General features: G+C 43.3%; 2 protein-coding genes across 2 annotated transcripts; both read right to left on the bottom strand.

Moving 5' to 3' along the window:
* Window positions 1–153,435: 153,435 nt before the first annotated feature.
* On the bottom strand, window positions 153,436–250,835 carry CHSY3 (chondroitin sulfate synthase 3). Its single transcript, XM_082191565.1, has 3 exons — window positions 249,918–250,835; window positions 243,499–243,782; window positions 153,436–156,849 (listed from the first exon to the last, which is right to left on the bottom strand). The coding sequence occupies exons 1-3, from the start codon at window positions 250,657–250,659 to the stop codon at window positions 155,287–155,289; spliced, it is 2,589 nt and encodes an 862-aa protein (XP_082047691.1). The 5' UTR covers window positions 250,660–250,835; the 3' UTR covers window positions 153,436–155,286.
* A 23,722-nt stretch (window positions 250,836–274,557) lies between these two features.
* MINAR2 (membrane integral NOTCH2 associated receptor 2) lies at window positions 274,558–287,320 on the bottom strand. The gene is made up of 3 exons (XM_082191670.1): window positions 287,031–287,320; window positions 275,867–276,112; window positions 274,558–274,738 (listed from the first exon to the last, which is right to left on the bottom strand). Exons 1-3 carry the CDS (start codon window positions 287,193–287,195, stop codon window positions 274,559–274,561), a joined length of 591 nt encoding a protein of 196 aa, XP_082047796.1. The 5' UTR covers window positions 287,196–287,320; the 3' UTR covers window position 274,558.
* Between the last annotated feature and the right edge of the window lie 1,038 nt (window positions 287,321–288,358).

Here is a 288,358-nt window from a genome sequence, read left to right as displayed (position 1 = left end):
GGAGGGGTGAAATATCCACATAAGACGCCCCCTATTTGGGGGGACTCAGATTTAAGAAAATGGGGGGGAGATGTATCCATGTATAATATGCCCCCTAATTTTTGACATTATTTTCTAGGAAAAAAACTTAGTCCTATACAGTGGTACCCCGGGTAACATACGCTTCAGGTTACATACGCTTCAGGTTACAGACTCCGCTAACCCAGAAATAGTGCTTCAGGTTAAGAACTTTGCTTCAGGATGAGAACAGAAATCACATGGCAGCAGCGCGGCAGCAGTGGGAGGCCCCATTAGCTAAAGTGGTGCTTCAGGTTAAGAACAGTTTCAGGTTAAGTACGAACCTCCGGAACGAATTAAGTACTTACCCCGAGGTACCACTGTACACAGAAAAATACGGTAAGTTGGCACCCATGCTAAGTTACTCTTTCCTCCTGCCATCTTGCTTGTAGGGTGGGCGACCCTCCCAGGTAACATCTCAGAAGAGTTTATTGCCCTCCTCGCCATCTCTCCTTCCGCATCCCTTCCCTCCCACCCGCAACTGCGATTACATCATATACACGGGCAGTTCCAGTGTGAGTTTAACTAATCCCTGGCAAAACGGGGGTTTACGGTCATCACCAATCAGCTGATCAGTGCAGTCTGCAAATTGGAAGGAGGAAGATATTCAATAACTCCTTTTAGTTATATATATGGAAGATTCTGACAAGACAGAAGTACTGTTTTGGGGGGACAGGAGATGGGCGGTGTGGAGGACTCCCTGGTCCTGAATGGGGTAACTGTGCCCCTGAAGGACCAGGTGTGCAGCCTGGGAGTCATTTTGGACTCACAGCTGTCCATGGAGGCACAGGTCAAATCTGTGTCCAGGGCAGCTGTTTATCAGCTCCATCTGGTACTTAGGCTGAGACCCTATCTGTCTGCAGACTGTCTGGCCAGAGTGGTGCATGCTCTGGTTATCTCCCGCTTGGACTACTGCCATGCACTCTACGTGGGGCTACCTTTGAAGGTGATTCGGAAACTACAACTAATTCAGAATGCGGCAGCTAGACTGGTGACTGGGGGCGACCGCCGAGACCATATAACACCGGTCTTGAAAGACCTACATTGGCTCCCAGTACGTTTCCGAGCACAATTCAAAGTGTTGGTGCTGACCTTTAAAGCCCTAAACGGCCTCGGTCCAGTATACCTGAAGGAGCATCTCCACCCCCATCATTCTGCCCGGACGCTGAGGTCCAGCTCCGAGGGCCTTCTGGCGGTTCCCTCATTCCGAGAAGCAAAGCTACAGGGAACCAGGCAGAGGGCCTTCTCGGTAGTGGCGCCCGCCCTGTGGAACGCCCTTCCAGCAGATGTCAAAGCGATAAACAACTACCTGACATTCAGAAGACATCTTAAGGCAGCCCTGTTCAGGGAAGTTTTTAATGTGTGATATTTTATTGTATTTTTGGTTTTTATGGAAGCCGCCCAGAGTGGCTGGGGAGGCCCAGCCAGATGGGCGGGGTATAAATAATAAATTATTATTATTATTATTATTATTATTATTATTATTATTATTATTATTATCCTTTCTTAAAAGACAATCAAGGACCCATATTCTCACAGATTTGCAAAAGTGTGTGCATGAGCTGCTCTGGGGGGATTTTTCATTAGAAGAGCGGGGTGAAAATGTTGTAAAATAAATATTACAAATCAAACTATTTGTATAGGAAACACTCATTCACTTTTTCAACAGTTCCCAGAACTCTGGACATACTGGAAACATAAGAGCAGGTGCTCACAGACTTCTTAGAGATATTCAACAGTTTGAGGCAGGAGTGCTTTTTTGCAACATTACTCTTTTGGCAGAGAATATGCATAAAATACCTTGTGGAGCTGTGTTAAAGGAACTCTATATAAGAAAATGAATACAACTAACCACGCTTACCTGGAAGTGAGCCCCAATGAATTCTAATGGGACTTACTTCTGAGTAGACATAGTTTGGCTTGCAGCTTGAAACATTTCCCAACAGGTCTTGAATGGTTGTCAACCTTTTTCATCCAACTTCAGTTATGTTGTCTTACTCATAGCCCTTATATGTTGTAGCTCTTTCCCCCTCCGCCTTCTAAAATGTAGAGTTCAGCCTGAATTTTGGATAGGTTGAATCTTTTACCGCATTGTGCCATTTCAGGGAAAGTGACATTTCTTGCTCAGTTGACCTACCCAAATTTCTGAAGCCTTTCAAAGCTGGGGTTGAGACACCTCAGTACCGTTAAAAGCCTTTTTTTGTCATCTGTTCTCAAGCACCATGACTACAAGGAAAGCTCTGGCACAATCACTAGGCTGACAAAAATGTCAAGCATTGTCACTGCTTCAAAGAAGGCTAAAAGCAAGCCAAAATTACACCAGTCAATTCAATGCTGTTGGCTAGGGTCTAATTAAACATGTCTACATAGAAGCCTACTGAGGTCAATGAGACTTGCTCCTACATAAGGGATGTCAAGAGTTGCAGCCTAATGTAAAGGATTGCACAGCATGGATTACATAGCATAAGATATTATTCTGCCTGAGGCAAAGGATAATAATAATAATAATAATAATAATAATAATAATAATAATAAATTTATTTATACCCCACCCTCCCCAGCAAAGACCAGGCTCAGGGCGGCTAACAACTGATATAAAAACAAATTGATTGAAATACAACTTAAAAAACAAGATTAAAATACAGCATTAAAACATTAAAATGCAGCCTTATTTCAATGGAAACTCAAATCAAAAACGTTTTTTGAGGGGATGAAAACGTCAAGTCTTCACCAAGGCTAACTATCCAGACTGGTCCTACATGGGCCAGAAAAAAGCCAGGGAAGTCCCCAAATAGGAGTTCCATCACAGGAGAAGAAAGTAAAAAAGGAAGAGGGTAAGGGAATCACATTGATTCCAAGCCAAAGGCCAGGTGGAACAACTCTGTCTTACAGGCCCTGCAGAAAGAAATCAGATCCTGCACGGCCCTGGTCTCATGAGATAGAGTGTTCCACCAGGCCGGAGCCAGTGTTGAAAGGGCCCTGGCTCTGGTTGAGGGCCTGGGACCTCTAGGGTGTTGCTATTTGTGGACCTTAAGTTCCTCCATGGGGCATACTGGGAGAGGCGGTCCCGTAGGTACGAGGGTCCTAAGCATTGCCCACCCTACTTCTATGTTAAGAAGCTAACCAGACTGGTGAGATAGAGGAGTGAGGTAGTGTTTTCCACCACACACTGAGAGCAGCACACTAGTTATGGTGGGGTTGCTGACATGGTTCCCTCCAGAGGTCACACTTCATAATCTCTATTGGTGAGACAGTGTCCACCACTACACTGGAGAGCAGCAGACCAGTTAGGGCAGGGCTAGCTGACATTGTGATCTCTAGAGGTTTCTCAGCTGCAGTTCACACCATCCTTGACCTTGGGCTTCGCTGGCTCGGGCTGACTGGAGTTGGAGTCCAACAGCGTCTGAAGGAAACCATGTCAACTACCCCTGAGTTAGTGTCAAGGAGCTGTCAAGGAGCCAGGTCATCCACAGGGCAGGCACACACCTGGAAGGCATGGAATGCAATGAACTTTTTATCATCAGAAAACAACAACACAGCAATGACCTGGTCCGTCTTAATGGGGGCATTGCTGTAACTAAGCTCTGGCATACCTTTCCCCCTTTGGTCTTTCACTCTGGTACCCTCCCAAGCAGACGAAGGCTGCGTCAAGAGGGTGAGATCCTCCTCTGGGTCACAGGACCATCCTCAGAGGGGTGCAGAGGCTGTCTGTGCACACACTGTGTCTCTCAGCTTCTAATTCCATCCTGGAAGGCTGTCCTTCTCCTGACACCCAGCAGCAGAGCAAGCTGATAGGGCACCTGGGGAGGCGTGCGTGCCCTGTGCCCAGTGGCAGGGCCAGCCACACGCAGGGGTGGGGCCAACCAGGGCAGGATGCTCCACAGGGCAGGACGGTCCAAGGTGAGGGCAGAGACTCCATCAGGCAAGGCCTCCTTCCACCTGCCTTGTCCCACCCTCCGACCCTGGAGGAAGAACTGTGAGGGGGGAGACTCCACCAGGCAAGGCCTCCTTCCACCTGCCTTGTCCCACACTCCGACCCTGGAGGAAGAACTGTGAGGGGGGAGACTCCACCAGGCAAGGCCTCCTTCCACCTGCCTTGTCCCACCCTCCAACCCTAGGAGTCCTCATAAGGGAGCTGTTCCTGGAGGAAGAACTGTGAGGGGAGAGACTCCATCAGGCAAGGCCTCCTTCCACCTGCCTTGTCCCACACTCCGACCCTAGGAGTCCTCATAAGGGAGCTGTTCCTGGAGGAGGAACTGTGAGGGGGGAGACTCCACCAGGCAAGGCCTCCTTCCACCTGCCTTGTCCCACACTCCAACCCTAGGAGTCCTCATAAGGGAGCTGTTCCTGGAGGAAGAACTGTGAGGGGAGAGACTCCATCAGGCAAGGCCTCCTTCCACCTGCCTTGTCCCACCCTCCGACCCTAGGAGTCCTCATAAGGGAGCTGTTCCTGGAGGAAGAACTGTGAGGGGAGAGACTCCATCAGGCAAGGCCTCCTTCCACCTGCCTTGTCCCACACTCCGACCCTAGGAGTCCTCATAAGGGAGCTGTTCCTGGAGGAGGAACTGTGAGGGGAGAGACTCCATCAGGCAAGGCCTCCTTCCACCTGCCTTGTCCCACACTCCAACCCTAGGAGTCCTCATAAGGGAGCTGTTCCTGGAGGAGGAACTGTGAGGGGAGAGACTCCACCAGGCAAGGCCTCCTTCCACCTGCCTTGCTTCTCAATGTGTATTGTATTGTTTTATGTACTGTGGCTTGCCATTGTTTTATTGATTATAGTTTAGATATTATTGTAACTGTGGAATTCTGTTTAACTTTTATATGTTGATATTATTATTTTGTACTATTCTAATGATTGTTGAACGTTACTTTTTTGATGGAGGTTGCCTATTTTAAAGTTATCTTTTATTATCACATTAGTGTATTGCAATAGATTGCTATAAGATGTACTGTGCTGGTCCCGAGGGCTAACCGTGCGGCGAGGTCCGAGTCCAGTCTAAGGTCGAGGGTGCGGTATGGAGGCTGTCCGTTAAGGCTGAAGCTGGGTCCAAGGCAAGGAGTCGGGTGGGGTCAGGAACTCTGGCAGAAGAGGAAGACAGGGTGCAGGCAGAAACAGGCTACCAACAACGTTGCTCCCACAACCTGGGACTGGGCTGGCTGGCTTTTATCTGCCCCAAGGCATAGGGCAGCCCACAGGTGACTCTCCTCTCCTGGCCTGGAGGCAAGCACTCCTCCTGCAGGAACTTAGTTCCCTCCGCCTCTCTGCCCTGAGCCTCTGTGGCTCAGGAGAGGCTGGAGGGTTACTGGACTCAGAGGCAACCTCAGCTTCCTCTGACGGGGCTGAGAGTGGAGCACCTGCAGGCAATGGGTCCTCCATCACCTCAGGAGCCAGAGCAGACTCAGCTGATGCCTGCACCTGAGGATCCAGCACAGGTGAGGACCCTTCAGGCTCAGGCCCCAGCCCCGGCTCTGCTGGTTCTGGAGGCGGGGACTCCTGTGCAGGCTGGGATTCCTCAGGTTCAGCCTCCGAGTCCAAATCCCAGGCCATCACATGTGCATTTTTTGTTTCTTCAGCTTGTAAACCGCCTTGAGTATTGTAAGATAGAAAGGCGGTATACAAATTAAAAATGATGATGACGATGATGATGCCTGTCTCCTCCCACTCAGCTGCCCTACAGCTGAGGGGGAAGCGGCGGGCAGACCATTTAGGGAGAGATGCGTGGCTCGGGCGTGCTGCAGAACCCACCTTGAGTGCCGCCCGGCATTTTGTCAACCCCCCCCTCCAGTGGTGACACCCGGGGCGGCCCGCCCCCACCTTGCTCCGCTGCTGCTGACACCCCCCTCCCTTGAATGCTCAAGTCCTCTGAGTTTATCAACTCCCAGCTTGCCCCTTCTGCTGACTGCTCCTCAGTGTCCCACCACCAGGGTTCGGGTCCTAAGGTATCATCTTTGGAGCTCTCCCTGAGGGGCTTTTGCAGGCTCCCAGCACTCCTTTTCAGCCAACCAGGCCCTGAAAGTTACGGAGTGCAGGGCAGGCTGTATGGAACACACAACATACAAAGGGGAAAGGCTGGGGGCTTCCACTCTTGCTCCCCCCACAACACTTGAGGTAGTCACTTCACCCTGGCTTACTGTGGGGCTGGCCCTGAATTGTTCTGTGACTCCACAGACCCAAATACAAAAGTTTGCAGCCCCCTTTTTGAGCTTCTCTCTCATCAGATCAGCTTTTCCACATTTTTTATGTCCCAAACATTTTTGCTCTGCAAATTATACCTGCCCCCTCCCAAAAAAGTAATAATCAAACTTCCAGTACAAGTCAGTTCTCAGTATGTTAAATCTGCACTGGCTTACTTCCCTTCTGACAATTTCATGCATATTTGAACAGATCTGAAGGGTGTGTTGTTGTTTTTCATATTCAGGGATGTTTCAGAGGAACTGTATGATGGGCAAATAAGTTGCTATAAATTTGAGAGGATTAGCAATTATTTGCAATTAGATAAATTGCCTTTTCCTTGCCTCCTCTAATTAGCATCCCCTTTACATGCTATTATCAGTGGCATGATAAAATCAAACCACAACTTCTGTTTCCCAGCTTAGTTGAATCTCTTGCTGTTTTAAGCCATTATGGCCTGTCAAACAAAAATACATTTCAACTGAAATACCATTTTGATCACAGTGCCCTTCAAAAACTGAGAGCACATTTAAATTCATGAGTTTGGAAAATGTCAGTACGGGGCAAAATAAAATTCCCATAATTATAAACAGAGATTTGTGGTTTTGCATATATAAACATTCCCTCTGCCTCCTTGCTTAGATGGGCTTATCTTGCCAATTGATTTCTGCCACACATACAGCAGATTGCCCCCCACCGGCCACCATCGCTTCAGACCAACAGTGATCACATACTGGCCACGGAGTGCCCAGGGCTTCCTTTATGCATCCCTACTTTGTGCATTCAGACTGAAATGTGATCCATTTAATTCAGCCTTTAGTTGCCATTAGAACATCTTACCACAACAAAATGAAACTTCGGGAAGAAGGGATGAATTAATCTGAGGTGCTTTGGCTGGGTTACTACATGTTCCAGATGTACAAGTGCTATTTAGTAGAAGCAATGGGGGAACAGAGTTGGTAGTGGTTAGGAGAGGAAACCTAGACAGCATCTTAAAAAGCAGAGACATCACCTTGCCAACAAAGGTCCGTAGAGTTAAAGCTATGGTTTTCCCAGCAGTGATGTATGGAAGTGAGAGCTGGCCCATAAAGAAGGCTGATCGCCGAAGAATTGATGCTTTTGAATTATGGTGCTGGAGAAGACTCTTGAGAGTCCCATGGACTGCAAGAAGATCAAACCTATCCATTCTGAAGGAAATCAGCCCTGAGTGCTCACTGGAAGGACAGATCCTGAAGCTGAGGCTCCAATACTTTGGCCACCTCATGAGAAGAGAAGACTCCCTGGAAAAGACCCTCATGTTGGGAAAGATGGAGGGCACAAGGAGAAGGGGACGACAGAGGACGAGATGGTTGGACAGTGTTCTCGAAGCTACCAGCATGAGTTTGACCAAACTGCGGGAGGCAGTGGAATACAGGAGTGCCTGACGTGCTCTGGTCCATGGGGTCACGAAGAGTCGGAGATGACGAAACGACTAAACAACAACAACAACAGGAAAGAAAAGGGGGGGGAAATGAGGTTAAGTCGTTTGCATCTCTCCCCTCCCTGTTATCTTATTGTCACTGTGGCAGAATGGGAAATGGGTGAGGAGGGAGACACGGAATGAATAATAGGTAGGAGTGACAGATGAGGTGGACTGTGATAGGGCGATACTTTGCTTAATACTCAAGAGCATCTTCACTTTGCCTGTGTTTAGGTGGCTGGCAGAGCTTGGAAAGTTCATTTTAAAAGCAGCTCGCTCACATCCAATATGTCCAGAAAGAAACTAATTCCAGTTCACATTTGTCCCTTTGCAAAACGAAATACTTCTGTTCATAATTCACTTCAATTCAGTCTATTGCCTTTCAGGATTCAGAATGTTACAAGCTGCTGTGCTGATGTATCAAATATACCTAAGACCAAAAAAACATAAAAACATACACCCAGTGGCATGTGAAAATTTTTGTTCAATTTCCCAACCAGGTATGATCTTTAAGCTTAAAGACCCAAAATGTCTAAAGAGCAAAAAAGAAAGAAAAAAGAAGAAAAAAGAAATAAAAAGGATGAACTTGAAGATGAACTAGAAATCTTTCAAAGTTCTTCCCCCCCCCAGTGAACTTCATTCATGTTCAGTTCATCTAGTAATTATAGGAACTACTTTAAGGTGTAGTTCAGAGATTTTTTGAACTAATTCAGTAAATATCATTAAACTAAATTAGTTCGTTCCAAGCATTGGTGGCAGGTAGAGCATCAAATGCTTAATTTATTTACTGATTCAGGATTTGAGGGTGTGCCTGTTGTCTTTGAAAGTGAAACCCCTGAATCATAATGCTGTGATGTGTGCATCTTCCATTCATATGATCTGCCACCACCAACCCTTTTTGTGTGTCAGAGCAGCTTTAAACATGGTGCTGATACATGACGTTCTTCTTCCACCCGAGTATGAGATCTGTTGCTAAGCTGTATGCTGAATCGGGAAATTACTTACTTTTCAGAAAGAGCCATGGAAAGGGAAGAATGCTGTGCTCCAACTGAACAAAAAGAAGAGGTTGCGCTGACCTGAGAATACTCTGCAGAGATTTGTGCATTACAGCATCATAGCCAATGTTGCTTATTACCAAGACTGATGCAATTTCTGGACACATTTTTTTAAAATAATTCTGTTTCTGTTGACACAACAAAGCTTTACCTGGTGGCATAGCTGCCAACCCATGATTTCAAGGCCCAAAGTTTTTCACCATTTCCCTGTTGCTCATCAGTTGTTGTTCCTTGTTTATTGCTCGGAATATAGGTCATTAAAAAGCTTACACTGAAAAGGCAGAATGCATTTTTAGTCAAGCTGTTTTTAACAGCCTGAAGGCAGAACTTTATCAGTCTTTCTTCCAAGCTGAATTACTGAAAGAATTTTAATGTGTTAAAATATTTTTGGCAGCAAATGCCAGTGGAAAGAATATCTGATTAAGGTGTTTTTTTCCTTTAAAAAAACAACAAAAAACCACAGATATTGCTGCCACCCCAGACAGTCCCATTGAACCCAGGGGGCTTGCTAAGCAAGCAAGGATTCATTGGGATGGGATGGATATTACTGATAAGAGACACTCTTTGAACACATGCACCTAGAAATAAATCAAATCAACTTAATTGAAATATATCTCCAAGTCAGCTTGCTTAAAATTACAAGAAGGCTGTATTCAGAAAGAGAGCTAAAGGACATACAAAAAATTAAACTAAATATTGTTCATTAATGGAGCAAACATAGGTTATCAAGTTTGTACTGTTCAGTAAAAAATAAAAGTTTTGAAAAACTTACACAAGTGGGAAAGTTGCTGCCTCTAACATTGTTGTTGTTGTTGTTGTTGTTGTTGTTGTTGTTGTTGTTGTTGTTGTTGTAGTACAACCCTTTATCAAAAGATCTCAGGGCAGTGTGCTACCTTAGAAACACATTACAAAACATCAATGATAAAAACATAATTACACTCTAATCCAATGCTACTACAGTTACAGTAGTGCAAGGCCAATTTTTGTATCAGAAAGTGCCGGCACAACATTACATTAATTCAGCATAATGCTGGTGGTCAACAGAAGAGGTTTAAAGACTCTCTCAAGGCAAATCTCAAAAAATGTAGTATAAACACCAACAACTGGGAAGCATTGGCCTGCGAGCTCTCCAATTGGAGAACAGCCTTCATCAAAGGTGTCATGGGTTTTGAACACACTCAAACTCAGGATGAAAGGGAGAAACATGCTAGGAGGAAGGCACACTTGGCAAACCCTCACTGTGATCAACTCCCACCTAGAAACCTATGTCCCCGCTGTGGAAGGATGTGTGGATCCAGAATTGGCCTCCACAGTCCCTTACGGACTCACTGTTAAGACCGTGTTTATGGAAGACAATCTTACTCAGCTATGCGTGATCACCAAGGAAGAAGAAGACATTAATTCTTGGGAGGCAGGGTCCTGTACCTTGATTCTCTTTGTACCTGTCTCCCAAAGGTTCTTTGTACAATACACTTTGCACAGGAGCTTCCCTGAACTGCTAAGCCAACATCAACACATCAAGGATGCAATACATTCTGTTGCACTAGTGATGGGAGCCTAACACAGCATCATCTGTTTTCATGAGTTCATGAGTTCCTTTGTGGGCACAAGCTCACACAACAGGGGCTTATTTCTCTCAAGCTACTTATGGAGAGTAAAGGGGTTACTTTAAAGGCTGCCTCGGAAGAGAGAAGCATGGAAGGTGTTTGCTGTTTTACTTGGAGCCAGCTATAAGTAGCAATGCCATCTAAGAAACTGAAAATAAAAACCATCTGCACACTGCTGCATACAATTTGCCATAGGGCTGGAGCCACCTTTGAAAGGTCCTACAAGACCAATTTCAGTTGTGCATTAAACACATGTTTGCATTAAGTACAGACCTGAGCCATTTATAGAATGGCGGCTGCTGGGAGCTTACACCTAAGTAGTATCAGTCCCTTATGTGAAGTTTCAGGGGATGTGCATAAAACAGAAATGTTTCTTTATCGGTATGGGGCACTCGCCAGATGTCAGTTCTAGATCATGCCTGGAATCATTTCCTGTGGCTTTCTAATTAGTGCTGGGAAGTTGAAGAACCTCAGCAAATGCATGCTGACATTTCTCTAAAAGAGCTCAGCGTGTATGCCAAGATTATGAGCCTGGAGTGCCGTGAAATCTTCCGAAAAACAAACTAAAATCCACATAAATATATCTCCCTGTAATGGAAAGAGATCCCAGGCTAAGCCAAAGGGGTCTGAGTCACCGATGCAAGTTGTAGATATGGACTTTGCGTGAGAACTGCACAGCAAGGGAGCTCTGCAGCAGAATGGAAGACTCATTCATTGATTCATTTGATTGCACAGCAAAGTCAAAGCCAGACGACTGCCCTTGTCACCGTCATTGATATTGCTGGCAGAAAGAGCAACAAAATGTGGCTTGACTGCATTTCCTTCTGTCCTTAGGCCAAATTACTCCCTTGCTAAGGAAACAGTAGTTAATGGAAGAAAGATGAAAACCTCTTAACGCTTAACCCCTCCCCCCAAATTGTGTCCTTGCCTTCTTTTATTTCATAGAATCGTACACAAAATACGTCATTTATTTATCAACTCAGGATTGTGACAAACATTACATTTAGTCTCCCCCCCCCCCCACGCACACTTTCATAGAAAGTTGCATTGCTGGGTTTAAACAAAAATAACAAATGTGCTTAGTTTAAAAATATCAAACATATACATTGTACTACCTCTATATAAAGTTGGATATCACTGAAACTGGGATATATGGGTATATCGATACTGGGCTCAGGACATCAAGAGAGTAACCCAGTTCTCTGAATTTCCCCTCTCTTGCCATTTTACGGCATTTCATTTCCTGTTAGTGAAAGCTTTTGCTATTTTAAATCAGAAAACCTTCTGCATTCCCTTTCCATACTTTATTTTATTTTATTTATGATTTTCAATTGTATACATTTCAGCAATTTTATAATCCTTTTAACATTTCAAAACTTGACATCCTTCCCCCTCTTTCTGCGGTTCCTTAGATTTATTTTTCATACTTTCTGCATATCCAAATTAACTTAATTTACTCATTTATTCATCTATTTTAAATATATGCTCTTATAAAATTGCAGGTTATTACAATAATCCTGCCAATGTTCTTAGCTGTTTGTAATTTGTTTGTAAATATTCAATAAACCCAGTTCCATTCTTTTATATAAAAAAAATGTTATCTAGATTTCTTATTTTTCCTGTAAGTTTCACCATTTCTGCATATCTCATAAGTTTTTGTCTCCATTCTTCTTTTGCTGGGACTTCTTCTTCTGTCCATTTTTGGGCAAGTAACATTCTTGCCACTGTAGTCGCATACATGAATAAGCTTCTATACAATTTGGGTAGTTCTGTCCCTATAATTCCCTTTCCATACTTAAGCAGCCTTTCCTGTTTTGTTATAATTAATATATCTAACACACAATCTCTTATCATGTGTATAGATTGGAGTTGTCCATGTGGTGGACCCAGGGTTATCCCAAGACATTACGCTGCTGGAGATAAAGGACAAGATACACACATGCGCCATTTCATGTACGGAAGCCAGCTGGAGCAGTTTACTTCAACAATGATGAAAGAACAGCATATTCCATTGTACCTGAGGCAACAGGCTAGATACGGGAGCGCAGGGCAGGCCATGCTGTGTACACAACTCTGTCCTCCAGCACCTGTTGTCCTCTGACTGAAAGCATCTACTACCTGAGACAGTTGATTCACCCTGCCTAATGATAGGACAGGCCCTGGATGGGGCAATGTGCCTTAGTTGTAACTTGCTTCTTGAGGCCTGAACCAAGACAAAAATCTTAATAATAATAATAATAATAATAATAACAATAATAATAATAATAATTTATTATTTATACCCCGCCCATCTGGCTGGGCTTCCCCAGCCACTCTAGAATAGAATCATAGAATCATAGAATCATAGAATCATAGAATCATAGAGTTGGAAGAGACCACAAGGGCCATCGAGTCCAACCCCCTGCCAAGCAGGAAACACCATCAGAGCACTCCTGACATATGGTTGTCAAGCCTCTGCTTAAAGACCTCCAAAGTAGGAGACTCCACCACACTCCTTGGCAGCAAATTCCACTGTCGAACAGCTCTTACTGTCAGGAAGTTCTTCCTAATGTTTAGGTGGAATCTTCTTTCTTGTAGTTTGGATCCATTGCTCCGTGTCCGCTTCTCTGGAGCAGCAGAAAACAACCTTTCTCCCTCCTCTATGTGACATCCTTTTATATATTTGAACATGGCTATCATATCACCCCTTAACCTCCTCTTCTCCAGGCTAAACATGCCCAGCTCCCTTAACCGTTCCTCATAAGGCATCGTTTCCAGGCCTTTGACCATTTTGGTTGCCCTCCTCTGGACACGTTCCAGTTTGTCAGTGTCCTTCTTGAATTGTGGTGCCCAGAACTGGACACAGTACTCCAGGTGAGGTCTGACCAGAGCAGAATACAGTGGCATTATTACTTCCCTTGATCTAGATGCTATACTCCTATTGATGCAGCCCAGAATTGCATTGGCTTTTTTAGCTGCCGCGTCACACTGTTGGCTCATGTCAAGTTTGTGGTCAACCAAGACTCCTAGATCCTTTTCACATGTACTGCTCTCAAGCCAGGTGTCACCCATCTTGTATTTGTGCCTCTCATTTTTTTTGCCCAAGTGCAATACTTTACATTTCTCCCTGTTAAAATTCATCTTGTTTTGGCCCAGTTCTCTAATCTGTCAAGGTCGTTTTGAAGTGTGATCCTGTCCTCTGGGGTGTTAGCCACCCCACCCAGTTTGGTGTCATCTGCAAATTTGATCAGGATGCCCTTGAGTCCATCATCCAAGTCATTGATAAAGATGTTGAATAAGACCGGGCCCAAGACAGAACCCTGTGGCACCCCACTAGTCACTCTTCTCCAGGATGAAGAGGAACCATTGATGAGCACCCTTTGGGTTCGGTCGGTCAGCCAGTTACAAATCCACTGAGTGGTAGCATAGTCAAGACCGCATTTTACCAGTTTCTTTACAAGAATATCATGGGGCACCTTGTCAAATGCCTTGCTGAAATCAAGGTAGGCTACATCCACTGCATTCCCTTCATCTACCAGGCTTGTAATTCTGTCAAAAAACGAGATCAGGTTAGTCTGACATGACTTATTTTTCAGAAATCCATGCTGACTATTGGTGATCACAGCATTCCTTTCTAGGTGCGCACAGACTGTTTGCTTAATGATCTGCTCCAGAATCTTCCCTGGTATTGATGTCAGACTGACTGGGCGGTAATTATTTGGGTCCTCTCTTTTCCCCTTTTTGAAAATAGGGACAACATTTGCCCTCCTCCAGTCTGCCGGGACTTCGCCTGTTCTCCAGGAATTCTCAAAGATGACTGCCAGTGGTTCTGAGATCACATCTGCCAGTTCTTTTAATACTCTTGGATGCAGTTCATCTGGCCCTGGAGACTTGAATACATCTAAACTGGCCAAGTATTCTTGTACTATCTCCTTAGTTATTCTGGGCTGTGTTTCCTTTGCTGAATCATTTGCTCCAAATTCTTTAGGTCGGGCATTGTTTTCTTTATCGGAGAAGACTGAGGCAAAGAAGGCATTGAGGAGTTCAGCCCTTTCTGTGTCCCCTGTTTGCATTTCACCATCTTCTCCTCTGAGTGACCCCACTGTTTCTTTGTTCTTCCTTTTGCTACGAACATACCCATAAAAGCCTTTTTTGTTGCTTTTAACCTCTCTAGCAAGCCTGAGTTCATGCTGTGCTCTAGGCAGCTTCCAACAAAATATTAAAATACAGTAATGCATCAAACATTAAAAGCTTCCCTAAACAGGGCTGCCTTCAGATGTCTTCTAAAAGTCTGGTTGTTGTTGTTCTCTTTGACATCTGCTGGAAGGGCGTTCCACAGGGCGGGCACCACTACCAAGAAGGCCCTCTGCCTGGTTCCCTGTAGCTTTGCTTCTCGCAATGAGGGAACCGCCAGAAGGCCCTCGGCGCTGGACCTCAGCGTCCAGGCAGAACGATGGGGGTGGAGACGCTCCTTCAGGTATACTGGACCGAGGCCATTTAGGGCTTTAAAGGTCAGCACCAACACTTTGAATTGTGCTCGGAAACGTACTGGGAGTCAATGTAGGTCTTTCAAGACCGGTGTTATGTGGTCTCAGAGGCCGTCCCAATCATAGGCATAAGACAAAATCATATCATCTTTGCGATGTCTTCTTTCCCAGATCTACTCCTTGACATCTCCTGGATTTATAACCTCTTTGATTTTCAGAGGTGAGGGGACTCTTGGGCATGTTTCTCCCTCAAATTAAAGAGGTATCTGAGACTTCCAAACAATATGACTGTAGACTATGGGTGAGTGAGTGCTTGTGTGTGTAAAGGAGTGTCTAGCTTTGTGGACCTCAAGTTCTCACCTAAGACCGAGCAGCTGAATAACTTTACCTAAGGTCTGACCCACTTGACATTGCTAGGTTCCATTTTAAGGGGACAAGCATCAATCTGAACAGCCAGCAGAACAAACAACCCTTGGGTTGGTGTGCATCTTTGGCTTGTCACCTTCCCCAACAAAGACTAGGTCTCCCACTCCATGCAAGCAGTAGCCTACTCAGCCACAAATACCTGTAAGTTCTTTTGAAGGAGCTGGTTACATTGCTTTTCCCTTTCATAAACTAACCTACTAATCAGACCTGCTGTCAGGAAGAAGGAGATTGCTTGGCTCTGGTCAATGACCTAATTCATTTCTTGGCGAGCTCGGATTGTCATTTTGCAAATTCTACTTTTTACAGGTTGGTATGATGATAATTAGGGACGCGGGTGGTGCTGTGGGTTAAACCACAAAGCTTAAGGCTTGCCGATCAGAAGGTCGGCAGTTCGAATCCCCGTGACAGAGTGAGCTCCTGTTGCTCAGTCCCTGCTCCTGCCAACCTAGCAGTTTGAAAGCACGTCAAAGTGCAAGTAGATAAATAGGTGCCGCTCCAGCGGGAAGGTAAACGGTGTTTCCGTGCGCTGCTCTGGTTTACGAGAAGCGGCTTAGTCATGCTGGCCACATGACCCGAAAGCTATACGCCAGCTCCCTAGGCCAATAAAGCGAGATGAGCGCTGCAACCCCAGAGTCAGCCACGACTGGACCTAATGGTCAGGGGTACCTTTACCTTTATCTTTATGATGACAATTGTTCCACTTCTCTGGGGAGGTACAGCCAACCTTTCCCCCGATCAGGACTCAAATTCTGGAAAGATTTAGATTGTAGATTAGAAATATTGGTTTCGGCTACAGCCCCCTGTCATGCTGTGTTCCAGTTTCTTTCTTCTGGAAGGATGTGTTCTCCTCCAGAGTAAAGACTAGTAGGTGACCTTCAGGCCCTGTGAAGGAACTATTGATTCTTAGAATCCACATACTTACAATTTAAGTGGCAGAGAGAACTTTTAAAGCAATATATTCTTTTGTTTTTTGAATAGTTTAGAAACAGATCTTTAACACTTACAATCCTATCGCTTTGCAATTTCAAGGTGGTCCCCAAATGCTTGTAATCTGTGCATAAAAATGCTGAAACGTGTTCCTGGGGTGGATCATTTTATATTTATATTTATTGTTGCGTCCTCCCCGCCCTCCCCAGCAAAAAACCTGTTGCCCCCCAGGAGTCCTGTGGGGTGGGGGAGAAAAGACATTGCAGCTTGTGCAATGCTGATTGAGGATGGACAATCACCCAGAGTGTCTGTAGCCAGTGTTATGCAACTACTCATTCTTCTGCTGCCCTTTCTGGCTGCTAATGTGATGGCCTGGGACTCGGGCTCGGAACCAGAGGAGTCTCAGCCCACACCGGATCCTTTGCCTCAGGCAGCATTGGAACCAAGTCAGGGGCCTGATTCTGAAAAGCCCCAGTCTGCACAGGTTCCCCTGCAAGAAACACCATCCGGGCCAAGTCAGGGGCCTAAGCCTGCCCTGGCTCCAGATGCGGGGATGACCTCGTTGCCTTCAGAGGGGCAATCACTTACAGCTGCTCCACTACCAGTTGGGTCAGGAGAGGCTGAGGCGGCCTCTGGGTCTAGTAACCCACCGACATCTCCCGAGCTGCAGAGACTAAGGTCTGAGAGGAGGAGAGACCTGAGTACTTGCAGGAGGAGTGCTCACCTTTTGGCAAAAGAGGGAGGTGAGTCACCAGGGGATTAGGACCGGCTGTTACCCTGACAGAGATAAAAGGCTGTCAGACCCCGCCCCAGGTTGCAGGAGCAATGTTGCTGTTTGCTAGAACTTGCCTGAGACCCTGTGCTTGACCCTGCCTGGTTTCCTGCCTGGTGTCCTGCCTTGGCCCTGTCAGACTGACCCTTGGATTTGGGACCAGACCTAGACCACATTGCTCGGGTTACCCCCGGGTCTAGCACAGCTAACACTATAGCGACGTATAGCAAAAGCACAACATGGTTTCACAGATGTATACCTCTAAGGATTGGCATAATTCAAGCAAGGCTAGGTAGTCATGCTTTTACATTGATACTCAAGTTTTCCCTGAGGAATTTAGGCTCCCTCCTCCAGCCATGTTGGCAGAGCCAGTGTGGTGTAGTGGTTAAGAGCGGTAGTCTCATAATCTGGGGAACCGGGTTCACGTCTCCGCTCCTCCACATGCAGCTGCTGGGTGACCTTGGGCTACTCACACTTCTCTGAAGTCTCTCAGCCTCACTCACCTCACAGAGTGTTTGTTGTGGGGGAGGAAGGGAAAAGGAGAATGTTAGCCGCTTTGAGACTCCTTAAAGGGAGTGAAAGGCGGGATATCAAATCCAAACTCTTCTTCTTCTTCTACAAGGAAAACGTATTGGGGGTGACGGCAAGGCAAGCCATTGTTGTGCTTTATTGTTTCATATTAACCAGAGAACTGACGGAGAGTGCAGAACCTAAGAGGTTGGTTTTATAAGACCCTATTTGGCCCCATGACTCCACTTACGGAGCTCTTTTAAAAATCAATTCATGTATTAGTCTTTCTAAATGAAATAGTCCCAGTTAATTGTGGCCATCTCTGCTGTCAGAGATGGACAGAGATGTAGCACCACAGATTTCCTGGTGCCCTTGAGATGTTTTGAATTGCAGCCCTCATTATCTTTGACCGTTGGGCATGCTGGCAAGAGCTGGGAGTTGTAGTTTTAAATAAATGTAGGCTGGGGTAGCCAGAGGGAAAGGAAACAGGAACAGGCAAGGGGAATGAGCTATGCATTCTGTTGCTGCTTCTCTGAGTGTTCTGCAAGTCTTGAAAACTCCTACCTATGTGTGTCAAACATAGTGAGAGGTGCTGTAGGGAAATTGAGGCAACATCTCCACATTCTTTTGTCTCCTGTACAAAGACAGAACAGGGGCTCCTACTGTCCCAAATACAGTATATCTTTAAAATATTGGATTTGCCCGAGATATCTTTTAATGTTTTCCTGTCTCGTCTATAAACCTTTATGAAATATCTCCTACTTTAAGCACTGCTACCGGCACAAACCCCCAGAAGGACCCCAGACGATTTCGATGGAAATTCCTTTTCCTATTTATCCTTCTTTGTGAACACAGCAGCTTAATAATAGATCACAATGGATTTCTCGGATAAGAAGAGATTGTACAGGCTTTGTGTGCCATCTTTTTCCTTGTTAAATATTTTAAGAACTGTATCCAGGCAACATCAGTGACCCAGAAAATCTGAAAGTTTATGGACATATAATAGGTTTTGAGAATGATGCTTGTTCACAAAAGAAGCATACTTTCCTGTTTTGACCTATCGGTATTTTTCAAAAATAATGCACTGAGCAATAGCTCTGACTCAATTCTGAGAGGCTAAGTGTGACTTTGCATGTTGCAAGACAGCGTCAAAACAGGAAGGAGGAGTGTGTATGCAGACCTCCCATCACGTTTTTCCCCTTTCCTTTTGCTCACTCTCCTTCTTCACCTGCTCTATAAACCAGGCACCTCAAACCAAGGTGTGATATGCAAAAGAATAGGGAGGAGACCAGGTGTAGGCAGATGCCATAACAATGCCTCTTGGTCTTCAGTTTAAAGGAAAGTGGGAATCACTTTGTCCCAGATTTTATCTTGTGAACCACCCTGAGATCTAGGGTGGTATATTATTATTATTATTATTATTATTATTATTATTATTATTATTATTAATCAGTATGCAATTATGTTTAGGGTCACTTGAGAGGTGAGCTTTTGTCTATCTTAGACAAAATATCTCAGTTATTACTGAATGTGTTGAAAGCAGTATTTAAAACAAAATTTGAATTTAATAGAGATTGAATGAGGACAAGTCAGTTCTACTGTTGTGCAGTAATCAAACACATTTTGAAGAAATTAATGACTTTTCACACATTAGATTCTAGGTCATATAACTAGGCTATTTAAGTGTCTACCTAAATATCTATAACGTGTTTGCACTCAACATGCCATTAGATTGCAGACAAGATATTCACACTAAAGTGCTGAAGAATTCTCATGGAGATTTTTTTTAATGAGAAAAAAAAAATCACAAACTGTAGTGGATGTGTGGAGAACTGACCATAAAGCTAGAAAAATGAGAAACCGAGATAGACATTAAATGCGCAACCCTGAATTTGCCAGGTATGCGATTGCCTCCTGCCTGAAAACAGCATCTGTCTGAAAGTGTCCTGGGTCAGGCAGGCCATTTGAAAAGGGCTCCTCTTTCACTTCCTCTCCTGTTAAACTTATGAATGAATATTGATGTGTTGCGCCTGGTGGTCTGTTTTAATAATCCAGACCTAATTGATTTTTCAGTGACGGCTACGCGATGACTGTCCACCTGTTGTTCCAGAAGGGCTGTGCTCAGTCGGTGGCCGAAGGTGAAAGTTACTTTCACCTGCTCCTCTGCCAATGGAATACCTCTTTAGTTGAGAGTTTCACACACTCCCATTCCACATTCAGCACTGCAGCGGAAAACAGTGTTTATTGATCCATATTGTCTCTTCAAAGTAACACCGCATGATCCCAAATGCCAGACTCTTCAAAGTGCTGTAAATTGAGACGGCAACTCCAAGGACAGGGAATAAAGCTCTGTCAATGGGAGGTGGCCCTGTCTGAGTTCTACTAATGCCAAACAATACACATTGATCTAACCTTGAGAATGAGAAATGACTCTGCCTCAAAAGGGGAAGCGTTTCTTCCCCCGTTTTACAAGCTATTCGCATGATGGACTGTCACACCTCCCCAAAAAAGAGGAACGAGCACTTTACACATGCCTGCCTCATAAATGCTAAAACCTATTGACCATCTACAAAATATCACTTCGGCGCTGCCAGAAACTTATTTATGGTTTTGATCCACCTCGAGTTGTTTGCAGCGTGAGCAGAAAAGGTGGGCGAGCTTCCCCAGGCTTAGTTTGGATTGGGATTCTTACGAGCAAATGCAGAAGCCACTTGGGTAAACTTCTCCTCAAGCACCCCCCAGAAGTACTGAATTTGTGCATAGTTTTTTCCAGTGTGGTGTAGTGGTTAAGAGCGGTGGACTCGTAATCTGGTGAACCGAGTTTGCTTCCCCGCTCCTCCACATGCAGCTGCTGGGTGACCTTGGGCTAGTCACACTTCTCTGAAGTCTCTCAGCCCCACTCACCTCACAGAGTGTTTGTTGTGGGGAAGGAAGGTGTCACGGGAATTGGGGTTGCTTGTGTGTAAACCTCTAGCGGTTCCAAACTGCTAGGGGTGGGTGGTGTCTTTCCCTGACTGAGCAGCCTGGGTGCTGCTGCTGCTCAGTCGCTCGACGAATCCGTGAGTGGGCGGCTTCTAAATTTCCTCCAGCATAGAAGCTCCTTGACGGATAATCTCCGCCTCCCCTCTCTGCGCGAAACCCTTCTGCGCAGAGTGGGCGTGCCTAGGGGTGGCCCTCCACTCTCTTCACTGCCCTCAGTGCCAGAGTCTCGGAGCCTCTCCTCCAAGATGCTTTCCCCCTCTTCCTTCTTCCTGGTGTCACCTGGACATTCTTCCCCAGATGACGTTCTCTGTCTACCCTTACTCGTTCCCTCTTCTGCAGAATCGGGAAGTACCGCCTCTCCCCTCTGCTCCGATGTCAGTTCCCTAACAGATGGGAAAGGAGATTGTTAGCCGCTTTGAGACTCCTTCGGGTAGTGATAAAGCAGGATATCAAATCCAAACTCTTCTTCGTCGTCTCCTTCGCACCCATCCACCCATCCCTTTGTACAGTAGGCTAATTTGTGCACTGAGTCACACATCCCTCTGTCTTCTCTAGCCAGGGTAGCAATAGGGACTAACAGAGTTGAAAGACACCTGTCAAACGCCCTTCTATCAGATGTCAAGGTGATAAAGAACTAGGCAACTTTTAGAAGACATCTGAAAGCAGCCCCATATCAGGAAGTTTTCAATGTTTGACGTTTTATTGTGTTTTAATATGTACAGTGGTACTTCGGGTTAAGTACTTAATTCGTTCCAGAGGTCCGTTCTTAACCTGAAACTGTTCTTAACCTGAAGCACCACTTTAGCTAATGGGTCCTCCCACTGCCACCGCGCCGCCAGAGCATGATTTCTGTTCTCATCCTGAAGCAAAGTTCTTAACCCAAGGTACTATTTCTAGGTTAGCAGAGTCTATAACCTGAAGCGTATGTAACCTGAAGCATATGTAACCTGAGGTACCAGTGTATTGGAAGCTGCCCAGAGTGGGCGGGGTATAAATATTATTATTATTATTACTACTATTACTATTATTATTCCTCCAGCCAGGGAAAAACATTCAAGGACAATATGAAAATAATCCACGAGGAAACATTGGCGAAAGGGTGTGGCTGGTGGGAGAGTGTGGTCTAAGGAAAGTTCCAAGGGCGAGACAGAGATGCCTGGATTTGGCCCACAGGCCTGAGGTTCCTCACTCCTTATTTAAGTCAAAGATTCAAGACACCAAAAGAGATTACACAGCAGCTAAAGTCAGAGGGTTAGTCTTTAATGCTTTGACATCTGCTGCGCTCTCTCTTTCTCTTGTTCTCGGTTCTGTCGCTCTCAGTTTCTTGTTTCTCTGAACAGTTAAAATCAGGAAGGGAAAGCAGAGGGGGGAATTGGGTGTGAGAAATAAATCACCACCAGTCCTAGGCTTATCCACATTCCTCCCGGGGAGCACAAATACAATTGCAAACCACTACCTGCTCCGAGTGGGGAATTTCAATACAAGCTAGAACGCTGCATGTTATGAACTAGGTCTCCAGAGATTCCTTTCAGAGCCAGATCTCTGAAGCAGCTTAATGGCAACCGGGAATTGGATCTATAAATTAACTGCTCCATGGCTGTCCCTTTAATTGAAGAAGATTGCACGGTCTGAGCTACCAAATGGCAGTCGTTTAAGTTCTAAAGAAGCAAGTGATTGAATGTGTTAATAAACATGCTGATTATTGCTGTACTGCATCCAGCAGCTGTCAATAAAGGACTGATTTCCATTCAAAATTGTCTTGTTTCATTATTGCTCTGGGCTTCAAGAAGCTCCACGGAATGTGCTTGTCAGACACTTTCGGAACATCTACCTCTTGCTGTTGAAAAATAAAAGTAGATTCTAATTAGTCGAGTATCAGAGGTGACTTTTACAGGCAAGAGAGAGCCTCAAATAGCCTTATTGATTTCCCCACTTTTGTGTCAAAGAGCAGGAGTCTTTCAACATTTCGCTCCTAGGCTGCTAATGAAAGAGAACCTTCTTGCTGCAATTTACATGAAGGGCAATGGTTGTGGTGTCCCCAGTTTGACAGAGCTCCTTTCCTAATTCATGTATGGGCAAATATTGGGAAGCAGAACCATGTAGCTGGCTTGGGAAATGAATTTGGAGACTGCTGATCAAATGCCCGGCCCTGGCAACAGCTAAGAAGAATGACAGCTGCCAGAAATGTGAAAACTGGTGGAATTTGCAAACTCAACAACCCATATTCCTGCATCCTTCATTTGTGACCAAGCCAGATTCAGGGTGTTCCTATTACAGTCGTACCTCGGAAGTCAAACAGAATCCATTCTGGAAATCCCTTCGACTTCCAAAATGTTCAACTAACAAAGCTTGGCTTTTGATTGGCTGCAGGAAGCTCCTACTGCCATTCGGAAGCCACGGAAGCCACGACAGACGTTCGGCTTCCAAAAGAACATTTGAAAACCAGAACACTCACTTCCAGTTTTCGATCATTCGGGAGACAGAACATTCAACTCCCAAGATATTCGGGAGCTGAGGTATGACTGTAGTGTGAAAAGCCTCAGACAGTTTGGGACCAGTTTACTTGAAGGATAGACTTGTGCCAAATGTGCCCATTCAACTGCTTCAGTCTGCAGAACTGGCCCCTTTTAAGTGTCACATAACCTGTGAGAAATTGATCCTTTAGTGTGTCAGCACCTACTCCTTTGCTGTGCTGTTTCCAATGTCTGCTGATAAACTTCATGCTTGGACAACTTACCCAGACTTGTGGTTCTGTTATGTTGCTTTTATCTCTGTGTTGACATTATGATGTCTACGACTTCCAAAGTCTGCTTTAATTGATATTTCAAATTAATACAGTGGTACCTTGGTTTACGAACTTAATCCGTTCAGGAAGTCCGTTCTTAAACTGAGGCGCACTTTCCCTAATGAGGACTCCCACTGACAGTGCCCTTCCACTGTTCGGATTTCGTTCTTAGACTGAGAATTTCAGTAAAAATCTGGCGTTATCCAATTCACTCAAAAATGGTGCCAAACTGTTGCAAATTCTCCCCTGCAACTTTTGGCGGTGCAAAAAGCACGTTTTATCATAGACCAAAAAAATCAGCCCTCGGCGGCTTAAACTGCGGAAAAAACCTTTTTTTATTAAAAAAAAAAACCTAACCCACAGGGTCACAATTGCACCAAAAATCTGACGTTATCCAATTCACTAAAAAATGGTGCCAATACCAAGGGTTAAGGCTTTCTGGGAAATGATCTATAATGAGTTAAAAAAGGTATTTAAATATACCTTCCCTAAGAAACCAGAGGCCTTCCTTTTGGGCATTGTCGGCCAAAGGGTGTTAAAGAAGGATCGAATTTTCTTTATGTATGCGACAACAGCAGCAAGAATACTTATCGCAAAGCATTGGAAAAACCAAGATTTGCCCACTCTGGAAGAATGGCAGATGGAACTGATAGACTACATGGAATTGGCAGAAATGACTGGCAGAATCCAGGACCTGGGAGAAGAGACGGAGGAAGAGGACTGGAAAAAGTTTAAGGACTATTTGCAAAAATACTGTAAATTGTATGAATGCTAAGATAATGCAGAATAGAAAATAACTTTGCACCAGTAACTTTAGTTAAGAAGTATGAAAATAAGTGAATTATAAGAACAAGGATGAAATTTTATTTAATATTATGTCAAACTTAAATATACAAGTATGTGAAAATAGAAATAAAAATTGGAGACATAATATTTGAAAACTACTAAGTGTTGAAAAAAAGGTGAAGCATTGCTGACGCAAATTTACAACTGGGAACGCAGATAAGGGAGATGTGAGGAAGTCCCAAAAGAAGGTTATGGAAATATGGTTCTTTTTTGGAAATTAATTATGCTGTATTTTTAATTTATTGTATGTTAACTTTTTGTTGTTTTCTTTTCTGTTTGTTTTATGTTGGTGATGGTGTTTTATGTGTTTGGTGATATATTGTTTAAAATCCTTAATAAATATTTCATTAAAAAAATAATAATGGTGCCAATAGTTGGAAATTATCCCCTGCAAGGTTTGGTGGTGCAAAAAGCACATTTTATCATTGACCAAAAAAATCAGCCCACAGTGCCTTAAACCACAGAAAAACATTGTTTCAAAAAACATCCCTAACCCGCGGGGTCACAATTTCACCAAAAATCTGCCATTATTCAATCCACTCAAAAATGGTGCCTGCAAGGTTTGGTTGTAAACCACTAAGAGAAATGTATTACAGTATTTTTTTTCAAACAGTATATCAAATTTGCTCCACACAAAAATATCAAGACAAAATTCAGTCATACCTCAGGTTGAATGAGCTTCTGGTTGAGCGCTTTAGGGTTGCGGTCCACAGCGACCCGGAAGTAACAGAATGTGTTCCTTCCGGGTTTCACCACTCGCACATGCGCAGACAGTCAAAATAACATCATGCGCATGCGCGGAAGCGGCGAATCACGACCTGCGCACGTGCAGATGCGCAGTCGTGGGTTGCATTCGCTTCAGGATGCGAATGGGGCTCTGGAACGGATCCCGTTCGCATCCTGAGGTACCACTGTAAAGGCAAATTGATGTCTGCTTGTGATCCACTGGGTTCCAGCACAAAAGGGCCACTGAAAGAAGGGAACCATAAGCCTACCAGCTTCCCAAATAGTATAATATTATAGCTACATAGGACCTGTGGTAGATTACTTTGAAACTCCTCTATGGATTCGTCCTAATGGTCTGTAAATAAGCTAAGACTTGCTGTACCTTTTATCTCAGAGGAAAATTTTACAGCCAGGATTATAAAGGGAGATGCTAAAAATGTGGCGCTGTAATGAAGCACATACAAATAGAACAACATGCTGAACTGTGGTCTTTGGGGAAATACACCCCTGATAATAAGTCCAATATTTATAAGTTAAACTGGAGAGCCATAGAACAGGAATCTTCAATCAAAATTACATAAAATCTGTGCTCAGCTAACTAGGTCCACTGGTGTGCATTAAGCTTTTAAGCTGTTCTCTGGTGGGAATGGAGCATGAAGCCATGTATCCAACTGAGACGCAGGCCTCGGGAAACAATGTGTGGCAACTTGCAAAGTCTATTTTAAAAAATGATAATAATAAAATGACGGATTTCACTAGCATAAATTCTCGGGGCATTTGAGTAAGCAGTTATGCACTTCTGGACATTTTATTTATTCACAGCTTAATTGTATTTGTATTTCACTTCAATTATAGACTGCTCAGTGGCCAGTGAAGACTGAGAAGGGGGCAGGGCAGGGAGCCTAACTGAATACAGTGAAATGTACTTTATGCAAACCTGCAGAGGTAAACTCAAATTAACTTGCAGTGCTCTACATGATCACCTGGGCCTAGGTCCCACTGTGCTCAACAGAACTTATTTCTCAAAAGACGTGCCCAGAAATGGAGATGTTAATGTTAATAATAATAAGAAGAAGAAGAATAAAGAATAAAAATGAGAGAGCAAAACACAATGATACAATGGCTTTAAAGGTAAAAGGTAAAGGGACCCCTGACCATTAGGTCCAGTCACGGATGACTCTGGGCTTGTGGCGCTCATCTCGCTTTATTGGCCGAGGGAGCCAGCATACAGAATGCGTGCTTTTAGAAGACACAAGATCTACCCACCTTGGAAGAGTGGCAGATGAAGGTGATTGACTACATGGGACTGGCTGAAATGACTGACAGAATCCGAGACCAGGGGAAAGAGACGGCGGAAGAAGATTGGAAGAAATTTAAAATATATCTTAAGAAATATTGCAAAATTAATGAATGTTAAAATGTTGTGGTTATATAAAGTAAGGGATTACAGCTGTTAAAGATTAAGTAAAAGAAAAAAAAGGAAAAATTGGATAAAATTAAGGGGAAGGATTTGCTGAAATAAATTTGGGAATTGGAATGCAGAAAGGGGAGGTATGGGGAAGTCAATGAAGTAAGTTTAAGAAAAAAAGGAGTTGAAATTATACGTGTTTGTTTGTTTGTGTATGTATATTTTTGTAATGTGTATTGTGTGTACTGTATGTGTTTTTTATAATTTGTGAAAATTTAATATTTTTTTAAAAAAAACAGAATGTGTGCTTTTATTTAAAATGCATCTCTGGCTTATTTGTGGGGCATAGGAATTCGTTCATTTTTTCCTTCAAAATATAGTCCGCCCCCCCCACAAGGTCTGAGGGACAGTGGACTGGCCCCCTGCTGAAAAAGTTTGCTGACTCCTGTTCTATTGAAATAAAATCACAGACTTACTTGTGGCCAGTTGATACTGGGGGCCTTCCTCTCTGCTTTTCCCTCCAAGTATTCTAAAGCAAAAAGACAGCACAGACGATATCAGTTTTAATCTTCTGCAGCCTAAAAGCAGGTCCCTAAGAACCACTGTCTAAAACATAATTATATTTCCTTCCCCACAATTTCATTACATGGTTCATTAGGTTATTGCCATTGTAATTTCTGTAATTGTGAATGCCCTTCATGTCCTTGAAGGATTGCAACTGTGCTTCAGAATGCTTCTGGTACCTTGCGAAGTGAATCCATGAATGACATGGAACAAATGCATTCAAGTCTTCCATGTCACAGTCCTCTCTGGCTCTGCTCTTTCCTAAGCACAATCTCTTCCTCATCCTTGGTTATCATCTATCCTCTCAGGCTATATGTCAGGCTGCAGGTTATTCTTTCCTGCTTGCTTCTTCCAAATTAGCATATTCTTTTTTTGCGTTCTTCACCCATATCTCTTTTCAAGCAGACAATCTACTAGGTCTCTTCTATCTCTGTGATACCAGTGAGTTATTTATAACTACTTTTTTGCTCCCTCCATTTTTATTTTATTTTTTTAACTATATGGCATCAGTACACAAACTAAACGTTGAATAGTTATATAAAATAAAACTATTCTATATCCACCTTATCTTCCTCTGCTTTTTGTCTCTTTACATCTATCAAATGTTTCCTACCTTGGTTCAAGGTTGCTTTTGGAATATCTATCATGGCTTTTTTATGTGTACCAGGAGAGAAGGTATTATCCTTTTTATGATTAATGTAACATGAGGTTTGCAAAGAGTTGCTTGGAATAGAATCAAGGTCAAAACACTCTTACCCACTCAAAAGATCCCTGCTTACTTAAATAACTCTCTCTCATTCTCTCTTGTTACCACTTATGATGAGAATGCTCTTCAAAAACACCACAGTCCATGCCATCCCCTTTCTTTAAATTTCTCCTCCCAAACATCATTTTCTATGAAAGCTTCAACTGAATCCCCATAGTGTTTATCATCAAATGAAATAAAAGTTTATGACAACAACACATTTAGGACTGTAACACTTAAATTAACACTTACCTGCAGCAAGTCCCATTGAACTCAGTTGGGCTGACTTCTGGGTAGTTATTTACAGGATAGTACTGTTCATCTGGGAAGGCACAACACATGGTTTTGATGGGAACTGCATCTGACATAACACAGTAACATCTAATCTGTAACTGCTTCTTATCAGATGTCTACACAGTTGCTGAATCTTGGCTAGTCAGAAAGAATCTGTGTGGCCAGGGGTGCCAACTTGAATAAAATAGGGGGGTCAAGTAAGCTGTACCTCGCATAATCAATCACATGATGTGACACATGCACATCTTTTGAATGGCAATGCCCATGTCAGGAATGAGCCAGCTCAAAGCGAAGGTTTGGAACCAACTCCAGAAAGTGACCAGGAATAGAGAGGCTTTGATGATAGTCAGGCAGGGGGGAGCCAGCAGCTGCAGAATTCAGCTCTTCCTGACCTTGATGGGAAAGCTGATAAGGCAGTAGCTGAGAGCGGGCTAGAACGTAGTCAAAGATCGCCGGAAGCACAATCAGGTGCGAAAGAGCTCAGAGATAGCCTCTCAGAAAAGGAGGAAGTGGGAGCTAATCCACGAAGTCTGAGGAGTCGGCAGATGGGAGGGTTGCAAGACAGGAAGCAAAACAAGAGACATAAGGTTCGTAAGTTCAATTGCTTCTGGCCACGCCGGAAGGCATCTTCAGAAGGGTCATCTTGAGTGATGATGCCGTAGGGCTTTGTTAGAGCCGTCTGGAACTATCTGTTTATTTTTGTAATAAATCCTTTTTAATTAGCTACGCTTACTGTGTTATCAAGCTGCGAACCTGGACTCCTGACAGCCCATCAACTGGGGGGGGGGGCTCAAATATTTTATTGGGGGGCTGAAGGGACCTTGGCCCCTAGGAGTTGGCTCCTATATGTGTGGCAGCATTAACCCATCCTTTGGCTGGATCCTTACCTAGCAAGGGATTCTGGTTGACTGAGCCTGTGATTCCCTCTCTAGGCAGATGGTTAATCAAATCTGACTGACTTATTAGATCAAATAATCGAATGGAATCTGCATAATTGATGTAGTCTGTCTACTTTTTCCTGCCCATTGTGAGCATGTAGAAATTTACTTTGTGGTTCGCAATTGAATGTGAGAGTTTGATGTGTGGTGATCTAAGGTTCCTGAATATAAATCAGAGAATGGGGCTTGCTTTATTTTTATTTTCTCCCCAAAAATTTTACATCCTAATTCTTTGTACGAAAAAGATGAAGCCATAACCATTGTTGGGAAGACTGATGCTTCATTCTCTTTCTTCTGCTTGGAAATAGCCCAAAATTTGGACTCCTGTAATTAAGGGAACAAAGTGCCTTCCGTGTTTTCTTTTCTTCTTCTTTTTCTGCAGAGCATATCATATTTCAGGCTTTTCACACAATCATTTGAAATCATGACAAGGACAAGGTCACTTCTAAAATTGGCTTGCGTTTCACTTTATAGCATGGCTCAAATGAATGGCCTATTTAAACAAATGACAAAAACAGACTGCCAACCTTTTGGAGCATTGTCGAAAACTCTGGCTTGTTAGCATTCATTTCAAGCATCTGTAAGTAATTTCTAGCTGGTGGTAAAATGGAGGTTTGAAGAAAATGGTATTAGAAACATTTATTCTTTCTGAACAAGGACCTTTCAAAATATTATTTACTTAAAACAAAGGTTATTGATGCCACCCATTGAATCACATCCATTTATTAGCACTTGCGCAGGAGATTCCTAAATCCAAGAGCCAGTGTCAAAAAATGCAAGTCATAAGGATCAATAAGTTTGGTTATCGAGGCACCTTTCAGAAGCTGTGGCCTTTTCTGAAACTGCCAGTTGTATGAGTGATTGTTGGCACTTGGGAAGAAGGGGCATGAGATCCCACAAATAAAATCAATCAGTCAATCCATATTTATTGCGGTCAAAGACCAGACAGCAGAATTAACAACAGCCGCATATACTACATCAGCACCAAGGAGCGGATGCAGTAGATGAAACTGAAAATTCCCTGTAAACTTATTTGCAATAAAAATAACACGCCTTCAGCTAAAATCTATTGTCAAGGCTTTAGGGAATCCTATCTCTCTCATGGTGGGATGCCAAGAAGCAGAAAAACAAGAAGAGTTCTTACCAAGTAGTTTATTCAATATTCACAGAGAGAAACGAAGGAATGTGGTCTTTCTTAGATAATGGCGTTGCTCCAAGTAAAGTCCCACCCCCTCAGTCCCTCCTATTCTACGTCACCCCTGCACTGGCTGATCTGTGCTTTCTGCCTCTGAGATTTCTGTTCTAGTACCCTCAAGGCACGCCTGGTTCTGGGAGAAGGGGGGGTCAGGAATGCTTTCAAGAGACACTGAGTCTGTTAGCTGTCTCTCCCCTGGTGCTTCTTCTTCTTCCTGCTACCCTCCCAATATTTCCCAGCTTCTCCCCTCTGCAGCCTCTGAACTATGACCTTCTGCAAACCACTGTTCTAAATCTATACTATCCTCCTCTTCTCAGGAAAGTGCAGGAAGAGAGGGGAGCAGTTCCCACCATCCTCCTCAGTCCAGCCCATGACATCTATGTTCCAGAGTTTAAATTCCGTACTCATTCATTGACCATCGCTGTCACCACAGCCTGTCTTGTCCTTGTTGCCATAAAACAGAATTTTGCAACAGGCCTGGTGGTATTCAGATCTTTGTCAGCAAGAAGGTATTTAATGTAGGTTTCCTCTGGGTGACCAGCTAGTTTCCTCCGAATGGCTGAATCTGCTCCCTTCGCTATGGCAGGCAATATAGAAGAGCATGCCCAATGGATTCAATCTCATCAGAATTACGTGGACAATCTCTGTACAACTGGGATATCATGACATCTGCCCTCTCATAATGCAGAAGGGGGGACATTAAAGCGAGCTCTGGAAAATGCCCAACTGTGTTTACAGTTGTCCAAATAAAATATTGGACTCAACATTTTCGGTTGACTGACTGATTTGCATGGCAGCATAGTACTTTCATCTGTTTCCCTTAATCTCATTTATGAGAGAATCACACAGAGATGCTGACCTCCCTCCAGCCGCATTGCTGGGCCTACCGGCAGGATTGGGATAGCAGGAGCTCCATGTGATTTAGGTGCAGTGGTGGAGCCACCAGATTGCCTCCATCATTGCACTAACACTGCACTAACCTTCCCACTGCATTGCCCCTCTCCCTCCCAGTAATCCAGTGATGCAACTGTTGGGAGGACAGGTGCATGGTAGTTCCCCACCCACCTGTCTGTCCCTGGAATGAAATCTTGCTTTGTACACATCCTTGCATTTTCACATCCTTGCCTCATTGGGATATGGATTAGATATTTCCACTGATAACACTGGGCAACAATTTTTTACTTTTTGAATGTTGTCTAGATTTCTACAACTGATTTAGGGTATTTTTGCACTGCTGAATCAGGAAATGGCATCCGTTTCTCTCCATCAGGTCAGGTTTACTGTAAACTGAATGGTGGGCATTGATAAAGGTAAGTACACGTAAATTGCATGTTGCTTCAGCATTTTTCAAACTTCAGGGCTTGAACTTCGGTTTCTTGGAACTTCTGGAATGCTCAGCGGCAGGAAGATCTCTCTTCAGAGTCCAACAGTAGTCAGCCATCATGATTGCGTCCCAGCGACCCTGATACCTAGTCTCCATCTCTTTCATGTCCTGATGGAATCTCTCCCCCTGCTCGTCACTCATTGAACCCAGGTTCTCAGGAAACCAGCCCATATGTGAAAATAGGTAGTGCATCTTGACGCTCATGTTGCAGCCCAGGTTTCTGAAAGCAGTCAGCATGTTGTCGACAAGTTCTGCATAGTTTCTGGCCTTATTGTTGCCAAGAAAGTTCTTCACTACCAGAACAAATGCCTTCCACGCTTCCAGTTCCACTTTGTTCATTGAGTTTCCGAACTCTGGATCTCTGATGAGCTGACGGATCTGAGGACCGTGAAAGATGCCAGCTTTCAACTTCTCCATGGTCAATCCTGGAAAAGCCTGGCACAAGTAAGTGAAGCAGTCACCATCCTTGTCCAGAGCCTTGGTGAACTGCTTGATTAAGCCGAGCTTGATGTGCAGTGGTGGGAAGAGTATTCTGTCTCTGTCCACCAGAGGGTCGTTGATGATGTTCATTTCTTTGCAAGGCACCAATTCCTCCCGCACAGGCCAGTCCTTCTTCGTGTAATGCTGAGCACGGTCCCTACTATCCCACATGCACAGAAAACATGGGTACTTGGTGAAGCCAGACTGTTGTCCCAACAAAAAGTTCACCATCTTCAGGTCAACACAAATAAACCACTTATGCTGATCATAACCAATTTTCTCCAGCACATACTTCACCGCTTCATAGTTCTCCTTCAGTGTACTCGAGTGAGTCAGGGGTATAGAGGCAAACTGGTTGCCGTTGTGTAGCAGAACACATTTCAGTGATCGCTTGCTGCTGTCAATGAACAGTCTCCAATCTTTGGGTTCGTACTGTGGCACTCCAAGCCCCATTAACTTAGTTTTGATCCCCCAACTTTATGCTTTGCCGCATAATTCATGGAAGATTTCGAGGTTTTATGACTTCAAACTGATCCCTTTTCGACATAATCACCCAGAACTATCGGACCTGAATACTTCTTGTCATTAAAATAATCATTTCCAATCAAAACAATTATTCGACATGGCATTTTACTCCCACCAACTTCTTCTAAAATGCTCCACACAAGCGTACATGTGAACAAAAACGTAAAAAAAAATGACATGTGGCCATAGCTCAAAAACTTGACCTGATTGAGCAAAACCAATGTGATTTTGGGATTCAGCGCATCAGATTCGTCCTAAATCAACTGAAAAAACGCAGACAACAAATTTGTTGTTGACCAGTGTAATGTGTCAGGGACTGGAGGAATGCAGGAGAACACCTCCCCCTTCTCCTGAACCTCCCCAAGAAAAGGAGGACAGTATAGATCAGGGGTCAGCAAACTTTTTCAGCAGGGGGCCGGTCCACTGTCCCTCAGACCTTGTGGGGGGCTGGACTATTTTTTTTTGGGGGGGGAGAGAATGAACAAATTCCTATGCCCCGCAAATAACCCAGAGATGAATTTTAAATAAAAGCACACATTCTACTCATATAAAAACACCAGGCAGGCCCCACAAATAACCCAGAGATGCATTTTACATAAAAGGACACATTCTACTCATGTAAAGACATGCTGATTCCTGGACCATCCGTGGGCCGGATTTCGAAGGCGATTGGGCCAGATCTGGCCCCCGGGCCTTAGTTTGTCTACCCATGGTATAGATTTACAACGGTGGTATGCAGAGGGTCACAGCTCAGAGACAGAAGAGGGGCAAAGCTGGGAGATAATGGGAGAAGCAGAGCAGGAACAGCTGGCTGACACTTTCATACTAGAGAGCATTCCACACCACCCCTTCTCCCAGAACCTGGTGAGCAGAGAAAGTAGACCAGAGAGCTAAGAGACAATTGGCCTAGGCAGCCACTGTGAGAGGGGTGGAACTCTTGACAATTGAGAAGGGAAAGGGGGGAGGATATTACTCAGAGCAACACCATTACAAAAGAGGCTGCGTTTCTATGTCTCTCTCTATGAATATTGAATAAAAGGCATTGGTAAGAGTTTCTTGGAAAATTACTGGCAGCCTGCCTAGAGGGAGGGGGATCAGATTCCCTGAAGCCTGAGATGGTGTTGGGCAGCTCCTTGGACAATATGCACTCAGTGGTCCATCCCTCCAGGTGGAACCATCTCCTTGTTACTATCTCCACTATCTGTCTCCTGCTTGTCCAATGTGCACCATTGCCCAGAAGAAGAGGATAAAGCTGATGGAGGCTGCTACTCCATCTCCTTGCTCTTGCCATTGGAGATCATTGGAGATCCATGATCATTGGAGCAAGTGAACAGGCAGCAACAGCAAAGCAAAGATCATGAAAATTAATCAATAAAGAAGCAAACTGAGCTTAACTGAGCTTTAAAAGTGGGAGCATACAATTCTGGTTTACTAGTTTAAATCCTAAAAACTAGATCCAAAAAAAGGGAGGGGGAACACTCATTGGACGTGATGACACATGCAGTAAAGAACATTGCTGTCTTTAGTATATAATTTCCTTGCATATAATATAATTTCCTTGCAGAGTTCATGCCATCAGTAAGAGCCCTTAGCTGCATATTCATCAATGAAAGTTTTGGCAGGTATATACTGAACGTGCATCCAATGATGGAATCAGAAGCCAGCAAAATGGAGCTCGCTTTATTATTATTATTGGATTATTCATATCTCAGTTAAGCTTCCTCTGCAGTAATTAAAGGCTAAGGCATTCATCTAGAGGATAAATCATTCCAGCAAAAATAGCAAGATTAATATATGAGAGTAGGAAGGAGCCGAGAAGCGGGGGGTTAACTACGCAAATAGATAAGTTGTTTGACTTATTTATATTTTTTCTATTAGGCATTAGATGGTACAAAGGATTATGGAAATTACTTGGGATAAGAGATGATGAATACTGTCTTCTGGTGTCAAATGACTTTCAGGACAGAAGTTAATTGAACTGTTTATCAAAGTGTAAGGTCATGGGCAACATTACAGTTAGAGGATTTGACATAAAATGAGAAGGCTGTTTTATGTCTAACCAGAAAAACACAGTACTGTAATTTTATTTATTCTTTTTAATTTTTAGTACATTTTATAATCAAACAAGAAACTACAAGAATACTTACAAGAATAAGCAGCTGATCAGCTACTGTATCGATACAGAAGATTTTTTAAAGCTGTTTTATTCTTAAGTACTGTGGTCAACAAGACAATTGTCAGCTGAATCACTATATTTGCCAGTGATGGAAAGGCACATGCTCTGAATGAGAAACTGCAATATTTGATCATGAGGTAATCCATTGGACTGCATGCCAAGTTAACACAAATCATTACACATGGTTGTAATAGACAAGGTGAGACAACAGAATCATGACGTTTATCTTCGATAGGGGTGTTTAATATGCAGTGGCTGGAATCCGAAAACAAGAAACAATACACAGCCAATTCCTTGATTGCTTTATACTTTGCGAGAGTTACTGCTGCCAAAGATACAACCTGCCTTTTGCACCGAAGAGTGCTGCATTCATTCTTCAGAAAGGTAGAAGTTTGCTGAAATGATCCATAGTGATTTTTTTAAAAAAATGTTTAAATGTACTTCCCAAAAAAACCCAGAGTCCTTTCTGTTGGGGATAATTCAGACTGAAATTCCCAGGTGTCAAAAAAGGTTATTTATGTATGCTACTACTGCAGCCCGTGTTTAGTTAGCCCAAAAATGTAAAACGAGCGAGGTCCCAACTGAAGAAGAATGGCAACTTAAACTGATGGAATATGAGCAGCTTGCAGGCTTAACATATAGAATAAGAGAACAAGAAAAACATACGTTTAGAGAAGATTGGAAAATGTTTATTGAATATATGGGAAATATTTGTGTACAGCTGAAAACGCTGGCAGCATTAAGATAAATTCAACAGTGCAAATAGGTTTTGATAGATGCAATAATGGAATGCTGAATGGTATAGTTTTTTGTAAAATATGCAGGGATTTATGATATGTAAAATGAACCATGGAAAGAGAAGGGAAGTCATTGATATCTTAAGGATGTAAAATGGGTATTTTAAATTGTAAAACAGAATATCATCATCATCAATCTTTATTACGGTCCAGAGACCCAACAAAAAAACAGAATACACACACACACACACACACACACATATATAGACACATACATACATACAAGCTGCCTTTTGCGCCAAACAGTGCTGCATCCCTTCTTCAGAAAGGTGGGAGTTTGCTGACATGGGGTTATTTATTCTCTGTGGACACCACCTTTTCCTCTTTCCTCACATGAACATGCTTCTGGAGTCCATTATCTCTTACCTTCAAAGCAAGTGGCATGCTGAAGAATATCCAGGAGTATCTTAGCACCCAGGCAGCACCCTATCATCTCACATGAACAGCACATTTTAGCTGGGATGCTCTGGCAATAAAACATCCCTTTGTACAGGGATTGTGAGGGATTGTGGGGAAGGATTGTGAAGCGGCACAGAGATCACAAAACAGTACGGAATGAAGAGTGCTGTGACAGTTACTGCAACTTACTAAGCAAAACCAAAATATATGGGGATAAGTGGGGTGAAGTTTTAACAAAAGGTATGTTAAGCAGGGAATCTGTCCATGGCAAAGGATTTATATTGTTCCGAGTTTGGGGGTGGAGGAGGCTGTATGTCTGAAGAAGTATGCATGCACACAAAAGCTTAGACCCAGAACAAACTTTGTTGGTCTCTAAGATGCTACTAGACAAATTTCTTACTTCTCTTTTTTTTTTTATTTAGTTTGGCTTGGGTAATGGCCCAAGTATGAGTTGTTAAGGTAACAAAGGAAATGGCTCTGTGCCAGAGGAAAAATGGGTGGGGCCTCTCCATCAACTGTCTAGTTATTAGTTAGAAAGACAAAGAGTTGAGTTGTGTGAGTGAGTGAGTGAGCAAGAAGCCTTAGACTGCAGGCTGGGATGCGGAGAGATGGAGCCTTGCCTGATTATTTCTGCTGTGGCTATGGGAGAAGCAAGACCCTCTTTGGGAGTTACTGTTGTGAGACCCTTCATCGTAGGCTCAGGTTGTATATACATGTAAATAAACCATATATCATCAAGATATCACCATCTCTGCTGTCCATCATTCTGAGGAAACTGAACCCTGGATAAACACCTGGAAGCCCTGGAATCTCTCACCTCTTGAAGATTAGGGTGACGTGTATCTATACCTTGTTTAATCAGTGTACAAAAAAAATTGTTAAAAGCATACAATCAATAAAATCAATTAATATTAATCATAAAAGCAGAAAACTACCTTAAATATATATGAGGAAAAACCAGTAGGTCTGTATAAGCTGCATTGAAAAGTCTTGACCTCTGGGTCATGTAAACTGCTAATCTATTAGACTTGGTAATTAAGGATAAAACTTTAATATCACAAGTGGTCTGTCAGCCAGGGACTGGCATTACCATTCGATAATTAGAAAAAGATGAGGAACTGTGATCTGAACCAAAGTCCACTAGAAGTAATTTGCTGAACATCTCTTGTGAGTTTATTATTTTTTTAATAAAAAAAAAATCCCACCTTGATTATATATTTAATCTCCAAACCAAGCAGTTTGCTTATGCTATCAAACTTTGTGGAGATTTAACTTTACACAACTGAGCAAAGTCAGATGGAGTTCTCAGAGATCGAATATCAAAGACTTTCTTGCATGTACTTTCCCAATGGGTAGAAAGTTGATAACAGGGGATTCTTGTGGCTTTCATTTACTTCACAATTCAAATATAGTGCAGCTGGGGACCGAATCTGCATCCTATTTACTAGTAGGTCATCTGGGGAATTAAAGATTTGGAAGGGTGATAAGAGTTTATCACACCAGAACAGTCCCCGCTTCCAAGGCAAAGGACAAGCATGCTAGCAAAGAATACTTTAGGGGAAAGTTGTTGGCCTGTTTTTAAGAGAAGAAAATGGAGCCAAATTGCCCCTTTGAGACTGTATAGGAACTTAAGCTTCTGGCAGTGCCAAAGTTTGAAACTGGTGGTGATGGGTGTTGCAGGAGTAAATATAATGGTTTGCCCACTGAGGTTATTACAAATCGAGTCCAAACTCCACAGAAATTCAGGCACGACTCATAATGAGCTTTCCCTGAGCCATCACTCTGCCACCACTAGGATTCCACATCTCTTTCCTTAAAATTTGGCAATGTAGATTGCCAAAGTGGTTGATACTGCCAGAGTGGTTGATATAGACCCCCACAAACATCGGGTTGATGGGACTGGACAGTGTTGACAGAGCAGCAGGAGCTCACCCTGTCAAACTGCCGACCTTTTAATCACCAGGCGCAAGAGGCTCAGTGGTTTAGACCACAGCGCCACCTGTGTCCTACCAACCTAGCAGTTCAAAAGCATACCAGTGCAAGTAGATAGATAGGTATCGCTGCAGCGGGAAGGTAAACAACATTTCCATGCACTCTGGTTGGACACAAAAGTGTCCTTTTGTGGCAGGAGCACATGACCCGGCCACATGACCCGGAAAGCTGTCTGTGGTCAAACACCAGCTCCCTCGGCCTGAAAGCAAGATGAACGCCACAACCCCATAGTCACCTTTGACTGCACTTAACCGTCCAGGGTCCTTTACCTTTACCTTTTTTTTGTGTCACCATTATATCACAACAGTATGCGGGTGGCACTGTGGTCTAAACTACTGAGCCTCTTGGGCTTGTTGATCAGGAGGTTGGTTGTTTGAATCCCCATCATGGGGTGAGCTCCCGTTGCTCTGTCCCAGCTCCAGTGCAAGTTTACTACTATAATTACTATTAAAAATTGAATACTGCCCTTCATCCAAAGACCACAGGACAGTTCACAACATTACAACATGAAAACACAAAATATATGAGACTCTTAATTTCAGGGTCATGGGTTTGAGCCCCACACTGGGCAAACGATTCCTGCATTGTAAGGGGTTGGGCTAGATGGCCCTCATGGTCCCCCCCAAACTCAGTTCTCTGATTCTCCAATTCTCTGAAACCTATCTCCCTCCTCCCATGGGTTTCATCTATTCTTTCACACATCACATTCGTGCACATGCAAATACATTCTGCCTCAACCACATTTGAAACCTCCCATGTACTCACACACACATATACCAGCCGATATCCAAAAACATGACATCCATTCAAGTTCCTGCCCTCGCTTCAATCCACAAATATCCACTGGCTTCTGTTGACTGTCTTCCAAAGGTGAACTTCCATCAGCCAACATCCACAAACATCAGTCTCCTTTGGCCTTGTAGCCTCCAACCAACTTCTGAATCCAAAAGCCACTGGTTTCCATCCACCAACATCTGCCAGCTTCTCTTAGGTCCATCATGAGACATCAGCCAGCTTCCAACCATGGATACCAGCAGCCTTCAAGCAAGCAAACTTGCCTTATTATCACTCCCTAGCATCCCATTGCCAGAGGATTGCCTCCTTCCATTCACCACTTTGCCTCCTCCAAGTGGAAGAAACCTGGGCAGTGGTGAATGTCACATCCATTGCCAGGTGTGTCCTGCTGGAAACAGGAAAGGGCTTTCCCCTTGGCCTGCCTTTATATCCACTCAGTTGCCAAGTGCTTTTGTGACATCACAAGAAACCCACAGCCAATGGCAACAGCTGGGGAGGCATCATCTTTATTGCTTTGAGCCTCACAATGGCAGGTGGACCTATCAGTGATTGTGTGCTTGTTTATTTGGGACACGGGTGGTGCTGTGGTCTAAACCACTGAGCTTCTTGGGCTTCCCAATCAGAACGTTGGCGGTTCGAATCCACGTGACCGGGTGAGCTCTGGTTGCTCTGTCCCAGCACCTGCCAACCTAGCAGTTTGAAAGCACGCCAGTGGAAGTAGATAAATAGGTACCGCTGCGGCAGGAAGGTAAGTGGCATTTCCATGCTCTCTGGTTTGCATCACAGTGTTCTGTTGTACCAGAAGCGGTTTAGTCCTGCTAGCCACATAATCCAGAAAGCTGTCTGCAGACAAATGCTGGCTCCCTTGGCCTGACAGCGAGATGAGTGCATTTGACTGGGCTTAACCATCCAGGGATCCCTTACCTTTAGCTTTATTTTACAGTGGGTAAATAAAGAAAATAGGGTCAAGGGGTCCTGTGTTGGAAGAAAAGTTTATGAGGTATGAATGCACCTTCCTTGCCAATGAGGAACCTCTGTGCTTATTAAAATGTTTCCACAATACAATAGTATTCTCAGACGATTCTCCTTTGAAAGAAAGAAAGAAAGAAAGAAAGAAAGAAAGAAAGAAAGAAAGACCTGCAAAGTTTCACTTTTTAAACAATTACAGTATTTGTTACAATATCCAAAGAATAATTCCGACATCCCTCATTCACTCCCCCAAAGATGCCAAGATATAAAAGCAAGCAGCCTTCAAAGAGCTTTAAACTTTGTAAATTCATCAAGGGGCCAATGAACTCAGAAGTTTGGGAAGCTCTGCTGTACATGATGTGGGGCTTCAGTTCTCACCACATATACATTCAAGACAACAGTTTCATGGGAACTGAGCAGAGCACAGTGACATCACAGTTCCTTGCAGTACAAGGGCGATTTCACACAATAAAAATAGGCCCTCCCACCTCCTACCCAAAGCTGGGAAAGAGCTAACTAGGCTTTGGGAAGGAGGTGGGAGGACTCTAGGACCTTGTCAGAGCCTCCTGCTCCCTTCCCAAAGTTCAGAGCCTGGCTTAGCGGGCACTGAGATGGTCCCTCCTTGTCTCAGCATCCTGTTCATGTGCACTGCTCACACAGCTCAAACTTCACCGGTCTACTTCGCTTGTAAGGACCACTGGGTTTGATGGAATTATTATCAAATGCCATGATTTTTTAAAAGTGTAAGGGAATAGCTACTATTCTTGGCAAGCAAAATTAATTATTTTCTGACTTAAATGTGTTACACACACACACACACACACACACACACACACACACAGTGCTATGTCATCTAGAGGGAAACTTTTAAAAACCAGTGAAAATAAGGAGGGAAACAAGGAGGAGGAATCTCTGGTGCAACATTAGAAGGAAAACAGTTCAGGAGACATGGAATGAGATTGCAGCCACAAATGGACCCTAGACTGCAGAATGCCCCCTGTGCATTAGCCCTAGGCACAGAGGGAGCAAGTAAATTGGGCTACTCTGAATATACTGACATCTGTAGCATCCACAGCACAGAAGGTGGTGCCCTGATACAGCTTCATCAGCAAATAGAGGCAGCTTCAGTCTCTCATGTGCCACATCAGTTGTGCCTATTAATTTGAATTTCTAGCCCACTGTAGGCACATTAAGCCCGTTAAAACATAGCCAGTGACTATTCAGTGCATTATAGCATTCTCCTGGCTGCAGAAGAAAGGCAGAAAGGAGTCTGACTCTCTGAACTGAATGACATAATTGTTGAGGGAAATGCAATCATAATGTGCTGCCCCCTTCCCAGTTCTCCTTGCTACATCATTAAGATTAGGTTCACTTAGACTAAAGTAATGCAGCTCCATCTATAATGCAGCCAAATGTCTACAGTCCCATCACCAGGATATTCTCTCTTAGACCAATTATGTGTTGTGCAATTGCTTTGTACAATCCTTCAATGTAGTACCAGGTGACAGCAGCTGAGATCACTGTCCCACCTGCCCCCCCCCCGGCCACACACACATTTTAAATTATAGATATGCAAAGGTAAAAGTAAAGGACCCACGGATGGTTAAGTCCAGTCAAAGACGACTATGGGGTGCGGTGCTCATCTCAATTTCAGGCCCAGGGAGCCAGCGTTTGTCCACAGACAGCTTTCTGAGTCATGTGGCCAGCATGACTAAACCGCTTCTGGCGCAACGGAACACTGTGATGGAAACCAGAGCGCACGGAAACACCGTTTACCTTCCTGCCACAGTGGTACCTATTTATCTACTTGCACTGGCGTGTTTTTGAACTGCTAGGTTGGAAGGAGCTGGGACAGAGCAATGGGAGCTCACCCCATCACGTGGATTCAAACCACCAACCTTCCGCTCAGCAAGCAGGCTCAATGGTATGGACCACAGCACCACCCGCTACACGTACAAAAAAACCTCATAAATACATACTATATAAACTATCACAAGACACTACAAAACAAGTTTACTCATAATACTTCAGTGACCAATTCATAACCTTTCTGGTTTTTCATATTGTGTACAAAATAACTCAATGATCTAGACTCATCACAATATAGTCACACCAATAAAGCAAATACTCTATACATGTTAATACCCATATTAAATTGTCCTTTTGTATAATAAATAAATGGCATCCAACACTGCTCAGGGCTTGTTTTTTTTGTTTACTTCACATGACTGAACCGTTTTTGTTAGTTTACCTATTGATGCAACACATTCTATAGGTTGTTAGTCCTTTCCTTTCCAGAAACTTTCTGTTTCTGTCCAATCCTGTTCAAGCAATGACCAGCATTTTGTTTATTGTTCCAATAAGACCTCCAGAGGAAACGGGCAAGAATTTTTCTTTTATAGAAGAAAGTACATGGATGGATGGAGAGATGGGCCGACAGATATCTATTTTCCAAGATACAGTTCTTGAGGCAAAGGAGTGGTGACGTTTGACAGGTTTTTAATCTACCCATTTGTGGTAATTCTGACAGCCAAAAGTTCCAGCAATGAAGTGTACCTGAAAATGAAAAGTACTGCCATCTGTTCTCTGCAGTCCATAAGAAGGCAGGTTTCCAAATACTGATCTCATCTCCTCCAGTGTCAACAGAATTTCCTAAGATTTAATGAAGGACAGGTTTTGACCTGGAATACATGTGTGGCACATTGTCGCTCGTCGTTTCTAAAAATTTGCTAATAGCTGTAAACGCAAATGAAGTCATTTGTGATTACGAAACCAATTTTATCAGAGTCAAATTTATGTTCTCCTCTAGGGCACTCATATGGGAGGCTGATGACTGGAGAGACAGAGACATTCTCAGTGTTTTCATGCCACGGCGATTGTACCACTATAATCTTATATAACACTTGTTGTGTACTTTAACACACTCCTACACTTTGAGCATCAATGGGAAAAAGGAATGACAAACAGATCCCACCCATCTCTAATCTTGAGATGTGCATATAAAACATCTTGCTTTCATCTGGTTAACTAAGCATAAAATTATTAGAGTATCAAACATGATAATCTCTCATCACACTTGTTAAGAAACAGCTCCACAGTTTTCTAGATTATTCATTCCTTTAGCAGTAATAAAATAAATATCTGGGAACAACTCCATATGTCACTTTCCTTCAGAAGAGTACCTTCAATTCGATAGCATTCCCAAGGAAGAGAAGATATTTAGAGAAATTTGAACTAAAACGCTGGTGATTTTTCAGGACACCTTAAATATATATATATATCATGCACACAAATTGTGGAAATGTGGAGAACCCAACTTAACATTAGAAAACTGAGGAACTGAGAGAAAACAGAATTGACCAATTCCGCCTTCCCCAACCCCATAAATGGAAGCTGGCATATTGAAGAAAAGCGCTTGCAGACTTAGGGCAGATCCATACCATACAATTAAAGCACACCCATTGCAGGTTGAAATCCCATGGTTTCTACCCCAAAGGTATTGGGAACTGTACTTTGTTAAGGTGCTGGTAACCTTGGTGTTATCAGAACCATGCTCTAACCAACTCAAGTCCCATCGTTATATGGAAAAGAAGCAAAACAACCAGCCAATTTGACCTGTGGGGAAATTCCTTATTGATTCCCTAAATGAGGCCCAGATCCTGTTTGAGCAAAGCGAATCCCCTTCGTCACTCCAATAAAAAAATGTTTTTGGCTGCAGCCTTATGTAACAGAACATCCTGTCTCTAGTTAATTGTGGCACTCAGTGATGTCCCAGAGGAAAAATGGGGAGAACCACAACCATCTGCAAAAAGGGAAGGGAAAAGGCCTGGCTGGGCCAATGAGTTACAACAGAAGCCACCAGACTGCTATGGCATGCACGAGTCTGATAAGGGACAAATGTATTCAAATTCCTTAAAAGGATTATCGGCCCCTGTAGCGGCTGCTGATCTCTGTAGCTTGTTGGTATTTGCAGATCAGCCTTTCTACACTAAGAAAGCCCAGAAGCCTAGGAAGCCAGGCACAGAATGCTGCATATTTGTGAGCATAACCAAATCAATATTTGGAAACTTGTCTGAGAACTGTCTTCATATTATGATTACTAGTCAAATCTTTTAGGAGGATGATAAGTTTATCTGGATCTTTTTCTGATAATCATCTGAGTAGTTATTCAGTGAAAAACTTGAAAACAAAAAAATTACAAATCAGCAGTGGACCTCTAGATACTATGAATGAAGTCCTATTGCCCCTGGGAGGCATCCCAGAAGCCATATAATGCATAAGGTTGCGCTCTTTGAGAGGTGTGTGTGAGAGAGCGCTCTGACATTAGTGAGGGAGACTAATGATTGAATGACATTGGGTTTTTTTTAAGTGTTTTAAATACATTATAACACCACGACACCAGATGGCACTGTAGATTTCCCATTATGACGTTTACAACGTGTTTTTCTGAAACTTTTTTTTTTAATGTGTCTAAAGGTAAAGGACACCTGACAGTTAACTCCAGTCGTGAATGACTCTGGGGTTGCGGCGTTCATCTTGCTTTACTTTTTTATATATATATAAATATTTTATTAAGTTTTCACAATAAAAAAGCGTACAAAGACAGAGAAGATACAAAGTCACAGTAAACAACACAATACAAAAATGCAAACATTAAACACATCAAAAGAAAAAGAAAAAAGAAATAAAAACACATATATTAACAAAAAGAACAAAAATTTCCCTCTTTCTTAATTTCTCATCTTCAATTAACTTATTTTCCCGACTTCCTCACGTCTCCCATTCTTGTATCCCTTTTTGGAAAATTAATTCAGCAAATTCATATCCTATTAATTTATCTGCTGTTAATCCAATCTTACATTTTACTTTGTTGCTAAAGCCCCTGCAATTCATTTCAATGTCCTTAACATTCATAAATTTTACAATATTTCTGCAAATAAATTTTGAATTTCTTCCAATCTTCCTCCACCGTCTCCTCTCCCTGGTCTTGGATTCTGCCAGTCATTTCCGCCATCTCCATATAGTCCATTAGTTGCATCTGCCAATCTTCCAAGGTGGGTAGATCTTGTATCTTCCAATGCTTTGTGATGAGAATTCTTGCTGCTGCTGTAGCATACATAAAAAAAGTTCTATCCTTCTTTAACACGATTGGTCCACTATGCCCAGGAGGAAGGCCTCTGGTTTCTTCGGGAAAGTATATTTAAATACCTTTTTCAGTTCATTATATATCATTTCCCAGAAGGCCTTGATCCTTGGGCACGTCCACCAAAGGTGAAAGAATGTACCTTCAATCTCTTTGCATTTCCAGCATTTTTTATCGGGCAAATGATATATTTTTGCAAGCTTGACTGGGGTCATGTACCACCTGTACATCATTTTCATAATATTCTCTCTTAAGGCATTACATGCCGTAAATTTAATCCCGGTGGACCACAACTTCTCCCAGTCAGCAAACATAATGTTATGGCCTATGTCTTGTGCCCACGGCGCTCATCTTGCTTTACTGGCTGAGGGAGCCAACACTGTTTACTTTCCCACCGGAGCGGTACCTATTTATCTACTTGCGCTGGTGTGCTTTTGAACTGCTAGGTTGGCAGGAGCTGGGACTGAGCAACGGGAGCTCACCCCGTCACGGGGATTCGAACCGCCGACCTTTCAATCAGCAAGCCCAAGAGGCTCTGTGGTTTAGACTACAGCGTCGCCCATATTATATGTCCAGATCCAGCCTAAATGTTCAATTCCCTATTCCTGTCTCTGGTGCAACTCCTGTGGCTCTTTCCTTACTAACACAAAAGAAACCAATATTGGTAGGGGAAATAGGCGTGTTGAGGACAATAACAGTGAGATCTGGGGTTTCTTTTAACAAAAACTGGAAAAGGATGGATGAGTATTCACTTCTGCCCTGCCAGCAACAGCCCAGCAGGGCACTGGATGAGACGGAGGCACTCTTTCATCTCTCCCCATACCCACAACTTTACGATTGGATGGAAATAAAGTTATAAGAGCACTGCCCTAGCTCAGTGTTGAAGGCAGAACCTATTTTCACAAAAATTCTAGCTCACAGCAATCCAAGTGAAAAAGTACTGCTTGTGGTAGAGAGGGAGAGTTTTCCCCATTTCCCCCTGACATGGTCTTGCTGAAAATGTGTCTCCCTGGAGCTGCTATTTGCATCAGGAAGAACGCTTCCAACGGAAGGTGAAGATACTAAGAATCAAGGCTGGAATGAACCAATGAGAAGCAAGACACAATATCATGCACAGTTATCACCTTGCATTTAACTATTGTCTTCTGTTTGTTACTTATTTTCTACTTAAACCCACCACTGATATTTAATTCTTTACATGGAAGGGAACCTGTTTTGTGCATGCTCACACCATTATAATGAGTGGGCCTTTTAATCTACTTGAATTCCTTGTTCCTTTAAAACGTTATTTGGTGGTGGGTGTAATTAAGGATTTGTGGGATACGTTAATTTTAAATGCTAATCTGTGAAACCTATCAGTGTCTCCTGAGCACCGCATCATTGAATCATGAGAGCTGAGATATGGCACTGTGAGATTGAAGCACTTTTAATTCGATCTTGTTGACCTTCCAGTGGCAATTTGAGAATGGCTGAAAAATGAACCCTTCAATGATAAGGCTGACTGTCACTGAAATTTAATTGTCCCCGGCGTTGGAGTGATTAGTTTTAGGGCCTTCCCTTGTCAATGCTTGAGCTGGCGTTGGTGGCATCAATAAACAGAATACTTTATCAGCTCTGACAGTTATGCCTGAGAGCTATGATTTAAGATAAACCTGTTTGCTGGAGAGAAACACCTTGGATCCTATTGGTATTTGGTTTTGTTTTTACTTTTTTGACTTCTAGGAAGTAGTAGTTCTGGTCCAGAGTTTGTTCTCCATGCTTCCTGCATCCTTGCAACCAGTAGCTAATTCCTGCGCTTAAAGGTATAAATGGGAAAACAAACAAAATGTCAAGGCTCATTATGGGAGAAAACACCAGACCTTAGTCCATAGCAAACTGAGTGGTGACTTTTACAAATTATATATATGTATATAAAATCCATCGCATGTCTACACACTCTGGTAAGCTGCTGAAAATTCAGGTGGATCTTCACACAGGAGGAAAAACCCTCTATAAATAAGTCAGAAATCAGGTAAAAAAACTATGGGAAATCACATAGAATTCTTTTCTGCTCTCTGGTGTCTTCTGGTGTGGCATGTTTATATCACATTCAAATCGTTGTTTCTTTGCTAATGTAGCTGAGTCCTTTACTGGGTATAACAGATGCCTCACAGACAGACATGTTGCACCATATTCATCACTCCTGATCTAGACATTTGTGCAGAAGCAGCTTGTCCGGTGTGGTGGAGTCGCTGCATTAGCTTTCTGATCACCATTATGCGTACTTAGAGGGAAATGGGAGAAACCAGGCAGTGTGGAGGTCAGTGCAGGGCAAACACACCAGCAGAGGCAATCTGATATTCCTGCTGGTGGATTTGCACTGCACCAATCTCCCCACCAAGACCGAATTAAAAGAAGCCTGCTTCTTGGGAGAAAAGCAATGACAAACCTAGACAGCATCTTAAAAAAGCAGAGACATCACCTTGCCAACAAAGGTCCGTATAGTAAAAGCTATGGTTTTCCCAGTAGTGATGTATGGAAGTGAGAGCTGGACCATAAAGAAGGCTGATCGCCAAAGAATTGATGCTTCTGAATTCTGGTGCTGGAGGAGACTCTTGAGAGTCCCATGGACTGCAAGAAGAACAAACCTATCCATTCTGAAGGAAATCAGCCCTGAGTGCTCACTGGAAGGACAGATCATGAAGCTGAGGCTCCAATACTTTGGCCACCTCACGAGAAGAGAAGACTCCCTGGAAAAGACCCTGATGTTGGGAAAGATGGAGGGCACAAGGAGAAGGGGACGACAGAAGACGAAATGGTTGGACAGTGTTCTCGAAGCTACCAGCATGAGTTTGACCAAACTGCGGGAGGCAGTGCTCTGGTTCATGGGGTCATGAAGAGTCGGACACAACTAAACGACTAAACAACAACAACAATCTCCCCACCACCTTGGTCCGTCCTGCAACTCACCAGCTTGAAAGTGTAACGGCTCCGTCCAACCCAGAAAGCTGCTTCTCCATCTGTGCTGTGCCCTGAACAATGTGGCTCAAGCCCTCTCAACGGTCTCTGCAATAGTCCTTGAAGTGTTGGCCCAGGGTGGTGGTAACTGGGCTCTGCTTCAGAGAGGAACACCATGCAAAGATAACTGCAGTGAATGGGCTTTGTCGAGCAGTAAGTGTCATGTGGATACCTCACCTCACTCTTAGTGCTATGTGTATAATTATTCACCGATAAACTTGATCCGAACAACCTCCTTTATTGTTGGGCAGATGAAGGACACCATTAAAATGCATGCAATGCCTCTGGCAGAGCCAGTAAATTATCTGTGCTCTCCTCTGGAGTGTCTAATAAATATAATAAGCATGATGATTAATCTAATCACCGAGTTGATAAGAAGCGGTAAACAATCCAGAATCCAAATGAATGCTTTTTGTCTTTTCTGGGACGGGGGTGGAAAATTTGATATCTAGTCTGCTCATTTTACCAGCTGGCAGAACAATAGAGTTGCCCATTTCTTTTCCTTTTTTTTAAAGATGCAATTATAATTGAGATATTCATACAGGTTTCACCAACGAGATGAAGAAAATTGCAAACGCTTCCCCCTCCCCAAGTCAGCATATACTAAATTAAAATCCATTGTCATAAATTCATTTCAGTTACATTTAATTCCATGGTATTGTGGTGTGGGTGTTTTCCCTTAGAGATGCAAATTTCCTATTAAACTCTTTTCCTATCCCTCCCTCCCCCTCCCAGATCCATCGTTCCTCTGGATTACTCGACCACATAAATGGAAGAATACTCCATTTGACACATGTGTCTTCCTGATAGTGTTATGAAATCCCAAGCCTAATATTAAGAGCAAAATCCATGTTACCTATCACAAAATTTCCCTCTCCGCAAAATTTTCCTTGGTTTTGCTTTATGGGGTGTTGCTTCAAAGTTAGCAGTACATACAATTCAACTGCGGGCCTGGAAGAATTTCAGTTTTCAACTGGGAATCCTCCAAGGCAGAAGGGGGCAGGGAGATGCTTTGCTGCATTAGTTTGTATCCACAGGCTTGTGAAACTAACCTTCACTGTAGCCTTTGTCATCCTGCACAAAAGACGTTTCACAAGCTGGTGTAATTGGTGTGATATAGGTAAAGGTAAAGATAAAGGACCCCTGGATGGTTAGGTCCAGTCAAAGGTGACTATGGGGTTGTGGCGCTCATCTTGCATTCAGACTGAGGGAGCTGGCGTTTGTACACAGACAGCTCTCCGGGTCATGTAGCCAGCATGACTAAACCACTTCTGGCACAATGGAACACTGTGACGGAAACCAGAGAGAACGGAAATGCCATTTACCTTCCTGCTGCAGTGGTACCTATTTATCTACTTGCACTGCCGTGCTTTCGAACTGTTAGGTTGGCAGGAGCTGGGAAACAGCAACAAGAGCTCACCCCGTCACAGGGATTCAAACCGCCAACGTTCTGATTGGGAAGCCCAAGAGGCTCAGTGGTTTAGACCACAGTACCACCCATGTCCCGAATAAACAATCACACAATCACTGATAGTTCCACCCACCACTGTGAAGCTCAAAGCAATGAAGACAATGCCTCCCCAGCTGTTGTCATTGGCTGTGGGTTTCTTGTGATGTCACAAAAGCACTTGGCAACTGAGTGGATACAAAGGCACGCCAAGGGGAAAGCCCCTTTTCTATTCCAGCAGGACACACCTGGCAATGGATGTGACCTTCAGCACTGCCCAGGTTTCTTCCACTTGGAGGAGGCAAAGTGGTGAATGGAGGAGGCAATCCTCTGGCAGTGGGATGCTAGGGAGTGATAATAAGGCAAGTTTGCTTGCTTGAAGGCTGCTGGTATCCATGGTCGGAAGCTGGCTGATATCTCATGATGGACCTAACAGAAGCTGGCAGATGTTGGTAGATGGAAACCAGTGGCATTTGGATTCAGAGGTTGGTGGAGGCTACAAGGCTAAAGCAGACTGGTGTTTGTGGATGTCGGCTGATGGAAGTTCACCTTTGGAAGACAGTCAACAGATGCCAGTGGATATTTGTGGATTGAAGCCAGGGCAGGAACTTGAGTGGATGTCATCTTTTTAGATGTCGGCTGGTATATGTTTGTGTGAGTACATGGGGGGTTTCAAATGTGGTTGAGGCAAGTTTGGGAGGGACCATGAGGGTCATCTAGCCCAAACCCTTACAATCCCAGAATCTTTTGCCCAATGTGGGGCTCAAATCCATGACCCTGAAATTAAGAGTCTCATATATTTTGTGTTTTCATGTTGTAATGTTGTGAACTGTCCTGTGGTCTTTGAATGAAGGGCAGTATTCAAATTTTAATAGCAGTAATAGTAGTAATAGTAGTAAACCTGCACTGGAGCTGGGACAGAGCAATGGGAGCTCACCCCGTCACGGGGATTTGAACCGCCAGCCTTCTGATCAGCAAGCCCAAGAGGCTCAGTGATTTAGACCACAGCGCCACCCACGTACTGTTGTGATATAATGGTGACACAAAAAGAAAGCTGTAATGCACATGCAGGGAGCGGGTCATTGGTGGCATGCATGCAATGCCACAGAGAGAAAGAGAGCAACCGCAATGCACATTTCAGGGAGAGGACCAAGCAACAACCAGCAACATTCATAATAAATATTTTTGGACAAAGGATATGCATCCTAACACATTCTAAAGCAGGCATAGGCAAACTTAGCCCTCCAGATGTTTTTTGACTACAACTCCCATCATCCCTAGCTAACAGGACCAGTGGTCAGGGATGATGGGAATTGAAGTCTCAAACATCTGGATGGCCAGAGTTTGCCTATGCCTGTTCTAAAGGCAGTAGCATCAATGATGCAGCTTGCATATTCAAATGAATACATTACTGAGAGTTGCCCACTATACTTAATTGAGAGGCACTATTTTTTCTGTGTCCCTATATAATTATCAACTTCTCCTAGTGTCTTTTTTCTTTCATTGCAAACTGTGGGAAAGGGAAGGGGTTTGGATCAGAGTTGTGGCACTAAGGGATGAGGTTAATGTGGGATGTAAGAATCAGGTGCAGTCAAACACAACATTGCTAGAATAGATATGAAGGTTGTCTTAGTCCTCCAGCTGGAACTTCCTGCTTTCCAGGACTGAAACGAAACTTCTTATGTGTAACTTGAGATGGGTGTGGCCTCTCCTCAAGTAAAAGAACTAGAACCACAGGCTGGCGACCATCTTGTCTCCTCTTGTCTCTATTGATGCCATCTTAACAACAGCACTACTAAGATGCGCCCTTGGCTCCAGGCCAAGAGAAGAATAGAGGGGCTTTCTCCCATAAGAGATAGTCACCACATTTAAACTATGTTCTAACCTTTTAAGTCTGCCTTCCGGGAACCTTTGTGTGAACAGATGATTACTTGTCAATAAACGTTTTATACTTTACAGAAGACTGTGTAGCGTCTTATTTTAGGAGCGATTAAACGGGGGAAATACCAGGAAATATTTACAGAGACTCTAATGAGTCTGAGCAAGCTATCTGCTGTGTGTGTGTTTAAAAAAAGGGGAATGTTAGCTCTGCTGATTTTGTTGAACTTGTAAAGACAAGTTGGGGCAGTATATCTTAGACAATATATCCTCCCCTGTATCCCTAAACATTCTCTTTCCCTCATGGTCTTTCCCTGATGCAAATCACATACACACACATTAAATATTAAACATCGGGGAGTGGGAAGATGCAATGTCCCAGTCTGCACACAATGGCTTAGCATGAATGAGCAGAGAGTTGATACTCTTTATAGGGAAGGCGTTCAAGGGTGGGTATTCTACCTTACTGAGCAGTGTGTGCAACAATATGAATGTCATTTAGCTGTTGCGAGCTCAGAAAAGATCTAGCACCTGAAGCTCACATATTCTTCCTGAAATAGAGCTTTAGAAAGACAAAAATGTTGTTTCTGTCTTGTTAGATAAAGGGCAGAATATAAATTGGTTTTGATGTTATGAAACCATACTGACCTACATTTAGAAACAGCGCGTGGGTGGCTTACCGTATATTGATTTGTTTAATTAGCTAGATATTATGTTTGCTTTTTATTTAACAAAAAATAATAGAGCCTTGAGGCACCTAAAAACAGATAGATTTTATTGTGCCATAAACTTTTGAGATCTAGAGCCCATGTTGCCAGGCTGAGGGAGAATTATTCACCTTTAGCCAATAGACATGCATAAGGCTTCAGCGTAGGGACGGCAGAATTGGTCCATTTGGGTTTCTCATTTTTCCAGTCTTCAGTTTTCCCCTTTCTGTATCAGTTTGTGATTTAAAAAAAACAAATCTACATGAAAATTCAGACATATTTTCATGCACATTTCTCCTATCCACACATTTTTGTGGGACAATTTTGCCTAAAATCCTTTTTCTTCTTCTTGCAAGCCTAATGCAACCGCAACATGATTTTCTCCCCCATCCTTTGTTCAGAGAGAGAGAGAGAGAGAGAGAGAGAGAGAGAGAGAGACTGTTGGAAAAGATCAGAAACCAGGAAGACCAAGTATTCTTAAAAGACTGGAACCACTTTTTCACATATTTGAGAGACCACTGCAAAGAGTTGGAATTATTGGCAGGGATACAACGACACTCGTAAAGTAACATGAATTTTGGATACTATGATTATATAATAGATAGATTGCAGTAAAAGATGCAGAAATAAAAATTAGAAATGGAACCCATGGAGGGAAGGAAGGAGGTCTGAAGGTTCGAAAGAATCATTTAAAAATATATATGAAATTGTTATGTTTGTTTTGCACAACCTTTAGGTAAAGGTAAAGGGACCCCTGACCATTAGGTCCCGTCGTGGCCGACTCTGGGGTTGCAGCACTCATCTCGCTTTATTGGCCGAGGGAGCCGCGTATAGCTTCCAGGTCATGTGGCCAGCATGACTAAGCTGCTTCTGGCGAACCAGAGCAGCGCACGGAAACGCCGTTTGCCTTCCCACCAGAGGGGTACCTATTTATCTACTTGCACTTGACATGCTTTTGAACTGCTAGGCTGGCAAGAGCAGGGACCGAGCAATGGGAGCTCACCCCGTTGCGGGGATTCGAACCGCCGACCTTCTGATCGTTAAGTCCTAGGCTCTGTGGTTTAACCCACAGTGCCACCTTTATGTAAAACCAATTTTAAAAAAATATTTTTAAAAAAGTTAAGGATTCCAGATTTGGGACACTTCACTGCTGAACCCAGATATATAAAAATGGAGAGCCAGTTTCAAAACAGCAGCCACTGTATCGCATCTCATAGCCTGTAACAATCTCCTTCTGTTAGTTTCTACCCAAAATAAACAGAAACAAATCTGACCCCAAAATAGCAATAATTATCACCTTCTTTGTGTGGCTCTTCCTTGAGAGCACTTGGCACTTTGGGATGCTTTTTCTTTTGCACATTTTTGGTGTGCACCCCATGACCCCGTGGACTGGAAGATAAGACCCAAATATTTGAAAGCTTTGACCTGTTTGATTGGCTGATTGTCCATATGCCAACTGTGGGGCCTATATTTTCTTCAGAAAACCATAACTTTGGTTTTCTGATAGTTTACAACCAGGTGTTCTCTCTGGCAATACATTGAGATTCTCTTATCAATCTTTTTAGGCCTATTTTTGTTTGGGATAAGAGGACCGCATCATCAGCATATAATAGTACAGAGATTGGTTTTGAGGCCAGTTTAGGGGCATGGAACTCTAGAGTTGTTAGATACTGCACCATGTCGTTTATGTATACCGTATTTTTCGCTCTATAACACACACCCAACCATAACACACACATAGTTTTTAGAGGAGGAATATCTGTAGGCATGCCACCCGTAGGCATTCCCTCCATAACACGCACAGACATTTCCCCTTACTTTTTAGGAGGAAAAAAGTGAGTGTTATGGTGCAAAAATACGGTAGGTTAAAGAGTGCCGGAGCTAAAATGCATCCTTGCTTGACTCCCTTTGTGGCTGGTACAGATCCTGTAACTTGGCCATTTGTAGAGCAACGCACTTTCGGCACAGTGTCTTTATAAAGGCGGTTAATCAGATATAATAATCTTCGGTCTATGCTTGAGGTGTTCAATTTAGCCCATAGTCTTACTCATGAGATTGAGTCAAAAACAGCTTTCAAATCAATGAAAGCAGCATACAGCACACCGCAAACTTGCTTGGCATACTTATAGAATCATAGAGTTGGAAGAGACCACAAGGGCCATCGAGTCCAACCCCCTGCCAAGCAGGAAATAGAATCATAGAATCATAGAGTTGGAAGAGACCACAAGGTCTATGAGGTGGGCTAGGACAAAGCAATGGTCCTCCTTGAGAGGTTCAGAGGTGGCAATAAAAGAATGGGCTCCCCGATTGTGGAAAGCTCTCCCCAGGGAGTCTCACCTGGCACCTTCATTACAATCTTTAGGGCCCAGGCAAACACATTCCTCTTCTCTCAGGCCTTTAGCTAATTAAACAATCTATGACTTTTTAAGCTGCACATGGGTTTTTGTTTTTGCTCATTATTACATTATATATATTGTGTTTTTATATTGCAAACCGCCCTGTGATCCTCGGATGAAGAGTGCTATAGAAATTTAATAAAGAAGAAGAAAGGTAGCTTATCTCCACTGAACTGCTGTTGCTGATCGATCCTGCTGTAGCATTTAGGCTCTGCATTAAAAGGCCTATTGCTACCCCTTTCATTTCATAGCATTTTCGCCCCACATATGTTTTCTCATAAGACTTTTTGTCTGCTTGCCTGTAACACATTAGCACAACAGTCCCTCTGATGTATTTGTGTCAGATATAGACGAGTTGTTTTAAGATTATTTGCAAATGCTTTGTCAAATATATAAATCATTCTCCATACCAAAAAAGGATTCTCTGAGTTTTATTGCCTAGGGGTATATGAATTAGATGGGGAAAGTCTTAAGCAATTGCTTGCAAGACTGATGTTCTATCCTTGTTTTCCCCAGTTCAGGGCAATTTCAATGTAACAGTAACCAGAAATCAATGTTGCTGCTGCTTCAATTTAAAGCTTTTATTGGTGAAGAGAGAGGTACTGTATTACATTGAAATAATCCTTGTTATCTACTACAATCGCTAAGCAAAACTCCACTTCTCTTGTTTAGCTGAGCTAAATATCACACTGACAATCACCGTTCCCTCCTACCTGACCATTACATTTCTACTCCTGAAGTAGTTTCCAAGATTTTGTGAGCTACAAGTGAAGAAGTAAATACCATGTCTGAGTGGATGTAGCAGCAGGAAACAGGTTAGCTGACTGCTTTCCAACTGCATATTCTTAATGTGCCCCAGACATATTTTGTCTTCCTTTCACCTTGAGATATTATGAAAGAAGTAGTTAACCTACATCTCAGACAATAATGTCTGGGAATCAGTGTGTTTTTACATAAGTAGAATGTGTCCTTTTATTTAAAATGCATCTCTGGGTGATTTGTGGGGCATAGGAATTCGTTCATTTTTATTTATTTATTTTCAAAATACAGTCCGGCCCACCACATGGTCTGAGGGACAGTGGACCAGCCCACAGCTGAAAAAGGTTGCTGACCCCTGGTCTAGGTCTTTGCTTCTGGAACTAAGTTTTGAGTTCTGGTTGACATTAGGGGACTGGGTTTGGAAACTGGAAACATCAATTTGGGGACTGGGGACTGCTCTGATGGCAGGAGTCTCAGTCATGTGACACTCCTGGCAAAATGAAAAGAAGGACGTCAACTTTTGTTTGTGATTCCTAGTTGTGATCCAAGCCACATACTCACTTGCTACAATTGCCATTTGTGGCTTGTAGCTACTGCATTTGCTATCATACCGATGATGATGATGATGATGATGATGACGACGACTCTGTGCAGCTCCCAACAGAATATTAAAAACACGATAAAACATCAAACATTAAAAACTTCCCTAAACAGGGTTGGCTTCAGATGTCTTCTAAAAGTCAGATAGTTGGTTGTTTCCTTGACATCTGATGGGAGGGCGTTCCACAGGGTGGGCGCCACCACTGAGAAGGCCCTCTGCCTGGTTTCCTCTAACCTCACTTCTCACAGTGAAGGAACTGCCAGAAGGCCCTCGGAGCTGGACCTCAGTGTCCAGGCTGAACGATGGGGGTGGAGACGCTCCTTCAGGTATACTGGGCCGAGGCCGTTTAGGGCTTTCAAGGTCAGCACCAACACTTGTGCTCGGAATCATTCTAGGAGCCAATGTAGGTCTTTCAGGACTGGTATTATATGGGCATGCATTCTGTTTCTGTGCAGGCGGGGGGCGGTCACGGTGAGTGAGAGGGGGTTTGCAGTGCATAGGCCAGCTACGGTGGAGTTTTTTTGCATGCATTTCATGTTTTCCGTGGGCAGGGGGAGTGACTGGGGGGGGTGTTGGAGAGTGAAAAGGGGGGTTGCAGGGTCTGGCCCAGTGCACGGGGAGAGTTTTTGAGCGGGCAGAGGAGGCAGGAGTGGGTTGGACTTAGAGGGCGAAATATGGGGTTTGCACTGTTAGGATCATCCTACTCTCATGTAGGACGCAGGTGGCGCTGTGGGTTAAACCACAGAGCATAGGGCCTGCCAATCAGAAGGTCGGCGGTTTGAATCCCCGTGACGGGGTGAGCTCCTGTTGCTCAGTCCCTGCTCCTGCCAACTTATCAGTTCAAAAGCACGTCAAAGTGCTTAAGTAGTTAAATAGGTACCACTCCGTTGGGAAGGTAAACGGCGTTTCCGTGCACTGTTCTGGTTTGCCAGAAGCAGCTTAGTCATGCTAGCCACATGACCCAGAAACTGTATGCCAGCTCCCTCGGCCAATAAAGTGAGATGAGCGCCGCAACCCCCGAGTCGGTCACAAATGGACCTAATGGTCAGGGATCCCTTTACCTTTACTCTTGTATAGGTCCCTGGCAGAGACACATGCCTGTCAAGTTCTTTCCCTCCTGGTTGAGAGCAGTGGGAGGAGAGAGAGTTTTTGCGTGGACAGAGGCAGAGACGTGGAGACTTGGAGTCATTGTAATGGATTGAAGTCATTTCTGCAACAGGTAAAGTGATTTTTAGCCCTCCAATTCCCCTCTGACTGGTCCCATATTTTGCTTGACCTGTCCTTTATTTTGTCCGACCAAAGGTCGCAACAGTAGGGATGGGGGTTAATGGTCTGTTCACTGCATGATTTTATCTGAATCAGACCTGATGTACTCTTTCTCGACAATGGACATGCACACACAAGGAAACACACACACATGCATTGCCTGTCACACTGCCAACTAGACAGCTTACCTTCTGCAGCCGGCCAAAATGTGGTTTCAGTCGATTCTGTCTTTGTGCCTCTGAGCTACTAATTTAGAAATGCTAGGTTTCCCCTTGTTTTTTTCCTAAGCTGTTTGCTCTTGTTTAATTCTGTTTTATTGAGTTACAGCACAGCAAACCCTGCTTCAGGCCTTCCTACTTCGCTTTCACGTTCTAAACAGGGTCAGGATATATATATATATATATATATGCAGCATGTAAGAACAACAAGGTTTATAGCAGGATCTGATTCTCTTCTAATGTCTGTTGGGCAGAAAGGATCATCCCTAAATGGCAAACACATGATGCACATCTTGTAAATCACTCGTTTGAGTATGCACTAAGTTTAATGAGATATACCAGGCACAGGCAAACTCGGCCCTCCAGCTATTTTGGGACTACAACTCCCATCATCCCTAGCTAACAGGACCAGTGGTCAGGGATAATGGGAGTTGTAGTCCCAAAACATCTGGAGGGCCGAGTTTGTCTATGCCTGAGATATACGATATCTACACATTTTGTGTATTGTTTTGGAAAGTGTGACTATGGTTGATTCACCTTTAAATAAGAACTGAATTGAAATTCTCCCCCCTCCCTCCTGAGATCTAATAAAAACTTATCAAAACAAAACATATTTATGAACAGGCTGTTATTTGCATCTGCTTAGGAGATTCCCAAAAGAATGGATTGTAAATATGTGTAAGAACCAACTTTTTAAACTGTAAATAAGGTGAGTAAATTTGTGATTTAATTGTCCTCTCTCTCTCTCTCTCTCTCTCTCTCTCTCTCTCTCCCTCCCTCCCTCCCTCCCTCTCTCTGTAGAAGTCTCCTTCAATTTCAGAGCACCCAAATGATAAGAAGTATCAGAATAATAAGGCAGACATGTAAGGAAACAAGAGGCTGATTGCGTAAAGATGGAAAACCAAAACTGAATATGAACAAGATCACTTTTTCCACAGCCCCTTGACCCTTGCGGTCAATTAAAAAATGGTTTACATGAAAATAGAAAAGCTGAATAAGGTTGAGGATGTGTATAGCAGGGCTCCTCAGATTCAGATGATGTATGGATCTCTTTTTACTTGGGGAATCTCAGAAAATATCCCTGGGTAGGGATGGAACACCTGGGTGGGTGGATGCCATTTTAGGATGAAGTGCTGGGTGGATAACAGGAGGATAAAATATTGCATTCATTCTGTGTTTTCGAATTCTGATATAATATTGCTACATTTCAAAATGAAAATATGATTTTTAAAAATAAATTAAAAAACCTATTCTGTGCAGATGAGATGGAATGCCAGGCTGCAGTTGCTTAATTTGAGCACCTTCATTTCATTGCTGCTGGGCTATACTGTAAATCTCAAGCATATTAAACACCCATTAAAGCCTTATTATTAGTCACCCAAAGCCGAACTTTCAAGCAAGCGCTGAGAAATAATTTTACCTGCAAGGTCTGCTGCTTTGGGAGAGAGCTGTCACTCCAGCCCCCTCCTTAAGGCAGCTATTTAGTTCTCATAGCCTATTAAAATATTCTAATCCCCATGCTAAGCATATGTTTTGGATCAGCAGGCCAAGAAACTACCGGCTTTCATTATCATATTGAAATCAGCACAGAAGGAGAAATGTCTTTATATGTGGTCTATCAGTTTGCCAGTTTCCCCAGCATGTCAAAGACTGAGATTCAGGAAAAGCGGCTTGTTGATGTCATCAGGCAGGGTCTGGTTCTATCATAGAGTTGTTAACTCCTGGATGTAATAAATCAGATACATAGATTGCTTCTGAGAGTGTGTCGAGCAGTCAAGAGAAAGAGATGGATGCATGGGGGTCCAGGGAGGGGAGAACTGGAGGGAGGAAGAAAATTAAGAAAAAATAACATGGGGCTTTGCTCTATTTCTTGGTGGTGCATTTTTTTCTTTGTGTTTCTTAGTAGAAAAAAAATAGATTTAAAGTATCTCGTGCAGCATTTTTCAGAATTATGAGTTAGGTTATTTAGTTTTTAAAGCCGTGCTTTAGATGTAGGTAAACTCCCAGGAATTTAAAGGAGGAGACTCTCTCCACACAGCCCCCCCCCAATATACAATGGGGCAGGTTGTTCCCCTCTCTTCCTCCGGAAGTCCAACACCATCTCCTTTGTCTTGCTAATATTTAGATGCAAGTTGTTCTCTAAGCACCATGTAGATACTTTTTGAACCTCCCCCCTGAACACTGTTTCATCTCTGCCAGCAATTAGGCCCTTTATGGTAGTATCATCTGCAAACTTAATAATTACTGTGGATGGATCAGATGATATGCAGTCATATGTGTACAATGAGTACAGGTAGGGATTTAAGATTAAGATTATTTCTTCAGACCTTCCTTTGATCAGTAACTAGTGCCCATTGGTCTGATAGGGCAGAAGACAGAGAGGCCAACAATAGAAGGCGTCAGACCCAATGACAGGAAGAGCCAACTAATTCTACTTTTGCCCCATCCTCCTCCCTGCTGACTTCTAGGAGGGGCAATACTAAGACTAAGGAGAAGGAAGATGATAGGAAGTTCCACCTCCTGGGATGGTTGTAAGGAAGAAGAAGAAATTCTAGCCGCAGGGTGCGATACTCTCCCCGATGCTTTTCAACATCTTTATGCGCCCCCTCACCCAGCTTGTCCAGAATTTTGGGTTGGGCTGCCATCAGTATGCTGATGACACCCAACTCTATCTGTTGATAGGAGACTTCCAGTTGGTGCCAGCGCTTAATGGCGGTCCTACCTCCGAGCTCCGGAGAAGGACTGCTCCGCAAGTTTGGGTCTTACCCGCTACGGCGAGCGGGGGACCCCTAAAATCTCAGGCGCTGAAGCCTGAGAACAAGGAGATTCGGTGGGCACCTTTGCGCCCCCCGGTACTGCGAAAGAGCCTTTTTAAAGGCTACGGAGCGGCATCGGGAGTGAGCGCGGTGCTGAGAGTCGTCACCCAGCCTGCGGAGTGAAGCCGCGTCGCCATAAGCGGAGAGCGCCGATTCCTTCCTGAAAGAAAATTTGGACTGAATTCCCGTGAGTAGGAACTGAAAACAATTGGGACCCCTCAAATTCTGAAAATCGGACTAAAAGCGGGGAGGTTAAATCAAGGAAGTCTCCCTCCCCCCGACTGCATGAAAATGAAAGCAACGGAACTCTAAATCTGCATCCGTTGAAACTTGCTTTTATATAACTAAACCGGACACTCAGACCTTAGATCTCCCCTCTAGCTAGCAGGGCAGAGGGGAGGTGAAAGAGACTTTAGTAACTGCACGACCTATTTACAGTAAAAATCCTCTGCTGTCTCAGCTAATAAAAGTATGAAACGGTCTGCCTTTTAGGACAATAGAACACTGAACTGACTTTCTCCTGCAAAAGTGATACTGCGATACAAAGTTTATACAGTGCCTGGCTACAGTACATCACAAGATGAAACAGTATATATTGGGAAACTGTGGCAATTTGTAGCTATAAGCCTCCAGTTATACTTGCTTTAACTGCGTTAAAAAACTTTTTTTTTTTTTACATCCTTGGATATTCTCCTTTGTCTTTGTACTTGGACATTTTATTTTTGGCCATTTTGATTTGCTCCCTCTAGAGGGTAAAGTAAAACTTGGCACAGCTTGGGACAGTGGAATTTTCCAACGGGGAATAGCTCCCGTGGGAAACGACCTTGACATGAGTGGCTCACAAGAAGAGATAGTTACAAGAGCCAAGACCAAGCAACAACAACAACAGCAGCTGCAGCAACAGACAAAGAAAAGAGGCTCAATTTCAGGCGTAACTATTGGATCTGCAGGAACAACAGGACAAGAAAAAGGGACGGCTGCCTCTATGGATGCCGTGACAGAAGCCCTGCTCAAAATAAATCAATCTTTGGAGTCTCTGACAAAACAGACTTCAGAAAATACACAAAAATTAACAGAAATATCAGTAAGACTAAACCAGAATACAGAATCAATAAATAAATTGGTGGAGGAAAATGCTACTACGCGTAAAATTGCTGAAGATGCCAAAGTTACTGCTGAAGGGACACAAGAGAAATTAGAGCCGATCGCTAAGAAGGTTTATGAACACGACGCAACTTTGGCCCTGTGGGAGTTACAGAGAAAAGAGAGAAACTTAAAATTAAGACTGATTCCAGAGAATGAAGGAGACAATCTCGCGGAATATCTGACACGGGAGTTTGTTGACTGCTGGGATCTTGAAGAAGACGAATTCAAAATTACAACAGCTTTCAGACTGGGCAAAAAGCAGGACAGAAAGACCCCGAGAGATTGCCTGATTACATTTAGATCCAAGGACGAAAGAGACAAAATATTAGGACTACACTTTGGAAAGGCCTTGCAAATTGGAAATTCAGCTATACAGATTTTTAAAGATATTCCAAAATATATCCTGGATTTAAGAAACTTCTACAAAGATTTGACTCTTCTGCTGAAGAAAAACTCTATCCGCTTTAGGTGGGAATTCCCACAAGGACTGTCATTTGATTACAGGGGAAAGAAGGTGAAGATAAAGACTATTCAAGACAAGGACAAATTTTTAGCAAGAAATCAGGAGGACCTACAGAAGGGGACAGTGGACGTACTTGCAGAACAGAGGAGAGTACTAGATATCTTGAATCTCTCGTTTGGACAAAAACCACCACCATCAGAAGAAGAGCAACAACTTGGAGCTGTTGGAGGAGTTTCAGAAAAATAATAAGATGGCCTTGCAATTCCTTAGCTGGAATTGTAATGGACTGAATGGGCCTTTGAAGAGAAGACAAGTGTTTCATATTTTGAACAGAGAACAACTGGACTTGATATGTCTACAAGAAACTCACATAACTAGAGCCCATAGAAGACTACTTATAAATAAAAGACTAGGACAAGAATTTATTGCATCAGATAAAGTCAAGAAAAGAGGAGTTGTAATATACGTGAAAGAGAAATGGGCCCCAAAAATGATATTTAAAGATGAACAAGGGAGATATCTGGCTGTGGAGATACAAATACAAGGAGAAAAACTTTTAGTTGTGGGAATTTATGCACCAAATGAAGGTAAATCTGACTTCTTTAAGAGACTTCATGAAACTCTGATGGACTATCTGGATTACAATATGATAATCATGGGAGACATGAATGGTGTGGTCTCCACTAACATGGACAAGGCACAAAGACTAACAGTTAGCAAGGAAGGGAGACTTCCTAAGACTTTTTTCGAAATGACGGAAAACATGGATTTGATAGATATATGGAGAACAAGGAACCCTCTGGAGAGAGAGGGAACCTTTTTCTCTCAAGCAATGATGACCTGGACCAGAATCGATCAAATTTGGATTACTAGTGGTATGGCTCCAAAGGTTAAGAAGGTGGAAATCTGCCCAAAAACTTGCTCCGACCATAATGCCGTGAGGATGGAGATGAAACTTACAACAACTGGTCAATTCAGATGGAGAATGAATGACACCCTCTTTCGAGATAAGGAGATCCTTATGAAGGCCCAAAAAACTCTAAAAGACTATTTTGAAATAAATTTGAGGACCGACGTGGAAAAGAGAGTGATCTGGGACGCAAGTAAAGCAGTGATGAGAGGCTTCTTGATTCAACAAAATTCAATAAAGAGGAAAAAACAAAATGAGAAAAAAGAAAAGATTTTGGAAAAGATAAAGGAAGGAGAGAAAAAATTAAGAACAAAACCAAAGTCCCAGGAGATTCTAAGAGAGATCAAGCTATATCAAATACAATATATGGAATTGATGAACCAAGAGATTGAATGGAAGATAAAACAAATGAAACAAAAGACATTTGAATCAGCAAATAAATGTGGCAAACTTCTGGCATGGCAATTGAAGAAAAGGCAGAAATTGAATACGGTTACAAGCCTAGAAGTGGATGGAAAGAATATATCTAAACCTAATGAAATTAGAAACTGTTTTTTGAGTTATTTTAAAAAGCTATATACTCAAGGTTCGCAAAATGAAGAAGATATAGACAAATTCCTTGATAAATATGGATTACAAAAAATCTCTCATCAAAGTAAGATGGATCTGAACCAGAGAATATCAGAACAAGAGATAGAGGCCGCCATTCAGAACATGCAATTGGGCAAATCTCCAGGACCAGATGGACTGACTTCTAGATATTACAAATCGTTGAAGGAATGGTTGACTCAACCATTAAAAGAAGTCTGTAATGAGATCCTTGAGGGAAAGAAGGCACCTGAATCGTGGAAAGAAGCATATATTTCACTCATACCAAAGACAGAGACTGAAAAGACTCAACTAAAGAACTACCGCCCAATATCACTACTTAATGTGGATTATAAAATTTTTGCAGACATTTTGGCAAAAAGATTTAAAAGAGTGTTGATGGAAAGGATTCATAAGAACCAAGCAGGCTTTCTCCCTAAAAGACACCTGGCAGACAATGTAAGGAATGTAATAGACATTTTGGAAAAGCTAGAGGTGAATATAAACACTAAAGCAGTATTGATTTTTGTGGACGCGGAGAAAGCCTTTGATAACATTTCTTGGAGCTTTATGATGAAGAACCTTCATGGGATGGGGGTAGGCCAAGGTTTTGAGAATGGTATGGCTGCAGTATATTCTGAACAAAAGGCTAAATTGATTGTAAACAACGTAGTAACTGAGGAGCTTAAGATAGAAAAAGGAACACGACAGGGGTGCCCAATTTCCCCATTACTTTTTATTTCAGTTCTGGAGGTGTTGCTGAATATGATAAGGAATGACCAGCAGGTTAAAGGAGTGCAGGTCGGAGCTAAACATTACAAGTTAAGAGCGTTTGCAGATGACTTAGTTTTGACTTTACAAGAGCCAATCACTAGTACGAAAAAGGTTCTAGAAATAATACAACAGTTTGGCCAGGTAGCTGGATTTAAGTTGAATAAACAAAAAACCAAAGTTTTAGGAAAAAACTTAACAGATATGGAAAAGGAGAAATTCCAAGAAGAGACAGGGCTGACAGTGGTTAAGAAGGTCAAATACTTAGGGGTTTATTTGACATCTAAAAATGTGAACCTGTATAAGGACAACTATGAAAAATGTTGGTCAGAAATCAAAAAAGATCTAGAAATATGGTCAAATTTGAAATTGTCAATGTTAGGCCGAATTGCGGTGATCAAAATGAATGTATTGCCTAGAATGTTATTTTTGTTTCAGACCTTGCAGATTCTTGACAAGTTGGAATGTTTCAAGAGGTGGCAGAAAGATATTTCGAAATTTGTCTGGCAGGGCAAAAAGCCCAGAATTAAATTTAAAATATTGACAGATGCAAAAGAAAGAGGGGGTTTTGCCCTGCCGGACTTAAAATTGTACTATGAGGCAGCTGCTTTTTGCTGGCTGAAAGAATGGATGCTCCTCGAGAATACGGACATTTTGGATCTGGAGGGTTTCAACAATGCTTTTGGTTGGCATGCATATTTATGGTATGACAAAGCTAATAGCGCTTTTAAAAATCATATTGTTAGGAAAGCACTATATAATGTTTGGACAAGATATAAAGATTTGTTGGAAAACAAAACCCCTAGATGGGTGTCACCAGTGGAGGCTAAAGCAGTGAAGAAACTCAATATGGAGGTCGGATGGCCGAAGTATTGGGAAATTTTGGAACAGGATGGAGATAAGTTTAAACTACAAAGCCAGGAGAAACTGAAACATAAAGTACAAAATTGGTTTCAATACCATCAAATAATGGAGTTTTTTAAACAGGATAGGAAAATTGGCTTCCAGGTGGAAAAATCAAAACTAGAAACTGAACTATTAGAACCCAATACTAAGATTTTATCTAGAATGTATAACTTGTTGCTGAAATGGAATACACAGGACTTGTTGCTGAAATGGAATACACATACTTTTTTTATGTATGCTACAACAGCAGCAAGAATACTCATCGCGAAGTATTGGAAGACACAAGATCTACCCACTCTGGAAGAATGGCAGATGAAAGTGATGGACTATATGACATTGGCTGAGATGACAGGCAGAATCCGTGACCAACGAAAGGAGACGGTGGAAGAAGAATGGAGAAAATTTAAAAGCTACCTTAAGGACTATTATAAACTTAATGAATGTTAAAGTGTTGTGGTTTTCAGAGACAAAGGGATACAGTGATATAAGGTCAGAATATAGAGTGGACTAAGATGACAGAGGTTGGAAGTAACAATTGGGAGTTGCTAAAAATTATGGACATTGGGATGCAGAAAGGGGGGGGGAGGGGAAGTCCAAGAAAAGAGGTTTATGAAAATATGGTATGAAACTATACGTGTATGTTTGTCTTTTTAAGTGTTTGTTTGTTATTTAAAAACTTTGTAAAACCAATAAAAATTTTACAAAAAAAAAACTCGATCTGTTGATAGATGGCCATCCTGACTTGGCCCCAGACACACTGATCAGATGTTTGGAAGCTGTGGCTGGATGGTTACGTGGGAGCCAGTAGAAGTTAAATCCTTTGAAGACAAAGGTCCTTTGGGTGGGTCGGGATGATATGGGATTGGGGAGGCAACTCCCATCTCTTGCAGGGGCGCAATTAATGCCAGCACTGTCCGTTAAGAGTTTGGGTGTAATCTTCAACACCTCCCTTTCCACGGAAGCACAGATTGCAGCTATAACAAAGGCAGCATTTTCTCATCTCCGCCTAAGCAGTTGGCTCCTTACCTCTCTCGCCCTGACCTAGCCACTGTGATCCACGCAACGGTCACCTCCAGACTGGATTATTGTAACTCGCTCTACATGGGGCTGCCCTTGAGACTGACCCAGAAACTCCAGCGGGTGCAGAATGCCACAGAGAGACTCCTTACGAGTCCTCGCTGCGGGATCACATTCACCCAGTGCTATACCAGCTGCACTGGCTCCTGCACTGGTGGAGTACAGGATCAGGTTTAAGGTGCTGGTTTTAACCTTTAAAGCCCTATACGGCCTAGGACCCTCATACCTCTACTGGTATGTCCCACGGAGGACCTTACGGTCTTCAAACAAAAACACCTTGGAGGTCCCGGGCCACAGAGAGGTTAGGCTGGCCTCAACTAGAGCCAGGGCTTTTTTGGCTGTGGCTCCGATCTGGTGGAACGCTCTGTCACAAGAGACTTGGGCCCTGCAGGACTTGACATCCTTCCTCAGGGCCTGCAAGACAGAGCTGTTCCACCAGGCCTTTGGTATTCTTCACAGAACTCTAGCCCAATGGTTGCCATCAATTTGATTTGAACTGATTTTATAATGAATTGATTTTATAATTGTCAGGGGTTCAGGAGCAGAGGCAAGGGCAAGGGAGGAAACAGAGAGCGAGGGGGAGGAGGCAGAAGAAAGGATGAGTGATGACGACGACCCGAGTTCTCTGAGTCTTTCCAGTGAATCAGAAGATTCACAGAAAGGAGCACCAGTGGCCAGGGCAAGGGGGGAGCCTAGGGGGACACCCCAGGAGGAAAGGGCCAGAGGGGGCTCAGAGGGGAGCAGTTGGAAATCGGGACCAGCGTCACCAACAGAGAGCAGGGGAGAGGAAGGGAGTCAGGTATCAAGCGCTGGCAGCTCACAACAGGAGGGAGGGCACGAGTCAGGAGTGGCCACACCTCCATCAGGGAGCGAAGAAACGGTCAGACGGAAAGTGGAAGGTTGGGCGCGCGCGCCAAGTTCAAATGCACAGGAAGGTGGCGCAGTAAGCAGCCCGGAAAGGGAGCCAGGTCCTAAAGCCCGGCGCAAGGAGACAGAAGGGTCCGGGGGGTCAGCGTCAGAAGAGTCCCGGAAGGAAGAGACCCCGGGGGGCAGAGGGACCCAGAGAAGAACAGTCAGGCGGAAAAGGTGGAGTAAGGCTAGGATATTAAGTTGGTGTACAGGAGGCGGGGACCCAGACAGAGCTTCGCTGATCTAACCATAAGACGTAGAGTTGCACGCAGCAGCTTGAGAATGGGAACTGTAACTCAATAAAGACTTTTACTAAATGATCGCTGGCTAGCGTGATCCTCTGTGAGCTAGGATCGGGGAGCAACTCTGACAGTAAGCTCTGTCCCCTAAATTGTGGGCATCTACGGCCTCACGGAGAGGAGAGAAAGCGGGTGCCTACTAGCGAGCTCACGAACGGCAGACAACATGACGGCTGAACAGCAGATAGCGGAACTCAGAGAAGCAGTGACACGACTGAATGCCGAGGCACTTGCATCCAGGAAGAGAGAGGAGGACGCAGCTGCCGCCTACAGGGATCTCCAGGTCAGGTTGGAAGTGCTTACTAAGCAAGGGCAACTGACACCCAAACCGGAGGGGATTGGGTTGGGGAGACGAACAGGCGGTCTGGTCTCTCACTTCGATGGGAATCTGCAACAGTACCCCAACTTTAGAGCAGATGTAATGTGTGCACTGCAACTGCTGAACAAAGACTGTAGAGATGAGCAAGAGAAAGTGGGATTCATCATGTCCCATTTGCATGGAGATGCTAAAGCATGGCTGCGCAATTTGTGGAGGGATAAGGATCCTGCGCTCCAAAATGCGGATGCCTTTATTAAAGCGATGGATGGGTGCTTTCTATCAAGCATTGACGTGGATCTTGCTCGGCAGCAGATACATGGACTGAAGCAAGGGAGGGCCAGCGTAAGGCAGTACCATGCCCGCTTTTTCGCTTTGGTCAGTGCCCTGGAATGGGACAGAGATTCGGCTCCTGTAAGAGACCTGTTTTGGGAGGGATTGCACGGCTCGGTTAAAGATGAAATTGCGAGGGGGGAGAGACCCCGGACCACGCAGGAGATCGTTCAGAGGGCGCTGGCGGTGGGGGTGCGGCTGGAAGAACGTCCGTGGAGCAGGGACGAAGGGCGTGGAGGGCGCGAACCAGCCAGGGGCTCCTCCTTCCTTCCCAGAGAAGCAGCGCGTGCGCAATCCACGCCTCCGCCAGGAGGAGGGGCGGAACCTATGGAGGTTGGAAGTGCAAGGGCTCAGTCAGCAGCCAGAGCCCTAGCACCGGCAACAGTGAAAGCGAAGCCTCCTAGAGGGAACAGGAAGTGTTATATCTGCGAGGAACCACAGCATATGGCGAAAGAGTGTCCCCGGAGGCTCCACAAGCACACTGCAGCCTCAGAAATGGTAACTGCAGCAACGCAGCAAGGAGAACCACAGCAGGGAAACGACGCAGTCTGGCTGGAGGAAGAGGCACTGGGGCCCAGCCAGACGTGTCAGTGAAGCAGTCCCCAGAGATTTTACAGCCCATGGACCCCCTCCCGCCCAAGCCAGTAGTGAGGCTCACCGCATCGCTCCAGCTGCCCAATGGAATCACCATGGACGTGCCAATTACCATCGACTCAGGCAGCAATGTGGACTTTATAGGGCAGGACTTTGTCGACCGGCACGCTATACAGTTGCTGCCTGCCACGCTGCCCCTGCAGGTTGTCACGGTGGATGGCAGGGAGCTGCTAGGGGGGCAAGTGGTGAAGCAGACGCCACCAATGGTGATGCGACTTGGGAATCACAGGGAAATCATCAGCTTCAACGTCAGTCAACTATCGGACATGCCCATTGTATTGGGCATGAGTTGGCTGGACAAGCACAGCCCGACGCTGGCTTGGTACCAGAGGCAGCTGACCTTCGGCTCTTCCTTTTGTGCTGAACAGTGCATCATGCCCCAGCAGGAAGGGGAGCAAGAGGAGTCACAGCTGCTGCTAGGCACGCTGCAAGCGGTTCCCCACAAGTACGCAGAATTTTTGGAGGTTTTCTGCGAGAAGGAGGCAGACAAGCTACCCCCCCACAGACCATATGACTGCAAAATTGACCTGCTGCCGGGGGCGGCGCTGCCCAAAGGGAAGCTGTATTCCATGTCTGAAGACGAACTGCAGGAACTCAAAGAGTTCATAGATCATAATTTGGAGCGCGGTTTCATCCGAGAGTCCAAGGCAGCGGGGGGCAGTCCTGTATTCTTTGTTAAGAAGCGGGACACGCCCCAAAAAAGGCTGGTCGTGGACTATCGCATCTTAAACAGTGTGACCAAGCCATCAGACTTCCCCATGCCCCGAATCGACGACCTCCTCGCAAAGGTACGGAAGGGCAGCGTGTTCACCAAGTTGGACCTGCGAGGGGCGTACAACCTCATTCGCATGCGGGAAGGAGATGAGTGGAAGACAGCCATGTTCACGCCCCTGGGTACCTACGAATATAGAGTTATGCCTTTTGGATTGCAAAATGGCTCCCACGTGTTTCAAGCGTTCATGCATCACGTGTTGGCGGGGCTCCTCTACAAGACGTGCGTCTGTTTCTTGGATGACATCCTGATCTTTTCGGAATCGCAGCAGGAGCATGACAGACACGTCAAGGAAGTGCTGAGCAGGCTACAGCAGCATAGGCTTTACGCCAAGCTGGAGAAGTGCCAGTTCGACGTGACGGAGGTGGATTTCCTGGGCTACAAGTTGTCTGACAAGGGGCTCGCCATGGACAGCGCCAAGGTTCGAGCAGTGTTGGATTGGAAAAGCCCACGCAACCGGAAGGAGGTCCAACGGTTTGTCGGCTTCGCGAACTTCTATCGCAAGTTTATCAAAGGCTTTGCTATGCAGACGGCGGCCATCACGGACACGCTCAGCTCCAAGAAAAAGAAGTTCATCTGGACAGAGCAGGCGGAGCAGTCCTTTCAGGCACTCAAGCGGCTCTTCGCGTCGGAAGAGCAGCTGCTTCATGTCAACCCCAGCAGGCCGATGAGGGTGGAGACAGACGCCTCGGACAGAGCCGTGGGAGCAGTCCTGCTGCAGAAAGACCCGCAGGGGGCTTGGAGGCCGGGAGCATTTTACTCCAGGAAGCTCAGCAAGTCCGAACAGAACTACACCATCTGGGACAGGGAGTTGCTGGCCATTCATGCAGCATTCAAAGCGTGGAGGCACTTCCTGATCGGCGCCAAGCACACGGTGCAGGTCTGCACGGACCACAAGAATCTGGAGCACTGGCGCACGGCACAGTTCCTGAACCAAAGGCAGATACGTTGGGCTGAGTTCTTTGCGAACTTCAACTTCCGAATAGAGTATGTCCCAGGGGACACCAACATCATGGCGGATGCTCTCTCCCGTAAGCCACAGTATCTGGAGGAGGCAATGCCAGCGGCCGCCATGCACATCTTCGCACCGACAGTGTGGGTGTGCGCTGCGGCAACAGTTGACCTGGAGGCGGTGCGACGAGCGTTGCAGGATGACTCCTTCACGCAAGCAAAGATGGCAGAGGTGCACAGGGGCACGGCAGCGACCGACGAGTTCCAGCTGCGAGATGGATTGCTCATCCGTAAAGGGGCCATCTACGTGCCAGGAGACGAACTTCGCGCCAAGGTACTGCAGCAGCTGCACGACGCGCCCACTGCCGGGCACTTTGGCAAGGAGAAGACGATGGAATTAGTCGCCAGAGACTTCTGGTGGCCCGGAATGAGAGGGGAAGTCGCGGACTATGTGGCGAGGTGTGCCACCTGCCAGAGGGCCAAACCAGTGCACAGACCGCCGGCCGGACTGTTGGAACCGCTGCAAACTCCGTTCGAACCATGGGAGAGAGTGGCCCTGGACTTTGTCACGGATCTGTCCAGCTCGAGGGGCAAGACGGCCGTGCTGGTGGTGGTGGACTTGTTCTCCAAGATGGCACATTTCATTCCGTGTGCTAAGGTGGCCAGGGCGGAACAAACCGCCAAACTGTTCATAGACCACGTGTTCAAGGTTCACGGTCTGCCGCAGTCTATTCTGTCCGACCGAGGGCGACAGTTCATCTCGAATTTCTGGCAGAAGCTGATGGGCTTCCTGAACGTCAAGATCAACCTGGCGTCGGCTAGACACCCGCAGACCAACGGGCAAGCGGAGCGGGTCAATGCCATCATGCAGCAGTACCTGAGATGTTATGCGAATCAACAGCCTGTGACGTGGGTGGATTACCTGCCTCTCGCCGAGTTCGCCTACAACAACACGAAGCACGTGTCCACGGGGGTCACGCCGTTCTTCGCCAACAACGGGAGGCACCCCAGAACCTTCCCGGGACTGGAAAGAATGGGGGAGGGGGAGCCGCAGACAGCAGATGCGTTCGCGTCAGAGTTGCAGGAGGTCCACGATCAGCTGCGGCGGCACCTGGAGCTGGCCAAACACGCATACAAGGTACAAGCGGACAAACACAGGAGGGTTGGCGAAGAGATCCATGTGGGAGACTGGGTCTGGTTAGCAGCCCACGCAGTGCCGGCCAGGTCGTTGGCGAAGAAGAAACTAGGGCATAAGCAACTGGGGCCCTACCAAGTCGAAGAGCAGGTCAACCCGGTGGCTTTCAGGCTGGCGCTTCCGGAGGGTTCCAGGATGCATCCAGTGTTCCACAGATCGGTGCTCACTCCCTACAAGGCACCTCACAGATTTCAGGAACCAGGCACGGCACCAAGTCCACTCCGAGAGAGAACCGAGCAAGGGGGAGTGGCACAGGAGGAGCGCATCAACGAAGTCACAGAGATTTTGGACTCTAGATGGGGGGAAGAGGGGGTAGAATACTTTCTCGCCAAGGAGGGCACCCTGGCCAGTGCCAACAGCTGGGTGCCAGGCTACGCTCTAGACGAACCTCTGCTCAAAGAAGAGTTTCATGCCCTCTTCCCACACAGGCCCATGCCAGCAGACTTTTTCGACGACTGGCTTTTCACGCCCACGCTTTCAGCCAGCACGTTCCGGGGGTTCGACTCGGACGAGGAACCGACACGCGACGCACGTTCCCCGGAGGGGTCACCCTCGGGATCTGCCTCAGAACCTTCGTATTGGTGGGACGATAGACCAGAGGAGCAGTGGCGCAGGAAGTGGCTGGAGGGTCCAGGCCGAGCAACGCCCCCAGGAGGAAGCGAGGGAGAGACGGACATGGACGTATTCGGGGACGACCCGGGTTTCGAGCACGGCGGCACAGAGATGGAAGCGGAAGTGACCGTCGTCGACGAGAGCAGGGAGGAAGAACCGGAAGACTTCAGATGGAGGCCCGCCACGGGAAGCGAACGGTATCCGACATTCGTCCCCATGACACGGCAGCACCCAGCTCCCGCACCGGAAGGAGGGGAGGGGGGAAGAGGGGGCTTCGAGGGGGGGATGGATGTCAGGGGTTCAGGAGCAGAGGCAAGGGCAAGGGAGGAAACAGAGAGCGAGGGGGAGGAGGCAGAAGAAAGGATGAGTGATGACGACGACCCGAGATCACCGAGTCTTTCCAGTGAATCAGAAGATTCACAGAAAGGAGCACCAGTGGCCAGGGCAAGGGGGGAGCCTAGGGGGACACCCCAGGAGGAAAGGGCCAGAGGGGGCTCAGAGGGGAGCAGTTGGAAATCGGGACCAGCGTCACCAACAGAGAGCAGGGGAGAGGAAGGGAGTCAGGTATCAAGCGCTGGCAGCTCACAACAGGAGGGAGGGCACGAGTCAGGAGTGGCCACACCTCCATCAGGGAGCGAAGAAACGGTCAGACGGAAAGTGGAAGGTTGGGCGCGCGCGCCAAGTTCAAATGCACAGGAAGGTGGCGCAGTAAGCAGCCCGGAAAGGGAGCCAGGTCCTAAAGCCCGGCGCAAGGAGACAGAAGGGTCCGGGGGGTCAGCGTCAGAAGAGTCCCGGAAGGAAGAGACCCCGGGGGGCAGAGGGACCCAGAGAAGAACAGTCAGGCGGAAAAGGTGGAGTAAGGCTAGGATATTAAGTTGGTGTACAGGAGGCGGGGACCCAGACAGAGCTTCGCCGATCTAACCATAAGACGTAGAGTTGCACGCAGCAGCTTGAGAATGGGAACTGTAACTCAATAAAGACTTTTACTAAATGATCGCTGGCTAGCGTGATCCTCTGTGAGCTAGGATCGGGGAGCAACTCTGACAATAATGTTGTATTATTTTATTGTTGTTAGCCACTGTGAGCCTGGCTTTGGCCGGGGAGGGCAGGATATAAATAAATTGTTGTTGTTGTTGTTGTTGTTGTTGTTGTTGTTGTTGTTGATTTGTGGTTCTGGTGTTATTTTTATAAATGTAAAGAAGTAAATGAACTCCACCTACAGTATGCTCACTTTGTATATCAAATATGACACAAATGTTGTAAGTCTCCAGCCTTCTCTGCTTCCAAAAGGAACGAAACCAAATAAATGCTGTCCCTGGAGTGAGCTTCTCATCCGTCTGAGAAATGGGGAGCATGCAGCACTACGCTGCCTTTGTGGTTCCTTCCTTTTATTGTTATATGCCAGAATCACACATCTGAAATACTTTCTGTATCCCTGGATGATTGCAGCAAAATAGGACAGCTGGTTTTCATTCCCTTTGTGTTATGTCATCCTCCATTCTAGGTTTGGCAAAACTATGCTGGGTATCAATGTTCCGTTTTTATTCATAGTCAGATATTGCTATATTTATGCTGCAAGAAAACTTTACTAATGAAAAATAATTTGTCAAAATGCATTCTGAGCTTTTGGTTAAGGATGGGCGAGGCATTCAATTCAGTTCACATTTTTAGGAGAACTTAGCACACTTTCCAAAATTAAATGAAAACCAAAACGCAGCCATCCTGTCAAATACTCTTTTCCATATTTTGCAGTTCTCCATCCAAGCACTGTATATAAAAATACACATATTAGTGAAAGTAACATACAAAATTGTATTATATTAAGGGGGTATTTTTAAAAACAAAAACCTGAGTGTATGTGTCAAACGACATACAAAAATATGTTCACACTAAAATGCTGAAGAATTTTCATAAGGATTTAAGCAATCAATCAATCAATCAATCAATCAGAAATTACTGCAAAAAATATGAACTGAATATCTGATTGTAAAAGTGGAAAACAGAGAAAACTGGAATGTGGTAGATCGGTCTGTTCCTATTTACTTTGAATTATACAATGAAGATTCCATGCAATGGTAAACATAACCCTTCCTTTTAAATTACATCCCCACCAACATTTCTCTGATGAGAATAGGGACATCCTAAGGAAATGGACATTCCAGGATCAAATCAGAAACCAGGATGGCTTTGGGACTGTCCCTGGAAGATAGGGACACTTGGAGGGTCTGTCATTATAACCTACATGCTTTCAATCTGGAAAACTATTATTAGTTTTAGTGCTAGGAACTGCAGTAAGGAAGCCATCAGGAACTGAGGACTGACTGTAGGGTATCATCTACTAGCATTATCCCAAGTTAAATCTATGACTCTATGGCTGGTATTTTTCACAGAGAATGAATCTGCACTTTGGCAATCCCTCAGTGTCCAACAATCTCCATTCAAGAGGCTGGAAACGGACATAAAACGCTTCCACATTATTTCTGTGACAAGGCAGGCAGGGTAGATCACACACTTTGGGGGCAAAATCAGTTTTTTAAAAAGAGACCTTTTTGAGATGTTTTCATGGGGAAACGGCACTGCCGACATGCGATGCCATACGTCCAGATTTTCAAAGACATTTAACCAATTTTTGCCTTGACACTGCTACCAACTGCAGTATTCTGGATACATCCGGAGAAAATCCAGACATGTAGCAACCCTAAAGAATGCTAGGGAGAAAAGGGAAAACCTTAGAGGAACATTGAAACAAAAAAAATCTAGAGAATGGATAGTATTCAAGAACTATGTAAAACTTTATTGTACAAATAATTCCATATTAGCAGAAATTGAGTGATATTTGTAAAGAAAATGATTAGAGGAATATATACAAAGTAGAAAGAAATGATATTATGTAATACAGATCTGTGTTAAAAAATAATGTATAAATGGTGTAAACAGGAACGGTTTGGATTCTTAGATCACGGACTGCAGTTTCTTGAAGATGGACTTCTGGCAAGCGATGGGCTGCACCTCACAATGGTTGGGAGGATTCCAACTTCAGGCAATATCAATGAGACGGAAACATGGAAGGTGCCTAAAGAAGCCAGGGTGGCTATCTAAAGAACCTTTAACTGAGTTAAGATTAAAAAAGGATGTGTACAAAAAATGGAAAAGGGGGGAAACCACCAAAGAGGAATTCAAACAAATAGCCAGCACGTGTAGACACAAAGTCAGAAAAGCTAAAGCACAGAATGAACTCAGGCTTGCTAGAGAGGTTAAAAGCAACAAAAAAGGCTTTTATGGGTATGTCCGTAGCAAAAGGAAGAACAAAGAAACAGTGGGGTCACTCAGAGGAGAAGATGGTGAAATGCAAACAGGGGACACAGAAAGGGCTGAACTCCTCAATGCCTTCTTTGCCTCAGTCTTCTCCGATAAAGAAAACAATGCCCGACCTGAAGAATTTGGAGCAAATGATTCAGCAGAGGAAACACAGCCCAGAATAACTAAGGAGATAGTACAAGAATACTTGGCTAGTTTAGATGTATTCAAGTCTCCAGGGCCAGATGAACTGCATCCAAGAGTATTAAAAGAACTGGCAGATGTGATCTCAGAACCACTGGCAGTCATCTTTGAGAATTCCTGGAGAACAGGCGAAGTCCCGGCAGACTGGAGGAGGGCAAATGTTGTCCCTATTTTCAAAAAGGGGAAAAGAGAGGACCCAAATAATTACCGCCCAGTCAGTCTGACATCAATACCAGGGAAGATTCTGGAGCAGATCATTAAGCAAACAGTCTGTGAGCACCTAGAAAGGAATGCTGTGATCACCAATAGTCAGCATGGATTTCTGAAAAATAAGTCATGTCAGACTAACCTGATCTCATTTTTTGACAGAATTACAAGCCTGGTAGATGAAGGGAACGCAGTGGATGTAGCCTACCTTGATTTCAGCAAGGCATTCGACAAGGTGCCCCATGATATTCTTGTAAAGAAGCTGGTAAAATGCAGTCTTGACTATGCTACCACTCAGTGGATTTGTAACTGGCTGACTGACCGAACCCAAAGGGTGCTCATCAATGGTTCCTCTTCATCCTGGAGAAGAGTGACTAGTGGGGTGCCACAGGGTTCTGTCTTGGGCCCGGTCTTATTCAACATCTTTATCAACGACTTGGATGATGGACTCAAGGGCATCCTGATCAAATTTGCAGATGACACCAAACTGGGAGGGGTGGCTAACACCCCAGAGGACAGGATCACACTTCAAAACGACCTTGACAGATTAGAGAACTGGGCCAAAACAAACAAGATGAATTTTAACAGGGAGAAATGTAAAGTATTGCACTTGGGCAAAAAAAATGAGAGGCACAAATACAAGATGGGGGACACCTGGCTTGAGAGCAGTACATGTGAAAAGGATCTAGGAGTCTTGGTTGACCACAAACTTGACATGAGCCAACAGTGTGACGCGGCAGCTAAAAAAGCCAATGCAATTCTGGGCTGCATCAATAGGAGGATAGCATCTAGATCAAGGGAAGTAATAGTGCCACTGTATTCTGCTCTGGTCAGACCTCACCTGGAGTACTGTGTCCAGTTCTGGGCACCACAGTTCAAGAAGGACACTGACAAACTGGAACGTGTCCAGAGGAGGGCAACCAAAATGGCCAAAGGCCTGAAAACGATGCCTTATGAGGAACGGCTAAGGGAGCTGGGCATGTTTAGCCTGGAGAAGAGGAGGTTAAGGGGTGATATGATAGCCATGTTCAAATATATAAAAGGATGTCACATAGAGGAGGGAGAAAGGTTGTTTTCTGCTGCTCCAGAGAAGCGGACACGGAGCAATGGATCCAAACTACAAGAAAGAAGATTCCACCTAAACATTAGGAAGAACTTCCTGACAGTAAGAGCTGTTCGACAGTGGAATTTGCTGCCAAGGAGTGTGGTGGAGTCTCCTACTTTGGAGGTCTTTAAGCAGAGGCTTGACAACCATATGTCAGGAGTGCTCTGATGGTGTTTCCTGCTTGGCAGGGGGTTGGACTCGATGGCCCTTGTGGTCTCTTCCAACTCTATGATTCTATGATTCTATGATTCTATGATTCTATGATTCTATTCTATAATGTTTCTATTACAGTATAATGAGAAGAATGGGAAGGATTGTGTTGATGAACACTTCTATTGTGTAAATAATGTCCTCTTTTCTTTTCCTCTTTTTATTTTTTTTTACTTCGTATGTTTGTTATTTCTGTATTTTTTTCTTTTCCTCTTTTTTGTTCCTTTAAAAATTTTCTATTCTCTACATTATTTTCTTTTTCTTCATATGTAAAGAGATAGCATATAATGTTTGTATTAATTTTTAATCAATAAAGAACTTAAAAAAACAAAAAAACCACCTTCCTTTCTGGAACAAAGGAAGCTTGTTTAGCCCTGGGTTACACTGTTTTGTTCCTCCATACCAGTATTGTGTACTGTTCATTTCAGGAAGAGGTTATTCTAAATCTGAGCCAGTTCATAACAACAAGCAGAAATCAAAATGGCGGGTAGCAGAAGGGAAACAGGAATGGGAAAATAAAATTTGGGGCTGGGGGATAAAATACAAAAAATGTTCAGACAGCAGGGAACCTTTGGGGAAGAAAAGATGGCAGCCACCACTCTTCCCCCATCAGTAATTTATCCAGGGGTGTACGAAGGGGGGGCAGAGGGGGCGGCCTGCCCCGGGTACCACTTGGGGGGTAACAAGATGGTCTGCTGCCTCCCCCCAGCTTTAGAGTGCCTGAGGGTGCACACACAGTCAGTATGGGCACCACTTGCACAGCATCCGTATGGGCTGCTGCTCGCGTGCACCATCCATATGGGTGTACATATTGGATGCCACGTGTGCGCCGCCGGGCGGTTTGCCCCGCCCCTCGGTGTCCCACCCCGGGTGCCAGAGAGGGTTCCTCCGCCACTGAATATCTCTAGTATGATGCTACAATGTAATTGAACTACTCTAGTGGGGTAGCTAGTGAATTATTTCAGTGGAAAAATGATGGGACTAGGGTTCGATCCCCTCAGAGGACACAATTCATTTAAAATGACAAGCTATTCAACAATCATTGTAGCTCAAGATTTCTTTAGAATCAAGGTACCCAGATTCATCACCGACAGAGAAGCAAAACTGTGGTCCTTTCTGTGCAGAAGAAAATAACTTTCCAAACTTCCTAGGAGAAGGAAGTTCTGTCCATTCATTTAAAAGGATAGATTGCCACAGTACGAAAATTAATCAACTAGTTAACATTTCAAAACTGAGAAAGATTACAACTGATGAGATCTAAAGTCCCTTCACACACCCCTAAATACCACCCCCCAAAAATAATTATCCTCTGCTTAATGAAACATCAACTTGTCTGAAAAGGTAGAAAGTCATTTTGACAGGTTCCTGTTGATGCTTCTGTGCTTGCTGAAAAGCAATTAGCCACCAAGGGCCCCTATCACTCCTTTATATATTTATTTTTTCTTAAATAAACAAGTTGATGTAATTATATATATGGGGGGTGGAAACAACCTGGCTTTTATAATATCCATCAGAGTAGAGGAAAATGTCTGTTGATTTTGCCTCATTCTCAAGACAGGCGGCCAAAGAGGCATGTCATAAATCCATAAAGTACCACTTTAGCTATAACAGAAGCTTTTAATGAGAGACTTGGGGAAATATTTCAATTCTGTTCAATAAGGGACAGATCAGGCAGACTACTCTGCAGATGGCAGGATGCTTCCCCTCGCCCTTTGGGGCCAGATGCACATGCAAATAGGGAATGAAGTTGTCAATCAGTCATCATGAGCGCACCGTGCAAGCTGTCACTCAAGCTGCGCCAGGGAAGCCAGAAGAGGCTCACAAGACTGCAGCACTTGCGTATGATCTGCGATTCAAATGGATGTTTGTGGTGTGTGTAATGGCAGTGGAGGTCCTCCTTGCTCAACCGTCTGCTTCTGTTATACAAAACCCTGGGTCTGTAATGAAAGGGATGTCTGAGTAGGTGGCGTAGCATAAACTTTAGAGTGTTAATCCCCCACACTTTCTGGGTTTATCATGAATTGCATCTGACCGCAGTAAAGTCCCATAACAACTTCTGAATGCTAATACTGAGCTCAGGTCCACATTGTCAGGCTCCGAGAAAGCCACTTCTGATCCTGGGGAGGAGGTGGGATTGCGGGCTGGCTGGGGGGTGGCTGGGGGGGCGTGGCCTGCCCTATTTAGGGCCGGCACGGCTGGGGCTCACCCTCTTTTCGCCACACCAGCCAGCTGATTTTCCCACCCTCCCTCCCTTTAGGTAGGCTCCTGACTTTGCTATGGGCTTCGGTCAGTCGCTGCAAGGGGGCTGGTAGGAATTTTTCCCAATTGGCAATTTCAGCCAATCGGTTTTTCGCCTACCTCATAGCAACTCGTCACAACTCCTCGGTATTGGTGGTTAGGCATTGGTAAGAAGGGGTTAAGAAGATGTGGGGGGGAGGAAACGCCATCACCTCCCCCAAGAGCTAAGGGTAGTCCATTAAAGGATTCCGGGGGGGGTGGCCCTGTCTGAAACCTATGGAGGTGTGGGCCTAAGGCATGCCCCTGAGCGGTGACCCGGGGGAGCTCCTAGTTGACGTGCCTCAGCAGGACTCCCCCTTTTGGTGTTAACCCATGCCAGTCTTCATGCAATCGGGCTGGAGCCGGTTAGTCGATAGGACCAATGCCTAAGCCAATACCTCTCATTCCTGAAATCAATAAAGTTGTGGCCTAATTTGCCCATTTAACCTTTTACTTGGTGTCCTGTGTCATTATTTCTCCTTGCTGGGGAGCGGGAACTCGCCATGCAATCAGCTTCCTCCCTCCATGGCAGTAGATAAGCAGAACAAAGGAACAGGAGTCTTCTTACCAGTTGGAAACTTTAATAATCACAGCGAGAGAACAAAGAACCCATATCCTAGAACAGCAGTGCTCCCAATTATGGCTTCCCCTTATGTCCCTATTAATCTACATCACTTCTACATCTTGTAATCGGAGCTTGTACCCTCTGCGCTTTCTGTTCTGAGACTTTCTGAGCTCTTCTTGACCTTGGGGAGAGTAGATGAATGCTGCCCAGAGACTGTGAATCTGTTAACCTTCTCTCTCCCAGTGTTTCTTCTCCTAGCTGTTCCCCATCCAGTATTTCCCAGCTTCTGCCTTCTGACCTATGTCCCTCTGCAAACCACTGTTCCAAATCTATACTGTCCTCCTGCTCCTGGGAAGTTTGAGGATCAGGAGCAGGGGGAGAGGGAGGCTCCTACCATTCCTCCTCATTGCAGCCCTCCTCAGCACAGTCCCTGACTTCATGCAGAATGCGTTTAATCCAATATTAAACAGCCACATCTATGTGAGCCCACTGGATCAGACAATGCCCAACTAGTCTTGCCTCCAGGTTTAAGCTGTAGGTTAGGGTTGCCATGCCCAATGTTGATATTGCAGAGTCCTTTGCACAACGGAATGACGAACAGTACGTGCCACATGCTTAAAGTTGCTTTATTTTCAGTTCAGAGTTGAGAAATTACAAACATGCATCTTGCCTCTGCGGGAGCAGAGAAGCAACTGTCCTTCTCCTCGGAATGAAGAACACCGAGAGAACAGTGAAAAACAGGTAATTTCATTACCTGGCATATAGGACACCGTTACGAGTCCCTTCTGAATATGTTCCCTAGCATGTTGCAATTTCAATTGCAAGTGCTTCGTGCTTTGCTTACAACCTTCAGAATTCAGCAAAGCCAAACATGCTTTGTTGTCTTGATAAACCTGGATTGGACATTTGACAGGAATTTTCATGTCTTTGCACAATTGTAACAACCATTCACAATCCTTAAGTGAATAAGACAGTGCATTCAGTTCAGCTTCACAAGTACTTAAGCTAATTGTTGTTTGCTTCTTGCATGACCAATCAAATAGACCCTGATTGTACATGTAGCAAACTCCAGACGTACTTTTCCTGTCTGTAGTGTCACTTCCAAAACTTGCATCTGCAAAAATCTCAAGACCACCAGACTTCTGATTGTTAAATCTCAGTCTGTAATGCATAGTGCCTTTCAAATAGTGTGCTATGCGTTTCAGAGCTTTCCAATCCTTAACAGTAGGATTGTTAACTTGTCTGCTTAGCAAATTACAGCTAACAGCAATGTCAGGTCTTGAACATCTGGCAATGAAGTTTAGCTTACCTAGCACACTTCTGTACAGTGTAGTGTCAGAAAATGCTTCTTCAGTGTCTTCTACCTGATAACCTGTTGTCATCGGTGTGTCTACAGGGTTAGCATCCATCAGGTTTAGTTTGCTTAACACATCAGCAATTTTTCGTGACTGGTGTACTAGAATGTTACCACTTTGATCTTTCTCTATTTCCAGAGATAGGTAGTTGTTTACCTCACCAAGATCTTTCATGTCAAAGTGCTCTTTCAGTTGAGCTAGGGCATTATTGTACATTGTGACATCTTTCCAAAAGAATAAAATATCATCAACATAAAACAAACAATACAGCTTCTTCTGCCCCTCCTCTTTGACAAATACACATGGATCAGCTTTCCCTTGCTGAAAACCTAGAGAAAACAATGCTTCAGTGAGTTTTGTGTGCCAACACCGTGCACTTTGTTTGAGACCATAAAGGGACTTCTTCAGAGCACAAACAAATCCCTGTTTTACCTGTACGCCATCAGGTGGAAGCATATAAAGTGATTCACCTAGAGATCCGTACAAAAATGCTGTATTTACATCGTGGTGACTTATGTGTAGATTCTCCTCTGCAGCTAGCTTGAGCATAAGCCTAATGCTCTCATACCTCACCGTGGGTGAGTAGGTCTCGTGATAGTCTTCACCTGGTACCTGTGCAAAACCTCTGGCTACCAATCTGGCCTTGTGTCTGACTATCTTGCCATTTTGATCAGTCTTCGCTTTGAAGACCCATTTGCTTCCAAGCAGTTTCATTCCTGGAACTACTGGAACTAGCTCCCAAGTTTTGTTCCTTTTTTTTTTTTATAAAATTTTTATTAGTTTTACAAAAGTTTTTATAACAAACAAACATAAAAGAAAAACAAACAAACAAACAAATATAATTTCAAAATATCCTTTCATAGACTTCTTTCCTCGGACTTCCCCATACCTCCCCTTTCTGCATCCTCATGTCCAAATTTTATAGCAACTTATAAATGTTCTTTCCCATCCTAATTCATCATAGTCCTTTCTTAATCTGATCTTATATTACTGCAACCCTTTCTCTCTGTAAAATCTCGACATTCTAAGCTTCATCAAGTTTATAATAGTTCTTAAGATAAATCTTGAATTTCTTCCAGTCTTCTTCCGCAGTCTCCTTTCCCTGGTCACGAATTCTGCTCGTCATTTCCGCCAATGTCATATAGTCAATCACTTTCATCTGCCATTCTTCCAAGGTGGGTAAATCTTGTGTCTTCCAATACTTTGCGATCAGTATTCTTGCTGCTGTTGTTGCATACATGAAAAAAGTTCTGTCCTTTTTTGGCACCAATTGGCCGACAATGCCCAAGAGAAAGGCCTCTGGTTTCTTAAGGAAGGTATATTTAAATACCTTTTTCATTTCATTATATATCATCTCCCAGAAAGCCTTAATCTTCGGGCATGTCCACCAAAGATGATAAAAAGTACCTTCAGTTTCCTTACATTTCCAACATTTGTTATCAGGCAAATGGTAAATTTTTGCTAGCTTAACTGGGGTCATGTACCACCTATAGACCATTTTCATAACATTTTCCTTTAAAGCACTACATGCCGTAAATTTAATACCAGTGTTCCACAACCTTTCCCAGTCAGCAGACATAATATTATGACCAATGTCCTGTGCCCACTTAATCATAACTGATTTAACTGTTTCATCTTGTGTATTCCATTTCAACAGCAAGTTATACATTCTTGACAAGTTCTTAGTATTGGGTTCTAACAGTTCTGTCTCAAGTTTTGATTTTTCCACCTGGAAGCCAATTTTCCTGTCTTGTTTGAAAACCTCCATTATTTGATAGTAGTGGAGCCAATCTTGTACTTTGGGTTTTAGTTTTTCATGGCTCTTTAATTTCAGTTTCTCTCCATCCTGTTCTAAGATCTCACAATACTTTGGCCATCCGTCCTCCATATTAACTTTCTTGTGGGCCTTAGCCTCTAAGGGTGACAACCATCTAGGGGTTTTGTTTTCCAACAGATCTTTATATCTCATCCAAACATTGAACAACGCTTTCCTTACAATATGATTTTTAAAGGCACTATGCACTTTGATTTTGTCATACCATAGATATGCATGCCAGCCAAATGCATTATTGAAACCTTCTAAGTCCAAGATATCTGTATTCTCGAGGAGCATCCACTCTTTCAGCCAGCAGAATGCTGCTGCTTCATAGTACAATTTTAAGTCCGGCAGGGCAAATCCCCCTCTTTCTTTTGCATCTGTTAATATTTTATATTTTATTCTGGGCTTTTTGCCCTGCCAGACAAATTTCGCAATATCTTTCTGCCACCTCTTGAAACAGTCCATCTTGTCAATAATCTGCAAAGTTTGAAATAAAAACAACATTCTAGGCAATACATTCATCTTAATCACTGCAATTCGGCCTAACATTGACAATCTCAAATTTGACCATATTTCTAGATCTTTTTTAATTTCTGACCAGCATTTTTCATAATTATCCTTATACAGATTCAAATTTTTAGATGTTAAATTAACCCCTAGATATTTCACCTTCTTAACCACCGTCAGACCTGTCTCTTCTTGAAACTTATTCTTTTCCATATCTGTTAGGTTTTTCCCTAAGACTTTAGTTTTTTGTTTATTCAATTTAAATCCGGCTACCTGCCCAAATTGTTGGATTATTTCCAACACTCTTTTTGTACTAGTGTTTGGCTCCTGCAAAGTCAATACAAGGTCATCTGCGAACGCTCTTAACTTATAGTGTTTAGTTCCGACCTGTACACCTTTAACTTGCTGGTCATCTCTAATCATGTTCAGCAACACCTCCAGGACCGAAATAAAAAGCAATGGGGAAATTGGGCACCCCTGTCGTGTTCCTTTTTCTATCTTAAGTTCCTCCGTTATTACATTGTTTACAATTAGCTTAGCTTTTTGTTCAGAATATATTGCACCCATACCATTCTCAAATCCTTGTCCTACCCCCATCCCATGAAGATTCTTTTTCATAAAACTCCACGAAATATTGTCAAAGGCTTTCTCCGCATCCACAAATATCAAAACTGCTTTAGTATTTATATTCACCTCTAACTTTTCCAAAATGTCTATTATGTTCCTAACATTGTCTGAGAGGTGTCTTTTTGGGAGAAAGCCTGCTTGGTCTCTGTGAATCTTCTCCATCAATACTCTTTTAAATCTTTTTGCTAAAATGTCTGCAAAAATTTTGTAATCCACATTCAATAATGAAATTGGGCGGTAGTTCTTCAATTGAGTCTTTTCAGTCTCTGTCTTTGGTATGAGTGAGATATATGCTTCTTTCCACGATTCGGGTGCCTTTTTTCCCTCTAAGATCTCGTTACAAACTTCCTTCAACGGTTGTATTAGCCATTCCTTTAAAGATTTGTAATATCTGGAAGTCAGTCCATCTGGCCCTGGAGATTTGCCCAATTGCATATCCTGAATGGCACCCTCTATCTCTTGTTCTGTTATTCTCTGGTTTAGCTCCACCTTGCTATGATGAGAGATTTTTTGTAATCCATATTTATTAAGGAATTTATCTATGTCCTCTTCATTTTGTAATCCTTGGGAATAGAGTTTTTTGAAATAACTCACAAAGCAATTTCTTATCTCGTTGGGTTTAGATATATTTTTTCCATCCACTTCTAGACTTGTAACTGTGTTTAATTTCTGTCTTTTCTTAAGTTGCCATGCCAGAAGTTTACCACATTTGTCTGCCGACTCAAATGTCTTTTGTTTCATTTGCTTTATTTTCCATTCTATCTCTTGGTTCATCAATTCCATATATTGTGTTTGATACAACTTAATCTCCCTCAAAATCTCCTGAGACTTTGGTTTTGATCTTAATTTTTTCTCTCCTTCTTTTATCTTTTCCAAAAATTTTTCCTTTTTCTCATTCTGTTTTCTCTTCTTTATTGAATTTTGTTGAATCAAAAATCCTCGCATCACAGCTTTACTTGCGTCCCAGATCACTCTTTTTTCCACATCGCCCTTTAGATTGATTTCAAAATAGTCCTTTAGAGTTTTTTGGGCCTTCATGTGGATCTCTCTATCTCGAAATAGGGTGTCATTCATTCTCCATCTAAACTGACCAGTTGTTGTAAATTTCATTTCCATCTTCACGGCGTTATGGTCGGAACAGGTTTTTGGGCAGATTTCTACCTTCTTAATCTTCGGAGCCATTCCACTAGTAACCCAGATTTGGTCAATTCTGGTCCAGGTCATCTTTGCATGGGAGAAAAAGGTTCCCTCTCTTTCAAGAGGGTTCCTTGTTCTCCAAATGTCTATTAAGTCCATATTTTCAGTCATTTCGAAAAAAGTCTTCGGGAGTCTCCCTTCTTTAGTAAGAGTCAGTCTTTGTGTCTTGTCCATGTTTGTAGAAACTACACCATTCATATCTCCCATAATTATCATATTGTATTCCAAATAATCCGTCAAAGTTTCATGAAGTTTTTTGAAAAATTCTGCTTTACCTTCATTTGGCGCATAGATCCCAATTATCAAAAATTTTTCTCCTTGTACCTGAATCTCCACCGCTAAATATCTTCCTTGTTCATCCTTAAACATCATTTTTGGAGCCCACTTCTCTTTTACATAAATCACAACTCCTCTTTTTTTAACTTTGTCCGACGAAATAAATTCTTGTCCCAATTTTTTATTCATAAGCAGTCTCCTGTGTGCTCTGGTTATATGGGTTTCCTGTAAGCAAATCAAGTCCAGTTGTTCTCTGTTCAAAATATGGAATATTTGTCATCTCTTCAAAGGGCTGTTCATCCCATTACAATTCCAACTAAGGAATTGCAGGGCCATCTTGTTATTTTTCTGGTATTCCTCCAACAGCTCCCAGTTGTTGTTCCTCCTCTGTTGGTGGTGGAAGGTTCTGTCCAAACGAAAGGTTCAGGATGTCAATTACACTCCTTTGCTCAGCAATTGGGTCTACAGTTCCTTTCTGTAGGTCTTCCTGATTTCTTTGCAGGAACCTGTCTTTATCCTGTATCGTCTTTATTTTCACCTTCTTCCCTCTATAGTCAAAAGACAGTCCCTGTGGAAATTCCCACCTGAAAAGAATGGTGTTCTTCTTCAACAGGTAGACCAAATCCTTATAGGAAGCTCTCAAGTCCAAAATATGTTTAGGAATAACTTTAAAGATCTGTATCGGAGAGTTCCCAATTTGTAAGGCCTTTTCAAAGTGCAGTCTTAGAATTTTGTCTCTTTCCTCCTTCGATCTCAAGGTAATCAGACAGTCTCTCGGCGCCTTTCTGTTCTGTCTTCTGCCCAGTCTAAATGCTGTTGTGATTTTAAATTCGTCTTCCTCTAGGTCTTCCCAGAAATCAGCAAACTCTTTCGTTAAAAAGTCCGTAAGATTGTCTCCTTCGTCCTCTGGAATTGATCGTAATTTCAAATTCCTTTCTTTTCTTTGTAGTTCCCACAATGCCAGAGTTGTGTCGTGGTCATAGACCTTCCTGGCGATCGGTTCTAATTTTTCCTGGGTCTCTCCAGCAATAGTTCTGGCTTCCTCTGCAATTTGACGTGTGGCAGAATTTTCTTGTGTAAGCCTGTTTATAGATTCTGTATTCAGGTCAAGTCTTGTTGTTAAATCTGTCAATTTCTGTGAATTCTCTGTCAATTTCTTGGTATTTTCAGCCGTCTGCTTTGTTAGATTCTCCAGAGACTGGTTTATCTTAAGAAGGGCTTGCGACACTGCATCCATGGAGACTGCTGTACCTTTTTCTTGTCCTGTTGTCACTGTAGGGGTTATGCCTGAGATCGAGCCTCTTTTCTTGTGTTGCTGTAGCTGTTGTTGATATTGCCTTGTCTTGACTCTCGTGCTTATCTCATCTGCTGGGCCACTCATATCTCAAGGTCGTTTCCCACAAGAGCCTTCTCCTAAGGGAAACTTCCACTGTCCCAAAGCGTAGCAACTTTTAAATTACCCTCTAGAGGGAGCAAATCAAAATGTCCGTAAACAAAGGCAAGGAGTATTTGAAAAGCAAATTTATCGGGAGGCTTCTATATGTATATTGCAACACTTTCTCATTAAATAAAGTCCCAGCCTTCCCTGATATATTGTATCCACAAAGTCCCAAAACTTTGTATCAAATAAGCAATAAGACTTCCACTTTGTTACTTTCACAAGAGTCTAAAGTCAGTTCAGTGTTCCTTTGTTCTAATAGCAGTTTGTGCCAGGTTGAAGGCTGCAGAAAGTTCCCTTTCCTTTCAGTTGGTCATGCAGCTTATAAAGTTACTTATTCCTCCCCTCTGCCCTGCAAGCTAGAGGGGATAGTCAAAGTCCAAATGTCGGATTCAAGCAGTTAAAAACAATGTCCCATACGGATGCAGCTCAGTAACTTTCGTTGCTTTAATTGTCATGCAGTCGGGGGAAGGCAGACTTCCTTAATTTTCGCCTTTCCCGTTTTCAGCCTAATTTCAGGTAGTTTTGGCACGAATAGAGGTTCAATCTTACTCACGGGTCTTTTTTGTCCAAATTGTTCAGGAAGGGAATCGGCGCTCTCCACTAATGGCGACGCGGCTTCACCCTGCGGGCTGGGTAGCGATTCTCAGCACCGCGCTCCCCGTTGTCGTTCCGGAGCCTTTAAAAAGGCTCTTTCTGCGGTAAAGGGGGGCGCTTCAGGTGCCCACCGAATCTCCTTGTTCACAGGCTCCGTTCCTGTGATTTTAGGGGTCCCCCGCTTGCCGTAGCGGGTCAGACCCGAACTCGCAGAGCCGTCCTCTCTCCGGAGCTCGGAGAGGGAGCAGCCATTAGCGCTGGCGCCGAACCGGAAGTCAAAGTTTTGTTCCTTTCCAAGGAATCAAGCTCAGCCTTCATGGCATTTAACCATGGCTCAGCTTCCTTAGAATCCAAATCCTGGATTTCTTGGAAACTTGAAGGTTCAAATACCTTCTTGGAGCTTTTAACAGCTGCTACTGCTGTTTTAGCAAATTCATCAGCAAATCTCTTTGGAGGTCTGCCTTTTGTGGCTCTTTGTGACCTACGAATCAGCCTTTGGTCTTCAACACTCTCCTCTTCCTTCTTAGGAGAAAAGTGACCTATTGTGAACAATGGTTCTTCCAATTCCTGATCAGAGCTTTCAGAGGGTCGCATAGAGGCTTTCGCACTCTTGAAATCCTCTGAAGTATCCGATTCAGTTTCAGACTCAGAATCAGAACCTTCATCAGTGGGTGTGGGTTGTTGTTGCTTATCCTCAGTCTCATCACTGTCATCAGGATAACATTGGAAAATTCCCACATTCTCCCCCCACTTGGCATTGTACTCAACACTTCTTGTGAGCCTAATTGTCTTAGAGTCAGTCATCATTATTCTGTAAGAACCTTTCTGATAACCTAGAAAGATACCATGCAAACCACGTTTGCCTAACTTGGAGCTTTGTGGTGAGTGAATCCACATGTCAGAACCAAATATTTTCATGTGTTTGATGTACGGTTTCTTGCCAAACATCTTCTCATAGGGGGTACAACCAATCGCTGAAGATAACCTGCGATTGTAACTGTAAACAAAACATGAGAGAGATTCGGCCCAATAACTCTCTGGAAGATTGGCATCATGCAGCAAGGTTTTTAACCCTTGAAGCAATGTTTGATTTGCCCTTTCGCAAAGTCCATTCTGCCATGGCGAGCGAGGACTGGACAAATCATGTTGAATTCCTTTCTCAGTCAGAAAAGCTTCAAACTGCTGAGAAGTGAATTCTCCCCCGCGATCTGTGAAAAGAATTTTTATCTTCTTACCATGCACATTTTCCAACCAAGCACAGAATTCCTTAAACCTTGGAAAAGCCTCTGATTTCTGCTTGAGATTGTACACGTAAATATACCTGGAAAATGCATCAATGAGAACCATGAAGAACCTATTGCCACCCAAAGAGGGCGATAGTGGACCAACTAAATCAGCATGAACAATTTGGTATGGTTCTGTAGCTTGCCTACTAGACACCTTACCTTTCACAGCCATTTTCACCTTGTTCGCTGCACATGCTTTGCACTTCATGTGGTACCTGCAGGGTTTAATAGTCATACCTTCAACCAAGGTAGGCATTTTAGATACTGCCTCAAAATGCAAATGACCAAATTTCCTGTGAAAATCATGAATACATCCTGCATGCAAACTTTTGTTAGAACCTGCAATGCAACAAGTATCATTCTGCACAACATCATCATAATACAAAACAAACAAACGATCAACACATTCAGCATGCAATACATAATCGTCTTTCTTTGTGATGGTGCATTTCTTGTTCTTGAAGGAAACGTCAATGTTCCGTTCATTCAGCTGCATCACACTTAGAAGATTGTGTGTGGCATCTGGAACATACAGTACATCATGTATCTCTAAGTCTAAACTGTGAAGAACAACAGTTCCGTAGCCTTGACTGGGGATCGTGTGATCATCCGCCTGGTGAATCGCACCTTCCTGCGGTGTAAAAGACACGAACAGTCGCTTATCGTTGCACATGTGGTGGGTAGCTGCTGAATCAACAACGAAGAAAGATCTAGACGTCTTCTGGACCTTTGCGACCTTTGGAGTGAAGCGTGAGACCATTGCCTTGTGCTGCGTTGTCCTGGACACCGGACCTTTGCCTTTGCTTTGGCCTTTTCCACGCGATGAACTTCCGCTGCGCTGCTCTGTCTTGGCCTTGGGATATTTGCATTCCCTCTTCATATGGCCTAGACGTCCACACGAGTAGCATTTCACTGCCTTCAAAGCTTTGGCGCTCTCTGGTGGTTCCACTGCACTCTGGGATGACGTCTGTGAAGACTCCCCCTTACCCATGCAGCTAGCACCCCGGCGATCTGCTTCATTCTGGATCACGGCAGTAACATAGGCTACTGTGAGCTGAGCAGTTGGTTGAACAGCAATCTGAGTGGCAACGGACTCCCAACTTGGACCCAAAGAATGTAGTACCATGAAGGAATACACAGCCTCTGGAAAGTTGAGTCCTCTCTGTTGCAACTCATGTCTCAGATTCTGCATCTCCATCAGATGTTTACGCACATCTCCACCTTCAGCAAGAGCCATACCATGCAGCTTGGCATAGTAGTACATTGAGGAACCAGCTTCTGTCCTCAAGTGAGCCTCTCTTAAAGTGTTCCAAATTTCTCTGGCTGTGGTCTTTCCACGCAACAGACAGAGCTCTTCTGGGGATACTATCAACGTAAGCGTTCCCCGTGCTTTGGAATCCTTAGCAGTCCAATCAGCTGTAATTGGAGCTGGGGGGTTGTCTGTAATAACATTAAACAGACCTTCTTTCCGCAGAACAGCCTCTGCATACTGCACCCACTCCGTGTAATTTTTCTTATTGAGCTTAGGAATCCCAAAAGCTTCAACCAGCTTTGCGTTAGCCATTATTGCTGCTTTAATCAAGCTGCGTCACAGTACTGCAGCTTCTTCCAAAAGCACTTTTAAAAAGTACTTTCGTTTTCCCCAGCCATTGCCTGTATCGCGGCAAAACGGCTTTAAAAGTTCAAAGTCCAGCCATAAAGCCATAAACTAGAAACTGGCAGGCTGCTCCGGGAGCATGAGCACATACCTCCATCAATCAAACTTGACGCGCAGAGCAGATAACGCGATCCGTTTCTCTGTACCTCTGCCGGCATTCCGACTCGACTGCTGGAGTCTTTAATCTTCAGTTTGATTTACGTCTTTCTGGGCCCGATAACCAAAATGTTGATATTGCAGAGTCCTTTGCACAACGGAATGACGAACAGTACGTGCCACATGCTTAAAGTTGCTTTATTTTCAGTTCAGAGTTGAGAAATTACAAACATGCATCTTGCCTCTGCGGGAGCAGAGAAGCAACCGTCCTTCTCCTCGGAATGAAGAACACCGAGAGAACAGTGAAAAACAGGAAACCAGTGTACGTCACATCCAGCTTCCCATTCCCGTGGGAAAACCCAACAGTGCTCTGACTGTGGAATGTAAACATTGTCTTGTGACAAGCACTTCGCTGCACAGTGAAGAGAGCAGAAACCAACATGTCCCTCTGCAAACCACTGTTCCAAATCTATACTGTCCTCCTGCTCCTGGGAAGTTTGAGGATCAGGAGCAGGGGGAGAGGGAGGCTCCTACCATTCCTCCTCATTGCAGCCCTCCTCAGCACAGTCCCTGACTTCATGCAGAATGCGTTTAATCCAATATTAAACAGCCACATCTATGTGAGCCCACTGGATCAGACAATGCCCAACTAGTCTTGCCTCCAGGTTTAAGCTGTAGGTTAGGGTTGCCATGTGTCCTCTTTTTCCAGGACACGTCCTCTTTTTCAGAGGTAAAAGTTCTCGTCCTCTGTTGTCCCCTTCTCCTTGTGCCCTCCATCTTTCCCAACATCAGGGTCTTTTCCAGGGAGTCTTCTCTTCTCATGAGGTGGCCAAAGTATTGGAGCCTCAGCTTCAGGACCTGTCCTTCCAGTGAGCACTCAGGGCTGATTTCCTTCAGAATGGATAGGTTTGATCTTCTTGCAGTCCATGGGACTGGGTACTTTGCGTCAATTGAAGCAGCAGAAACTTTCTGACTTGGTGTCAATGACTCGCTTTGGATTTGAGGGCATTTGAACAGATTTTTCTTTTCTAGTCCAACCAAGTTGCAATGCAGGTAAATGCAGTTGTTGTAGACGAGGATCGAGCCTGCAACCTGGGCATTATCAGCACCACATTCTAACCAATTGAGTTATCCAGGATGGCAGAGGTAGTGTGTTTCTGAATACCAGCTGCTAAAAACTGCTATTGCACTCAGATTCTGCTTGCAGCCTTCCCATGGGCATCTGGGTGGTCACTGTGAGAACAACATGCCAGAGCAGATGGACCTTGGGCTTGGTCCAGTAGGACTCTTCTTGTGTTTGTATGTGAATCAGGCCAAAAGTTATGATCTGCCTTCAAATCCCAACCTCCTTAACTATGCCCTGGATTCAGAAAATCCTTATCCTTGGATGAGTCCAGCCAAGTGAAATGTTATTTCTGGTTCAGACTGTTCTAGTCTGTTTAGTAGCAAACTGAATTTTCGTCCAAGCTACTGTATATGCAGCTGCCTCTTGTGAACCAGATCTTGCAACCTTTCATAAATGTGCTTTATTGGGGCTCTATTTGCATTCAGATAAATGTGTGAAAACCTAGAGCAGCTGTAGAATTACATGCCCCAGAAATCCATATTACATGAAGGCAAAACAATTCAAAGTGTGTGGCAGAAAAGATTTCCCAGTGCTAAACTTTATTGAATAGTGGAAGTTCTTTGTATGGATTCCAAGGGACAGACTGAAGGTGTGATCTCCTGCTACTTTCTCAGCTCAGCAATGAATATGCATCTGTTCCAAATCCAAAATCTCTGCATGGATTTTTGACCATCATTCTGTTGAGCACAAGTGAATCTGGTTCACAGCACTGTAACCCAACCTTATGCACAGCTACTGAGAAGTAACTGCTACCCATTTCAATGGGTGTTTAACCCCTTTGGAGATACTTTGATGCATACCCCTCTTCTCTGGACAGCGAGAAGTTGCAGGAGTGCAGAGTTGACCCAGTTTAACATGCCAGTACCTTGTCTAAGCTGCTAATCCTCCATGTCTGACCACACATGTTCTTCTATTGGTAGCTATGCAGCCCAGAGTTTTGAAAGGATTGAAGGATTGATGTAGAAAACAGTAGCTGATAAAGGCTTTCTGGGAAATGATATACAGTGGTACCCTTAGTTATGAACTTAATTTGTTCTGGAGGTCCGTTCTTAACCTGAAACTGTTCTTTACTAGAGGCGTGCTTTTGCTAATGGGGCCTCTTGCTGATGCTGTGCCGCCAGCACACGATTTCTGTTCTCATCCTGGGGCAAAGTTCTCAACTCGAGGTAACTCTTCCAGGTTAGCAGAGTTTGTAACCTGAAGCGTTTGTAACCTGAGGCATTTGTAACTTAAGGTACCACTTTATAATGACCTGAAGAAAATGTTTAAAATAACTTTTGTAAAAAAAACCCAACAACCCAGAAGCTTTCTTGTTAGGAATTGTAGGTAAAGGTAAAGGGACCCCTGACCATTAGGTCCACTCCTGACCGACTCTCAGGTTGCAGTGTTCATCTCTCTTTATTGGCCAAGGAAGCCGGCGTACATCTTCCAGGTCATGTGGCCAGCATGAGTAAGCCACTTCTGGCAAACCAGAGCAGCGCACGGAAACGCCGTTTACCTTTCCACCGGAGCGGTACCTATTTATCTACTTGCACTTTGACGTGCTTTTGAACTGCTAGGTTGGCAGGAGTAGGGACCGAGCAATAAGAGCTCACCCCATCATGCGGTTTTGAACCGCTGACCTTCTGATCGGCAAGTCCTAGGCTCAGTGGTTTAACCAACATCCAAAAGGAGCAGGAAAGACTTTTAATGCATGCAACAGCAGCAACACGGATGCTACTAGCCCAAAGATGGAAAGAAGAAAGAGTCTCTACCAGAGAGGAATGGCAAACTAAGCTTAAACTATGCTGAAATGGCAAAACTGACCGGAAAGCTCAGGGACCAAGAAGACAAGGAATTCAAGAAAGAATGGGGAAAGTTTATAATTTATTTAGGAGACCACTGCAAGCAGATGAAAACATTAGCAGGATTTTAATCTCACTTGTAATGTAACAAATACTATGGATAATATGGATAGATATAAAATATAGACTACAAAATAATGTGCAGTTGAAAATGTTGACAATAGGACCATGGAGGGGATGGGGGAAAGTCTTGAGATTCAGCGTAATCTCTTTATATGGATGTGTATTTGGTATGGCTATAAATTTATATTGTAAAATCAAATAAAAATGATTTTCAAAAAAGAGAAAAGAGTAGCTGATCACTAGTGGAATGGCACCAGTCTGTGGACCATCACCTTGTGTAACACCATTGTAGAAGACGACACAGAACTGGAACAAGGGTGTAGAACTCTGCTACTTTGATGAAATTCTTTATGGTGCCAAAATTGTTCCATAAACGTTCCATAATAGTTCTTAGGGTATTCTACAGTATTGAATGTCGTCACAGCATTATTTATTTAGGGAAAAAAGCACTGAATAGCCATATTGAAAGAGGCAAAGGCTATGAAAATGAATGAGGTTATAGAATGGCAAGCAATACTTTGTGCCAGAAATAACATCCCTCTCCCCTCCCCTCCGCTGGCCTCATTTTCAGTTCAAAGCATGTGTGTTTCCTAATTGAGGATGATTTAAAATGTGACTTTTGTAAATTCAGACCAGAGATCGGGTTCCAATGCTTCTGGCTAGGTGCTTGCAACACAATCCAAGGAAAGGAAATGTTTTGCAGAAAGATATAAGCATCTTATCTGCGAACAGCTCACCCCAGTCATATTTACTAGGTGAAAGCACTTTTGTAGACCTTGCTTCTCCCAGCCAACTCTCCCATCAGCTGTATTGCCCTGGCATGAACTAGACAACTCAAACGGGGTGGGAGACATCTTACAGATATAAGCATGGGAGATCAGAAGCAATATTCCTAATCCTGGCCATTGAGAACAACCTACAAGTGTCTTCAGTGGAGATTTCCATGATCATACCAGAATTTTCAGGTGCGGTCTACTCCATCACAATGAGAGAAGTTCATGTGAGCAAGATAAAATCAAGTTACACAGTTATCTGTGATGTTGTGGTCCTGATGCTAAGGTGGAATGTGGAAAATCCAAGCTGAAGCCCTTGCTTTCTGATGGAGCTTAGCTGGTGACGTTGGTCAAAATATTAACTTTGAGTCTTTCCCCAACTTGGCGTTTTCCAGATTTTTTGGACTACAGCTCTGATATATAGATATAGATATAGATATAGATATAGATATAGATATAGATATAGATATAGATATAGATGATATAGATATAGATACATGGTGCCTAGGGAACAACTTGCACCTTAATATCAGCAAGACAAAGGAGATGGTGTTGGACTTTCAGAGGAAGAGAGGAGAACTAGCCCCACTGTACATCGGGGAGGGCTGTGTGGAGAGAGTCTCTTCCTTTAAATTCCTAGGAGTTTATCTCAGTGAAGACCTTACTTGGAAAATCAATACAACCCAGGTGATTAAGAAAGCCCAACAGAGACTCCATCTCCTCAGAGTATTGCAAAAGAATGATGTCAATCAACATTTGATGATCTCCTTCTACAGGTCCACAATAGAAAGTGCCCTTTCATACTGGTGTGGTACGCTGGTTTGACATCATCTGATAGGAAGTGCCTACAGAGGGTGGTGAATATAGCACAAGATATTATGGGCTGTCCCATGAAGCCACTGGATGACATTGAGGAAGAATGTTGCCTCAGGAGAGTGAGGAAAATTCTCAGGGATGATTCACACGCTGGCTGGCACTTTCTTGATCTCCTGCCCTTGGGCAGAAGATATAGAAGCATGATTAGTCACACCAACAGGGTAAAGAATAGCTTCTATCCGTGGGCTGTTAGGCTGCTGAATGAAAAGATAACAACAGGACAACTGACTTTTGGGTTTGGTGGGTGTGCGTCAGTAAACGAGGGGAATTAAGACTAAGAGAGCTGAGTGGGGGGGGGGTGCTCCGGTAATCTCGCTGTATACAAGTTGTACAAGTGACAATAAAGTATTTCATTTCATTTCATCATCCCTGGCCATTCTACCTGGGCTGATGGGATTTGCAGTCCCAAAAATCTAGAACAGGGACATCCAACTCCCAAGTGACTGCTTAGAAGAGACTCACAGAATAAAAAACCGGCAATGATCTACCCCTTTTGGGGGGGGGAGGTTTCAGGTTTTTGACCTTTTTTTAGAGGAGCAGGTCAAAAATGTTCAGCTTTCTTTCAGGAGGAAAGGAAAAAGTTGCTTACCAAAAGATTGCTCAGGAAACAGTCAGCCTCACAGCAAAAACTTAAAACCATGGAGAGACCTGGTTTGAACAAAGACCTTGGATTCTTATCTCATTATACATGACAAAGCCATTTTTCACCTTCTCACCCCTTGCCTTTTCCTGTAAGACCTATTGCGGTCGTTAAGAGTCGTCAACAGGCTCATCTCAGCTCTCTGCCAATCTCCCATTCCCACCACCCTTCTGAGTAATACCCCTCCCCACCTTCTCACTATATAGAAGGATCTGGCAACTTCTGTTTCAGTGTATCTGAAAAAGTGTGCATGCACACGAAAGCTCATACCAAGAACTAACTTAGTTGGTCTTTAAGGTGCTACTGGAAGGAATTTTTTTATTTTATTTATTTAACTCTGTCTTCCATTCTGGTGATCATGCAAGAATGGAGGAGGAGGCAGGGGCAGATGCCCCTTTCCCCCCCACAAAGGGACAAGAGCCCGCGATCGACAAAAACCTCCCAGGGGATTGACCAGTCAATTGTGGTCGACCAGTTGGACAGCCCTGATCTAGAAGATGCCAGGTTGGAGAACGCTGGCTTAATATATCTCCAAAAGTTGTTAGGGAACTCCACTGTCATCCTGAGCAACTTGAAGAAAGGGCAAAAGCAAAGGTAATGTAATGGACAACCATGGCTCGTATATCATTGAACACAATGTTTTAGCTTATTTGTTATAAACAGGAAAGAGAAAGGATCTGTTCCTCATTCTACCAGTCAACCTGGACTTTGGTATATGTAAATCTCATAAGCCAAACTCTGAAAGCAGCATTGGCGAGAATCCAGAGGTTTGATTATTTCTGTATTATACATTTCTAAGAAGTTGTGGTGCTGTGAAGTGCTGGGTGCGGAGCTGTTCTCGCAGCAGCAGCAACATCACCCCACAGGAATAGGGCAGTGGTGAGGTCAGGCTATGCAGGAACATCAGTAGGAGCCCTGGTTTGGCTCCAATGGTGTGCCAATACATGAAAACAGGAAAAGGCTTCTCTCCAGTCTTAGCACTGTGATCTCACAGCACTGAGATGAGAGATAAGCCACTGCCCAGCGCCTTTTAAGAAACATATGACATCAGGTGGTCTCACAGTGCTAAGATGAGATATAAGTCCCTGCTGCTTTCTTATAATGTCTTAGAGAAATTAGAGGCTTATTTCTCATCTTAGTGCTGTGGTGCTTGGCCCTTATGTCTGATTTTAGTGCTTAGCACTTAGAGAAACACTGCCTACTCTTTTAATAGTTCACTCTCCAGTCTTAGCACTGTACTGCAGTCTATATCTTAGTGCTTAGTGCTTCGACCAGAGGTAACAGATCTCCATGCCTGATGTCATATGACATCAGGTGCCTGGCAGGTGGGCAAAGTTGGCCCCACCAACCAAATTCAGAGGCTTGTTGCCCACAGGTTGGAAGATCCCCATGACTGCTAGAGGACTTTTCTGGTTCATAACATCATAGAATTGTAGAGTTGGAAGGGACCACAAGGCAGTAGCGGAGGAAGAGGAGTGTGGGGGGTGCCATTGCGGCTCTCCCCCCCCCCCCCCGTGCTGGGTGCCACGCCCCTGTGGGTAGCGCATCACACCCCCGGGATGTGTGCCAGTCCCACCCCACCTGCTCTCCGCCCGCCGGAGTATGAAGCTCTGCCACTGCCACAAGATTTATCTCGTCCAACCTCCGCAATGCAGGGATCTTCTGCTCAATGTGGCGCTCGGACCCATGACCCTGACATTAAGAGTCTCTTGCTCTATTGACTTGTTCTTAAGCGCCAAGCTAGGAAACACTTCAGCTGTTAAAACTCATCCAGCCACCCCACCCCTCGCCTTTATTTAAGAAAACAGGCTGTTTCTCAGCCTGTGCAAACTTCACAGCATAGTCAGTCTCTGTAATGTAAAGATGGTGAAGCAGTTTTTTTTCCTCCGCTAACTGCGAGAAAATAATATTTCCCCCCCTTTCGAAATGTATCGTCATAATTGCTTTTTAACAGCAGTAGCTCTAATTGGAGCAATTAGCGGTGTCACTTTATTCCTTTTTTAAAGATCTCAAGCTGAGAGTCTGGAAGAGAATTAGAAGCAAAGGAAGAGGAAAAGATGGAGAACTCCCAATAAGCAAATTGGCAGCAGGACGTGTTCCATATGCCATGCATTAGGGGGTTTTGACGGAGCCAGAAGAAAGGAAATCTGAAGATGAGTTCAGAGATTTAGGCTGGCAGTAGACTCCTATTGGTAGTGGGGCACCAACACAGGCTTTGGAAGCACACGAAGCTGCCACCACATGTTCCATGTGAACCAATGTGGCGATCACACAGGGTCCCCAGACGTTTAACAGTCTATTGATCCCTGTGCCACCACTGTGCTCGCTTCCTCGCTGCCACCAACCCGTTACTCTCCCTTCATGGCCTAGGACCCTCGTACCTACGGGACCGCCTCTCCCGGTATGCCCCACGGAGAGCCTCAAGGTCCATAAATAGCAACACCCTAGTGGTCCCCGGCCCTAAGGAAGTTAGATTAGCCTCAACCAGAGCCAGGGCCTTTTTAACACTGGTGGAACGCTCTGTCTCATGAGACCAGGGCCCTGCAGGATCTGATTTCTTTCCGCAGGGCCTGTAAGACAGAGTTGTTCCGCCTGGCCTTGGGCTTGGAGCCAATTTGATTCCCCCCCCCTCTTTCTTTTTTCTTTTTTCTTTTTTCTTTTTCCTTTCTCCTCCTGTGATGAGGCTGCATTTTAATATTTTAATGTTTCAATTTTTTAATTGTTGTATTTTAATCTTGTTTTTTAGTTGTATTCATTCAACTTGTTTTTATTATTGCTTGTTAGCCGCCCTGAGCCCAGCCTTGGCTGGGGAGGGTGGGGTATAAATAAAAATTGCTATTATTATTAAACACTGAGTCCAGACAGTTGTGAAAGTGAACCAAATAAATAATTTTATTTTATAAACATTATCAAGTTTATGGTTTCACAAATAATATTCCTGTCAGTATTGTAACTTTAGTTTCTTTACCGGCCTAGGTAAAGGTAAAGGTACCCCTGCCCGTACGGGCCAGTCATGTTTGACTCTGGGGTTGTGCGCCCATCTCGCTTAAGAGGCCGGGGGCCAGCGCTGTCCGCAGACACTTCCGAGTCACGTGGCCAGCGTGACAAGCTGCATCTGGCGAGCCAGCACAGCACACGGAAACGCCGTTTACCTTCCCGCCAGTAAGCGGTCCCTATTTATCTACTTGCACCCGGGGGTGCTTTCGAACTACTAGGTTGGCAGACGCTGGGACCGAACGACGGGAGCACACCCTGCCGCGGGGATTCGAACCACCGACCTGACGATTGGCAAGTCCTAGGCGCTGGGGTTTTACCCACAGCTCCACCCGCACCCCTTGTGCTGCTTTACCGACCTATACCTTCCTAATACCTTCTGACTGATTATCTCAACTGTTTGACTGACTCCTCTTAACAAATTCTCTCACTCTCTCACACCACACTCGCCCAATCCACACTTATCCTCTCTGTCTCTTCTCTAACTCCAGACTGACTTCTCAACCACACTAGCTCTAACTCAATGGGTTTCCATTGGTTAGTTGTTTTATAATTAGTTAACCCTTTCCTGACGAGCCCTGTATGATGTCACACACCTAGGAGGGCAAACGCCACAACCGACCACTTATGAAAGTGCATTTTTGCAACATGTACCCCATTTCCACTCCCCACCCCCACCCTGACAGGAAGCTGGAGCTTTCCAGCCTCCTTCCAAAAGCTGGGTAGGCTTTGGGAAGGTGGCGGGGGGGCTTTTAGACCCTTTGGAGCATTGCGCCTCCCTCCCTAAGCTGGGCAAAAGCTTCGCAGGCTTTGGAAAAGAGGCACCAGAGAAACATTTAGGGGACTAGATTAGCTCCCCAGCCCACTGACTGCAAACCACCGGCCACTCCACTCCACAAATAGGCATTTACTTCTGGACCGAATGCTTACAAGTGTACTTGGTGACTGAACAAACACCACTGATCAAGTGTCTTATCAAATCAAAGAGCATTATGTTTCAATGGACGCTTCAGGCGGAAATAATCAAGGGTGATTTATTCTGTCTTCCCAACAATAGGGACACGGGTGGTGCTGTGGTCTAAACCACCGAGTCTCTTGGGCTTGCCAATTGTAAGGTCAACAGTTCGAATCCACACAACGGGGTGAGCTCCCGTTGACCTGTCCCAGCTCCGGCCAACCTAGCAGTTTGAAAGCACGCCAGTGCAAGTAGATAAATAGGTACCACTCCGGCGGGAAAGTAAACGGTGTTTCCATGCGCTCTGGTTTCCATCACGGTGTCCCGTTGTGCCAGAAGCAGTTTAATCCTGCTGGCCACATGACCCAGAAAGGTGTCTGCAGTAAAATTCAACTGGACTTTACCTTTGCCTGTCTTCCCAACATTTCAAGAACGGTTAATTTTCAAGTATTATGTGAACTTTCAGATGACTTAAAAGCCATTTCTGAAAACATAGAAGAATCTAGCAGAAGTTTAGCACTCTTTTTCATGTTGTTTCCAGGGGGAAAATTGCTTGCAAGCTCATTAACTTGGAAAATTGTGACAGTTCCACATCTTAATTTTCCTGCCATTTTCCTGCCAATGGCAGTGCTGCTCACATGAGAAAATTTGGGGCAAAATCCCAGCATACTGTTCTTTCCCACCATGAAAACTTTACCCTGAAATGGCAGTATGTTGATGAAAAGGCCACCATTTCATGTCACAGCAGGTACTGCAGTGTAAAAGAAATGTTGGAAACTGGGACAGAAACATCAGTAAAAATAATGCAATAAACCCAATGTCTGAATGGAGCCCAAGTGTTGAGTAACTATGCAAAGAGAGATGGTGACCAAGCCATTGACAAAAAGTAAAAAGCAACTGCTCTTCAAATAGATATTTATTATATTAAGCAATGTCAGGTCTCTAAAAATAAATAACTCAATATATTTCAAAAGTTCTGTATTCTTTAATTACTGTATATCTGGACCTTAAAAATCTGACGTTCATTCAAACTAATTTTGAATTTTCTGAAATGCATAATGTTATCTTGGGAAGGGGGGAATTATAAAAATCCATATGTTCCAACTCCTATATCAGATATTTTTCAGTTCTCTAACCAAAAGTGACAGAAATGCAAATATCCGCTGATCTTCATAAAATGGCATTTCATACCAAGAGGGAGAGAAAGATGATAGACAGAAGAATTGGGTGGAAAATAGGATGAACACTTATGAGTACTAAAATAAAAAAGGAAGTTCTTATTATTAAAGCTGAGGCAAAATTCTAAAGCATTCCTGTTCACCCAGGCATTTTGCTTGATAATAGCAGGTGAATATATCAGCTTAGGTTTCTTGCCAATTTTCATTTCCCCCGATTTAAGTCCATTTCATGTCAGTTTGAAATATATATTATATTTGTGTTGGTGTATGTATGTATGTATGTATAATATTATTTATAAAATATTTATAAAATAAATATATATATTTATATATATTTTTATGTATGTTGAGAATAATATAATCACCAGCATTTTAGTGTGGATTTCACCTAATGCGTACATTTTTTGTATACAGTTTCACCCTACTATAATGCATTTTATGCTATTTTCACCACTATACACATTTTGATGCACATTTCACCCTAGTATATGCATTCTGTACACGTTACTTGGATGGAGAACTGTATCACAAACTGTATCACAAAATTCAGACAATTTCACATTTTTAGGGTGGCCGTTTCTGTTCATCAATTGCTTCGGAAAGTTCAGGTGAGGTAGCTCTGCCATTGATACAAACTGAATTAAATTTCTCCCCATCTCTTTTTGAAATACATTGTTTCTGACAACTTTGAAACTGTTAGTTGGACAATACCGAGCTCGATGGACCAACAGTTTGACTCAGTATAATAATAATAAGGCAACTTTCAATGTTCCTGTGTAAATCCACTATGTTTTCCCAGCAGACATCCCCTTGGAGTGTGACTTCAAAGCACAAACCCCCCTGACTTTAGCAATGAAATTCATGGACCCCTTCAAATAACTTTTACGGCAGCTGGGCTTTTGTCACAGAAAGGTCAAGCCACTTATTGGTTATCTACATCTGCTCTTTCCCATCTGCTCACATCTTTGGTTAATATAGAGCTGTGCCTCCTCCAGTGGTTTCCAGATCTCAAAGGACGGTGCTTCAGGATGGCAGATAATGAAATAAACAGGCAGAGACCTGCCCCAGACAAAGACAAGGAACAGCCAAAAGAATATTGAGAAGCAGAAAGACCACGGGATGAGTCATAAGGCATGCGTCAGAATAATTTACCAAATACTATGTTTTAAGAACTGTATTATCACCCTCTGATTGCCTTATGAACATCTAGCAAAATGAGAACTCATCAAATAATTCATCTTACCCAATTCTTACTTAGCAGAACTTTTCGACTTCGCTTTTTCACAGTGTCGCAAAGCCAGCGTCAAACATGTCCCAATTTAGATTATTTCATGAGAAGCCCTAAAAATAACAGCATTTTTAAAAGTCTGGTCGATGGAGAGGCTCATCTGAACTGAGAGTCAGAAATTAAAACAATTTTCATCATTTTCTTGCAATTGAGCTATAGCAAGCAGGCATCTTCTGACGCTCTCTGAAAACCCGCTATTGGCACGAGCCTTTTAAAGAACGTTAAATTATTTCTTTGAATTCACCGCATTGACCTTGAAATGATCTTAGAAATTGGCATGGTGCACCTCTTGCCAATTTCCTGTCAATTTCTCACCTTATAATAGCCTGAAAGGGACTTATTCATCGCAGCATTTATCCACCACCCAGTAACAAAGTTCTCTGGATGGCTTACAATACTTCCATATTTAAAATACGGGTCAAAACCATAAAAACGAAAATATAATGAGAACTCAGCATAAAAAAATTAAGAACAACTTTCTGAAAGTAAGAGCTGTTTGACAGTGGAATGGACTGCCTCAGAAAGTAATGAAGGTTTTTAAGCAGAGGTTGGATAGCCACCTGTCAAAAAGGCTTTAGTTGTGATTCATGTATTGCAGGGGCTTGGACCATAGCTGTCAACGTTTCCCTTTTTTTAAGGGAAATTCCCTTATTCCAAATAGGATTCCTTGCAAGAAAAGAGAAAAGTTGACAGCTATGGCTTGGACTAGATTACCCTCTGGGTCCCTTCCAAATCTACAAGTTTATGGTTCAGTGGCAACGGCTAACATCAATACAGCAAGAACTCAACAGCACAAAATATAAGCTGTGTTCACTAGTGCCTGGTGTAAAATCAGACTATTGCTCACTAAATTGGCTGGTGTTTAGCTTGTGTAAACTCACCTCACTTTTCTCTCTGTAGCATGTTTATAATTCTTCCTCCTCCATCTGCTTTAAGCTTACTCTTAGTGAACCTTTGTTTAGCTCCTTTGCTGGGCCATTTGTTCAAGATGAAGGAAATCTGCTACAAAGATAGCATGCAATCTTCTTCTTCTTCTTCTTTGGTGATCCCTCGTAGCCGAGTAAGATTGTCTTCCATAAACACAGTTTTAACAGTGACTCCATAAGTGACTGTGGAGGCCAATTCTGGATCCACATGTTCTTCCACAGTGGGGACATAGGTTTCCGGGCGGGAGTTGGTCACAGTGTGGATTTGCCAAGTGTGCCTTCCTCTTACAGCCAGTGCTTTTTTCCTTTTTAATATATATATATATATATATATATATATATATATATATATATATATATATATATATATATATGCAGGTTTTGGTGTCTTCGGGTGTCTTCCCGTGTAAGAGTCGGGGTGTCTGTGCGACGTTTCGACGAGGTCTCACTCGTCATCTTCAGGCTGGTGCTTTCGGCTTCTTGTTACTGGAACAGAGCAGAGTCTGGTGTTTGAGTTCCTATAAATACTGTTGAGGGGTGTGGTGTATAGCCTCCAACGTTCTGGGCAGAGAGGCCCGTGAAAATCTACGAAAGCAAATATATATATATATATATATATATATATATATATATATATATATATGCAGGTTTTGGTGTCTTCGGGTGTCTTCCCGTGTAAGAGTCGGGGTGTCTGTGCGACGTTTCGACGAGGTCTCACTCGTCATCTTCAGGCTGGTGCTTTCGGCTTCTTGTTAACAAGAAGCCGAAAGCACCAGCCTGAAGATGACGAGTGAGACCTCGTCGAAACGTCGCACAGACACCCCGACTCTTACACGGGAAGACACCTGAAGACACCAAAACCTGCATTCCTGTACCCGTGAAAATCTACGAAAGCATATATATATATATATATATATATATATATATATATATATATATATATTTGCTTTCGTAGATTTTCACGGGTACAGGAATATATATATATGGATACTCTCATTTTCCTACTCATATTGAAATACCGTCCCTCAATGAGGCAAAACGTATATTCACAAAACATATGTGTACCCCTGCATCTCCCCAGGAAAAAAAGCACTGCTTACAGTGAAGGACACTGCATATGTGCCCAAATACTGCATTTTGCACCATGCATGCTTTGAACATGTATGGCATGCAGATCACTGTGTCATTGCCCGTTTGATGCACACAAAAGTTCAGGGCAGTTGTATGAACTGGCCAGTGCACAGAACCCTATAATCTAGATTTCCCATGAGAAAGATGAATTTTCAATTTATTTCATGTAGGAATAATGGAGACAGGAGGTTGAATGCAGGTGAGCTGTGCAGAAGCACACTGGCAAGCATGCTCCAAGCAAGCTGCCGGCTAGCTCTGCTGAGGCTCCTTTTATTAGCAGAAGTCAACAACTGGAAACAGTAGTGAAACCACCCTGAACTTAACGTATTTCCATCTAAGAACATTTCCAGCATTAGCAAATACACGTGTCAGCAGGTGTTATCCTCAGAAATCCCCACCCTCCCAGATACTTCATTAGGTCTGCGTCCCTGGTCATGCTCCAGCCAAGCGATATGTCTAACAAACAAATTGTGAGAGGACAAAAGGTCAGGGGGAAACCCTGTTTTCTAGCCATGAAGGTCAGGAAAAGCAGGTGTAACGCTTCTTGACATACTGTTGCGTGTCTGGTGCGAGGTTTGCCTTTGCAAAGCGGAGCGTTACCTCCACACTTTCATATGTTTCCTTAACTGAGAAATGTGGCTTGGGAAGGAGTTAGGCCAGAGGTCGTCAACGTTTCTGAGTCCATGGCTCCCTTGACCAACTACATTCTTTCTGTGGCACCCCGGTGGGGATGCACACTGCCCCACAGGGTCCTGGGACTTGTCTGTCCTTTCTCAACAGCAAGGGCTGGTGGGCTGGCTGGCTGGGCTCCCTCGCCTGCTTGCTTGCTTACTCCAAGGCTGCCTAGCAACCAGCATCCCCTGGCCAGCCCCAGAGGCACCATTTGCCAGGAGAGTTTGTGGCCAGGGCCACTGCAACCAACAGGCACGCAAGCCTTTGGAAGGCAGAGATGCAAGAGGGCATCAGAGGAGGGAGGAAAGGAAAGAGGGACAGAGGCCAGTGTTGTCCACAGCACCCCAATGTGCCACAGCACACTGGTTGAAAACCACTGAGTTAGGCCATGGACCCTGGACCCTGTGTGGTATATCTCCCACATCACTGCAGAAATGCTTCAAGACACCTTTGCTTGACATTTCTCCAAGAATTACGTAGACACAAAGAGATGCTTTTAACTATGACCCAGAAAACACACGTTCATATTTTAACCATGGTCACTTGAGATGCTGGTCCCCAAACACTAACATTTCTGGTTAGACATATACCAGCAAAGCTGTGGTATTCAGTTCTAAGCGAAAAAGGAAGGATCACACCAGCCAAATAGCTAAGGGTTTCTCTTTAGCTCCACATTGCTTGTATAGGGCATGTAGAGGGCTGCTTTCTGCCCTATTAAATTGTCTGCACCTTTCCCAAATGTGCCTCTCTCTCTTTTTTTAGCATGTTAAGCATGAGCAGAGCTCATTTTGCCCCCTTTGATTTAATTGGAAAACAAGTGTTCTGGAACCTGCTGGTTGTTCCTTTGTGCATTTGGGATAAGCATTGCGGATTACTTCATTCCTGGTACTGCTGGTAGCCAACAGTGTGATGCGGCAGCTAAAAAAGCCAATGCAATTCTGGGCTGCATCAATAGGAGTATAGCATCTAGATCAAGGGAAGTAATAGTGTCACTGTATTCTGCTCTGGTCAGACCTCACCTGGAGTACTGTGTCCAGTTCTGGGCACCACAGTTCAAGAAGGACACTGACAAACTGGAACGTGTCCAGAGGAGGGCAACCAAAAAGGTCAAAGGCCTGGAAACGATGCCTTATGAGGAACGGCTAAGGGAGCTGGGCATGTTTAGCCTGGAGAAGAGGAGGTTAAGGGGTGATATGATAGCCATGTTCAAATATATAAAAGGATGTCACATAGAGGAGGGAGAAAGGTTGTTTTCTGCTGCTCCGGAGAAGCGGACACGGAGCAATGGATCCAAACTACAAGAAAGAAGATTCCACCTAAACATTAGGAAGAACTTCCTGACAGTAAGAGCTGTTTGACAGGGGAATTTGCTGCCAAGGAGTGTGGTGGAGTCTCCTACTTTGGAGGTCTTTAAGCAGAGGCTTGACAACCATATGTCAGGAGTGCTCTGATGGTGTTTCCTGCTTGGCAGGGGGTTGGACTCGATGGCCCTTGTGGTCTCTTCCAACTCTATGATTCTATGATTCTCAATGCACAAGCTGACCATTTAAGATTTCACAGAATGATAGAACTGAAGAGTTGGAAGGGACCTTGAGGTTCATCCAGTCCTGCAATTCAGGAATCTCAGCGAAATTGTACATGACAGATGGTCAACCTCTGCTTAAAAACCTCCAACGAAGGACAGTCCACCAGCTCCTGAGGGAGTCCATTCCATGGTCAAACACCTCTTACAATTAGAACGTTCTTCCTGATGTTTAGTCAGAATCTCCTTTCTTGTGACTTGAATTCATTGGTTTGGGTCCTCACTTCTGGAGCAGGAGAAAACAAGCTTGCTCCATTCGGGGAAGGAAGTTTTTAGTGTGTGATGTCGTATTATGTTTTTACTAATTTTTGTTGGTAGCTGCCAGAGGGGATGGGACAACCAAGTCAGATACATGGGTGGCATTTAATATATTATTATTATTATTATTATTATTATTATTATTATTATTATTATCCATAAACATAATACAGTCAGTGCATGCCTAATTTCTGAGGGGACAGTCTTCCCCATGTGCCGCCGCTGTGTGAATCTGCCCAAAATTTAAGTTTTTCCAGGAGCCCTTTTCTGAGTGCCCTCACAGGGCAAGAGGCAACAGGGAAGAAAATCAACTTTTTCAGCAGTGACGCCAAGTCTGATAGGTACAGGAGACACCAATACCATTGAATTTAGACCTGTTCTTGATCATTCCCCCATTGTGGACAGCAAAAAAGTTCCACAAAGAATATCCTATATTCCATTTTTGCTATCCAAACTTGTAATGCATTTGCAAGAAACACGTGACTGACAGACTGCATATGTTGATTCCTTTCTAAAATGCTTTCTTTTCTTAACCAATTTGCAGCGCGTGCCTTATGGCATTTTTGGAAATGCACCTGACTCTTTACAAATTGAACACTGCAATTGGCAGGTGCTCTTGAAAGCATCTTTAGATATGACATCTCCAAGCAAACATGTTAGAATTATTTCCTGTTGTTTTATTTGTCAAATATAGTGCATGACATCCGATTATGAAAGGCAATGTATTGACATCTAACATTCAGAGGACCAGACCCTGCCAACAGGCTGACGTGATTGTTTTGCTTCTCCAACTCCCCCCCCCCACCACCACTTTAAATCCTCTTTTATAATATTCAAAGAGAGTGTGCTTTTTCCTCTTCAACACAAAAGGTTAGGATGAATGGATGACATCTCTCTCATTTGAACCCAAATAAATGGGCTAGATTAGCATTTGCTGAGCAAATGATGGCTATTACTCCTGCTTGTGGTTAAAATAGAAGCACTTCCACCCTTCCGATGTCTTTTAATAGCAGAATTCAGGCGCACTACCTGGCCTCTTGTGAATACAAAATGTTCTATGGAATGTTTGTAATTTTTAATCAGATTTATTTATTCCATTCCATGCAAGAATGCAAGGCAATCTCCTAGAACTCATATTCGCTCTGAGTAGCAAAGTTAAAGAAAAAGATAATGTTTTCTTAGTTTAAGTCTCTTCTACATTTCTGGTTTGTAATTATTCTGCTAGGCGGACGAGGAAAGCTCGCTTGCCCTGGTTTAAACTACTCAAACTGCTCAATATTTGATCTGTAAATTCAAAAAATGCAGTGCAATATAGAAGTAAATCCTGGCCATGTTTCACATGAAGAAAAGTGAAGTGACCAATTTTGGATGTGGCAAATTGTAAGTTACGGTGGTACCTTGGGTTACAGACGCTTCAGGTTACAGACTCCGCTAACCCAGAAATAGTACCTCAGGTTAAGAACTTTGCTTCAGGATGAGAGAAATTGGTGGCAGCGGGAGGCCCCATTAGCTAAGCAGTACCTCAGGTTAAGAACAGTTTCAGGTTAAGAACGGACCTCCAGAACAAATTAAGTTCTTAACCCAAGGTACCACTGTATATAATTTGCTATTTCATTTATTTTATTGCATTGCAGGCACTGGTGTTTTTTTAAAAAAAAATGCACAGAAAGCTGATTGGGTTTCTGCCTCTGCAATTTAAGTAACAATGCATGACAGGCACAGACTTCCGGGACACACGTGAAGAGAGGGCAGAAAGCAGGAGAGCTGAATCCCAATTGTTCAGAAATGCTCCATCTCAATAAACTCTTATTTGCAGCAGGAAGTAGCAATCAGCCCTACAGGAGCACTCAGGGATTACTGTGGCCATGGAAGTTAACCCTTTTTTTAAAAAAAACAAACCAACCACCCTTATTTTTCATACGACTTATCAAGCCATTTCATGTTTTTGAGGAGTGTTCTTAAGTAAAACCAGTATTTCATTCGGATTATTGGAGCATGATAATCTAGTCACCAGAAGGCTTATCTGTCCCAGATGCCAGGATGGTAGGGACCCCACAAAGCCAGGCTGTTGCTTTCGATTTTCAGGAGGGGGGAAATTGTGATTGCAGAATGTTTGTTTGAGACCTCCCCTATCTGAGCAGGCGGGAGGCGGGTCGTGCTGTGGGTTAAACCACAGAGCCTAAGACTTGCCGATCAGAAGGTCGGCGGTTCAAATCCCTGTGACGGGGTGAGCTCCCGTTGCTCAGTCCCTGCTCCTGCCAACATAGCAGTTCAAAAGCGTGTCAAAGTGCAAGTAGATAAATAGGTACCACTCCGACGGGAAGGTAAACGGCGTTTCCGTGCGCTGCTCTGGTTCGCCAGAAGCAGCTTAGTCATGCTGGCCACATGACCCGGAAGCTGTACGCCGGCTCCCTCGGCCAATAAAGTGAGATGAGCGCGCAACCCCAGAGTCGGTCACGACTGGACCTAATGGTCAGGGGTCCCTTTACCTTTATCTGAGCAGGCATTGTCTCAGGCCACAAAAGCAGAGAGGGGTGGTTGAAACTGGTGATCCATGGCAAAAATTTGGTCAGCCCTTGGTACACAACAAATGTTGTACAGAGGAGCCTCAAGAGCACATTACGGTTTTATGCAAAGTATTTTAGGTTATCACCAGGGCTGCAAGAGGCAGACAGGTGATACACCTGTACCGAGCCTGATATTAGGAGGAGCTCACCTCTGAGCAGCTGCTGTGCTGCCTGTCTCACTTGCGGAGTACATCCTGTCATTGAAATTCTACTCAGTATTGATCCAGAGTAAATTCCAATGTATCAGGGTAAAAACTTAAAACACGTTGCAGGATTCCCAAAATGCAATTATGGTAATATTTCATCCAGCAGAGCTTTACTGCTACTGAAGGCAAATGGGCGTAATGGTCACAAATCCAATACCTTCAGGATTGGCCCTGTCCATAAGAAATCCAGTTGCAGCAAACTTAACTTAAACTTACAATAACTTTAATAAGTCTAAACCTTAAAACTAAGCACACTATATACCGAACACCACACCAGAAGGAAAAGACATAGAAAGAGAAAGTGAAACCCTGGCTCCTTCTGGCTCTCCTTTTATAGTTAGCATGACCTTGACAGAAAGAGATAAGAGAACCAGTCTAAACCAGCTGTGCTCAGCTTCTCTGAAGGTATATAACCCAAACACCATGAAGTTTCTTTCACACAGAGAAGCTTCCAGAACCCTCTTGAATTCAGTAGAACATTAAAGATCTCTACACATCAGATCAATTCTTTCTGCACTAAGAAACGCAAACTGACACATCCCACCTCATCTATGGGCCAGTTCTGATAAAGATGCTGCCCATATTGTAGATGTTCAGGACCACAATACTTCAATGACCGACCGCCTTGCCCCATATGAACTAACCCAGACCCTGAGACCATCATCTGAGGCCTTCCTTTGTGCGCCTCCTCCATGAGAGGTCTGGAGGGAGGCAACACAAGAAATTGCCTTTTCTGCAGTGGCTTTCCATTTGAACAATGTTCTTGTGGTGATCACACAGGGCCCCCGGACGTTTGACCCTGTGCCACCACTGTGATTGCTTTCTTCGCTGCCGCCACCCCGTTTCTCACGGGGACACACGGAATCCAGACAGTTGTTAACATAAACAAATAATCAAGTTTATTTTTAAATGCAGGAACAAGCTTATGGTTTCAGTTAATTTTTCTTGTCAGTTTCTTAAATCTTAGTTCCTAACATCTTCAAACTGATTGTTCCCAACTATCTATCTGACTCCACCTGACAATTCCTCTCACAATACAACTCTACCAACCCACACCTAAACCTCCCTCTTCCTTCTTCAACTCGCAAACCTCAACTGCCTTTCAAAACCTCCCACTCTTTTACTCCCCCCCCTTGCATTCCCACTGGCCAATCACATTCTCACTCATTTAACCCTTTCCTAATGACCCACCTAGGAGGCAAAAGCCACAGTTCTCCCTATGGAAGTTCTCTTGGAGCCTTCACTCCATATCTTTAGGTGCCAGGTGAAAACATTTCTCTATAACCAGATTAAACATTCTGTGACCTTTAAATGTGTTTTTGGGAGGGAGGTTATTGGTTTGTTTTTGTTTTATTGTGTATTTTGTATTTTGTATTCTCATTTTATGTTGTCAGCTACCTTGTCATATTTTCTACAAAGGCGTGGTTTGAAAATACTTAAATGAAATCAGGTAATGAATGATTAAATTGCCACATTAATTTGTCAAATGGGCAATAGTTCAGAAGAGGTATCCCATCTTCATTAGGGATGTCATCAAAGTTCCCATTGACTTGGTTCAGAATTACTATTTCTTAACTCTGTGGTCCATAATTTAAAAGGAGAATGTGAGCAAGAAATCATCTTCTCGTGCGTTTGTTTATTTATAACTATAGTTCAACATATGAAGAGGAATGCTAGTTCTGATTAGATTTCCTGACCCATAAGTTTGCTTTAGATAAGCACCTAGAAGATCAGTCACTGATCCTAACTGAGCCTCTGACCATTTTCGTTAATCCTAGAGTGTAATTCTGAAATGCCAGCAGTGGAAATAATGTGAAATAAGCTGAGCACTTAAGGATATCACCATCCTATCAAAGCAGATGATGACTTGCTGCAATGAAACAACAGCAGGTTATATGCACACTCAGCTGGGAATTCACACTAATAAGTAACATTTTTAAAAAAATCCAAATTTTAACCTTTACCTTTACCTTTAATCAGGAATCCATTTACAACATACTAAAGAAAGAAAGGATATAACATTTACAGTGGTACCTCGCAAGACGAATGCCTCGCAAGACAAAAAACTCGCTAGACAAAAGGTTTTTTCGTTTTCGATTTGCATCGCAAGACGAATTCCCCTATGGGCTTGCTTCGCAAGACGAAAACTTTTCGTGACTTTGTTAAACCGTTAAAACCGTGCTTCGCAAGACGAAAAATTCGCTAGACGGCAAAACTCGCGGAACGAATTAATTTCGTCTTGCGAGGCACCACTGTACTTTCTTTCCCACTTAAATGGGGACTCATAATAATCATGGACATGATTTGGCCACTCAGTGGCTGCATCTACATCACTCACAGGTAGACAGATTGTGGCTCCATCTGGTACGCAGGCTGAGACCCTACCTGCCTGCGGACTGTCTCACCAGAGTGGTGCATGCTCTAGTTATCTCCCGCTTGGACTACTGCAATGCACTCTGTGGGGCTACCTTTGAAGGTCACCCAGAAACTACAACTAATCCAGAATGCGGCAACTAGATTGGTGACTGAGAGCGGCTGCCGAGACCACATAACACCGGTCTTGAAAGACCTACATTGGCTCCCAGTACGTTTCCAAGCACAATTCAAAGTGTTGGTGCTGACCTTTAAAGCCCTAAATGGCCTCGGTCCAGTATACCTGAAGGAGTGTCTCCACCCCCATCGTTCTGCCCAAACACTGAGGTCCAGTGCCAAGGGCCTTCTGGTGGTTCCTTCATTGCAAGAAGTGAGGTTACAGGGAACCTGGCAGAGGGCCTTCTCAGTAGTGGTGCCCGCCCTGTGGAACGCCCTCCCATCAGATGTCAAAGAGAAAAACAACTACCAGACTTTTAGAAGACATCTGAAGGCAGCCCTATTTAGGGAAGCTTTTAATGTTTAATAGACTATTGTATTTTAATATTCTGTTGGAAGCCGCCCAGAGTGGCTGGGGAAACCCATCCAGAATGGTGGGGTATAAATAATAAACTATTATTATTATTATTATTATTATTATTATTATTATTATTATTAAGCATTTTTATACTCCCCCTCAGCAACACAACAGACAGGAGATCTGTACACATCTCCCCATTCCCCTCTCTCTTGTTGCTCGAGATTACTCAAACCTTGACCTTGAATAACATCTATCCAGTCAAGGAGGAGTGGATGGTAATATGTGAAGTATAGATCTTCACATTACCACAGTACTACGACAATCTGGTGTGTGTGTGCATGTGTGTGTGTGTGAATGAGAGAGAGGGAGAGAGAGAGAGAGGAAAGCTGTTACACTGCTGATCAGAAATTACTTAGATGGGCTTATCTTGGCAGAAAATGTTAAACAGCTTTTGCTTTTAAAAGTAACTAAAAGGATCAGTCTACATTAAATCGGGGGGGGGGCATTCACCTAACTAAATAGGCTTTTCAAATCAGCCTCTGCCTTCTTAGAAAGCCACCAGATTAATGAATACCTTTAAGCTAGAAGCACACTTTGTCATCACATCTCAATTTTGAGATTCCACTTTTGATGATAAACTGAATTAAGAGATCTCGTCTGTTATCGTACCGAAAGGGAGGAGTTACACATGATATCGCTCCCAAGACCTTTAATCTCTGCACTGCAGGGCTCCCTCTGCATACTGCCGCACTAATGCTCTAAATTTTGGTGAAGATCAATAGAGAATACAGAGAACGCTGGGTAGATAAAGGAAAGCACAAGAGGGAACAAGCTTACTCAAGAGAAGAGAAGCAATTAGTGGTAAAGGGCTGCTCTCAGACTCCCATTACATTAAAAGAAGATATGATCCAGATCACAATAATTGTTTGTTTGTTTGTTTGTTTGTAACATTTGTGCCCCGCTCTTCAGCCACAAAGGCTCCCAGAGTGGTTTACATACAGTCAAAACAAGACAGTCCCTACCTGCAGACTTAAAATCTAAAAGAACACAGCACACAGGGGGAAAGGGACAGGGAGGGGACAGGGAAATAAAAACAAAAACTCAGGCACCAGTTTCTAAACAGTGGTTCCCATAATTAGGGCTGCCATATTTTGAACAGCAAAAAAGGGAATGATATGAAGACTCATTTTAAATACTCCTACTGTATGTAGGCTATAGGTAAAGGTAAAGGGACCCCTGACCATTAGGTCCAGTTGTGACCGACTCTGGAGTTGCGGCGCTCATCTCGCTTTATTGGCCGAGGGAGCCGGCGTACAGCTTCCGGGTCATGTAGCCAGCATGACTAAGCCGCTTCTGGCGAACCAGAGCAGCGCACGGAAACACCGTTTACCTTCCCGCCGGAGTGGTACCTATTTATCTACTTGCACGATGACGTGCTTTCGAACTGCTAGGTTGGCAGGAGCAAGGACCGAACAACGGGAGCTCACCCCGTCACAGGGATTTGAACCGCCGACCTTCTGATCGGCAAGTCCTAGGCTCAGTGGTTTAACCCACCTCGCCACCCATGTTCCATGTAGGCTATAGAAGGTGTGATATATTGTTGAGCGGGGCAGGAGAAGAGGAAAGGAAAGCAAGACTTCAGTCACCAGTTATGTCTATGTCACTGGTCAGGGGAAGAAGGTGCTTGATGGAGCTGGCCCTCCAGCAAAACTGATGAAATGAGAGAGTCCTGCTTCTTATCTCTCTCCCGGAGGCAGCCTGACAAACTGGCTGCCCTCAGATGGCAGTTGAGAGGAGAGGAGGTCTGATGGAGCTGGCCTGTCACAGCAGAAATCAAAGCCATGAGTTCTGCTTCAGTCACAAGACAACAGCAGACCCTTCAAGTGTCCCTATTTTCCAGGGACAGTCCCAGATTTACAGAAGCCGTCCCCAGTTTCTTTCTTTTTTAAAATATATTTTTTATTAGAAACTGAAACAAAACATATTATCTAAAAACATAACATCCTTAATTCCCCCCCCCCATTTTCCTCGCACCCATAACCCCTCCCCCGACTTCCTTCAGTTCCAGTCTTTGGTTTCTCTATGGATGCTATTCTCTGCATGTTGCAAAATTGTCTGATTATTGTCAATAAAGAGTTTGTGAGTGTTTATTCAAAACCTGCCAATGTGTCCAATTCACTTTGTTGCATCTTCAAGTACTGTGTAAAGGGTTTCCATTCATCTCTGAAATCACAGTTGTCCTTGTCCCGTAACTTATGTGTCAATTTTTCCAGTTCTGTATAATCCATCAATTTCTCTTGCCATTATTCTTTAGTTGGGATTTCTTTGAAGCCGTCCCAGTTTCATATTTGATCATGGAATCTCCTGCTTTTCCATAGGAGCTCCCTATTTTCATTGGAGAAATATTGGAAGGTATGGAGTTTTGCGACCCCTGAGCCTAGGAGATAAGTAACTATACAACCTCTAGAAGACATCTGATAGGGAAACTTGTTTAATATTTTGTTACATTTTTATATATGTTGGAAGCTGCCCAGAGCGGCTGGGGCAACCCAGTCGGATTGGCGGGGTATAAATAATAAAATTATTATTACGGAATAGATCTTCCCATTTTCAATTTTCAACAGAGAAATGTTGGAGGATATGCGACAGGGCATTACTGCCTTTTCACACATGACCACTGGTGCCAATTACCATAGAACTATAGGCTTCAAAATATGGCAGAAGGCCTTATAAAAAGGTGCAGAAGCTTCTGAGAGTAGATGCTGTTAAGTATAACTGTTTAATCGTCACTGACATGCACAATGGCTAAATGTGTATTGCTAACTTTGAGGGTTTTCCATGGCAGCAAAGTGAGCATTAACTAGTCGATAATTAACTGGGGATGTTCTCTGCTATAATACTGAATGTGACAAATGTAAAGGTAAAGGTAAAGGGACCCCTGACCATTAGGTCCAATCGTGGCCAACTCTGGGGTTGCGGCGCTCATCTCACTTTATTGGCTGAGGGAGCCGGCGTACAGCTTCCGGGTCATGTGGCCAGCATGACTAAGACGCTTCTGGCGAAACCAGAGCAGCACATGGAAACGCCATCTACCTTCCCACCGGAGCGGTACCTATTTATCTACTTGCACTTTGATGTGCTTTTGAACTGCTAGGTTGGCAGGAGCAGGGACCGAGCAACGGGCGCTCACTCCGTCATGGGGATTTGAACCGCCGACCTTCTGATCGGCAAGTCCTAGGCTCTGTGGTTTAACCCACAGCGCCACCCACATATTTGGTTGCAAATCTCTGTTTTGGGTTGCCTTTAGTCTTTGTTCCCAAGCTCTGTGGGAGTAAGGATGTGTAAATGAGTCTCCTGAAGGGAGAGAAAACAGCTCCAGGCAATCTGGAGGCTGTAAGGCAGGCATGTCCAAAATCCATTTCAGGAGCCTAATCCAGCCCCTGCCGGTCAGTTAATCTGGCCCCTGTGGCAGTTTATTTCCTAGGGTAAAATCCTAAAAAAAACCAACAATCCTTTAAAAAGGTCAACAACTTTGGGCGGCCCTTTGGGCAACTCCCACAGCCCTTCACTTCATCATATCTGGCCCTCTTTGGAAAAAAGTTTGGACACCACTGCTAAGGAGACAGACATTTGATTCTAGGTCTGCTTGGAATTATATAATATTTCTAAGAAGATGCTGAGCCTATCCTTGGATAAGTGTATGTCCTATGTAATGATTTGGATGTATCCTTGAAGAATGTTTTGAAGAAGGTTCTGAAAGTAAAGTTTGAACACTATCTAATGGGTCTGGACAATGTTTTATTCCAAAAGGAATCAGTTTTTTATACATCCAGTTGCTTCATACTGTGAACATTAATATCTGCAATAGATACCAGTTTCTCTTTAATTCCTCCAGCCACACTAATTATTGGTTAGCTAAAGAGGCAGAACAGCTCAACTGAGCTGTCCTCTCCCAATTCATGCACAATGCAGAAAAGAATTGATGCTTTTGAATTATGGTGCTGGATGAGACTCTTGAGAGTCCCATGGACTGCAAGAAGATCAAACCTATCAATTCTGAAGGAAATCAGCCCTGAGTGCTCACTGGAAGGACAGATCCTGAAGCTGAGGCTCCAATACCCTGAACACCTCATGAGAAGACTCCCTAGAAAGGACCCTGATGTTGGGAAAGACTGAGGGCACAAGGAGAATGGCACGACAGAGGACGAGATGGTTGGACAGTGTTCTTGAAGCTACCAGCATGAGTTTGACCAAACTGCAGGAGTGCCTGGAGTGCTCTGATCCATGGGGTCATGAAGAGTCGGACACGACTAAATGACTAAACAACAACAACAGGAAAGTTTAGGATGGAGACGTTTGCTTGGGAGTGGAGATGGAACCAGATAGCAGCTGGATTTAGTCTTTTCAACAATAATGGATCATCAAATGTCTGCTTCCTAGAGCACATGGTAGAGCCTTAGCCAATTAAATTTCCAGTCTCCCCCTACATTCCGTTTTGTGACTAAATGCAGGTACTGTAGTTTCAGCAATAAAGGTACTCCCAAATGTTGACAATTTAGTAGCGCTCAGTCATTTATATTCTGGCTTAACCTAAAAGTGGAATAGCAGTTTCTAGAATCTAATCAACATTCTGCTGCCAGATGGGCAGCTTCCCCTTTCACTAGTCCCCAATGTTGCGAGTGATGATTGTCACTGGGACCATCGTGTGGGAGGAAAAGATGAAATACATATTGCACTTCCAATCAGAGTTGTCCACCCACCCACCCAATTGGGGATGGGAAGAAAATATACCAATATCAAGGCATTGCTATTTAGAAAATAAAGTGAAACAGTTGGTTCCTATGGAGTAAAACTGGACTATAACCAAGAAAACATCTAGAAGAAACAATACGGACCATAACTAAGTGGAATAGGTGCATGATAAGCCATGCTTACCTGGAAAAATAGTGCTGCTGTTCCAGTATGTGTGTGTGTGTGTGTGTGTGTGTGTGTGTGTGTGTGTGTGTGTTTAAAGGTAGAATTGACTGAGCTGTGGGGGGGGACACCCCTGAAAGCTGAGCATAGAAAACATAAAAAGGTAAAGGTAAAAGACCCCTGACAGTTAAGTCCAGTCACAGACACGCTGGGGTTGCGGTGCTCATCTCGCTTTACAGGCCGAGGGAGCCGGCATTTGTCCACAGACAGTTTTTCCAGGTCATGTGGCCAGCATGACATAGCTGCTTCTGGTGCAACGGAACACTGAAAGCAAAGCAGCACATGGAAACGCCATTTACCTTGCACTTTTTGGTGTGCTTTCAAACTGCTAGGTTGAAAGGAGCTGGGATCGAGCAACGCGAGCTCACCTCGTCTCGGGGATTCGAACCGCCGACCTTCTGATCAGCAAGCCCAAGACGCTCTGTGGTTTAGACCACAGCACCACCCGCCGTTCCCACAGAAAACATAGGAGGAGCATATTTTGATCATGAAATCATGCAGATGCCCAAACCCTTGGTAAGTTAGGGACTTCCCCTGCATGCAAAGACAGGCTGTAGCAGATTGAGCAGATGAGACCAATAGTGAGTTGAATGGTCAAGAAGGCAGCTGCTGCCTGTGCTGTAGAGGGAAGTGAGGGGCAGATCATCAATTTGGGAAGGTAGCCCATATAGGAAAAGGAAAACTCTGATCCTAAACCAGGAAGGACAGCAGGGCACCAAACAGGTAAATGTGTTTTGGGTTTACCTAGGCATTTGGCTATCGTCAGTGGTACTGTTTACAAATAGGTTGTTTTTATTACATTTCCTCCCCTTTGCTTGTAAATTGCTTCAGGACATTTTTAGTGGGAAATGATCCATATAGTGAATAAACTTCCTCCCAGGTGCTCAGTGTAGCCTATGTGAGCGGCACACATTCCAACCATAGTCATAAGAAGGGCTTGGTTGCAATTTTCAGAGTTGCTGGTGTGTTTATTTCATTATTATTTTTTTAATATCACTTTTGGTATGGGGGCAGAATTGCAGTTTAGAGTTGTTAATTTCTTATTTGTAGGCGATCACTTATTTGACAATCAGTTGTAGCCGAATAAGATTGTCTTCCATGAACATGGTTTTAACATTGAGTCTGTAAGTGACTGTGGAGGCCAATCTGTGGATTCACACGTCCTTCCACAGTGGGGACATTAGTTTCTGGGTGGGAGTTGATCATGGTGAGGATTTGCCAAACATGCCTTCCTCTTAGCACGCGTCTCCCTTTTGTCCTAAGTTTGGGCCTCTTCAAAGCCCATGACACCTTTGGTCAAGGCTGTTCTCCAACTGGAGCATTTGAAGGCCAGTGTTTCCCAGTTGTCGGTGTTCATACTACATTTTTTTAGATTTGCCTTGAGATAGACTTTAAACCTCTTTTGTTGACCACCAGCATTACACTTTCCATTCTTAAGTTGGGAATGGAGTAGTTGCTTTGGAAGACGATAATCAGGCATCTGCACAACATGACCAGTCCAACGAAGTTGATGTTGAAGAATAATTGCTTAGACACAGCAGCAATATAGCATTAGTAGCAGTAGGGGAGCCAGATGAAGAGGCCAAGCGGGTTGGTTGAGTTCTGTCCCCCTTGTAAGATTTCTGAAAGAAAAGCAATATATAGGTTGGGAGATGAACAACTTCTTGGGGGAAGAGGTGTGTCCCCCTCCTCTCATGTCCTGACTATAATTCCATATTGTTGGGGAAAGATGCTGCATTTACAGAAACTGGTGAGACTATAAAAGATGCCAGTTTTTCTTCTGAATCTTGACATGAGTTCAGACATTGTTGGTTGTTATTGCCAAATTACTGTAACTGAGTAAGACTCTTATGTGGTGTATCCCCTTCCCTGTGTCCTCTTAGAATCAACCAGTCACAAATGGCCACAAGTGACCTTATTGATACCTCTAGGCCTCAACAGTAGCTCCATAATTGCTTCCAGACAAACATGATGGGGGAAAGGCTACTGTAATTCTTGAAACACCTTTAGAAAATATGAGTCTAGGGTAGATAATATGTATCACCAAATAATAATAATAATAATAATAATAATAATAATAATAATAATAATAATAATTTATTATTTGTACCCCGCCCATCTGGCTGGGTTTCCCCAGCCACTCTGGGCGGCTTCCACAGAAACCAAAAAACACTAAAATATCATACATTAAAAGCTTCCCTGAATAGGGCCGCCTTAAAAAGAAAAAAAAAATGCTTCACCAAAAGTACATACCCTCCAACATTTCTCTGATGAAAATAGGGATGTCCTATTTGATGATGATGATGATGATGATGATGATGATGATGATGATAACATGCCGTCCATCTGACTGGGCTGCCTTCAGATGTCTTATCAAAGTGGTATACAGTAGTTACTTATCTCCTTGGCTTGGAGTTGCATAACTCCATAGCTTCCAACATTTTTTGGATGAAAATAGGGACGTCCTAAGGGAAAGTGGGACATTCCAGGATCAAATCAGGAACCAGGATGGCTTCTGTAAATCCAGGACTGTGCCTGGAAAATAGGGACATTTTGGGGTCTCAAAGTGTATATTACACCTCACCTTAGTAGAAAAGCCTGACCAGTGGACTGTTCCTGCTCAGTCTGATGTCTGGATGGTGGCTGTTAGTGGACAACTTCAAGGTCCCTGCTATCCCTTCCTAGTGTTTTATTTTTAATTTTTTAATAGTACTTGGACCAGGCAGCCCTTCAAACATTTTCCCCAGATGGGCAGGGTATAAATTATTATTATTATTATTATTATTATTATTATTATTATTATTATTATTATTATTTGCCCTCTATGGCCAGCTTCTAAGATTCTGAAATCATGTGTGTGCACATTTACTCAACAAATGTGATACTAGAAAAAGGAAAGAAAAACACTTTTCCATGTGCTTAGAGATTACATGGAGTTAATTCCAATTAAAACCACCCACCATTTATTTCAGAGGTATGCAAACAGTGCTATTTATTACAGAAAAGAAAAAACCTATATTCATTTTAAATGCATAAGCCCCATTTCTAACCAAAGAGCCCCCAAGGCAGTGTACATGAAAGCAATCAAAATACAATAAAAATTCAACAAAATAAATAAACATTAACAATTCCACAAACAATGCAAACAGAACAAATAGAAGCAAAATTAACAGCCAGCAGCCTCAACAAAACCATCCTTCTTGAGGGCCCATTAAAACATGAGAGGGCTTCACTAAATGTCTGGAGGTCAATAGGAGGCCAAATTAAACCTCCTGGGGGAATGTTTTGCATGGGCTAAATGCTGCAACTGAGAAGGAAGCCCCCACAAAGAAAGGGGAGAAAATGTTTTACTGAAAGCATATTTCCATTTGTAAATGAATGCAAACACCGCAATTATCAATATGAGCCCATTTTTAACACAGCAAAGGGAGAATAAATTTCCATAAACAAATAGGAAGGAAATGGGGACCGAACACTGCAAAATTGCATTGAGGGATAGGTAGAAGTAATTTTGTCATTCTAAAGCAACAAAACGAATCACTAACTAGGAGTGGGGCAATCCCAATCCCAGAATCCCCCAAAGACAAGCTACAGTTGCATCAGAATAAGGATCTCCTGAATTGCTGGAGCTGGACGGAGTCAGTACACCAGAGCAAGAGGATGATTGAATCGAACCAATAATGAGAATACAATGTCTCTTGCCACAGCACAGCAGAATGTAATAGAATTCAGGGGTCAGCAAACTTTTTCAGCAGGGGGCTGGTCCACTGTCCCTCTGACTTTGTGGGGGGCCAGACTGTATTTTTTTGGGGGGATGAACGAATTCCAGTGCCCCACAAATAACCCAGAGATGCATTTTAAATAAAAGCACACATTCTACTCATGTAAAAACACCAGGCAGGCCCCACAAATAACCCAGAGATGCATTTTAAATAAAAGCACACATTCTACTCATGTAAAAACACGCTGATTCCCGGACCATTCGTGGGCTGGATTTAGAAGGCGATTGGGCCAGATCTGGCCCCCGGGCCTTAGTTTGCCTACCCATGTAATAGATGATGGGAATTAGCATGTAATTCCAGTTGGTCTCAAAGGTTGCAAGCCCGGAATTCTGCTGCATACTAAACAAGCCAGTGGAAGCACAGACTCTGTCATTGGATACAATTCCAGGCCAATAACCCTTCGTTCCTAGATATTCCCCCTTTTTCCAACCAGGGATGGGTTAATCCATAGCCTTCCAGGTGATGTTGGACTCCCATCAGCCCCAGTCAGCCAATAGCCAGGCATGATGGGAGTTGTGGTCCAACAACATCTGGAGAGCCACAGGTTACTCATCCCCTGCCTTAGAGTAAGAAGTTTTCCCCAAACAGTTCTCCAAAGAAGAGTGTGTATAATGGCAGCTACCTTGATTCTAGCATTCATCTGTGCAAAGTGGAGGATTTTTCTAACCCATTGTGTCTCAGCTTTGCTCAAAAACTATTATAAAATCCTACTAGCTTTGCTCAAAAATGTATAAAATCCTACTAGAATGGCATACAATGGATGAGGAGGTGAAAGAGGTAATGATCCACTGGGCCAGAGATCTAGGGTACAGTATAGAGCTGGAAGAGTGGCAAAAGATATGGAATCAAAATCTGAAATTCACAGCATGCATAACACTAAAAGAAAATGCCATGAAGATGGTATATAGATGGTACTTAACACTGGTTAAATTGGCCAAAATGTATAAGATCTGTAATAAATGCTGGAGGTGTAGAGAGAAAGAGGGCACGTTTATGCATATGTGGTGGGAATGCGAGAAAGTGAAGGGTTTCTGGGGAAAAATATATGATGAAGTAAGGAAAATGCTACAATATAGCTTTGTTAAGAAACCAGAGACCTTTCTACTAGGGATAACCAGAAGGGAAATTAAAAGGAAGGATTTCAAACTTTTCCAATATGCAATAACTGCCGCGAGGACGCTGATAGCTCAAAGGTGGAAACAAGAACAAGTACCGACTCTGGACGAATGGAGGAATAAACTAATTGATTATGCGGAATTAGACAAACTAACGGGGAAAATTAGACTTCAAAGAGACCATAAGTTTTTGGAGGATTGGGGAAAATTTAGAGAGTATTTGAAAACTATATGTGAGGAGAATACAACGCTAGTGTGTTTTAAAGAGGCTTTGTGAAAAGTGAGGAATATCGCAAAAATGTAAATAAGGATATAAAGGAATTACTTAAAGGTGATACTATATATTAAGAAATGTGTAAATAGGAGAATTATTATGGATGACTGTCAGAGGAGTGGAGGGAGGCTCAACAAACTAAAATGCGTGATGTGGAAAATGGAAAGATGGAAGTTTTTATAGAAAATGTAATAAAAAATATTTGCAAAAAAACCCAAAACAAAAACTATTGAGGTGACCATGACTTTTGCAGAAAATAGAATTAAGATGTAAAGCAAGAGGAAGACCACACAGGGGGGAGACTAAATTCCTGGACTTGCAAAGTGGGTCCTGCTGACAGACAAATCTAAGGTACAGGTCAGGGATGGGGGAACTGTTGACCTTTAAATATTTAGAACTCCAATATGTATCAAATTTTTTATACATTCTTGATAATCTGGAAGGAGGCGAATGCTTGGTGAATGCTTGTTGGAGATGTGGAGGAAATAACGGTGACATGATCCACATGTGGTGGACGTGTGAAAAGATTAAGATTTGGGGGGGGGAATATACGATGATTGAAAAAGGTGATGGGGATAACTTACTAAAAAACTGGAGGCATTTCTATTAAGTATTATAGATAAAGAGATCCCAAAAAATCTGAGAGAGGTATTCTTGTATACAACCGCAGCGGCTCGTATACTTGTGGCCAAGGGATGGAAAGATCACGAGGCTCTAAAAATAACAGGCTGGCAAATCAAATTACAGGAATTGGTGGAGACGGCTCAATTGACTAGTAAACTCAGAGGAAACTCAAAGCAAAAATTTGCAGGAAATGGGATGGTTATAGAAGATATGTTCAAAAATACAATAATAGTATTAATCCGTGCTAGCATTCGAGTGATAAAGGAACTAAAAGGAGGTGGATAACAATTAAGGATTTATTATGTTTTCAGAATGTATTAGAAAAATATATAGAAAGGTTTATTGTTTTGTGTACATTCAAATGTAAGATAAAATATATACAAAGGGACTTGACAGGAAGTCAAAGTTGAAGAAAAGATTTTGGAAGATAAAAGGGGGAAAAGGGGGAAAAATATTTACTTTCATTATTATCATTTTGTGTGCGAGTGTGGGTGTGTGGGTGTCTGCACATATGTGTGTTGTTGTATGCAATGTTTGGGAGGAAATAAGACAGTAAATAACAAATAACATACTAAATCGATGTATGTAATTATTATTTCTTAATTATATTTACTGGTAGTATGGCTGTATTGTTTTTTGTAACAAAAAATCATTCAATAAAAATTATTTTAAAAAAATAGAACTCCAATATGTATCAGCCCTAGTAGGCATGACCAGCGGTCAAGGATGGTGAGAGCTATAGTCAAACACCATATGAAGAAACACAGGTTTCATCCCACATAGTATATGTGGTATACTGTTAGAACTCTAACAGATGATGCTAGTTAAGTTCAGTGGTTGACTATTGAACCACTTAGCAGAGAATTCCTAGAGAACAGTTTTATTGGGCTGACCAGCTATTAAAAGTGCTCAAGGAAATCGGCCAAGACATTGTTGATTCTTCTTTCCTAAAGCACCCTTGTAAAATTTTGTTCTCTGGTCCTCTTAATGCAAATCTATCAGAGCGACCTTTAGTAATGTGAACAGTAATTTTACAGAAATGCATTAATGCTATGATGCACAGAACATATTTAGAAAATTGTCAGAAACGTGTGTGAAAGCATGTCAGGGATGACAGCCTCGACAGTGCAGAGAACTGAACCCGTTAAGAGCTCCCATCTTTGCCCAAGTTGTTTTGTCATAGCTGTCAAGTCTGCGATCAAGAAGAGTGCTTGCAATCTGCTGCAATCCATTAGGCTATCTTTGGTAACCCTTGCCTTCTTTCAACAGTAACCCCAGTCGACAACGGTCTTACAGTGCTTCCGGCACAGAATGCTTCACTCTCCACATTTACAGTGCTTTGAACTCACTTTGATGGTGGTAGCAGGAGGGTGGAGGCTGAGAGAGAAATGGAGATTTGTGAGCACAACTGCAACAGTGCGAGAGACCAGGGGACATAAGTTCACTTAGCCTGTAATGGTGTGACAGAATTGCAGGCAAGCAATGGCTTCTCTGCTGCCTCCTGGCCTGGTCGGTGGTACAACGCTCCCCATCACTGGTGCCAACTATAATGGACCCAGGCAGCCACAAAAAATGGCTGCAAGTGCTCAGCACTCACATTGTGGGGCCTCCAACATGACGTCCAGGGACTTGCTGTCACAGTCCGGTCAACGGGCGATCAAAGTCCCAGCTGAGGACGCTGGGACTGGGGACAAGATGGCTTGGTGGGAGCAGGAATGAGAGTCCAAAAGCCAGGGGTCCGAGGGTCAGGAAGCAGGGAGTCACAAAGTCAAGGGTCCGAGGGTAAAGAAGCAATGAGTCACAAAGTCAAGGGTCCAAGGGTCGAGAAGCAAGGAGTCAAAAAGCCGAGGATCAGGAAGCAAGAAGCCAAACGCAGCAGGGCAGGAAACATGTTGCTGTGGCCAAGAGCCGAAGGGAAATGCTGACCTTATATCCCTTCCCAGCTCTTGCCACCAGGTACAGTGAGTTACCAAGCGGCCTCACCTGTGTGGCCACGCCTTGCCTCTCCAGAAGAAACTTAGGAAAGCCCCAGTCCTGCAAAGTCCTACTGGTCACAGGGCCTGGCTCCTGCACTCACTCCTGACACTCACGAAGCATTGAAAGTCACATCAGAGGCACCGCAAGGCCTCAGATACCACCTTCAAGGACCCTCAAGCCCTGGGATGCGCATCACGGGCCCTCCAACATGACTTCCAGGCACTGCTGTGGTGTGCAAAATAACTTGATGTAGTGACAACCCACAGCAATGTGATGTCATGATGTCATGTTATATCGTATGCGACGCTGGGCACCCATAATCTGGAGCCCAAGTCAGTGCCCCTGTACCCCATGCCTATTGGCAGTTGGACAGGCTGTGTCTGTCTTGGGGGAGGACCTGATGGAGCATGTTTGCAACCCTCAGATATGCTCTCAGGTTGCCCACCCTGGTCCCAGTACTGACAGATTGACCCTTGGTGTCATTTGCAGCAGACGGATTGGTAGTTAAAGGTTGCGCAATGTCAATGCCAAACCTCTTTCATCTATATTCAATAAAGTTGTGACCTTATCCGCTCCAAAAGCTAAGTTGCTTTGTGTCCATTATTACTGTTCAGCCAGGAGGGCGGAGAGCAAGGAGTCCTGGCATGCAACTGTACCATTATTTAGTAGCCAAAAAGGAGTGAGGTTCAATCAATGCTCTCAGAAGAACACATTGTTTGCACATAGAAAGAATTGTCCGAGGTGCAATGTCTAGTTTCTGTGGTTAAAAGAATCAATACATGTGAAAGACCTCTCTCTGGCTGAGACCTGAGAGCTGCCAGCTGTCACAGTAAGCAATAAAGGTAAAGGTAAAGGTACCCCTGCCCAAACGGGCCAGTCTTGCCAGACTCTGGGGTTTGTGCGCCCATCTCACATTTATTGGCCGGGGGCCAGCGCTGTCCGGAGACACTTCCGGGTCACGTGGCCAGCGTGACAACGCTGCTCTGGCGAGCCAGAGCCGCACACGGAACGCCGTTTACCTTCCCGCTGGTAAGCGGTACCTATTTATCTACTTGCCCCCGGGGGTGCTTTCGAACTGCTAGGTTGGCAGGCGCTGGGACCGAGCAGCGGGAGCGCACCCCGCCGCGGGGATTCGAACCGCCGACCTTTCGATCGGCAAGCCCTAGGCGCTGAGGCTTTAGCCCACAGCGCCACCCGCGTCCCTACCCGCACAGTAAGCAATAGTAGGCTGTTTATTTTTATGTATTTATAAAGATATGTCTATACCACCTTGTGCTCCAGAGAATACAAAAAATGGCTCTACAACCCAAAACCCAAACAATGTAATGATATATCATGAAGCATATTGGTAAAAGCCTATCAGGAAAATATTAATATCAATTACAGTAACTGGTATTAACAGTCAGTGGTTCTCAACCTGTGGGTCCCCAGATGTTGTTGGACTACAACTCCCATCATTTCTAGCCAGCATGACCAGTGGTCAGGGATGATGGGAGTTGTAGTCCAACAACATCTGGGGACCCACAGGTTGAAAATCACTGAGCTAGATAGACAAATAGTTCTATGTGATATAAAGCATCTTCCTCTGTTCCTATGTCCTGCTGAGCTTAATGTGATTCCCTCGATCAGCAGCTAGGTATGCACTATACTTTGAGAGGTACATTCAAAGCACATTCTTTCCCTCAAAGAATTCTGGGCTTTGTAGTTTACCCTTCACAGAGTTTCAAATCCCAGCAACCCTTAACAAAGTACAGTGTTCAGAGCTCTGTGAGGGGGGAAATGTGCTTCAAAGGTGCTATATAGTAGGATAGCGTTTGAGAACAGTGTCCTAAGGGCCAAATGCCATGCTCTCTTGCATTACTGAGTTATAACATCCTAGCCAAGTCTATTGAATTCAATGGGGCTCACTCCCAGGTACCCCAAACACACCTGGTGCTAAACCACGAGCCTCTTACACTTGCCAATCAGAAGATCGGCGGTTTGAATCCGCTCAATGGGATGAGCTCCCGTTGCTCTGTCCCAGCTCCTGCCAACCTAGCAGTTCAAAAGCGTGAGTAGATAGATAGGTACTGCTGTGGTGGGAAGGAAAATGGTGTTTCCATGCACTCTGGCTTCTGTCATGATGTTCTTTTGCTCTAGAAGCGGTTTAGTCATGCTGGCCACATGACCTGGAAAGCTGTCTGTGGACAAACGCCAGCTCCCTCGGTCTCAAAGCGGAGATGAGTGCCACACCCCATAGTCGATTTTGCCTGGACTTAACCGTTCAGGGGTCCTTTACCTTTACCTCACTCCTAGGTAAATAGATTTAGATCAAGTCATTATCCTTGCACTCACAGAGGCAGACTCTCCTTTCTTGGACATGACCACGGTGCTATCTTATTCCTCTATCAGCTGCTTTCCTTGTGCCTGGCTCTACATGAAAAGAGAGAGCAAAGCAGAGCACAGCTGAATATGTTTTGGCTCCTGGCCTGACTTGGCAGCAGCCCTTGCTTCCCTGTTCACATAACAGAAATGTGTCTGACATGGGGTGACGACACGGCAACATGCCCTTGTTAAATTATTAAAAGGTTGTAAAACGAAATCCGATTCTGTTTTGGCTGCTTGGTTGTGGCCACACACACACACAAACACCACAAATATCGTATCACCTGTACTTTAACTCCCAAGCGCACCTATTATGACCATTACTGAGCATTCATTTGCATAACTTGTACTTAGTGCATCTAAGTAGCCAAATTGTTCCCAGACAAATGAGGAGACTGCTACAAATGGGCCAGGCTACTCTCAGGCAACTGGCAGGTCTGCTATCACTGTGGCTGATGCCCAGGCGTGGGAGAATCCCATGGAGTTTTCCCTTATTAAGCCAGCTCAACTCAGCTATGGCGATAATAGCACTACGATAACAGCAGAAGGTAAACAGCTGCATCCAGAGGTATTTAAGCAGAGCCTGAATGGCCATCCATCAGGAATGCCTTGTAGAGTGTAGTTGCATCTTGCATTACAGAACCTGCATTGAGCAGACAGCATTCAGTGTGTGACTTAATTCTCTTATTAGTCTGAGTGACAGCAGACTCTGATTGGATGGAGGTTCTGTTCTTGTCAGCTGGGAGTTAGCTGTCAGTGATGAAGGCAATTGGCATTTGACATTTGGTGCCGGAAGCCAGGTGAAGCGGTTCTGAAGGAGTTCTTCCCCTCCTGACCTAAGAAAGACAATACTGTACTCTCTATTTTCTCCTCATGCTATATAATGTTACAAAAGTTGGGTATATGATAGCAAGATCCCAGGGGGTTCCAGGCACTTACCCAACATCTGTGTTCCATGGAGAATTGAGACATGGTGGAGACTTTAAGAAATATGGTTTATTCACCTATTTACACTTTCAGTCTGCGTGGAGGGAGTCCAGATCTTCCAGCATGGTCATTTCAAGAGGGATTTCAATGCAGCTCTGGAGGACAAGACTCCCAGCCTGCCTTCAGCTAACCTGCCCAAGATGGATCCCAGTTTTTCTTCTTCATTTTCCCAAAGCACCCTACTAAAAACTTCTCTTTTCCTGTCACCTCACACACACGCCCCAGCACCTTGACTACATCTGTATCTCTAGGCCAAAGGATTCCTCTCAGGTGTTCCCATCAACTCCTTTTCTCATGTTAACAGATTTGATTTTCACTTGGCCAGCCAGGCTGGTTTGCACAACAACAACAACAACAACAACAACAACAACAACAACAACAACAACAACAATAGTTTTATTATTTATGCCTCGCCCATCTGGCTGGGTTTTCCCAGCATAAACCAGCCTAGGGATTCCTTGTCAGGCACAGCTCTGCAGCTTCTGCTTTCATCCATATCCCAATCAATCAAAACCCTACCATTTATTAATTTCAAATCTATAACACTGTTATAATAATACTGTTTTTCTTCAGTTATCAGTATTATCAGTTTTCCTCTCTGGACTCCATCTGCTTTATTCCAGTCACTCTGCTAATAGGACGAGATGATCTCCCAAGACCCTTTCAGGTCCATAATTCCTGTCCTCAGCAATATTTTGCTGATGCTGTCTTATCATTCATTCAAGTTTTCACTACTATTGGAGCCATCTCCTCCTCCTTCTCCCGCTCTGCCATCATCTGAGACCTCCCTGTATAGGGTGGAATATAAATTCAATTCAGCAGCACCACCACCACCACCACCACCAATATCATCTTCTACTCTGTGTTTCTATTGCCTTCTACTAAACAGAAGGTGCATCATGTGACTTAGCATGTTGATTTCATCACACATGTGGCTAAAGGGCGCGATGTCATCACTTAACTGCTGAGAGGCAACTGCTTCAGGGTACTTCCAAATTTTATGCTGATGTTGGAAGAGGCCCAAACCAATCTTTTCATTTTGTTTCTTCATCCTGGATATGGCTTCTGGATTCTTCCTCATGACATTCAAGCAAATTAAAGACACCTTTTGAAGAGTTGTGTGCGGGTTAATAAGCATAATTGTCCTTGTCAAAATTATATGCTTTTTGTGATTTACAGACAATTAACAAAAATCTCTGTGAAACATGGAGAATGCGTTACTAAGCAGTTGAAGGTTATCAAGGCCAAACAGGCAGCTTCAGAAAAAGTCATAGCTCCTCCTTGAAAGTGATGACAGTGAAGGTTGTGGAGAGTTTCTGTGGTGACAAAAAATAATAATATGCTGGCGCTTTAAAAAGAATCTTGCTGCTATGAAAAACTCCTGATCCATTTTTTATAAAAAAATAAAGGTTGTCAAATCTCATTTGCTTCAATTACAGCTAACATTTAAAACTCCATTGTTCCTCATACTGAGACCACATTTGTTAACACAGTCACCTTTGGTTTCTGCTCAAGTACAAATCCCATGTTCTGATTCTGGAAATGCCCCTGACTTCTCTAGACACAGGCCTGCATTGGAAAACCCACCACCCAAGAAAAGTCAGAAGTGATTCAATTTCAGCTCAATGATATTGCCTCTCTGCTGGCATATTCTGCTTAGCATTTTCTATTTCTAAGAGCTACTTTAATTGCATGGGGATTTATTCCTAACTGCTACTAATTATATCGTACAACCAGTGTGCAATATATTCAATGCCTTACAGAGCTACAAAGGCAACATAAACATGTCATACCCTCCAACATTTCTCCTATGAAAATAGGGACGTCCCATTCCACAATGATAATTTTACTATTTATATCGCACACATCTTACTGGGTTGCCCCAGCCATTCTGGGCAGCTTCCAAAACATATAAAAAGCGTAATAAAACATTAAAAATATAAAAAACTTCCCTATACAGGATTGCCTTCAGACAGCTTGAGGGTCAGATAATTCCATACCCTCCAATTAGAATAGGCACATCCTAAGGAAAAACGAGACATTCCAGGATCAAACTGGAAACCGAGACAGCTTCTATGAATCAAGGACATCACTGGAAAAAAGGGACACTTGAAGGGTCTGATATACCCATTTCCAAGAAATGTACAATATAAAATAGACATTGGGGAAATAACTAAGGAAGACAGAGGAAAGTGGGGACAGGGAGCGGCAGTGGCATGGGGTGGGGGGCAGAGTTGTAGTGCTGTACCCCTGGCAGCAGTGCTGCTGCTGTTCACTGGGCTGGGCAAGGGTGAAGTAAAGTGTTGATGAAGTTGTGAAGCTCTTTCAACTTTGCCACTACCTCACACACCTCACCACCAAACTGGCAAATTCTAAGCCCTGCCACTGGGAGGATGCAACTACCATTCTGCCATTCATTCATGTATGGCAATTATTTATTGCTTAATATAATAAAAAAATTCTAAGCAATTTGCATAAAAAGAATAAAACACATCAATGACATTTCCTAAAAACAAAACACCACTACTGGTAGGAAGGGGTGAAGGGGGGCAGATATCATTATGTAGGGTTGCCATATTTTGAAGAGCAAAAAAGAGGATGCCATGACAACTCTCATTTTAAATACCCCTACTGTATGTTGGCTATAGAAGGTGTGATAATATTGCTGCTGGGGGCAGGAGAAGAGAAGAGGAAAGCAAGTCTTCAACCATGTCTATGTCTTATCTAGAAAGTATAGCCAGAGACATTTTGGCAAATTTAAAAATTCCACCTGGACAGAAAATTTACCCCTGAAAAAGAAGGTGTGTCCTGGAAAAAGAGGACACATGGCAACCCTATTATTATGTGTACTTCTCTACTGTAGGGGATAGAGATTCAGAGTCTAGGCCAAAATACATGCACCCTCCCCCCCAAAAAACCCACACACACTTTAGAAGGGATTTGAAGGAAATGTGAATGAAGGCACCACATAAACCCTTATATATCTACAGTTATTTCCCCTTAAGACCATATTTCCCTTCATTCCTTTCAATTCAACAGTCTCCAACTGCACCCGGACATTACTCCAAACTGCTATGTCCTCTTGAGATGGAGCGCCCAACCTCTCTGGCAGACTATTTGCTGACATAACAGGCAGAACAGTAGCAGAGGAAGCCTATGTGCTTTTTGCAAGAAAATACTGCGATACTGGTCCTGGCCAATCAAAATTTGGCAGGTTGTCAAAGTCCAATGAAAATATGTGTTTTGGGTGGCAGAGCAACATACATCAATGCTGATTGGCTAGATTGCAAGTTGGAGTTGGTTCAGGAGTCACTTTTCAGATATGTGAGCTTCCTGGACTCCCTCTTCCCTCACCACTCCTTCATTAAGAATTGCAGGTTCCTCCATCTTGTTTTTCATTAAGGTGGTATGGTTGGGTGTAACATGTAGTTTGTCCCTAAGACTGTGGGTCCCCAAAAAATAGATCAAGAGAAACCTACAGACCTGGAACTGAGATGGATATGGATTGACAGGGAGGATTTACAGTTTGAATTGCATGAGCTATGATGATCCACATGTCAGGAGAATTGTCTCATATTATTGTCATAAAATGGAGCACAAAAATCCCTCAAAGCCTCCCACTCACAAGGAGGAGGATTAATTAATTCTCCTCTATTTAGAGCACTAGAGACTTGTTATGTCACATTGATTTTTGCCCTTAAAAAATATCTTACTATTATTTTAAAGTATGTAGGGGAATTCTTAGTTCATTATAACTCAATACAGTGCAAATCTTTTGTGGTAGTACACCATCTGGCATATCCAGTGTGAGAGGAATTCATAACTCAAGGCAATTAAAGAAGTGTCCTTATAGGGAGGCAAATTACTGGTCTGTCTTGTTCAGCGGGTGGTGCTGTGGGTCAAACCACAGAGCTTAGGACTTCCCGATCAGAAGGTTGGTGGTTCGAATCCCCGCGACAGGGTAAGCTCCCGTTGCTCAGTCCCTGCTCCTGCCAACCTAGCAGTTGGAAAGCATGTCAAAGTGCAAGTAGATAAATAGGTACCGCTCCGGCAGGAAGATAAATGGCATTTCCATGTGCTGCTCTGGTTCGCCAGAAGCGGCTTAGTCATGCTGGCCACATGACCCGGCAACTGTACGCCGGTTCCCTCGGCCAATAAAGCGAGATGAGCGCCGCAACCCCAGAGTCAGCCACGACTGGACCTAATGGTCAGGGGTCCCTTTACATTTACCTAGTTCAATGTTTTTTGCTGTAGCTGTGGTTTCCCAAGGTTTTAGACAGGAACCTTTCCAGCCCTACCAGCCCTATGCCAGGGTTTGCACCTAGGGCCTCAGGCATGAAAAGGTCTGCTCTCCAGGCATTACACAAGACCCTAGAAGTGTCCCGATCTTCCAGGGATGTCCCTGATTTAGAGAAGCAGTTCCGGTTTCTGATTTGATCCTGGAATGTCCCACTTTTCCCCAGGATGTCCCTATTTTCATTGGAGAAATGTTGAAGGATATGGTAGGACATCCGTATTTTCATTGGAGAAATGTTGGAGGGTATGGAGTTATCCAACCCCTGAGCCGTCTGAAGGCAATCCTGTATCGGGAAGTGTTTGTTTAAATGTTTAATGTTTTATTATGTTTTTATCTATGTTGGAAGCTGCCCAGAGGGGCTGGAGCAACCCAGTAAGATGTGTGGGGTACAAATAGTAAAATTATCATTGTGGACTGGGACATCCCTATTTTCATCGGAGAAATGTTGGAGGGTATGTTACACAATCACAATAAAATGAAAACCCAAATACAATCAGTAGTCCAATGAAATGTACACTCGTGATGGCTGATGAACTAGCAAAGGCCAAGCTAAATAAGATATTCAACATGCATCAAAATTGCAGTAGTGCTGGCATGTGGCTTATTTCTGGGAGAGTGCCCTTCCGGAGTCTGGTGAGAGAAGGGCCTCTTTCTGGTTGCTGCCAGATGGACAGCAGCAGGATCCTGTTGAAATTTCCATTCCACCTTAAGGAGCACACATGTAGAACTGTTGCGTGTCACATGTCTGTTTACATTCTAGCACAGCTTGCTGGGAACTTCCGTTGTGTCTATAGCTTTTGCTTTTCCCTGTTCTCTCTGAGAAGACAAGACGACATGTTTCTTTGTCCTGATTTATGACTAATAAATCTGTAGTTGTAGTATGCTTTCACAAGCCTCACGCCTATTCTGTGTGCACAGTTCAATCTGCTGATAGTGTGCCCTGGCTTTGAAGCCCAGGTCACTGATTTAAGTCAGAGCAGAGGCCGATGGGTCTTCGCAGCGGGACAGCTGGAAGGAGACAGCCCAGCTGGGGCTAGCCAGCTGGCCTCCCGGCCCTCTGCATGTTAACAGATCCCTGCCATGATGGCTGACCAGGGCTGACCCAGGGCATCTCGCTATCTGAATTAGAACAGCCAATAGCAGTCCCCCAAATCCATAGGAATATAACACCAAAGGAGCCTAGCACTAAAGGTTAATTCAGTTATTCTGGGGAATTTAGGCAGAAACTCCCACCACCACCTCTCCCCCTACCTGGCAGCCAAATTCAGCAATAATACATTATTGTAAATATTTGCTGCTGTCATGACACTCCAGATCAGCTGCTTGAGGCATTCACTTCATTCTACCTGACAGTTGGGTCAGCTTGGGGGAACTTACAGCAGGGCTTCCCAAACTCGTTTTTCCAGCTGTTGTTAGACTACAACTCCCATCACCCCTAGCTAGTGGGGCCAGTGGTCAAGGATGATGGGAGTTGTAGTTCCAAAACAGCTGGAGACCCAGGTTTGGGAAAGCCTGACTTAAAGGGTCTCCCCTGTGTGGTAATAGGCCTTCTTCAACACCTGCTACCCCTTCTGAGGCATCTAATCATAGCCTGCATTTTTATCAAGGCTTATAGTTTGATTAGGGTCTGTATTTTAAAATGAGCTTAAAGATTTTCAAATGTTTTATGCCAGGCAGAAGACCAACTTCCTAAGTACTTTGGCAAGATGTTTATCCTCCTGGACAAGGGGGCCCCCTGATTTATAGCAGAAAACAATTCTCAAAGTCAAAGGGAATTACAGGCTGAAGACCAAGGTTACACTGACCCTACATAATTAATAGTTGGTAAACAGTAAAATAAAACCATGTGCCTTAAACTTGAGCCATATCTTCCTAAGGTTAAAGGCCAAGAGTAAATGGAAAAGAAAACAACTGGCTGAGAAGGGAAGTGTAAATAGAAGAAGAGGCTTTTATTTTGAGGCTGTAAACTGGTCCTTCCTTTACTTTGAGAAGGTTTATTCTTCTAAAAAGCTATCTATGATAATGTATGAAATATACTGGTTTAAATGTAATTATGCAAAGGATCTAGAAAGAAAGAAATGTTAAATTCTTATTTCATAGAGTCATATTGCTGTAGGAGACCAGAGGGGCAAACGAGCCCAGCCCCCTGCCAGACAGGAGACGCCATCAAGCACTCCTGATATATGGTTGTCAGGCCTTTGTTTAAAGACCTCCAAAAAGGAGATCTTTCATTGATGATGCATGAGAATGTGAACCCAAGATCCCTGACATCTGTCTAAGATAAAAATTTAAAACTATTAACCATCTGTTTTGGAGGGCAATAAGGCAAGGAGGGCAAGAGGTGAGCTGGTAATTAAGGTTCCTTGTTGAGACAAATGTAAGATATATGACTACTTATTTGTCATTTATAGATAGAAGAATATATAGCTTTTTGTATCCCATAAAAGGCAATAGGAAATGGGTGTATCTTTTAGGATTGGTTATAGCAATCAGCCAATAGGAAATTCAACCAGGCTGATTGGACAGAGGCAGCCAAAGGAGGAGCAAGGGGGCTGGACTGAGGGAATATAAGTGCTGGCCATGATGACAGGAGTCCAGGCCAGAGCTTGGTAATCATATACCATTGTGCCTCTCATTTATTTGTCTGACAAATAAATTATTATTTTAATTTCTCTATTGCTGCGTTGAATATTTCATTCCAGCTAAGCGTTAACCACGAGCAGGGTGCTACACTTCCTTTCTGCCAGGTAAGGCTTCGAGTGAGAGGGCTCAGGGAAGGAGCAAGGGCAGATAAATAGGTTCACCTACCCACTTGGGTTTTTTAAATATTCCACAAGAATTGTCAGATTTGATGGCTTTTGGGATGAGCCAGGGGTAAGGGGTAGACTTCAACATAACTAAATATAGTATGGTGTCTCACAACTTTTTACACTAATTCTTCTTCACAGAGATTAGTGTGTGTGTGTGTGTGTAGGCAGGAAGAGGGAATGAATATCACTATCAGGTATAATACTCTCAAATTCTGCTCTTCTTAAGTCAGAACAACAAAGAATTGGAAGAGCCTCTGAGACTATTTAGGACTGTGTTCAGTTTTTTCAAACCTTGTCTTGTGTTCTTTTAATCTGCCAGTTAATGTCATCCAAATGACATTCATCCTTTCGTCCATGCCTCTTCCCCACAGAATTGGTTTTTTTAATATGTAAAAAAACCAACAACCTCTCCCTGCAAAAATCTTGAAAAATCCTACATCAAAGGATCTTCAAATCAGCCATGAAATAAAAACAGCCATTCCTTCTGTCTTAGTTTTCAAGTGCGAGCAGATGAAGAGACAGAAAGTGTTTCACTTGTGGAACTGGGTGATAGTTTTACAGATTTTTTTTTAGCACTTAGAGCTATTAAAATTCAGGTTACATAACCTCATAAAACTTAAGGAATTCATCAAACTGCAAGCTGCTCTTGGCTTACTAATGGTTTAAGGTGCTTCAGCGTCATTCTAATAAATCAATATTAGGAAACACATCCTGTCCATTAAGGCTTGTGACTCAGTGTCTCAAAAACCAAAGAAAACAACAGAAATTAGATGTTTTGGTTCTGAGTGTTTGCTGAGAGTGAGCTATGGAGAACTTCTGAACTTGGGGCTCCAAAGGTTGGCTGAATCACCACCACCCTGCAACTTTCACAGGGAACAGAAGTAAATCAATGGGAGAAACTCGCCACCATCATGGGTTCATCACCTCGTTGTTGCTTTGTTGCTGCTGTTTCCTTTCCCCACTATAAAAATTAAGGCTGAGCTAAAATGCCCTTCTATTTTACTACCCCATTTAAAAGCAGAAAAAATAGTAGTTTGGGAAAATTCAACAACTTTTCAAGGATGTGACCAAACTCACCACCCAGCAACAGCTCAACTTCATAACTGCCATTTTTATTTTTATTAACAGAATTCCCAAACAAAGCATCAATGAGAGCCCCCGATTTCATGACAATCACTTCTTAGAATAAAACTGTGTCTGCACATTCTTTTTTTTAATTAAATTTTATTGTTGTTGTTGTTTAGTCGTTTAGTCGTGTTCGACTCTTCGTGACCCCATGGACCAGAGCACGCTAAATTTTATTAGATGTTACCAAAAAACAAACAAACTGAAAAGAAAAAACGAAATAGAAACAATACATAATCATACATAAAAACATTTATCTACACAATTTTCCAGAATGCAGAAAAGAAAAGAAGAAAGACGAAAGATAAAAGAAACAAAAAAAAGAAGAGAAAAAATACTTTTCATAATCAATAATTCCAAATTCATACTTCAAACATTACAATATATAAATCCTAGTTAAAATATTATGAAAGACTTCCACCGCATTCACCACACATCTCTTGGTTATCTAATTCGCCTTTACATCTGTTCTTCAGTCACTTCCTTTCCTTAAATTCTTTCATAGTCCATCTAATCTTTGTAAGAGCTCTGCTATTGCCATAGATAAAACCAGAAGCGAAGCAACTTGCTGCGGTGTCAAGAGTGGCGCTCGTCCCAGAGGACATGGCGCACTGCCCACGGGGGGCGTGGCATGTGTCCCTGGGGTGTGGTGCCTGTACCGGGGGAGTGCGCGGTGCATGCCCTGGGGGATGCCACCGATCAGGGGTTGACATTTTGTCAAAAAAACCACCACTTTGGAATGGTACCCGGGGTGGACCGCCCCACCCCCACCCCACCCCTCAGAATGCCCCTGGGTAAAACCAAACCCTAACACACCTTTTAGAGTTCTGGGAACATGGGTGTTATCTGTCTGTCCTTTTGCACTAAGTCATTACCCAAACTCCTTATCGTGTGCTTCTAGTTCTCTGAACATGGAGAAGGAGTGATATAACTCCGAGCCAAGTGTCTCGATATACAAGACATAAATACCGAACCGACCCCAACTTTATCCATTTTTCCACCTTGCTGTGGCCATCTTGTGTCCTGCCAGCGAAGGGATACTGCTCCACTGGTGTGTCATGTTCCAGCAGTGCAAGCAGAATTAGGAATGATTCTGTTCTAGTCATTGGGAACAAGTGAAAGCTAACGTTACTTTGAAACTGCAGACCTCTGGTGGGTATAATCAGCAATTTAGTAGCACACCATCAATCAGCATTCTGCGCATGGGATGGGACAGAGATATGAATTTTACAGCTTGCAATCCTTCATCAGTTCTCTCGCTTTCTCTTTTTTAATTAGAGGAACTTTCATATAAAGTTCCAACAGATGTTACATTATTAGTGGTAATCTTTGCAGCTTCACAAAACTGTCATTACTGCCCTTTTTATTTGCTAAAAATGTCATCAGAGATAATCACTTAATTAGAAATAAAGCTATTTTATCCATAATTTCTGCCATCAGTGTTCTGGAAGACAGTGTTTGCTCAGTTAATTATGAATTTGACACCTGACATTTGCTTATATAAAATGAAATTACCTGAACGATTAAAGGTGTCTCATATGTGTTCCCCACAGTTGCCAATGGCCAAAGATCAAATTAGAAAGTCAATATTGGGTCAGAAACATATAAGATGACTTATGGGTGTATTGTTATTAAATCATTAACAAGGCATATTTCTCATCCGGCAAATGATTTGTTCAGGCAATACTATTGAAAATGAACACAGTGATAATTTATCATTCGTCTACTGAGCATATTAATAGAAAACAGCTTTCATAGTTGTAGGAGCCACCTAAGATTGCAGTAGACACCACTAAAAGCATTTCTTAGGGAAGCTGGTGAGAGTTTGGTCTGATAACCAGCTCCAAAATGCTCAGTTTCTAGTTAGTTTCAGGTTCCTTCTGGATTCTATACAGAAGAGCCAATCGCTAAGATGACACTTATTTACGGTCAAAGCAGAGCTCAGTTCAGGAAAATAATAGTCTAAATTGACAAGCTGCTTTCAAGAGTTGCTTACCATCCAGTTTCATATATCACAGAGCAGGAAAATGCTCAACAGGCATAGCAGCAATCTTAAAAATATATTTTGACTGAGTGCAATCCACTCTTGCCTTAATTGTTGGCCAACCGGATTCTGTACAAAGAGAAACTGTTGATATTCCTGATGGTAGCAAATGTAGCTTCTGGAAAGGAAATATTCTGCAGCATTTCCAAAACTTTAATAGAGTTTGAATGTACACCTGGTCCTTCAGGGGCACATTTACCCCATTCAGAACCAGGGAGACCCCCACATCTGCCCACCCCGTCCCCCAAGAAATGTACTTCTGTCTAGTCATGATTCAACCTCAATCTGTTAGCTGCCATCCATCCTCCAACCACTTCCAGACACTCCAAGAAAGGTTTTAATGTTTGTTGTTATTGTTCCTGTATTTTTGTTGGAAGCGACCCAGGGTGACTGGGACAACCTAGTCAGACGGACAGAATATAATAAATACATTATTATTATTATTATTATTATTATTATTATTATTATTATTATTATCACCTTCACCATTATTATTAGTCATACCACCATTTAAAACTACTCTGACCCTCATTTCTTTGTTGTTATATAGTTCTTGGGTCCATAGCAAAAGTCTGCAGTCAATGTTGGCAAACTGAAATTTCTCCCACAGTCTATTGCAACCAGTAGAGTCAAATGCAGCAGAAATATCAATAAAAGCTACATAGACTATTCTTACTGTTCTTAGTGTATTTCCTTATAATATGGCTTAGGTTAAAACATGGATCCATGGTACTGTAAAAAAAACACCTGTATCCTCCTATGAACCCTGCTTGATCTTCATGAATAATGTTGTTCCTTTGCAACCAGTATGATAATTTTTGAAGACGATGTCATGCATATAGCTTTGAGATTTCTAACAAGCTAATTGTGCAATCTTCTGATTCTCTTCAGTCAGTTTTTTTTAACCACCCGTTGCACTGAAGCATTTTACAGCTTCTGAGTCTGTTTCTGTTCTTTGACTTGCCTATTGAAACTAACAATGGACATTTATGGAAGACTCCCTGGGGCCCAGATAGCTTTTGTTGAGGCATTCGGGAAAGGGGATTACTGAACCAAGTTACTTGGAAATAAAATAACCCCCAAAGCAGAGCATTCTTTATCAGCACTGAATTTATGCAAAACTGTTTTGAAAACGTGGCTCTGTGAATGTGTGCCCATCCTAATATAATCATGAGCTGCAAAATAAGATAAAAATACATGAGTGGATCTCAGCATCGTACAAAACAGTTGCCTTTCTCTCAGTATAATTTGCTGTGAGAAACACAAATGTACCATCACTATTCAATGGGATTATACTTTGGAGGAGTGTGACGTGCATACATTTTATAGTCTCTGGAGCCAACGATGCATATAACTCCATTAGCATTAATGGGAGTTGTGTATAATCCCCTCCATGAGAGAACAGCCCTCGAGGTAAGATTATGCTACGAAATACTTGCAGCAAGATACGAGGTCAGCACAGAGCAGAGGGAAAACCACAATGATGCGGTGGAAAACTAGAACAGCACTAAATTATTGCTGGCCGGCCAACAAGCAGCTTAAAGATTAGATGACAAGCAGATAGTAGTGGGCTCATACCTGCGTCTTACGGATCAAGCGGATGTCAAGTAGAAAAGGTTTCAAATGTGGCTATTTTCCAGCAAAGGCACATAGTCACTGGGAAATGTGATGGGTGCACACTCTTAAGACAGAGCTTTATTTCCTAGACAGGACATTGTACTCTGAAGCTGGGCTTTCAGGGGGAACTCGCCAAAACTCAGTCTTGGCACTTCTCAGGTGAGTTCCAGCACTTCTCAGGTGGGCATCATTGCTATTAAAAGAGATGAGTTCCAGCACCTCTTTTTCTAGAAAAATGGCACTGCTCTGAAGGCTTTCTGTTGAATAAAGAGGTATATGAATTTTGTTAAAGAAAATGAAGGGGTGGTGGGTGATCTCTTGTTGGATGTCTTCAAGTGCAAGCTTGATAGCTATTGGAGATGCTCCATTTCTGGAGTTCCTGGGTGGAATAATAATAATAATAATAATAATAATAATAATAATAATAATATTTATACCCTGCCCATCTGGCTGGGTTTCCCCAGCCACACTGGGCAGCTCCCAACAGAATATTAAAAATAGAACATTAAACATTAAAAACTTCCTTAAACAGGGCTGCAATCAGATGTCTTCTAAAAGTCAGATAGTTATTTCCTTGACATCTGATGGGAGGACGTTCTACAGGGCGGGAGCTACTACCGAGAAGGCCCTCTGCCTGGTTCCCTGTAACCTCACTTCTCGCAGTGAGGGAACCACCAGAAAGCCCTCGGAGGTGAACCTCAGTGTCCGGGCTGAACGATGGGGGTGGAGATGCTCCTTCAGGCCATCAGTGCCCTCTCCAAACTATGTGATTCTATGCACTCTTACTAAAGTGTTGCTGGTTTCTAGCCTGGCAATAGGTTTGTGGTAGCTGTGCTCCTCTTGTGGGACCACCTCACTGCTTTGAGGTATTTAAATATGCTATTGAAAACTAGTTGCTGAGGAGCAGAAATGGGAGAGGGTACCTGCCTTCTGGCCCTGCTTGCAGGCTAGCCAGAGGCACCTGATTGGTCCCTGTGGAAAAGAGGATTCTGGACTAGATGGATCACTGGGCAGATTCAACAGGGCTCTGCTTGTGTCCTCAGGCTGATGCTTCTATTATTTTTGGCTTTAAATGTGTGCATGTGAGAGGTTTCACTTCTCTGTGTGCTGCCTTGAATACTGCTTCGAACACATTCCCCTGCCCTTTGTTTATTGACTAGGCTGATGCAGAGTTCTGAAGCATTCAAAAGCTGGTACCCTATGTTGTGTTATTTGGATTGGCCTAATAAATGTATTGGCCTAATGTGGTTTTTATTTTTATTTTTTTCCATATTGGCCCAACACTATTTGCCTTTGTGTAACTGTGAAAGAAGCAGATAGAGGAGTCGAAAACTGGGACCCTAAACTGGAGCAGGAAAAGAACAGAACGTTATTCTCCAAAAGAACATACTCTCCGAATGCTAGCAAAAGCTACTCAGTTATTTTTACCTGGCACACCACCAGGTTCATTTTTGCTAATATAAAGACAGCCCAATTTCTCGTTATTCCTGCTTTTCGCCCATCAGGGAACCTGTGTGCTTCACTTAAGGATGGAGACAGACTTTGCTAGTACAGCTGGCCTTGCTTTTTCCACAGAAGGGAGCTGGCTGTGTTTCTTCTGTTCCTTTTCAGTTGAGAGTTTCAAACAAAAGTACACGAGAGAGGAAAGAGTGAAGCAATGAAACCCAGAATTCTTTCAAGTTCAGGGAAAGGCATTTCAAAACCATTAGTAATTGACCTGACAACTCCCTCTGCAGTCTTTCTGACCATGCTGTTATGAAGCAGTGACGTAAAAGCATACAAACTCATTCCAGTTTTATAAATAGGCTGCGAGGTGTAGGAAAAAGTTGGTCTAGCTGAGATTTATGTAACACTGTGTGAAATGGGCACATGGGCAAAACTGCCTACAGACACAATTCCTTCCAGTAGTAAAAATCAAGACATTTTATTCCCCTGTCCTATATGAAACTAGGAAAGAGTTGAAACAGGGAAGCACGTTTTTCTGAAAGTTTGCATTCTTCTAGAAAGGCACAACTCTATACACTATGGTTACCAGATTTTTTTACAAGGAATCCGGGGAGACTTTTAAAAAATTAAAAATCCATGCTTTATTATTTTAGGAAAGGGTTGCCCAGAGTTCTTGGCCTTTTCTAGAGGGGGGAACCCCAAAGTTGTCGGGCGTTCACCTTGACACAAGTCATGCAGAGAAGCCCATCTACAAACACACAAATGCCCAAAAGAGGGGTTGGGGTGGGGGGAGAGAGAGATTGAGTTAAGGTGCTTGCTGGTCTTGGGGAAACACACATTAAAACACACACACAAGGCTCCGTCTCTCTCTCACACACACACAACAAAGCACAGCTCTTTTCTAGGCTTCTCCTCCTCTTTTTCACCACCTCAGGGCCTCACTCACCCCCCCCCCTCAACTTGGGTGCACAGAGCCCGTAGCAGAAAAGCGCCACAGGCTCTTCTGCTCTGCACGATTTCAGGGCAAGTGTTGATCAAGGAAGCGAGCCAGAAGGAAGCTCTCTGGCTCACGCTTCAGTTTAAATAGCGCCCCCCACCAGCCAGCAGATTGGCTGGCTGGAACTTTGACGTGGCCGGGACCTCCAGTGCTGCTCGCTGCCATGGCACCCGCCATGTTGCCTCGCCGGAAGTCAACCAGGCATAAATCGGGGACATTAATTAAAATCCGGGGACATTCCGGGGACAAATTTTGTCCGGGGACAGATTGGTGAATCCGGGGACTGTCCCTGGGAACTGGGGACGTCTGGGAACCCTACTATACACACCTGGGAGGAAATCCAATTCAACTCAATGGGGCATACTTCTAAGCAGACATTCAATGGGTTGCTGTGCTAAGTTTTTTCCCTTCCCTGTATCCCCCCCCAAAAAAAAAACCTATCCAGCTATCATGGAGGTTCTGGTAATTTATCCTACAAATTATGTGGCTCCCCACCACAAGAAACACTGCCACAGCATGAGAGCATGTGTGTCGGAACACATTCACACATTCACAAATCCCTTTGCTTAAAGAAAGGGTGTCTGTTTGTCCTTGGTTGATATTATTGCTATAGTTAATTCTGATGGTTCTTTGCTAAGAATAATATCCCCACCACCAAAATTTACTTTCAGTGGGACTTGCTTCCTGGTAGCTGTTCATAAGATTGAAACCTTAGTAAACTGTACCACACCAACTCTTTAATATTGTTGCAAACATCTGGAAAGGTCATCCATTTATCTCCTTAAATGACCAATGAAACACACATTGTCCACCCTGACTTCTTCTCAGAGCAAGATAAATTTACATAAAAGATATTACAAAATCTAATCCGATACAAAGCTGTCATGGTGAGCAAATATCAGATACTTAAAAGCAACTGCTGATTCAGATTATTCTTTCTAAACACCTCTCAGCAAGTGAGGAAACATATAAATTTATCTTCAGAGAATGACTGCAGTGAATTTGTCACACAAACACAACCATCTAAAGTGAAGGACCTACAAAATGTATTAGAGTGTAAAGATGTGATGATATCCTTTTTCCTATTTCCAAGATATTAAAATTATTCTCATCCAAGGTGTGTGTATGTCTTTTGTTTAATATCTTATCTTCCAGACGTGGTCTGGGACATAGTTCAATAACAAATCTTCTGTTCCATTTGGACCAGTTACTTAAAATAGGTTTTATAGAGAAACAGATTCCTCGGTATTATTCATGTTTATTCTGGATTTCACATCCAACCAGAATAACTGAATAAATGCATTTTTAGTAAGAAAACACCGGCAAGCACATTTGATGTCTTCCCATATGGTTTGTAAATCAGTGTTCTTGCACACATGCATACTCCCACTGCTGCTCTTACATGGAGCATATTTTGTTAAAATAATCCTTCCCCCAACTCTGGCTCAATAGAAATCTCCAATCAAAACATATAAGCCTCCTACAGAATGACTTTAAGCACCACTGGAACACTGTCAAAAATGTAAGGCATAATTCAGTCAGTGGCAGAGGAATCCTCTCTGGCACCCAGGGTGGGACGCTGAGGGGTGGGACAAACCCCCCAGTGGTGCATGCACGATGTCCATACGGATTGCACACATGCAGCACCCCATATGGACTGTGCATGTGTGGCATCCTGTACAGAGTGCGCATGTGCAGCAGCCCACCGCTCGCACGGCGACCATATGGGCTGCTATGCATGCACACTCGGTACAGGCTGCCGCACATGCGCAGTCTGTACAGGCCACCGCTCACGTGCCATCCATATGGGCTGCTGCGCAAGCGGCATCCCATACGGACTGCGCATGTGCAGCATCCCATATGGGCTGCCTCTCACACGGCAACTGTACGGGCTGCCGTGCGTGCGTGCGCACTCAGTACGGGCTGCCGCACATGCACAATCCATATGGGATGCTGCACATGCGCATGTGTGGCATCCCGTACAGAATGTGCACGTGCAGCAGCCCGTATGGTCGCTGTGCGAGAGGCAGCCCATACGTATGCCTGTATGGGCAGCGCGGGAGAGCGGCGGCACCTATGCTGACTGTGCGCACCCTCGGCCGCTCTACAGCTGGGGGGAGGCAGGGATCATCTTATCACACACACACACACACCCGAGAGTGGAACCGGGGCGGACAGCCCCCTCTGCCCCCCCACTTCGTATGCCCCTGAATTCAGTATCAGCAGATAAAACTTGTCTTCTCACCCGGAGGGTCATCTAGTAGTCCAACCCCCACAACGCAGGAATCCAAGAGAAAAATGGAAAATCCCATTTATCCATTCAATTTTCTCTGTCCATTACTGAATTACATAGTTCAGTAGACTCATACCAGACCAGTACTGCTAAATAAACCTGGTGTAGTTTTGGATATTATATCATTGTTTCCATGATTAATGCTAACTAGTAAACATGAAGCCATAGTATGTACAGTTTGAAGAAAAGAAGTCAGGAATACAAAGATTCCCTCTCCCTGTGCATATGGTCACAGGAATAAGCAATATAAAGAGACTTTTGATTTTATTTTTCTACAAAGCCGCCTCTGGTGCATTGGATTCCTCTTCTTTCATTTGCCGAAAGGAATTTTTGAGTTAGCCGCACAGGATCTATTAGAGGTCAGAGTTTTATTCTGGCTCCTTTCCTGTCCATCAATCACAGGTACAGTCCCTCTATGCACAACCAACGAACACTAGGTAAAATGCATGATCACAGATGTGCAGTTTGCATCGTAAGAGACTAGCAAATAAATAAAACAAAACTGTACGGATGCTGCCATACAGCTGTGGTGCCATCTGAAAAACCCAGCTGCCTAGCAATGGAGTGGCTACCATTTTGCTCCAGAATACTAAGTCCAGGGTAGCTCAGTCGCTATGGCATGAGACCCTTAATCTCAGGGTTGTGTGCTTGAGCCCCATATTGGGCAAAAGATTCCTGCATTATAGGGGATTTTCCAAGATGAGCCTTTCAGCTCTGCAATTCTACAACACAGTATTTTATGCCCCAGACAAGTAGGGGAAGGAGAGGATGAGGAAATTTGATCATAGACTTCTCGCATGCTGCCTGTTTTGGCTCTGTGTGTAAGGTTGTGCTTTGCTTCTTCTACGTTTCTCCCTTTGCTGCTATTGACAGAATTAATGATACGTTCTGTTAGCCTAAACCACACCGAAGTTGCTCCCTCTCTAACGGTCCAAGGCAATTGAGGTCAGCGGAGCTGCACTGGGTATTGCCTAAGAAGGTATTTTGTATGACACAACCACCTTGGCTCTAGTATAATGGCTCAATGTTTCACTGTAGATCAGTGATGGCCAAACTTGGCCCTCCAGCTGTTTTGGGACTACAACTCCCATCATCCCTAGCTAACAGGACCAGTGGTCAGGGATGATGGGAATTGTATTCCCAAAACAGCTGGAGGGCCAAGTTTGGCCATCACTGCTGTAGATGAACCTCGCAGGACCTCTGCCCTTACTACTGCTCAGATGTTTCAAAACAACCTACCTTTTTCCTTGACTTGCAAAAGGCAGCAATTTAAAAAGTACATGCCCAGCCATTTGACAGTGTGCAGGCTGCTACAGCACAACATGTTTATTTAGGAGGATATTACTCTTTAATAGAAGAATTGTGAAGGAGTTCGATAAGCCCTTCCAAGTCAGTGGTTTAAACAAACACAGCACCCCTTCTCCTGTTCCTCCGTGTCCTTAGCTGATATTTCCATTCAACACTTGCCTTAGTGTTCTTCACTTTGAGGTTCCAGCAAAGGAATTTGCTTCTGCAATTTTTTACTTGCATCAATTAATGGTTCAGATTGTTAAAAAATCAATTTTTCTAAAACAGGAATGGAACCCAGAATTTTCATTCATGAAGTTACGCATCTTTCTTGATAAAAGAGGCCAGTTCTAAGAAATCCAATTTAGAACTGAAGACATTAAGAGATTGCCATGGGTTATAAGATAATAATGATATTGCTAAGAAGGATGAGGAGGAACTTCCCCGTTAATCTTCCTGCCCTGTCTGTAGAAATGAAACACATTTGGAACTATTTAGCTTGGCTTTTAAGAGCTTTCCTGAAATAAGAGGAAATGTCTTTCTAAATATTTCAATTTTCAGGATGGATAATTGTTAGCTACGTAATGTGAAGAGAAAGAAAGCTACAATCAAAGCCGCAATTTGAACAATTTGTTTTTAGACATCTCCCCTTCTGACCAATATCCTAACTATATCCTATAGACTTGCAAGTAATCTACAATTATATTTGAGGTCTGGGTCTCATGATACTCCCATACTTGGTAAAATCAAAATGAGGTCGTTTCCTAACCCAGTTTTTCTCATTTCATTTCAGTACATGCAATCCCTCATATGAGATTTATTATATCAGTGCAACTGTTAAGACTTGCCTGCCAAGGGCTCTCTGGCATCAGGCAGTAATATTTTTTGTGTTTGTGTTTTTTGCTGGGCATTTCGACAGTTTCAGTAGTCCTGCTTTGAGTGGATGTTGTCAGTGCTCATTACTGTGCTCAGTTGGGGTGGATATTTTTGTTTTTGGTGAATTTTAATGAACCATTTTAGGATATTTGTTTTCTATTTCAATTTTTTAATTATTTACTACTTTGCTGTTCACCTTGGGATTCCTTTCCGAGCTCCCAGTACGTTTCCGAGCACAATTCAAAGTGTTGGTGCTGACCTTTAAAGCCCTAAACGGCCTCAGTCCTGTATACCTGAAGGAGCGTCTCCACCCCCATCGTTCTGCCCGGACGCTGAGGTCCAGCGCTGAGGGCCTTCTGGTGGTTCCCTCATTGCGAGAAGCAAAGCTACAGGGAACCAGGCAGAGGGCCTTCTCGGTAGTGGCGCCTGCCCTGTGGAACGCCCTCCCACGAGATGTCAAAGCGATAAACAACTACCTGACATTCAGAAGACATCTTAAGGCAGCCCTGTTCAGGGAAGTTTTTAATGTGTGATATTTTAGTGTATTTTTGGTTTCTATGGAAGCCGCCCAGAGTGGCTGGGGAGGCCCAGCCAGATGGGCAGGGTATAAATAATAAATTATTATTATTATTATTATTATTATTATTATTATTATTATTATTATTATTATTATTCTATGACACAATAAATAGATTAAAGTAAGCTCAGCCACAAGGGACACAGGTAGCACTGTTGTGTAAGCCACTGAGCCTTGGGCTTGCCGATCGGAAGGTCGGCGGTTCGAATCCCCACGACGGGATGAGCTCCCGTTGCTTGGTCCCTGCTCCTGCCAACCTAGCAGTTCAAAAGCACATCAAAGTGCAAGTAGATAAATAGGTACCGCTCTGGTGGGAAGGTAAACAGTGTTTCCATGTGCTGCTCTGGTTTCACCAGAAGCGGCTTAGTCATGCTGGCCACATGACCCAGAAAAACTGTCTGCGGACAAACGTCGGCTCCCTCTGCCAGTAAAGTGAGATGAGCGCCACAACCTGAGTCGTTTGTGACTGGACTTAACTGTCAGGGGTCCTTTACTTCAATAAATACCAGCTTAAGCCATGGAAGAACCTTGACAATGAAATATGCTGCACAACTAAGCTAATTGTTATGGAAGCCTTGTATTGTCCAATATAAAGATAGCCCTGGTCAATTCCAAAAACCTACATGAGTCATCCCACTAAGCTATAAATGCCTCCACTGTTGATCACACACACATCACATTTAAAGAACTCACTCTCTGAGATTTGTTAGGAGACCTCTCACAGAGCTACAATTCCCAGCATCCTTAACATACAGCTCGCAAGATTATTTGAGAGAAGTAATGACTGTTAAAGTGGTGTAAGAGTGCTTTAAACATTGTGACCAAAAATACTATACAGTGGTACCTCAGGTTACATACGCTTCAGGTTACAGACTCCACTAACCCAGAAATATTACCTCGGGTTAAGAACTTTGCTTCAGGATGAGAACAGAAATTGTGCTGTGGTGGCGTGGCAGCAGCAGCAGGAGGCCCCATTAGCTAAAGTGGTGCTTCAGGTTAAGAACAGTTTCAGGTTAAGAACGGACCTCCGGAACGAATTAAGTACGTAACCTGAGGTACCACTGTATTGAACACTGCTAATGTCAACATGAACGGCTATATCATCTTACCAATTAGTCTGGAGTCTTTTACATTTCTGAGGCTAGTATTTATTAATGTGCTACTACAGTGCTGAAAAATTTCCATGATTCACTCTTTCAGTACTACTTTTCCAAGTTTTCCTTCTTTCTGGCATTTACCCGTTTAGATTTGCCACAAACTTCTCCTAAAATGATATTTCTGGTTTTGGTTTATTGAAAAAAGCTGAAGCAGAGCACTTTCTTGAATGAGTTTCTACTTCTGTTGCAAATGATTTCCATTTGCCTGTCAACAATACTTTAATAGCCTCATGAATGGTATTATTTCATCCCTAACCTTTCCTTGTTCATCCAGGAATCCCAGTGAGTCAAGGAAACCCTTTAAAAGCCTTACTCATCTATACAGAAATATAGCCAGACATGACTTTCTGTCCTTATTATGTGTCCTGGAACAGCATTACTCAAGAAACTAGGTTGTGGAATGAAGAAAAAAAATTGCACAAAGCTTATCATTGGTTCTGCATGGATGTTTGCTTTTACGTAAAGTGAAAACACAGTTTTCTGTTATTTAAATTAAGTTATAGTTTCGCTTTACAATTAAAAGTTTCATCACTGTGTGATTTCACAAGAAAGCTTCAACTTAGCTACTGCTTTCAGAAGACTATGGGGAGATGATTTGGCTAAAATTGAGGGAGCCAGGCAGTGGAACTTAACTGAGGGTCCCCTAACACAATATTCTCACATCTGAATATACCCTATGTCTTCTCCTTGAAACAGGTGCTCCCACAATAGGAATACGTCTTTACAAAATGAATAGATAGGAACCCTATTTGAAACAGGAAGTACATGAACATGTTGTAGAACTCTCCTTCCCCTACTACCCCTTGCAAATTTCCATTACCACAACATTTACGGGAAGTTTAGACAGATGTAGTTTACCTTCCAAATTTTTACCCTTTCAGGAATATGACACTCCCCTCTCTCGAATGGACATTAGTGTCCATAGGGAACAGGTGCAGAAGATTTTTCTAGTCTGGAAGCCATGTTTGGGGGGGTCACATGACAATGCTTGGTTGGAGCCAGAAGCCAAAAGTCAATGAGACCATGGATGATGGAATTCATACCTACATTCCAGCCATGCAAAATCCAAATGTTTCTATAAACATGCCCCTCTCCATTTCCGAAACAAGCAAAAGGCTTTATCTATCATAGTTCAACAGCACATTTCAGCCAGGCGGAAACCATGCCGTGATCTTTGGGTGAAGTGCGATATAGAAATCCAGCAAACAAACAAACCAGTTGAAGAGGACATGTAACAAGGCCTGTGGAAGGCGCGTGGCTTGGGAGTGTTCTAAGGAGCGGAGAAACCAGCATTGTTATTCATATTCTGCTTCATGTAGTGTTGCTTCCAAGTACTTTTTTATCATAAGCATGTGACAAAGGGAAAACAGGCAAGAATGAGGTATTAACAACAAACATGGAGTAGAGGAGACTTAAGTGATGGAATGAGCAGAGTGAAGCTGAGATAAGCTGTTCAGTTTCCTCCTCCAAAATCATCTCATCAACTGCACTACCATGGATACAAATGAGAGAAAGAAAGAGGAATGTTTATATATTTCAGTTGGTTTGATTTGGCAGCCAGTTCTGGTTTTAAAACATTTTTGAAGCTAGCTGTTTGGTTTACTATATTTGAGAGCTGGTTTTAGCATCCGTTGCTCCCATTGCTCGGTCCCAGCTCCTGCCAACCTAGCAGTTTGAAAGACCAAAAAAGTGCAAGTAGATAAATAGGTACTGCTCCGGCGGGGAGGTAAATGGCGTTTCCATGCGTTACTCTGGTTTCGGTGTTCCATTGCGCCAGAAGCGGTTTAGTCATGCTGGCCACATGACCTGGAAAAACTGTCTGCGGACAAACACTGGCTCCCTCGGCCTGTAAAGCGAGATGAGCCCTGAGTCATCTGCAACTAGACCTAACTGTCAGGGGTCCTTTACCTTTACCTTTTAGCATCATTTGACTGGCCATTTGAACTAGAGGTGGTCTGAATTGGCTGGGTTCAACGTGCATCCATGTGCAGCTATGCCCAGATATTGTTTGGTGCAATTAAAGCTGGCTTGGCATTTCAGAGTGGGGGAAATACAGATTTTTCTTCGCTCAAGGCAGCATACAGTCAACTTCAACTGGATGTATAGCTCTGTGAAATCATCATATGCATTACATTATCAACAACTCCATGTTAACGGGGGAAATGACAATAAAGCATCAGCTGAACAATGTTTCCAAACAGGAATGAAAAAAATGGGGGTGGGGTGAACTTAAAGGTAGGGCTTTTCCGGAGGGTTTTTCACAACTCTCAGAACTAAACCTTGAAAAGAACACCTATCACCTTGCATTACTGATCCCTCTTTCCCCCCCTTTTGAAAGATTTAATTAGATCGGTGGCTTTAATCAGATTGTTGGCTAATTAGGCCGGTGGCATTTTTGACTAACCATCTTGAAATATGCCAAGGGTAGACATGATGGGGATACACAGTCATTGGGAAAATGAAAGCATTAGGTTGAACAGGTTTAATATTTTCTTCTTCTTAAAACCTACTCACTGCTTTCATGGGGATGGGTAATGTGTAATTGGGCAGATAGTATTTTACAATACAACTCTTGAAGTAATGAGTTGTGGGTGTGCATGGGAGGGAGTGAATAAATCCTACTCTTATATGCAGTCATTTGTCCTTGGCAATTGGGAATTTTACATAAAACAGGGTCCTAAGTCCCACATGACTGTTGATCTCAGTTGCAATATTCCAAACTGTTTCAAGAGGAGGGAAACCTTTGCACCATCATTAGGTCTCTCGTAAAACTTGTACCAAAAGCAAATGGCTAAAATCAACATGACTAGCTAGCACCTAAGTTTCTCTGCCAGATATACTGCTAATTAAACTACAATGAAAACTACTTTGAATTGAGAGGACAAAAATATCTCAGTTTTCATTTGCACTTCAAATTACACATTCCCCCCAACCATAAATTAATAGAGAATTGTGTGAGAAATAATATATCATTTTATCTTCAGGATGTCTGGAGAAATTGGCTATTACTATCTATACTGTCAAAAAGACACGCTAGAAACATAAGCAATGATGCTTGAACAAGACACTAGATGAAAGGGGGGAACTGTAAGATAATGTAGTTTTGAGACGCATGTTCACAACATAATGCTGTGTTGTATTTTCTAATTCTGGGTGTAACTCAGCAGGAATCAACCTGCAATTCAACAGGATCCTTTGGAATGGACAACAGCTGTAATTTTTTGGGCACAGCTCCTATTCACCCACTAGGACTTGGGCATGGCAAAACCCCAGTAGACTACAACCATTATGTCAATGTCATCTATAGAAGGTATCTGCTACCACAGAATAGCTACCACGATTTATCTGAGAACAGTTATTCCAAACACAATGCAATATTTTATAACAAACATTTATAATCCAGTTTGTAACAAAGAAATCCATCATATAAACAAATGAATTCGTCATACACTAAATAAATATCTCTAAATAGTAGGAACTAACATTTTAAAGTTTTTTTTCAACACAGGACCCGATCCGGCAAGTCCTTAATACACAGAACTCCCTCTGCAGTCACCCAGTTCAGTTCACGTTCTATGGTGCAATTTAGTCTGATCAAACAATCTAAATTTAGTCCAAAGGTGAGCACAAATATTTTAGCAGGTATATAAAGGAATAATTAAGACAGATTGCCAGGACTTATTTGCCATCAGCAATGAGCTTAGTTTTTCAAATGCTGTGCACAGTCAAATGACATATATATATATAGTCAAATTGTAAATTATCTGGAGTTTCAAGCAAAGCTTGGCTTGGCTGGATAAATTAAAACAGAACAACATAAGAATGTGCAGATCCTGGAAAGTAAAGGTTTTGGCTTTGACATATGGTTACGCATTTCAATTTGAAGAATTTAGTTCAGTAACTGGGGAACAACATATTTCAGAGACAAAGGACTGAGACTGTGAGTTCTTCTGCCTTTCAACATCTTGTCTAAATGCCAGAAAAATGAGTGATGCCTAATCTGACTTCATATAAGGCGATGGGAGTACTGTGATGGACACATCAATCTAATGTGTTGGCTTACCCAGATCTAGCTTTTGCATTAGTGAAGTTTTTGATAAACCTAAACTTTTATTATGCATGCAAGAAATTCTGAGAGTGTCATGTGCCAGAAGGATTTACACCTTAGGCTAAATATATGTCAGGGACAAACCCCTAGACGATAGTTATTTCATGACAGCTCCAACCTGGTTTCAATGAAGTGCGCAAGCAATGCAGGGAGCAACATGTAGCAACGCTCAACCACAAGAGGAGAGAAACTGCTAGTGCTTGGTGGAAGGTATGCCTTGCTTGTTTTTGAACTGGTATGGATTGCTAGCCATGAAATACGTACATGCGCAAATGACTGTGAAATGTGATTGTTCTGCAGGGAGATTCTGAGAGATGAAGGGCAGGAACAGTAAATCATAATTTAAAAACAGCATCATAGGTTCCCAACACCAAGAAGAATGGAAGATTAAATATGGCAGAAAAAGGCTTTGGGAACCTGGTGATAATATTCACAATATTTTTCTAGTTCTTACATCTATGTGATGTCTCTCCAGTTACAATTCATGCTGGTTTAAGGGTATCTAGATCAGGCATAGGCAAACTCGGCCCTCCAGATGTTTTGGGACTACAACTCCCATCATCCCTAGCTAACAGGACCAGTAGTCAGGGACGATGGGAATTGTAGTCTCAAAACATCTGGAGGGCCGAGTTTGCCTATGCCTGATCTAGATACATGATTGCTAGGTAGGACTTTGTCATTTTTTAAAGGAGTTTTGAGGATACACGCTTTAATGCCCATTCCCCTTTCATTTCCTTACAAGCCTTATGAGCCCATTCAACTGTGGCATTTGATGATTTGTGATTCATTGGAAACTTATGGAAATAGGATCAAAGGTTATTATAACCGAAAGAGATACATATGATGCATTTGAACACGTATTGTAAGGGGGGTTGCTTCCTTAAAACATCCATAAATATTATGTGCTCAGATTCCCTGTTGTTTGCATTATATTACATATGCATCTTGATATTATTTTTTTTACATTTCTTGGATATGTCCTCTGGATTCTTAGAACAGTTTTGTTACAAAATATTCTACCTCTCTGTCATAAATGCAATTTAAAAGAATTTGGGCAAGAAATGGTTTGAAATGGCTATTCCTTTGCTTTTACAAAATAATAATAATAATAGTACTAATACAAAAAACAGACCTAACATTTTGGTATCTAATTGATTTTCCATTCAGTATTCCATCAATATACCTTGACATTTCTGTATTCTTCAGAGAGAGGTCTTAACACATTCCATTTCCTATAAATCTTCACTAATATAAATATATTGGCAAGAACTTTGACCAGCAATAGTCATTTCATACTTAAATAATTACATTTCCTTTTAAGTTTAACAAGGATTGGTTCAGAATATCAATATTAATGCACAATTATAAAAAGACAATATTAAGTACCCTTTTATTTCCCTTTGTATCAAGTGCAGTCTTATGAAAGGAACAAAATATAAAATTATTTATATATTAGAGGCTCATTCTAAACAGAGACAAAGCAACATATTCTTGTCTTTGACAAAAAAATATGGTGTGTCTGTACTTTTATTATAAATAACCACATTGTGTCATGATTTCTTCTTGCCAGCAAATGAAGGACATTGGTTCAGAAACCTTCTCAGCATATGTAAATATTTGACTAAGTCATGCTTCCTTGAGAAAACACAGTCCAATTGCATTCAGAGTAGATGGTAATAAGGAGATCATTCGCGTACGACATTTAAGGTTCTTGGTAGCCAGTACCAGTTGCACTAGGAAAGAAAACCCTCAGTTTGTATGTGGTTTTTCCTCTTATTTTAAAAAAATAGAGATACAGTCAGTTATTTGTTTACTTTAAAAATTATAAAGATGAAGAATAATACTGTTTATTTTAGTTCTCATATAAATTATAAAACTCAAGTTTGGCAGAGTCTCTTACCCCGGGGGAAGCATAAAGCACTTTTGTGGTATCTTCACCAGAAAATATTTGTATCACATTAAGTTTGACAGACATGATGAAGATTGATATGGAATCCTACAGCCCAAAGAGAACATTCTTCTGTTGCAGCTCCACGTGACGGATGTGCTCCGTGGGATTATTTGATTGCCATGATTTCACTCAGTTTATTGATCAAAGGGAGTAGAAAGAGACCATACTGAATCAGTTCAGTAGGAATCTGTAATGTTCCCGACAGCAGACTCTGTTTGTTTGAGGTCAAAAACATATCCTTTGGAAGACAAAAATGGAATTGTAAGAATGCAACGAACAAAAAGAAAGAAGGAATGAGGTAAAATCCCCTAGGATGGCAAAGCGAATTAGAATGTCAGGAGAGTGTTCGGTTATACCTGACACCTAAATGTTTTTCTAGCCATATTTCAGCTAGTTGCATGGCAGAGGCAAATGTACTTGCTTTGGACCCCAAACACATCTTGTATTGTTTAGGATCTAGGTTGGGATCACAATGAACTGGATGAAATACATGTACAACTCCCACTTCTTGGCTCCTAAACGCCTTAAGTCCAGAATTTATTACTTTAGTAAAGAGGTCTACATCCTCAAGTCCCCAGCCTTGAATAGAGGTATCAAATCCACCAGCATTCACAAGGTCACTTTTGTAAATGCAGGTAATCCCAAACCCATAGTCCCTCCAAAACCCAGTTTTCTTTGTGAAAACAAAGTTGCTGTCCACTGGAGGGTTGCCCCCATGTGTTACTTTGGGGTCATACTGACTGAAAATAATAGGATAATAAACCTGTTGTCCTTGAATGGTGTTAGCTCTACACCGCTGGAGAAAATCGGGGGTAAATATAAGGTCAACATCGCAAAATAGCAGCAAAGTGTCATTGTCAAACTTAGAGGAGGCCATTTCAAGACCCAAACCTCTAGAGAAAACTCCCGACATTGGAATGATGGTCATGTCTGCCATAGGATACTTCTTTTGATATTCATTGATCAGCTCTGTGTGTTTGCTGGAATCCTGACCAGAATCAGAGTTAAAGAGAATGACTGCCAGCTTTACGTTCTGCTTGGAAATAAGGCAGGTCTTTTCAAAATTCTCCATAAATCTTAGGAATATATCGTATCTCCCTGTGAGAGGGACAAGAATGTGAACCTTCTTGTCACTGATTCCCCCTGTTTCTTTGGTGCCTTGGAATGATGAAAACATTTTCAGAGAATTAGAAAGGAAGGATAAAGACTGCATGTCGCTGTTCACGTTTTCTACCAGGCTTCTTACATCCAGCTCTTCTTCCTCTTTGAAAAATGGTTTACTAAATAATTGTTGAAGGTAGGCATGGCGCCGAACTGGAACAGTGACTTTTCTTCCTTTGTGCCTCTTATACAAAAGAAGCAAATCCAGAATGTATTCCACACCATGCAAAGGGTCAACCCTGCGGTACCCATACTGTATTTCATTGAAGTCAATCAGCCTTCCTCTAGATTTAGAGTTCTCATTGATCATTTCCATTACCTGCATTACAGTATCATCTAATGCTGCCCGCAGGATGCTATTAATACTCTGTCTAGGTGGCTGATTCTCAGCCATTGAGTAAAGCAGCTTTCCAGTCAAAAATTCCCATTCAATAACTTCATTCCTGTCACGTGGCTGAAAGCGGTTGAAAGATGGCATCATTCCAAGAAGCTGATCATCTTTGCTGATTTCATCGTTACTGAGCTTGCTCATGAGGGCACTTTCCCGGTGAAGCTGGATGGTACGATAACGCAATTCTGAAATTTTACGGGCCAATATGTAATTGTGAAGCCTATACTGATAGGCTGGCCTTTTATTTGGATGAAGTGTAATGGCTGTGTGAATTTTGCTGTTGTGAAGATCTTGTATATAACCCTTCCGGTTGTGTTCATAGTTTTCATGGAACAACTGCTGCATCTAGAAAACAAAAACAATAACTATTATTAGGTGTGTTTCTTCCAGCTATGACATATCAGGAAAAACAATGACTCACTTATATTAACTTATTTTTTCCTAAATAATACGCTATACTGCAAGCTTGCTTTTCACCATTGAATTATTATTATTTTTTTAAAAAATGTTTTTTCAACTATAGTATTTCTCTTCACTCACTCATGTAAGGAAAAGAAATTCTATCTATTTTACAGGAAAATTACTCTATTTTAGAGTACAAATGTGTATATTGGGGAGAAGGGTAAGGAAAGAAGAGGGAACGGGAGGACCAGCTAATCAGTTCTTCTAATCTTAAAATGTGAAAACACTATTTCAAGTACATTTTTGTAAGCGTCCAAGTCTCATATTTTTAGTGACCTATTATTGCTACTACAGTTGGGTGATCATGTATACATTTCTGCTCCTACTTGTTATCAATTAATCAAAGTTTTAAAGGAAGTACAAAGTATAAAAAATATAAAATCAAAGCCTCAGAAGAACAAATGTGTCAAGTTAGGAGCCAACAATCAGAGTGAGTCTAAGACGTATTACATTCAGACATATTGCCACTTGTTTAGTAATGAATTTATTAGAACCCTTCTACTCAACAGGGTCTCATCTCCAAGGATCAAGCAAGAAACTGCCTCTTAAGGGGATAAATTGTGTCCTCTGACCCCTCTATAGAATCTACAACAGAAAAACACATGAGAGACTGTTTCAAGCTCTGAATGAATGAAAGAACACCATCTGTCCTTGGAAGGAACTTTCGCAAATCTGTCGTCCACGATCTTGGAGGATAAAATGTTAAAATGTGCCAACCAAACTATTCTTCTGCACTTGGCTATTGTTAAAAAAGATAGATATGGTGTACGTTTGTTTGAAGTAGATTAAGTATAGCACAGTGAGGGTGGTGTACGTGGCCCAGGGGTCAGCAAACCTTTTCAGCAGGGGGCCAGTCCACTGTCCCTCAGATCTTGTGGAGGGCCGGACTATATTTTTTTGGGGGGGGTGGGAATGAACAAATTCCTACGCCCCACAAATAACCCAGAGATGCATTTTAAATAAAAGCACACATTCTACGCATGTAAAAACATGCTGATTCCCGGACCATCCGCAGTTCGGATTTAGAAGGTGATTGGGCCGGATCCGGCCCCCGGGCCTTAGTTTGCCTACCCATGATTGTGGCCCCTTAAGCTGATGCATCAACCTTTGCACATTTGTTATCTTTTATTCTGCGTAACAATAGATTTGGTTTGCACTAGGTCCAAGGACAACAGAAAACCAACATTTATTAACATTTGTTTGTTTGTTTTCCGCCCTTCACCCTAAGGTCCCAGGGTGGGTTACAACATTAAATCACAATATTAAAAACAGTTTAAAACATGTTAAAATCAGAAAAGCAAGGCGGGTCCTAAAAATGTGCACCTCAAGGGTCAAAAGCCAAAGTTAATAATAATATAATAATAATTTATAATTTATACCCTGCCCATCTGGCTGAGTTTCCCCAGCCACTCTGGGAGGCTTTCAATCAAGTGTTTACAGAAGCTGTAAAATGAAGGCGCCAGACACACCTCTATAGAGAGTCCTACAGCTTAGGGGGCACCACATAGAATGCCCTTCTCCTAGGCCATCCCCGCCAAGCCTCTGAGGATGGAGGAACTATCATGAAGGCCCTCTCTGCCTTCTTAGCACCCAAGTGTGTGTAGCAAAGAAGGCAGTCTTTCAGATACTTGGAGCCTGAGTCATTTAGGGCTTTACAGATTAATGTGAACACATCGAATTGGACTTGGGGGGGGGGGAACTGGCAACCTGTGCTGCTGAAATCTTTCCCCACAACTCTGTTCTCCATGTGGATACAAAAGACTCAAGCAACAATGTCAGAGACAGAGGAGCAGATTCAGAGACCATAATGAATGGAGGATATTTATGCTAAGCTACTGAATGCATTCAGTCCACTTTGAAATTAAGAGCAGCGCTAGCAACAAATGTAGGTATAACTATTATAGCTCAAAGAAGAGCAAAAGAAAATTGAAGTCCAAGGAACCAGACAGAGGCTCCATATAAAACCTGGTTCACAACTTTTGCCGTGCATACCCTAGGGCCGCTAGAGCAATTGCACCTCCTTTTGCGCAGAAAAAAAATTAAGCAATGCTCTAGTGCACCACTATAGCCTTTCCTAGCTTGCTGGAACAATGCATTTGGTAGAGTCATGAAATCAGATCCCAAGGTACTTGGAAGAATCAACTTGTTCTGAATTATGGCCAGTCGTGGCCCAAGAATATTTGGCCCCCATTTCAGAAAACACCATAACCTTTGTTTCCTTATGCTTAATAGTTAGACATTCTTTCCTACAGTAGTCTGCAAATCCAGTAAGCAATCATCAAGAGGTTGTGGCTGCTTGTTTATTACAACAATAAATATTTATTAGCTGCTGATTCAGTAGGACCATACCATCTAGCGTTATCTATTCAACTGCTAAAATGATGTTGTCACTTTCTGGAAAAAGTTCATAATACTTTTTCAAGTACAGTGGTACCTCTGGTTAAGAACTTAATTCGTTCCTGAAGTCTGTTCTTAACCTGAAACTGTTCTTAACCTGAGGTACCACTTTAGCTAATGGGGCCTCCCGCTGCCGCCGCACAATTTCTGTTCTCATCCTGAAAAAAGTTCTTAACCCAAGGAACTATTTCTGGGTTAGCAGAGCCTGTAACCTGAAGCGTCTGTAACCCAAGGTACCACTGTATGGCAATTCACACTGTTGTACTTTCTGTTTTTAGTGAGTAAAAAGACTCACATAGTATAGCAGCCTTGCAGGGAGAAGCTAACAAGATATGCCAGAAGAAACAGTGCAATCCAGAAGGAAGTTAAGGAAGGCGAACCTAAACATGGTATTAATTGTGTGAATGAAATTCATGTGCATGCTTTTTGTTATGTAAATAGCAGCTCTGTGGACCCTTGGCACTGTAGAAGGTTTGAGTTAGCCTGCTGGCTCTCTCCCTTCCATGGTCCTGGAAAAAAATCGCCTCTCTGAAGCTATTGTTTGCATTTCAAAGGAAGCTCCCATTGGTGCCAAAGGAGGCTTCTCTTCTAGTGCAAACAATAGCTTTCCTGAGGTGATTAATGTTAAATCTGTTGCAGTGAGAGGCAGAGTTAAACTGCATCTCTTAAGACCCACCCTGTCCCAAGACTGCTCAGGCTTTTCCAGCTCTGCTACATACACTACAAAAAGCATGGGCATTCATCATCATTATCATCATCAATACTCGCTTGTGGATCATTCCTACTATTTATACAATTGTGCAGTTCTTGATGAATTAATAAGTTGGACCCCACCAAAAAAATGTGGAGCATGTATATGCAAAGTTGTGTGTGCATATCAGGAATGAGAGTGGCTCAGTCGGGAGAGCATGAGACCCTTCATCTCAGAGTCGTGGGTTTGAGTTCCACATTGGGCAAAATATACCTGTGTTGCAGCGAGTTGGACTAGATGATCCTCATGGTCTCTTCCAACTATGATTCTATAGCATCTTCAATGCTTTCCCTTCTTAGGTGAGAATGTACAGTTCTAGGAAATTTATTAGCTTGTGGAGGGATAACAGAGAGGCCTTGAAAGCAGAGATCCACATCTCCAAAGTATCGCCTCCTCGGTGTTTTCTCTCTCCTTCTCCACACAATGCAAGTACAAACATGTGCAGATTATTTTGGATATGGTTTTACCCCTTTGGTGTGTTGTTTTTTTTTAAATGTACTTCTGAAAAGTTCTGAGTTCTTCTGAACTTGCCAACAGCACCGCCACCACCCCATTTGTGTGATGTCCTTTTGTCTACATAAGTATCAGCACTCAAGACTGAACATCAGAAATAAAGGGAATGACAGCTGTTTTTTCTCCGTTTTGATTACACTTCCCGGCTTTCAGACTACAGTTAAAGCAACTCAGTATTTCTATGGATTACATTCCCATCTTCTCAAATGGGAAATCCTTTTAGCTCTGGGAGAAAACATTATTACAAAACAGGGCCTCGTAAGAAAAAAACAACACAACGTTTTGAAAGCATTATTAAAAAGAGGACATTTCAGAAACATTTATGCAAACATGCAGAGGCCTGGTACAATGGATTTTATAAGTCTTTGTCCTCCTTTTAAACCATTAGAAACTTTGTTGAAGTACAGAATACACAATTATGCTGGGCCCTTTGGCAATACTGCACCACTACAAATCCAATTCTGGCCTATTGATTTCAGTCAAAAAATGGAATACAATCAAAGGCAACGTAGAAGACTCCTACAGAGTGCAAGATTTTCTGCTTTTGACTTGTAGTGACCCTTTTACTTCAGTTTAAGTCACATATTTCATTCTAGTAATACATAACAATTTATGCGATTATCTGTAATTAGCAATGATTCATAGTATTTTTCCTGCAAGTATATGACTTCTGAGTCCAGTAGAGGATTCCATTGTAAATGGAGCAGGATATTTCAATTTTAAGGTCACAATGCACAATCCATTCTTTGTCCCCCATAGAAGTCTAATTATCTACAACAGGTCAGAGATGGTGTAGTCCATAATCTAATAAACATTTTCTGCAGAATTCATTACCAGTATATAAAAACAAAATAAAAACTGAGAATCAAACTAAAAGCCAGTTCCCTTGTATAAAATATGTTAATCATTAAGTCAAATAACCTAGTTTCCCCCCAGTGTTTGATGCTGAAGTTTAGCAAATCCAAACCACTGTTTAAGTATTAGATTTAAAAAGCAGTCTGTGGTTTGCAACTGGAACAGCAATGGCAGAAACTGCACAGACAACTCAGAAGACACACACTCTTTGTAGGCTGCTGCGGTTTATGGTTTCTAGCTATATAATATTCCTGAATGCATATTGCTAACTTGTACAATTACGTATTAGCAATATGCATCTACTTCAGACAAAGCCTGAATGCTAAAGTGAAGCTCCACTTCAGTTTGGTATTTGGACCTCCTCCAAAGCGAACTGGGTTGTCCCTGAAGCAAGGGGAGGGCACTTTGGAGCTTTCTAAGAGCAGCAACTGCTCTGAAGTCCTGCATCAAGGCTTTATAAGCTGTCTTGATTTATGCATTTTTCAATGGGGGCTGGCGCCCATTGGGTCTGGTCGGGCAGAAGACAGAAAGGCCAACACTAGATTGCACCAGACCCAATGACTCATTCTAGTCACTGTCCCCATCCTCCTCCCTGTTGAGTTCTACAAGGGCACCACTGAGACCAAGGAGGTGTAAGTTGACTTTCTGGACTAAATAGAAGAAGCAGCTCTTCTTTGCAGACACAGATAGCCTGGCCACAGTTATCCAGCATAGGAGCCAACTCCTAGGGGCTCAAATAAAATATCTGAGGAGGCTGGCTCCCCACAAAGTTGGTGGCCATTGCCATTCAAATGGTGTGTGTGCACTGCATCATGCGATCAATTATGTGGTATGGGGCTTACCTGGGCACCCACAATATCTTATTCGACTTGGCACTCCTGTTACCCAGACTCTGGTAACCTCTAAGGAGGACTACTGCAAAGTGTTGTACACTGGACTGCCTTTCAAGACTGTTCAGAAACTGCATCCGGTACAATACAGACACTAACTCAAACTGGTCATTGTGAATACCTCTTGTCAGTGCTTAACAGTTCCAATAGCTCCTGATCCATTTCTAAGCAAAATTCAATGAGCTCTATTGTGGGGCTGTCCTTTAGACTGGCCAGAAAGCTGCAGCAAGTGCAAAATTTTCAACTTACTCACTGGAGCAGCTGATCGCCACCATGTTACACCACTGCTGAAAGAACTGTACTGGCTACCAATTACCCAGCTGTATGCTTAACAGATAAATGCAAGGGTTTGGGGCTTAGCTTTAAAGCCCTACATAGTTTATGTAAGATCTGGGTGCTTGAAGGATTTTCTGTGTCTATGACTTCTGTGTCTGTGTCTTTAGATGACCCCCCCCCCTCAATCTGAGGAGGATGGGAGGCAGCTGAACAGATGACATTCACCAATGGATCCCCCCCCCCGAAGGCTTGCCTGGCAACTCATTTTACTAGCTTTTCAATTCCAGGCAGACCTTCTCCTTTCGCAGGCTTTTTATACATCTACTGAGTTTTAAGACAAATAATATTTTGAATATTATTTTAGTGTTGTTTTTGCTTTTGTATTGTAAACTTCTCTAGAGAATGTTAACTGAATGGCAATATATAGACTCCATTCTGGTGGCTCCATCTCAGCCACCAAAGGCCAAAGGGTTTCAGATTACACAGAGACATCCATTGTTCACTAATTTGGGCAGCTGTGTACTGCATGCACTTGCCTGTTGAAGGGCTGTGTGTGCACACATGCACACTCTCTCTCTCTCACACATGCAAGTCAGAGCATCAGGCTATTAACCAGAAGGTTGGTGGTTCAAGCACGCCCACCCAGGGACAGCTGTGGGCAGAATTCATGCATTGCAGAGAGTTGAACTAGATCAGAGGTTCCCAACATATTTGGCCTACCCTACTGCCCCCTTTTCAGAAAAAAATATATATTACCCAGCGCCCCCCTGGAAATTTACCTTCTTTAAATTACCACTAAGACTTTAACTCCATGTTACATCAGTAGGTGTTATTACACAACAGATGAAACATGTGCAATACTTCTTCAAAACTGATTAAGTGGACTAGATTAAAAACCCATGGGGAGAGGGGACTGGAGTGACTTCAATACAGTGGTACCTCGGGTTAAGTACTTAATTCGTTCTGGAGGTCCGTTCTTAACCTGAAATTGTTCTTAACCTGAAGCACCACGTTAGCTAGTGGGGTCTCCTGCTGCCGCTGCGCCGCCAGAGCACAATTTCTGTTCTTATCCTGAAGCAAAGTTCTTAACCTGAAGCACTATTTCTGGGTTAGCGGAGTCTGTAACCTGAAGCGTATGTAACCTGAAGGGTATGTAACCCGAGGTACCACTGTAATAACAGCAGGGGACTAAAAGGGAAACTAGAACCATGCTAAAAGTTGTTAGAACACTGTCAATGATATCAAACTTTCTTTGGGAAGCTCACCCAGGACTACAAACCAAAACTGTTTAACATATAGCATGGCTTCTATAACAAGATTTATCTTAGCTCAGAATTAATTTTCTTGCATACAGACACATGTTCACACACAGAGGTGCAGCCAGTTCACAAATGAGGAACCGAACATCCTGCCTTCTCTTTCTTCCATTGTTAGCACATAAAAAAATTAAATTAAGATTTTAGCCCTTATGGTGTAATCAAGGAGATTAAGTACAGCTTCCTCCCAGCTGATTTTATTAACATTAAAGTTTTATGATAAATTATGAACATCCCTAGAGCTAAACATCCAATTAAAATAGCATAAGCATGGCAGGATGTCTATTACAATGTTTTTCTTAGAAGAAATTTTAATTATATTGCCATTATACTTTTCCAGTGCCATAGTTATGTTTTGTTAGGGGATGAGATGAAAATACAGCATTAATTAGCATAAATGTATTCTTAAAACCTTATAGAGAATCAGTCTTAACCAAAAAAAAAGTAAAATCCAAGCTGGAATTACATGCTTCACAGAGACTGAAAATACCACATTTACAATTCCTCTTCCATCTTAATAGAGAATTAACAGGATGTTATGGATTGTCGCACTGTAAGGGTTATGAATTAGTTGCTACCACTAATGAACAAAAGAAAACCCACAGACAATACTACATGATATATTAAGAACAGCTCATACGCACTCCACACCTCTTCTGTTTTACAGCTCAGCATATGCCAAAATTATAGGAGTGCTGCTATAACCTACCCTTGACGCAAAGCTGATCTTAATGCAAGGCTGATCCTACTGTGGATGCCACTATCCTGAAAGTGATCTCTCCAACGTCAACTATCATCAGCATATGAGTGACAACCAGTTCCAAATCTTCTGATGACTTCATCCACTGGCTTCAAATAAATATGCTGAAAACTTAGCGGGGTAGAATGGATCCCCAAGGGCGTCCCCTGACATAAATGCCATGGGAGAAAAGTAAAGCCCATTAATACTACTTTGTAGAATTGGCTTTCTTGGTAGGAATGGAACGAATGAAAAATGGTGATTCCAATCTCCATCCCAGAGAGCCTATCCAGAAGGGTACCATGGCTGATGGTATTAAATACCACCAATAAATCCAACAGAATAAATTCAGCTGCCTTCACCCAACTTCTCTGGGTAGAGGTCATCGGTTACAGCAACCAAGGTAGATTCAGTTCCCAATATGAGTGAGATTTCAAACTGCAACAAATATAGGTATTAGTTTCATCTGGAGTTAGTCAGCAACCACACAATTCAACACCTTGCACAAGAAACATCTGTGATTGTTTAATTAGGATTAGAACAACTACCAACCAATCTATAGCCTTTTAATCTCTGTGTGTGTTATTGTTTCTGTTTATAACTATGGTATGTATTTTGGTTTTGGTTTTTTGCTTAGATCATAAGATGTTTGTGGGAGGTTCTATTATAGAACTGAAAGATGGGGTGTAAATGTTCTAACAAACTGATCTTTTATTTTTCCTCTTGGGGTTACATTTTCATTTATGTCAATGTCACTCCAGTTTGACTGGAATAGTCTTAATACATTGTGTGACTCATGAGATGATATTAGAAGCAATGTAATCCCTAGGCTGTTGGTCTAATACAGTAACAAATGTGATCACAACTCCTTGATATGTCATAAAACCAGCAATCTTGTGCTTGAGACATTTCCAGTTATAAAGAACTATTGCTCTACTGTATGGTACAAATATCTAACTACATTTAGCTGCACTAGAGATGCTCAATAGAATCCCAGCGATATTAAGTCAGCGCTATCACTGAAATCTTATTAGAGGAATACAAGTTGTTTATTAGTCACAGTTCCACATCTGTCATCTTCTACCTCATATTTCAGTGAATGATACTTGTAAATTTGTTGTGGGAAGCAGATAGGATATATCAATCAAATTTTCCAGTTTCTTCTTTGTGTGCATTACATAGATGTTGCTTAATCAACAAGGTCACTGTATTACTGCATAGAACATCTGGTTAATTCTGGGAATCAAGTTTTATTTCCTCCGACAAATCCACAACCCACATCTGTCAATTTCAAACCATATGGTTAGTTAAAACCACCCCAACTGTGACCTTCTAAAAATCCATAGTGTGCATAATAATGAAATCAGTTGGAAAACATTATTTCCTATCCTATCATTTATTTCCTAGATTCTTTTATTCAATATTGACTGGCTCTGAACACTACAAGTAACAAGTAATAATAATAATAATAATATCCCGCCCATTTGGCTGGGTTTCCCCAGCCACAGTCAAGTGGTGTATAAATTTTATTAAATAAATAAATAAATGTCTTTCAAAAGTTTTCACCATTAGTATTCTTTGAAAATTCCTTCCTTAGAAGGTTCACTGTTTCTTCCAGGACTCAGTAACACCAGAAACTGAAAATTGTAATTTCCAGAAAAACTGCCAGTAGATTATGGGATAAATACTTTCTGATTCCAAATAAGTAATTTATAATGTAGTAAGTATGTCTATCATCTATCTATCTATCTATCTATCTAATCTATCAGCTGTGGGATGAGTTTAAAAACACACCCAAATCCTCTGTATTATCCCATCTTTTATAGCAAACTCAAGACTTATGCACCATTTCATTAAAAAGCAAATTAGTATTCTTTGAAAATTCCTTCCTTAGAAGGTTCACTTTTCTACTAGGACTAAGTAACATTAGAAACTGAAAATTGTAATTTCCAGAAAAACTGCCAGAAGATTACAGGATAAATATTTTCTGATTCCAAGTAATTTTTATATACGTAGTAAGTATTTCTATTCTATCTATCAATCTATGAACTCTGGGATGAGTTAAGAAACATGCCTAAATCCTCTGTATTATTCCCATCTTTTACAGCAAATTCAAGACTTGTGCCACCAGGACTGAAGCCAGAACGGGGTCATGAGAAACAAGAGGAAAGTATCAGCATGCTTGAGAAAACTCTGAGGTTTACAGAAGTACAAAGAATATTTAAAAAACAGTGGAGCAATGCAAAACAAAAACCAGTCCAACTAGGGCTTAAGCCCTGGGACTGGAAAAGACGGGTGCAATGGGAAGAGTCATGGGGGGGGGGGGTTGGTCTTTGAATGTCCTGCAAGGAAGGAATGGCAAACTGGAAGCCTGAACAGGAGCAGTTCTTTTTAGGAGGAAGGATACACTCGTTTTGATGCAAGAGCTACTTGTAGAAAATAATTTTCTCTAGAAATAAAAGGCACAATATTCTGGATAGTTTGATGCCAACTTTCAAGTTTACTCATAAATAAGTTTCACTTTGTTCAGTGGATCTTCAGTGTTTGGAGGACTGCTGCTTGAGTGCAGAATTCTCTTCAAAATAAAGCCGTTTCTTCAAAGCAGAAGGAAGGGTGCTGAATAATCTGCAACATAGGCTGAACACAATATAACATTGCCACTCCAAGGTAAATAATTAATTGCAACCCCTTTCTTTAATATAAGCTGCACAAGCATAAAATTGAAAGATTGTCACGAAACTGCTTATAGAAGAGAAGTGGAGGAGTAGGACCAGTGCCAACTGCATAAATTGTGCCTGGCCCTGGAAGCAAACCATTACTTTCATCTAACCAATTATGGTCCAAGCTTACTATGATACTGCACAAATATTATCTTTTTTTCAAAATAAATATTTTTTGATCCAATAAAGCTGATTTATGTAAGATCAGGCTTTATCTAGGTTAACAAACAGATGGAACTGTCTTTCTGTCTTTTCCCTCTAATCTACCTGTGATTCATTCTGTGGTTTGGGACAGGTTCTTTTCATTTCCAAAGCTTTAAGACAGCTTTTGCCACACCAATATATGTATTTCCATAAAAGTACAATAGTGTAGCGGTCGCTACATTGTTGTTGGGGTTTTTTGGGTCAGGACAAAAATGTGGAGGAAGTATGCATTTTAGCCAGTAAGGCAGACATTTATGAGGGGAGAGAGACTTTCTGATGGTCATGAGGCAATGGCTTTTCCACTCGCCTTGCCCCAACTCCAACCATGGGAGCCTTTCCCAGAGCATGAATTTGAAGACTGCAGAATCATCTGGGAATAGAAGAGTTCAGGGATATTTTTTTAAAAAAATAATTTTATAAGTTGTGTGTCCTTGTTTCTCAATTTGATCGTTTTACATGGTTTTGTACATTTTATGGTATTTTATGCATTGTGATTTGTTGTTATTTTTAGATCATAGATTAGTAATTCTTTATTGTAACTGATAAGTGTAAACTGCTTAATTATTATTTGCTGATGTTTAATTTTACTGTTTACTATTAGATTCTAATGGCAGGTAGATAGCCATGTTGGTCTGCCGTAGTCGAAACAAAATATTTTTTTTTAAAAAAATCCTTCCAGTAGCACCTTAGAGACCAACTAAGTTTGTTATTGGTATGTGCTTTCATGTGCATGCACACTTCTTCAGATACTAATGGATTATTGAATATTGCTTTATTTGATTTAAGTTGTTTGAAACTTTTCAATGAGTCTTGTGACAGCTTAAAAACTAACAACCTTTTTGTGGGATACATTTTTATAGGCTAAAATCTACTTCAATGTTTCTTCTTAATCAGACTTCAAGATGAAACCAGAATTATGGCATGGGAAATCCTTCATTTAGGACCCTCAGGATGGAGTTTGATTTGACAAATTATATAACAGGTTTTATCACAAGCAGAAATTGCTTTGTTATTAATAAAATAGTGAAAACCTGTGACTTGACAAGAAAATGCAGAACTAAATATGTATGACTTGTCAAGAAATCTGTTCCATTGGGGTAAAACACTGGAGACAGGTTGGGGCATTAAAACGCAGACTAATTGGGGATTATATGCAGCTCCTATAATTTAGTATATTTTTTTATAATTGCTTTTCACTGCAAAATTGCCTCCAGGCCGTTCTCTATTTCAATCGTGCTCAACAGCGACATAGATAGAAAAAACAACTATGTTTTAATGGTCATTTCCCCATGGAAGATGATTGTGGTTAAGTGTTTATGTACAAATATTCTGATGTACACTGGTTACAGCAGTTAGCATGCTAATTGGGATTATAGACCAAGTACAGAAATACAATTTAACTGAGTGAAAAGAAGCTCCTGGATTAATAATGGAAATGTTATGTAAGGAAGCTTTTGCTGCTGGGAAAGTGTCTTGTTCAACATATACAGATACACTTGCAACAGCAAATATCTAAATACCTATAATATATAAACAAATAAAAAGGCACAGTAGGATGTTCAAAAACTGCTTTTAAAATATTGGTCTCTAGATTTTCTCCATAATTTATGTAGTCTATATTCATCACCCGTATTCTATCCATGCATCTTAAACCCTGAATTACCCCCTTGGCCCCTATTTAAAATTAAGAAACAAAACCACACACATTTTATTATTACTCATGGCTAGGAATTCCAATAACTTCATTTTCTCTGGAAGTGATGCCCTGAAAGTGATGCTGTCTCTTGGAAGGTCTATGCATGAAGAACTGACTGCCCATAAATATAGCATAACGAGACAGAGAAAATGAAAATGAAATAGCTTTCACTATTCCTAGTAAAGCAGACACAATCTCCTAGGTAAAAGAAAGCAGGATATGATCAAGGAAGTTTTGTTATCAACTCAATTAAGTACAATCTTGGCATGTGAACAGGCTTCCATTCATGTCTCATACACACTAAAGGTGGTTATTCAGATGGACCCTCCATTCACATGGACTCCTACATTACCACATGCTCCTTGAGATATCATGGAACAGGTTGGTCTATACATAGTGAGCCTTTTTCCTAAGATATGCTGGACCCAGGTTGTTAGGTCACATAGTACTGTAGTCACAGAACAACTGCTTCGAAATTTGCTGATTATGGCTTTGTCAATTCACTGTGTAAATAGCTTTGCATTTTTTTGTAAGCATTTATTTGCTGCAGAAAGTGGCACCTACGAAGGCACTTTTTCGGACACCAATCCAGAATATATTGCTCTGAGAAAAGACACACATGCACACTCACACACATACCCTACAGTGCGGCTCTTACACAGCTGATGGGTGGAGAAAGTTCTTCCATGCATGTCAGCTGACATGCGGAGAAGCAATTTCTGCTGCTGTGCTACCCCGCACACCAGCTAGTTAGGTGCCTGAAGAGGAGGACACCCTCTTTGGGCTCTGGGAAGGGTCTCCTTGCAAGCCAGAAGGACTCTCCAGGGTGCTCCCCATTTCTGGGATCCACTTCCTGGCACCGTGTGTGTGTGTGTGTGGTTGTGCACAAATAGAGCACGCATAAATGGGGAGCTGTTTGTAATTCATATAATTGCAAGTCTAATTCAAGAACTGCATTCTTAAGAACCTACACCTATAACTCTGAAGCTAAGCGGCAACAAAATACATTATCCATTCCAATGACATACACACACATACATTCAGCTGGAGGAAAACACAGTCCCTTAGCTTTGGTGCTAGAATAAGAAAATTAGTTGCCTTGCTGGGTCAGCATCACACAATCACTGGGGTGCTGGGGGGGATCTAAAATGTGGTGAAGAACCCAGGGCTATGCTGACGTTCTCAAAGGTTCAGGGGCCCTTGCTCAGGCAGTGCAGTGAAAGCAGTCATTTTCTCTTGTATTTGCTTCAAGCTTTGGTCAACTCAGGATTCGTCCATTAAACTTAAAATGAAATAAAAAAAACAAGTAAACCTTTCTTCCACAATGGAAAAATGTGTGCAACTTAAAAAAAATTATTAAAACAAATTAAATAAACACATTTCCCAGTGATTCCTGGAATTATATTCCCTGTATCACAAGTCACCTCAGAAGATGTATCAAAATTGACTTTACACTGGTTAATTTCTGGATATGACACACACTTTACTTTTTGCCGTAAAGGTAATTATGACAGAGTGAAAGAGAGACTTGGCTATAAACTGGAGCAGTCTCAGAAGAAAGCTCTCAAGTCTTCACACCGAACAAAGATCCTTATATCTGAATGAAACCCAGTAGGGCAAGCAGCCAAAAGAGCAAACATTATACTCTGCTTTTACAGTAAATTACATAATTTCACAGTTGCATATTCATCTGAATATATTGCATCATAGTGCTGAATAGGTGCTTACAAATCCTAGCCTGTGATGGTATTAATAAGTCTTTACCTGGTTGAATGTCGCAGTTCATAATTTAATGTACAAATAGCAGTATGAAAGATTCATTTTCCCAAAACACATTAGGCAAGCACAACAGAAAGGTTTAAAAGGATTGGGATGCTAACTTAATATCTAGCTGGTGTGTTAATAAAAATGTTTGCTCTATGCTGCTATTGAAGGTGAAAGCCACAAGGTAAATGAAGTGTATTTAAAATTAAATTCAAAAGCTGGTCTATTTGATAGAAAAACAGAAGCAGATATTAAACTTACAGGCAACAACGTTTTACAACTTTTTGGGTTTTTATACACTACTGGTGTGAGGGTTTGTTCATGCCTTATAGTACATGGCATGATGAAGCCCATGGTCTCTTTCTCTGTGAGAAACAATTCATTAAAGAGGTATTTGCCACCCTGGGCCCCTTGGAAGGAGGTGCAGTGTACAAATGAAATGAATAGCAATAATAACAACAACAAACATAATCATAGAATAAAAAGATGAAGACGAAGAAAAAGCATCTGTCCATCATGTATAGCCCAGTGTGAACTGCAAAAACCCTGTAAGATTGCTGTGATTGTTTCATTTTGTTTGTTATAATGTCATGTATTTTGTGTTTTTCTACTGTAAACCACCCTGTGCTCCTCAGACGGAGGGCAGTATATAAATTTAATAATGATAAGGATAATTATAAGCAAAAAGCCAGTCCTACAGATGTACGGTGGGTCACACCTCAGATAAAGCCTTCTAAAACAGAAATGTCTTTAGCTGGGGCCTAGCCGTCATTATTCGGAGCACCTATAATTTTGCCTACTAATAGCCACTTACCGTCCTCCTGTTGAGCAGCAGCTGAGGCCAATCGTGGCACCTCCACTCTCACCTGCACACACCATGCCATTTTGCTTTTTTTCCCATCACTCTCAACCACCGCAGAGGCTCACATGTTCCTTCCAAACCCATCCATTCAAATGGGCCAATTTGTGGCAGCCCAGGGGGGCAGGGCATGGTGAGTGGACCTGAGGGAGGGAGGCTTCCCTAGGGTCCATTCACCATCTGTTTAGCTCAGCCAACTACTCAGCCAGGATCCAATTGGGGTGCAGTAAAGTGGTGACTCACCCACCCCTTGTTGTCTGTGGCAGTGATAACAGGGTACCCAGTTAGAGGGGTCAGGAGGGAAGTCTCTGTCCAAAGAACCAGTTGCGTAGGGCTAGCGGGCCACAGAGTTTCCTTCGGCGTTTGATGGCAATCCGTGTAAACCTGCGTTTTGCAATGGATTTACCCCCTGAATGTCATGCCTCAGTCCACTCACAGGGGAGCTGCGAAGGATACACGCCCGATGCCTATGCCAAGGCTTCCTACACCAGAAATCAATGACGTTGTGGCCATTCTAAATCCCAGACAGTTGTCGTGTCCATTGATTTCCCACTCAGTAGTTAGGTGTGCCAGGTGGGAGTTCTGCGGTTTGGCACGCAATTGATTCCAGAGAGCAACACTAGTGAAGTGATTTTTAGTACAAACCAAGAGCACATCTAGGGCGTCTGGTACTCTCAACAGTGCCACATCTGAGGAGTGCCATTGGCAGGCAGGAATACATGAGGTGAGGCGGTTCCTTGGGTAACCTGGTCCCAAGTTGTTCAGGGCTCCAAATGCTAATAGCAAAACCTTCAAGAGCACCCAGAAGCATAAGGAGAGGCACAGCACCTCCCTCAGGAGAGGTGTTATAGAGTGCCTGACAGGATGACCCAGTCAACAACCTGGATATTATACTGCGTTCTGTCCCAGTTACAGCTTCCTTGTTAAGCCCAAGGGAAGCCTATATTTGAACCCCATTACTATTGTATTTACTTGAATCTAATGCTCACCCTTTTTTGGCCAAATTACATTGCAGAAAATAAGGTGTGCATTACATTCAATGGTGCATTTACATTCACCAGCAAATGCTTTTTTTGGTTTCAAGGCTCTGAAAACTGAGGTGCACATTTAGATTTGATGGCACATTTGACTTGAGTAAATACAATATCTTCCACATCAGGTAATTTCCTTAATTCATATTATGATAGGGTTGCTATATTCCCCAAAGTGAAACCCTGCTGGAAATTTCACTGATTTGCTGAAAATCTGCCTGGACACCATTTTCCTGCCTAAGTCCCAGATGTGTCTAAAGCAGCCCCCCACGACCCTCTCCCGGCTGGAGAGGTGACGGGCGGCTATAGAGGCTCCTGCCATAGCCGCGCGTCACCTCTCCAGCTGGGAGAGCGCACGCGGTGCTAAAGCAGCCCCCCGCGACCCTCTCCCGGTGGAGAGGTGACGCGCGGCTATTGAGGCTCCTGCCATAGCCGCGCATCACCTCTCCAGCCAGGAGAGCGCGGGTGGGGCTAAAGAAGCCATAGCCCCGCGACCCTCTCCTGGCTGGAGAGGTGACGCCCGGCTATGGCAGGAGCCTCTCCGCTGCGCCTTTCCGCTGCTCCCTGACCTGCTCTTTGGGGCTGGTGGTGGGCTTCCCCCCGCCAGCCCCAAAGAGCAGGTCGAAAGGAACCTGAAGCCTGGAGAGCGAGAGGGGTCAGTGCACACCAACCCCTCTCGCTCTCCAGGCTTCCAAGGTAGCCGCCTGAACGCACCTTAAGCGGCACCTTGTTTTAGAGCAGGAAAACAAGAGGGGGAAAGTTCTCCCCCTCTCTGTGCAGCACCTCCTGTCGCTTCACTGAAGGAGCGCTGGGCAGAGAGGGGGAGATTTTTTTTTTCTTGTTCTCCCCCCTCTAAAACAAAGTGTGTCCTATTGTCCGGTGCGTCCTATGGTGCGAAAAATACGGTATATTTTTTTCAGGTTTATGAAAGGGAGACATGACATTTCGTTGGCAAGTAGCAACAAGAACATTTTTATTGAATAGTTGGTCACCACCATGTGGCTTGAGAGCCTACTTGTGTGTGGATTTGAGAAATGAAAGTTTACATTCCTGCTCAGTTGTGAAGTTCACTGGCTAATCCTAAGAAAGTTATTGTTTTGAATGCACTATTCTTATGGCATCATCACTGGGTGAGGCCCACAGATGGCCATCATTGCCTATAAACACCTGTGTACCAGATCTCTTGCTCAGCCTTCCCAAACTAGAACTAGAACTCATCACATCAGCTCCAGCCAGCATGGCCAATGGTTAGGGCTCATGGGGCTTATATTCAAACAACATATTGAAGAAACCATGATGGGGACAGCTGTTTACCTACCTGGGAGGAAAACTCAGCACAAATGATATTCCATCATATCCTCTATCCACCAGTCCAATTGCAATTCTAGCATCCATGGAACTATGCTAAGACAGCAATAATTGTGCCACTTGGTTGTTCAGGAAAGAAAGCCAAGTCAATATTCAGTCTCCTTGACTTTCCCCTCTGTTTGGTGTAATTGCTGTTATTCTGACAGGTCTCTATGTGCACAGCCTCAGCTGCTGCAAGTGCACACGGTTGGATTGGGGCCATTATAAAATATCACACCACACACTGACTGATAATTATGACTGAAAAGCTATCCTCTAAACAGCCATCTTACACAATTGCCTTGAAGTCATAAATAATAGTGGGAGGAGAAAGAACTGCTGAAATAAAACTGGAAGTGTATACCCTTCCTTTTGAAAATGAAGGAAAACATCAAAACTGTTGTAAAAGCTCTAATTGCAGGAGTAGAGGCAAACAAGATCTGGAACAATTAGTGCTCTTCACTTCATTTTGTGACTCGAAACACCAATCAAAGGCTTTTACAGTTGAAAGCTTTTATAGACAGACTGCGGTGCACATCAGTTTTAATAAGCATACTCTTATACACTTCATTTTTTTTCATGTTGCAAAGCCATAAAGTGTGAGCATAATTATCAATAGCTATTCCTAGCAAAGCACACTATCCAGCAAATGTGTTTTTTAAAAGAGAGAGAGAAGAAAAGAAAAAGAAAAGCAGGAACTATTATTTATGATCATAAAGCTCAATGTTAAAAAGAAAAAAGATGAATGAATTACAGAAGGAAATGGTTCAAAATTACTCCTAGTCCACCCCCCTAAAACAGAAGTGGGAGACCTTTTTCAGCCCAAACACTGCACTTTGGGAGGCTACGTGCCAATGGGGGGGGGGAGGAGCAGAGACAAAAGTGGGTGGCGTAATTGCATGCCTTTCCACATTTCTCCAATGAAAATAGGGACAGCTGATTCCGTACCCGCCAACATTTCTCTGATGAAAATAGGGAAAGTGGAACATTTCAGGATCAAATCAGAAAATGTGGGTGAGTGGGTGCATCTGTCAATCCAGGATTGCCCCTTTGAAAACAGAGACATTTGCAAAGTTATGCGACTGCTACCTTTGTACAACAGGCTATGTTCATTTTTTCAGTCACTTGCCTTTTTGTTCATTAATAGAAGGGGCCCCTTCACATGGCTGGGGGTTGCTGACTGTATCTGTACCATTTCTATCAAGACCAGGAGTATGTGATGAAGGCCTCAAAGAGAACAAGCAGTAAACAGCAGAGTCTGCTGTAGCTGTGTAATAAATTGTTGCAGTACTGGAATAACTCTGAGCCGTCCCTGTGTCTCAGAGCATTTTGTCTGAATCCTCAGAGCATCATCTTGAGAGTAGGCAGTGCACATTAAGCTGCACTACATAGATAACCGGAACCTCAGTCAATCAATTGCTGTGCTAAAACAAGCCCTATTCAGTTCAGCAGCTGGCAAACTAGAGATAATTAGGTCATTCTAATGGCAGCTAGACTTTTTAAAATATTTTTTTTGCCTGTCTTTCTGGGCCAATGAGAGTCTCATGCAGCTGTATGAATGAGTTTTGTCAGTTCAGCCAAATTCCTATTTCTGAAACATTTGGCGAACTTGACAGCTCAGTGGTATTTTGGGATATGTTTTTCATACGTCTAAACAACAGTCTATAAACAGCTTAAAAGCTGAATGAGTTAAAACCAGAGTACATATGCCCTAACCAAGTCCAAATTTAATTACATTAATTTCAGAGACTGCGAACTTGTCATAAAAGCTTAGTTAACCCCATCTATATAGAAGACACTTAAGCATTCACAGAGCAGAACGGTACTACTTTAGAATGCAATCTTGTCTTCAATGTGGAATTTACATACATTTTAAGTTTTCAGGTTATTAGTCTTATATTACAATGCAAAGAGAAATCTAATCAATGACAAGATGGGAACCTGCCTTTTGAGACCTAGACTTCAGTGGGACTTAGAAAATTAGACTTGATTTTTTTTAATGAAAAATGATGAGGAGAAATGGTCTGAAGTTTACCAATATTTATGCAAGCCCCAGCAAACTGTCCTACAATGGTAACTCCAGAATATCTGGTGCTTCTGCATTCACCCATTTCTTTTCCCACTGTAAATATCCAAAGGTGCCAAGGTGTGTCCACACCAACAGTAGTCACAGAAAGTGATTCCAAGAAAGGCTCATAACTATGTTGTAGTGAAAAATTCAGAAATAATGTGATGGTACAGGAATTGTATTGCAGCATGAGTTCATTATCAGAGAGGGATAGCAGAGACCTAGCTACAGGGAACTGCAGCATTATTTCAGCTGCCTTCCTTACAATCTTCTCATGCCCTATGGCTCAGCTTACAAGACGGATGGCAGTGGTATTTGGACAGGGCTGATTCCAAAACGTTGTAACCACTTGCTAATTTCACATACAGGCATATTCAACTATGCTACAAAACTCTGGGAGAAAGGGGTTATAATTTCACCTCCACACCTGATATGATCCAGTTAATTGTCAGGGCCCCTTCCAGCTAATATGATTTGCATTTAAGGGGTTTAAGGGGGGGGGAGGAACAATGCACATAAAATGCAACTGAACAAGAACATAACTCTGTTCTTTGGAAGCATGCAATTATAACATTAGCAGAGACACGGAAGAGCGTGTAACCCAACCCCAACTCCCTGCTCAAGGCAGGATCTACAGTGCAGTATGAAACTATGGCAGCTCTGACAGGTGACTAGCCAGCCTCCTTAAATAACTTAATAACTTAAATAACTCCACTGAAAGAGCAGGTCTGTTTCACTATCAAATAGCTCTTTCTCCTATTTTCAGCCAAAAACTGCTTCCCTTGCAAGTATTTCCAACCATCGATTCTAGTCCTGTCCTCTGTTGCAACAGGTAAAAAGTAACCATCTGCACAAGAGCATTTCAGACTTTTGAGGTCTGTTGTGTCTCCTCTTGTTCCTTTTTATGTAGGAACTTGGGTTTGAGAAGGCCCTCAGCATGCGGCCTCCTCATGGCGGTAGATAGCTGCTCTTGGCAGGAGCAGAAATAGAGGAGATGGGCAGTGGTGTCTGCAATAGTAGCAGATCTCTGATGAGAGCTACACTCAGGGGGGAAACCACTATAAATAAGTCAGAAATTAAATCGTTAAAACAAAACAAAAATGCTATGGAAAATTGCTCAGAATTTTTTTCTGTCTGGCACCATTTGGTGTTGCATGTTTATAACGCATTCAAAACGTTGTTTCTTGACTAATGTAGCTGAGTCTGTAGTCACTCTGCACTCATCAGAACAGTGGGGAAAATGGACCCAGAGGTACAGCATAAGCAACAGTGGACTCTCAGGATGCTGCCTTCTGAGCTGGGTCAAGATTCTGCAGTCTCCTCTGAAACGGAAAGCAGCCTAGCCCTTCAAGAAAACTTTTCCCTTGGGAAGGAATAACCTATCATTATTGGATCCTGGTTCTTGATTATCATCCCTGAGGGTATGGCTTTCTTTATGTCCAGGTTGTTACTCTGCTTCTATGGGTCAATACAATTTTTAAGAATAATGTTATGCCAACGATCTCCTAATATACTTTAATAAATAATGAATCTTTATTTTAGGGATTATTAAAAAGTAATGCCATTTTGAAGTCTTCTCGTCGACTATTCTTGAACATACTTTGCAAAGCTTTTTATAAGCACTTTTAAAGTGCTATTTATAAACCTACGTTAACAGCAATGAGACTCTTAGAATTCAAGCCACACACAGAGCAAGCTCGAAATGGAGTGATTACCTGGGGCGATTTAAAAGTTAACACTGGTAATCTACTGCTGTTTTCAAATCACTTTGCCATCATTTGCTTTTAGAGAAGCAAACTCTAAACGAACTCTTAAAGAAGTAAAATACTAGATTTCACGTATCCAACCTGCCTTCATGCATCCTGTCACTATGAGAAACAGGCATAACCTTGCCTTGACACTGTCTAAGGACAGCATGTATGTGCCCAATTTGCCCACATAGGGGTGAAAGAGCGAAAATGCAATCAGTCATTCATTTGTATTCATTGCCTATCTTTATTCAAATACAAATAAGCCCCTACAGTAGTTAATGGATCAAAAAGCACCATTTTATATCAAAATATATCAAGGTTTCTTTGTGCAAAGATTAACATCTCAGGTTTACCTCAAATAAAGGTAATAAGCTCTTGGTTGCTAATCAAATCTTAGCTACCGTATTTTTCGCCCTATAGGACGCACTTTTTCCCCTCCAAAAAAGAAGGGGAAATGTGTGTGCGTCCTATGGGGTGAATGCAGGCTTTCGCTGAAGCCTGGAGAGCAAGAGGCGTCGGTGCGCACTGACCCCTCTCGCTCTCCAGGCGTCGGTGCAACCCGACCCCTCTCACTCTCCAGGCTTCAGGAAGCTATCCGCAGGCCTTGCGCGCCCGGGGGGAGTTCCCGCAGGCTCGCAAGGCTTGCGGGCAGCAGCCTGCAGCCCGAAGCACAGGGCGCCCTCCGGAGGACGCCCCGTGCTTCGCGCAGGTGTCCGCAAGCCTTGCGCGCCCGGGGGGAGTTCCCGCGGGCTCGGAAGGCTTGCGGGCGGCAGCCTGCAGCCCGGAGTACGGGACACCCTCCGGAGGATGCCCCGTGCTTTGCGCAGGTGTCCGTAAGCCTTGTGCGCCCCGGGGGAGTTCCCGCGGGCTTGCAAGGCTTGCGGGCGGCAGCCTGCAGCCCGGGGCGCCCTCCGGAGGACGCCCCGTGCTTCGGGCAGGTGTCCGCAAGCCTTGCGCGCCCGGGGGAACTCCCCCCGGGGGCGCAAGGCTTGCGGATAGCAGCCTGTTCTGGGGGCTGGGGTCGGGGCTGGGGGGGGATAATTTTTTTTATTCATTTCCCCCCAAAAAAACGAGGTGCGTCCTATTGGCCAGTGCGCCCTATAGGGCGAAAAATACGGTACCTAATTGGTTATCAAAACTGTACTACGTTCGATGCACAAGAAAAGCAACCTAGGATGGCTGTTTGTCTAATAGGAGGACTATGGTGAAGGAAAGGAATGCTTAACTCATTTTCACCAACTGCATTTCTACTCGAAAGTCCAAGCCCCCAGATAATTTTCATCCCTGCGGGGAAAGATATGGGTACCCACACATAGGACTGAAAGGTGAAGCAGACATGCTCCAATAGTTCTTTTAAAGCCCACCAGATACTACTATAGCATCACATCTGCCTTCATGTACCTCTCCATGCAGTTAGCTGGTGAAGAAGAAGAAGAAGAAGAAGAAGAAGAAGAAGAAGAAGAAGAAGAGGAGTTTGGATTTGATATCCCGCCTTTCACTCCCCTTCAGGAGTCTCAAAGCGGCTAACATTCTCCTTTCCCTTCCTCCCCCACAACAAACACTCTGTGAGGTGAGTGGGGCTGAGAGACTTCAAAGAAGTGTGACTGGCCCAAGGTCACCCAGCAGCTGCATGTGGAGGAGCGGAGACGCGAACCCGGTTTCCCAGATTACGTGACTACCGCTCTTAACCACTACACCACACTGGCTCAAGATCAGTATGGTTAACTTGCATGATTTTATGGGGCAAGTAGCAGCGAAAACAAACCATGTTCAGTGGAATATACCACCATCTCTTGCCCCATGACATATCAAATTAGTCACCTCCAAAGCAGTGTTTGAAACTTGCATTGTTCCAGGCACATTTTGTGAAAGGGAATTTCATTAGCGTGAGCAGTTTCTGAGCTCTGGGTGCAGTACTGCGCCTAAGATTTCAGATTAAAAATGCAAAGTGGAAAGAAAGGAGGACATTTTTCTGCCTCCCCACTCCCAGCTACTCTCTGAAGGCTGGAGAATGACCCTCTTAAGGATATTAGGGGGTGGGCAGGGAAGAACTAGACTATGTGAAAAATGAACACAATATTTCAGCTGCAGTTCATTAATTTTCAGCTTTGTATTCTTGTTATAAAAAAGTGTGCCTAGACGTTCCGTTGTTGCACCCACAGCCTAGGTTTGAGGTGCCATTTATCTCCTAACAATCGTATCTCAGTTTCTAACACTGCTCCAAAGCTGCTTTTCAGTTTAAGAAAAATTAATGAGAAAACATCACGCATATCCATGTGTAACTTTGAATTTGATCCTCGGGTTTAGATGTTTGGGGGTTTTTTATGTTTGACAGTTGTTATTGTTTTGGCAAAGTGTTCTAAATAAAATCTAATCTAACACAGTGTGTACTATCATGTAGGAATTTGTCTGTATACATATCTTTCAAGCTGAAATACTGAACACTATATATTCTTGCGCAAGTTGTCTGCTGTGGAACGATGGCCAAGCATCCTGTTTCAAAAACAGGTTGCTGTGAGAAGACAAAAGTCCAACCATTCTCAAGCCCCAAGACCTGTTTCATTAACTCAACTGCCAGAGAGATGGATTTGCAGCTTGTGGAAAGAAATAAAACATTTGGTATCTGCCACCAAAGACAAAATGAACCAATTTTATGGTTGGTGGTTTTTATTTGTCTAGTATTTATTTATTTTTTTAAAAAAGAAGGTAATAGATCTACTGCTCCCATTATTTTACCAACAGGCTATCTCTCTCTCTCTCTCTCTCTCTCTCTCTCACACACACACACACACACACACACACACACACACGAGCTGGGCAGACACATCAGAGTAAATAATGTCACTACAGCAATATGGTAAAGAGGTGACAAACCTTGAAAGTCAGCCTGGTAGCTGCAGTGCTCATTGCTGGGGGGAAAAACTTACTTTCATCTTAGAACAAGTCCAAGAAATATCTGGCTTGCCATTGTACTGTGATGTCAGTCTGAGTCGCTAGAGGGCACAAGACTGAGCTGAGACTTGAAAGATGTACCCTGCAGCAATCCACTTCATAGCCCAAATGGGTCACTTTGGCAGAGGGGAGGATAGAGATTGAGGCACTGCCAAGACCTGTTGTGGGGCTCTCTTCTCTCTCTTCTCCTTAGCAGGAGGGAGAGGGAGAAAGGGAGATATCACTATTCTTTGGTGGGAAGCTGTAGTTGGAAGAGAGCATGGTCTAAGGTGGGGCAGATATTGTGAACATTTTGTGGGTTCAGAAGAAAGGTGTTAGGGAAACTGAGGCGTGAGGAGGGTGCAAGATGGTTGTGAGGGAGAAATGAGGCAGGCAAGAAGGAGATATAATCCTGGAGAGGGAATCTCTAGGGAAAGAAAACTGAGACATGGAGAGGAAGTTGGCAAGCAGAGAGGCACCCCCTAGTAAAAGAATTTAAGTAATGCAAAAACTGTGACGCCCCCCCTTCGTTTCAATAAGAAAAATGGTTGGCAGACTGCATCCTTAGATGAAATCTATTTCAATTCTTAGCTTGTTTCTCTGAGAACAACTATTTCTTTCATTTTTATTAAACCTGACATAACAGACCTAAAGTACCAGCTTCATATTTTCATTCACTAAACATTTTAATCTATGTTTGGTCCTGGCTTTTGTATCACTCAAATATTGAAGTTGATTTCTTTGCATACTGAGGCTCATAGCAGTCGACATTTACATTCTGTAACCCAAGTACGTATGTGTTTCGTATCAAAAACCAAGCCTTGTTATCAATTAGGAAATAAAAGTGGAAAGAGTCTAGCGTTGTAAAATTATTTACCGACTCATAAATTCAGTTAACACCAGTGGTACTTAAGAATGCATAGGAACATAATTGATGTCTTCATTTTTAAGTGAATGTATCAGCAGAGAAAGCAAATGCATTTTGACTACCAATCAGTGACTCTAAATGGAAGCCAAAGTATTTTTCTCCTTAGAGTCCAGTGAAAAAAATATGGCAAGATTCGTGGAAGGGCTAGTGAAACTCAATTTCAGATTCCTATTGACATATGTGACAACTGTTCCCTTTGCAGAAACAATGAAACAGAAGCCAACACAACCATTTTCATGTTAGAATTAATACAAAATCACCCCCCTATGTACTTTGGTATACTCTAATGCATTGTACTAAATCACTCATTGTGTTTTCTGTTTTATGGATCTTTATTCCATGAAAAATGCCTGTAGTGCTACTACCAATGCTGTAAAGGGAAACATTGAAAAAGAATTACCAGATCTACTATACAGGAGTAAAATAAACTTCACTTATAAGAGTAACTTTGACTGACTGTACTGCATCTGTAGAACCTTAGAAAGGCTAAAAGAAAATATTATGGTTTTGATAACATATTGCAAATGCTGCAATATAAGAAATCCACACTGCTTCAATTTGCAGTGCATTTGCTCTACCTAAAGTATATATATATATTTTAAGTAAGTGAGATATTTGTTAAACATCAACTCCACTAAATTGACTTCCTTTATGTGCTACAGGCACTTAGATGTAAAAGGTAAAGGTACCCCTGCCCGTACGGGCCAGTCTTGCCAGACTCTAGGGTTGTGCGCCCATCTCACTTAAGAGGCCGGGGGCCAGCGCTGTCCGGAGACACTTCCGGGTCACGTGGCCAGCATGACGAAGCTGCTCTGACGAGCCAGCACCAGCGCAGCACACGGAAAGCGGTCCCTATTTATTTACTTGCACTTAAGAGTGCTTTCGAACTGCTAGGCGGGCAGGAGCTGGGACCGAACGACGGAAGCTCACCCCGCCGCGGGGATTCGAACCACCGACCATGCAGTCGGCAAGCCCTAGGCGCTGAGGTTTTACCCACAGCGCCACCCGCGTCCCTGGCACTTAGATGACCAGTATATAAAAATCAAACAAGGTGTGCAAATAGGTTACCAAAAGCAGGAAGTTACTTCAAGGGTTCTAGGAAGTTTCAAATATCAGGCTGTGAGTTAACTAGGGCTGAATGAAAATGTGGAAGGCAAGTATCTGCCACTTCCAAAATCTTCACTAATTACTACTGATTTTAGTGTCCTTAAGCAAGCAACATTGGAGCAGCAAGCAATATCAATGACAACCTGATTCAGTTGTACATCATATAATATTATGCTCCATCAATCAGACTTAAAGCATTGCTATGATATTTTTAGTCACACTAGTATCGTATTGGACTGAATATAAGCAACACCTGAATATAAGCCACACCTTAAAAAAAATTTTTGGGGGGAGAGAAAGTCAATACCCAAATAGAAGCCGCTCCCTTAAAATTTCACAGGCACTCACCCATTCCATTTTACCGTATGTCTGTTTCAGCAGTGATATTATATAAGCCAATTTTTGTAAGGTCGCAGATTTAAGCTGCACTTTAACTTTTCACGGTCAGAATTGGGGGGGGGGGGAGTGAGGCTTATATTCAGGCCAATACGGTATTATTGAATTAACCACCCAAGTCCTTAGAAACACATTTTAATTCTCTGTGATGATAGAAAGAATGAGTATTGAGAAACCAAGTGTAAATTTGCACTGAGTTTCAGGTCTCCTTTGAGTTTTGAATATAGAACAACAAATTCTGCTAGTCTAATTTGCATTCATTCAGTTTTAAATTAATGCAAAAAAACACTGTAATGAATTGTAACAGTGACAAATAATACATGTTGAATAAAGAGACAAGCCCTGCTGGGTGATCATATATCAACTGAACAAGCAGAGATATGACCATATCTCCCTTTGTGGAATGATTAAACAAACCAGGAATCCTGCAATTAACCATCGTTTTCCATTTTGCCAAACCAGGAAATTGATTATGTACCAGCTTCAGAACAAGGCAGCATAAACTGTGATTTAATAATCTGGGACTCAGCTACACAGGTAAATTTATAGCACTATATATGCGTTATAAAAAGGTGACACCAGATGGCACGGTAGAGCAGAGATCTGAATTCAATGAAAATTTCCATTGGGAGCTGTATTTTTAATAGCATTTTTTTCATAGCATTTTTTATATCTGTGTAGATCCAGCCCTGGTTTCCTTCAAATAGTTTCCTGGTTTAGATGCAAACAGAGAGCTAAGCTATGTTTAACTGAAAACCTCTTGATTTAATTCCTGCTTGCATAAAGGAAGAGAGATGATGTTACATACAAGGCAGACAAAAGGTGGTTTCATCTCTTGCCTTATTAATGCAGTCACGGTCTCAGTGTAGATAAATTATTACTTATAATTCAGCGTTTCTTAGACAACAGCCTGGCACTATTATCAACACTGTCTCCGTGTGATTCTCATCAAAGGTCTCAGGGATGCATTCACACAGAGAATGATTATTCTTGGGTGATTCCAGTGATTGCAAGGGGATAAAAGAAGTTGACCTAGAATAGTGGAAATTGCTACCATACTGTAGGAATTGCAACTGAGGAATCCAGTTTAAACAAAACATCAAACATGTGTCCCCAGGGCACTCAGAGAGAACAGTATTTCCTACATCTCTTTTGGTGCCTTTGGGAAAAATAGGTACACAATAGTAATCTAATCTAATTAATTCTTTGAGACATTTGCATAGAAATGGAAGACATGAACTAGCTATTACACCGTTAGTACAGCATGCAGCTCTGTGGTAAAGGTAAAGGTAAAGGTACCCCTGCCCGTACGGGCCAGTCTTGACAGACTCTAGGGTTGTGCGCCCATCTCGCTTAAGAGGCTGGGGGCCAGCGCTGTCCGGAGACACTTCCGGGTCACGTGGCCAGCGTGACAAAGCTGCATCTGGCGAGCCAGCGCAGCACACGGAACGCCGTTTACCTTCCCGCTGGTAAGCGGTACCTATTTATCTACTTGCACCTTTCGATCGGCAAGCCCTAGGCGCTGAGGCTTTTACCCACAGCGCCACCCGCGTCCCTCTGTGGTACTTAAGAGTAAACCCAGCTCCTCTGACCTCACAATGTTACATCCTAAAACTGAGCACCTTAAAATGATCAACAGCCCCACTAGTTTCTATGAAACTATCTGCATTGAAAGAGAGAGAGAGAAATCAGCATATGTGTGAGATTAGAGGGAAAATGTAATTTTGTGTAAGCAATAAATCAAACAAAGCCGTCTGAAGTTTCAAAGAGATAACATTCTTGCCAGAAACCAGTGAAAAGTACATCATTTCTGTAAAGCTGCTATGGAAACTGTATCACGCCATTTCTAATTAATTGCTATTTTGAAAATAAGAACTTGTCCTTTAGATGTGTGGAGCTGTATCATGAAAATATAATTGTAGGAGTTGTCTTCATTGCAATACAGATTTAGAAAGCTCAAATGAAAAAATATAGCTGCCTAATCACCTGTTCATTGTTTTAAGAATGTTTGGCAGTGTGTTACACACTAACTTCACTCTAGAGAACTAGAAAAAACACACGAATGTATCTTAATCATCAATTGCCTTTATATAAGTTCTTTTTATGTCAGAGTTCTGAAATATATATGACATACCAAGATTTAAAATTTCATCTTTATTTTAGTCATACTGTGTATTTCAGTTAATTTGGGATGTTTTAATAAGTTGTGTTTTAATCATCTTTTTTCTCAATTTATCAGGTGCCAAATGCTCAAGTAGACCCAGCTTTATTTCTTATGTGCTCAAGCGAAAACAAAATAAAAGAGTTTCCTTTTGGTTTCTCCAGCATTTCCTATTAAGGGTAATACCCCTACTAGTAATTGACTGGCTGCACTTGAACCAGACCCTACAAGGCTGACAACAGCCCCAGATTGTGTTCCTATAGATCCATACCAGGCATTCGAAGTTATTCAGCAACATCTAGCCATGAGGATGGAAGAATTTTGCAGATCAGTGTTTTCCACTCCTCCTCCTCCTCCTCCTTTAGTGGGTTATAGAATGGATAGAAACACATTGCAGAAATTATCGACGCATCTCTTTATTATCTTCAGCCAGCAAAATTCTTGCAAGCCGTCTAACTATATCCAAGGATATCCTTCCTGAATCCCAAAATGATTTCAACCTTCTAGGGGTTTGCTTGCCTCTTGTCTGTGATAAGAGAAACCTAGGTCCCCACTGTGGAAGGACATGTGGATCCAGAATTGGCCTCCACAGGCACTTACGGACTCACTGTTGAGACAGTGTTCATGGAAGACAATCTTGCTCAGCTACGAGTGATCGCCAAAGAAGAAGACGACTTTAGTAGGTAGAACAGTATCATCAATCTATGCTACTTTAGAGGAACTAATAAGAGGTTAAGAACATATTTCTGTTAGTATCAATTTCTTCTAAACTAATCCCCCCCCCAATTCTTGATATAAATGAAAAGCAAGATCCATCACTAAAATTACAGAAGCATATCAGCCCTTTCAATTCTTAGTATCAGATGACTGAACTTAACCCTCAGCAAAATGACCTGTTACAACTCTTGCGTTTGCACCACACTATGTGACTGAATCAATAAGGCAAGATATGAAACCACGTTTTGTTGGCCTTGTATATAACATCAGCTCTCCTTTATGCAAGCAGGAATTAAACCAAGAGGTTTTCAGTTAAACAAGAACTAAAAAGGTTTTTAAAGGAAACGAATCTGAACAGTCTTGGCAGTGCTTCCAACTTCGTTAGCATTTATCCGCTGCTAAAGTAGTCATTATAAATATTTCACAAGCCCATCTCTTCCAATTGTATTTTCCACTGTTCCTGACAGTCATGTGCAAAGAACGCTTCACATGATTTCAGATGTTTTACCACTGCACACAGAAAACAGCTTCAGCAGCCCAAATGACAAATCTGCTTTACACTTGCTCCAAAGAACATACAACTTGCATTTAAAATTTCATGCCCAAGAGTTCATAAAATAGCAAGCTAGAGAGTGCCTGACAAGTAACTACCAAGGCATGTTTAAAGTTGCCTCCATCAATATTTTAGGTAAGCATACTAGAGGACTCTGGAATACAGTTTAAGTGGATGATATCAGCCTATAAGTGACCTGTGATTGCTACACAACTTCCCATCTTTCATTCATGCATTCCAAACATTTTTGAAATGGCAGCTAAATCTCAAGTTTGAACCCAAATGGTGACGAAACCTGAAACTTCTGTCAGTAAGTGACTAGAGAACCCTCTCTCTCTATCTTGCCATAACGCAATTCACAAATTCTCAAAGATCTATAAAAAAATACCAATAGGTGTTTTCCTTTTTTAACAGTTGTCTAAAACATAAATATAGGCACCAGCACTTACTTCTCTGGTGAGCAACTAAATCACTTTACTACTTAACCTGCTGCAAACATTCCTTGCTGTGGTGTTGTTGTTTTTAAGATATCTCCACCATTTCTTAGATAAGACTATCATTTTTAAAGAAAATCATTGTGCTTCTTAAGCATGGGTAGGCAAACTAAGGCCTGGGGGCCGGATACGGACCTAACGCCTTCTAAATCTGGCCTGCGGATGGTTCAGGAATCAGCGTGTTTTTACATGAGTAGAATGTGTCCTTTTATTTTAAAATGGGTTATTTGTGGGGCATAGGATTTCGTTCATTCCCCCCCCCCAAAAAAAATTGTCTGGCTCCCCACAAGGTCTGAGGGACAGTGGACCGGCCCCCTGCTGAAAAAGTTTGCTGGCCCTTGTTCTTAAGGCTGCCATGTTCATACAACTAAGTGATTGTCAAAATATTTATTGGATACCAGCCATAATGGAATAGAAGTAGCCATATAACACCTAATAAAGTAGGAAAACACTTACACTGTAATACTTTGCTATTTGAAAATGCAGAATGAATACAGTCTGCTTTTGTAGCATACAGGACAACAAAAGACACAATTATTCTTTATTCTGTGTGCAGAGAGTGCTTAATAGACTGAATGGTTAGAAATACTCAAGATACTTGAATGCACTATAAGCATCTTAACATCTTATAACTATCCATTCATTTCATATGGTAATAACAAGTGAGAAGTGGAATGAAGGGCTGAGACCCTTACAATACTGTATCAGCAATAACCTGCATAGTTAAAATATTCCAGTTCCAGTTGTTGAAAAGGAGGAGGCGGCCTTCAGGCAGTGTAAAAATAAACCTAGGAGATATAGTCAATAATATTTTGTATAACAGAAGATATACAAGCCTAATCTATTGACTGCATAGTTATAAACAAGCCTATGTTGTTCTGCCTGGCCTTTGGCTTGGAGCCAATTTTATTCCCTCCCCCTCTTTCTTTTTTCTTTTTCTCCTCCTGTGATGAAGCTGCATTTTAATATTTTATTGTTTCAATATTTTAATGTTGTATTTTAATCTTGTTTTTAAGTTGCATTCATTCAACTTGTTTTTATTATTGCTTCTTAGCCACCCTGAGCCCGGCCTTGGCTGGGGAGGATGGGGTATAAATAAAAAATATTATTATTATTATTAAAGCTGCTTCTGTGCGCACCCCATTTCCACAGGAATTACTATTATTAATATATCTTTATATGCGCATCACTGCCTATTAATTGACTTGTAAACAAACATTTTCTAATAAAAAAATTAGTTATGTATTTCAATTTGAATTTATATAAATGTATCCCCAAACTATTAAGTCAAGGTTTCGTCTACATTAAGGTCACTTCCTAAAAGTACCCCGTTTGAAATACCCTGCATTGAAAAATAGCAAAGCAAGAAGATAAAGTTTGTTTTGATACATTACTACTTTTTCCAGTGAATAGATGAGCCAATAGTCTGATCCAGCAAGCCACTCTTACATTCTGATGACTCCTTTTTGTAGCATATAGAGCATAAAGAAGCACGTTTGTTTGTTCTATATGCAAAGAGTGTTTAATAGACTGAACAGTTAGAATTGCTTCAATTTCAAGGAACTGGAAAGACTATAAGCCCCACAGGCGGGTGGTTTGGTAACCCTGCCTGATAGATTGTTATCATATCTATTGTTCAAAGCTATCCTATGAAGTTAACTGATTTTGCTCTGTATTTCTATCATACAGTAAGTGTCCAGTGTCATAACGCAGTCAGTGGGGGGCAGGGAAATCTCCCCCAATTGCTGTTGGCACACCGGCAACTAGTTGCATATCCCACTAAAATTCTTGGTTTATGAGCGCGCACACGCACACGCACACACACACACCTAAAAAACGGAGCTATTTTTATGGGAAATGTCTGGCTTTTCCCAGACACTTGCCCGATTTTCACCCAGACACTACTGCCGACTGCAGTATTCCAGATGCGTCCGGGAAATTGTGGCCATATGGCAACCCTACTTAAAACAAGCCTTTCTGCCCACAAAAGCACCTTCCCTTGCAGATGATAATTTGGGGAGAGGCAGAGGGGAGTTGACAAAAAATAAAATAATGTCTCTTACTTCCGTACCTACTTGAACACACTTGCACGCACAGTTCTTTAAACAAAAGTCTACATGAGCACATGTAATCAGATATGCTTATGTAAGGAAGCATAGCACGATTAGGCCTGACCTATTTTCCTAGCACATTTTAAGATATTGCTAGCTACCCCTTCCTCCCTCTCCTCTTCCCCCTCAGACTGCTTTCATTCCAACAAGTTTCCCCTTCATTTACTGGAGCTTTCTAAACTATTATATGGGTCTGCAACAATAGGAACTGCTTAAAACTTCCCAGCTCTTCTCCACATCAATTAAGAATACCTTTTCAAGTATCATGAAATGACCTTCCAATGGTTACCATTAGGAAGGCAGGAATCTTTGACAAGCGAACAGCTTCAAAAATTGCAAGTATCTCCAGAATCTGTATTCATTTTATTCAGATGAACAGTGAAATAATTGGGTTCACTTGTTCTGCTGCCTAATGCCTGTTCTTTGCGTATGAAGACAGAATATAATCTGCTCCCTGCTCTGAAAATGAGATCTGGGTACCAGCCCTGATGGGTGGAGAAAGAAATAAGGCTTTGTAGTAACGAGGGCATTGCTAATGAGATTTGTAGCTATTGTGACAACACTGATGACAATATCTGAAGAAATAATATTTTGCATCTTTTCTAGAAAACATTCAGCATTTAGAAAAACTACCTTTATTATTTTATTAAAATGCTTAGATATCAGATTCTACAGTTTTTTAGGATGATTAAATGCAGCCTCTTTTGCAACCACTGAAGTGGGGTGGTGAAACATGAAAGCTCAAATATTCCACCCATGAGAGGGCAGGATTTCATATACATGCCCACTACTATTTATAGCATGGTTTTCGAACAATGTATTTTTTTCTGGGCTCCATGAGTTCCTTTTGTCCAATATCAGCATAGAGAAACGCATTAGATGAAATCTTCACCTCCCAAAAGTTATGGAAAGAGAACTACTGGGCACATTTGTTATGCTACATTTTCCTCTGTACGTGTATCTAGCCACATGCTCCTTCCTAAATATGGTGGCAGAAAGATATGACCCCAAGACCTGCCCCAGTGACCTTGTCAATGTGTAGCTGACCTTGCTGGTCATCACTGTGCTGCAAACTACCACACATGCATGAACTGTGGATATGTAAACTGTAAGGCTGGTGGCCATGAAATATGTGGTCAACAGTACACTTTAAGAGGGAAGGTGTCTGCTATATTTGCCACATGACAGTGCTATCAATATCCCCATGGATATTCCCTCCATTCTCCATCGCTTAGGAGTATTCCATGCATGGGTGATAAGATGAAGCATGAACTTATACATGTCTACTTGAAAGAAAGTTCCTCCAAGTTTAATGGGACTTACTTTCAAATAAAAAATAATGTATTTGCTTGAATCTAATGCTCACCATTTCGGGCCAAATTACATTGTGAATATTAAGGTGCGCATTTGATTCAATGGCACATTTACATTCACCAGCAAATACAAGTTTTGGTTTTTGTTTCAAGGTTCTGAAAATTGAGGTGCGCATTTGATTTGATGGCACATTAGACTTGAGTAAACATGGTAGATTCCATCTTTTAATGCTGCAACCTTTTCAATTTTATATACTAAGTAAACACACACATTTGTTAATGCTGCACTTTTGCATACGATACTTAAAGCCTTTACTGAGCTTTGCTGAAAATTTTGCTGTTAGGTTCACCATTCCTAGGCCCTGAACAGAGCAACCCCTAAATAAACTGACTCGAAAGATCTTTGGAGTATGTGTTAAACTTGTAGTGATGGATTTCCCATAAATCTGTTAAATGCTGCACTTGTGAAACTGTTCTAGTGCTGTCACACCAACACCATTTTAAAAATAATAATAATTAGTGGTTTTTAAACAAATACAAAAACAAGAATTACACTTATACAAGACTACATCTAATGGTTTGTTCTCTCCACTGACTTTACACCTAAGCTTACATATTGAATGTTCACGTTGTTGTCTTTTAAAAAGTTTACAGATATTACCATTTAAAAGGTGGAACATGGGTGCGCTTTCTCCTTGACTTTCCTTAGTACCTATAGCCTAATTTGCTACTAAGTTTAACAATAAAGTGGATTGTTCTTAGAATAAAGCCACACATAAAAAAAAAAAGATTATGCCAAACATTTGTTCTCAGCTACTTACATCTGTTGCTTCAACAGTAGCGGAAAAATGGGCCTTTGCCAAACTAACGAGTTACAGAACAAATGATCTGTTCCCACCATCTGCAGCAAATAAGAAATCAAAAGAAGCGGGGGGGGGGACTAGCAAACCAGCAACTTTTGCTGTTGTTTCATGAAAAGGAAAAAATACCCATGGTTATCCGTAACAGCAGTCACTCATAAAATTTACCACCTAAATAAGGTCCAATACATTTTGCTGCCTGAAGCAGAACAACCAATTGTGCCCCTTCCCCACCAGGGAAATAAATTGTGAGATGGGGAGGGAACTCGATTTGAGGAAATCCAAATGATAAAAAAATTAAAAACAACAACAACACATGAAAACATTTAACTGATTCCACAATAATTTTGTGCCTCAGGTGTCTTTTCTTCATGCTTTACACATTTATTGTTCTGCTCCCTAGCATGAACCCTTCAGGAGCAATGCTAAGTATAGGGAGCAAACAAATTTTCAAATTATGCATATAAGCATATATATAAAAACAATTCATATTCTAGAAAATGAAATGCTAGGGGGGGGACTATATACATATGCTTGGAAGAAAGCCTCACTGAACGCCATGGGACAGTTTTTTAAGCGGCAGGAGGCAGAGCAGAAATAGGATAGGGCAGCAAAGTTAAGTAAGCCCACAACTGTAGTACTGCCCCATGTGAAACTACATTAAGCAGGCAATATTTCCCTACTGATGAAAATTTGGATCCTGAACCTTCTGCAAAAATCAACAAAAGAACAAAATTTTAATTTATGGCACCAGCATATTCTTTCCCTGACAGGGTAGTTGTTGCTTGCATGGTGGTTGAGTTAACACTGCTTAAACCACCACATAACAGATCAGGTGAATCTTATATTACAGTGGTGCCCCGCAAGACGAATGCCTCGCAAGACGGAAAACTCGCTAGACGAAAGAGTTTTCCGTTTTGGAGGTGCTTCGCAAAACGAATCTCCTATGGACTTGCTTCGCAAGACGAAAATGTCTTGCGAATTCATGCGGGGTTTTTTTTCCTCCCCCCCCCCTCTTTTTCTAAGCCGCTAAGCCGCTCGCTAAAAGCCACTAATACCGCTAATCTGCTAATCCGTCAATGGGCTTGCTTCGCAAGACGAAAAAACCGCTAGACGAAGAGACTCTCAGAACGGATTCTTTTCGTCTTGCGAGGCACCACTGTATTCTGACGGCTGATTAACCTCCTTGGCCACTTCTCATACCTTCATGTTTAAGTTTAAAACTAAAGATCACATCTTCCTACATCTGAAGGACCATATCTCCCTATATGAGCCTGCCTGCGCTGTGAGATTTTCTGGAAAGCTTTGCAGACACGTTTGGTGAATACAGGTGAGAGGGCCTTCTCAGTTGTTACGCCAAGATTGTGAAACCCCCTTTCACAGGAGGCTAGACTTGTTCTCTCCCCAATTTCCTTTTGCTGGGAGGCAAATACTTCTTTGTTCTAAAAGACCTTGGGCCACTAACTGGCTATTATCACAGTCTTCTTAGGGTAGGTGTTGTACTTCTGTGTGTGCTTTTAAAGGTTTTGAAATGATTTAGTGCTGTCCCCCCCCCAACCCCCCAGTGCTGTTTTTAAGAGTTATTTTGCTTTTGCAAAATATTTTGCAGATAAAGTCGCTCAGATTTGGAAGGAGGTAGACTCCACCGTGGGAGCAGGGGAGAGTGCTAGAGTCCTGTCTAGTCATGTTCCATGGGATCAATTCTAAGCTGTTACCTCCCAGGATGTGGCAGATTGTTCGGACAAGTGAAACTGACCATGTGTCTCCTTGATCCTTGCCCATCCGGGCTAATAAAAGAGAGCTGGGAAGCGCTGGGCGATGGGCTCTGCAGGGTGGTGAAGGCTTCCCTCTGCGAGGGAGCCTTCCCAGATCCACTGAAAGAGCTGTAAACCACAGGACAAACCTGGGTTACTGTTCCAGTAAGTCTAGGGAGAGCTCAACAACTTTGGGGTTTGTCTAAAAAAGGCTCAACAACCTTCGGGGTGTCCTGGTTTTTACTTTTTGAAATATGGCAACCCAAAGCACAGTACAGCAGCAAAATGATAAAATGATTGGAGAGGGACAAAGTGGCTGATTGTCTTTTCAGGTCCTTGTACATTTGCACTAAGCCATGGTTTGGCTTAGCATGATGTGGTGAAACAGCAATTGTCTTTCTCTACAAGCAAAATAAAAGTTTTCCATCTACTTTGGCTTTTGTGAAACAGATGGTGCTGACTTTTGACTGATCCTTTTTTTAAAAAAAAAAATGAACTGCTGCTATTCCTATTTTTGCTTTTACTGTTGCTATGGTTTGCGTTTCACATAGATTATATGTGGTATCAAGCAATTTACTGTATAAATGAAACTAAAAATAATAATAAAGATTTTGTTCAGATGGCTGAAGAATACAGCAATGGGAAGTTTGGGTTTGTTGCTTTAAGCCAAAATTGAGTCAATTCCCATACTGTGTCACACCTCATAAATCAGGTAATCCTGTGAATGATAGCCTACTTTCTCTATTAAAGGAAGTATTCACATGAAAGTTGCAGGAAAAGTGAATTACAAAGAACCTTTTTATCTTCAGAGCAGCATATGTTAGGAGTCCATTCCCTCCTATAATATTCATATTCTTGATGAAGCCCTTGACTCTCATTATTCAAGGACAGAGGAAAACAATGAGGAATTAATACAATTCACAACAATGAGTTTAATTATGTTATATGTGAATGACAGTGTTGTTTCAATTACTGACCCTATTAATTCAGAAAGCATAATATGAATTTATATTAAATAATCTGGATATAAAGTGAACGAAGTAAAGTTTGAAATATTAACAAATGTATCTTCAGAACAGTAATCTCAAGAGTAAACATCTCTAGAGAATAGAGGGAGAATCTACTACTTAAAGGGATGCGGGTAGTGCTGTGGGTTAAACCAAAGAGCCTAGGACTTGCCGATCAGAAGGTTGGTGGTTCGAATCCCCAGGACGGGGTGAGCTCCCGTTGCTGAGTCCCTGCTCCTGCCAACCTAGCAGTTCGAAAGCACGTCAAAGTGCAAGTAGATAAATAGGTACCGCTCCAGCGGGAAGGTAAACGGCGTTTCTGTGTGCTGCTCTGGTTCGCCAGAAGCGGCTTAGTCATGCTGGCCACATGACCTGAAAGCTGAGATGAGCGCCGCAACCCCAGAGTCGGCCACAACTGGACCTAATGGTCCCTTTACCTTTACTTACTACTTAAAATATAGAATGTTGTCAGTGCCACAAACTGAATAGTATTTGTAAGGGTAATTTTTGGCATCCATTTGTCTCAGGAGACATTGGAAGAGTAACTGCAGGCCTGTCTTATCCATAGAGGCTAGTGGCACCAGGTTCTGGAGGGCGCCAGGCGAGAGTCCAGGGAACACCGAACGAGTACACTGAGTGAGTGAGTGAGGGCGCGTGCACCGCTCCCGCCGAGCGACGACTCAGCTTTTTCCCTTTTAGCCTACAGGTACCGAATTCTGTGGGGCGGCAGAAGGCTAAAAGGGACAAAACCGAGCCAACGCTCATCAGGAGCAGCGCACGCACCCTCGCTCACTCAGTGCAGGTCGCTCGCTCGGTGTCCTGCCTGCCATAGCCACCGCAGCACGAAGCGGCCAGCTGAGCTAAGAGGCGCCGCATCCAGCCTCTGCCTCTTCCCCTCCAGAGGAGCCACCCTCCAGCTGCTGCCCATCTCCTCCAGCCCTTTGGTCCACAACTCTGAGAAGGGGGCATCTTTGCACCACGGCGCCAGATATGCTTAAGACGTCCCTGAGTAACTGAATAGTTTTCATAAGGGCAATTATAATCTGGTGGAAAAATCTGATGGAAGAGGAGATGCTATGGTCCAAATAGAAAGGCTCTGTAGGCTGAAGCCAAGCAAGAGGATGGCAGCTCCCCATCCCTGGAAGAATCCATCGATATACACACACAATAGTTAGTTTAAAGCAGGATGCATTTGCTTCTAGTCTCCTGATCTGAGATGCATTGGAGATACAAAGAGGAAAGGGGAGTGCTAAATCCAAAGGCTTCAGCAGGCTCATTTCCCATAAGGGAGATTATGGTAAAGTATTGAATGTGTTCATTAAACAACGCAGTCGATACAGGTAACAATGTTGTGTTTTATTAAGCTTCTTTTTCCATTTTGTGCATCAATATTATTGGCAGTCAAAATGCATTTTTTAAAAGTGCAGTTCTGTTTTTATTCATTCATTCACTCATTGTAATAAAAAATCCCCCCCAAAAAAGATTTATGAATCATCATAAAATGATTGTGTTTCACAACTTCCACTTGTGCAATGAAGTTTCCCCTCCTCATTCCTCCTCCCTCTGCAAATCTATACAAATCTGCTCTGGGGGTTCTCAGTTCTCCCACAATGACTCCACTCATGCAATAACTCTTATGAATTCAAGTCCCTGTAATATTTCAAGTGAGAGACTGCTACAAGAAATGATTCTGGAAAATCTTTAAGTGTGCATCTGCCTTATTTCCCACTCAAGAGTATTAAATATGGCAAAGTTAAATAAAAGATCATCCAGGCATTAAAGGATAAACCAGTTTAGACTAGAATTATAGGCCATTACTGTATTTGCATCATAAAGCTACTCTGAGATTTCTTAAATGAACGTGCCAATATTCCATGATCACTGGGTTCCTTGTTCTGGTTTAAGCATTATACATGGAGGAGATTCATAATTTAAAAAGAGGTTACTGTGAGCTGTAAGTAAAATAATGCTACATTATTGTGAAAGCTTAAGACAGGTTGCAAAAATTCAAGGAAGTCAGGGGTTCTATGCTCTCTGAGTTTAGGCAGAGCAAGATGATTTGAATGTTTGTGAATAATATCTGCTCAGCGTGATTAATTATAAAGCACCACCCTTTCAGATCTTCAGAAAAAAGGGGGCAGGGGGAGAAAGAGCAACAGAAGCTAGAAAAAACGTTCTCACACTTCTTAAAAGATGAGTGAGTTGCAAGGACATCATTCTTGATAAGGCACATTTTTTATAACCCATGGAGCAAAACACTTTCCTTTAAATAACCAGGGGATGCCATCACGTATTTTCTGAGGCCAAGAGACTGACATGCACAGAAAAGAAATTGCAATATGAAGTTTTAAAGTTTGGGAGCATAACATTTCCTCAACATGTAAGTAGCAATGTAGTAAGAGTTCAAGACAAATAAAATAAATATAATATACTTATACAGTTGTGCAATCATCATTATATTTACCAATTACTCTCCTACATAAATCTATCAGTTTCCCCCACTATGGATAAATGATTCATCTTAATTTTCATCACCATGCCGGCATAGTGATGAAAACTAGAGCATGAATGGTGCAAGTCTTGTTCTGAAGCCAACCAATTGCTGGGTAGTACACATAATCATGCGGCAATGCAGGTTGTGAAGGTGGCTTATTTGACAGCTTGCACTGGACCTTCTAGTAGCCTGCCCACAGAGTTATTTCAGATGGTCCAAAGGCTACTGACTTCCTCTGTGCAGAAGGAATTCTAGAGCATTTGATGACCCGCTGTGCCCATCTGAATACACATTTTGAGGACACATTTGCTTACAGTGACCTTCAGTGGCATAGCAAGCCGCTCAGGTGCTTGGGGCAGGCGTGCACATCTTGCACGTGGGCACGGCTGGGGTACCCTGCAGGCCACACGCAACCAGTGTCCAGCAGTGAGCTTTGGGCTGCCCTCTAGAAGGCTGTCGCCAGTGCGGACTGCTCTCCCCCCCCCGCCCCCGCCCCCAGCTACACTACTGCTGACCTTGAGAGCCAGTGTGGTGTAGTGGTTAAGAGCGGTAGACTCGTAATCTGGGGAACCGGGTTCGCATCTCTGCTCCTCCACATGCAGCTGCTGGGTGACCTTGGGCTAATCACACTTCTCTGAAGTCTCTCAGCCCCACTCACCTCACAAAGTGTTTGTTGTGGGGGAGGAAGGGAAAGGAGAATGTGAGCCGCTTTGAGACTCCTTAGGGTAGTGATAAAGTGGGATATCAAATCCAAACTCCTCCTCCTCCTCCTCTTCTTCTTCTTGACACTGCAGTTACTACAGGTCCAGTGCCATGATTGATGTGTTGTGGGATCTGTTCCAACTTATCCCAGTGTGGTGGCAGCCGCCTACCCAACCACGTGCTAAAATATATGTGCCCACTCAACTGCTTCAATCTGTGCAGCTGGCACTGTTGAAAGCGTCATATAATACTTGCTCTGTACTTGCTCTGTTCCAGCGTACTTCAGAACTTCCCACCTATTGATATCACTGTATTCTTTCCAACACCTGTATTATCCGTTTTTGTTTAGGCAAACCTATCCAGGCATACAGAAGTTATGTGTTTTATCTTCTTTTAGCCACTGTTGATTTTAATTGTCTTTCATATGACTGTTTTTATCAAGAATGTTAGTGTTTTGTTTTCTGTAATAGCTTCTTACATTTTTGTTGGTATGCAATTATGTTAAATAATAAATAAATCAATCCCTCCCATCAGTATTCTTTCTACCTTTTTATACACTCTTTCTTTCTTGAAGACCAGCTACCATGAGAGGCATTACCTGCAACAAGATTACATATATAATAATCCAGATTGGAGCCACAACCCCATAGTTGCCTTTGATTGGACTTAACCGTCTAGGGGTCCTTTACCTTTTTTATATATAATCTAGTACATTTAATTCCATTTTCTCAGATGCCAAATACAGCATCTCATAATACTTAAGTCTTTGCTGGCAAGGAGCTAGAAAAAGAGTCTAAGGTTAATTGAATTTCTAACAGCTACCAAAGCAAGTGAACCATTACATAACACCAAACCACCCATTTAAGATTTCATTTAATCTTTCAATTATTAAATTAAGGATAAACAATGCACTACCGGACAATCATTACTGTTGAAATGCGATCTTATTAAACAAGATAGTTTTAACACAATTAACTGCACGGGTGGGGGAATTTTCCAGCATTCTAAAAGCTATAGTTTAACAATACAGGAATCAGTTGCAGTGAACCTCTGGCTAATATGCTCCAATCACCAGGAGAGCTTGGAAGCTTTTGCTTCTGTTTTAGATTCTTTTCTTGACATGCTGCCCGATCCTGGAAAAACTAGGATTCATCTTGACTATGGCTAGCTGAAACAAATGACGTCAAAACCAGTTTAACCACAATCTATAACCATAGGAAAAGCCTTGCCTACAGATCATTGTTAAGGAATAGAGACCCTAACCATAATCTGGGGTTCGGATATCTGAAAAGTCCAGAGAGCAGTAAAGAAGCAGTGATCTTTTTGGTATCCAGTACATTTGCACTGAGCCATGCTTTGGGCTTATTGTCACTTGTGAAAGCAGCCACCATTTCTGTTTAAATCCTGAATTGCAGGGGGTTGGACTAGATGACCCTTGGGGTCCCTTCCAACTCTACAATTCTATGATTCTAACAAAGTGCCTCTTATTTTAACCATTTATAACTCAACGTAACACAGTTAACAAACAGAAATAAAATTTGTTACTAGTACTACTTTATACTTTTTCCACTAAGCTATACCAGAAGTATGAAGGATATAAACATGCTCACATCTCTTTATTATTAATGCCTGCAAGTAGAAAAGCAAAATCACTTGTACTTTTACAATTATAAATGATTAAACAATGTTGCTCTTCCCTTACATAAGTCTGACACATCAGGTGAATTAATCAGAATTTGGTTCTATTCCATTAACCCTGGAAAAAAAGATAAACTGTACAATTACCTAAACCCCAACGTTCGATTGCCATTTGTAATGAAATGCCAACACTACTTTATTAGCCTCTTTTCTTCAAATCACGAAAACACTTCATTTCTGAAATATTTGCTGCCAGTAAAGTTATTCAAGCAATAATCTTTGTCTTATAAATTTAAAATGTTTTTCTTGTATCCAATTAATGAGTGAGAAACCTCCACCTCAAAAAGGGCTACAGACTTACAGAGACATGTGTAAACACAATGAAATTACAGTTTAGAACTGAGCGGTCACTGGTAGTTTTAACCATTATTTGCGTCATGTGACAGTGAGAGCTTTTTGTTTTTTATGTTTAGCTTGTTAGTTATCTGGGAAAGAGTTATAAAGCAGTCAGCCAATATGGTTATGATGGGACATAACTCTATGCCAGGGTTTCCCAAACTGGAGTTTCCAGTTGTTTTTGGACTGCAACTCCCATCATCCCTAGCTAGCAGGACCAGTGTTCAGTGATGATGGGAACTGTAGTCCAAAAACAGATGGCGACTCAAATTTGGAAAAGACTGTTCTCTAGTATTATATGGGTCAGACTTAGATTCTTGAGTTCATCCATCTCTTTTATTCCTCCAGCACAGACATGAGATGGGAAGCTTTGTTTTCCATTTTCAGCTAGCTACAGTTACTTCCCATGTCTGAACCTGGTTAGTATTAACTAGGTAGGTAAAAGGTAAAGGACCCCTGGACAGTTAAGTCCAGTCAATGGCGACTATGGGGTTGTGGCGCTCATCTTGCTTCAGGCGGAGGGAGCTGGCGTTTGTCCTCAGACAGCTTTCCGGGTCACGTGGCCAGCATGACTAAATGCTTCTGGCACAACAGAACACTGTGATGGAAACCAGAGCACACAGAAACGCTGTTTACCTTCCCACCGCAGTGGTACCTATTTATCTACTTGCCCTGGTATGCTTTTGAACTGCTAGGTTGGCAGAAGCTGAGAAAGAGCAATGGGAGCTCACCTAGTCATGTGGATTTGAACCACTGATCTTCCAATAAACAAGCCCAAGAGGCTCAGTGGTTTAGACCACAGCGCCACAGGCATCCTGCTTTTTAGTATTAACTATAGTTTAGGGCACTAAAGGCTATCTTATCGCTTTCCAGATGTTGTCGTCAAGCTCCTATCAGCCACAACGCCCAATGGTCAGAAATGATAGTTTGAGTCCAAAAAATACTGAGGGCCAAATGTTAGCTACAAGCCAGCTGAACACTGTGGCTTCACACTGATCTAAGTACCATCCACTACTGCTTTTTTTAGCAACTTATGTACTATATAGGAGTTTTATATTATTCTACAAAAGAGAGTAGGACTTGTTGCTGACCAGTGGGAGTATTTCACCTATGGAAAATGAAAATTAGCATTGCTTTAATAATGACAGTAAAATGGTAACGATGTATGTCTAGCAATAATGTGAATTATTTGTCTTGCTCAAGCTAATTCTCTTGTGTAACACAGACTGGTAACAACAGATGAGCAACAGAAATTATATACATGCTATTAAAGTGCTAATGCATTCAAGAAGTAGGAAACACTGCGTAGTAATAAAGCCTGCCAAATTGCACTGTCAGTAAGTATCATTTAGGATTATGAACAGTTAATCTTGTGTATATGTGTGTGTGTATATGATATATATATATTCAGCAAGCTAAATCTTGCAATGTAGCTAGCTATAATAAAACGTTCTTTATTCTCCAGGGTGAGGAGCTAACCCTCGTGTCTTGGCCAACTTGCAATTCAGATAATTACATGCTACCTAAGTGTATTACTTTTTCAGTTTAAATCACACTAATCATCCCTCATTTCGACTCCTTGGATTTTGTGCAACTTGCTAGAAAATGCAGGTTTATTTAGTCCCAGAAACATATGGTTTTGCTGTGTTTTGTAACCTGGGCTATGTTTAAATGTTTCAGAAAGTATCATTTAGCAATGCCATCTTATAAATAATGTAGATAGTACATGCAAAACAATAATGCAATTGTGTTGGGGATTCAGTTGCAAAGACGTATGTCAGAACTGGCCATTTCAGGTGTTATGTTTTGTTTTTAATTGCTTGACATTCTCCTTGGGAGGGCTGTGCCACAGTAGTCCCAGGGTGGCACCTTCTACTGGACAGTACTCCCTTTGCAGAATTAGGTTTGCAGTTTGGTTGTGCTTTGGTGACAGCTATAGCCAGAATCATCTTTGTCCAGTTTAGGCTAGTGTGGCAAATGAGTCCTTTCCTGTGTAGGTATGTAGACCTGGCCACCGCAAGACATTCCTTAGTTGCACCAAAACTGGCTCATTGCAATACACTTTGTATATGGCTAGGTAAAGGTAAAGGGACCCCTGACCATAAGGTCCAGTCGTGGCCGACTCTGGGGTTACGGCGCTCATCTCGCTTTATTGGCCGAGGGAGCCGGCGTACAGCTTCCGTGTCATGTGGCCAGCATGACTAAGCCGCTTCTGGCGAACCAGAGCAGCACACGGAAACGTTGTTTACCTTCCTGCCGGAGCGGTACCTATTTATCTACTTGCACTTTGATGTGCTTTCGAACTGCTAGGTTGGCAGGAGTTGGGACTGAGCAACGGGAGCTCACGCCGTCATGGCGATTCAACTGCCGACCTTCTGATCGGCAAGTCCTAGGCTCTGTGGTTTAACCCACAGCGCCACCCGCGTGTATATGGCTACCTTTGAAGAAACTTCATCTAGTTCAGAATACGACACTGAGGAAAGTTGTGCACGTTCACCCAAGGGATACTATTCACAGATGCTGGGCAGCAACGGAAGAACTGGTCTTGTCTGAGCTGGTTCCTCGCTTGTAGAATACTCTCCCCAGGGAGACTCGCCTGGCACCTTTGATACATATCTTTAGGCACCGTGCAAAAATGCTCCTCTACTCCCAACCCTTTATTTAATTAGCCAATCTATGGCTTTAAACTTCAGGGGAGGGGGGCGGCTATTGTTTTTGTTTGTTATTATGGTATGTGTTTTTGTGTTTTTATAGTGTAACCCGCCCTATGATCTTCAGATGAAGGGCCATATGTAAATTTATTAGAAACTAACAATAATAATAAAAAAATGTATAGTCTATACGCATCCTCATAGTTCAGCTGGCAGAAAAACAACTGGTGTGATGTAGGTGTGGGGGGGGCGGGGCATGAGTTATAAGACTACTCCATTCATCTTCCTATTCACCTATTCAATATTTCAAAGTCTTCCCCCACCCATGTTCTATAAGACAATTTTATGTAAGTCAAATCTTAGGGTGAAAACTTGCTCCTCACAGAGCATGAACCAGCCCCGAAAATGAAAAAAAAGGAAGTACCACATAATTTAAGTTTTAAAATATTAATATTAAATATTAAAATATTAATTATATGGGTTTACAAAATAATCATTCGGGGCTTGATCAGGATATTGGAAGATTTAAACTACAAGTGTTGGCTTACTGTCTAATATTTTAAACAGACACATACAAAGCCAATAAATAAAAGAAGAAGAAGAAGCATCTTCTGTGACGTTGCTTTATATTTTCTAATTGTATTTACTGAAATTATATTGCACGCATACAAGTATAGCAAAATGTGATAAGAAAAGTGATTTAAAGACACGTGTAGTAAGTAAGAGGACAACTCTTACAATACCATTCAAGAAATAAACTGAATAAACAAGATAAAAAAAATCCTTCCAGTAGCACCTTAAAGACCAACTAAGTTAGTTCTTGGTATGAGCTTTTGTGTGCATGCACACTTCTTCAGATACCTTGTGTGTGCATGCACACGAAAGCTCATACCAAGAACTAACTTAGTTGGTCTTTAAGGTGCTACTGGAAGGAATTTTTTTATTTTGACTATGGCAGACCAACACGGCTACCTATCTGTAACTGAATAAACAAGGTATGCTTAAACTTACGCCACAGACCCGCTTACCTTAAATGGTCAGGCGGTATTGCAGCCTGGCCACCAACTTGGCCAGCAATCTGGCAGCCAGCTGGGGAGGACTGCAGGCAGGCCTGGGTCTGGGGATTCCCCAGTGGGTGGGGCCAACCAGCCAATGGGCCTTGCTTGGGTCCGCCCCCTGGGGCATAAATTGAGGCGAGCCCAGCACTCTCCACAGTGCATATTTTAGTTAAAATGCTCTGTTGAGTGAAAACAAAAGCCGACAAGTGACAAGACGTGCACTCATATGCACATTTCTGTAGCAACATTTGTGTATTTTTTAACTCAAGAAGGAAAACAGGAATTTAAGCACGGCTGTCTTGGCAGAGAGCAGATTTTGATTAAAGAGAACCAATACTTGCCAAAAGTCAGCCTCCTTCCACTTTGACATAAATCCAAGATGTTACCCTTTAGGTTTAAACTATTCAAAGCAATTTGAAAACTTGGGTTAACCCCAGGCCCTACAGCCTTGAAATTAAATTGCATCTTTGCGAGAACTCATTTGTAATATTCTTCAAAAATCATTCAGTATCTTGCGGGTATATCAGTATCGTAGGTTTTAATTCTAGCGCTACGTTTTTAGAAGGAAATATGTATTATGCACAATCAACAGAAGCTTATAGAGGCTATGAATTGACACCAGCGAAATCATTAAACTCAAAGTCAAATCAAATGCATTAATTGTATGGATGCAATTAATTTGCATTTTTGTTTTTTATGTAAGTAGCAGCTGTGGAGAAGCCCAACTCGCCCCAGGACCACGAGAGTAGAGAGGAAGAATCTCAACGAGATGCAGATAGCAGCTTCAGGACAGGTCATTTTCACCACTGTGGTGGGGGGAGTTACACTGTCTCTTTCCACCTGAAGGATCTGTGAGCTAGCCAAGCTTTTGTAATATGTACAAAAATGTGCACATTAACGCAGTCCATGGCTGGATCTAAACTGACCTCTAGAATGATTTCAAAATGATCTGAAATAGATTGTTTTATAACATCACAGGACAGGCTTTTGGAATAGAATGATTTTACTTAACATTGCCCCCCAAATACCATTGGATGGTGGTCAGCATTTGAATGCAGAAAAGCAAGTAAAATGCTACAAAACGATTAAAAGAGAAGTGATATAACATACAAGGTAACAACACATTAATAGCATTATAGAAGGACGTAGTCTGCCCTTATACATGTTATAACCCTTCCATAATGATCCCTTAATGTTATAAAGCAATTAGCGTAGATGGGTCTCATGTCTAGTCAGGACTTTTACTAATGCGCACTTCAACACAAAATGCACTGCTGTAGATCAGATCTAATGGGGATTTGGGCTGTTCTGATTCAATAGTCTAATGAAAAAAGAAACTAAAGGGAAAACTTTTTGTATTTGACAAAAATGTGGCAACACACATCATTTTTTCTACTACTATAATCCTCAAAATGTCCTAGCTTTTCACTTGGGCTTATAGTTTCTGCTGACCTTGCCTTCAGAAGGGCAGAGTTTATTTTTTTAGGACGCCTACAGAAGTTTACAATTTGATCTATGCTACACAAAACCTTAACATATTGTAACAAAGAGCTTAGGGAACCTATGGAGTAGCAAGAAATATTTTTGGTGTGTGCATGCTAATTCGCTCTACCCACCAACAGAAACAGGAAGAGATGAGTAGCAAATAAAAAGCTCTCCCCCATCCTTCAGCTATTTCCTTCGCTTCCGTGCTACTGCTCTAAAGTTCCCAGTTTTATGGATTTTCTTCCACTGGGTGCATGCTTCCAAGTATCATAAAATGTGACAACGTGCACGCACACGCACACATTTGTAATGCGTAGGTGTGCAGCACATACTACAAGTGAAGATCACATTCCACTGGACAGTTCTAATAGTTTCCTTATGTCTACTTTGGCCCTGAGAAAAGCAGGCTATAAGAAGGATCAAATACTGTTAATATTCTAATCTTTTAAACATGATTTGCATGCCATGCTAAGGCAAACCTTGGCTTAATGAAATCATGCAATCAAGTGGGCTTCCAGATAGAAATCTGCACACTAATCTAATCTAAGGTTTGACTGAGTGTGCTGTCCAAACCAGGACTTATGGATAAAACTCTGTCCTTGTTAACCATGAGCTGTAGCTGAGAACAAACCATAGTCACACAAAAGAATATTCTAACCAGAAAGGGCTGCAAAAGCAAGTAGAACATAGCCATGGTCAGGGGTCTGCAACCTTTAAGACAAAAAGAGCCACTTGGACCTGTTTCCGAAGAAAAAAAAACTGGGAGCCGCAAAACTCGTCATTATAAAAATAACTTTTTTGTCACTTTTTTATTATTTCTTTGTTTGACCCCTCAGAATTACTCCTCCTCATAGGAATAAACGTTAAATTAACAAGTTACCTTTTTTGTGTGTGTGTTCTTCACTCCCCTTCAAAACAGTGACCAGCGTACATGCCCCTTACAATGTAGCGGGCAGGTGGGCGGGAAGGTGACGTTGGGATGGTGCGTGACTAACGCACGCACCGCCCCCATGCGACGTCACAGCCAGTACAGCGCCCGCCACAGTGGGGAGTGTCGGGGCGCACAATGCGCCTCCTCCCCTCGCTAGTATCCGCCCCGGAGCTGCAGCAAAGGTGTAAAAGAGCCACATGCGGCTCCGGAGCTGCGGGTTGCAGACCCTTGGCCATGGTGCTCTCCCACCAATAGAATGCACAACTGTTGTTACGCGCACCCTATCTACTCAAGAAGATTGGTAGGGACCCTCTTTAGCAGAGAGGGTGCCTGGGAGATGAGAAGAAAGGGCAGTCCACTCACAAGACACTGAACGTGGGGCCCAAAATGCACACTTCTTAACATGTATAGCTATCCCACAAAATCAAGCAAGCATATCTTGAAAATGGGTAGTTTTGAAATACTTGCACTGTGCTTGTCAATACACAAATGAATTTTCAGTAGGTCTATTGCAATGCAAAAGACAGATGCCTGGTCCACAATATATATTTGTCATATAGAATATTTTTTTCAGAGTGGAATGAACACTCCATTCTTATTTTGACACACACACACACACACAATGATCAGAGCACCACACATCAAAACACCCTTCAATTCTGAGAAATGAGTACATTAACCACAAACTCTCTGTAGATGTTGCGGTTTCCTGCACTGAACAAAGAACGTGAAGTTTATAAGAATGCCTGTTACGGAGCAATGTTACATTATGGATGTCCATCTGTCATGGATGCTTTAGCTAAGATTCCAGCATTGCAGGGGGTTGGACTAGATGACCCTTGGGGTCCCTTTCAACTCCATGAATCTATAAACACTCTCATTTCTTTATTAAAAAAAGAAACAGAAGAGAATAGTATTACTCTCTAGTTGGGTGCCTAATCCAATCTCTGTTTTGTGCAATGAATAATACAGTAATGCCTCGCAAGACGAAAAACTCGCAAGACGAAAGAGTTTTTCGTTTTTTGACTTGCTTCGCAAGACGAATTTCCCTATGGGCTTGCTTCGCAAGATGAAAACGTCTTGCAAGTTTGTTTCCTTTTTCTTAAAACCGCTTGAAGAGGTGCAGTTGCGACTTGACTGTGCTTCGCAAGACGAAAAATTCGCAAGACGAAAAAACTCGCAGAACGAATTAATTTCGTCTTGCGAGGCACCACTGTATGTGTAAATGAATTTTCTAGGTGAACAGATTTGCTGGACCTTCCATTGTAAATTAAAATCCAGTTTGCAAGTTGTTTGCAGTCAGCATATTCTTGTCTGTTAGGCTTTATTATTGAAGTTCAGTGAATGCAGAATGTAATGGTAGGTCGACATGGCAAGAAAACAGATGAGAAAGTCTAATCTACTCTAATACATCCTTAGCTTTTTCCAGGAGCCTTATTGAACATTCAATCCATTCTGTAGATATTACTGGACATTTCAGTATTGGAAATAATAAATTGCTACCCATTAGGAAAAGCGCTCTACTGTTTTGGGGGAGGATCAAAAGTACTACTACTTCTGGCAAACCCAGAGGCTCACATGATTACGGAGATTTTAAATTTGCTTATAATTTAATTATTTTATTCATTTTTTGAGTGTTGTGCCACAAGTTCCATGCTGTGTTATGAGCTCTACAATTTCAAATGTGGTTTGCTGCAGAGCACAGGGAGCTACTGTCTAAGAAACACTAATCCAAAACACCAAACTGTTCCTTTAGATCCTGGCCTTTATATCCCAAGTTACATAAAATATGCAGTCATTACTCTTTAGTGGAATGCCTAGCTTCCTTCTAAACCTACTCATTATTTCCGTCTCCATGTTTCTGAGAAATCTGTACTGAAAATGCTGTCTGCAATGGGAAAAGGGAGAGCAGTCAACGGTATTGGTATGTAGCAAAAAGTACATTAAAATTACAATAAAAAATAAAGCAGTAGGGTAGTTTACAATATAAAAACATAAAAATACATTCCATAATAACAAACAAAAACAATACCCCCCACACTGTTTAAAAGGCCATTGATAATTTAATTAGCCAAATTAAACTTAAATTAAATTTGGGCACTTGCCTTAGTTAAGGGGAAGCAGCTCCACACAAACATGTACAAACAGAAAGAAAGTCAGTCACAATGAAACAGGTTTAAAAGTGTATAGTGGTACTTTTATGTAAAAAACAGCAAAACAGCTGCTGTACAAGTCATTATTACTTCTAGTATTTGGGGAGAGAGAAAAACCCAGGAGATTATGTAGAAACCAATACATAAACACGCACTACAGCAGCAAAGGAAAAAATAAGCTGCCAAAATCTCATTTTGCTGGAGCTTTTCTGCCCACCAAATGGTCACAATCCTTGTAACACTGCATTGTTTATCAGTGTATCTTACTTTTTGGTATAAGGTATACCTAAAAAAAAAAACTGATAAAAAATCACGAAGAAGCGAAAAAGAAAAGAAATTAAGAGAGTGAGTTCTCGCACTCCCTCCCTGCCCGAACTACAACAATAATCCATACAAATACATGTGAATAAAGTTTACTGAATAGTTTAATAATAGTTTACTGAATGGAAAGCAAAAAAATACTTTTTTAAATTAAAACTGGAAAAGTAAAAATGGTAAAGAAATTTTGTACAACAAAAGAAATGTCATAATTCTAATATAATTGTGTCTGAATCCTAAACTGAAGCTGCAGCAAACTGCTGAGTATAGAAACCTTGATTTCTATTTTGGCCACACTTTGAGAAATCTGTGATGGGTTTTCCTTTCCCCTGTGATCTCTCCACCATTCAGGCTGTCAAAGCAATACCCTGCAACTCAGACCAGACTCTGATTTTCCCTCTGCTTGTGCCGCTATTTGAGGAAGGTAAACAAGGAGAAGAGAAGGCTCTTTTTCTTTCTTATTTTAGCTTCTCCAGCACAAATTATAGTTGGGGTTACCAGGTTGGTGACCTCCAGATATTATAGACTCCATGCAAGCTGTCGCTGAATCAGAGAAGCCCTGCCCTTTTCCTGAAACTAGTAACGTGCTACTCAGAGATATTGAGGCTATCTGGAAACAACTATCCGGTCTCAACACTTACAAGAATTTTCATACTGGTTCAGTTCACATGTCACAGTAAACCCATGAACATGCCTATCTGAGAGCCAGTGTGGTGAAGTGGTTAAGAGCGGTAGTCTCCTAATTTGGGGAACCGGGTTCGATTCCCTGCTCCTCCACATGCAGCTGCTGGGTGACCTTGGGCCAGTCACGCTTCTCTGAAGTCTCTCAGCCCCACTCACCTCACAGAGTGTTTGTTGTGGGGGAGGAAGGGAAAGGAGAATGTTAGCCGCTTTGAGACTCCTTAAAGGGAGTGAAAGGCGGGATATCAAATCCAAACTCTTCTTCTTCTTCTTCTTCTTCTTCTTCTTCTTCTTCTGAGCTGTTTTGTTCCTCGCCACTAGCGCATGGAAGAAACATACCACAATCTCTGGTTTGTCCCTATATCCTAAACAAGGATTGCTGTTTGTTTCCCTAAAACAACCTTAAGTTTAAACTAACACTACACCAGGAATCATGATTTGCTTCATTGTTTGTTTCTCCTCAGTACTAAGAGAGAGAAGTGCAATTGGATTCTGCATATTAAGCTATGGTTTGTGGCTCAGTGTAATGTGCGTACAAGCCGGATGTCACTGCTAGCACATTTGCAAAGCTAAGCAGGGTCCGGTATGGTTTCGAACTGGATGGGGGACTGTGTGTTTTGATTCCTGCATTGAACGGGGTTGAACTAGATGACACTGGGCATCCCTTCCAACTCTATGATTCTATGTGAAGTCTCAAATACCTGCAGTTTGTGCAATTTTCCTATCAAGGGCTGGATCTAGACACATCAAACAAAGCATTTCAGGAAAACGTATTGTAGACCTCATAATGGAAAACCATGTTGCCAAAAGACAGGTGCCACAGCGCCATCTCATGTCACAGTGTTATAACATATTTTAAAATGCCTATTCTTTACTAATGTAGCTGAGTCCAAGCCCTAGTTCTCAATGAGGTGTTAAACATGTGCCTGGCCTGTACAACTTCAGGCTGAAATGACCAAATACTCTGAACAAAAAAATCTATAAAAAAATAGATGTAAAAGGAGAAAGCTTCTAGGCCAGCCTTCCCACTGACATGTCATTTTATCTGCAGAGGGTTGTTGTTGTTGTTTGCAAGAAGAAATATATCAACTAGAGCTCCCATTTGCAGTCTGCAGTACAGGCCCAGACACAGGTTTAGTATTTCAGTAAGAAGTAGGCCTAATATATTTATAGGATGCGCTTATTAATTCAGAAGTGCAGTATATCATAGCAAATTCTGCTTACCTTAGCAGCTTGTATATTAAATTAACAAGCTTATGCATCACATTGGCTCTAAAGGACAACTGCTTATTACACAAGATTGCCAGGCTGTTGATGCTGGCACTAATAAATCAGTAATCATGCTGAATAGGAAATAATTGAAAACTCATCCAGGCCATTTTACAGTTTCTTGTTTTTATGTTTAAAAAAACCCTTCCCTATGCCCCCACCCCTGTTAAAGGAAACAAAACAAATCCTGGCTGTGTATACGCTGTACCTTCAAAGCACCTTATTTCCCTCAAAGAATTCTGGGCACTGTAGTTTAAGCCTCAAAAGTTACAATTCCCAGCAACTCTTAACAAAACTACCGTGCCCAGAATTCTCTGAGGGAAATTCTTATTCAAATGTGCTTTAAAGGTATAGTGTGAACACAGCCAATGGCAAATGCCTCCACAATGACAAATGCCTTATTTCATTTCCAAAGTATTGAACAGCAAAGGAAAATATAAAAGCTCAACACCAGTTTCTTAGCACTGTGCAAGGTAGGCTACACACCATTTTATTTTATAAATAACTATAATAAATAAAGTATCTGCTGCAGCAGCAATCTTCTGTACTACCAAGATCCACAACGCAAATGAAACCAGGTTTTAATATTCAATATATGCATATACATCACCAGGCACATTGAGTTGGGCCCAACATGGGAGGGAGCGTTCCACATGCATGACAGCCAATCCTGCCGGGACACACAGGCATTCCTTTGAGGACTGCCAGAGCGCCTTCCCAGCGGGGAGGGTGAATATCCTACAAGATGATCCTATTCCTATAATTTTAGGTGGTTCTCTAAACCTCCCTCTAAAAGTGTACCTCTATTTGAACCCACTTATGTACTCTTGAACTGATTTTGTATGGGGACACTAAACATGCATTTCATTAATAGTTAATAATTGTTCTATATGTCTATTAAATATTAACAAGAGTAAAAATAATGAGATTGTAAACTCATCACTGTACAATTAAGGCTGTAATCCTATTTCCATTTCCCTGGACATAAGCCTCATTGAATGCAGGGGGTCTTACTTCTGAGTGCACATATATAGGATTGCAATCTTAGCTACATTCGTTTCCATAGGGCAGAGAAATTTGATCTCTGCATATTAAAAAAGTTTTTAAAGATTTATATTTTTAATTGTAATTTATATGAAGACTTTAGTTCATATTTAATTAGGAATATCTAAATATATTAAAGATTATCATTTAATAATGCCATATAATTATGCAGTAAGAATCACACACTTCTTCAGTTTTCTTGCCATCAACAGCATAAAGCAGCACATTTTCACTGGCAAACGCATATTGCACAAGTTGTTGTGCGAATGGATAAATGCTGCATGCTGTTTCTTTCACTGAAGATGACCCAACTGTTGTTTGCTTAAAACAGTTAAGAAAATTTCATGACTGCATCTGCTATATGATGAGTAAAGCATGACACTGATTAAGTTGCCTCTTCTTAAGAAATGTAGCACATTTGACAGAAAAGGCAAAAAATGACATTAGCAAACGTTCTAAAGATAGAACAACTTCTGCAGTTTTTCATCTTACACTAACCCTTTGTCAGATATTATCAACTAGGTCACTCTTAGTCCCAACTGAAACACCAGAAGATCAATCTGTAGACCTCTAGACTCATTTACTAGAAGAGCAAATGTTTCACCCTTAGAAACAGGATATAAATGATTGCTTACTTTTGCTTCAAAGGCTATGTTTAAGAGGATTTCCCCAAATCCCAGTTTCTAAATTGAGAAGAAATATAAAGTTTAAAAGAAATTTATTTGCAATCACTCTTGTTTATATTATGTTTTCACAACTATGCAAATTTCATATGAATGTGTAGTTAGCTGATGCGAAAATTAGCACAAGAAACATAAGAAAATTAGTTTCCTTCTATTTGGCAGTTTTTACCAGATTTCAACTGTATCTCTGTTGTTTATCTCAACACCAGATAGTCTGTCTATCTTATATCCGCATGCAAAAGAAAAGTAACAGATAAACTGAGTGCCTTTAAACTCCTTACTCAATCTAGGCAATTCAGATATCAAATTTTATCAGGTACTTCTGACAGAGGAACCAGATAAATATCTGTATCCGCACTACAGATGTAATCTTCACTAAAACATAAATCTCACCTGTGGTAAGGTTCAGGTTCTAAATATGAGCCCTGCAGCTTCCAGAACTGATGACACCATAAAAACCGTCAGCAATTTGAACATTGCATTTTTAGTGCAGTTCCAGAAATAAAAAAGGTGTGATCTGGGGTAAATGTGGAACCTAACAAAGTATTATTTCAGAACTTTTAGATTTGGAAGTTATGCTTTCCATAGACACTGCAATCTTTTCTTCTTAGTTTCCAGCTGCATCAAAAACCAGTCAACTTTCTTCAAATGCCCTCAGAAGCTTATTTTTCTTCTTCTTTTTTTAAAAAAGGATGTTCTATCTGTATGAGCTTTGGGAAAAGAGGCGGATTTTCAAAGTACTTGTTCAAATGTTAGGTGACTGTGAATGCAGAGTTTAAAATGGGGGGGGGGGTGATATGTTGTCCTCTTCAAAAGAAAAAAAAAATACTGTATAATCCTTATTTTATGAGTTCCTAGAAGTAAACTTAAAAAAAAATATATCATTTGGATTTATAAATTATTCTCTACTGCATTGTGTCATGTTTGCTTTGGTTGATAGATCCAGCTGAGAGAAGATGCCATAAAAGATTTACCTAGTAGTACAATGTATCTAGCACTCTGTCTCATAAAACTGCTTTTATTTCACGTTTCAGAAGAGCAAAAGGAGCCCAGGTAAGTTTATTTCCAGCTTCAGGCAATCAGTGATTGATTTATAAACTGAAGTGTGAAGATTCCTATAACAAAATATTGGATTCACAATATAACCCCCTAGGTGCTACTAAGCATCTGTTGGGGGTTTTTGGGTTGTTTTGTGTGTTTTTTTAAATGTATTTCTACAAGTTGCCGAGTCCTTTCTTTGCCCACACATGCCCAGTAAAACAGGGGAAGTCTGTGAAATTATCCAGTAGCATGAATAAGCATGTTTCCATTCTATAAACAATTACTGTTTGTTTTATTGCTCTGTGGAATTTTATCCCAATATTTGGTGTTCAGTTTTACTGTTCGTCACTGCTTTGATATTGTCTTTATGAATAAGGAGTGTACAAATTTGTACAAATAAATAAGTAAAAAAATCAATTTCCATGGAGTTTAACTCTTGCTCCAATCAATTGATGCTTATATTTAATTTTGTGTTCCCAAAAAATATTTATGACTACCATCTCCTGGGTCCCCTTCTCTCTGTCTTCCTAAATACAGTACACATTCTGTCTCTTTGGGGCATGTTTCCATTCAATGTTTTCCCTGCCTGCTTTGGCTTAGCCTTTGGATTCGATACATCTCTTCTTCTGTCACCCTGCACTGGGTGACCTCATTTGTTCTCTTTCTTTTAGAGAGAATCTCTATGCCTAACTTCTCTCATTCTGCAACTTAACATGAAATATTGTATCCCAAGCCCACTTTCTACATTGTATAGCTTCTACATAAAGTGTTTATAAATATTTTTTTATTATGTTAAGGTGATACAATATTGGCTACTACTTGTATTGCCAACATCTTAAAGATGATGGTACAGCATATACACTCCTTCCCACACTTATTCTATTCTCTTGAGGTACAGCATCACCCCATCCCTGAATTCAAGCAAGCTATTCACCCCCTCACAAATCCAAACAGCTCCCAAACCCTGTGTAGTCTTTCCTTCTCACAATGTCCACTATACAACCATCCCTCCATATGTGACTGTGAAAGCACCGAATGCAATTCCCATCTTGATTGCCTTCCATACTACATGGACATTGAGGTCCAGCGCTGAGGGCCTTCTGGCGGATCCCTCACTGTGAGAAGGGAGGTTACAGGGAACCAGGCAGAGGGCCTTCTTGGTAATGGCGCCCGCCCTGTAGAACGCCCTCCCATCAGATGCTAAGGAGATAAACAACTACTCTACTTTTAAAAGACATCTGAAGGCAGCCCTGTTTGGGGAAGTTTTTAATATTTGATTGGGAGCCTCCCAGAGTGGCTGGGGAAACCCAGCCAGATGGGCAGGGTATAAATATTATTATTATTATTATTATTATTATTATTAATTACATCTTCCCTCTCTAAGCTGTTCAGAATGCCTCTCCAAACGTAACTGTCTTTTCTGCCATTATGATAGCACAGCATAGTCAATATGGTGTGCATACATTGCTGAACTACTACTCCCACAAACCCTAACCATGAGCCATGCTGATGAGAACTTGTAGCTGAGCAAAACCTGGAGGGCACCACACTGTCTACTGATGTGAAGATGTCTCTTCTCTATCTGGCCGGTTGCACTGGTTTCTTATTCTGTTCTGTGTCAAGTTCAAGGTTCTAGTCATTAACATAAATGAAAATCTCCCATCTTCTTGATTATGTTGCTCCATCCTCAACTCACTGGTGCAACTGAACGGAGCAGAATTGAACTCCCTATACATTTTAATGCTGCATTTTGCAAGATTTGGGTGCATATACAGCCAATCCAGCCACACCTCCACCTGCTCCACACCTGTCAATATGGGGAAGCTGGGTGTGGTTTGGGGTAAATGGGCTCACAGGCCAAATGGGAAGACCACCCTTGATATATTGTATCCCTATTTCTCAGTAGTTCTATACAGATGTTTCCATTTATGTGTTGACACTACATGTGGAGAAAAGAGCAGGGCCACTCTTGCAAGCCACACAGCCCAACATATGCTTGCACGAAGCATGATATTTGCAAAAGGCAAGTCTATGTCAGAGGCAGGGTGCACAATGTCAGAGCACTGCTAGCAACCACAGTATTGCTCTCTCCTCTATGCAAAGCTCAGTATATGAAGGAAAACTTCTACAGAGGGGCAGTGTTGGTCCCTTATCAATGAGGCTTAGTCCAGCCCCACAAAACTCTGCCCCCCCAGTATGGTTCTGATCCCAATACTATCCCATTATGCACTCAAGCACCCCCAAGACAAATGAGTGCAAGCAGCCCAGAAGCAAAAAGAAAATCTAGAAAAGGCCCTGTTCCTGTGCGCATTGGGAGATTCAGGAATCCATTTCCTGTGTTTGTCTCGAATGGGGACAAGAAAAGGTGTTGTTGTCCCTTCAGCCCTTGGTCAACTGCCCTTGTTAAAAATTAGTTGGCAACCAGGGTACTAACCTCTCCATCAGTGTTGTTTGTCCCTTCCCTCCGGATTGACATTTTGTTTTGTGCCGTGGCTACAGTGGGTACCATAATTGTTGCACTAACAGATGTGTAGTTGCAGTAGTAGTATAAATAGTAGGTGACTTTAGGCTGGAATTGCTTGCTTACGTCTATTCCATATTTAACAAACAACTCTTTTAGTTCAGCACACAAAAGCATTACAACTACACATTATGTGCCTCTGATGCATTTGTTAGTTGCTTACTAAAGAATAAAGGACAGGGACTTGATAATCAAACATTATCTGGATCCTCTTCTTCTTCCTCTTCTTCTTCTTCTTCTTCTTCTTCTTCTTCTTCTTCTTCTCCTCCTCCTCCTCCTCTCTCTCTCTCTCTCTCTCTCTTTTGAACAGCTGTACATTTGGGGCTTTTCTTCCCAATCTTCAAATGCCATCTGCTGTTCCATGACTTTCGTAAGAACACATAATAATTCCTTTAAATCCTTAAAGGTTGGCTACTATCAAGATCAGCTGAGTGGTTTATATGCAGTTTTACCAAGTCTCTTTAATATCCTGTTTATATATGTAAGTAAGATTTTTGTTGTTTCTCAGTTGCCCTCTTAAAATCCACTCTTTTCACTATAAGAACTTGGGGAACTAAAAAACATACACAGTTTTTATTATTTAGTATATTTATGGAGCACTTTTCAACATACATATGTCAACATGTCTGCTGCACAGAATGCCATTAGACATCATTTCTGGTGGAAATGTAAATGGGCAAAGGAATTCTGGGAGATAGTGTGCAATGTGTTAAAGAAAATCTTTAAATTTACTTTCCCCAAGAAACCAAAGAAAGTTACCAAAGAAAGCCCACAACCTATTCTTATATGCAACAGCATGAATAGTATATGCAAGATACTGAAAATAAAAAGATACCCCAAGGAAAGAACAATGGCTGTATAAACTAACTGAATATGCAGAGCTTGCCAGCATGACATCTAAAATAAGAAATCAATATGATAGACGAGGAATGAATGGGAGTACTTAGGGCAATATTTACCAAAAAAAATGACCTCAAATACAAATTCCAGGTAGGGGGTACTTTGTGACCAACGGTTGACAATTTTAAAGATACGAGAGTGTGGAAAACAAGGTGAAGGAATTAATGTATATGCAGCTAAGTAAGATGTAAAAAGAACTGTCATGGAATGCTGGGTGGGAAGTCAAACAGAACTACTGTATAAGAATGGGGGAAAGGTGCAAATGTAAAACTGGAAAACTTAAAAATAAAAAATAATGCCATTAGACAGACCTCAAGGCATTCAAGTCTACTATATTAGCATTTATTATTATGAATCCAGACACAGAATTCATTTTAAACATTCATGCCCAGTAGTCCTGTTCATAATCCTAAAGCAGAGCTACGAGGCATACCCTCAGCTAATTAAATGCTTTCACCTGTGTTGGCAAACATTGCCTACAATTCTCTTCAAGGAACAATGCACCATAAAATTCATTCCGTCAAAATAATGCAGTGTTTAAAAACAAATAGGAAAAAAAAGAGGAGAACCAAAAGGGTGACACCAGAACTGTGTCAGTGCCAAAACCAGGTCTGAAGCCAGACTTAAATAGCTTCACCCAAGAACACTTGAAGTTGCACACTCACAACCCTCTCAAGTGTGTTCCCCATCTGAAGTTCACGGGCAAACCAGGGGTATCAGAGAGGTCTCTTAGGAGCAATCCTGTTGGAAGGCCCTTTCCAGTGTGCCATTCAATAATGAAACTAAAGACGGGATCCTCTGACATGCCAACCAGGAAATTCCTCAAAACGTTCAGGAGGGTCTTTGAGAGTCCATCAGTCTCTGGAGATGAACCATTCTAATTGTTTCCCTACCTCTGTGCAGGGGGTGGCTGTCACTGTCAGATCAAACCTCACCAGGACATGGTCAGTTCACGACATAACACCTCTAATATGGAGCCAAGACCAGCCCCCCCAAAAACCCTAACTTAAGGAAGTGACCTGTGAAGCGTGTTGGACCAATAATGTACTGGAATAGTCCCCCAGTTATCATCCTGAACTTCCAAGCTGGGCCTAGCCGCCCGCCTTCAGACCAGGTCCGGGGACAGCGGGAAGATGCGCTGCGCCTCCCAGCTGTCCCCGGAGCTTGCGGGGCAGGCAGCGGGGAGAAGCACTCTTCTCCCCGCCGCCCGCCTCCAAACCACATCGGGAGACAGCGGGAAGACGCGCTGTGCCTCCCAGCTGTCCCCGGAGCTTGCGGGGCTGGCGGCGGGGAGAAGCACGCGTCTCCCCGCCGTCAGCCTCCAAACCACATCGGGAGACAGCGGGATGGCGGCGTTCCGCCTCCCCGCTGTCCCCCGACCTTGTGGGGCTGGCGCTGGGGCTCTCCTGAAGCCTGGAGAGCGAGAGGGGTCGGTGCGCACCGACGCCTCTCGCTCTCCAGGCTTCAGCGAAAGCCTGCATTCGCCCCATAGGACGCACACACATTTCCCCTTCATTTTTGGAGGGGGAAAAGTGCATCCTATAGGGCAAAAAATACGGTATAAGACAAGCCCCAATTTTAAACCTTTTGGGGGGGGTTAAAACAACAACAACCTAGTCTTAAACATAGATAAAAGTGGTAATTGTATCCTTTTTGGCTGACTGTAGGGCACATACAAATGCATAACCTACAAATGAAGAGACTTTGTAAGAAAACCTACGTTTCCTGCTATTTCTACCCCAGACCGCTACTATAACTAACCAGGTATCAATGTGAAATGCAAAGAACTGTTACAAGTTAGTGCCTCGTAGTCAGATGGTCTTTTCAGTTTAGTACTGGCAAATGCTCAGTGAAACATCTCCCAGTTTATTAATTCATCGCAGTCCTAGGCACTCTGTAGGAGACAGCATGTTCTTGAAAAAAATCTTAAACCAAAGTCTAATCCCCATTCTACAGCAGACAAGTCACATACTTTGAACATTTCTTCACATGGATTCAGATTTCTTTCATATCTGATGATTGGTTGACATTTTCTCCATAACTTGGAACATAAAAGTACTACATATGCCACTCATATGAATCTGCCTTAAAATACGCATTTCTTGTCTTCCATATTTTATGTACCACTGTCATAGGGACAGCTGTCCGTTTCCCCCAAGGCAAGCCTATAAGGAAGCCAACAATTGGCAGGATTTTTATAATTTTGCCCCATCCAACGCTGCAGAACGTATACACACGCTCAGTGCTTTTTTTCCTGGGAGGACGTTAGGGGACGCATACCCCTAAACATTTTGTGAATTAAACTTTGGCTTCATTGAGGGGCAGTATTTCAATATGAGTAGGAAAAGGAGAGTACCCCTAAACATTTTTTAAGGGGGGGAAAGCACTGCACAGGCAAAGTAACTGCAATAAATATTGCCCAGTCAATATGAAATATGAATCAGTGGAAATGTACATGTCAATGGCTTGAATAAACCTATAATGCTACCTTGTCATAAAGCAGTCTACCTGATTTAGCATCCAAGTTAGATACTGCATATTCATGAAGCAACAGAAAGAATCTTTCATGCCTTGTGGTTTTTATGCCAGTAAAGAAACTCTGAGGTGGGGGAGATACATGGCTACTGTTCTCCTAGTTCAGAAATGTCTATCTGCAGGAAGAAGCCAACAATCCTAAAGAGAGATGGGACTCCCTTACCTCTGCGTACAATGTTTAGATCAAGGAAACATCTTCAAAAACTGTGTTTATGTAAAGATTCAATAAACTACCATGAAAATGGTTGGCATGGATGACACCCCTGGTTCACTTTCTCAAGAGTCCCATTAAGGTCAAGACTGTCCCTTCTTCATACTTTAATTATAAATATTAGGCAGCCAGTCTGCCTTTTACAGCGCCAACAACCACTGCTGATTCAGACACTGTGCCCTAATTGTTCATCAGCTTGTCTGTGCAATTGGCAGGCACTCTCACCTCTGCTGAAAGTGAGAGGCAGAATAAATTTACTGGCTCCCTTGCAACCATCCATATACTGTCCAAATTTTTCAATGCGGGATTGGTTTTCCATTGAACTGGGTCATCTGCAGAGTATAAAGCCAGAGCACTAAGAGGAGCAGTCTGCATCCTATCTATGTGTTTAACTTATAGCCAGTCTTTCCTCCTGCATACATTGAAGCAGGGTAAGCAACATACATCCTGGACTATGACACACTGAAACACACCTTAACAGCAAACATGCACACTGCACAATTTCTTGATGGTGCTTGGATCCCACAGCAACTTGAGATTATGAGAGGTGAGGTAAGGTAACCAATGACTCAAGACTATCCTTCTGCTATAACTCAGTGTTTCCCAACCAGTGTTCCGCGGCACACAAGTGTGCCGTGAGATGTTGCCTGGTGTGCCGCGAGATGTTGCCTGGAGGGAGGCGGGCGAGCGCATTTGCTTCCCTGAGGACTTGTGGGAAGCCGCCCCTTCCCTGGGGAAGTCAGTCCCGAGGGCTCTCGGAGGGACTCGCGAGCGACGGCGCGGCGGCTCCGGGGCACGCTCAGCTGGGCCGCCGCGCGCCCCCGCTGCAGCTGCCCGGCGTGGAGCGCGACGCGGAGCCGGCCGGGCTTGGAGGCCCAGGTAGGGCCGAGCCGGGCAGGGGCGGGGAGGTCTCGGTCTGCTGCGGGCGCAGGAAGGCGAGCGGGAGAGGGGGAGCCGTCGGGTCTCCTGGAAGGAAGCGAGGCGGCGGCTGAGGGGGATGCAGCCCCATCCCCAGCAACAGGCGCTCCTCGAAGTGAGGCCACAAGTCGGGGCTCGGACAGGGCCTGGAAGCAGCGGCTCCGGCTCTTGGGAGCGGAGAAGGGGACTTCAAAAGCGGCCTGGAGGAGAAAAGCCCCGATGCAGCGAGAGCGGGGAGCGTGCTGCCTTGTCCAGGCCTCCTCGCTTTGTGCCGTCCGCTGCCGGGAGCAGGACACGGGGGCTCCTCGTTCGCATGCTTTCCCGGGTGATCGGTGAGGGTTAGGGTTAGGGTTAGGGTCCCTCAGTCCCTCGCTTTGCTGCCTCCTCCCCCCCCACCCCCAAAGCTTGGAGGTTCCCCGGCAAGGGGGAGGGAAAAAAATCGAAAACTTTCACTTTCGTGCGTCCCTCCCGGCGTGACGCTGCACGCTGACGTCACGGGGCTGTAATGGTGGTGTGCCGCAGGTTTTTTTCATCAAACAAGTGTGCCTTTGCCGAAAAAAGGTTGGGAAACACTGCTATAACTTTAGCCAAGGTCAAAGTGGAGGTCCCTTTTAATAGTCTTCATCCACCAAGGAGTCTGGACCCCTATCACTCCTTCTTTCTTTGCACAAGGGCTTGTTGTTGTTTAGTCATTTAGTCGTGTCCGACTCTTTGTGACCCCATGGACCAGAGCACGCCAGGCACTCCTGTCTTCCACTGCCTCCCGCAGTTTGGTCAAACTCATGTTAGTAGCTTCAAGAACACTGTCCAACCATCTCGTCCTCTGTTGTCCCCTTCTCCTTGTGCCCTCAATCTTTCCCAACATCAGTGTCTTTTCCAAGGAGTCTTCTCTTCTCATGAGGTGGCCAAAGTATTGGAGCCTCAGCTTCAGGATCTGTCCTTCCAGTGAGCACTCAGGGTTGATTTCCTTCAGAATGGATAGGTTTGATCTTCCTTGCAGTCCATGGGACTCTCAAGAGTCTCCTCCAGCACCATAATTCAAAAGCATCAATTATGTGGTGATCAGCCTTCTTTATGGTCCTGCTCTCACTTCCATACATCACTACTGGGAAAACCATAGCTTTAACTATACGGACCTTTGTCGGCAAGGTGATGTCTCTGCTTTTTAAGATGCTGTCTAGGGCTAGGAAGGTCAATTTATTGATATATTCATGGGTTATATAGCTGTATCTATAGGATGCATAAGGTGTGTTTAGACCCACAAGGGTGTGGGAATTTTTTAAGGCCTTGAACAATAACCTCATCCATACAAAGGAAGTAAAATTCAGGAAACAAATGGAAAAAGTACTATAGCATGAACTGATGTTTTGAGTAGTGTCTTTTGCTTCTTTGGAATCATGACAACAGAACATCAATGCTATTGGGAAGAAAACAGGTTGGTTCTTACAAATGAAGGTTCTTAACCTGGAGCTCCATTTAGTTTAAATCTCATCTGTCCTCTTAGATCGGTGAGCAACATGCATTATTTTAATTTGTACAGTAACAAAGTATTTTCTGTTCTGTATGCTGCATTTAAAGCATGCAACAATGGTGTATTTATGTTCTCATTAAAGGGTAGAAAATATTTCACCTACTTTGAACTGATTGCTCAAACAACTAAGCTTTTAAAAAAATCATGCTAAAAAGCACTCACAACTATGATTCAGCTTTCTTATTTTTGATGGATATTTGGTTTGGTGGGATATTTAAGATTATTAAGGTCAGAGGAGTAAATTATGGCATCATGGCACAAAGTCATGCCCAGTGCCTAAAACTGTTTTAGAGTTTTTCAGTTTTTTCTATTAAAAAACCCTGACTGTGGCAACCACATCGTTTATGTCAAAAGTGTCTGCCTTGCCAAGAGAGAGGGAGAAGTCTGCCAGTGCTCATGAATAAGGCTTTAATATCCACCAGAAAGCTCACAACTTCTGAGAAACATACTTATTGCCACATAAAGGCATTTATTCACTACAAAAATCCATGTCTATGGAAATGTTTACTAGTTTTTAGAAGTAGTTTTCTAGCCATAATATAATCAGAGCCAGAAAGAGACAGAATCCAGTGATGTGATACATTGCTATTTTCATCTAATTGATTGCATCAGCAATATAATGTCTTTTTGGCTACAAAATAATATTCAGTGGATGCTTGGGTTGCGAACGTGATCCATGTGGGAGGCACGTTCGCAACCTGCAGCGCCACGTCTGCGCACTCGCAGGTTGCAATTTGGTACTTCTGCACGTGAGCAAAGCGTGGTTCTGCACATGCGCAGATGCCGAAACCCGGAAGTAACCTGTTCCAGTACTTACAGGTTTGGCAATGTGCGCAACCCAAAAACACACAACCTGAAGCATCTGTAACCCAAGATATGACTATATATACACTTTCACTACAAAAACCAGCACCTTTGTTTCCCCATTTTCTATCATGGAATATTCAACTTTAAGCCCACTTCTTTGACTGAATACACTGACCATAAGCTAAGCTTACTGTGCCTGAAAGAGGGAAGCACATAAAGATGTGGCTTCAGCACCTCACCCCAAATTCTAAGTCCTATGTCCCTTGCCACATCACCACACTGACCCCTTCTCTTCAGCTGACAAGCTTCAGGGGTGGGAGTTCTAGTTGATGCAGATGAGAAAGCCTCCTTCCCTCTGATCTATTCCTAAAGCTACAAAAATAGGTCCAAAGTGAAGTTGAGTTCAGGGCTACAGAAATATTTCCTTTTATCCATCGAGAATCTTCCACTATTCCACATTGCTGAGTGTTGGGAAAGAGGTAAAGTAAGTTCTATCTATCCACTTCTCAAATCGCTATGGATTTCTGTCAGCTACCAACAGACAAGGCCAATAATAATAATAATAATAATAATTATCATTATTATTATTATTATTATTATTATTATTATTATTATTATTACCTGGGTCTTCATTTGGGAGGTAAGGAAAAGGTTTTTGCCTTTTTCATAGGAAACAGTGATCTGAGGATCTTTCATCCAGTCCCTTTCCAGTAGACTGTGGTTATAGTAACTATAGTAACTATCACCATAACCATCTTCAAGCACTTTGAATTGTCGTAACACTTGGTTGCCCAACAGTAACCACAGTCATGGGGTATGGAGAGTCAGTTCCCCACACATGCCACCAAAAGAGGCCCCCTTAAAGACACCTTGCCTGGCAGGATCCTGGTCTGGTTCACTTCTAGTCAAAAGAAGTAGCACTGTGGGTTAAACCACTGTGCCACTTGGGCTTACCGATCAAAAGGTGGGCGGTTCAAATCCCCATGACGGGGTGAGCTCCCATTGTTTGGTCCCAGCTCCTGCCAACCTAGCAGTTCGAAAGAACACAGTGCAAGTAAATAAATAGGTAGCACTCCGGCAGGAAGGTAAACGGCGTTTCTGTGCACTGCTCTGGTTTCGCCAGAAGCAGCTTAGTCATGCTGGCCACATGACCCGGAAAAACGGTCTGTGGAAGCGGACAAACTCGGCCTTTAAAGCGAGATGAGTGCCGCAACCCCAGAGTTGTTCATGACTGGACTTAATTGTCAGGGGTCCCTTTACCTTTATCATCCCAATATCCTTATTCCTTCACCTTCCATACCCCCATAAAGAATGAATAAGTGAAATATGGATCTATTTCAATAATGTGATCGAGGATAGTAACTGTTACAAAAACCATTCAATTTTTATCCAACAACAAAATTCCATGGCCAACCTGGATCCCAATGTAATATCTTGAAGCAAATAGTACCACCTTCTAATTTACATATCTTTAGGCACCAGGCGAAAACATTTGTCTTCCACCACCATTACCACACACATCAGATTTGAACATGAACACATGGCTTATTAGGTACATAGATGGCGCCTGCCATTTTATGCAGTTTCTAATCCACATGCTAAAAGGAAATCAATTCAATTAATTCTCATTAGTATATTCTGAATTATGCACTCCCAACTTCCTCTTCTGCAATTTCAGCAAAATCACTTCCATATTTACGCAGAGTAAATATATTTCAGCATGATGTTCCTTGGTTGTATTATGAAAGCGAATGTGCCAATGACTAGGCAAATCTGTGCACCAGATTATATATAAATAAGATCAGATACCATTCAAATTAGAGGTTCTTGCTGGTCACACATGATTTTTCACATCAGCAGCAGAGCAGCCATAGTGGTATTTTTAAAACCAATCACACTAGGAAAATCTACAGCTGCAAGTTATTTAAAATGCAAAACCACCTGTGGACAAAAGGAATGTGATTGAATTATTATTTTTTACCCACGTTTTAAGCCTTTTGAGCAAGTTCACGGAGATTTTAAAACATGGAATATCTCATTATATGTTACATAATTTTATCATTTATAGTAATTCAGTTATTAAAATTAATCACTTTCATCAATAACACACACCAAAAGGGCACTCTGAAGATATGCTGTAAATGTACATACAAAGATACCATGATCCAGCCAACTTCACTTTCATCTACCAATATTTTGTAGCTCCCCAGTGATGTTTTATTTCTCCTAGGAATGCCTTGGAGAGCTGATCAGCTGATCAGCTTCTAAAAACAATGGGTGACACTAAACCAATAAGGTGATCCTACAATGATGGTCTGGAGTGGAAATTTTGCCATTTAATTTATCTTGTGTATCCTTTTTTTTTTCCTGTAGTGATCACGCATAGCTGAGTAAGATTGTCTTCCATGAACACGGTCTTAACAGTGAGTCCGTAAGTGACTGTGGAGGCCACTTTTGGATCCGCACAACCTTCCACAGAGGGGACATAGGTTTCTGGGCAGGAGTTGTATCACAGACAAGAGGAGAGAAAACAATTCACTCTCTATTGGATAAAGCGTGATTCGACCATTTTAAAATCACACTTGCTGGATTCAGGCAAAAAGTTATTTAAGTTGTCTGACAAAGAATCATAGCAAGTGTAGCACAGTGCTCAGAGTGTTCGTTTAGGACCAGGAATCTCAGGTGCAAATCCTCACAACCATGAAGCTCACTGGGTGTCTATGGGCTGATTACAATCTCTAATCTTCCTTCCAGTACAGTGGTACCTCGGGTTAAGAACTTAATTCGTTCTGGAGGTCTGTTCTTAACCTGAAACTGTTCTTAACCTGAAGCACCACTCTAGCTAATGGGGCCTCCCGCTACCGTCACGCTGCCGGAGCACGATTTGTGTTCTCATCCTGAAGCAAAGTTCTTAACCTGAGGTACTATTTCTGGGTTAGCGGAGTCTGTAACCTGAAGCGTATGTAACCTGAGGTACCATTGTATTGTTATGAAGATAAAAGGGGGAGGGACCATGTAAACTGCTCTGAGTTTCTTGGAGAAAGGGTAGAATTTAAATAAGTAATCATAACTGTGGACAGAGAGAGAGGGAGGGAGAGAGAGAGAAAAAAAGAGAGAGAGAGATCTAACCCTTGGCTCCATAGTTTAGAACCACTACTGCAAAAATTAAAAAATAAAAATGGGAGGGGAGGGAGCTAAGACTTTCCAGAGAATATCTTACTTTCTCCTTCCATACTTCCAAGAAATTCTCTTTCCAATGCTTTCCAAAGCTAGAAGCATTCCTCCTCTGTATTCCTCTCCAATGTGGCAGATCACTATTATAAACTTGGCTAATTAAAAAAGGAAACAGTTGCAAAACAATTATGGCTTTAATATACATCTTGGAAAATAGATGACAAATTGACAAGAACAGCAGCACACTGTTATTAAAAAAAAAAGTCCCAACTCCTAAACCTATATAGATTTCCAAAAAGGTTCAAAAGGGTGATGAGACCATTATGGGATTAAAACCATGCTTAGATTTGTAATCCCATAATCACTTTTTGGAAATGTGCTTTACTAATCCTGCTTCTTTTCTTTATGCACATCAATGCATCTTGGTGCATATATTAGTTATGTAGAGTGCATATTAAAACTAAGAAAAACATTGCTATAATAACATTACAGAAACAGGAAACATTGCTTTCTGAAGCTGAAATAATGGTATTGTTGCAAGTGTGAAAATGATTGCTTGCAAAGTAATTGTCAGGGGATGATTAGCTGCTTGTGCTTAAAATTGTGCCCCTTCAGAGTTTGTGCGGCCCCACAAACCTCTGTGTGTGACAGAGCTCCTCAGACATGTCTGCTCTAGTCACTAGTAGAGTCTGACAGTGGCTGCCTGCGGAAGCGCTTCCAGCAAAGAAGTTCCTTAACGGAAACGCGTCTCCTGGACTCACGACGTGGCAGCTTCCGGCGAAGCATGGGTCTCCCTGCAGTTGCTTCTGACACCTCCCCGCTATTTTCGCTGGATGTGTCTCTCACCCCTTTCTCTCCCCTGCTGTTTCCTGCCTGGGCTGCTGCGTCTCTCTCAGCATTACTGAGATCCTCCTCCAGAGACCCCTCGCTCCCCCTCCTTGTCCCTGCTTTAGCTGCTGACTCTCTCCCAGTCTCTGGGAGCCCTACCAACTCCCTTTCCTCTGATGTCAGTTCCCTGACATCCACCTCCCCTCCAGGGCCCCCTTCTCCCCTGCCCCTACTCTCTCCTCTGGGCGGTGAGGAGCTGAAACCCCGAAAAGAATCCTCTTCATCTTCAGACGTCTCGAACATTTCCCTCCATCGGTCTTCGTTCCGACTCGCTGAATCCTCCTCCACCTCGGAATCAGAGAACCCCTCCAACTCTTCTTCTTCGTCGGTGGTGGCGAAGTATTCCCTCCGGAACCTCGCCACTGGCTGGGGTTTTCGAGGGAATCTCTGATGAAAAGTTTCAATCAAAACCTCGTCATCTACATCCTCTGCCCTGACCCAGGTGTTTTCCGACTCCGGCTCCCCTTCCCACATTACCAAATACTCTACTTGCTCTCCCTTCCACCTGGAATCGAGAATCTCCGCTACATGGTAGCTGTGTTCTTTTTCCTCCATAGCTGGTCCCCTATTGACCCTCCCCTCTCTGTCCCCTATATACGGTGACAGCAACGACCTGTGGAACACTGGGTGCAACTTCATGTGGTTCGGTAACCGGAGTCTGAAAGCCACTGGGTTGACCTGTTGCGTGACTTCAAATGGGCCCAGCCTTTTGGGTCTTAACTTCTTACAACCTCCTTTGAATGGTAACCCTTGGGTGGACAGCCACACCTGGTCCCCCACCCTAATGCTTTCCCCTTCCCTTCTGGTTTTGTCTGCCTGCCTCTTATATTCCTCCTTCGCCCTGTTTAAATTAAGTTGGAGCTGGCGATGGATCGCTTCCATTTCTTCAACGAACTGTTCTGCGGCTGGAACGCTCCAGTTCTCCCCTTCCCCCCCTGGGAAGGCTCGGGGATGACACCCGTGATTAGCCAAAAAAGGGCTCATCCCCGTGGACACGTTCTCTGCATTGTTGTAGGCAAATTCTGCCAACGCCAGCTTCTCCACCCAATCATTCTCTCTGTCATTCACATAACACCTCAAATATTGCTGGAGGACACCATTAGCTCTTTCCGCCTGCCCGTTGGTTTCTGGATGACGGGCAGTAGAGAAATTCACCTCTACATGCAATAAGCTCATGAGCTTCCTCCAGAACCTGGAAGTAAATTGTTTCCCTCGGTCAGAAACCACCCTCAAGGGGGCGCCATGCAGCCTAAACACATTTTCCACAAACAATTTAGCGGTTTCTTCCGCTGTGACCGCATGTGAGCAGGCTATAAAGTGGGCCATCTTGGTTAACAGGTCTACCACAACCATGATGGCTGTTTTCCCTTTGGACCTGGGCAGATCAGTCATGAAATCTATTGCCACTGCCTCCCATGGCCTTTCCGGCGTGGGTAGTGGTTCTAATAAACCTGCCGGTGCCCGCCTCTCCCCCTTGGCTCGTTGGCATTGGTCACACCCTCTCACATATTCCCGCACATCTTCCCTGACCTTGGGCCACCAGAATTCCCTGGTAACCAGCCACATGGTTTTGTGTTGCCCAAAATGCCCTGCTGTGGGGCTATCGTGCAGTTGCTTGAGTACCTTTTCCCTCAATTCCCCTTCAGGTATGTATAACGCTCCCTTGTAGTACAACGCCCCGTTTCTCTCCTCAAAACCCCCGGGTTTGTCTCCCTCCCTCCTGAGACCCCTGAGTTTGTCCTGGGCGTATTCATCCTGCACCGTTCCCTCTACCAGTTCCCTTTGCCCCACCAATGCCGCCCCACACACCCAGCGGTCCTCGGGAATGACATGGGTCTCTTCGGGTGCACCCTCTCCCTCCAAATATTCAGGTTTGCGTGAGAGAGCGTCCGCCCTAACGTTCTCCGGGCCTGGTACGTAACAAATCTCAAAGTTAAATTTGGAGAACTCCTGGGCCCATCTCAACTGCCGTTGGTTGAGCACTCGCGCAGTTCTCCAATACTCTAGATTCTTATGGTCCGTGCACACTTGCACCTTCTGTTGTGCACCAATTAGCAGGTGCCTCCATCTCCGGAAGGCCTCATGAATCGCAAGAAGTTCCCGGTCGTACACCGTGTAGTTCCTCTCAGATTTGTTCAGCTTTCGCGAAAAGAAGGCACACGGTCGCCACTCTGACCCCTCCTTCCCCGGCTGCAGAAGAAGCACCGCCCCTATGGCTCTGTCAGAAGCGTCTGTTTCGACCCTCAGCTTTTTTTGTAAATCCACATGTAGAAGTTGTTCATCAGAGGCGAAGGCCCTTTTCAGTTCCTCAAACGCTCGCTCCGCCTCCCCCGTCCAAACAAACTTCTTTTTACTGCTGAGACAGTCCGTGATGGGCGCCGTCAGGTGGGCGAAGTTTCGGATGAACTTACGATAAAAGTTTCCAAACCCTAGGAACCTCTGCACATCCTTCTTGGTCTTGGGTGTTTTCCATTCCAGCACCGCTTGAACCTTGCCGGGGTCCATGGCCAACCCCTTGTCTGACAAGCGGTACCCCAGAAATTCCACCTCCTTGGTATGAAACTGACACTTCTCCAGTTTCACCCACAGTCTGTTGGCTTGCAGCCTGCTCAACACTTCTCTGACGTCTCTCACATGTTGCTCCTCATTCTCCGAATACACCAACACGTCATCTAAGAAGGCCACGCAATTCTTGTAGAGCAAAGGCCCCAGTACATGGTTCATGAAGGCTTGAAAACACGCGGAGCCTGTTTGTAATCCAAAAGGCATAACGAGGTATTCAAATGCCCCCAAAGGGGTGAACATGGTGGTCTTCCATTCATCCCCTTTCCTTATACGTATCAGGTTGTACGCCCCCCTTAGGTCCAGCTTTGTAAAAATCTTTCCTTTTCGCACCCTGGTCAAAATATCATCAATCCTGGGCATAGGAAAAGCCGCCGGCTCTGTCACTGCATTTAACCGCCGAAAGTCACATACCAGCCTCGGCTTGTCCGTGTTTTTTTTATCCACAAAAAACACTGGGCTACCCCCCGCTGCCTTGGACTCTCTGATGAAGCCTCTCTTCAGGTTCTTGTCAATGAACGCTCGCAACTCCTGCATTTCCCTGTCTGACATGGCATACAACTTGCCTACAGGAAGCTGTGCTCCAGGGAGTAAATTGATCTGGCAATCAAAGGGCCTATGCGGGGGTAGTTGGTCAGCTTCCTTCTCGCTGAACACGTCGCTGAGATCAGCATACTGTGGTGGCACCTTCCCCTTCCCCATTACTTCAGTCCCTGCCAGGGTGGCTTGGGCCCCTGCTGACCCCTTTTCCCCCCTGCAGTGTTCTAAGCAATGTGCTGAACCGAAGGAAACCACTCTTTGATGCCAGCCCACCAGCGGATCATGTAAGGCTAGCCAGCTCATTCCCAAAATAATGGGAGCGCCTCCCAAGGTGGCCACATTAAACGCTATCAGTTCTGTGTGCCTTGCCACCCTCATTATCATTGGGACGGTCTGCAAGCTAACTCCTCCTCCCAACAGTTCCCTGCCATCGATCGTGGTCACCTGCAGGGGGTTGCTTAAAGGGATAGTCTGTATCTGATGTTCAGCAGCAAACTCCTTGCTCATAAAATTGCAGGAGCTGCCTGAGTCCAACAGCGCCTTTATTTTTAGGGGGTGTCCATTTTGCAGCTCTAGCGACACTTCAATCACTAGAGCAGGTCGAGGAGCTTCTGGCACGGGCACTTTCACTGCTCTTTGGCCTGGCTGCAGTGCCCTGACGTTGGCAACCAGGCGTTGGCTTTTACCTGCTCCGTTTCTCCCTGCTCTCCCCCCTCAACTGCTCCCACCATCCCTTGCCATTCCTTCCTCTGGGGGCAGACTCTGGCAAAGTGGCCTGGCTGTTGGCAGAGATAACATTTCCGGGCTCCCTTTCCCTCCTTCTTCGCCCCCTCACTGGGCTTTGAAACTGCGCGCGCGCGGGCTGTTCCGATTTCCATCGGCTCTGCCGGCGGGAAAGCTGGCTCAGGAATGTCTGGAATGCGTAACTCCTTCCAACGTTCCCCTCTCCCTTCCCGCCTCTCCAAGGCTCTTGCCTCCTGGCGCGCTCCAATGGTCAGCGCAGATTTGGTCAGCTGATCCATAGACACCGCCCTGGGGCTCCTGGACAGCTCGTCTTTCACAGCCGAAGAAAGACCTTCTTCAAATAGCATCTGAATGGGTGCTGCCGATAAATCCCACCCCAATCTGTGAATCAGCATGGTAAATTCAGTCCAGTACTCACGGACAGATCTGCTTCCCTGCTTGCAAGCCATTAGCTGTCTGCGCACCATCCCTTCCTCAATATCGCTGGAAAACATGATATCCATTGCACGAAAGAATTTCATAGTGTCCTTTAGGATATCGTTGTGCGTTGCCATCAGGGGTCGAACCCAGTCCCGCGCCCCCTTCTCAAGATGCCCAATTACGAAAGCAACTCGCGATTCCTCATCAGGGAACTCATCAAACTGCACATTCAGGGCATATTGCATCTCGGTCCTAAAGGCATGGTAATCCTTGGGGTCCCCCCCAAACTTCTGCACCAATCCTGGTACCTTTCTGGGGAACTGAGTGGTTCTCCCCTTTTTGTCAGCATCCTGAGCCCTTCTCTCCTCGAGCCTCGCCGTCTGCAGCGCAAGTTGGACCTCCAGAGCTTGATACCTTTCTTCCAAGCTTGGACCAGCTCCAACCCCTGCCTCTCCGGTTCCGGCTGGGTTGCTCATGATGCTTTCTCCTGCACAGGCAGCGTACAAAGACTGTCAGACTGCTGTCAGGGGATGATTAGCTGCTTGTGCTTAAAATTGTGCCCCTTCAGAGTTTGTGCGGCCCCACAAACCTCTGTGTGTGACAGAGCTCCTCAGACATGTCTGCTCTAGTCACTAGTAGAGTCTGACAGTGGCTGCCTGCGGAAGCGCTTCCAGCAAAGAAGTTCCTTAACGGAAACGCGTCTCCTGGACTCACGACGTGGCAGCTTCCGGCGAAGCATGGGTCTCCCTGCAGTTGCTTCTGACACCTCCCCGCTATTTTCGCTGGATGTGTCTCTCACCCCTTTCTCTCCCCTGCTGTTTCCTGCCTGGGCTGCTGCGTCTCTCTCAGCATTACTGAGATCCTCCTCCAGAGACCCCTCGCTCCCCCTCCTTGTCCCTGCTTTAGCTGCTGACTCTCTCCCAGTCTCTGGGAGCCCTACCAACTCCCTTTCCTCTGATGTCAGTTCCCTGACAGTAATCTATTGGGCTTTCTAACCACGCAATCTTTTTCACAATGACAAACACTGCAAGTTGAAATACAGAAAAGGGTTGCAATCCCGTACACAGGTAGTGTGATTTTAATGGGTTTTATATCTTCACAAAACTACGCGTTGGATTGCAGCCATCGTTTTAGGACTCACAATCCACGGTTCCCCTGGAAACCTCATGAGAGCCATTTAGTAATTTTCAGTCCTATTCTAGCAGTCTGTTGCAAACTGCATCAAACTATATGAGATAAAGAGCACCAGGCTTCCCACCCTTGCTTATTCTTAAGTAAAACTGACCCAAATATATTTGGTTACTAGGTCTAAGGCTACCCTTCTGCCTGATACAGAAGCTCCAACTGGTGAAAAAAGCTGCAGCTAGCAGCTACACTGTTGATGCGGACAGACTGTTTCCAGCACATAACTCCAGGGCTGATCATCTTGCACTGGCTGGCCATACATTTTGCAACCAGGTTTGAGGTTCTTCATAGAATCATATTTGGAATTGCAGGAATATGCAGTTGTCCCATGCAGTAATAGAGCCTGCAACCTTGGCATTATCAGCGCCATGCTTTAACCAACTGAGCTATCCAGGTCTTGCAATAATTCACAAGGCCATTAACAAGTTGGGTCCAGGAGACCTCAAGGACCACCTGTACCCTTATATCCCTGCCTGATCACTCAGGTCTTCAGGGGAGTCAGTGGTGGTGGCCCACCCCCATGGCTCACATGCAGAGCCTGTATCCACCAGGAGCTTTGCATTCAGTATCATGGGCTCACTTTTATGGAACTCCACTTCAGCTGAGGTCCACTCCCTGTTGAAATTCTGGCACCTACTAAATACTTTAAAAAAAAAAAAAACAGCAGCCAATTTAACTGAATTCTAGTCTTATAGTTTTAACTGATTTTTATTGGTTTTGTATTGAGCTTCTTGTACACTATACTGTAATTAAGTGGTATATAAAGTGTCAAAATAAATGAATTTTACAGATCCCCTCCCCCCAAAAAATCAAATTCGGCCTCTTTTTTATATAATATAAGACCATGAAAATGACCAGGATGTGCAATGCTAACAGTGGTCCAACAAAATGTGCTTCTAGCATAACATTCATAATACAATGATGTCTTACCTAAAAGATGTATCTATTCTAAAATATGAAAGAGCTTTCCTGAGCAAGGGAAAATACAGAAGTGCTTTCTTGAGAGAACAATTTAATGTGCTGTCTTCAGTACGTCTCCCAGTACGTTTCCGAGCACAATTCAAAGTGCTGGGGTTGACCTTTAAAGCCCTCAACGGCCTCAGCCCAGTATACCTGAAGGAGCGTCTCCACCCCCATCGTTCTGCCCGGACGCTGAGGTCCAGCGCCGAGGGCCTTCTGGCGGTTCCCTCATTGCGAGAAGCAAAGCTACAGGGAACCAGGCAGAGGGCCTTCTTGGTAGTGGCGCCCGCCCTGTGGAGCGCCCTCCCACCAGATGTCAAAACGATAAACAACTACCTGACATTCAGAAGACATCTTAAGGCAGCCCTGTTCAGGGAAGTTTTTAATGTATGATATTTTAGTGTTTTTTTGTTTCAATGGAAGCTGCCCAGAGTGGCTGGGGAAACCCAGCCAGATGGGCGGGGTACAAATAATAAATAATAATAAATAATACAAATAATAAATTATTAAATAAATAAAACAAATAATAAATTATTATTATTATTATTATTATTATTATTATTATTATTATTCAGCAGTGGTCCTCTTGACTAATTTACAGAAGCAATAAACTAAGCAATGTTCCTCTTAGAATCAAATTAAAATAGCTTTGCACAATGTTGCAACACATTTTTCATCCATATTTTTCTGCCACACTTAACATTTATTTCTGCCAGTGTTTCAGTTAATATTCATGGAAGAAAACACCATGTACTACTTTCAATAGTTCTATTTATAACTACAGATACTTGAGGGTTTTTTTTAATTTAAAAAATCTTATTTTCCCCATGCCCCATAGGCCTATACTATATGTGTGTGTTTTGGCAAAAGTAAACAAATCAAGAGACCAGCATTTGCTGGAACCTAGAAATAAATAAAGATAAAGAGACAAAACTGATATTATGTGCTGCTTTAAAACAGGGACATTGAGTTTATAAAGTGCACATTGTCAAAATATTTCTTAATTCTGACACCTCCCAAATTATAACTGGCAAATGTGAACATTTTAGCACCTTTGCGCAGGTCAACGTATTAATAAACAGTACACATCAAGTTCTCACAGCCGCCAACCAAATGCCTGTGGGGAACCCTCAAGAACACTTAGGGGTTAGATCTTAGCACAAGAACATTTTCTCCTCCTGTGTTCTCCAGCCACTGGTATATGGAAGCATGACTGTAGAGGCAGAGCATAACCATCATGGCTTGCAGCCTTTGGAAGCCCTCTCCTCCATGCTCTAATCGCCTTCTACAGCCATCTAAACTGATGGCCATCACCTTCTCCTCTGAGAGTGAGTTCCATAATTTAACTATGTGCTTTGCAGGGGGAAAGTACCTTCTTATCATAGAATCATAGAGTTGGAAGAGACCACAAGGGCCATCGAGTCCAACCCCCTGCCAATCTGTCCTGAATCTTCTGACGTTCAGCTTCATTGAATGTCTACAAGTTCTTTTGTTGTTAAGGGAGAAAAACCTTTCTCTAACTACTTTCTCCATGCCATACATAATTTTATATCATGTCACATCTTACTCGCCTTTTCTCTAAACGAAAAAATCCCAAATGTCCACAAAATGGAAGATGGCAGGATCCTCAAGGATGTCCTCTACAGGGAGCTGGCAATCAATCATTACTGCAGTCAAAGACCAGACAGCAAAGTTAACAACAGCAACATATGCCAAATCCGCATGAAGAAGTTGATGTAATTAAAAATTCCCTATACAGTGGTACCTCAGACTACGAACAGCACTGTTAATGAACTATTCGGTGAACAAGCTCCGCAAAACCGGAAGTAGGTGTTCCAGTTAGCAAACTCTGCCTTGGTCTACGAACGGAAGCCGAACTGTGGAAGGGCACCGGCGGCAGGAGGCCTTCAGCTAAAATCTTTATTCTGGAGATTAAAATCAGTACTCATTTGCCAGCCATCATTGTCACCACAACCTGTCTTGTCCTTGGGGAGCTGGCTTCAGGCACCAGGCCCATTGGCAGACCAACTCTGTGTTGTAAAGATGTCTGCAAATGCGACATGAAGGCTGTTAACATCAACCCCACCATGCGGAAATCCCTTGCAGATGACCACAGTGTCTGGAGACAGTCAGGTCATGCATCCATAGCAGTGACCAGAGAAGGAATAACTGCTGGGAGGAGCGAAGAGAAGAACCACCACTGTGCATCCGCAGCAGCACAATCAGATGCCTTCATCTGCCCCAGCTACAACAAACTATGTCTCTCCTATATCAGTCTCTACAACCACAGCAAGCGTTGTAACCTTCCAACAGTTTGACATCACCCTCAAAGGCACACACCTCCACTGTCTCCCAAGAAAGACAGATAACACCTCTGATTGTCTGGATTAAGTTTCAATTTATTTACCCTCATCCAGTCCATTACTGATGACAGACACTGGTTCAGAACTGACACACCTTCCTTGGTTTTAGGAGAAAATGAGAAAATAGAGTTGGGAGTCAACAGCATACTGGTGACACTGAAACCCAAAAGTCTGGACAACAGGGATTTCCTGTAAATCTTCCAGCGATTTCCTGTAAATGTTAAACAGCATGTGGAGACAGAACAGAACCCTGAGGGAGGGACCCTGCAAGCCAACAGCCAGGGCACTGAACAGGAGTCCCCCAACACCATACTCTGGGTTCATTTCTCAAGGAAGGAATGGAGACACTGTACAGATGATTATGTACGCCATAATAACAAGAATTATAACAAAAAAAGGCTTGACATATCTCGCTTTGCATGTCATGAGTCTATCTCATATATTAGTTTCACCTTTTAAGTTGAATTACTGAAATAAATGAACTTTTCCACAATATTCTAATTTTTTTAGTTTCACCTGTATAACTATGCTTCCAGTACAGTACAAAGCACTCCAAGTGCAGTCACACTATAGATCTGTGTAACAGCATTATGGTATCAACAGTTCTCACTTCCTTTCCTAATGATCCCTAGCATGGATTTTGGCTTTTCCACAGCTGACACACAATGAGACGATGTCTTCATCAAGCTTTGTACTACAACCCCAAGGTCTTGGTCCTCGTCAGTTGTGGCCAGTTCAGATCCTATGAACATATATGTGAGATTAAGCCTTTACACTTGTTTACACTGAAGTGAATTTGCCATTTTCAGTTTGAAGAAGTCCATCTCTTCTTGTTCTAATGATCCTGAAGTATTTAATATCTTTAGCGAATATGGCCACATTTGGATGGCCTTGGAGAAAAGACCAAAAAAACACCCTCATTTGGTATCACCATAAGGTACTTTTTGCATCCTCCCATAGATATGTGCCCAGACCCCAAGATAATGATCAGGTGCTCTCCTCTGGGTGCACCCACAAAATGAAGCAAATTGAATTGCTTTAAAGAAAAGGGCTTTTTCAGTGGTAACACACTGGTTCTAGAATGCCTTCAATAGAGATACTCATCTGGTGCCTAGTTTGTGGTGTTTTCGGTGCCAGGTGAAAACTTTTCTATTTTCCCAACTTTCCCAACTTTTAAAAATTTGGTTTAGTGCTTTAGAGATATTTATCACTAGTCTTCTCTGTTGCAGGTGTTACTTTGGTGTTTTCTGATGATTTAAAAATTTTCTTTCTGGTTTTATGTTCCTGAGGCATATAATAGTTTGTTATTTTGAATATTTTCTGTCCTCTACCCAGAGAACTTGGTTAACTGATGGTATAAAACAGTTGCAAATAAAATAAAAATAAATACATCCGAACAGGGGAACTCTGCCTTAAGGAACTTAAGAAATCAGGGTAATAAACCAAGATTGTATACATACAAGAATTACTAATAAATTACTTTGTGCCACGTTTACTGTGCTAGTCACTCCATCTGATCACAAAGAAAATCTTTCCATAGTTCCAACCTCCTACAATTAGATAAATCCTACCTGTTTTTATTTTAGAAAGCAGGAATCAGAGTGCATATTTCTATGTAAAAGGGGGGGGGATGAGTAAGTTTCTAAATCCAGGGAGAAAACACTCTTACAGATGGAAAAGCCAACATATACAATCACAGTCTTCTTTACCTCTAATGGGAGAAAAAAAAGATTATACTTAAGAGTTTCTAAAATCCTGTCTATGCTCCAGGACTAATCTGAAGCTACCAACAGGTCAAAATTATTTTGAGCTGCTAGCACTGCACCTCAGGCTTGAAATCAAAGAACAAAGATCTATTCTTATACAATTATTTTTGCAGAATTGCTCCTATGTGTGTCCTTCTTCAACCTTTTAAATTAAACACCTTATTGAATTATGACAACTCTTAAAAGATGTCACATTTTATAAAATAGGGAGACGCTCCAATAGTTTTCTAAGCCGCAAGTTTCTCAAAGCAAAGAGGCCCTCTGCTTTATCATGAAAAACTGCTAGGTTCTTTTTGCAAAATAGCTGGATTCTGCAAACCACCTTATAACGTCTCTTGATGGGGAAGCGTATCTGAAACATTTGCTCAAGTTACCAGTTTTAAGCTATAAGCACTGGCAGCTGCCATTGCCATTTTGTCCAACAGAAGTGAGCTTAAGTCTCCTTGGCACATAAAATTAAAATGCTATTGACTGTGTAATTAATCATTCAATATTTCTGACAAATGTTTTATTCCTAAAAACAAATGAGTAATTAAAAGAAGGCTCACATTTTTCACTGCTGTAACCTGAAGGCTGAGTCTTTGCTCTTACCTCATGCAAGTTCCCTCCTCCTTTTAATGAAGTATGAGCAGGCAAACTATGGTTAATGTTTGTATTCAAACCACAGTGAGCACACTCACCTCAGTGTGGTTTCAAATTGTAATATTGTAAAGGGACACACTTAATAACAAAATCAAGATTTGGCCTGAAATGTGAAATGTTTTGAAAGCAGTAGAACTGATGTTCCACATCCCCAGTCCAAATTATGCTTACTAAATGTTGTTGTATTTAAATAATTCTTAATTGTTTATTTGCCTACAAATGATGATGCCACACATGTCTTCTTAGGAAAAGCATTCCATTTTTTAAAAAAAAACAAACCAAAAAACCTTGCCTTAGTGAAACCACAACATAGAAAAGAAAAAAAGGTAAAGGACCCCTGGACCATTAAGTCCAGTGAAAGGCGACTATGGGCTGCAGAGTTCCTCTCACTTCAGGCTGAGGGAGCCGGTGTTTGTCCGCAGACAGCTTTCCGGGTCATTTGGCCAGCATGACTAAACCACTTCTGGAGCAACAGGACACCGTGATGAGTGCCAGAGCGCACGGAAACATCATTTACCTTCCCGCTGCAGCAGTACCTATTTACTACTTGCACTAGTATGCTTTCGAACTGCTAGGTTGGCAGAAGCTGGACAGAGCAACCGCAAGTTAACTGACCAGGGCTCCTTTACCTTTATGTTAAACCACAACATACCCTTAGCTAAAGCAGGATTCTAAAAGATGGGGAAAGGCTCTCCTAGAGTATCTTGGTCCTAAATCATTTAAGGCTTTAAAAGACCACCACAAGTATCTTAAATCGGGCTTGAAAGTAGGTAGAGTATATCAATGTAGATTTTTCAAAAAATTATGGAACAACTCTTTCTACCCCCATGAAAATTATTGCAACTGGGTTCTGTACTAATGAAGCTTTTAGATCAGGGGTCGGCAAGGTTTACCTCGCCTGGGCCATTTCACTCTAGTGGAGATCCTTCCATGGGCCGGATTGCGCCCACGATTTCCGGCGTCTGCGCAGATGCGATTTCTGGGGCCACGGAAGTGAGTTCCCACACCGCACGCAGGGACTCGCCAAGTAGGCGGCTCAGTTTGGGGGTGGCTCGTGGGGCGGTTAAATGACCCCTGTGGGCCACTTGTGGGCCATGGGCCTTCGGTTGCCTACCCCTGTTCTAGATTGTTTTGAAGGGTAACCACACATATAATGCATTACAGTAATAAAGTAGTAGGTCACCAAAGCCTGACTCACTATGGCTAGGCTATCCTTATCCAGGAACAGTCACTCTTGGTGAACCAGCTGAAGCTGGTAAAAAACACTCTGGTCATCAGGAACCCAAGTGAATGATAGATCAAGGAGTACCATCAAATGGCATACTTGTTCTTTCTGGGAGAGCACAACTCATTCCAAAGCAGAATCAATGCCAATTTCCAGGACACAAGAGCCACCCACCTTCCCTCAGCCTTTTCCTTCTGTTTACGTACTCTCTTCACTCCTTAGAGTACAATGACAGAACAAAGGAATGCCAAATTGTTGTTTTAAGATAATATTAACATGTACAAGTGATGTCCACAAGCCCCAGAGCAATATTTGGCTGTATGTTGCAGTTAGGCTATTGCTGTGTAACTAGGTTATAGGCATAAAAATGGGTTCTTGTTCATTAGCAATTTTACTAGCTCACTAGGCCAACAAATTCAGCAAATAAGCATCAGCTTGCCTAATAGTGCAAGATATTAAGCTATTACGTTCTGTAACTAATTTATCTTAACCCAAATACCAATGAAAGCCAGCTGGAAAAGCCAATACATCTATGTGAAATAATTAAAATATATTTAACAAATACAAAAACTATTAGAGAAACAATACATATGGGGGGTCAGGAAGTTTCACAAGCGATATTGCAAGTTACTTAAGCTTCTATATTTGCATTTTTCTCCCAGTATGGCCACAATGAGACAGAACTTTAAACAATAGATTTGCATTATGTGAACGAACAGCAGCAAGACGGGCTCACATGCTCATCTCTCCGATTCCAGTGTGTCTGGAAGGAGATTGGAAGCTTCCATTTTCATCCTAGACCAACTTTGGATCAGATGTCATCAAATCCTGAACTGGAGAGTCTGAACTATGGCATGTTGAAACAAAGTAGCTTAATATAAAAACAGTTTGAAGTAGCCACAGTTACGACTAACCACAGTTTGCACAAGTTCAAATGTCACATCCAGCTACAGTTAAACTAAAAGGGAAGCAAAAGTTTCATAACTCTTTGCAGCCATGCATGAGGGAATTTGTAAGCCTTGTTGCAGCATGTTCATAAAACTACAGTTTAGCAAGATGCCCAAACCATCCCATAATTATGTATTTTTACTATAAGGACTCGAAATCTGATGGTACTAGTACAGTACAGTACAGTACAGTACAGTACAGTATAGTATAGTATATTTGTGGTCATGCTGCATGTCTGAGAATGGATGCAGAAAATAAGTAATAGCAACTTGTCAGTGGAAAGTCAAAATGAACCGATTTCATTAACCTGGTATTTACTGAGATAACCTTTCCCTAAACAGGGTTTTTAATTACCTTTGCAGAGAAAAATAAAAATAAAAACAAATCAGGTTCATGAATACACTCTACTCTATACGGCACAGCAGCAGTTTTTGCAGGGAGATCTATGCTGTAACTATGGTTTGTTAAATCATACCAAACCAAACTGATTTTGAAACCATATCTTCCCCCACCCCCCAAAAAACCAAACACACTGCTCCTCCACTCTTAAACAGACATCCCAATGCAGTTTCTTTGGTTGGAATTTGCTGTTCAAGCAAATACCTCCGGAAAGCGAGCCAAGTCACAAATGTCACATTCCTCATCTTTCTACCTTGAACAACATTAAGACAAATATGGGGCCACGGTTGCCCATATTCTCTGCCACACAGAAAGCAGCTGCAACCAGAATGCTGGATTAGATAGACGAACTATTTTCCTAAGGCTGCAAACTAAGTATGAGACAAGAGATGATAACGAAGTTGTCGTTACTCTGAACTAGCTTGGTTTGCTCTCAGTGACATCATTACGAGGCAAAATCTGACAGGCATCACCTAGGAAGACAAGGTTCTGGTTTCAAAGAAAAATGTAACTGAAGCAGTGGCTGTGAAGAAATTACATGCCAACACAAAAGAGCAAGGCATTTACAAGGAATATTCCCACTCTGCATGGCAGTCACATTTTCAAGCTAGAAATGTTTGACAGTGAGTATCAGTCTTGTTTGTGGCATGTTCCAGGTATTTGATTCAAAGATCCTCCATCACAGAGTTGCAGTGTGTTCAGAAATTTCTATATATGACCCAAGGTTAAATGGCCATCCCAATAGTCAAACGCCTTCATGTTTTAAGGCTTTTCGGGTCTTCTCCTGAACTATGTACCATTAATACGTATGCTCCCGCAAATTCACTGAAATCCTGTACTTAATTTAGCATTACACCATTAATCCCAGGGGATCTAGAGAAACCGTGTGCTGATAGTCAACATGAAATGAAAAAGAATATATCTAAAATGCCAGTAGAGATTCTTCTCAAAGGATTTATTTTTAAGGTCGGCAAATAATCTGCACTCACTTTAAATTACTTTCAGCAAAGGCCCACTAAAGACAATGTAAGTACTTCAGCATTTGCGCACTGAAAATGTAAATGTACAGCCAACCAAATAAAAATGGTCACATTCTCACTTTAAAAACCAACACATTATGCAAACCGATACATATTTAGGTTTAGCTACTAATATGAATTAGTAGCTAACTAACATGTTAGCTACTAACATGAGTTTGACCAAACTGCGGGAGGCAGTAGAAGACAGGAGTGCCTGGCGTGCTCTGGTCCATGGGGTCACAAAGAGTCAGACATGACTAAACAACTAAACAACAAATACATATTTACTCAGGTTAACCCCACTATATTCAGTGAGATTTACTCCAAGGTGGTTGTGCTTAGGACCACAGCCTGAAATAATGAAGATGAACTCACAAGTAAATGTTTTGGATAAAGAAAGAGCACATCATCTTACTTTCCAAAGCTCAAAAAAGATTCTTGAATACAGTGGTGCCCCGCAAGACGAATGCCTCGCAAGACGGAAAACTCGCTAGACGAAAGAGTTTTCCGTTTTGGAGGTGCTTCGCAAAACGAATCTCCTATGGGCTTGCTTCGCAAGACAACAATGTCTTGCGAGTTCCTGCTGGTTTTTTTCCCCAAGTCGCTAAGCCGCTTATCAGCTGATCCGATCAGCAGATAAGCCGCTAATAGCGCTAATCCGCTTATCAGCTGATCCGATCAGCAGATAAGACGCTAAAAGCCTCTAAAAGCCTCTAATAGCACTAATCTGCTAATCCTTCAATGGGCTTGCTTCGCAAGACGAAAAAAACCACTAGACGAAGAGAATCACAGAACGGATTCTTTTCGTCTTGCGAGGCACCACTGTAATGCCCTGAAAAACTCCTGAAATTAGTATTTTCCTCCCAAAGGTCACAACTCAATTAAGGAGTTTCATTGAAATAATTATAAAGCTGATATTTTACATATTACATTTTAATATATCATACTGGTTTTAATATATTTATAGAACATAGATGTTTAGAAGTCATAGGCTTTACTTAAAAAACACATTCAATCAAAAGAACAGGGTACCCTTAGCTGAAATTTGCTGTATAATGCACAAATCCAATTGCTGTTCTGCGTTTTGTTTTTCATGGCACATAACCACTTTCATTGGCCTATTTAAATTGATTTTTTTCACTACTTAATGAGATAGTGACACAAGGGCAAGCATATTCTAATACTAAACCACCAGCACAAAAACATGGATCATATGCATAATAAAAGTTATGACTGTTTATGTCACCCATTGATGCTATGCAAAATCTAGGCATGTCGCCTTGCTGAAAAGTTATGGGGATTAATAACTTGATCCTGACCATGCTCACACAGATGTCTTCATTTAATTTTGACAAAACACATCAAACATAGGGATTCAAGCTTGGTACACATTTTCACAACTGGTTTTTTTAGGGTGGGCTACGGATGTAGAAAACAGAATTTTTCTGATTCATGTGTATTAAGCAGGCATACAGTAGTTTCATCTAAATTGGCTCCCCTCATCATAGTGGGTTGATTGGTGTCACCAGAGAATGGACCTATATAGCAGGGGGGAGGTGCAGGAAGTGAGCTTGAGGCAAAGCAGTTATGTTTTAAACCAGGGGTCAGCAAACTTTTTCAGCAGGGGGCCGGTCCACTGTCCCTCAGACCTTGTGGGGGGGCAGACTATATTTTGAGGGGGGGAATGAATTCCTATGCCCCACAAATAACCCAGAGATGCATTTTAAATAAAAGCACACATTCTACTCCTGTAAAAACACCAGGCAGGTTCCACAAATAACCCAGAGGTCCATTTTAAATAAAAGGGCACATTCTACTCATGTAAAAGCATACTGATTCCCGGACAGTCCGTGGGCCAGATTTAGAAGGTGATTGGGCCGGATCCGGCCCCCAGGCCTTAGTTTGCCTACCCATGTTTTAAACGACCACTTCTCCCAACCCATCCTGCTCACTCAGCTCTCAGCTCTGCCATTGTTTCAAATAAACACTTTCCCCTCTGTTTTCTTTATTCAACCACCATTTTAAAACCTGCCTTCTCTTTTGCTCCCCTGCCCACCAAACTGACTTCATGCAAATCCAGGATTGTGATGGGGCACTACAAATCCTCCAGTGTGGGGACATATCCACTAATCAGGACTGTGTGATGACAGCTTTACACTTCTATGCATATTGGAAGACGTTTAACTTCAAAAACCACCATTATTAATCCACTCTTCCTTACCTCATACGACCAGACACACTGAGTTCCACCAAACCGGCGAACACATCGGCCCACTTCCACATCCTCATGAGTAGTGTACATTTCTCGAAGGCATTCACCTATATGTGGCACCATCCTCCTAAGAACTTCGCGGCTGAAGATCATCCCAGGTCCTCCCATGCAGAAATTCTCTCCTGGCTCAAGGCCCAGTTTTCCAAGTTCTTCAATATTCCCCAGTCCTGTCTGGCCCAAATAGAGAGGTTTACTGCTGTTCAGTGACCGAAGGAACTCTTCCAATTTTTCCCCTGTAAGAAAAAGGAGAGGAAATATTGTTTATGCCACACAATCAAGAGATTCTGTCTTTCAACATTACAACTATAATCACTTGCTCTAACACAGCAATTACCTCTCTTTCACTAACACAGCAATTACCTCTCTTCCACTTCAACAAAATGCAAGCATACCAAGGCAAGAGGAAGACAAGGATAGTAGGACTTTGAAAAACTTTCTACATGCTACTGGGGCCATGACTGCCTGTAACATTAAGTCAGTGTTTCTCTAGGACAATGGCTTAGTCCCTAGAACCAGTAAAAGACACTTCTGCTTACACAAGGGGAAATCAGATTCCTACCATTTCCAACCTCCATCCTTCTACACTGGATTTCAAACTCCATGAGCAACCTTTTCAGAATCTGCAGTGGGATAAAGAGAATGGAAAGCCCCATTACGCAAGCAGAACTCTACACTGAGTTCTGTGGATAGAAACTAATTCCCAGATTCAAGAGTTAAGTGGCAAGCTTAAAATACACCAATCTCCGCCATCCAATTTCTCCCCACTTGGTTACTGATGCAACAGTACCCATTTTCCCTTTCTCTATGACTGTTACCATCATATACACACTACTGAGTTTCTGGGCATTCAAGGGCTATTCAAGCCCCTGGGTGAAAGAAAAGCATACCTAAACTTAAAATAGTTCGGTCATCCATTCGTCCAACTAGATCCAAAATCAATAAAGGGAGGTAAGTAACTACAACAGTGGAACAAGAAGAATATGGAAAAAGTAGAGGAAGAGCCCAAGCAAGCAAAGTTGGAACACACACGTTTTAAAATAAAAATAAAAATAAAATTACCGACATAGTCGTATATTTGCAAGGCTGAGATCTGTTTATGACAATGAAAAATACTCCAAGTTAAAATAAGGGACTATAACTATATACTTTCCTTAAAGTAAATCCCACTAAAATCAATGGAATTTAATTCTAATTGAATATACTGAAGTGCAAATTAAATTTAAAATAGAGGGCAATAGTTATATGGATAAATGAACTTTATAAAAACCTTTTAAAGGGGAAGGGCCATGAAATGTAGCAGTGTATTTGCTTTACATACAGAAGGTCCCCGGTTCAATGCCTGGCATCTCCAGATAGGACTGGGTTTGACCTTCTGCCTGAAATCTTGAAGAGCCAATGCAAGTCTGTGCAGACAGTACTGAGTTAGATGGTTTGACTCAGTATAAGGCAGCTTCCTCCATTCCTCTTTTGATTCTGTTGCAGGCTACCACAACGTCACTGTTGCAGAGCAGTGTTATAAACTCAGATACTGTATATACTCTAGGCACCAAGTGGCTCCTTAAACCAGAGTTACAGTTGCCAAAATGGAATGCCTGGTTGCCATTTTTGGGCAAGATGCCTCAAAAGTCTATTTTTCAATACAGTGGTACCTTGGGTTAAGAACTTAATTCATTCTGGAGGTCTGTTCTTAACCTGAAACTTTCTTAACCTGAGGGACCACTTTAGCTAATGGGGCCTCCCGCTACCGCCGCCCGATTTCTGTTCTCATCCTGCAGCAAAGTTCTTAACCAGAGGTTGTTAACCAAAGGCACCGTCCGTTAAGAGTTTGGGTGTAATCTTTGACACCTCCCTTTCCATGGAGGCGCAGATTGCAGCTATAACAAAGGCGGCATTTTTCCATCTCCGCCAAGCTAAGCAGTTGGCTCCTTACCTCTCTCGCCCTGACCTAGCCACTGTGATCCACGCGACGGTCACCTCCAGACTGGATTATTGTAACTCGCTCTACGTGGGGCTGCCCTTGAGACTGACCCAGAAACTCCAGCGGGTGCAGAATGCTGCAGCGAGACTCCTTACGAGGTCTTCGCTCCAAGATCACATTCACCCGGTGCTATACCAGCTGCACTGGCTCCCGGTGGAGTACAGGATCAGGTTTAAGGTGCTGGTTTTAACCTTTAAAGCCCTGTACGGCCTAGGACCCTCGTACCTACGGGACCGCCTCTCCTGGTATGCCCCACAGAGAAACTTACGGTCTTCAAATAAAAACATCTTGAAGGTCCCAGGCCACAGAGAAGTTAGGCTGGCCTCAACTAGAGCCAAGGATCTCCAGGCATGTACCTCCAGATGGTGGAGACGTCAGGCATCATTCTGGCGCCCGGACATCTTCACTTGGTCACAATTGACTGATAGCCAGGTACAATATGTGCCTAGCACCTGGCAAATTTCAAAAGCAGCTGCAGAGTCCAATGTTATGTATCAAAGTAATAATAATAATAATAATTTATTATTTATACCCCGCCCATCTGGCTGAGTTTATTAACATTTTTTAAAAGTTTAGCCCTAGTGTAGAAAGCAATTTGAACCATCAATAAGTACATGTTCCCCTGCACTTCCATGGCTGAATATGTTAACTTGAAAACTGAAACTTGTAACGAAGGCCATTTCATATGAGGACACACAGTTTGTTTAGAGAGAGAGAGAGAGATTATCACAATGCACAAATTAAATGATTTTTATTCTTTTTGCAGTGTAACTCAGATTGATCCACTTCATTACCAATTTTCACAGTCTCTTAACATCACTGGTAATATTGACCATTATTTGCTACATAATAACAGTGTGTGACGTCCAACCTTAGCCATACTCAGAACATACCCAATGAAATCAATGGACTTGAGTTTCTTAAGGAAGTACTGCAAAACCTTGGGCACTGCTTTAAAATTTCTCCACTCAAGAACATACTCTCTGGATTTACAATAATAAAACATATATACTGTCAGTAGCCCAAAGCCAGCTGTAGTCAAAGGACTTGCATTCCCATTTGCAACAAGCGACACATCCATCCACCTCAGTGGGGCTCAGGTAAGTATCCTAATGCACGTAGAGATGTGCACCTGGAAGTACATCAGCAATGTGCACAAAGGGAGGGTACTTATGCATGCAGATTCTGTCCTGATGAATCCGTATAAAGGTTTTCCACAATGCCCTGCTGCAAACCCAGACCAGGAATGTGACAAGTTGCCTATCTCTATTAAGACCTGAAGAGGGGGGAAGATTGTGAACAACAACAAAAACGCACTGAATTAAGCAACAACATAACATATACTTTACAATTTTTTACTTTTATCTTCCTTACATTTTAAAATTGGGGGGGGGGGATATTTAAAGTCATTAAAGAAACAAAGCGTTTGCATTCCAGTGCCTAAGTTTAAAAGGACAGCAATGGATAACCAACATGTAATGCTACCTGTATACTTACAAAGGGTAAGATGAGGATGGACTGCCACCCTTAGGTTGCAAAGCTGAGTGATGCAAGAAATTCAATTGTAGCATACTAAAAAACAACAATGTTGAATTCCTAGCAACCCTAAATTAACATCTCCCTAGCATTTTATTTCACAACATGTAAACTAGATTGTTTGTTTATCTCCCGTCCTTTTCCCCTGACGGGGGCTCAGGGAGGATTATTTATTTTTACTGGAGAGGCCAGAGAACAATTATGTTTGGACAACATTTGACAGGTTCCAGCACCTTTTTGTTATCTCATGATTAACTCAGATGTAAGTTCCACTAGGTTCTATGTGCTTTACTACCAGTAAATGAGTCTAGGGTTGCAGCCCAAGACATATTGAACTGTGATTGTGTTCCTAGAAGGCTATATTCCCAGTTGGTCACAGAGATCACTAAGGGGCATAGTTGAGCAAAAAGATGCCTTGGTTCCATAACTAATATTGATATTCCTTGAAAAGTCTTGAGTCAATTCCTTTTGCCTTGTAACTTAAAGAAAGTTCCAACTAAAGAACAACACTGGTAACCAGTGCAATGCAGAAATATGAAACAGATAACATCTGAATGATCACACTTTGACCATTTGCTGCCTCTGTAACACATAAACAGTTACTTAAGTGAAACTAAGAACTTTTAAACCACATTAGGGACTGAAGTGAACACTTCAATCTTATTTCTAAGAGTAAATGTTATCAACATTTCTTACTACTTATGGATGGAGGAAACTATTATGCTGACAAGCACATTACTTCTGAAAAACATGCTCCTTTCTGCACTGCCCACAGAGCTATGGACACCAGGATCTCAACATGTCACTCGCACAACATGCCAAGTGATCTTGAAAATAAGCAAAGAATTGAAGGATAATTCCAGTATTTGTTGTTAATGGCATTAAAGAAATGTTTACATGTGGCTGAGTACGAAAATATTGGCTATGCTTTCTAAATCTAAAAAAAGAGAATAGATTATGTATGAATGAGGCATCATAATCTTGTTTTACACCCAGTTATTGGCATGAATTATTCCTTGCACTTTCAACCTCTTGCCTTGTTCACTTCTCTTCCCTTCAGCCTGTCACAACAATGTATATGCATCCTACAACTTTCTCTGTCCACTTCCAGCTTCACTTTGCAAAACTTTCTGAGACAATAAACTGGTTGGTCTTTATACTTAAGCACTGGATTCCAGCTGTTCTGCTGGAACTCATCACAAACCTGCAAATCCTTAACAAGCTGCAAACCATAAAAGCTTTCATGCAATTAAATACCACATCAGACTGCGTATACTGCTAGGAAGAAATCCAACTCATCCACCTTCTACCAGTATAACTTTTATAATAGTCTAATAATAATACACAACAAAATAGTCCTGAAGCTTCCTGGTTGTTGCCACAGGTCTCCCATCACACTTTCAAGCAAGTCACAGTTTCTGTGAGTACAGTACTTCAGAACATTGACTGTGAACATCACCGCTCTTGATAATATTTTAATGCAGGTAAAACTCCAAATTTGTAGAAATAATAAGTGAATGTGTGTATTTCTATCAATTAAGGCCAGAGGGAAGACTGGCTTTGTTTGTTTTCATCCCACTCTACAGGTGACTTAAGATTCTTCCACAAGATGGGCTCTCGGCCAGAGGAAAAACAGAGCCTAAAACTCTGACAAACACTGACAGGTCTAAGCAAAGTCCTGGAGTTTGGAAGGTGGGGCAGGGACCTGCATAGGCAGGCATGTGCTCAACAAAACCACTAGAGATCTAGGAAGCCAGCCACGCTGCCACACTCACTTCTGTTTTAAAAAGGGGTCATTAAATGGCATAACTTTCCAAGTTATTTATTGCAGGTAGGATGCAGCAGAAAGCTACCCAAAGCACCTGAGATTCTAACCAACTTGTTGAAACCTGATGCAACAAACTCAGCTTTGCAAAAAATGAAATACATCTCAGTGTGTCCCTTTTTGACAACTCTGCAAGGTAAGCCAACCAGAGAAAGGGCCTGAATAGGATAGGTGCTACTCTTAATCACTTGTAGGTTGCCATGGAGTGAATGGCCCTGGCACTGAAATTTGACCAACCCCTTCATGGGGAATTTGGTGGGTGCTCGGGCACCCAGGGCACCAGCACCTATGGGCTGCAGCACAATCTTATTCATGTTTGCACTGAGGTCAGTGGGGCACATCACTGCCCTAACACTCAGGATTGCAGGACGCGTGTAAGACACCACTCCAGAACAACTCCTAAAATGAGTGGCATCAAGTCTCTACACCAGAAGGTCTGGTGGTCTAGTTTTACACATGCAGGCATCTACTGAGACTTTCTCAGTGGTGCGCCCATGCACTCTGCCCATGCTCAGGTCCGCCTTGTTTCACCATACCTCACACGGTTGTTCAGAGCTTAAAAACGCTTAAAAACGCTTAAAAACTTCAGCCCCGCCATCCATCCACAGGGCTGCCATACGTTCAGATGTTTTAACACTGCACACAGCTTGAGCATCATTTAGCAGGCCAAACGACAAATCTACTTCACACTTGCTCCAAAGAACATACAACTTGCATTATAAATTTCATGTTCATAAAAATATGGGGCAGCCATATGTCTAGATTTTCAAAGACACTACTGAGATTTCAAAGGCAGAATTGACTTGGGGGGGGCGATTTCCGAAGTCAATCAAAAAATCATTTTTGGGTGGAAGCTCAGCAACTTTTGGGTTTTGTCTTAAAAAAACCCAACAACTTTTGGGGGTTTCCTTTATAAAGAAGCTCATCAATTTCAGGTCTTCCTAAAAAAACACAACTCAACAACTTTTGGGGTGCCCTGGCTTTTACTTTGTGAAACAGGGCGCCCCTCTCCATCCCTCCCCTTTTCACCTTTGATGTAGACGTCGTCGTCGGCGCGCATGAACCACTCGTAGGCGTCCAGGTAGTGGTCGTGCATGTACTTGAGCATCATGAAGGACTTCTTCTGCGGCGGGTACGAGTCGTCCACGCCGGGCAAGGCGACCACGGGCAGCGGCCGCTCCCCCCTCGAGGCGGCCGGAGGCACCGAGCCTTGGCTGGAGAAGAACTCCACGCGGCCGGGGATGGAGGCGGCCCACGTCCGCTGCGCCGCCAGCGCGCGGCTGCCCAGGTACTTCTGCGCGGTCATCACCCCGACGTAGAGGAAGCGGCCGCGGGGCGCGCAGCCCGGCGCGCCCGCGTAGTCCCCGCTGCCGTTGTGGCTGCTGCTGCCGTGGCGCCCGGCGCCTTCTTCCTCGTCTTCTTCCTCCTCCTCCTCCGCCTCCAGAGGCGGCGGCGGGGGCGACGGGTCTCCTTCTGCCACGGCGAAAGCGGGCGCGGGCTGGCCCTCCGGTTCCCGCCTCTGCTTCTCCCCTTCAGCCGCCTCAGGGCGCAGCTGCCTCTTGTCCGCGCGGTCGTAGAAAGCGCAGAGGCGGCCGCCGACGACGACGCCCGCCCCGGCGGAACTCACGCCGCCGCCGCCTCCTCCGCCGCCTCGCCTTTTCCTCTCGCTCAGCTCGGCCACTTTGGGCGCGACGAGCCACGAGGCGACGGTGAAGCCCAGCACCAGCCCCAGCGCCACGCTGAGCCACGGGCGCCGGGAGCGCGCGGCCATGGCGCTGGGGAGGCGAGCCGAGGGTCCCGCGGCCGCCGCCTCGTCGCCGTCACCACAGAGTCCGCTTCTCGGCGCGCAGCTGAGGCAGAGAAGGCGGCGGCGGCTCCGAGCGAAACTTCTCTCCCGCCGCCGGCGCCGCGGAGGCACACGTCGGGCTTCGCTGGCGGCGGCGGCGGCACCTGTGCGGCGGCGGCCCCTCCCACGGCCCGGCCTCCTCCGCGCAAGGGCGGCAGAAGAAGAAGAAGCAGCAGCCAGCGAACGAGCGGTCGCTGCTGTTGCTGCTGCTGCTGCTGCTGCTGGAGCCGGGCAAGGAGGCCGGCGCCGCCTCGCTCTGCGCCGCCGGCCGTGGATTCCGAGCGCCTCCCTCAGGAAGGAGCGGCTACAGCCGGCGCCACTCCCACGGGGGGGGGGGTTGCTGCTCCACGAGACTCCTCCGCAACCGCCTCTCCGCAAGGGAATCGGTTCAGAATTCCCCGGCCTGCCATACGTCCGTGTTTTCCAGGACACGTCCAGCAATTCGCCTCGCGTCCGGGATTATTATTAAATTTCATTTCATTTTTTTATATATAGAGAGAGAGTTTCTATTGAGTTTTCCATTTTTACGTCTCACTACAAACATTTCCCATCCTATTCTCTATCTTCAGTTTCTTCCCTCCTCCTCCTTCCAAGGTTCATTTCATCCCCTATAGTTATAGTTATAATCCGTGGGTTGCCATCTGAATTTCTTACTCTTCAGGTAAATTTCACCATTTCTGCATATCCCTTTAATTTCTGTAGCCATTCTTCTTCCGTCAGGACTTCTTTCCATTTTGGGGCAAATGTCATTCTTGCAGCAGTGGTTGCATACATAAATAAATTTCTATATCTTTTAGGTAACTCTGATCCCATAATTCCCAAAACAAAAGCTTCTGGTGTGTTTTTTTATAAATTTTATCTTAAACATATTTTTCAATTCATTATATATCATTTCCCAGTAAGCTGTAACCTTATTACAATACTACCACATATGAAAAAAGGTACCTTCTATCCCGTGGGTAGGCAAGCTAAGGCCCAGGGGCCAGATCCAGCCCAATTGCCTTCTAAATCCAGCCCATGGTGGTCCAGGAATCAGCATGTTTTTACATGAGTAGAATGTGTCCTTTTATTTAAAATGCATAATTCATTCATTTTTTTTCCTTCCCAAAATATAGTCCAGCCCCTCGGTCTGAGGGGCAGTGGACCAGCCCCCTGCTGAAAAAGTTTGCTGACCCCTGCATATCCCGTCTCACTTCCAACACATATGCAACTTTGACCTATACATTTTTGCCAATCTACTTGGTGTTAGATAGCATTTGTATAACATTTTCATATGCATGCTGTAGATTTTATACCCATACATCCACAGTCTTTCCCATGCCTCATTTCTATCTTGTGCTCAACAAAACAACAAACAAAACCCAACAACTTTATCCCCCCCCCAAAAAAAGTTAAATAACTTTGGACAAAACTGTAAAAAAAAAGCTGAAGTGTTTTAGCCAATCAAAACAAACAGACAGAAAACCTCAGCAACTCCACCCCACCCCCACCCCACCCCCCAAAAAAACAAAAGCTCAACAACTTTTCTGTCCAGATTTTCACTTTTTGAAATATGGCAAGTTCATCACCTTTTAAAGCCAACTTGCCCTGATGGCAAAAGAAAAAAAATCTGGGTATTGAGGCCTCAGAAGGCACTTGGGAATGACTCCCACTGAACTCAATGTCTCTTACTCCTGAGCAGGCACAAGACAGCGCTGTGGGAATTATTTAGGGTTGCCATACATTCAGGAAATCACAGACATGTCCTCCATTGGGGGCCTACCTGCCCACCTGGGGGTATTTTTACCTTTTATAGCAAATGTTTGGGATTTTGGGGGTTCGGGTTGCGACAAGGGTGTGGGCAGCTTGGACTTGGCAGCTGGCCAGGGGGTGAGTGGGTGCCCAAAATAAGCTCAACTACTTTATGGGTGATTGCTGGATTTTTACCTCTTGATATATGGCAACTCCGTATTGGGAGAACAGATAATGCGTACTGCTGTCTTCTGCACAGATCTACATGAGAAACGTACCCCATACCCTCCAACATTTCTCTGAGTCCTTCCCAGCTCTACCTGGGATTGAAGCTAGAAGAGAAAAGAGATCCCTTGTTTCTCTTTATGGAAGGGTAATATCATGCTTCTCTGGGAAGAAGGAACAATTGACTCTGAAACAGATTGTGACTGTAGTGGTGATTATATGCCTTAAAGGTAAAGGAACCCCTGACCATTAGGTCCAGTTGTGACCGACTCCGGGGTTGCGGCGCTTATCTCGCTTTACTGGCCGAGGGAGCTGGCGTTTGTCCGCAGACAGCTTCTGGGTCATGTGGCCAGCATGACTAAGCTCCTTCTGGCGAACCAGAGCAGCGCACAGAAATACCATTTACCTTCTCGCTGGAGCGGTACCTATTTATCTACTTGCACTTTGACATGCTTTCAAACTCCTAGGTTGGCAGGAGCAGGGACCAAGCAACAGGAGCTCACTCCGTCTCAGGGATACAAACCACTGACCTTCTGGTCGGCAAGTCCTAGGCTCTGTGGTTTAACCAACAGCGCCACCTGCGTCGTTGTATTCCTTATGAGTATGTAAATGGCTAGCATTTACTTTCGTTTTAATTTGGGCCAGCGGCGTAGCGTGGGTTGTCAGCACCCGGGGCAAGGCAAGTAATTTGTGCCCCCTAATCCCTAATCTGCCGCCGCTGCCAGCTTCTTCTTGCTGCTGCCTGGTCTGGTCTGGTATGGTTCTCTCCCGCGCTCAGCGGTGCGCTGGGCGGCCGCTGCACTGTCCCTCCCCCAGATAGTCCCTCCCTCGCTCTCTCTCCGCTCCGCTCCGCACCGCACGCCTGGCACCCTCCCCCTCCACAGTGGGTGGCGAACCGGCAGCTCGGATCGGATTCGCACAGCCAGCACTGCAGTGAGAGAGAGTGAGTGAGCCAGGTAGGGGCAGAGAGTTGCGAGTGCGAGCGCGCGCCCCCAGATGTTGCGCCCAGTGCGGCCGGGCCCCCCTGCACCCCCCACGCTACGCCACTGATTTGGGCCAAGGGACAGCACCAGATCCTGTTTTCAAAGCAAGGATTAGTCCTGGGACATGCAATATAGTAACAGGGGGCTTCTGAATACAGTGGTACCTCGGGTGACAGACGCTTCAGGTTACAGACTCCACTAACCCAGAAATAGTACCTTGGGTTAAGAACTTTGCTTCAGGATGAGAACAGAAATCACACAGTGGTGGTGTGGCAGCAGCAGGAGGCCCCATTAGCTAAAGTGGTACCTCAGGTTAAGAACAGCTTCAGGTTAAGAACGGACCTCCAGAAGGAATTAAGTTCTTAACCCAAGGTACCACTGTATAGCCATGGAGTAACCACAGGCATCGGGGAAAGGGTCAGGAAGACACATCAGCCAGTCCACACATGCCAGGGAATTGGAGGAAAGAGCTTCTAGGGGAGAAGTTGTAGCTTCCCAACAGCTTGAGGCTTTGCCGCTCACTGTTTTGAAACCCAACCACTGTGTGGTTTCACAGAGCAAAGAAGGAGAGAGCATAAGTACTTGCAGCCCTGTAGAATGTTGACCAACCAAAACTAAAAAGTATAGTATGGCATAGAGACACTGCAGGCATGTGCAATGTTACAGTGACAATGGTTGGTGTGTGTGTGTGTGTGTAAATGCTACTCTTGCACTGGCACCTTTGTGGTGGGACAGGAGATAAATAATGCTTGCATATACTCATCTCAGCTGCGGAAAAAACATGTTCCCCTCTTTATTTTCCACTCTCTTGGGAGCAGGAATTTAACCTTAATTATTTACAATGTTTGTTTAACCTGCAATAAAGAAGGGCTTTTTCGCTGGTTACGTTCAATTCTAATCCTTCTAACCTCCTTTAGGGTAGGTTTGCAGGTATGGCAGAGGGAGATAGGATCTGCCCATGTGATGCCCACCTGGTGGAAACTCTAGCTCACATGGCCTTTAAATGTAAAAGGTATGATGATCTCCGCCAACAATTCTTAGACCATCTATGTATCCCAATGTGGAAACCATAGACAGAGGTTATACACTTCTTATTACAGGGGAGAGACCAAGAGCTCACCAAGACAGTAGCTAAGTTCCTCTATTTGGTTATTTTTTTTTTGTTTTTTTTTTTTGCTGCCGAAGTACGCTACAGGATCCTGCCCTTGCTGGAGACCCACAGAGATGAAATAGATTGCTCGCCTCTTCTTCCCTTTGGCAAATGACTGTACAGTACTGTTGAAATGACAACAAGATCGCACTGGCCTATTTATTCTGAATGTTTGTATGTGATGCCAATAAAGGTTTGATGATGATGATATACTTTCATAGGGGAGAGTGGGGAAACAATACTACCTCTGGGGCTTGGGAGCAGAGGAAGAAAGAAGGATTGGACCAAAGCAGCAAACAGAGCCATGGTCACTGGATAATGCTAACAGCCCGGCAGACTTCAGGACAGCAAGGCGAAAGAGACAGCATTTGGGCAATTGAATTTATTAGGTTGTTTTATGCTTCCTATAAAATGAAACTGTCAAATGAAACTGTGGAAAGGGCTGGAGGGCAACAGCAGGATGTGTAGGGGGCAGAGAACTGTACTAATTTCATCTCAACAGGCACTAAAATTACTGAGCAGAAACTGTACAAACAGTGTGCAGTAAAGCCTATAAGAGGACCTTGTACTAAAAAAAAAAAAGATACATAAGATGCACATGAGTCTGAATGTTGCATGCCTGTGCCACATTCACTCTCCCTCTGGCATTGTTTTAGGGATGAAAGAAGGGGAAGCTTAAGACCGGGGTAGGCAAACTAAGGTTCTTGGGCCAGATCAGGCCAAATTGCCTTCTAGATCCAGCCCATGGACGATCCGAGAATCGCCGTGTGGATCGCCAGCATGTGTGTTCTTTCCCTCTCCCTCATCCAGCGGCAGCGGCGGCGGCGGCGGCTCCTCCCTCCCTCTTCCTGGCTTCTCCCTGCCCTGCCTAGAGGAGGAAGGGGGCTGGGCTTTGTTGGTGCCAGCAACAGCAGCAGTGTTCGAGCGGCCGCCATTTTAAGCAGCCCCTCTCTGGAGCCCTTTCGCTCACCGCTCATCATCCCTCCACCACCACCACCGCCAGCCCCTGCTGCTCGCAAGACACAGGTAAGCAGTCACCTTGTGGTAATCTTGCTTCTTCTTCTTCTTCTTCTTCTTCTTCTTCTTCTTCTTCTTTTCAAAATGTAATCCGGCCCCCCACAAGGTCTGAGGGACAGTGGACTGGCCCCCTGCTGAAAACGTATGCTGACCCCTAGGTTAATCCATGGTTTGGGCTTAGCGTTCCATTAAGGGGGGCAACCTGTACATTTACCTGTACACACGAAAAGCATGACCCCTGCTTAAGACACTCACACACCTACTTAGAATTGTAGAGTTAGAAGGGACCCCAAGCAGCATCTTCTCCAACTCCATGCAATGCAGGAATCTCAGCTAAAGCATCCACCCAGCCTCTGCTTAAAAACCTCCAAGGAAGGAGAGCCCACAGCCTCCCGAGGTAGACCGTTCCACTGCTGAACAGCTCTTACTGCCAGAAAGTTCTTCCTGACGTTTAGTCTGGATCTCTTTCTTTGTAACTTGAAGCCATTGGTTTGAGTCCTACCATCCAGAGCAGGAGAAAACAAGCTTGCTCCATCTTCCACAAGGCAGCCCTTGAGATATTTGAAGATGGCTGTCATATCTCCTCTCAATCTCCCTTTTTCCAGGCTAAACTTACCCAGCTCTTTCAACCTTTCCACATATGTCTTGGTTAGTAATTGAGAGTAATTTCTTAGCCTGTGGTTTCATACATATTGTTACATCCCAAAATCCAAGCAGTGCAAGTTTCCAGGGGTTCCAGACACTTATCAGGGTTTGGTTTCCTTGGAATGAGGGACAGGGGAGACTGTGGTGTCTTTATGATATATATATTTACACATATATACAACCTATGCCTAAGATGGAGGGGCTCACAGCATTGACACACCAAAAGGTCTTCTCCCATAGTCACAGCCTTGGAATCAAACATATATATCTCTCTCTCTCTGATTATGCTATTGTTATTTATTGTTTGTGAAATATACTCGGAGTCCTGTAGTGATTTCATGCACTTTATTGCAGCTTGTAAAACAGTGATTGAATTGCCCCCCAAACCTCAGGCTTTTATATACATTATTTACACAATGAGTCCCGTCTGATTGGCTGATTCTGCTTCCCTCCTGGAGCCTGATTGGTCTTTTCCTGCTAGCCAATCAGTTGTTGCATTCTATGATCCTACCAGCCTAATAGGCTGATTAACTTCCTCCTGAAGCCTGATTGATCTTTTCCTGCAAGCCAATCAGTTGTTGCATTCTAGGAAGGATCCTAGAATGCAACAACTGATTGGCTTGCAGGAAAAGATGCTATTGTTCTAGGATCCAAGCTTGGTACAAACAGGTTGTAAGCCAATTGGGGGTTCTTTCTAATAAAAAGCGGCATAGAAATCAAATCAAATCTCTCAGCTTCTGCCTGCAGCTTGCTTCCAGCTCAGCTTACACACAACTCCAGGCTATTGTCATTCTACCTACCAGCCAGGTGATGGGGAGAAGGGCCACCCATTTTTCCTCTGGCATAGAGCAACTTCTTTTGTTAATCTAATGATGGCACTTAGGTGGCACCTACCTCCATTATCCCAATAAGAAACTTGCTTGGCTAGTTCAACAATGGAAACCTCCATTGGATTTTAAAACCTTTCTGGATTCAGGAGCCCAGAAATTATAAAGGGCTCAGGCATCAGACAAACTGATTCCCACCCCAAGCTCACAACATGATAACAAAAGGAGGAAGAGGTTCTAACATTGCAGGAGTATACAAGAAATGGCCTATCAGCTATCTCTAGCCTCTGGGATTTATTCAGTAGTAGATCAATAGTATCAAAGTAGTAGATCAATAGTATCAAAGTCTGCTCTGGTTCGCCAGAGGAGGCTTAGTCATGCTGGCCACATGACCCGGAAACTGTATGCCGGCTCCCTTGGCCAATAAAGCGAGATGAGCACCGCAACCCCAGAGTCAGCCACGACTGTACCTAATGGTCAGGGGTCCCTTTACCTTTAAGAGGCAGATGCAGGTAAGGGCCCACTAGCTGGTCAGGTGGGGCTTGCTAGCTCTGGGAGGAGGTATGTGATTCCTCAGCTGGAGTAAGCTGGGAGCAGGTGAGGGTCATATACCTCATCAAGCCCAGATGCTGCAATCAGCATGCAGGGTAAGAGCTGAGCTGCTATGTCTGCTGAATTACCCAAGTTGATGGACTTCAGCTTGCCTGCTCCAAGATTTCTGTGGGACTGTGCTTCAGTTTGGACTTTGGATTGAGCCTGGACCGGAGACTTGATGTACTGACTTGCTGCCAGGTAAGCCAGGGATTCAGGACCTGAGGGGACCAATTACAAGCCCCATTCTGAGGTTCCTCCCTCCCTGTGGTGTTAAAAACATAGAGGGGGATATGTGGGCAAGCCTGCTAACTCTACTCCTCTCTTGCATTCCCAGTCATAATCATCCACAAGTTGGGAGGCAAATCTGTAGCAGGTAGCCTCCTTCTATACAGGTAGGCTGCTTGCTCATTTTCGAACCCTGACTTTCATGCAAGCTCCCCACTGCAGACAGTTGCCCTCTAGCTCACTGAGGATAACTGGGAAGGGGATGGAAGTGGGTGAGTGTGCATGCCCAATTCCTCTTTCATATTATTAATGCCATGCGGAGAGGGTGGAGGGTGGAACATGACTTGGAGCAATCAGGTGAAGAATGATACTGTGATTGATACTACCTATGAATCGATCATCAACAGTACTTTAGGTAAAGGTAAAGGGACCCCTGATCCCTGACTATGTCAGTTAGGCAAAGAGTCCACATTAGAAGGAGATATTTATGTTTAAAATGGCCCATTTTTCCTTTGATTTTATGTGAGGGCTTCTGAAGGATGAGAAGCTTCCATACTTCATAAAACCATTGATTCACAGCACATCATATGTATGTTTCTTCGTTGGACTTACTTCCTAGTTAGGGGGTTATGTTTACAACCTCAACACTGCAATGGTATTAAAGGTAAAGGGACCCCTGACCATTAGGTCCAGTTGTGGCCAACTCTACGGGTTGCGGTGCTCATCTCGCTTTATTGGCCAAGGGAGCCAGCGTGCAGCTTCCGGGTCATGTGGCCAGCATGACTAAGCCGCTTCTGGCGAAACACTGTTTACCTTCCCGCCGGAGTTGTACCTATTCATCTACTTGCACTTTGATGTGCTTTTGAATTGCTAGGTTGGCAGGAGCAGGGACCGAGCAACAGGAGCTCACCTCGTCGAACTTCTGATCGGCAAGCCCAAGAGGCTCTGTGGTTTAGACCACAGTGCCACCCGCGTAAACGCTGCTTTAGGTAAGCAGTAATTCTGATACCGCACCTGATATTTAAAGGGAATGCCACCCTATCCAGAGCAGGCACAATAAATCACATGGAACAGACTTTCTTAAGATAAAAAGGGGGGTGGATCAATAACTGAATAGCTGCTTGTTTCTTTTACAACAAGCCTGAAATTCATGTCCTAAGTCACTGGTATTAGAGTTTGGATTGCAGCCCTAGTAAATATTCATAATCTAAGAAATGCCTATGGGAAAGTAGCTCATTGGCAACTCTTGAGTAGATGGTTTCAGGTTTGCACCCTTCAATGAATGTTTCATTTTCTAAAGTACCATCCACTTTGATTAAGTACAGCTAAAGAAATCAGTTGTTCTGATTGCATTTCCGGCCCATAGAATAGATTGCAAACATTAATAACACAACAGCCTGTGATATCTGGAGAGGGTAAACTTGTAAGGCCAGGTTTTCCTGCATGTTTTGTGGCAGGGCTCAGCAAACTTTTTCAGCAGGGGGCTGGTCCACTGTCCCTCAGACCTTGTGGGGGGCTAGGCTATATTCTGAAAAATTCCTATGCCCCACAAATACCCCAGAGATGCATTTTAAATAAAAGGACACATTCTAGTGATGTAAAAACACACTGATTCCCGGACCGTGCACGGGCCAGATTTAAAAGGCAATTGGGATGGATCTGGCCCCTGGGCCTTAGTTTGCCTACCCATGTTTTATAGGCTTAGAGAAGATAAGGATGGACACATCCTGCTTTGTATATTAGCAGTAGTATTATTATTTATTCTGTACTGCCCTTCAAGGATCACAGGGGTGTTTGTAATATAAAAACACAAATTACATAACATGGTAGCAAACCAAAACACACACAGTTTAAAAGGCGATAGACTCTTTAATTAGCCAAATTAGGTGTTTTACGTACATTGAACAAGCCTCTTCCATCCCATTTTCTGCAGCATTTAAAAAAGTACATCAAATTGTATGTGTTTTCTCCTAAAAAGCACATTTCCCCCTCTAAAATAAACATTTTCCTATACCTCCCCCTTAAATTATGCATTTTCCTATAAAATACAAATTTTTTACACTTAAAAAAAAACTGCATTGAAAAGTTCAGAGAAGCATGCAATCAAATTTGTATACAAGTTTAGGAACTGCAAATTAAGCTGGTTTGCTTTAAAATGCAGATTGAGTAAAATTCTACCTCGCAGAAGAACAATAGATGCAGTCTAAAGTGTAACTGCACCACCTTGTGAAGCAATATTGTGGCTGCAGCGGCCTTTTCTGGATGCGTTTAGGCTCGTCCTCTTTCTCAGCACAGGCATTCTTATTTATAAAGGTAAGGAATCATTTTACTAGGAAGACACCACAAGCCGCTGTATTGCTATTGTCAGGGGATGATTAGCTGCTTGTGCTTAAAATTGTGCCCCTTCAGAGTTTGTGCGGCCCCACAAACCTCTGTGTGTGACAGAGCTCCTCAGACATGTCTGCTCTAGTCACTAGTAGAGTCTGACAGTGGCTGCCTGCGGAAGCGCTTCCAGCAAAGAAGTTCCTTAACGGAAACGCGTCTCCTGGACTCACGACGTGGCAGCTTCCGGCGAAGCATGGGTCTCCCTGCAGTTGCTTCTGACACCTCCCCGCTATTTTCGCTGGAAGTGTCTCTCACCCCTTTCTCTCCCCTGCTGTTTCCTGCCTGGGCTGCTGCGTCTCTCTCAGCATTACTGAGATCCTCCTCCAGAGACCCCTCGCTCCCCCTCCTTGTCCCTGCTTTAGCTGCTGACTCTCTCCCAGTCTCTGGGAGCCCTACCACCTCCCTTTCCTCTGATGTCAGTTCCCTGACATCCACCTCCCCTCCAGGGCCCCCTTCTCCCCCGCCCCTACTCTCTCCTCTGGGCGGTGAGGAGCTGAAACCCCGAAAAGAATCCTCTTCATCTTCAGACGTCTCGAACATTTCCCTCCATCGGTCTTCGTTCCGACTCGCTGAATCCTCCTCCACCTCGGAATCAGAGAACCCCTCCAACTCTTCTTCTTCGTCGGTGGTGGCGAAGTATTCCCTCCGGAACCTCGCCACTGGCTGGGGTTTACGAGGGAATCTCTGATGAAAAGTTTCAATCAAAACCTCGTCATCTACATCCTCTGCCCTGACCCAGGTGTTTTCCGACTCCGGCTCCCCTTCCCACATTACCAAATACTCTACTTGCTCTCCCTTCCACCTGGAATCGAGAATCTCCGCTACATGGTAGCTGTGTTCTTTTTCCTCCATAGCTGGTCCCCTATTGACCCTCCCCTCTCTGTCCCCTATATACGGTGACAGCAACGACCTGTGGAACACTGGGTGCAACTTCATGTGGTTCGGTAACCTGAGTCTGAAAGCCACTGGGTTGACCTGTTGCGTGACTTCAAATGGGCCCAGTCTTTTGGGTCTTAACTTCTTACAACCTCCTTTAAATGGTAACCCTTGGGTGGACAGCCACACCTGGTCCCCCACCCTAATGCTTTCCCCTTCCCTTCTGGTTTTGTCTGCCTGCCTCTTATATTCCTCCTTCGCCCTGTTTAAATTAAGTTGGAGCTGGCGATGGATCGCTTCCATTTCTTCAACGAACTGTTCTGCGGCTGGAACGCTCCAGTTCTCCCCTTCCCCCCCTGGGAAGGCTCGGGGATGACACCCGTGATTAGCCAAAAAAGGGCTCATCCCCGTGGACACGTTCTCTGCATTGTTGTAGGCAAATTCTGCCAACGCCAGCTTCTCCACCCAATCATTCTCTCTGTCATTCACATAACACCTCAAATATTGCTGGAGGACACCATTAGCTCTTTCCGCCTGCCCGTTGGTTTCTGGATGACGGGCAGTAGAGAAATTCACCTCTACATGCAATAAGCTCATGAGCTTCCTCCAGAACCTGGAAGTAAATTGTTTCCCTCGGTCAGAAACCACCCTCAAGGGGGCGCCATGCAGCCTAAACACATTTTCCACAAACAATTTAGCGGTTTCTTCCGCTGTGACCGCATGTGAGCAGGCTATAAAGTGGGCCATCTTGGTTAACAGGTCTACCACAACCATGATGGCTGTTTTCCCTTTGGACCTGGGCAGATCAGTCATGAAATCTATTGCCACTGCCTCCCATGGCCTTTCCGGCGTGGGTAGTGGTTCTAATAAACCTGCCGGTGCCCGCCTCTCCCCCTTGGCTCGTTGGCATCGGTCACACCCTCTCACATATTCCCGCACATCTTCCCTGACCTTGGGCCACCAGAATTCCCTGCTAACCAGCCACATGGTTTTGTGTTGCCCAAAATGCCCTGCTGTGGGGCTATCGTGCAGTTGCTTGAGTACCTTTTCCCTCAATTCCCCTTCAGGTATGTATAACGCTCCCTTGTAGTACAACGCCCCATCTCTCTCCTCAAAACCCCCGGGTTTGTCTCCCTCCCTCCTGAGACCCCTGAGTTTGTCCTGGGCGTATTCATCCTGCACCGTTCCCTCTACCAGTTCCCTTTGCCCCACCAATGCCGCCCCACACACCCAGCGGTCCTCGGGAATGACATGGGTCTCTTCGGGTGCACCCTCTCCCTCCAAATATTCAGGTTTGCGTGAGAGAGCGTCCGCCCTAACGTTCTCCGGGCCTGGTACGTAACAAATCTCAAAGTTAAATTTGGAGAACTCCTGGGCCCATCTCAACTGCCGTTGGTTGAGCACTCGCGCAGTTCTCCAATACTCTAGATTCTTATGGTCCGTGCACACTTGCACCTTCTGTTGTGCACCAATTAGCAGGTGCCTCCATCTCCGGAAGGCCTCATGAATCGCAAGAAGTTCCCGGTCGTACACCGTGTAGTTCCTCTCAGATTTGTTCAGCTTTCGCGAAAAGAAGGCACACGGTCGCCACTCTGACCCCTCCTTCCCCGGCTGCAGAAGAAGCACCGCCCCTATGGCTCTGTCAGAAGCGTCTGTTTCGACCCTCAGCTTTTTTTGTAAATCCACATGTAGAAGTTGTTCATCAGAGGCGAAGGCCCTTTTCAGTTCCTCAAACGCTCGCTCCGCCTCCCCCGTCCAAACAAACTTCTTTTTACTGCTGAGACAGTCCGTGATGGGCGCCGTCAGGTGGGCGAAGTTTCGGATGAACTTACGATAAAAGTTTCCAAACCCTAGGAACCTCTGCACATCCTTCTTGGTCTTGGGTGTTTTCCATTCCAGCACCGCTTGAACCTTGCCGGGGTCCATGGCCAACCCCTTGTCTGACAAGCGGTACCCCAGAAATTCCACCTCCTTGGTATGAAACTGACACTTCTCCAGTTTCACCCACAGTCTGTTGGCTTGCAGCCTGCTCAACACTTCTCTGACGTCTCTCACATGTTGCTCCTCATTCTCCGAATACACCAACACGTCATCTAAGAAGGCCACGCAATTCTTGTAGAGCAAAGGCCCCAGTACGTGGTTCATGAAGGCTTGAAAACACGCGGAGCCTGTTTGTAATCCAAAAGGCATAACGAGGTATTCAAATGCCCCCAAAGGGGTGAACATGGTGGTCTTCCATTCATCCCCTTTCCTTATACGTATCAGGTTGTACGCCCCCCTTAGGTCCAGCTTTGTAAAAATCTTTCCTTTTCGCACCCTGGTCAAAATATCATCAATCCTGGGCATAGGAAAAGCCGCCGGCTCTGTCACTGCATTTAGGCGCCGAAAGTCACATACCAGCCTCGGCTTGTCCGTGTTTTTTTTCCCCACAAAAAACACTGGGCTACCCCCCGCTGCCTTGGACTCTCTGATGAAGCCTCTCTTCAGGTTCTTGTCAATGAACGCTCGCAACTCCTGCATTTCCCTGTCTGACATGGCATACAACTTGCCTACAGGAAGCTGTGCTCCAGGGAGTAAATTGATCTGGCAATCAAAGGGCCTATGCGGGGGTAGTTGGTCAGCTTCCTTCTCGCTGAACACGTCGCTGAGATCAGCATACTGTGGTGGCACCTTCCCCTTCCCCATTACTTCAGTCCCTGCTAGGGTGGCTTGGGCCCCTGCTGACCCCTTTTCCCCCCTGCAGTGTTCTAAGCAATGTGCTGAACCGAAGGAAACCACTCTTTGATGCCAGCCCACCAGCGGATCATGTAAGGCTAGCCAGCTCATTCCCAAAATAATGGGAGCGCCTCCCAAGGTGGCCACATTAAACGCTATCAGTTCTGTGTGCCTTGCCACCCTCATTATCATTGGGACGGTCTGCAAGCTAACTCCTCCTCCCAACAGTTCCCTGCCATCGATCGTGGTCACCTGCAGGGGGTTGCTTAAAGGGATAGTCTGTATCTGATGTTCAGCAGCAAACTCCTTGCTCATAAAATTGCAGGAGCTGCCTGAGTCCAACAGCGCCTTTATTTTTAGGGGGTGTCCATTTTGCAGCTCTAGCGACACTTCAATCACTAGAGCAGGTCGAGGAGCTTCTGGCACGGGCACTTTCACTGCTCTTTGGCCTGGCTGCAGTGCCCTGACGTTGGCAACCAGGCGTTGGCTTTTACCTGCTCCGTTTCTCCCTGCTCTTCCCCCTCAACTGCTCCCACCATCCCTTGCCATTCCTTCCTCTGGGGGCAGACTCTGGCAAAGTGGCCTGGCTGTTGGCAGAGATAGCATTTCCGGGCTCCCTTTCCCTCCTTCTTCGCCCCCTCACTGGGCTTTGAAACTGCGCGCGCGCGGGCTGTTCCGATTTCCATCGGCTCTGCCGGCGGGAAAGCTGGCTCAGGAATGTCTGGAATGCGTAACTCCTTCCAACGTTCCCCTCTCCCTTCCCGCCTCTCCAAGGCTCTTGCCTCCTGGCGCGCTCCAATGGTCAGCGCAGATTTGGTCAGCTGATCCATAGACACCGCCCTGGGGCTCCTGGCCAGCTCGTCTTTCACAGCTGAAGAAAGACCTTCTTCAAATAGCATCTGAATGGGTGCTGCCGATAAATCCCACCCCAATCTGTGAATCAGCATGGTAAATTCAGTCCAGTACTCACGGACAGATCTCCTTCCCTGCTTGCAAGCCATTAGCTGTCTGCGCACCACCCCTTCCTCAATATCGCTGGAAAACATGATATCCATTGCACGAAAGAATTTCATAGTGTCCTTTAGGATATCGTTGTGCGTTGCCATCAGGGGTCGAACCCAGTCCCGCGCCCCCTTCTCAAGATGCCCAATTACGAAAGCAACTCGCGATTCCTCATCAGGGAACTCATCAAACTGCACATTCAGGGCATATTGCATCTCAGTCCTAAAGGCATGGTAATCCTTGGGGTCCCCCCCAAACTTCTGCACCAATCCTGGTACCTTTCTGGGGAACTGAGTGGTTCTCCCCTTTTTGTCAGCATCCTGAGCCCTTCTCTCCTCGAGCCTCGCCGTCTGCAGCGCAAGTTGGACCTCCAGAGCTTGATACCTTTCTTCCAAGCTTGGACCAGCTCCAACCCCTGCCTCTCCGGTTCCGGCTGGGTTGCTCATGATGCTTTCTCCTGCACAGGCAGCGTACAGAGACTGTCAGACTGCTGTCAGGGGATGATTAGCTGCTTGTGCTTAAAATTGTGCCCCTTCAGAGTTTGTGCGGCCCCACAAACCTCTGTGTGTGACAGAGCTCCTCAGACATGTCTGCTCTAGTCACTAGTAGAGTCTGACAGTGGCTGCCTGCGGAAGCGCTTCCAGCAAAGAAGTTCCTTAACGGAAACGCGTCTCCTGGACTCACGACGTGGCAGCTTCCGGCGAAGCATGGGTCTCCCTGCAGTTGCTTCTGACACCTCCCCGCTATTTTCGCTGGAAGTGTCTCTCACCCCTTTCTCTCCCCTGCTGTTTCCTGCCTGGGCTGCTGCGTCTCTCTCAGCATTACTGAGATCCTCCTCCAGAGACCCCTCGCTCCCCCTCCTTGTCCCTGCTTTAGCTGCTGACTCTCTCCCAGTCTCTGGGAGCCCTACCACCTCCCTTTCCTCTGATGTCAGTTCCCTGACAGCTATATTTCATGAGGTTAGTTACTGGACATTCCATTAGAGTACTTGAAAGCATTAACTTGTGTTCGCTGCCTTCTTGTGTAATTTAGCCAGCACAAATTGAGCAAGGACATTAAAAAGCTCTTAGGAGCAGGGATTTCTTCCAGCAAGAGTCTCCTCTCTTTGGCAAAATAAAAAAGCCCTTACTTTGGGGGCTCTAGGCCAATAATATTTTTAAATGCTGAAATAAACACATGGGAACATCTCTGGGGAGAAACAAAAAGGACATAGATCTTTTGTAAAACTTTCATAAATGAATGCATTTATTGTTGTGCACCGACTGTTATTTCAACACACCCCTGGGGTTGGATTCTTGCCATAAGATTGACTGGGGTTTCTTGCTGATCCCTAATTTCATTGTAAAACAGGCACATATAATCAATGTTACTGGCAGGAGGTTTCTCTCTCTTTCACTGCCCATTCATTCCTCCATTCTTACCAACTCCTTTGCCTAAGCACTGAATGTTGGCAGATGTTTGTTCTCACTTCTGTCCAGATCTGGATCTGTGACTGAGCCAGGGCTGATTTTCAGCCAAGGGGTGAGCTATGAAACCTGCTTTAATACCAGAGTTCAGCTCTGGAACATGCAATGTAATAAAGATAATTCCCGGGAGTGGAGGAAAGGACTCTAAAACAGAGGGGTTGACTTACAGGCTTCTCTCATTTTAAAAACAGAAGGTAGACCCACAGTGTGACCTGTTTAGAGACAAATGCTTCCTCTTGTTCCTTGCTGTTCTGTGTATTCCTTAGCCTCTTGTTGTTTAGTCGTTCAGTCGTGTCCCCATGGGCCAGAGCACGCCAGGCACTCCTGTCTTCCACTGCCTCCCGCAGTTGGGTCAAACTCATGCTGGTAGCTTCGAGAACACTGTCCAACCATCTCGTCCTCTGTCGTCCCCTTCTCCTTGTGCCCTCCATCTTTCCCAACATCAGGGTCTTTTCCAGGGAGTCTTCTCTTCTCATGAGGTGGCCAAAGTATTGGAGCCTCAGCTTCAGGATCTGTCCTTCCAGTGAGCACTCAGGGCTGATTTCCTTCAGAATGGAGAGGTTTGATCTTCTTGCAGTCCATGGGACTCTCAAGAGTCTCCTCCAGCACCATAACTCAAAAGCATCAATTCTTCGGCGTTCAGCCTTCTTTATGGTCTAGCTCTCACTTCCATACATCACTGATGTAGCCTCTAGGAACATACAAAGTCCACATACAAAGTCCACTTTCAGTCACTCTAGGAAGGAGAGGTGTACACTTCAAAATTCAGGAGTCGATGAAAAATGACCACTTCTTGGTTGCAGGTCTTCTCTGGTAAAGGAGTTAGAATAAGATCAGGAGGGAAAGGAAAGCCAGGGGTCAGAGGTCTCTGGTCTTCTTGACGTTAATGGACTCTAACACCCATCAACTCCAAGCTCTAGCCATCAAGGACAATGATGGGGGAAGATGGGAGTTGTAGTCCAACAACATCTGGAGGGGCATAGGTTCTATAACCCTGATCTAAGCCCCAAACTCCTACTAATGCTGCAATAATGCAGTCTAGCCCAATACCCAAGCCAACTTTTTTTGTATGCTCCACACAGTGCCTTTCCATTGGGCGTGGAAAGTATTATTACAAAAATAAATAAATCAGAAAACTACAATCTGGTTGAGTGTAGCTGGAAGGGAACCAATGAGATCCTTTATACTGGAGAAGTGTCCTCACCCCCACTATTTGCCCCAGACAATGAGATCCAGCTCCAAGGGCCTTCTTGTAGTTCCCTCGTTGCAAGAAGTGAAGTTACAGGGAAGCAGGCAGGGAGCCTAATTTGTAGCCGTGCCCTCCCTGTGAAATGCCCTCCCATCAGATGTCAAGAAAATAAACAACTATCTAACTTTTGGAAGACATCTGAAGGCAGCCCTGTTTAGGGAAGTTTTAATGTTTGATATTTCACTGTGGACTTGGCTATACAGCTGCAAACAAAACGTTTTAAATGTGTTGTAAAGTGCAATATACAAATGTGACACAAGATGGTGACAGTGAGCTCTGCCAAAATCAAAGTATTTTCCAAAACTTTTTTTTTTTTTTTAGAAAAGCATTTTCATAGCATTTCTATATGTGTGTAGATTCCACCTGTCTTTTAATTGGTTGGAAACCACCCAGAGTGGCTGGGGCTATCCAATCAGATGGGTGGCGTTGTTGTTGTTCTTATATGAGCCGGAGTCCCTCCTCTTTCGGTTTACTTTTAGGTGTGTAGATTTGGTGTGGCAAGCTCATGGAATAGATTTTAACAAATGTGCTAAGTAAACTGTTGACTAAATATATTCAGGATGAGCCACAACAGACCCTGAGGGGAATCAGTATTGCCAGATTATCAGTGGGAAACTCTCATCTCAGACCCTTAAAATCCCTAGGTTTCGTTCAGGGTGGCTTTCATATTCAGAAGGGAACAACATCCCCTTCTCTTTCTCTCTCACAACAGCACCAAAAGTTGCCGGGCTTTAGGATAGTGCCTGGGACAGCACTCTGTGGTGATTTTTCCCCTTCTTGCCTCAGACATATCAGTTATTTCTCACACCTGAACTACTTTAAAGTGATGGACGATAACACCACACATTTGAACTACACCAATGCTGTGTACACAGGGCTGTCCTGAGCTAGTTTAGAAGCTATAATTAGAAATGGGGAAGAAAGGCAATTCTGTTCACATTTAATGGACAATCTACGTAATGTGCATTTTCTGAAACAATACAAGAACTAAAACAAAGCCATCCTTTAAAATTTGCCCTTTGTTTCAGCTTTTTGGTATGTTTTAATTCATCCTTCCAGCTCTTCCTGCTTTTCATCCTCTGCTGGTTGTTGTTGTTGTTGTTGTTGTTGTTGTTGTTGTTGTTGTTGTCGTTGTCATCAGGGCTTTTTTTCAGTGGGAACTCACAGGAACTCAGTTCCGACACCTCTCAGGTGAGCTCCATTGCCTTTCTAAGAGAACATGGGAGGTGTTCGTGGTGAGTTTCAGCACCTCTTTTTCTAGAAAAAAAGCACTACCTTGTTTCTTTAAAAAATCAAAAATGCTTTGGGAGGTTCACTGTAAAAGCGATAAAGAAATACCTTAAACAAATAAATATTTATTTAAACAAATAAGGTTCTAGATCAGGCATTGGTACAGGCTGCCAGAGCTGCTTGCCAACTCTGATGCTGCTCAGCATACAGGTCGTGGCCAGCACCATGTGCTTAGTGATGTGCCCACTCTTAGGGTTGACATATTTCAAAAAGTAAAAACCAGGACACCCCGAAGGTTGTTGAGGTCTCCTGGGACAGGGCAGGGAGCTGAAGAGCTTGCGTCTGTATGTTTTAAAAAGGGAAGCCTGCGAACAGAGACAAGAGCAAGCAATTACCCATTTCTTGGATGAACCCCTTATTAAAGGAAACACTTTTGATCCTGTTGTGTCGCTAGGTGGCAGGATCGGAACGCAGATTAAGTTTAGGAAAAAAAGCTGTCGAGTGGCTTCTTTTCCTATTTCCCCACCTTCCACTAGATGGCAGCAGCAGAACTAAAATGTGCCAATAATGACCTTAAAGGCGGCGGCCCTGGAGGGGAGGAAGGAGCCCTGATTTTCATCCCTACTGTCTAACGGACAGAAAGAAGCCCTGTTAAGAAATGCTCTGCATTGGCTGCTTTCCTGGAAACTACAGAACTTTTGCTTTTTGGTCTCCACCCACCAACCTCACTAATGTATACAAATACATTTCCTTTTTCAAACGTTGCTTGCAGTCTACTTTAAAACAAGTGGGCTGGAAGTAGGGAGCTAGTTAAGCAGTTATTTGTGTGTGTGTGTGTGTGTGAGAGAGAGAGAGAGAGAGAGAGAGAGAGAGAGAGAGAGATGCTCCATTGGTCTTGTAAATTCCATGGCACACTTTGCAGTATTTTTATTTTATTTTTTATTATTATTTTTATAAAACATTTATTAAAATTTTACAACAAACATAGGTTCAAAGAACCAAGAAAACTATACCAAAGATTACACATAAACACAGATTTCACAAAAAAAGAAAAAAGATGACAAGAAAAACACCAAAAAGAGGACCTAAAAGAGAAAAAGGAAAATACAAAATACAAAAAACAGCTGGCTGAAAAAAAAGGGAAAAAAATTAAAAAGAAAAAATCCATTTTTCAATATCTTTAGGCTCATTTACTTATTTCCTTGACCTCCTCACACCTCCCCTTTTTGTATTCCCGTTTACAAAATCCTTTCAGCAAATCCTTACCCTCTTTCATTTATCTTTGCTCTGTATCTTAACCTATTATAACTATATATTTCCATCGATATAACGATCTATATTTGCATATTCTTATTAACCTTATTACCAAAACCACTTATTTCCATTCCAACATCATTTTAACATTCATTAATTTTACAGTATTTCTGCAAATAGTCTTTAAATTTCTTCCAATCTTCTTCCACCAACTCTTCTCCCTGGTCTCGGATTCTGCCAGTCATTTCCGTCAATTCCATATAGTCCATCAAGTATTTTTATTTTTTTTAGTCTAGCATGGATTGAGACCTAATTTCTACCCTGCCGTTGAGATAGCAGCACCATTATTTGCTTGGCGCGTATTATTGAACCGTACATTATTCTCGAACGCCTTCAGTGTATGGGTCTGCTCCAGGGTCTGCTATGGAATTCCCATTTTGGCTCCACATTTTTTGCTCTGCTCACTTTGATATGTCAGAGCAGAGTGACTAAACCAAAGGCAACACCTCCTCAGGAGTCGCCCCAAGAGGTAGACCCAGAGATAATGGATTTGGAGTGTGATGGGCTCTGTCAACGCTCCCCTTGAAGAATGGTCCCCTTGTGCAAACAAAGTCAATTACCCTGACCGCTGTTGTTTTCACACAACACACAAATATGTCAAGGGTCAGTCTCACGGGGGGGGGGGGAGGCCGAGTGGTTCTGTGTGTATTCAGAAAACAGATGGACTGTACTGCAGTTGGAGAATTTCAGATTGTAGACTAAATACCGTATTTTTATGTGTATTAGAGGAGGTTATTTTATTAGAAAATCGTGCTAAAAGCTGTGGGTCGTCTTATACACGGATGGTGGAGAGGTGGGACGGGCAATGGTTGGGTACGGCAATGTCCACTGGCTATTGGCTGCTACATCAATAGAGTGGGCGATTGGCGCTTTATTTTGGCGTGCGATTGGCTGTGGCGGTCCATCAGGTGTGCGATTTCCGGCAAACCCCGCCCCCCGAAAGCTCAACAAGTCTGGGCAATCTCCCCTCATTTTCTCAATTTGGAGTCCCCCCCCCAAATACACGGGGGCGTGTTATACACAGGAAAATACGGTAGTCTTGTTTGTGTGTGGAGGGGAGGTCTTTTAGATGATCATGTGAATTGCTTCAAAAATGTGGTTTCTCATTATTGGGGGACGAGACCTCTTGCTCATTCTGCTGAACAGTCCTGCAAACAACGTGGGCTGGATCCAGACATATCAAAGAAGCGCTTCAGCAAAATGCGTTGTAACCTTTATAATGAGAAAGCGTGTTGGCAAAAATGGAACTCCGCAGCGCCATCTGGTGTCGCAGTGTTATACAGTGGTACCTCGGGTTAAGTACTTAATTCGTTCCAGAGGTCCGTTCTTAACCTGAAACTGTTCTTAACCTGAAGCACCACTTTAGCTAATGGGGCCTCCCGCTGCTGCCACACTGCTGGAGCACGATTTCTGTTCTCATCCTGAAGCAAAGTTCTTAACCTGAGGTACTATTTCTGGGTTAGCGGAGTCTGTAACCTGAAGCGTCTGTAACCCAAGGTACCACTGTATTGCATACAAAACGCTTTTTCTTTACCAGTCTAGCTAAGTCCTTGGTAACACTGCAAAGATGCAGGGCTGACCTATCCCACAGAAAGCACGGGGCCCTGTGCCTCAGTTGCTATGTGTGCCATTGACCACGAGAGTGAATGCCCACCTAAGGTTTGCAGGCAAGGTGGTACAGGGGAGTAATTTTCTGTGGCAGTTGCCATAGAAAAATACATGGGAGCTGTGTGAGGCAAGGCTTTAAGGGAGGAATTCTTTCTGAGAGAATAATGGAGGAGACTAAAGTGACCTAGGAGACTGAGCCCCAGGGAGCCGAAAAAAGAGGGTTCAAATTGGGAGGGAGAGATTCTCCGAAGTACAGCCCAATTCTTCTTCTCTAATCTTCATGTCAGAAAAACAAAAACAAAGCATGTCTTCATTCTGCTTGAACCCAGGGCTAGAAGGAGATGCAGGAAAGGAATTTGAGTCATGTGTGCAATAACTCTTGTATGTGGCACCCCACATCACACCTGTACCAGGCCTCGTGTTAAAACTTCTGGGTGGCCCTGCAAAGCTGATCACAGCAGGTGGGGGGCAACGGCACCAAAGAGACTCTCCTTCCTTGGGTTTTTTTTACAGTGGTGGAGCGCATGCCTGCACTGCCCAGGGCGGGGTGCACCCCACATGCCAGAGTCCAGGGCTGGAGAGGGAGGGAAGCTGCCACTGACTCTCGTCCTGCTCTTTTCCCCTGTGGCATCTCACCCCGACTAAGAAGGGCTGTTCTCTGCCACCGGGTCAGATGTGACCAGATGCAGTGGCGTCACAATGGGGGGTGGGGGCGGTACCCACCGGGTGCCATGTCTGTGGGGGTAACAAGAAGGCCCCCTGTGGGGGCGCGAGCTGCCATCGCGCCGCCACAACTGCACGTGGAGGATCCTCCGTTTGTGGCTGCAGCCACGAGCAGAGGATCCCGGCGCCGGCGGCAAACTATGTACAGCGCATGTGCGGCATTGCTACCTATGGCACACATGCACCCTACGTAGTAACGCCCCACCCTGGGTGTCACAGCGCCTTCGTTCGCCCCTGGCCAGGCGGGGGAGCTGCTGCTGAGGAGGGTGGGTACCAGCGTGGCCGCCCACTCTCCTCCTGGTCTTATTCCCTGGGGCGGGCCAGACCCTGGGGTTTGTGCGACCGGGTACAAACACAGCAGCTTAGGCACAACTCCTTGTGTGGAGCCAGGCCTCATTTGAAGGAGCCAGCTTTGGGGGGTGCCTGTTTGTTCCCCCTCGCCAAATTGCGTCCGGGGCCACCTCCCCACATCTCTGGGTTTTTAAGCAGAGGTTGGATGGCCGTCCGTCACAAAGGTTCCTGAATTTCAAGGGGTTGGGGTCCCTTCCAACTTTACAATTCTGTGGTTCCTCACTTACGGTACTATTTACCCTAGGGCTGGCCATTTCCCACGCTAGCTAAAGATGGAGTCTCCATATTCAGAGGAAACATGGCCCTGAATTCTGTTTGTCGAGGAGCAAAAATATAGGTGGGCTGTTATGCTAGTTGGGCACTGTGGAAAACTGTAGTAGAAATGGCTCTGTGCTGATGCCTGACAGAAGTTATTGGCAGGGCTGGATTTAGGTTTGAGGAGGCCCTAAGCTAACTGAAGGTAATGGGGCCCTTTATATGTCCAGCTGTCCTTTGTCAACAACAAATTGCCGCTGGTTTTTTTTGCTTTGAATATATGCTATATGGTAATTTATGGACTTAATAGGTATGTAGGTTTTATTTTACAGTGGTGCCCCGCAAGACGAATGCCCCGCAAGACGGAAAACTCGCTAGACGAAAGAGTTTTCCGTTTTGGAGGTGCTTCGCAAAACGAATTTCCTATGGGCTCGCTTCGCAAGACGAAAATGTCTTGCGAGTTCCTGCTGGTTTTTTTCCCCTCCCCCCCTTTTTCTAAGCCGCTAAGCCGCTTATCAGCTGATCCGATCAGCAGATAAGCTGCTAAAAGCCACTAATAGCGCTAATAGCGCTAATCCGCTAATCCGTCAATGGGCTTGCTTCGCAAGACAAAAAAACCGCTAGACGAAGAGAATCACAGAACGGTTTCTTTTCGTCTTGCGAGGCACCACTGTATTTGTTTTTTATCTTATATTTTGGAAATGTACCTCCAGGTTTTTGCCCTTTAATTTTTTTGGGGGGGGCAAGAGAGTGGGGCCCTAAAAGCTATAGCTTGTTTAGCTTATACGTAAATCCCGCACTGGTTTTTGGACTACACCTTCCATAAGCACCAGCCAGCATGATGATCCCATCAGAGAGATTGGCGGTTCTGGTCCAAAATATCTGGCGGGCATCATGTTGACTACCCTTGCCTTAGAGGCACAAGATAGATTGGATTCTTCTGGCTCTATTCAGAGTTACCGCTGAGGAGACTGAATCGATCAATGACCCGGTTACCTTTGACAGATTCAGTACAGAAGGTTTTCCCTCAGGATGTAATCTAAAAGTCATCACATTTAAGAGGTACCTTGCTGTTGATTTCAAAAATGGATTGCAATGCTGGAATCACTGTAGCTTTTGAAAGACAACCAGCTATGCTGTGGGATGTTTCTAGCCCTTTGATGAAAACAAAACTACAGATTGCAGTTTCCAGTAAAAAAAAATATTAGAGGAAAGCATTGTCCAGAAACTTTTATTGGCTGAATTTGGCTGTATCAGGTAAACAGAACACAAACTGTCACCGTTGTTATGATGACGCAAACCAGCAATGTCAGGAGCAGCGCAATGAGGCAACATCGCGAGTGTTTCCTTTCTCTCTCCTTCTTTTTCAGTAAGGTGTCATATCCTGGTGTGTAAATATCTTCCAACCAGTACTGCAGGTCGTTTGGGTTTTCCTGCAACAAAATTGACTGGGTTCTTTCTTGTGCGTAGACAATCAACAACAACATCATGCAGTTGAATATATTTTGGCTACCACTGAAAAATGAACTATGGCCACCCCAGATATGTCCAAGGGCTTTCAACCTGCAACAGTTCAGACCAGGGGTCAGCAATCTTTTTCAGCAGGGGGCTGGTCCACTGTCCCTCAGACCTTGTGGGGGGCCAGACTATATTTCAAAAGGGGGGAAAGAACAAATTCCTATGCCCCACAAATAACCCAGAAATGTGTTTTAAATAAAAGCACACATTCCACTCATGTCAAAACACCAGGCAGGCCCCACAAATAACCTAGAGATGCATTTTAAATAAAAGGACACATTCTACTCATGTAAAAGCATGCTGATGCCCAGACCGTCCGCGGGCCGGATTTAGAAGGCGATTGGGCCAGATCCAGCCCCCGGGCCTTAGTTTGCCTACCCATGGTTCAGACACTTCAACTTAGTAGCATGAGGGCTAGATGGGGGTGGGGCCACACCTCCATACATAAAATGGTGCACAGCGGACTCAGTGTGATGGACCAGTTTACATACTTGTGAAACTTCATTGGCATGGAAGCTTAACGGAGCAACAATAAACAATTTAGAAAGAATGAAAACACACTGACTTGCATCCTGGCTTTTTGTACTGTCGATAGGAACTTATTCCATTCACAGAGTGACCACTCCCATAAGTGCAACCTTCCTTCCATGAATGGAAGCGCTTTCCATGCACAGAGCCAAAAGTTAGGATCTGGGCTTCTGCAAGCAGCCCCAAAGCTTAGTGCTCCTTTTGCTCTGTGCGGTACCCAATTTCCCCAGGTACTTAAATGTCCAGTATCTCAGGCACAAATAAAACAGTGTAGTTCTAGGGTTGCCAACCTTTTGGGGCCCATGCTTATATTTGCAAACCAGAAAAAGTGTTGCTGGCATTACCCCAAACTATTGACTTGGTTGAAACAGAATGCTTCTTTCATGTCTAATTTCAGCTGGGGAAAGAGGACATGTGCGAATCATGGAAGGTCTCTATGGGTGTCTATGGGCATCACATTACCGACCCCGGTATAATTTTTTTGTGGGGGCAGATGTGATTTTGCAGAATTGTACCTTTAGATAGTGAGCCAGGCTAGAGTTTAAGGAATGTCTGTCGTAGTCTTGGACAGTCCAGGATGGGTATTTTTTCCCCTCCTTCCAGCTGTCATCAGGGAAGACATCACTGTAAAGAGGATTTCTTTTGATGGTTGATTTCAAGGTGATTGGTGTAATGTGTTTTCCAAGGGTTTTATCTATAGCTGCAGGATGGGGCTCACTCACTTCCACGATAGGCTGCTCACGTAAATTTTTCTTTTCTCTCTGGAAGATACACATACGAAAAGGATGAAGGCTGTCATCAACATTTACCTAAGAGCATATTATTTCACAGACTTCCTCTGGAGCTTAACAAAGCCCTTTACAGTAATCATCAGCTAATCCTCATAGCTTTGAAAATCTTCTGTTGAGAGGAACAGTCATCTTTGTTCTTGTAATATGGTCAAATTACTATACAAATCTGAAAAGTTCTTTAACAACCTGGTCACAAGAAAGGCTTGACTAAGATTCAACGATTATTCATGGAATTCAGATATAGATGAATACAAAGCAACTTGATGCCAAAACACATTATTTTAAAGCAGCAATTTACCTACATATGCAGCAAAAGCTGACAGCAGGCGGCTATATTTCCTTATTCATCATCACCAAAGCGAGAGAGTTCCTATTACTTTTCACCCTGGAAGTGGAATGCCAATTCAAACTTCCCAGTTCAAAATCCAAAACTTTAGCCAGGTATCATTAATTCCACAAAAGACTGATTATTACACATTAATAAATTGAATTATAGGTTTCCTCCAGACGATCAGCATTTTGCAGCAGAGATGCCAGGAATTTAGCTTTGCACAGTTAAACTATATTAAAGCATATTATTGTCCTAGAACACTGAATCTGCTTAAACAAACAGACAAACTTCATTGTTTTTGTGGTTAGGAAAGTGATGAGGAAATGTGCTGAAAAGTGTGGACTGAACAAACGATGGACATGAACGTGTATAAATACCCCACAAGCAAATCATGTTAATGGATGCCACAAGCCTAATTTCTTTACTTTTTATAATATTTTTGTTTAAAAAATTTCAACATAAAATACAAAAATCGTCCTAATTTACAAAACATAATAAATTAAAAAAACAAAAAATAAGGAGAGAAAGAGATGAAATAACTGTAGGGCCCTTTATTATATTCATATCATATATACATATCCAATCATTTATCTACACACAGAATAGACCTTCCCATCTCCCACCTAAGCCTACTTCTTCTCCCGGTCTCTCAGTCTGGAGACCTTTTTCTGCCCTGTCTTTCATGCAGGGACCCTGCTCCTCCAACTGTCCTCTTCCTATGTATGCCATACTCAGTCTGAAGTAAATATATTTCTTTATATTTGGAAGCCAATTCTCTCCCCTCTCTCTCTCTCTTTCTCTCTCCTGCTCCTCTGAGGGTCAATATTTTGGTCGAAGCACCTAGAGTAGAAAGCACCTTTTCCTCTTTCCTATGTGTAAACTCACAGAATGTTGACTTCCTGACAAGGTTCACGGTTTCCAAGCAGAAGCCACGACCATGAACTGCAATCCTGCGCCACCTTGCATCAGGCAAACTCCTCATTCCCTTTCCCCTTGCTTCAAAAGCAGAAAACAAAATCAGTTGTGGAATATGCGCCACAAGATTTTCCCAGGTGCAAGTCATGGTTTAAAAAGCAAGACGTGCAGGAAAGCACGTTCTCCTTCATGGAGAGCATGTGTTGCGGTGGGGGCCGCCAGGACACTCCAAAGTTGGGGCGGGCTAATTGATCATTGGCCACTGATGCGATTGGGGCTTCCCTCGTTGTTGGGAAGAAGTTAATGTTGCCATTTGTTGATTGACAACCAGGAATGCAAAAACTCCTTGCACGAGGCTAGGGCTTCCTTTTTCACCCGTTTATCGGATTGCCCCCCCCCCCTATATTTAGGGTTGTTCGCTTTGATCTTGCTATGCCTGTCATGGGGTCGTTTGCTCTTGGGGCAGGGGCCCAGTAGGAATTTTGTCCATCTGGCTGATTGGCTGGGGCCATTTGGTTTTTGCCTACTGCGTAGCAAATCGCCACAACTTGTACGGTTGCAGTTAGGCATTGGCTTATGGTTTGGTTGGTTGAGGGCATGGATTGGCTGTGCCTGCCCCTCTAATGCTGCTGCTGCAAGGGATTCCGTTAAAGGAATTGGGGGCTAACTATTGCTTGTCCACCCTGTCAAGGGGGCTCGGGCCACTGCAAGAGCTCCTGGCTGCATTTGGGGTGGGCTGAGGGCAGGTTCCCTGCTCCGTAGCTACCCCCAAGTGTATTCCCCTATTCTGACTTTCGCAGGCGTGCAGAATGCCAGTCTGTCCCCCACGGTGGGGGCAGATAGTCGCAACCAGTGCCTAAGCAACCACTCATATGTTTGTATTTTAATAAAGTTGTGGCCAGAATTATGCCAAAAACCTTAAACAAAAAATTTGGTGGTGATGTGTGAGTTATTGGGGTGGCCCTGGGGACCTCGACATGCAAAAGGATGCTTCTTCCAATGAGTAGCGTCTCTCAGAGCCAATGAGATGAAGAAGCGAGGGAGCCAATCATGGGAAGAATAAACGAGACTATCTGGGAAGATACTTGCGTACCAGATGGAATTCTGATTGTTCACCATTAAAGGGAAAGGTTGCAGGTACACACACCATGCTTGCAAAGCAGAGAAAAAGATGTAATCAAGCGCGAAATAATTGCTGTCTGTTTTTGGATTGCAGCCAGAGAGATTGCAAGGAAATCGTTAGAAGGAACCCTGTGCAGGAGGATTCTGGCATTCACACCCCTTTCACATGCCTAAGTTGCCAAGCCTGCTTTAGAGCTCTAAAATTATCCTCGGCTACTGCTAGAGAGTGAATCGATCTGCAGTGCCCGCCAGCTGCAGTTTTAGCTCCTGTCGGTTTCCATATGCCATTTCTGAGCCCTGACATATCCTCCGATCAGATTATCTTGCATGTCTTTTGTGAATCGTGGTTTGCCCCCTTGAGCTTTCATGAGCCTAATTGAAATGGCACCACCGCAATAGCTTATCTTGTGTGTGTGTGTGTGTGTGTGTGTGTGTGTGTGCGCGCGCGCATGCCGTCACCCTATTATGTATTTAAAGTTCTTCAGAGATGCTAATGATGTCTCAGGCTTGCGAACTGGATATGGAAAAGAAGGGCTATTTTACTACTGGTGCTATTAGGGTGGGGTGGGAGATGGATGTGGAAAAAGGCATAAAAATAATGTGATCTGAGTGTGATGGTTATTTTAAAAAGTGTTGAGGGGAAAGAAGAAAATCAGAAATCAGAATGTACAGTGGTACCTCGGGTTACATACGCTTCAGGTTACAGACTCCGCTAACCCAGAAATAGTGCTTCAGGTTAAGAACTTTGCTTCAGGATGAGAACAGAAATTGTGCTCCGGTGGCGCAGCAGCAGCCTGGGAGGCCCCATTAGCTAAAGTGGTGCTTCAGGTTAAGAACAGTTTCAGGTTAAGAGCAGACCTCCGGAACGAATTAAGTACGTAACCAGAGGTACCACTGTACTCTTAAGAGACAATGTGCTGTGGTGTTAGTACACTCTTAGGTCACAGATGTGCTCCCACATACCACTGGGGATGGCCATTAGAGGGACATAGCTGTCAACTTACAGATTTGAAAATAAGGGACCAGCAGCCTTGAAAATAAGGGACCAGCAGCCAAAATAAGGGACCTGCAGCCTCACCTGTTCCAGGCACCCCAGTCTTCCTGTCCTCCTGCAATTTGGTCAAACTCATGCTGGTAGCTCCGAGAACACTGTCCAACCAACTTTGTAACCAGAGGTTCAACTGAATAGAATCTGAATCACATGCACCACAAGACCTATGCAGCCTCAACTTAAGATGGCTCCCCAGCCTGGCTTTGCACTGCAAAGTTTGCAGCAGCACGTGCAACAAAATGGCGTCCAGCATTCAAAAACCTCCTCAGCTTGCATTAACTAGCCACACACAAGGCATGCAAGCTCCACCCCCCCAGTCATTCTTAGACTTCTTGTTGGGTGAGCAACACAGCCAAGCAATACTGTTGGAGCCTCCCTCCTCCCTGGCCGGCAGGGAGGGAGGGAGAGGAGCTGCTTCCTTTGAAATTTAAGGGACATTTAAGGGACATCCATCAATAAGGGACAGCAGCGGGACATGGCCCTGGAATAAGGGACTGTCCCTTCAAATAAGGGACACTTGACAGCTATGTAGAGGGATCATTTATTCAGTGACAGATCTCATGTTATGCACACAAAAGGGCCCCGGTGCAATCCTTGTCATATCAGGTAGCAGGTAATAGGAAGACCCCTGGGTCCTGAGAGCCTTGAATACTAGTAGCAGTTAGAATAGACAGTAAGGCTGGCCTATATATGGATATATCGTCGAAAACCACTGTGAAGACCATATTGTGATATAGGTTTCATATTTATTGACCTGGGAATATATCGCAAATGATGCGTGTGCTATGCAAAAATCACAGTGGGGGATAAACCTGGAAGCCAGCCACTGCTTCTCTCCATTCGTGCGACCCGTTAACTCCGCCAGCTCAAATCTCCCCTGCCTTCTGTAGGGGGCAGTGAATCATGAGCAGACACCGGCAAAAATCAGAATGCAGGAAAAACGGTGAACCCAGCCAATGCCTCTACGTAGATCCATTCTTATTTCAGACATTGTGATATATATATTGCAATATTGAGCTGGTGATATATCACTATGTTGAAAACCAGGTGTCGCCCAGCCCAAATAGACAGTGCTGAGTTAGAGATACAATTGGTCTGATCTGTATAAGGCATCTGCTTTTGAATTATGGTGCTGAAGGAGACTCTTGAGAGTCCCATGGACTGCAAGAAGATCAAACCTCTCCATTCTGAAGGAAATCAGCCCTGAGTGCTCACTGGAAGGACAGATCCTGAAGCTGAGGCTCCAATACTTTGGCCACCTCATGAGAAGAGAAGACTCCCTGGAAAAGACCCTGATGTGGGAAAAATTGAGGGCACAAGGAGAAGGGGACGACAGAGGACGAGATGGTTGGACAGTGTTCTCGAAGCTACCAGAATGAGTCTGACCAAACTGCGGGAGGCAGTGGAAGACAGGAGTGCCTGGCGTGCTCTGGTCCATGGGGTCACAAAGAGTCGGACACGTCTAAACAGCAAAGTATAAGGCATTGCCCCGTTAAAGAGGAGTAGCCACAGAAGTGGTGCCTGGCAGATGATATTGGACTACAATTCCCGTTATCCTGGACTACAGACCATTCTGTAGCTGATGGAAGTTGGAGTCCAACCACATCTGAAGAGCATTACATTGGCTTCCCCCTAACACGATGAATTAGTGCTGGAGTTTGAAATTTCTTGTGAAATTGTGAGAGCAATTGTTAGAAGAACGAAACCTTTTCGTAGAGGCCATGGATGGCATCTGGCGTTGCAGGAATGTCTGGCCTTCTGTGACCTTCCCAAAGCATCTGGCTGGCTGCAGTTAGAAGCAGAAGACTGGCTTGCATGGAGATGATTCTGCAGGGCAGGTCTTGTCTTCAAAGATGTAAATTAGTTTCAGTTCAGCCACTTTTGGGGGGTGAGTAGGTCACATTCAGTAATGGGTTTTCTCCCCCATCGGTCCTTACTGATCAGCTGCACGGTGATGTCTGAGAACATTGATGTACATCCAGATCTCATTTTTTATCATCACCATGAACAACATTGTTCAAGTATACGCACTTGGCTTTGTAGAGTGGCTTAGGCAACTGCACCTCTGAGCACATGTGGACCGAAAGCAAAGACAGAGTTTGGATTGGATTTGATATCCCGCTTTATCACTACCCTAAGGAGTCTCAAAGTGGCTAACAATCTCCTTTCCCTTCCTCCCCCATAACAAACACTCTGTGAGGTGAGTGGGGCTGAGAGACTTCAGAGAAGTGTGACTAGCCCAAGGTCACCCAGCAGCTGCATGTGGAGGAGCGGGGAATTGAACCCAGTTCACCAGATTATGAGTCCACTGCTCTTAACCACTACACCACACTGGCTCTCCAGACAGATCAGAAAGTAGTATAATTGGGGGGGGGGGGCAGGCCATGTGACTTGGTCCACAGGCTGTAAAACTGGCTGGTGTGTCCAAGTGTAAGTGGAAGCATTGCAAGAAGATCGACGTTGCAGTCAGTCCTCGCTGTGACTACTACAGAGGTTAAATGGAGGGAGGGAGGAAGCTTATGAGTTTATTTGCATCATAAAAGCTTCCACATGGAATTCTGATTGCTTACCATTAAAGGGAAAGCCTGCAGGAAATTGTTTTTTGGAACCTGAGGATCAGACGACCTCTAGCCAACGCATGTCTGCTTTTTGCAGTTCACACACAACACTCTTACATCCTGATCCTACAAATTTTCCTGGAAGTTCATGTGTTTAATGGGACTTATTGTCTAGAGAGAGCTGCCTTATTTGGGTAATCTTCACTACTGCTTTAGTTTGGCTTTCTAAAGTCTATATGTGATGAGTAATTCAGTAGCCCTAGTCGGTTCGTGCCAGTCTGCATGGTATGGCTCAATTTGCTCTTTTACTGTAGGGATAACCTGCAGGAAAATCTACTGTAATGAGTATATAAGCAACACACCCAACTGCTAGGTAGTGCTGTACCATAAATTTAAGTCTTGTCCTCTTCTTGTGGCAAAGGACATGTTTGCTTTGTAACAGGTCCATTCCTTGCTCCAAACTAGTATTTCCAAATGCCTCAGGTTAATCACATGCTAGTCCATCCCTGGACATAGAATAGGTAAAGGTAAAGGGACCCCTGACCATTAGTTCCAGTCGTGGATGACTCTGGGGTTGCAGTGCTCATCTCGCTTTATTGGCCAAGGGAGCCGGCGTACAGCTTCCGGGTCATGTGGCCAGCATGACTAAGCCGCTTCTGGTGAACTAGAGCAGCACATGGAAACACTGTTTACCTTCCCGCGTTTTTATCTACTTGCCCTTTGACGTGCTTTCGAACTGCTAGGTTGGCAGGAGCAGGGACCAAGCAACAGGAGCTCACCCTGTCGCGGGGATTCGAACTGCTGACCTTCTGATCGGCAAGTCCTAGGCTCTGTGGTTTAACCCACAGCGCCACCTGCGTCCAGACATAGAATACCCTCCAATATTTCTCCTATGAAAATAGGGATATCCTATTCAATCATCATTTTATTTATACCCCATCCTTCTGCCCCAGCCACTCTTCCAACATACAGAAAAATACAACAAAACATTAGGCATTAAATAACCTTCCCTATACAGGGCTGCCTTCAAATGTCTTCTAAAGGATGTATAGTTACTTATCTCCTTGGTTTGGAGGAGTCGCATAACTCCGTTCCCTCCTCCATTTCTCCAATGAAAATACAGATGTTGTAAGGAGAAATGGGACATTCTGGGATCAAATCAGGAACTGGGACGGCTTCTGTAAATCCAGGAATGTTCGTGGAAAATGGGGACACTTGTAGGGTTTGAATAGCCTAGACTAGAAGCACAAAGGTCAGATTCTAGGATTTTTTTTGTGGCTACTTGCCAAGAAAGAGCCTGAACATCACATCTGTTAAGATTAATCTGCAGCCATGGTCTTATTAGTAAGAGTCTCACACCCTCCGATTACAACGCTATTGTGGTATGGACCTGAGAGAGCTGGGCACAAGTTCAGTTTGAGCTTGGAATTTGTTGGGTGGCCATAGGTAAAATGACTAGCTTTTGGGTTCAGTTTGCCACCTGTAGCATGATGATGAGGCAGGTTTGCTTCTTACGGGTTTCATGTGGATGAACAAAGGGTGTGTAATGTGATTAGGGAAAAGAGAAGGTTAATTGTAGTCACTCCAGCTAGCGGCCATATGTTCTGAAGCAGGCTCCTCACCAAACAGCTAATTGTCAGGCTTATTGTATTTCTAACAGGCATCCTTGTGCACAAGCCCAGCTGCTGCCGCACGTGTGTAGTTGGATCGGGGCCAGAGAGTCTAAGTGTGTGGTTTAGCAAAGAAAAGGAAGACCGCTCTCTCTTTCGCGGGGCAAAAATTTTCAGTGCAAAGGCCGATAGGACTTGGGCAGGCTTTACCTTCCATTATCTGAAATTAGATGAGAGGGGAGGAAATAGACTCCCCCAAAGCAGATTTTTTAAAAAGTCAAAAGATAGACTATTGGTCTGAAACCCGAGTTACCTGTCATGGCGGCCTCAGAATTTGGTGGAAAATAAATGAAAACACTTTTAGGCAGAGGAAAGCACTTTCAGAAGCACAGGGGGGCACATTAATCTGAATGATCTCTCGGTAAAGGTCGTGACAATCTCACAAACACAGCACGGAGGCAGCGAGTCCGAAGAAGCAAGTGTTTGTTAAAATAAAATGAATTCCAGGGCTGGGAATTTAGGTTGCTTTCAGGGTTTAATGACTTCAGGAACCTAGAGGTCACTCACATCTCTTCTGAAAAGGAACACGAAACACACACACCCCACTCCTATTCCGGTCTTAACTAACCCTTAACCTCATTAGGCCTTTCGTCCTAAAACAAAACACGCTATTCATCAAGCATTCATTCTACACAGTGCGTACATCATGTTTATTTTGATATCTGGAACATGTAAGACATATGCAGTTTCTCCTTATTTTTTGATCGTTAAAACAAGGGGGGGCGCGTTAACAATTAAGGCGGCAATCTCAAACGTAATTATTTCCAAGTAAAACTTGCTGAAATTGGTCAGACTCATTCCTAAGTCAGCATGGATAAGATCAGGCTTTAAGTTTGGGCCTATCAAGGAATGTGTTTCTGTTTAATTTTACATTTCAATAAGACATTCTCCCAGAAAGCTCTCTGAAGGTTTAAAATATAGGGTTTCTTTTAATGCCTCGCATCTCTCTCTCTCTCTCTCTCTCTCTCTCTCTCTCTCTCTCTCTCTCCCAGGTTGGACCATACTTTCTTCTTCTTCTTTTAAAAAAGGAAACTCCTTTAAGCCCTGACAGACAAACCTGAGAGTTTTTATTGATCTGCATTATGAGGTACCAAACACATACACTGGGAAGGGGGGAAGGGAAGAGAAATATATGCAAATACTTTAGTGTAACAGTTGCTGAAAATCAAATTTTATTAAAGGGTTGTCTGCATGTGCGAACCAAGGGCGTGTGGTTGCTGTGGGGAAAGCATTTAAAGTCTCTTTTAGATGGCCATGCGCAGGATTCGGCACATTGGCAAGTGCTTGAAAAACAGCACTAAACAGTGAATGCTGAAGGCTGAATGTTGGTGAATGTGCACACTTGGCTTACTGTGGACACACACCCAACATTTTCAGCAGCCATCATGAGCTGTGTGGCAATAAGCCTCAAGTCCTGTGCTCAGAACTGAGGGTCCCCACACATGTATCCCAAGTGCTCTTATGACACAAGTGAGATAAGCTGAGCTAGTGTTTAAAGAATACAGTGGTGCCCCACAAGACGAAAAACCCGCTAGACGAAAGGGTTTTCCATTTTTGAGCTGCTTCGCAAGACGATTTTCCCTATGGGCTTGCTTTGCAAGATGAAAACGTCTTGCGAGTGTTCCGATTTTTTTCCGTTCCCCCCCTTTTTCTAAGCCGCTAAGCCGCTAATAGCCTTTTAGCCGCTAATCCGCTAAGCCTTTAATAGCCGCTAAGCCTTTAATAGCCGCTAAACCGCTAATAGCGCTAATCCGCTAAGCCGCTAATAGGGTTGCTTCGCAAGACGAAAAAACTGCTAGATGAAGAGACTCGCGGAACGGATTAATTTCGTCTTGCGAGGCACCACTGTATGTGTTCTAGCCAGTGCCGGATTTATGTATAAGCTAAACAAGCTACAGTGGTACCTTGGATTTAGAACTTAATACATTCTGGAGGTCCATTCTTAACCTGAAACTGCTCTTAACCTGAGGTACCACTTTAGCTAATGGGGCCTCCTGCCACCGCCGCACCGCCAGAGCACAATTTCTGTTCTCATCCTGAAGCAAAGTTCTTAACCCGAGGTACGATTTCTGGGTTAGCGGAGTCTGTAACCTGAAGCGTCTGTAACCCGAGGTACCACTGTATAGCTTAGGGCCCCACTCTCTTGGGGGCCTCAAAAAAAAATTAAAGGAAAATAACCTGGATGTACATTTCCAAAATATAAGATAAAAAACAAATAAACTAAAACCTACTTACAGCAACAGTGTTTTGTATTGTGTAGGCTCCTTAGATGTAAGTAATGGGCCCCGCCTGCTAGCCTGCTCCCTAAAATATCATTGGTTTGCTCATTTCTAGATATAGGGTGCCTACATTCTGCATGGACTGGTGGCATGTCAACATGTGCAAATGGCTTTAGATACCTACTAGGCCCATAAATTACCATATAGCATATATTCAACACAAAAAACAGCTACAATTTGTTGACAAAGGACATCTGGACATATAAAGGGCCCCATTACCTTCAGTAGCTTAGGGCCTCATCAAACCTAAATCCAGCCCTGGTTCTTTCCCACACAGCATCTCTGTCACAACCTTCATAACTGAAGGTTCCTTCCAGATGCTTCTTTTGTGGGTGAGATTCAACGGCATACCAGTAAATTCAAGTTGCATAACAGATTTGCATGCCTGCCCGCCCCCAATTGGATTTTTGGCTATAGGAAAAGCGTGGGGAGCTGCACTGGAGAAAGTTTGGGTAAGAATTGTTTGACGTGACATTGTATGAGCTCTCTGCAAACCAACAAGATGAATGCTCAATAATCTGCCGGCATCGTATAATCTCCTCTCAAATTTGTGCAAGTAATTCAGGGTGAATGCTTGATAAACAGCATATAGGGAAGAGACCAGAGAGGACTGGTGATTGTTTTGAAGTGGTACCAACTGATCAATGGCGGCCAGCTTTCATTTTAAAGCTGTATTCCCCCCCCCCCCCTCAGATTTGCTTCCTTTAGGTTTGGTTTGACTGTGAAGCCCTCCAGTTATAATGCCATATGACAATATCTACCAAAAACATGAAACTATCATGCCAGCAAAAATGAATTTAAAATATCAAACCACTTAAGTCTAAAGCATAGGAGCAAAACTAAGTCAGGGATGTTGCCATGATGGGATACAGGGTTTCCCAGTCCAGTGAAGTTCTCTGTAAAAGGTACAACAACAAACCATTGAATTAGTAGAGGATTAATCTGGTGCTCTAGCAACTTACCTGCGAATAGACTCTGTTGTGCCATTGCTGTTGCCCAGGAAGATGTGTGTCTGGAAAATTTGCTAGCCAGGTTTGTAAAAAGACAGAGGTTTTTGCTAAGGATTTCACGTCTAGCTGCAAGAATTTGTCGGGGTGGTTGTTGTTTGGCAGTGCAGAGAGATCCATGTTTCTCTGTTACATATTGGTGAAAGCCAGTTGCTCTACGCCAGAGCAGCTCCTATCTTCTTCTATAATTAATTAAGTGAACAAGGATATTGCCTTTCTCCTACCTGAAACTGTAGCTGACTGATGTCAGGCAGATACATATCCTATTGTCTGCACATGAAAACGAGCAACATGGCTGCTCCTTTTAAAGCAGCCTTTCTCAACTTGTAGGTCCCCAGATCTTATTGAACTACAACTCTCATCACCCCTAGCAAGCAAGGCCAGAGCTCAGGGATGATGGGAGTTGTAGTCCAACAACACCTGGGGACCCACAGGTTGAGAACCACTGCTTTAAAGGATTAGCCGATGTTTTCAAGAGCTGGTCTGAAGGGAAAGGAAATCTCTAAACATGATGATCAGTTACCAGATGCCCGAGGTGAGTGCAGCAAAAGTTGCAGAAGTAGCGATTTCTGCAGCAAGTATGCATAAAAATGACACCAGAGCTTACAATGTAAAATGTAGCTTAAAAAAAAAACCCCAATCCCAACTTTATTGCTACGGCAGCATTTCAGATGTCTATTCAAAACACTCTTGACTGTCACAAGATAATCACTGGCATGAAATACAGCACATTGTGGTAAAGGTAAAGGGACCCCTGACCATTAGGTCCAGTCGTGGCCGACTCTGGGGTTGCAGTGCTCATCTCGCTTTATTGGCCGAGGGAGCCGGTGTACAGCTTCCGGGTCATGTGGCCAGCATGACTAAGCCGCTTCTGGCGAACCAGAGCAGCGCATGGAAACGCCGTTTACCTTCCCACCAGAGCGGTACCTATTTATCTACTTGCACTTTTTGGTGTGCTTTCGAACTGCTAGGTTGACAGGAGCAGGGACCGGGCAATGGGAGCTCACCCCGTCGTGGGGATTCGAACCGCCGACCTTCTGATCAGCAAGTCCTAGGCTCTGTGGTTTAACCCACAGCACTACCTGCGTCCCACGTTGTGGTAGAAAGACCTTAATATCCCGTATACACTTATGAGGTCTGAGCTGGCACGGTGATGGATCAGAAAAGAAATTGTGTAGTGGACAACTTGCTAAAAATGTAGCCTGACCGAGTGTCTGGCAGTGAAAGTGGTTACATTCCACAGAAATAAAACAGGACGTAAAACCTCCCCCTTTGCAGGGAAC

Source organism: Podarcis vaucheri (assembly GCF_965113315.1).
Source record: "Podarcis vaucheri genome assembly, chromosome: 11".
Lineage (NCBI taxonomy): Eukaryota > Metazoa > Chordata > Lepidosauria > Squamata > Lacertidae > Podarcis > Podarcis vaucheri.
The sequence above is the reverse complement of the archived record's forward strand: the minus strand, read 5'-3'. Positions and strand labels throughout refer to the sequence as shown.

Coding starts and splice junctions, on each gene's coding strand:
- CHSY3 (XM_082191565.1), bottom strand. CDS start 250,659: ATGGCCGCGCGCTCCCGGCGCCCGTGGCTCAGCGTGGCGCTGGGGCTG. Junction 243,783..249,917: donor CGACGACGTCTACATCAAAG/GTGAAAAGGGGA, acceptor TTTTTCTTACAG/GGGAAAAATTGGAAGAGTTC. Junction 156,850..243,498: donor AGTGTGTCTGGTCGTATGAG/GTAAGGAAGAGT, acceptor TTTGTTTTCTAG/ATGCAGCAGTTGTTCCATGA.
- MINAR2 (XM_082191670.1), bottom strand. CDS start 287,195: ATGGATCTCTCTGCACTGCCAAACAACAACCACCCCGACAAATTCTTG. Junction 276,113..287,030: donor ACAACAGAGTCTATTCGCAG/GTAAGTTGCTAG, acceptor TGTATCTTCCAG/AGAGAAAAGAAAAATTTACG. Junction 274,739..275,866: donor GCCTGGCTCACTATCTAAAG/GTACAATTCTGC, acceptor ATTTTGTTGCAG/GAAAACCCAAACGACCTGCA.